This window comes from Chelonoidis abingdonii, chromosome 16, assembly GCF_003597395.2.
Source record: "Chelonoidis abingdonii isolate Lonesome George chromosome 16, CheloAbing_2.0, whole genome shotgun sequence".
NCBI classification, from domain to species: domain Eukaryota; kingdom Metazoa; phylum Chordata; order Testudines; family Testudinidae; genus Chelonoidis; species Chelonoidis abingdonii.
Window position 1 is genome coordinate 13977370 of NC_133784.1, and position 239462 is coordinate 14216831.

Genomic DNA, 239462 nt, shown 5'->3' on the forward strand with positions numbered 1-239462 from the left:
GTTTCACTGACTGACCAGTGGCTTTGCCTCTCAGATAGTTTCTTGCTGAGAAACACGACAGGATGGAAGTTGTGATCCGGTCCTTCCTGCATGAGAACTGCTCCTATACCACGCTCAGATGCATCGGTGGTTACTAGGAATGGTTTGTCGAAGTCTGGGGCCCTTAGCACAGGGTCAGACTTGAGCATCACCATGATCTGTGTTCCCGTGACCTTAGAATGTGCTTAGGGATCAGAAGCCTTGAAGACATGCATCAACTTGTTGCTTTAAGTCCTTTTTCTCTCATGTTGTGCTTTGTTCCTGCTGCTAAGATTAAACCATACAAAGGCTAAACAACACTTTGGTTTAAGAAGGCTGTCTGGTCACTGTGTTCACCACTGGACACAGCTCCCGAAGGAAAGAACCGCAGGTCTCCCCAGTCAGACCTGCTGGGTAAGCATGGTTAATCCACAGAGTACTGTAGCCCAGAGCCTGGTCTGAGGGTGGGGGAATCCCAGGATTCCATCCCAGAAGAGGTAAGGGCACGAGGCCTAGTGTCCGAGGGGGTGAACTCCAACCTCTATCTGAGGTGCAGTTGTGACACCACCTCTTCTTGTGACCAGGTTCCTGTGTTTCCTGCTGAGTGCTCTGAGGATAACAATGAAAGCACATCGCATCTGGAGCCATCGGTCCTACAAAACCAGCTTACCCCTCAGGATCTTTCTGGCCATAGCCAACTCCATGGCTTTTCAGGTAGGAATCCCTTTTGCCTCTTTCCACGTTCCTCAGCCTTGGAGGGAAGCAGCAAGACCCCAGCTGCAGCCACACATGCAACAGAGAAGCAGAGGAAAGCCACATTCCATTATTCTACCATGTCTCCTATAGAAACATTTCCCTCTGAGAGCTGCATCTCCTCAGCTGTGCTTGAGTCTACATCTTCCACAGGAGGGGGAGACTGAATGTTGCTGGGATGGGGGAGGGGTATTAGGAGTGCACCCATGCAATTCTGCATGCAGCCCCATGTGTGCTGACTTCAGGAGACGCTGAGGATACTTGGCACCTCCGGTGGTGGGCTGTAAAGAAGTTGGTATACCCCAGTGGTTGGAACTGAGGCCTGACACCCGTATCTGTCTTTACCGCTAACATGTTGTGTGTCCTGCAGGTAAATCACTTCTTCTCACTGCAAGAAGGATGGTCTTGTGGCTAAGGTGCTAGACAGGGATGCAGGAGACCTGACTTCAATTTTTCTCTCTGCCACAGATTCTCTGTGTGACCTTGGCAAGTCTCTATGGGGCTCACTCTTCCAATTTGTAAAACGGATGATGACGTTACTTGCCTGCCTGCCTGCAGAGTGATGGGCAGAAGAAATCCTCCATATTATTGAGATTAAGTTGGTGCTCAGACTCTGCAGTGACGGGTACCATAAATGTGCCTGGATAATACCTCAGTTTCCCTGCTGTAAGATGGGATGAGATTTAACGAGCTTTTCAAAAGTGCTTTGGGATTCCTGTGTGAGAGAAGCAATGTACATGGGAACCATTTTCACTAGTAGTGCTGGTCAGAATAAACATTTTTAATAAAATCATGAACATTTCACCATTTTCAAAGCTGGTTTTGAAATGGACTTCTCTTTTGGCTTAAACATAATCTCCTAGAGAAATGTTTATAAATAAAGGTTTTTTTTCTGTTTTTGAACATATTCAAAATTGAAATTTTTCCATTTCAAAAGAAAAAAGTGCTTTTTTTGTTTTTTGTTTTTTGAGACTGTTTGACTTTAAAAAACAAATCCCACCCTGGTGCTAAGCTCACCAATGGGAGTAATTTGCAGGGGTGGTGTAGCCATGGTAGTCCCAGGATATTAGAAAGAAAAGGTGATGAGGTAATATCTTTTACTGGACCAACTTCTGCTGGAGTGAGAGAAGCTTTCGAGCTACACAAAGCTGAAGGTCTGAAGAAGAGTTCTGGGTATCGTGAAAGCTTGTCTCTTTCACCCGCAGAAGTTGGTCCAATAAATATGACTTCACCCACCTTGTCTCTCCAATCAGTTAGCAGTCCAGCTGAGGAGGGGGCAAACCAAATCCTGGAAATGATCAATTTTTTTAAAAAAATTGAAAGGTGGAAGGCTCTAAGGAAAACTGAGATGTTTTGGTGAAAAAAAATGTTTTTCTAAACTTGGCCAAATACTGTTAAAACAAAAACAAATTTCAATGAGTAATGTGGCCTAACTCTAATCTTTGCTGATCCGGTGAGTCATCTAGTCATGTTCATTCCAGAATGACATCTGTGAGGTGGGCCCGAGATCACCACGTCCACCACAAGTTCTCCGAGATGGACGCGGACCCTCATAATGCCACGAGGGGCTTCTTCTTTTCCCACGTTGGCTGGCTGCTGGTGCGCAAACACTCTGACGTCATTGAGAAGGGCCGGAAGCTGGACATGGCTGACCTGAAGGCTGACAAAGTGGTGATGTTCCAGAGGAGGTGAGCTGTGTGCAGCCGGGGTAGGGGAAGAAAATAGGTGATTGTGGTGCAAGGTGAAGGGCAGGTGTTGTGACCAATGTATCCCTGGGGAACCAAAGGGGCTCTGAGGCACAGCATCTGGCTACAGGAATCTCTCACGGGTAATCAATAGGTGGACCACAGGCCAAATCTGGACCGCCAGACACATTTGAATTGACCACAAAATCTTTTATTCACTTATCATTATTTTTGTATCTTGTCTGGAATCTGGACCTTGACTAGATCTTGACTAAAACATTTGGACTTTGACAAAAAATAATTGACTACCCCTGCTCCAGAGCAAAACTAACCCTCTTGTGAGTCACCCCAGATCCTTTCTGCAGGTGACCAGCCCCAAATGAAGTCAGTGGAACGGTTCAGGTGTGTTTGGAGCATCGGGGCCATTGTTTGCAAACCTGGGCAGAAATCCATGAGGAACAAGTTCCGTCCCACACATCAGTGGGATATATTACATGTTTTCCTTTTTTTGAAAAAGGGAGAGGAGAAAGTGAGGTCAGAAAAGGCAAGGGCAGGGCTGCTGCCTCGCTGGGAATATCATTGGCATAGAGGGCCCAGTGCCAACCTCTTGTGTAAAACATATCCCGCTGCTGTGGCCTTAGCAGGGATACAGACACACACACCAGCTGGTGTCTCTCCCTGTGCAATCTCTCACTTGCTGGGATTGGGTTTCCCTCCGTCTAGCCCTTCCCCCGCTGCACACACACCACCCGGTTCCCCAGGGCAGCCGAGCACCAGACCTCCCCCAGTGTGAGTGACAGGCTCCCTGATAGATGGAGGAGAGGAGTCTGCTGCAGCCCACAGGTAAGGAGCCAGAGCTCAAGCTGCAGCAGCACATGCCCTGAGATCTGGAGGTCCCTGATTTAATCCCAGGTGCATCAGCAAAGATGGCAGCTGTCGCGCTTTCCCCACCTCCCCCCTGTACAAATGTGACCTGGCAGCAGTAATGATAAATGGAGCCCCAGGAAGCCTGGCAGCTCTGCTTCACGGCACCTGTACTCCGTTCCCAGCTCATCTACTGGGTCCTTCCTACCCCTGCCAGCGGGGGTGTGACTCTCATTGTGTGCCCAGCCTATCCTCTTTATTCTCCTGCACCCACTTTGTCGCTGCCCTTGTTTTCCTTTTTCTCCAGCGGTAAAACCAGTGCAGAGGTGGGCTGGTTCTGTGCTGTTTTCTTTTTGTAGTTAAAATTAGCACCTCTCCCCCACCTTAGAGACTCAGCCCTGGTAGATGACCTGAACTGCCCGTGCCCCTCAATGCTTCTCCATGGGATGCACCTGCCCACTAACTTTCTCCCTGTTATCTGTTTCCTGTCAGGTTTTACAAGCTTTCTGTGGTGGCCATGTGCTTCCTGTTCCCCACCCTAGTACCCTGGTGCTTCTGGGGGGAATCTCTCCGCAACAGCATCTTCCTCCCCACCATCCTGCGCTACGTGCTGATGCTCAATGCCACCTGGCTCGTGAACAGCGCTGCACATATGTTTGGCAACCAGCCCTATGATCTAAATATCAACCCCCGGGAGAACCGCTTGGTCCCATTTGGAGCCTTAGGTATGTTAGTGGCGCCTTTTAATTCTAAACCACTTCACAAACTGACTGTGAATGAGACAGGCAGAGATCACTGTGCCCGCCACTGAAATGCAGCTGTGTCTGGGGAGGAACACAGCAGCTGTTCAGTAGTGCATAGCAACAGTGCACAAGAGTCTGGGAGGGAAGGGAAGAGGAATAACATCCATTTATAAAACTGTGGGACGGGGGAGATTTTAGGTGCATAATTACATCAAATGGACCAGATCCTCAGCTGGTGTAAATCTGCATTGCTTTGAAGTCCTTACAGGTATCCTGATTTACATCAGGATCTGACTCTAGGAATCCCAATGTTCCTGCACTCGCGTACAGGAAAGCCAGACGCACGTAGACTCCATGAGTGATCTTGCTCACGTACCTGCAGACCTGCGCATTCTCATGCTCTAGTCAGTGGGTAGATAGGGCAGTGGGGTTATCTTCTCTATCTCACAATGAGATTTATTTGCCCTGCCTAAAGGTCTCACTGCCTGTTTTTTATGATGACAATTGCCCCCCGCTCTCTTTTTTTCACTTCTGGGAAATGATGCTTCTCAAATAGCTGGACACACACAGCCAGAAGTGCCCGGTGGTTTCTGGGTGCTAGAATAGAGACAGCCAAGTCTTGATTTTCAGAGGTGCTGAAGACCTGGGAAAAATGAGCCCAGAATCCCCATTAGCTTTGTACTGCTTTCCTGGGCCAGATTCTCAGCTCGTGCGTATCGTAGCTCTGTGGACTTCGGCAGCGCTGCACTGATTTACATGAGCTGGGGATGTGGCCCCAGACTTTCACCAGCGAGAGTCGGACCTGCACAGTTCCCATCTGGATCTGAGCTTCTCAGACTCTGGGGATGGAACATGGATGGGCAGAGCCTCCAAGAAGAGCCAGGACTCACTTCAGATCTCGCCAGAGCTCAGCCAAAGCTAGACGGCTTCTCTCTGGGAGATGGAGGAGGAATCCGAACCCCACACAAGTCTCACTAGGCTCTCTGAGGGGGGCCATTTTAAGTGCTTTAATAAGGGGAGGCCCAGGCACAAGCAGAAGTGCTGGAAATATCCTGAGTTTTTTTACCCAGTTTGACAGCTTGAAGAGGGTCAGGTAAAGAGCCAGCCAAACTCTGGCCGGGACCTGTGCTGAGATTAACTAGCCCTCACTGTTTCTCCCCTCCAGCCTGCTCTGGCCTCCTCACATGCCCTTAGCACCATCCTGGTCCTCTTCCGGTGTTGGACTCGGTGCAGAGGAGACAGGGCTGGTGGGCGATGTTACACATGGGCAGCTGAGGCTGAGGAGTCTGAGCTGGTGTAACTTGCACACCAAGCGTTGCAAGAGGGGAGAGCAGCAGGACAGCCAGCCACCAGGGGCTGCTCAGCCCCTATTCTCCACTGACTTTCCCCACCCACTTAGGGTGCTGCGTGCCAGGCTCTGAGCACTGTCCCTTTGTGACTGGCCATTTGCAGGCAGGTCCCATTGACAGGGCTGGTATTCTCTGACATTCTTCCCGCCTTGGCCTATCACCGGTGCATCATCACCAGCCTGTCAAAGGGGGAGTGCGCACGTGGCCAGCGCTTCCACCACCGCCTTGTTGTACCCTGCTCAGAGGAGGGTCAATGGCCCAGTGGTAGCAGTGCTCGGGCTCACCCCACGGTGGCACTTCCACTGTTGGAGCTGTGCCGGGGATAGACCAACCCTGGGAGACTTTCTAGAAACCCTCATGCAGGCACAGCCTCGGCACGCAGAGCCCAGGTCCTGGGCCAGCTCCCAGTGAAGTCTGTGGGCTGCAAGTGGGGAGGATCGGGGGATGTCCCCACCCCCAGGGGAGCTATCATAAGCCTTTCTCCCAAATCTGGACCTTAGCGTCCAAAATCTGGGTGCTTAGCATGAACCTCCAAGCTTAATTACCAGCTTGGATCTTATCTCGCTGCCACCAGACAGGAATTACAGCGCCTGCCTCGCTCTGGTCCCCCAAACTTTCCCTGGAGGGACCCCAAGACCCAGAAGCTCTGAGTCTTACCGGCAAGGGAAATACTCCACTTCCCTTCCCCCTCCCTCTCCCACCCAGACTTTCCTCTCTGGGCTAACCTGAGAGTATTGATGCAATCTCTTTACATCACAATACCAAGAAGCATATCTCCTCTATTCCACAAAGAGACAAACCCCAAATACAAGGAAACAGAAATGATTCTCTCTCTCTTTCCCCCTCCCACCAATTCCCTGGTGCTGCAGAGCTTATCCTCCGTAGATCTAACACAAAGAGAATTCCCTCCCCTTGTTCCTTAGCCTACCCAGAGAGAAAACTCAAACAAGTCTTAAAAAGAAAACTTTATATAAAAAAAAGAAAGAAAAAAGACATCAAAATTTCTCTGTATCAAGATGACAATAATACAGGATCAATTGCTTAAAAGAAAAAAATGAATAAACAACCTTATTCAAAAGAGATACAATTTAAACATTCCAGCAAGTTACACACATGTAAATACACCCAAAACAACATAAAAGCCTATATTGTTTTTCTACCTGTACTTACAAGTTGGAAACAGAAGATTAGAAGATAGAAAGAAGCTTCTCATAGCTGAGAGACAGACAAAAGACACAGACCCAAGACAAAGAAGACCCACAAATTCCCTCCCTTAAGCTTTTAAAAAATCCTGTTTCCTGATTGGTCCTCTTGTCAGGTGTTTGGTCCCCTTTGTTAACCTTTTACAGGTAAAAGAAACATTAACCCTTAGCTATCTATTTATGACAGGAGCACAGTCTGCATTCGGCACAGATGGCCCGTTCTGGGGACATGGTGCCCGAGCATGGGGAAAGGGCTTCTAGAGCGTGATGGTTTCAAACCCAGGTTCAGGTACATTTACAATGTCTTGTCCCTGCTTTTCCATTCCAGGCGAAGGCTTCCACAATTACCACCACACCTTCCCCTACGATTATTCCACCAGCGAGTTCGGCTGGCACTACAACTTCATCACGGCCTTCATCGATCTCATGTGCCTCCTGGGGCTGGCCAGCGACTGCAAGAAGGTCTCCAAGGAGACCATCCTGGCTCAGAAAATTTGCAGTGGTGATGGGAGCCACAAGAGTGGCTGAGGGCCTGTGTCATCCCCCCACAACCTTTTCACTCACCCCAAGCAAGCTGGGCACACAATTTTATGTTCTATTTACTAACCATTGAATAATGCTACCAGGTTGCTTCAGATGATGATGATAATTTTAACCCCCTCCTGCACAATGTATTTTAAATGATGATGTATTAAGACCTATAACTTTTCTCTCTCTAATGCTCGGCCCTCCCTCTCCTCTCTCTTTTTTTGTTCTTTTGTCTCTCTCTGGCAAGATCTTTCTCTTTCCCTCTAATCCCTCCATTCTTCATTCTCTCCTTGGCAGGGAACTGGTTGAAAGCCTGTCCAGGGCAGATCATGCCACTGGCTGAAGAGTTGAGCCAAAGTCAGGGACTCTTTCCCTAGAAATCCCCTTTTCCTGCCTCTGGCTCCCCTGCCCTTCCAGGGCTGCTGATTCAGGGCAGACAAAGTGGCAGCTGATGTGGCCACATCCAAGCGAATTGATCCTGTACGTGACCAGTTAGAAAGCGGGGATGCTGCTATGTCAGAGACCCAGGGGAGCCTCATGTCTGTGCAGATGGGCTTCCTGCAGCCAATTAACAAGTGCCTGATAGAAACTGACACCAAAGCAGGGGACGCTGAGAGGGTTAAAGCGTGAGAAAGTTACAGGGTTCCACCCCAGTGCTCTGAGTGACCCCTTCCCAGCACAGCCCCTCTGAAGCCAGGGGGTAGAGCCACAGCTACTGGGCAGATTCAGGCTGGAGATGGGACTGAATTGTCCACTGTGCTAGGGGCAGGAAAGCATGTTAGGGGGCCCATGATCAGCTCCCAGCCCCTTCCAAAGCAAATCAGAGATGCCCAGGGGACAGTAGCTTCCTGTTGCACATTGTGGCCATTCCCTCTGCTATCGGTGAGGAGGACACAACTCCAGTGGGAAGCGCTGGTGCAGCCATTGCCAGTCATTCAGGCTATTGGCTAAAACATCTTGCTTGTGTTGCTGATAGCATCCGTTCCCATAACTCCCCCAGACACACAGTGCTAGAGCAGGGTGCTGACTGCTGGGTCGTGTATAATTCGTCCCCTGCAGACAGGGCCTCCCCTCCAGCGAGGGGGGTCCGCTGCACAGCACCTGGGCACGGAAGATGCCTGTTTCACTCCTGGGCAGCACTGACAGTGAAGGCTAATGCCAGTTGGACTGCGCTGTCTGAGGCCTCAAGACATTGGGGGAAGGGTTAAAACCCTTGTGCGTTTCACCCCATGGCTCTTGCAGATGCCACGGACAGGTTTGGTGGGATGAGGCCCCATTCCCATCAGCCACTTACCAGACAGTCCTGGGTGAAAGCTAGCGAGGTGCCCAGGCTGCTGGATCCTGGGGCAGAGCTGGGAAAGACTGGGCTGGGGTGGAGGAATGATGCTGAGATGCTCCTTCCCCTGCCCGAGCTGTGCTGCGTATCCTCAAGGGCAGGCTCCAGCCTTCCCATGCAGGCCAAGGTGAGCACAGCACTGCTTATGTCTTCCTGCGGTCGCAGAGCTCTTGCTGTCAGCCAAGAAGTCGTCCCTGGCCTTGTTCCTGTGCATTGCCGTGGCCAGAATTGTCCAGCTTTACAGCCCAGCAGAGCAGCCTTCCCTCTGACCGAGCTAGCGAGATGAACAGGCTCAGGAGCGGGCCACCAGCAGATAAGCCAGTCAGGAAGCTTTTAATTCCTGGGCTCTAAACCCAGGAGGTGGATGGCTGGGTGGGATTCCCCACGGCTGAGATTTATACCTGCTCAGAGGGTGACTGTGGATAGTTTTATCCAACTGGATACAAAGAAACCTGCACGTCATAATCCTGGGCCAGAGCCATCCTTGGTCCAAACCCCACTGACTGGCGTCTCCACCCTGGGTGAATTTGACCTCCCCCAATAGTTCTTCCCTCATCTCAAGATCTGGGCATGTTGTGTCATGTATCTGAATGGTAGGTTGCATCACACAACATGCTACGGCATCCACCATCCTCTCAGGAGAAAAGCAAGGGGCTGATTCGGGCGTTGCCTCTAAATCCCAAGAATATTGATCACTTCCAAAAATCCTGACGCAATGGGGAAGCGAAGTGGAAGTAACCAAACAGCTCCGGTGTTTGCCCAATCACTTTGTTGGTAGATTGGCATACATCTCTGGGTGCCTTAAGTCTATAATACACATAGGAGTATTGACAGCTATTTGCAGGATGTTTTTCTTTCTATGATGAATTATGGAAATTTGATTTAATTAATTACCACCATCAAATTGTGGGTGCAGGTGATTTTGAATGTATTGAGTTAGAATTTGTTAGATTAAGGAACAGATGCATCATTTTAAATAGAACCTTGTTTGCTTTATATTTCCTTTTTTGGCACAGCAGACCTCAAGCAGAGCACACAATGACCACAAGATCCATTAAGGTACGAAGGCACCCAGCCAGGTTTATTGTCAACGAAGCACAGTACTAGCACCTGGCAGACTCTACGAGGTTACTAAAATGTATGCCCATGACAATGGATGCAGCTCAGTGAATGGCGGGACTTTCCATTTCCTCCCCATCCCCCTCAGCTGGACGAAGACAGTCTGAGATACATCTTTATACACTGATACAAACAAGTTACGTACTGCCTCTGACACAGTTAGCCACATCAGGGGCATTAATTAACTATCAGCCATCTTCTTGTACATGTTTGATTAAAACATTTCTATTCATAGAATCACAGAACTGGAAGGGACCTTGAAAGGTCATCTAGTCCAGTCCCCTGCACTCGTGCCAGGATTAAGTATTCTATTGTCATCCTGACCTTATCTTTTAGAAGGGGTCAGTGTGTTTCTGTTATCCTTGGGGAATGTTTTTGTACCATCCTTGATATGGGGATGTTCTGGTACCACTCTTCTGGAATGTGTTTCTGGGAGTACTCTGGGCCTAGTGCAGAAACACACATTCCTAAGAAGTGCTACCAGCCCTGTTCTTGCCAGATTCTGTGAACTTGCAAGCAGGCAGTGCCTGACATTTGCTAATTTTTGCTTTATATCAGCAAAACTTGCCTACTACTTTACCTCAGGCCTCTGATACAAGAGCTTATCTCTCTGGGTCTCTTCCTCCTACAGCGCTGTGCAGTCACACCCCTCAATGTGGGATGCTACCCATCCCTTCTACCAGGGGTTACTTCAGTTTAAATCCCCTCCATGGTCTCTCACCAAAACACTGCAGCATCCTGACTTTTTTGGCAAAACTGGACATTTGTTGGCAAGAGCAAATGGGACAAATGCCCAATTTTGCCAAAAAAGTGGGCTGCAACCCCTAGAAGGGTGTGGTGGTGGAGGGTCAACACCAGCCCTGCATGGGAGGGAGGGGTTGGGCGAGCAGCTCGGACTGGGCCAGTCCTGCACAGGCAGGCAGCAGGGGGACCTCAGGCGGGCTCATGCGGGTGGAAGGCAGGGAGGGGCTCAGAAAAATATGGTCACCTGATTCTATTCATTCCACTCCAGCAAGAGCGGGTGCTCTCTCTCTCTCTCTCTCTCTCTCTCACTCACTCAAACACACACATACCCCTCCCTCCTGTCTCCTGTGCTGTTCCCTTTTGCACCTGCTAGGTAGCAATGCAACCTAGAGAGGGAAGCAGAGCCAAGTCTAGGATTCATAAACAGATTACAGAAAATCCCCCCTTTGTCACAGCGACAACCCAGAAGAGTCAATGGAAAACCATAAAAAACAAACAGTAAACATCGAAACCACTTGAAAGTGAAAAGGAACAGACAGCGAGGGGATTGCCCTGTCTGTGAATAATGGCAAAAGACTGATACACTATATTACAGGGTACAAAGGCTCTCTGCATCCATTCACTCAGGCAGTGTATTAAAACAGTGGGGGGTGGGGGCGTGGAGGCTCCTGGAGGCGAGCAAGTTCTGCAAAAGACTGAATTTTGGGGTGAGGATGAACTTTATTAGCGAGGAAAGGTAACTATTGACAAGTGCAGGCCTTAGTTCACATTCTCTGGTTTTGGTCTGTGTGTCACCATTTGTTTCCATCATTCACACTTGTTTCTACTTGAAACACTTCTTTTGTAAAATACGTTTCCTTCTGTTTTGCTATAACTGAACTCACGGGCTGTGAGTGACACAGGAGCAGCAGGCTACTGTGAAACTCGTGAACTGGGGCACACTTCCTTTGGCACAGAAGATCTGAGATTTCTATGGGCATCCAGTGATCAGGGAGGACACTTTAAAGGGACTTGGGGTTCATCTGTCATCTGACAGAGGAGAGCACTTGAGTGGCTTACAGGCTGGCTGTGCTGGGGAGCTAACAACAAGCTAGCACAAGCAAGACTCCCTCATGGTGAAGGAAGGTGGCAACAAGGTGATTACAGCCCTGGGTATCCTGAGAAGCATCACACCCTTTATAATCTTCTAGAGTGTAGTCCCAAAACTGTTATCCAGCCCCTGTGCTTCAGGGCAAAAGCTGATCACTTCCTGGATCAGGAAGTAATTACTTTCCTCTCCATCCCAGCATTGCATAATTGAGCAGGAGCTTTCAGAGGCTGGTTTACAGTCCTGTGAAGCATCTGGTGTTGACCACTACAAGAGAAGGGCGGACCAGGTGCCAGCTCATGCCAAGCCCCCTAGGCCTCGAATGAACACTGACAAACACCTGTGTGTTAGTATTGTTAAAATAGGAGCAGGGTTATATAAATGTATTTAGACTTTATGGGATGCTTGTAAGTTGCTGCCTGTATTAGGCTATGTCTACACTGCCAAGTTTTTTTGCCAAAAGTTATGCCACTTTAATTAAACTGCTGTTGCATGTCCACATGAGCTCCTTGTGTCAGCAGACTGCATCCACACTAGCAGCTCTTGCATTGACACAGAGAGCAGTGCACTGTGCATAGCTATCCTATTATGTAACTGTGCTGCAGGGTGCTTTGGGAAGGGTTTGCAATGCCTCATGGAGTAGGTACAGCATCACATGCTATACAGGTTTCTCAATCACATCATTCCATGGGCACCCTACTAGATTGCCAGATGCTTTTCAACTAAAGTGTGGAGGGGAGGGTGTGTGACAGAGAGTGTGTATATGGAGAGGGAGAGACAGACAGTGTGTGTTGGGGGACAGTGAGTGTGTCCGCATGCTGTCTCCTAAGTTCAGACAGCCATGGAAAGCAACCTGTCCTGAGGCAGGGGCCACAGGGAGGGGGAAACACCAACATCAGCATGCACCTCCCTCCCTGGCTCTACATAGCACAGAGTCTCTCTCTCTCACACACACACACACACACACATCCACCCCTGCCTTTTGGCAAAAAAAAAAAAACACTTGGCAGTGTAGACCAGGCCTTATTCTCACTTTTAATATCTGTATCCCATGTTATAAGGTAACACATAAGTGTTTGCTTTGTACCTGTACATGCCCAGGCAGGGGAGAAGCATTACCAAGTGTGAAATACTAGTGACAAAGAATCCTGTGGCACCTTATAGACTAACAGACGTTTTGGAACATGAGTTTTCGTGGGTGAATACCCACTTCATCAGGTGCATGTAGTGAAAATATCCAGAGCCAGGTATAAATAAGCAGGCAAGAATCAGTCTAGAGATAACGAGGTTAGTTCAATCAGGGAGGATTGGGCCCTCTTCTAGCAGCTGAGGTGTGAACACCAAGGGAAGAGAAACTGCTTTTGTAGTTGGCTAGCCAGCCACAGTCTCTGTTTAATCCTGGGCTGATGGTGTCAAATTTGCAAATGAACTGAAACTCAGCAGTTTCTCTTTGAAGTCTGGTCCTCATGTTTTTTTGCTGCAAGATGGCTACCTTTAAATCTGCTGTTGTGTGGCCAAGGAGATTGCTGAGATCGCAGGTAGAGCAGGGGAAGATGAGATGAGGGATCCTTTGACTGAGGCAGCAAGCTCGTTTTCACCCAGTCCGGGTGGCTGATTTGTTTCAGGGAGAGGTGAGTGTGGGGAAAGGGAGAGGAGGGCCTCCCCTGTCTAGCTTGCAGCAGCTACAATGATGCAGGGCTCCTGAGCCCCCTTTCCCTAGGATACCTGCCTTTGGGCTGGTGAGGAAAGTCTCTGGTGTTGGCAGGGACGAGAGGCCCACACAGTTAGAAACCCTGGATTCGCTGTTGTGACTTTGATCACTGTTTGCTGATCAAACTCCTCACCACCAATGCGCTTGGTACCCAGATGGTGTTGACAACAGAGCAGAGACTCTGTCTGCCTGGGCGTGTGGGTGCCAAGGGCAGGAAGTTGCTGAACTGTAGCCTGCCTTGGAAACAGACGTTCAATTAACTTTATGGGCAATAGGATTTCTGCCAAGTGATGAGAGGACTGCCCAGCTGGAGCATCCCATGATCTCGTGGGCTGCAAGCACCGGCCTGCGGTGTGTACTCGGGTTCACAGGGTAGGATTTTGCTGTCCCAAGGGGTTTATTAAAGTTAATGGAATTATTTGCAAGGCACTGCAAGTGAATGGGTTCCCCCAAGCCTGAGATCATCACCAGGAATGTTTCTTTAATGGGCCTTGTTATAGGGTGAGCTGGACCTCTAAAGGAGGGTGCTTAGCCCCGCCTCACTGTGACTGATTAATTGCCCTCCAGGTAATAGGTGTGGGGGTAGGGATTAGGTGCTAGCCTGCAGATCAGCTGGTCCTCAGATGAAAGGCCAGCAGGCAGCCCTGTGGGGCGACCCCTCTGCTCAGGCAAAGGGACTGGGTTTATCTGTGAGGCTGGACTCAGGGCCGTCCTTACCCACACACACAGTACACAGCTGTATAGGGCACCAGGAAATTTGGGGCATCACATTTCCTGGTGCTCTGCGCAGCTCCGTGCTGCTCCAGCCCCTGCCTCTGCCCCTTCCCCGCCCCACCCGCACTCCCCTGAAGACTCCAGAAGTGGTCAGGCCTGCACTCACTGCATGGTAAGTGGAGCAACCCGGCCCCAGCCTGCTCCACTCCCCTGGCTTCCAGCCGAGCCACCCGCGAGTGCTGGGGGGAGGGTTAGCTCCCCCCTCCCCACAAGCCTGGGAGCCAGGGGAGCAGAGCAGGCTGGGGCCGAGTTACTTCACTTCCCGCAGGAAGTGGCCAGCCCCCGTCCCTCTCCTCGGAGGCCTGGGGCAGGGCCCCACACAGCCCCCCCATGGAGGCCTAGGGCCAGCCCCCCGACACACACACACACTCCCTCCCACAGAGGCCTAGGGCCAGCCCTGCTGTCTCCCACAGAGGCCAGCCCCTCCTCCTACCCCCGCTCTCTCCCGCAGAGGCCTGGGGGGCAGCGTAGGGCACCAAAATAGCTAGGGACGTTCCTAGCTGGACTGTTTGGATTTTTGAGGACTGAAATTCTGCTGCCGTAGGGAGCTTTGTTTGCTGCCCCAGCTAGTGAGCTGCTCCTTGCTTGGGCCTCGTATTCCCAGAAACGGGGGCTACAGCCATCCTCAGGCACCGGGAAGCAGCCAGCCTGCCAAGCGCGGAGTATCTAACGGCTCCCCTGGAGACCAATGGAAACTCCGACAATACAGCCTCTTGGGCCATGAGCCAGCAAAGCACATAAGCATGTGGCTATGGGTTTGCAGGATCCAGGCCTAAGCGTGGCTTTAGGACCCTAACTTTAGGCTCCTCATTATAGTATCACACAGCCAAATAACCACACAGAGCCAGCGTGGAATAAAAGCATAAACTCCCGCTCCAAAATAACCCCCCTCCCAACAATTACAAAGGCACTGGCTCCCCTCTAGCATCAGACCCTGATGCCTCTGTTTCCCTTCTTCCTCCACCAAGGACACTGCCACAAACTGCCTTTGAATTATTCTCCCCTTCTGCAGGCTAAATTATTAACCTTAACCAGCCATTCAGCTTTGAGCTAGAACCTCCCAGCTCAGCATTATGCCCCACCCCCTGCAGGCTGAGCAGCCCCTATATAGACCTTGCTCCTGCCCCTCCCTGCAGGTAGCTCTGGCCAGGACTTTCCCTCTGGCTGGCAGGGAGAGCTTCTTCCCCAGGCCAACAGGACCCTGGGGCCCCTCAGTATCCCCTGCAAGTGCCCTACTAGATATCTTTTCTCAGTGACCTCAAGCCCTCCACCAGACATGGGGCCCTTCCTGAGATTCCACCCATTGGCCTTTCCCAGCCCCTAGGCTCCTTCTTTCATAGCAGAAGCCCCGCTCCCAGGCTACCAGGATTCTGCGAGGTGCTGCTGAGGCAGTGTATGGGCTGCTCAGCAGGTCACGGGACCAGGCTTTAAATAGGAGCCACTCACAGTGGAAGATCACTGAGCAATTAATCCAATTCTCTTCCCTATTACTGCACAACAAATACACAAAGGTTAGAGGGACCTCTCTGGTTCCCTATACCAGAGTTATGCTGGCTCTAAGAACAGGTACAGGGACTGCCTTGGGTCTGGTTTTTACAGTACCTAACCCAATAATAATATCTGGCTCTCAGTAGATCTCAAAGTGCTTTACAAAGGAGGTCAGTATCAGCACCCTCATTTTACAGATGGGGAAACTGAGGCACAGAGTGGGAAAGTGATTTACCCGAGGTCACCCAGCAGACCGATGGCAAGCTGGGAATAGTCCTGAGGTCTCCTGAGTCCCAGTCCTGGGTCATACAAATAGTACATAATAAACACAATGAAGACAAAGCAAGGCAGCTATAATGCTACTGTCCTGGAGGCTAGAATATGAGAATGGGAGCAGAAGGGATAGTATTTAAAAGCAGAGATGTTCAGAAGGGACAGGGAAATGGACTAGCCAGAACAGATTGCAAAGAAAGTAAATGAAATCAGAAAAACCTCAAAAACAAATTCATTCTTTTTTCACACTTCTGAAAATAGCTTAATTACACCCCACCAGAAAAACCCAACACAAGCCAGGTTGTGGCTCTTTGTTCAAACACCAGGTTGGCTCTGAGGTGCAAATGAGTCCACTTCTACCCAGAATTGAGCCTTACTACTTTTTCTGAAATACGTGAAATTGTCAACACTTCTTAAGCCTGTGGAGAAAAAAAACTCAGCTTGCACCAAAAACACACGCATAGTTCAACATTCCAAACGTTTTCACTGTGAAAATTGTCACAAGTTTCACCACACATGACAATTTCTGGTCTGTAAAATGGCCTGGAATTAAATGAGGACGCTTTCCAGGTAACACTGCTTTCACACAGCTGTATGAAATGCTGTCGGAGCATCACTGTACAGGAATGGAATTTAGCAGCCTGGGTGAATTTCCCTCTGTGCAGAGAGCACGCAAAGCTTATGCAAAGCTCATGTTCTATTCTGAGGGCATCAGTGGCATTTAGAGCTTCTGCTGGCCTTCTGCACGGCAGCAGAGTCACCCTCACAAAAGTGATTGGGGCTAAAGCAATAAGTAAACTCAGTTGATCACACTGAGGTTTGGAGCAGACCCTCTCCCACCTGCCTGCATACCTCTCTGACTGACAGACAGGGCAGTTCTTACTGGGCTGGAAAACACCTTTCTGTCTGAGAGCGTTAGACCTCAGTAAGGCTGTTCCTGGCATGACCAAACCCGGAGCTGTGGTAAATCTGCATCAGGCTGGCATCAGGCAGCACTAGTCCAGTACCCACCAACAGGTCTTTGGCCAATCTTGCTTATTATTCATAGAACAACAGCGTCCCTGGGCTCTCTGCACAGCTCAACAGGAAGTCAGGGATTCGAAGACAGAATGTTTCATAGCAGATGTCATTTACGCTCTTACTCAAGATTTCGGAGGGGAACTGGCTCTGGCTTTGCCAGCAGTGCTGTTTGTAGAGTGTATTTCATAATCGATGTTAACTTTGGTGTCTTACTCTCACCCTGTGATCCAGACACCAGTCAAAGTCCTCACCAGCTGGGTTTGTTGGAGATTACTGGACTGAATATTTGGTAGAAAAGACCGACTGACTCATCAATCCTGGCTGCTGTGAATGACAGCGGTTAGCCCTTAAACTTTCATTCACAGTATCACGAGACTCCAATATTAACAAAAGCTCCATCACATGGAGTTAAAAGCACAATATTAACTCTGTATATATGCTAGTGTGTTCTGTGAACAGGCTATTGTGCATGTGTCACTGCTGCCTTTTGCTGGACAGAATACAGGCTGCTCAACCATGTGTCAGATGCCCTATACTGCTTCCAAGTACTGGAGAGTCTCCTTTAGCTCAAGTATTTGAGGCCAGTGCTCTTGGAACAGGAGGATCTGAGCTCTTTTCCCACGTTTGTCATGAAGTTCGAGAGGCCAAAGTGACGCTCAGTGGTTGTCTGGGTGGCTATGGATTTTATTAGGGTAGTTATATAGCACTCGCTGCATTCCAGTGAATCCCAAAGTCCTTCCCAGGCTACAATCTGCTGAACACCACTGAATGCAGCTACTCCCTCAATGAAAAGCAGCAGCCAAAGAGCACATTCAGGCAGAAGGGCAGATCTTAACCAATGACAGCAGGGCAAAGGCTTAGTCTTTCTGGAAGTGTCATGGGATCTTTCCAATCAATGCAGAGCAGCCAGGATCCCTGCACAGTGAGCTCCTTGGAGCTCAGTGGGCTCCAATTTTCTTCCCATTGTTGCCAACTCTTGCAATGTTATCGCAAGTCTCGTGACATTTGGTGTTTCTCTTAAAGTTCCAGCTTCTCAAATCCTGCAATTAGGTGGGAATCTCAGTTTTCATATAAAAAATAAGATTCTAGTCTCACTGGTTGCAGAGAAAAGGAACCGAACGCATCCAACAGGCTCAGAAACCAAAAAGTATAAAATGAACCCAATGTTTATTACTTTTATAATCTCATAATTTGCGGGGGCTTAAATCCTGATATTTGATGAAGGGGCTGGCCCTACTGCTCGGCCCTGGGAGCAGTGGTGCAGGAAGAACTGCACTGATGTTGCGCCAGTGCAAGAGGCAAATGAGATTTGAGTGTATCAACTGTGTGGGGATGAAGGACTGTGTCAAACCTGCTGGGATTTGACTGTGGGGCTGAACCTTGTGCTGCATGTCTGGGAAACTGGAATCCACGCCGGAAATGTGATCCTGAAAGGCCAGTGAGTGATTGTGTTCCTAGTCCTCTCACCCACTAAAGCCTGTGGGTTTAGGACCATCTCTTCTGCCCTCAGGAGTCTCCTACCTTGGACGGACATGTTTTCAAGAGTACCTGTGTTACAATGTGCCCTAGCGTTGGTCACCATCAGTAGAATCAAAGCTGGGACCTCTGGGTCTATCAGCATGGGCCTCTACTGCCTGAGCTAAAAGACCCACCTCTGTTAGCCAAGGCTGTCAGAGGCTCATCAGTCCCTCTGTGGCCTCACCACCCCAGCCTGTGTGAGTGTGGGTTACACCTGCTAATTCCGAGTGCTTGAGGTGAGTGCCCACCTGGATACAAGCCAGAATATCAGGAGCCCTGTGCAGCTGCAAAACCCAGGGCCTTCAGCTGGAGTGGGGGTGCAGCACCTCTGAAAGTCACGCCCAGGAGTCTTCAGCTAGAGCAACAGGCAAAAGTCAGCAGGTGCGTCAAAAAGTTTTGCCCAGAGAGGATGGTGGCAGCTTGGAGCAGCACAGGCCTGGCGCGCCCTCTGGTGGCTGCAATAGCAATCGGCGTGATGCTAAATGTTAACATGCCTGTAAAGGCCAGTTCCTATAGAACAGTGGTTCTCACCCAGGGGTGTGCGTATCCCCGGGGATCTGCAGAGGTCTCCCAGGGAGTAGATCAGCTCATCTAGGTATTTGCCTAGTTTTACAACAGGCGACAGGAAAAGCCAAGTCAGTACAAACTGAAATTCCCTACAGACAATGACTTGTTTATGCTGCTCTATATACACTGGCATGTAAGGACAATATTTATGTTCCAGTTGATTTATTTTATAATTATATGGTAAAAACAAGAAAGTCAGCAATGTGTCAGTACTAGTGTGCTGTGACACTTCTGTATTGTTGTGTCTGATTTTGTAAGCAAGTAGTTTTTAAGTGAGGTGAAACTTGGGGTACACAAGACAAATCAGCCTCCGAAAGGGGGACAGCAGTTTGGAAAAGTGGAGAGTCACAGCTGTAGAAATATGAACATTCACAACAGAAATCCCCAGACACAAGCAGGGCTCCCCCCTGCCACTCCTATTGGCAACAAACCCAGCCCCAGATGAAGTTCTGCCCTTCTGTGATACAAACCCAGCCCCAAGCCGAACAGCTCTCTTCTCTCTGCACTGCAGCTCCCGCTCCTCCAGCCCTGTGGCCCCAGCTGCCCCTTCCTGCCTGGGGCCTAAGCAGCTGGACCTGGCCGCCTGACACCTTCAGACCCTTCACCCTTCCCTCCCTGGGCCCCAGGTCCACCAGCAAGCACAGCAGGAAGGGTTTAGAGCTGGAATCTTCTCGGGTGCCAGGCTTTCTTTAGGGTTTGACCTGGGGCCCTCTCACCCCACAGGACAGCTGTGAATGCTCTTTCCTCAATTAGCAAAAGGACTTCTGCTCCAGGCAGGAGCTGTCCTTGTAGTTAGCAAGGCACACTCAGAGCACAGGTTTCCACTTGCACAGAAGAGGACCAGGGGCTCTGTCAAGGCTGAGTCCCCACTCTGGCACTTTGAGTGCAGAAGGTGGGGGCCCACAAGGATTTTAAAAATTAATACTGGCGACTCCAGGCTGGAGCTTCTCTCGGACCTTGGATGGGTAGATGATGCTACCACCCAAGTGAAAAAAACAACCAAACAAACCTTTTGAGGGACAACTCAGTGGTTTGAGCATTGGCCTGCTAAACCCAGGGTTGTGAGTCAAACCTTGAGGGGGCCATTTAGGGAACTGGGGTAAAAATTTGTCTGGGGATTGGTCCTGCTTTGAGCATGGGGTTGGACTAGATGACTTCCTGAAGTGCCTTCCAACCCTGATATTCTATGATTCTATTATTCTTAACCCAGGAAGGAGCACTTGGGAATTCCTTCCTATGGGGTCCCCTCAGGCTCTTTCACCCCTCCTCTGGGGAAGAGCTGAGAAAGAAAAGAAAGAAAATCAGCTGTTGCCTCCAGCTAATTAAACATGTGCACAAACTTCTTAGGACACAAAAACCCCAATCCTGATCTTAAAAAAGATAAATTTTAGTAAAAACAAAAAGAAAGAAATTACATCTGGAATTTAGGCTTTTTGCTAGATCTTAAAAAAAAATTAAGCATCAAGATAGCTCTCTTGAGGTTCAGCTTAAAGGTTCAAGGAAAACTAAAGTCCACAAGCCAATAAGAAATAAACAGAGATAAACCTAATTGCGTCTTTCTAGACATTTTCTGATCTACTTACATGTCTAGGGTTTCAAATGAGGAGTTTTAGATATGATCTGATGATTTCCATATCTGAGAAAAAGCTTTTTACAGCATAGTCTCAGCCTCGTCTCAGTTCTGTCCTCGCTGTCTGGAGAACAACAACAGACAGACAAAAGGAAAGTTTTTTCCCAATTTTAAACAGTTCTAGCCCTCCCATTGGCTCTTTTGGTCAGCTGCCCACTCCTTTCCTTTTACCTGTGGATCTGTTAACCCTTGACAGGTAAAGCAAGTAGAGAACAACTACCAAGAGGGATTCTATAGCTAACTGGCCGGCTGGGTGTCCACAAAAGGGAGCTATCCACACCCCCTTCATTTGTCACAGGCTCCTTTTCCCTGACTGTCCTGTTTGTCTTTCCTTCTTTGGGTCAAACGCAGTCTGTATTCTCAGTGATTCACAGTGGCAGCTCCAAACACTTAATGACTACCATAACAACAGGCTAAAGAGGAGGGCCCCAGGGGCTGGGTTGTGTGGGTGAGACAGAAATGCAATACCCGCCCCGGGTTCTGTCCATCTGTCTCCCTTGTGTTTGTTTTAGCCAGGTAAATCAGTCTGAGACCAGAGAAAGGTCAGGCCACTAGGTAAAACTTTAGACAGAGATCTGGGTTCAGTTCTTGCTTCACTTTAAACTTCTTGTCTGCCCCTGAGAAGTCACTGAGTCTCTCTGTGCTGCAGTGCCTCCTCTGTGCAATGGGGTAATAGCACTGGCATTGTGAGGATAATCCATTAATGTGTGAGGGATTCAGGTACTATCGTAAAGGGGGGACCCCTGGCTATAATTACCACAGATAGACGCTGCCAGCTCAGCATGTTCACTGACAAGTGACTAGTTTTAGGCCCTGATCCTGTGCTGGGGTCTGCTTGCCTGGTGCTCAGGGCAGGTTCCAGCCCTTTGCCATCTCTAATTTCGTGTCTGAGTTTAGTGCTGGTGAAACAGGCAGGATTTAATGCCCTGAAGAACAAGTTCCAGCACAGGCTGCGGTAGGGCAGCTTGTCAGCCCAGACGCACCATACAGCCAAGGCGCAGGGCCGAGGAAGGAACATGGTGGGGGAGGACTCCATGGCAGGATGGTAACCAACAGCCGGTACAAGGGCAGGGAGGCACTGCATAGGCCTCATTATGGAAGGAGAAAAGCCCCAGACCCTCTAAGGTATTCAGGCAGCTAACCATTGGTGCCAATGGTAGCTGAACCCCTCAGTACCTTGGAGGAGCTGGGCCAAAGTCCCCAAACTCAGTTGGGACCTAGGGAAATGAATGGAATTGGAGGGGGGGCATGAATCATAGGTGCGTCCTGTGTTCTTCAGAGTGAAGGCTCTCTGTCCCCCGATGCCAGCTGTAGTGAAAGGGATGGGATGGTGCAATCGACTTAACTTCCCCAGTCCCCAGCTGAGCACTGGAGAGTGGGGTGGGAGGAATAATGGAACTCAGAGGAGGGGACTCACTTCACTCCATCAAGTGTCTGCACCTGGGTTTGGCCCAATCCTGGTGGTTTTCAGAGCATAAAGGTGCGTTGCTTTAGGGGGTCACTTGCAGCTCATGGATGTAGCAGCGTGGGTGCCCCTTGGGAGCTGAGGCAGCAGATTTCTTAGACGCCCCTAGCCTGCTGGCCTGTGGCCAGAGATGCCTGTCATTCGCCCTGCCTCAGAGCCAGCTCAGGAGCTTCCATTGAGCTGACTGCATGGGGTAAGTGAGGGCAGAATGAGCGTGCATGTGCGTCTAGCAGTACGCTGCCAGAGGGATAAGCCAAAAGGGATTGCCCTACTCCTCCCTTCCAGCAACTTGCTTCCCCCTAAAGGGACCAGAGACCTAATGTGTGTGTGCTGATAGAGTTTCAATGAGTTCGTGGAGGGGATGTTGCTGCCCAGAGTGCCTTCCTTGCAGGCAGGTGGCACAATGTGGGATGAAGTGCTCCATTGCAGGGGTGTTGGGAATGGATGCCCTTTGGTGCTGCCTATTTCCTGCCTGTGGCACACAATAGCTCAGCACTCAAGAGACCGAAATGCTTCAGTCTAATCCAGGTTATTGCCCTCTGTCACAGATCCACAGATCAGTGCTACAGCCCCACCCTTGGAACAGTCTCTAGGAGGAACCTCTGCTGTGTGCCAGACCCCCAAGGGCTCTCACTATTCCTCAAAGGTAAGCCACACAGCTTCACCGCCTCCTGAGACTGAACCTCTTAGGGCATGGCTACACTCACAAATGTAGAGCGCTTTGAGTTAAACCAGCTTTCGTAGAGTGCAGCAGGGAAAGTGCTGCAGTCTGTCCACACTGACAGCTGCAAGCGCACTGGTATGTCCACATTTGTGGCACTTGCAGTGGCATTGGGAGTAGCGCATTGTGGGCAGCTATCCCACAGAGCACCTCTTCCCATTCTGGTGCTGTGGCTTGTGGGAAGGGGGTGGGGAGCAGGGCATTCTGGATCCTGTCCCAACGCGCCATGATGCATGGGTTCACATCCCAGCAATCCCTCTGCTTCCATCCACAATTGGTGCCATCTTTCAACATGTTTTGTACTGCGCGCTCTGTCTTCTCTTTCCGTCTGTGGGAATGAAGCCCAAACTGTTGAGGAATATGCTGATGAGTCTCGCTAGCACATCACGTTTGGCAGTCGAGTTATTCCTTAAGATCTGAAGTGACAGTGAGGACTAGTAACACATACGACATGAGATTGCTTGTGGCATTCACGGACATGCTCACCACCATGGAATGGCGCTTTTGGGCTCAGGAAACAAGCACTGAGTAGTGGGATCACAGCGTCATGCAAGTCTGGGATGACAAGCAGTGGCTGCAGAACTTTTGCATGAGAAAAGCCATTTTCATAGGACTGTGTGAGGGGTTCACCCCCACCCTGCGGTGCAAGGACATGAGATTGAAAGCTGCTTTGATGGTGGAGAAGTGGGTGGCTATTGCAATCTGGAATCTGGCAACTCCAGACAACTACCGATCAATCTCTAATCAATTTGGAGTGGGGAAGTCGACCATTGGAATCGTGTTGATTCAAGTTTGCAGGGCCATTAATCACATCCTGCTCAGAAGAACCATGACTCTGGGTAGCATGCCTGACATTGTGTCTGGTTTTGCACAAATGGGTTTCTCTAACTGCGGAGGGGCAATAGATCAGACGCATATTCCAATTCTGGCACCAGCCCACCTAGCCTCCAAGTACATTAATGAGAAGGGCTATTTCTCTATGGCTGTCCAGGAGCTTGTGGATCACCATGGGCATTTCATTGACATTAACACAGGCTGGCCCGGAAAGGTGCATGACGCACTCATCTTTCGGCACACTGGCCTGTTCAGGAAGCTGCAAGCTGGGAGTTTTTTCCCAGAACAGAAGATCACAGTAGGGGAAGTCGAAATGCCCATTGTGATCCTTGGAGACCCCATTTACCCTTTAATGCCATGACTCATGAAACCCTACACAGGGAGCCTTGACAGCAGAAGGAGCAGTTCAACAACAGACTGAGTCGGTGCGGAATGACTTTGAAGTGTGCTTTTGGCTGTTTAAAGGGCCGCTGGTGATCTCTGTATGGGAAGCTGGACCTGGCCGATGATAGCATCCCCGAGGTTATATCCGCGTGCTGTACCTTCCATAACATTTATGAAGGGAAGGGTGAAAGGTTCACTCAAGCATGTTCAACACCTGGAGGCTGAATTTGAACAGCCAGGGAGCAGGGCTATTAGAGGGGCCCAGCGTGGGGCTGCAAGGATTAGGGATGCCTTGAGGGAGCAATTTGAGGCTGAAAGCTGCCAGTAATGTCTGGTGCCCTGCACGGGAGTGAAGTACAGTGGTTCCAATGTTAGTAGGAATCTGTGTTTGCCACGCTGACTTGCAGTGCCTGTTGCTTTCCTGGGCTAAGATATCTTTTACTTTATGCAATAATAAAGAATGTTTTCAAAGCAAAAGAATCCATTTATTGAAAAGAAAATGCATTTATTGAAAAGAAACACTACTGCTTGGGAAACAGAAAGGTCAAGGGGATGGGGTGGGGAATGGTACAATCACAGATTTGCGTATGTCCTGTTATCATACTCAGCCTTCCTGTTTGGAGAGCTGTGCAATGAGTGCTGCACTTCAGAATGGCTATATTGCATGGTGATGGGGTTGAGTGCAGTGCGTAAGGGTCGTAGTTTTCAGGACTGGGTGGTGAAGCTACAGGTGGCAGCGGGTGGCGATAAGAACCTGGATGTTGGGGAAAGTGGGTTGGAGATGACATGGGAGCACAAGGGAAAGAGTTCTGAGACAAGGGCTGCATGGGAGCTGGGGGCGGAAGTGCTCTGCCTGCATGGCTCTGCCTGCGTGGCTACAAGCGCCTGGATCGAGTGCGCTTGGTTGCTCCATGATACCTATCAGCCATTCCGTGCTCTGTGCTTTGGCACCAGCAGTCCGCATTCTGCTGGCGGACCTTTCTTTCATTCTCCCGCCACACCTGCACTTTTTGATTTTCATTAAGGAACTGTTGCATGACTTCATGCAGCATGTCCTCTTTGCTTCTATGTGGCCTCTTTCTGATTCTTTGCAGCCTCTTGGCCGTTGATAACATGGATGGCTGAGATCTCAAGGTTGCATCTGTAAAGGCAAAATGCAACACTTAACAGAGGCAGCATTGTTCACACCACCTAAGGAGGGCAAGCACAATCTACACAATAGCATAATTTGCCCATCCCAAAGTGAGCGCACATAACCCCTAGGAGCCCCAAAATGATGAGTAAGCACAGGGTCAAGGGGGATTGATTCTTTCATGGCTGTACTGTCCTCTGGGTTTCTGTGCCTTGGGGAGAGCCAACAGCTGCAGGGGGCCCCTATACTGAACACTGTCCCCACATTTTCCACAGGAGTTCATCCTGGAAGATATCTCGCTTCTGAGGCTGACCTGGGAAGCAAGGGAGGGTCTTCTACTACAATGCGGCTTCCGCCCTGGCCCATATGCATATGTGCATCAATGGTCCCCCCACCTGTCATGGCACAGTGGCACGGACATGTTAGCCTGACTGAGACAAGGACCACAGTGGCTCTCCCATGAAACCTGCGCAAGCGCATTGCCCAAGTTCTGGATGATACCTTTGAAGAGATCACTGAGGCCGATTACCGCGATGTAAGAGAACACATCAATGCCCTATTCTGCATCTAGGCATGCATGCAGCCCTAACCCTCCTCACCCCAAGAGCCTGCACCGAATAACTTCCTTCCCAAAATAAAAGCTGCTTACTGGGAACCTCCTGTGGTGTTTGTTCTTCCCCAAGCACTAGTCGCTGCGACTGGCTACATTACTCCTGGCTTGAGAATAGCTCCTGGCTGCATGCATGTAGGGATTCCGGGGTGTCTTCCTCCTCCTCAGCACCCTCGCTCCCGCCTTGCTCCTCCTCCTGCCATATTGCACTGGGCTCTGAAGTGTCCATGGTAGTACTCGGCGTGGAGGTGGGGTGGCCCCAAGTATCGCCTCCAGCTCTTTGTAAAAACAGCAGGTCGCGGGGGCAGCACCAGAGCAGCTGTTTGCCTCGCAGGCTTCGTGGTAGGCATTCTGCAGCTCCTTCTTTTTAACCCTGCACTGTAGAGTGTCTTGGTCATGGCCCCTTTGCATCATGTCCCTTGATATCTGCCCGAAGGTATTGTAATTCCTATGGCTGGAGTGCAGCTGGGACTGGACAGCTTCCTTCCCCCAAACACTGATGAGGTCCAGCACCTCACCATTGATCCATACTGGAGATCACCTGGCGTGTGGAGGCATGGCCACCTGGAAAGATGTGCTGAGAGCACTCCAAGCCTGGCTGAGCAAACAAGAAGGGGATTTTCAAAATTCCCAGAGAATTTAAAGGGCAGGTCTGTCGGTTGGTCACCTGAGGGCAGGGCAGTAGAGTTCAAACTGATGACCAGAGTGGGTAGCACAGGCATTGTGGAACACTTCTGGAGGCTGATCAGAGCGCATTAACAGACTAGGGCGTCCACATTGGCGCCACGGCGCTCCATCAGGGGCGCATCAAACATTATTCCATTCGCCAAGGTGGAGTACCAGGAGCGCTATAGCCACAGAATCAGGGTGCTCTACATGCCTTGCCAGTGTGGACGAGTCATGAGTTAGAGCACACTGGGCTGCTTTAATGCGCTCTAACTTGCAAATGTACCCCTGCTTCATGCTCTGGACTCTGTTCAGCCAGTCCAACTGAGATATTTGTCCACCTTTCAGGGATTAGCACACCTCACCAGGCACATGCACGGACACTCAAACAGTGGTATCAAACCAATCAGGTTTGTTAATTCACTGGCACACAGCATGGGCAGCCCTTAGAGAACTGGACGGTAAAGCATAGACCGTGCCGGTTAGCCCAGCCAAGCTGTAGTGAACCCCATGGTTCTCGGGGGGGCTCCAAGCACCAAGCCAGAGGGGGCAGCAGTCAGGCAGCCTTCGGCGGCTTGCCTGCAGGAGGTCCTCCGGTCCTGCGGCTTCGGCGGCAATTCGGCGGTGGGCACGCCGAAGCGTGGGACCGGCACGGGACTGGTGGACCTTCCGCAGAAACGCCGCCGAATCCACGTGAGAAGTGGGCATGCCGCCGAAGGCCTCCTGACTGCTGTGCTTGGGGCAGCAAAAAACACAGAGCCACCCCTGGTGGTTCAAGCTCTGTCTGTCTGCCTATCCGACCTTCTTGGTCAGACTCCAGGTGACAGCCCTGATTCCTTAGCATCCAGCTCTTATGCCCCACCTCACACCTTTCCAGTCCTTGGTTCTCCAGCTCAGCCTCTCTGCTGAGAGGTGGGAGATCCAAATCCCCCTGCATTGTTAGTTGCTAGGAAACAATGTCTGCGCAATTGGGTTTGCCATGCTTTGTCTGCCAAGCCCCAGACAGTTGGGTGACACCTACATGTATAGCTCTTAACTTGCTCTGAGAGCACGCAATACTTTCCACCCCACTGGGTAACAATGCAGCACACGGGGGAAACAGACACATACAGGTCTCATAAAAATAGTACAAAAAATTTCCACTTTGTCACCCCCCTGTAGACGGGTAAAAGGGTGGGGTGTAGTGGCCTGTGACATGCAGGAGGTTGGATTATATCTGGGCGGGGGGGTCTTCTGACCTTAAACTCTGACTCTATCCTGGACCCAGCTTGCTGCTCAAAGGATTTGCTTTGAACAGGGAACTAACCACCTGGCTGCTCTCCTTGCTCCTCTCCCGGGCACCAAAAGGCTGTTGCACTCCTTGTGGAGCATCGGTCACATACCACCCAGGTGGCTTGGGAGTGCCTGCGGCCTCCTGTACTAGCTGCTGTGGCTTTGAATGGGTGAGCGAGGGTTGTGGGGGAGCCCAAAGCCCTTACCACACTCATGTAATGGTCTCACTGTTCACGGGTCTCTCAGACCCAGAACAGTTCTTACCTGCTGGGTGTTGGGATTGAAGGGACAGATGCTGCTGGGTGCAGGGCTCTCATCAGCTGGTGCTCAGTACCCAATCTCCCTGCCAGGTTAGCTGGCTGGGTATTGTTCCTGGGAAAGTAGCCCCTTTCCCATTGCTCTGTGATGAGGACACTTCACCCCTAGCTAGAATAAAGCAGGCCCCTGGGCAAGCATGCCTCTGGGGTACGGTTACCAGATAGCAACTGGGAAAAATCGGGACGGGAGTGGGGGGTAATAGGCGCTTATATAAGAAAAAGTCCCCAAAAATGGGACTGTCCCTTTAAAAACAGGACATCTGGTCACCCTACTCTGAGGCTAACTTCCCCTCTGGGGCTGCCGGCATGGAGGATGGGAGTGGCCCTTGTGTCACAGCAGTCCCCCTCACCCCTCCCTGCTGACAGCAAGCAGAGATCTGCAGAGACAGCCTTGTCCCTCCACAGCCTGTTAGCTCTCAGCCTTGTCTGAGTCAGGGAGAGTTAAGGTAACCAAACAGCATGTGTGAAAAATCGGGACAGGCGGTGGGGGGTAATAGGAGCCTATATAAGAAAAAGACCCCAAAATAGGGACATCTGGTCACCCTAGTGGGAGTGCTTAACAGCTTCACACCCTGCCCTGCCTAGCCGGGGGCTGATGAGGGTGTCTTGGCTGTTCTAGCTGGTTTAAGATCCTAAACTGAAGAATTGCCTGCCACAGGCACTGGGATACCTTCCCCTTCCACAGATGGGACCTAGAAGGCCACTGACCCAAGGGGGAGCCAGGCCAGTTCCTCTTCATCTCTGCTCTCATGCCAGCCTTAGATGCTCCAAAAGCCTCAGTATCTGTGTGGCCACCAGAGCCAGGACAGGCTGTCCTGTGTTTCCTGAGAGGAGTGGGAAGGGCCAAGCTGTTGCCACACCCCCAGTGACAGGGTGAATCCTGGTTACTATGGCAACACTGGTGAGTCTGAGCATGCTAAAGCCAGTGACTCTTATACCCACATCCCTTGCAGCCTCTGGCCAACTGGACTTCAGATAGGTCTTTGCCTATCATGGGAGCAGCAAGGGACCCCAAATTCAGTCCCCAGACAGCCCCGTCCAAGGGCATCATTGCCTGTGGACAGCATCGGTTTCTATCTAAAACCATGCATGTCTACTACTGGAACTAAAGAGCAAGATCTGTGAGCTCAGAGGCAGTGATGGACTTACAGACCTGCCTATAGGGTCATAGAAATTAGAGTTGGAAAAGGCATTATCTGTTATCTTGTTCAGTGAAGGATTTTCCTCAGTCTCTTCAGGGAGATTTTTCCAGTTCACTCTTAAATGATTCAGGAGTGGGGGTGTCATGGTATAATTCCCTACCCTGAACCTTAGCGTCCAAAAGATGGAGCACCAGCATGAATTCCTCTAAGCTTATTTACCAGCTTAGAACCTGTAGCGGTGCCACCAACCAGGATTCAGGTGCTGGATACACTCTGGTCTCCCCAAAACCTTGTCGGGGAACCCCAAGACCAGAGCCTCTGACTTACACAAGGAAAGTAAACCCTTTCCCCACCGTTGCCGTTCTCCAGGCTTCCGCCTCCCTGTGTTACCCTGGAAGATCACTCGTGATTCAAATCTGAATCTAAAAAACAGAGAGGAAAATTCACCTTCTCCCTCCTTCTCTTTCCCCCTCCAGACTTCCCTGAGAGAGAAAGTAATCCTAGCACAGAGGATAATTAACCTTTCTCTCCCCTTCCCTTCTTTCTCCCTACAAGTCCTGGTGGATCCGACCAGTCCTCCTGGGGTCTCACCAGAATAAAAAAACAATCGGTTCTTAAACAAGAAAACTTTTAATTGAAGAGAAAAAAACAGTAAAAATTATCTTGGTAAATTTAGGACGGATTAAGGTACAGGGTTTTTCAGCTATAGACACTGGGAAGACCCTCCCAGGCTACGTATTACCAATACAAATTAAAATCCTTCAGCAAATACAAATTTGAACTCCTTCCATGCCAAAATACACAATTAAACTCCATTCCAGCCAAATACACATTTGATCCTTTCAGCCCCAATGCACATTTGCAATAAAGAAAACAAACATAGCCTAACAGCGCCTTAATCTAGCTAGTACTCACTTTTCTGAACTGATAAGAGCCTTGTATTGGAGAGATTGGAGAGAAACCTGGTTGCGCGTCTTGGTCACTCGTCTCAGAACCCAGAGAGAACACAACCAAATTCTACAGCACACACAAAAATTCCTTCATTCAAGATTTGAAAGATCCTGTCCCCTGATTTGTCCTCTGTCAGGTGATAGCCAGGCTTACTGAACTTGTAACCCTTTACCAGTCAAAAGAGATATAATACTTCTGTTCTATTAACTGCTACTATCTTGTTTATGACAGGGGTTTCACCATTGATACTTTGAGATAAGTCCACATTCTATAAATGTCCTTGAAACTCAGGGTATGTCTTACACTACGAAATAGGTCAAATTTTATAAAGTTGGTTTTTTTAAGACATCATTTTTATTTACAGTTAATTGTATCGTTCCCCACACAAAAAATGCTCTAAGTGCATTAACTTGAGTTAGCTGCACCCACAGTACGAGGCATCGGGTTGACTTACGGAGCGTTGCACTGTGGGTAGCTAGTGGGTAGCTATCCCACATTTGCGCAGTCTCCGCCAGCCCATCGGAAAATCTGGGTTTTGAGATTCCTAATGCCTGATGAGCAAAAACAGTGTCTCAGGTGTTCTGGGTATGTCATCAGCCCCCCTCCCTCCTTTCCTCCATGAAAGCAACAGCAGATATCGTTTTGCACCTTTCCTGCGGTTACCTTGTGCAGATGCCATAACCCGGCAAGCATGGAGCCCACTCAGCTCACTGTCGCAGTATGACTTCTGGGTGCTGCAGATGTGGGACTGCATTGCTACACGCCAGCAGCTCATTGCCTTTATGGCACAGACGGTGCATTACGACTGGTAGCATCGGTCGTCGTACTCCTGGGTTATCTTTTAGCTGACCTCAGTGAGGTTGGTCGGGCACTTGGACAACATGGCAGTGACTCAGCCAGGTCCACTCCCAGTCGTACTTGCACTGTCTTCTGCTAAGCACCAGGAGATGGACTATGCGCTAGCAGTCATACTGCACAGTTTGCTGCCAGTCTAAGATGTATAAGATAGATGGAGTGGATCAAAACAAGAAAGAGACCAGATTTGATTTGTATTCATTTGCTCCCCTCTGCCTCCATGAAATCAACAGCCTGCTAAACCCAGGGTTTTGAGTTCAAACCTTGAGGGGGCCATTCTGTGAGACAGTTGTTTGTGTTTCTCCTTGATGCAAAGCCACCCCCTTTGTTGATTTTAATTCCCTGTAAGCCAGGTCGTCAGTCACCTCTCCCTCCGTCAGAGCAATGGCAGACAATTGTTTTGCTCCTTTTTTTCAGCGCAGACACCATAGCACTGGGAACATGAGGCCCGCTCAGATCAGGGGCGGCTCCAGGGACCAGCACTCCAAGCGCGTGCCTGGGGTGGCAAGCTGTGGGGGGCGCTCTGCCAGTCGCCGCTAGGGCAGCAGGCAGGGTCCCTTCAGCTGCTTGCCTGCGGAGGGTCCGCTGGTCCCGCGGCTTCGGCCCATCCGTGCTTGGGGCGGCAAAATGTCTAGAGCAACCCCTGGGTCAGATCACCACGGCAATTATGAGCACTGTAAACACCATACGCATTATCCTGCAGTATATGCAGAACCAGAACCTGCAAAAGTGAAACCAGGCGAGGAGGCGATGGCAGCACAGTGACGAGAGTGATGAGGACGTAAACATGGACACGGACTTCTCACAAAATACAGGCCCCTTAACTCCTGCCTTCTGTCAGCAAGCTGACGCCACCTATCATCTTCAGCCTGCCATCTCTCCTCACGTTCATATTGTGCTTTCCTGCACTCTGACATTGTCTGCCTCCACACATTCTGCTGTGCTCTGTCAGTGTGGGAGGACAGCAGGAGCTCAGAGAACATTTCATTCTGAGTGCATTTTTTTCTCCTTCTAATCTTCGCTAGCCTCTGGAAAGGAGAAACATATGCAGCTGGTGGAGGGGAAAAAAAGGGAGAGTGATAGTTAAAAAGATACATTTTATAGAACAATGGGTACACTCTTTCACAGTAAACCTTGCTGTTAACATTACATAGCACATGTGCTTTCGTTACAAAGTTGCATTTTGATGGCTTCACCCCTCCCCCCACCACCTGACTAACAGCAGGGAACATTTCTGTTCATCCACAGGCAAACAGCCCAGCAGGAACGGGCACCTCTGAATGTCCGCTTAGTAAAACCACCCTATTTCAACCAGGTGACCATGAATGATATTGCTGTCCTGAGAATAACACAGAGAGATAAAGAATGGATGTTGTTTGACTGCCAGCAAACACCATGACCATACGCTGCAATGCTTTGTTCTGCAATGATTCCTGACTATGTGCTGCTGGCCTGGCATGGTAAAGTGTCCTACCATGGAAGACGGAATAAGGCTGCCCTCCCCAGAAACCTTTTACAGCGGCTTTGGGAGTACATCCAGGAGAGCTTTATGGGGATGTCCCTGGAGGATTTCCACTCCATCTCCAGACATGTTAACAGACTTTTCCAGTAGCTGTACTGGCCACGAATTCCAGGGCAAATTAATAATTAAACACGCTTGCTTTTAAACCATGTCTAATATTTACAAAGGTACACTTACCAGAGGTCCATTCACCTTCAAGGTCTGGGAGCATGCCTTGGGTGGGTTCAGGGGTTACTGGCTCCAGGTCCAGGGTGAGAAACAGATCCTGCCTGTTGGGGAAACCGGTTTCTCCACTTTCTTGCTGTGAGCTATCTTCAACCTCCTCCTCATCATCTTCTTCGTCCCCAAAACCCGCTTCCGTGTTGCGTCCTACTCCATTGACGGAGTCAAAGCACAGGGTTGGGGTACTGGTGGCTGCACCCCCTAGGATGGCATGCAGCTCATCATAGAAGTGGCATATTCAGGGCTCTGATCCAGAGCGGCTATTTGCCTTTCTGTTTTTTTGGTAGGCTTGCCTGAGCTTCTTAATTTTCACGCAGCACTGCTGTGAGTTCCTGTTATAGCCTCTGTCCTTCATGCCCTTGGAGACTTTTTTCAAATGTTTTGGTGTTTCGTTTACTGGAATAGAGTTCAGCCAGCATGGATTTGTCTCCCCATACAGTGATCAGATCCCATAACTCCAATGTTGGAACTCTTTTGCGATTCTGGGATTCCATAGTCACCTTTGCTGATGAGCTCTGCATGATCACGTGTACTGATCAGCTCACAATGCTGGCCAAACAGGAAATGAAATTCAAAAGTTCGCGGGACTTTTCCTGACTACCTGGCCAGTGCATCCGAGTTGAGAGCACTGTCCAGAGCGGTGACAATGGAGCACTTTTGGATAGCTCCTGAAGGCCCACACCATCAAATTGCATCCATACTACCCCAAATTCAACCCAGCAAGGCCAATTTCAGCGCTAATCCCCTCATTGGAGGTGGAGTAAGCCCTTTAAGGCGAAAAAAAGGGCTTCATTGTGTGGACGGGTACAGGGTTAAATCGAGGTAACGCTGCTAAATTCCACCTAAAATCGTAGTGTAGACCAGGCCTCAGACTGTTTGCTTTGTGACTACCTTCAACTCATGGAAATTCAGGAGAATATGGAGAACCCAGCTTTTACTCTGTCCTTTCTTGTGCAGATCTCCATTGACCTGGGAGTCTTGCCTGTGTGGGGACCTGAAGATTAGTAACACTACTACTGTTTCATTGCTATGAAAAGTGCGTTAGCACACACAGTCTCAATCCCTTCCCCAAGGAGCTCAGCCTGCACAAGACAGGATCCAGGGACAGTTCCACAGAGGGGATGGTTCTAGGAGACTCTGTGAAGGAGGTGAGTTAGAGGGAGGGATCAGAAGAGGGAGGGTATTTGCCAGATTATCACAGGGAGAGTGTTGCAGGCATAGAGAACAGTGTGACAGGAGGCACAATGCCCAGAGTGGGAGGAGACATGAGCTGAGAGGAGTGTAGCTTATTTAATATACCTCTCAAACACCTTGGCTGAAAACAAAGCTGTCTCCAGGAGGTGAGGTGAAGGTAATTTAGATTGGTTGCTCCTTAAGAGGAAAGCACATTGTCTCCATTAGCTCTGTAATTAAGCCCTTTAGGATTAAAGACTGCAAATAACTGGATGTGGCCTTAATGCCGCTGCAGACTGGAGTGGAAGGTTTGCTTAATATCCTATTACATATAGCAGGGGTGTCCATTTAACATGCCAGCATATCATAGCCAGCATATCATGCCAGCATATCATGCTCTGAGCCTCCTCATTGATGGCCGGACACTAGAGTAAAAAGAGCCAGTTAAATCCCCAATTGGATGGCTGGTATCCTACAGACTGCCCTTGAGCCTCTCAGGACATCCAGGAACCAGGTGAGCTAGAAGGGGGCCTCTCCTGGGCTCAAGCTGATTTGCTATGCTAGAACGGTCTCAGCTGGAGGTCATTCCCCGGGTGTCTTCCAGACAGAGCAGTCACCATTCTGGCCTGTTATTAATTTGCCCATACTCTATAACTATGCCTGTATTCCAGTACAGTGTCAGGTCATTGTACCCATTACATTAACAAATGTATCAGTTTCCTGTGTTCTGTCCATCCCTTCAGGACAAAGTTCTCCCTACAGAGGTGTCCCAATGGTTTGTTATCTAAATCTGTACTTTCTAGGTTAAACAAAAGCTGATATTGCTTTAAAATGTTTCTGGGGGAAGACTGCTGAGCCAAATGGCTCAACCTTAACATTGTACGACAGTTAACTTTTGCTGTTAAAATTCATTGATAGTTTTCACCCACTTTCAGTTCTGTATTGTTTTTTCCATGTAATGATCACTTCTCTCCACTAGATGACTCTGTGCTAGGTATCTTAAGTAGCCTGGTTGGTGACACCAAACTTGTAGTATCTAATTTTAGCCACCACCACCACCAGTTTAGCCATTGCAACTCTGCTTTCTGATGACCTACGTTGTTAAGGACACAGAATATCAGCTGATTTGATTTGGGACCAGATCTCACACGGTGCTGAGCTGTTCTTGTGATGGGGAGGCAGGCCTTCTGGTTCCGCTGCAGGACTTGCGGGGATTTGGGGGCAGGAGGTGCTCGGTAGCTGTCAGGACCAGCCCTCAGTTTGTAAACCCTGACTTGCATTGGTACAACCGGCAGTTCTAACCTTCTCCTCTCATTGACCTCTCCTTAAAGCCTCAGGGCCCACACTTGCTCCTACTGTCATCTGTGGGAGCAGGATTGAACCCGTGTTCAGGGACTTTCTCTCCTTCCTCCATTCCCACTTCCCATTTGCCTTAACTGTAACCTTGGCATCTCCTCCAGTGTTTTCTATGCCTGCAAACTCCCTGTCAATGCTGCTGCAGCATTTCTCGTGCACACCCCTGGCATGCCTCCACCTCTGCTGCCGTCCTCCATGCTGGTGTTCTCTCCTCTCACTCGGACTACTGCAGGCTGCAGCCCTGTTCATCACTGCTCTCCAAATGGGGCAGGCACCTGGAGGGCCTCAGCCTATGCCGGGGATTAGGGGTCATAGAAGAATAATGGGGATGGAGATGGTTGCTTGACCCCTCCCTTCTCCCCCCCAGCTGTCCCTCCCCAGTGCAGCTCTGCAGCTGAGGCTGTGTCTAAAGCAGTCAGTAGTCCTCTATCCTCAATCTTCCAATAGTCCCTACTGTAGCTGACCACAGAAGCAGCCCACGTATACAGTGTTGCAGGGTAAGACTCCAGCTTCTCTCCTCAATTCCTATGCTACAGAGCTAAGCTGCAGGAGCAGGTGTGACCTGGCTCCACGGAACCATCAAAGGATGCAGCCACCCCCAGCAGCATGTACCTTTCTAGCCTGTGGGGAACAGAGAAGGGCAGCCACAAAACCTGACAGGGACAAAAAAAGAAAGGGAAAAAAGACAGAATGAGAGAAAGCAGATGTGGGGAGGTAGCATCTGTGGGACGGAACTTAATGGGGGGGTGGGGCAATCTGCTAATCTATTGCAAGAGAAAGAGGATGCACTAGAAAGAAGTTGAGTGCCAACACCTTCCTTCATGACCCATCCCAGCCCTCGGGGTTCCTGCAGATGCTGGATGCTGCTGATTGCCTTCTGACACAAATGCAGAAAAACTACCCTGGGAATGTTAACTGTGAATGTTCTGATTTTTGTACAGTTAAAGTCTCAGCACTGCATTAACGTAGCCTTGAGTGTGTAATTATACAAACGTAGTAAGATGCAGGGGTTTGAATAATCAACTCCTCGGCCTTTAGCTTTAAGCCACAGTGAAATCAGAAGCCATTTCGAGTCAGCAGAAAAATCCAGCTGCAGTTTATCTGCTACTGGATTCTGTGAAAGCTTTTAATTAACAAAATGTTTGCCATAGGGATGTGCATCAACAAACTCAAGCAAGTGCCAAACCCCCTGCTGACAAAACTTCCATTGACTTCTCTGGGAATTCTGCCTGCCTAGAGTTTGACCCAGCAGCAGCAGCTAGACCAGATGCAAACAAATATGGTTAAATTTTATGTACAGAATGTACACAGCACCTAAGAGGAGGCACAGAATACATGAGCCCCACGCCAGTGCCAGTGCAAAACACCCCTTTCTACCATGTAAAATGAGAATATAGAAAGATGCAAGTCTCATGGAGTTGTGTAGCTGACAGTAAAATTGGATGAATGCTTAGAGTGTACATGCTCCACAAATTGTGTTCAGTAGCCTGTCTGGTTTGGATCTTGACAAATAGATATTAAAAAGAAAAAGCTAAACAAGCCCTTTCAGCTGCTAAGAGGTGCATAACTCATTGGAACCAGGGAAAACACCTCCTGAATAACAGATTTAAGGGACAGCCTGAAGAAACTATCACCTCTATGGCTTGAGGAACTCCAGGAGCGTTTGACACAAATATGGGGATGGATCTATAGATACAATCTAAGCACTACTTGCCCATCTTGTGATGAGAGAAATGGAGCAGCCATCAGGAGCAGCATGCATGCCCGCAGTATATTCTGTCCAAGTTCCGACTCATGAGCTGTAATACCCTTTTCAGTGCCATATTTTATTAGTTAAGTAAAAATCAATATAAATGCATTTTTAAAAGCCCACCTAAACTAACATGTCAGCTAGAAAGAGGACTCCTGCTATGTGATCACTTGCTTGGCAAAGGACCAAGACGGGGTTTCTGTGCCCAGCATGAATGGACTTTGGGTGCAAGCCCCTGGAAGGAAAAGAATCAGAAGTTGAATGGAAGATGAATAAAAACCAGCTGAAGCTGACTGGCTTCAGGCACTGACTTTAAGTTCAATTTTCCTTAAGTTCTAGAACAGCCAGTGGCATGTCTCTCCCAGAAGAGGGAGCCTTTGCCTTCTCACACCACTAGAACCAACCAAAACGGACTAGTTGCTTTGGAGATTCAGCCACGTGCACACAGACACTCGGGGCTTTATCCTGGGAGGTGCTGAGTTGGGTAGTGTCAACTCCTGGTAGCTGAGGGCACTTAGCTCCTTGCAGGATTGAGCTTTTAATAACTGCCAAAAGCAAGTGAAATCTCTAAAGAAGATATTTGTGCTGCTGGTTTTATTACACCAGTCAGGTGCAGCTTGTGTGAGAAAGTGGCTCTTCTCATGGGAATGATTGCTAACAGAGTGCTGAAGTCACCAAAAACCTCAGCATGCAGGTTCCATTCCACCATGCTGCAGAGCCAAAACACGGACAAAAGCTGGCCCATGCCAATACAAAAGCTCTTCCTCTGGAGCCATAATCCTTGCACAAGTGTAAATTTCCTTCCTCTTGATGAACACAGTTCAGGGCTCCACTGCACCTGTGTATATAGATTGTCCTACTCCCAGCTATGCACACATCTCTGCACATATCAAGAGCTCCTTCACATCTGTGTGAGTGGAACTAGGGTCCCACTTTATCTATATGCACTTCTGTGATTTGCAAATTCTCCAGAAACAATTTCCCGGTCTGGTGAGACCTTATTCTGTGGCTATGAGACAGCATTTGTGAGAGCCTTTGTTCCATACCAAAGGGACACTTAATATTGAAATAATACCCTCTTCTCTGGCATAGAAGTTCCTTTAAATATTTTGAGGCATTTTGATTGAGCAAATATTTGTGTTCCAGCAGAGTCAGGTGCACGTTCTTTCTGCCCTTCACTGGGAGGAAGTCCTTATCACTGCAGAGGTCACAGTGGTGGCTTTTTAATGGGGATCCCAACTCAGACTGACAGATCCTGGATGTAATGTTTTTAACCTGTCAAGAACTATTTTTTTCCCCCTTTTGCAGTTTATTTTTGTTAACAAGATACAAAATATGCCCAGAAGGAGACTCAGGAAGAAATAAAATGTGCAGTCACTCCTCAAAAAAATGCGTCAGGAGCCTGGCTAGGAGCCCATGAGTTTTCAATTCTGGATGGCAGTTGGAGTTGATGGAAATCTGGTGAGAGTCGGAAGCCTTAGTGCCTTAGAGTTAGGACAACTAGGCTACCGTCTGTGGCTATTTGTGTCTGAGCAAGGACACTGAGGTCTAAGCCTTGCTCTGCCACTGCCTTGCTCTGTGGCCTTGGGCAGGTTCCTGCACTTCTCTCTGCCTCACTAACTACCCTTCTCCCATGGGTGTTGTGGGGATTAACAGTGAATGTTTGTGAAGCACTATATTATCATTACTTAGGTGCATTAAAGTCAACAAAATGTACCTGTCACATAGGTGAATAACTGAAACCCTGATAAACTGGAGAGTCTAGTTCACAGAGAACTGTAATCCCAGCTACCTCTTTGCTGTGTTTGTTGGCTTAGCCTCTGTTTGTAAACAGTCGCAGGGCCTGTCTCTCAGATTGTTCTCTGGAGCCAAATATTCGTTTGATGTTTAACAGGATGTGTGTGTTAATTAATTTATTTATTTTACTCAGGGTAGGAAATTGCTGCCAATGTTCTTTGAAGAGTTATGCACACTGTGTCTCTCCTCGCATAAACACTCAGGCAGCTCTGGTTAACATGTTTGTTTTTTTTAACAATGCATAAATGTTAATCTGGCTGTCTCACAGAGGAAGGGCTATGCCAGCTCCTTTAGACATGACCTTGACATTTTAAAACCAAGTCAGTGTTTATACAGACGAGATGTAGTTCTGGATCATGGGGATTCAAAGGAAACAAAAACCAAGATCTTCCATTAATGGATCTTTAGAGTTTAGGGCTGGTGAAAGGTGTTGGCTGGATAGCCTTGGAGAGTGATGGCTGATTAGCCTCTATATTTATTCATCTGCAGATAGTGCAGGGGCAGTGGTAATGCCAATTTTCCACATGTGCTCCACTGCCTGTCGTATGTTGGCCCTGATCTTGAGGGACCACTTTTGCCCAATCCTTTGCTCTCTATTGAAGTTGCCAGCAGAGGCCCACCAGCTGTGGCAGTGGTGTTTGATGTGGGAGTGGATGGATACTATGAAATGCATTTCACAGCACAATGAACAGCAGGTTGCCATGGCCTTTCAGCCACTGCTGAAGTGGGTCACGTTTGAATCACTGTCTCAGAGGAAAAAGACTCCATATTTATAGCTGTTGAAGGATTATTCCATTTAGTGCGTTATATTGCCCTCCTCTGAACACTCCAGTTAAGGTTTAAGAAGGGGGGGTCTGTTCAAAACCCACTTTTCAGTTAATAACTTTGGCAAAAATAATCTTTTTTTCTCTGAAACTTCTCAAGCTTGATGAAATTCCATTAAGCTAGTTTAGAGTTGGAAGACAGTAAAAACCTATGACTTTTTTCATGTGTTTTTTTTTTTTTAAATCTTTAAAATTCTTTTAAATCTTAAATAACTCAATTGTGGTTTAAAATCTCATAGTGGATATGAGGAATTGGAAATAAATGCAGTTAATATTTATTCATGTCTCTTTTATACCTGGAAAGCTGTTCATAGCATTTTGTAAAACAGATTAAGATAGAGTCTCTGCCCTGAGGAGATAGTAAGCTAAGGCCCTGATCCTGCAATGAGCTCTAGGTGGGCAGATCCTGAGCCCCCAGGGATCTCCACTGACTATGCTGGGGCTCTGCACAAACTCAGTAGTCTTCCTGCACAGAACTCACTGCAAGATTGGGGCTAGAGGGCCCTATCCTGCAAGGCACAGAGGCTCAGATCCTCAAATGATATGTAGGTGCCTAATTTCCACTGAAATAGGCATCCACATATCTTGAAGGATCTGAGCTAGAATGCCTTCAACAGCTGCCTAAGCCAGCAGGAGCTGAGATCACTGAGCACCTCCCAGAAAGCACTGATCTTGGCAACAGCTTGTACCATAAGTGAAGATGACAATATGAGGAAGGGGTCAGAGATGGGTTGAGTGAGAGATCTATGGAGCAATATATCTTTAAATACGGGGTTGAATCCAGCCTATAGTGACCCAAACCATATGTTGGTTGTTCAGTGGCCTAAGTGAAATTAGACTATTTCTCCATGGTTAGATGTCCACATTACAAAACTCACCATATTTGGCACTAAGTGGAACCCTTTTTATCAATATCTCTTCTTCAGATGATAGAGTGAGCACACACTGTTAATCATTGACATAACAGCCAATGCATCGGCTTAATCTTGGTACAACAAACAACATGAATCTCAAAATAGCCACTGAATGTTCCATCATGATGGCTGTTTTAAGATGAGTGTTCAGAATGTTTCATGCCAGTATTTCATCACCACTGTACCCTCATCTACCTGCCATCCAATGGCAAGAGACTTCAGGGTCAGGGCCAGGGCCAGATTTTAGGGCCTTCCACTCCAGAAACACGGACCTTTTCCACTTGACCTACATAGTAGGAGTATCTGCCTCACACTTGCCCAACCGTGGCATGAGACAGCACCAATCTGAGACTGTGTCCAGTTGAGGGTAATTTTAACCCCTACCCCCACTAACTGCCGTGTTAGCGGATGAATCATGATTGGTGTTTGCAGAATGTGATAGTGTTTTCATTTTAGATTCATGTGAATGGTGGGCAATGTTTCCTGCTGCTGACTTGATCAACAATTGATACTGACCGTGTTTGTGGATGAGAGGACAGAAGAAGGAGGACTGGAAGCTTGATATGTTTCTAAGTGCAATACTTGAATCCCCGCCCTATAGCAAGGAACTTCCACTTCGGATAAGCACTGCTGTAGTTCAGCTGTACTACATCTCCTCGGTGTTTTATATAGCTGCTGTTTAAAGTTACCATATAATAAAAGCATCAATGTACTATGGGATCAACCAGTTAGGGGAGTAGCCAGGGCCGGCTCCAGGCACCAGTTGACCAAGCACATGCTTGGGGCGGCACACTGGGGCAGGGTGGCACTTGGGTTGTGGGTTTGGGGTTTTTTTGGTTTGGCTGGGTGGCGCTCGGAGGTGGGGGTGCGGTGGAAGCAGCTTGGGCAGCGCGGCGCTCGGGGGGGTGGGAGCACAGGGGTTTAGCAGCGCGGGGCTCAAAGGGGCGGGAATTTGGGCGACGTGACGCTCAGGGGTGGGGACTTGGGTGGCATGGCGCTCAGGGGGATGGGGGGCTTGGGCGGTGCGGCAGGGGGCTCGGGAGGGGCAGGGGGCTTCGGCGGTGTGGTGCTCAGGAGGGGCAGGAGGCTTTGGCAGCATGGCACTTGGGCGGCACGGCACGGCACTCAGGGGGGCGGGGGACTTGGGTGGCTTGGTGCTCGGAGGGGCAGGGGGGTTGGGGTGCGCAGCGAGGTGCTTGGGACGGGCAGGGGGCTTTGGCAGCGCAGTGCTTGGGAGGGGCAGAGGGCTTCAGTGGTGTGGCGCTTGGGGGCTTGGGTGGCATGGCACTCAGGGGGCAGGGACTTGGGCGGCGCTTGGGGGGGTATTACGGAGGGGCGGCACTCTTTTTTTTTGCTTGGGGCAGCAAAAAAGTTAGAGCCAGCCCTGGGAGTAGCAGTGGTGTTTGCAGCTTAGAATGCAGGGAGAGAGTAGCAGTCCCTTCCTTAGCAAGGCTGAAAGCTTGAGAGAGGGTGCCACAAAGGCTACTCCTGCTGACAGTTAATGTAGCCTCTCCTATATCATAGAATATTAGGAATAGAAGAGACCTCAGGAGGTCATCTACTCCAACCTCCTGTTCAAAGCAGGACCAACCCCAACCAAATCATCCCAGCCAGGGCTTTGTCAATCCGGGCCTTAAAAACCTCTAAGGATGGAGATTCCACCACCTCCCTAGGTGACCCATTCCAGTGCTTCACCACCCTCCTAGTGAAATAATGTTTCCTAATATCCAGCCTAGACCTCCCCCACTGCAACTTGAGACCATTGCTCCTTGTTCAGTAGCTCTATCATGTACCACTGTGGGAGCCAGATATGGCTGGCTCATACCATGGAAGGGCTAGATTCCTCCCAAGACAAGAAACATGTAATGAGATTGTTGGGGAGACTCTCACAGCTTTGCTGGTGCCAGCCATGCTTGTGTCAGGAATCAAGAACAGACTTTCCATCTGCCCCAAATGCCCATAAATGACTGTGCCTCGGGCAGGGGCACCACTTCAGATTGCGAGGAGGGGCAACTTTAACCATGATTCCAAGGCTACTTAGGTGCTTGTAAAATCTAGTTTTCTGGCAGATAACTTAGCAATTAGCTGACAGGAGCCCTGTATCTAATTCCTATCTAAAAGAAAGAAAAATAAATAAATATTAGACCCACTCAGCTCTCATACTAACATGTTTTGACATCTTGTGGCAAGTCACTTAAGGGACACTGGTTGGATTTAAAATTCTAATATATATTCTTTCTTTTTTACTAACTCTGTTAGGACTCCTGGATTCAATCTCAGCTCCGGGAGGGGAGGGGGGCTCTAGTGGGTTACAGAGGGGTTCTATTAAAGAACATCAGAATGGCCATACTGTGTAAAACCAATGGTCCATCTACTCCAGTATCCTGTCTTTCAAAAATGGCCAATACCAGGTGCTTCAGAGGGAATGAACAGAACAGGTGATCATCAAGATATCCATCCCCTGTCGTTCACTCCCAGCTTCTGGCAAACAGACGCCAGGTACACCATCTCTGCCCATCCTGGCTAATAACCATTGATGGACCCATCCTCCATTAAGTTATCTAGTTCTTATTGGAACCCTGTTATAGTTTTGGCCTTCACAACTTCCCCTGGCAAAGAGTTCCACAGGTTGACTGTGAAGAAATACTTTCTTTTGTTTGTTTTAAATCTGATGCCTATTAATTTCATTCAGTGACCCCAATTCTTGTGTTATGTGATGGAGTAAATAACATTTCCTTTCAATTTTTCTGCAACAGTCATGATTTTATACACCTCTATCATATCCCCCCTTAGTCATCTCTTTTCCAAGCTGAAAAGTTCCAGTCTTTTTAATCTCTCCTCATATGGAAGCTCTTCCATACCCTCAAGCATTTCTGTTGCCCTTTTCTGAACCTTTTCCAAATCCAATATATCTTTTTCAAGATGGGATGACCACATCTGCATGCAGTATTCAATATGTGGGTGTATCAGGGATTTATATAGAAGCAATATGATATTTTCTGTCTTATTATCTATCCCTTTCCTAATGATTCCCAACATTTTGTTTGCTTTTTTGGTTCCCACTGCATATTGAGCAAATGTTTTCAGAGAACTAGTCACAATGACTCCAAGATCTTTCTTGATGGGTAATAGCTTATTTAGATCCCATCATTTTGTATGAATAGTTGAGATTATGTTTTCCAATGTGCCTTACTTGACATTTATCAACATTGAATTTCATCTGTCATTATAAAGAACAGGAGTACTTGTGGCACCTTAGAGACTAACAAATTTATTTGAGCATAAGCTTTCGTGGGCTACAGCCCACTTCTTCGGATGCATGAAATGGAACATATATTGAGGAGATATATATACACATACAGAGAGCACGAAAAGGTGGGAGTTGTCTTACCAACTCTGAGAGGCCAATTAAGTAAGGAAAAAAAACTTTTGAAGTGATAATCAAGATAGCCCAGTACAGTTTGATAAGAAGCATGTCGCCCAGTCACCCAGTTTTGTAACTCTTTACAGTCTGCTGTGGACTTAACTGTCATAAGTAATTTTGCCACCTCACTGTTTACCCCTTTTTCCAAATCATTTATCGATATGTTGAATAGAACTTGTCCCAGAACAGACCCCTGGGGGACACCACTATTTACCCCTCTCTATTCTCACCATTTATTCCTACCCTTTGTTTCCTATCTTTTAACTGGAGTTCCTGACAATGCTTTCAGGATCATCTAACAAACCTTTATTTACTTTAATGACAAGCCTTTAAACGAACTCCTTGCCCCAAAGGCTGTGCTGCTCCCAGCTTCCAAACTTATCACACTCAAGCTGTGTTGCAGTAAAAGCTCCATGTGCACTGTGATTAAACCTCAGGTATGATACTTGGGGATGCTGCCCCCTAAAATGGTGCACCTGGCCTCAGGTCCCCGGATATGTGCTGCCTGAAGTCCCACATTGGAGCACTGCGCAGAGAGTGAATTCAGCAGGCTTGTTGCAGCACAGGGAGACAAAACTCATTGTGAAGACAGCCATCTCCTATGCCAGGATCCAAGCTTCACTTAAGAAATCCAAACTCTCAAGCCCTTAGAGGTGAGAAGAAAACCAAACTTCTCTTCTACTAAGAGTCCTGTATTCCAGTCCTTGTAAAAAGAGTCCTGCAGCCAGCAGGGCAAGGGGGAGAGCCAGCACCCAGGAGCCAGTGGGCAACCCAGCAACTAAACAGAGACCCACAGCAGCCAGAGGTGGAAACACTCCTGAGAGGAGCTGTTAGTCCCTTCCCCATTTCTTTGAGCCCCTTCCAGTGCTTTGCAATATCATGGTATAGGCACATAAAACAGGGGATGATGATCAGGCATGCCTATTTTCCTTCTCCCATAATATGATCACTAACAAGCACTCAGTGACATTAAAACAGAACATATTTATAGTATTATCAGATTGTATTTTGTAGGAACCATCTAATTAACATGCGGCACTCTATGCTATAGGATATTATTGACTTAAATATCTTTAGTAAGAATCAAAAAAGCATTAGGTATTAATGTGAAACAGAATGGCATCTGTACTGATACAAGATAGGATTAAAATTACAAGTGATACCAATCCTCATGCTTCAGGGCATATTCTGATTAACAGCTGGGGAGGGGACAAGAGGAAATACCCCTCCATGATACAATATTGCACAAATGTGTAGGTGTGTTCTCTGGGTCTCTTGTTTGTTTGATTTTTAACTCCTTCACATTTATCATCTGGAATAAGTCTTTAATGGAGACAAGATACTGAATTAGATGGACTGTCGATTGGTATGTTCTAATATGGTTATTCCTATGATTGCCTCTGTCCAGTTCTCCAGAATCTAGTGAGTTTTTCATGTAAAATTTTTAAACTCATCTGTTTAAAGTTTCCTCGGTTTCCTTGCTCACTTCCTTTTGTGCTTAGGGATGTGTGTTACCCACATCTGTGAGTCACTTATATGTACCCAGGTCAAGATTGTCAGAAGTGAGTAAAAGCAGCAGAGAATCCTGTGGCATCTTATAGACTAACAGACGTTTTGGATCATGAGCTTTCGTGAGTGAATACCCTCTTCGTTTCATCTGATGAAGTGGGTATTCACTCACGAAACCTCATGATCCAAAACATCTGTTAGTCTATAAGGTGCCACAGGATTCTCTGCTGCTTTTACAGATTCAGACTAACACGGCTACCCCTCTGATACTTGACAGAAGTGAGTAGTGATTTTGGCTGCCTCACTTTTTGAGTATCCAGCCTGAGACACCTTAAAGGAACCTGATTTCACTGGTGGGTTCTCAGCATTTTCTGAAAGTCAAGTTTGGCATCTGAAATAACTAGTCAAGTTTCAAAATCTGCCCTCTATATATTTAGAATCAGTTTTGTTCTGTACATTCTACTTGTGCCTGAGCTGTCATTCCTAGGGAACTGTGCCTGATTAAGACAGCCCTCCACACTCTTCCTCTGCAAAGACAGAAGCAAACTCACTACTTTTCATGCCTCAATAGAAGCTCTTAGCACTCATTTGTAAGATGGCTCAGTATTTTCTATCTCCTCTGTCTGGATTTATTACAGTGGTGCCGAGAGACCCTACCAAAAGCAGGGCCCCACCGTGTTCAGTGTTGTACACCAGGCCCTGCCCCAAAGAATTTGCTTCCTAAATAGACAAACAAAAGGAAGGAGGAGAAACAGAGAAGTTTGACATGGTCAGACCAGGAGTCTGTAGCAGAGCATGAATAGAACCTTGAGTCCCTCTCCAGTAACCGATACACTAAAACACATGTATTTTAAAAACTTTCACTGGTTTTTAGATTTTTTTTTTAAATTTGTTGCTTATCTCTCTCTTTTTTTTTTTTTGGCTCCCCCTAATTTCCCCCTATTTGTTTCTCTCTCTCCATCTTCAGCCTTCCCAGTTTCTTTATCATTGTTAATGTCGGCTGTTCATCTCTTACGCAGCTTGGCACTACCCTGCTTGGCACGTTAGTACCTATTGCCTTTTTCGCTTGTTTAATATTACTGAAATGATTGCTGTGTGCAGCTTCCCTGACAGCTAAATATTGTACTTTCCCATTTTCCACTGTGAGTTGAATTCCAGCCAATTTCCTTTCACTTGCTTTGTAGCCCTGCATTCTGCTTTCCTAAGGTCCAGTGCTTTTATGTTCCTTCCCTTCCCACAGATACTCATCAACATTCCAAACCTAACATTAGGGTCTGGGGGTACCTGGGGCCTGAGCCAAAACCCATTAAAATCAATGGAAAGGCTCCCATTAGTTTCAGTGGGTTTTACATAAGGCCCTAGATGATTTACATATTTTTGTTTGATCATATCTAACTCAGTGCCAGTTATTAAACCCAGATTAATCCCTGACTTGGCTGGCGGTATAATATAAGGAAGCAAACCTGTACTACCCCCATGAACATGTCCTCCTTAGAGTTTCCACTGTTGTTTTTCTAGTTGGTAGGCCAAATTCTGCCCTCCCAGCCAGTGTAAATCTGGAGTACTCCACTACAGGCAACGGACTATCTCCAGAGTTTATATGGGGGAACTGAGAACAGGATATGGCCCAGTATCTGGTAGCTGAAATCCCCCATGACCACTGAACAGCCCTTTTCAAAAGCCTCCTTTATCTCTACAAATATTTTCTAGTCTCTACAACATAATTCTGTCCAGGCACCATCCAAGCTTCCCCTTTACTGCAGTGTTATCCTTTACCTCGATGCAAGTAGACTCTGCTGTGTCAGCCAGAACGCTCATATTTCTTTCTGTTGACACCATACACTCTTATGCATATTGCTTCCCCTCCTCCTGCTTCATTTTGCTTAGATTCCTTCTGAAAACTCTATACCCATAATTTAGTCTCCCACTCGGTACTTGGTTTAATTAAGTCTGTCACTCAATTTATACAGCACTTCTCTCTTAATGCAAGCTTTAAAAACAGGAATCTGTTATCTGCTCCCATAACACAAGCAGCGTAGAAAACATGTTCAGCTTTCCATTCCATGTTTGTTGTCTCCTTTTGTTGTCTTCACTCCCCACTTTTTCTTGTAGCATTTCTGAATAGCAAACATCCTCCTTTGTACCCCTCCCCTCGCTATTGTTCCTCACCTAGTTTTGTGGGATCAGCACAGCGCTCAGTCACTGAGTCCGTATTAACTGGATGAGCTTGATCCAAAGTCTGTTGTAATCTATGGAAAAGTTCCCATTGACTTCACTGTGGGCCTTGGATCATGCCCGGTGACTATCTTATAATTAAAAGAAAATCACATTTCCCCTCCCTTGTTTAAAGACAAGAACAGTTGCTTGTGATCCCTGGAGTCTGGATCTCTTCTGTCCCCTCCAAACTGCCCTTGCTCATTACAGAAGGTTTTCTGGTTTCAGTATATCCTTCGCTGTCAATGGTTGTCCCTTTCTTTATTGAACGGTTGCTATGTATCGGGTTTTTCATCTCTGGATATTGCCTGGGAAGTGAAGCTCAGCCTGGTTGCTGGTGCATGTGTCCCATTGTTGGTCTTAGTGAGCCTGGCAGGCACTTAGCTGACCAGGAGGTGAAAGATGCAGGTTAGCATTCTCTTCGCACTCTCATTGCTACTCTCATCCTTTCCTTCCAATCTCCTCCTTTCAATAGGTAGGGTCAGAGACAGGGTTTAAAATGGACTCTTAATATAGTGCTAGGTCATGAGCTGACAATGGATTTTCAACAAAATCTAGATTGTCAGTTCTCTGGGGCAAGGACTGTCTCTGGGTTTGTTGGTACAGTGCCTAATACAAAGGGATGATAATATTTCTCTGGGGTCCTCACATGCTACAGCAATAGAAATAATGACATTCTTTAGAACACCATCATTTCCTAACCTGAAGAGAGAGCTTTCTGGCTTTTTAAAAAACGGTTTCATTCTTTATATTTCTTTCCATCTCTCTGCCCCCTCCTTTTTTTTTGCTCTATACCTCTTGTTCTTTTTCCTCCTTTTGCTTTCCTTTCCTCTCTCCCTTTTCTGTCTGTATCCTCCTTCCCCTGGGTTCCCATTTCACTTTCTCTCTCTTCTCTGCTTGCTCTATCTCTGAACCCAGGCCAGATCCACCTCTGTTTATTTATTTTGGCTGCATCTGTGACCCAGCACAATCTGGCCCACTTTAAGTTCATAAGGTGCTAAGAATTAGGAGTCTTTCCCCATCTCTGTTTCTTTCCCATCTCTCTACTTTTCCTTCACAGTAAGGAAAAAAGTAGCAAGCAGCCTTACTATGATGTTGGACCCTTCCATCCCTGCATGCTGCTAACTGTGGTGCTGCCCCTCTCCCCCCAGATCCCACCTGCAGGGGCGGCTCTAGGCACCAGCAAAGCAAGCATGTGCTTGGGGCAGCCCATTTGCAGGGGCAGCAGGGATCCAGAGTGGGAGCTGAGAACCAACAGGTAGTAGTTCCTTGGTTAGCTCCCTGCCTATAGAACCAGCCCTGGAGCAGGGAAAGAACTACATTTCCCAGCATTCCTTTGGCCACTACCAACTGAAAAGGAAGGAGGGGGACCTCATGCGGCAGCGTGTTGTGAGTGGAAGGTTGCACTGTGGATGGTAGGGATACCGTATTTTAACATTCAAAAAACAGGACACTCCACGGGGAGGGAGGGTAGCCCCAGCCTGACACCATCCACTCCTTTTGACTGCCCTCCACAGAAACCCCAACCCATCCAACCCCCCCTGCTCCTTGTCCCCTGATTGCCCCCTCCCGGGACCCCTGCCCTTAACTGCCCTTTGGGACCTCGCCCCATATCTGATTGCCACTGCTCCTTGTCCCCAACTGCCCCCTCCTGAGACCCCACCCAACTTCCCCCTAGAACCTCACCCTCTACCTGTCCCCTGACAAAACCCCTGGGACTCCTATGCCTATCCAACTGCTGCCTGTCCTCTGACTGTCCCCCCGAACCTTGGCCCCATCCAACCCCCCCTGCTCCCTGCCCCTTGACTTGCCTCCCGGGAACCCCCTACCTTCTCAAACCCCCAGCCCTTACCGTGCCACTCAGACCAGCGTGTCTGGCTCCTGGATGGTGGCAGGCTGCCTACAGCGCCCGTACTCCCCGCGGAGCCCACGCCCCCCCCCGCACGACCCACACTGCCTTCAGATTTGAACACCTCAAAATTCAGGAGTGCTCAAGCTCAGTTTGGGCAGCTGTTACTTCATTTCTCCCAAATCAAATATACTGATCCACTGTAACTTGCTGTAGAAAAAGTAGGATAAAATTGAGCAAGAAATGCTTCTCAGTGGTTATTTGGGCTGGGATTGCTATTTTCAACAGCCATTGCCTTTTTGTTTGTTTGTTTGTTTGTTTGTTTAAAAGGAAGACAGTGATACTGCATTGGCAAATTCCCCATAGAAAGAAAGAGTGGAATAAAAGAATAATAAAGGCACCTCAACTTTTCCTCATTTATGTAGGACAGTCTTATAATATGCACGCAGATATCCTCCATCACACAAGCTGAAAATTGTTCCACTTTACTGCAGTTCTGTAACCATATGGGAATCAATCCTGTCTGTGTTCTGTGCACATCTAAAATTCCTGCTGAATGACCTGTCCTAGGAGCGAGTTACCAGTGACCCAGGGGTAAGGGAGTTGAGAGCCCAGGGATGGGGCAGCAGGAGGTGTGGGGGCAATGGTGGGGGGGAAAGGGGTGGCCCAGAGTTGGGGCGGCAGGGGGTGTGAATGTGGGGGCAGAGAGCCCAGGGCTGGGTCAGCAGGGGGTTGCGGCGAGGAACCCAGGGCTAGGACAGGGGGCAGCCAAATTTTTTTTTGCTTGGGGCAGCAAAAAACCTAGATCCGGCCCTGCCCACTTGCATTGTTTGGATCTCTTTTGTACATTGTTGGGCTCCCATGCTCAGATTTGCTAGCTTAATACATGGTTTGGGGTATGTTCTTCCCACTGCTGTATCCATTTGTGGTGGTTTGTGCTGCTTTTTCCTAAATCCTCTTTCTTCTTCCTGCAGGACCCCAGGACCAAAACACAAGCTCAAATTCTCTCCTCCTGACCATTCATGCAATACAAAGTGGTATGACCGGGCCCTAAGTGTCCACCCTAAAATTTGCTTGATGTACAGAAGCTACAAAGTGGCATAATTGTCTCCTCTGCTAACTGCCTCCAGATGCCCTGATGCGGGGAAAGGCTCAAGTGTGCCTGTACTACACCAATTTACAACTGGCATTACGTTCCATCTAAATTAATACAAGAGACCAGAGCTAGCTGACATAAGTTAAAGCAGCCCCTGAGCTGCTCCAATTTATGTCAAGTGCTGGGTTCAGCATAATTGCACTGTGGGAATCAAGTGCTTCTTGCTGGCCCACCTCTTCTGCATTGAGTGTATCTGATGGAATTTGGGCCACAGAAACCTGTTACTAGGTGTGCATCTGCTGGATCCATAGGTGCTGGGACTAGGGGTGCTGGGGTCCTGTTGCACTCCCTGGCTTGAAGTGGTTTCCATCACATACAGGGTCTACCAGAGATGGATGAATGGGGCCGTAACAGCAGCTTCCATTCAGCACTAAAGGGCCTGCTATATGCAGTCTCAATGAGGGGCAATGGCTGGTAAGATAATTTGAGAGTCTTTAAATGATTCTGTTTTGTCAGCAGTTTCCAGCACAGTCAGTGTGGGCACAATAGGAGGTGTGGCATGCTGTGGTTTCCTACTCACCTTTCTGTTGTGTTGTTTTTTTGTAACGTTATTGTTGTATTGCCCTATTTCGGCTGCCTGTTTTCCACATTTGCCCTTGCTCTATTTCTATCATTTATGTGGCCTACACTTTGAAGGCTCAGACAGGCTGTATAAGCCCTATACAGACAGACGGATAGACAATTGTTCACTGCTGCTATGTGTTCCTGTTACTTTGCTGAACAATAGAAGAGGGCTTCCTTGCTGGTCCTTTCACATACAATAATAATACCTAGCATTTCTATAGTGCTTTCAATCTTCAGATCAGTTTAATACTAATGCTCGATACTGCTAGAGTGAGTTGGTCTCCCTGTGTCTGTAACATGCTCCTTTTCCTGACTCTTTGGAGAGGTCAAAGAACATTTGCCCTCTTCAGCTAGGCCTGCCACTGTCCCAAAACACAATCTCCAAACTAGACTTGGTTTGTCATAAATCAAAGAATATTTTATTGGCAATCACTCAGAGGAAGAATCCTTAAACAGGAGAGGTGAAAATAAACTTGCCTATAAAGTTGCTATGGAAAGCATCTCCTGAATGGCACAAACTGCAGAGACAGAATGGAGTCTGGTTTACTTTCCTGGAGAGCACAAGGCTGGTCCTTTGGTGGGTACCTTAGTGGGACGAAGCCCCATCTACCAGTGAGTGTGTGTGAGTGCAGGGTAAGGCTCCATCAGTTTTAAGGCACTGCATGAGTTACTATTCTGCCATTTCACCAGCTGGTTATTTTCCTCAGTGATTTCTGTAGGTAACCAACGAGACAAAGCACCCTCTGGCGAATGTTTTTTCCTCACTCCAGTGTGTGTTGTCTATGAATCCTGGGCTAGCTGCTCAGGGTGTATCTATTTTCCAGTTCACATCAGCACTCCTAGTTTCTCTTATCAGAGTGTAGTTCCTTCTCCTTGGTGCCTGGAGCTAGCAATGTCAAGGTGCAGTTAGTTCCCCCTTTTAGGTGCACATTCTCCACCTCGCAGGGCCTGCAGAGATTATCCCCACTTCACAGGAGACCTGTCAGACTGCAGTTACCACCCTCTATGTGCATACTGGGGTTAGACAGCAGTAGTTTTCTCCCTCTTAACTCGCCCTTCCTCTCCCACCCCATTGGCCCATGGAGAGAAGAAAGGAGAGACTGCAGTTTTCCTCCTCCCCTCTGCGTATGGTGGGGTCGGGCTGCACTAGTTCCCCTTCTCTTGGTGCACACAAGGATTAATCTCCTGTAGCCTTATTTATCTGCGCGGGACTCTCAGCCCGCCCTATTGCACGTTCCTCGCGCAGGGATCTCAGGCAGCAGCCCTCCCCTTTTCGGTGCATGCAGGAAGTTTATCTGGCTGCACTTCTACCCCGCCCCCGTACCTAGGAGCAACAAGGGGTCAGACCCGGCCCCGGCCAGGCTGCGGGAAGCTCTCGGGCTGGTTTCCTCCTCACTATCGCTCCCTCCCTTATGTCCCCCCGCCCCATCCACGGTCATAGGGCTCTCGCCGAGCTGGGGGTGCTCTGGCTGTGACTCGGGGGCGCACGCGAGGGGCTCCCGCGCCCCGGTTACTCCGCTGCGTCTCCTCCTGCTCTGTGCTGGGGCGGGGGGGGGGGGGTCAGGCTGTAGCACCTTCCCCCGCGCAGACAGGCAAGGGTAGGGGCTCGCCTGCTGCAGCCTGCACGCGGCTCGCCCCTCGCCTGCGCCCCCAGGCCCAGCACCGCCCGCTTGCCCCGAGCGCCAGGGCACGGCCCCACCCCGGGGCCGGGCGGAGGCTGAGGGCGGGCGGGCTGGGGGTGTCTCCCAGTAAGATCTCGCGGTGCTGGCGGGGGCTCAGCCTCCTTCTCCTTGGTGAGCGGTGACTGTGCAGGGCGGCGCGGGGAGCCAAGCAGACGTCGGAGGAGGCTGCCTGGAGGACAGGGCGATCCGCCCGCGCCGGCCGGCAGCAGCCCGCGCCTCGCCCAGCCCCATGCCCGAGTGGCGCTGAGCCCAGCCCAGCATGGCCACCACCGCCCCGTGCACCCGCTTCACCGACGACTACCAGCTCTACGAGGAGCTCGGCAAGTACGGAGCCCGCCCGGCCCTGCGCCCCGTGGACCTCCGGCTGAGTCCCTTCCCGCCTGTCTCTCCCCCGGGAGCCCCCGCCCCTCAGCCCTGCCACGAAGCCTCTGCGGCACCTGGGCTGTCCCACTCCACCTTCCTGTGCCGGACAGGGTGCCCCTGAGCTCCTGGGCTCCTCCTGCTGCCCTGGTCCTGGGACGGCAGCTGGCGTCTGCTACACCCGGGTATCCTGCCACTGCCGCCCCTACAGTGGGACCGGGAGGCTCTGCTGCACCCTAGGGCCGCCCTCGTCCCCGTTCTGCACGGGGAGTGGGTGCTGCCGCCCCCCGGGGTTAGTCACATCCCAACCCCAGGTGGAGCTGCAGGTCAGGGTGCCCCCCGTCCTGCATCATGTGCGGCTGTGCACCCCGGGACTGCTTGGGGCTGCTGCACCCTGCTCCCTCAAACCATCCTGGTTATAGCCATAGCCCGGGACACTCACTCCAGCTGTCCCTGCTGTCGCTCTGGCTTCCTCCTGAGATACTCCCCCAGCCCTGCAGAAGGACCAGGTTCTGCGGCTGTATAGGGGATCTCCCCTCCCCAGTTTTGGGATCAGGCACCGCTGGACCCAACTCCCCTGCCCCTAAACGCACACCTAGACCTGCAGTGGGATCTTGTGGGGACATGGAGGTGATGCAGCAGTATACAGGATGGGATCATTGTGTGTTGATGCATCCCTGAGTACTGCTGCATCTTTCCCTCTCCTTCCCTGCACCAGTCTCTGGGCACTGCTGCATCTCTTTGCCCCTTCCCCACACGGATTCCTAGGTGGCTGCTGCAGCCTGTGTCTCAGCACCCAGCCGTGGCCCAAGGAATGATGCTTGTAGTATTTCTCTTTGGTTTATATGGAGTAGTTGGGGGTGGGAGCGGAAGCTGAGTAGGGTTCAGGACTCTGGAGTGTAGGGAGGGGCCTGGTTGTCTAGGGCCAGATCCTCTCTGATGGGTTAAGTTTTCTGTGGGGCTGCTGTGGTGTTCTGGTTTGTTTCTAGTTCCAGTGTACAGACTTCTCTCGGGACTGGTGGGACCTAGTTCCCCACTCAGAGGCTTGGATACTTCCCTGTCAACTTCCCCGTATTCACCCTTCTGACCTTCCTGAGTTTTTCTTCCATCAAGCCCGTTCTCTTGTCTCTCTACACACCATTTTTTGTTTTGGGACCACTTTCCAAGTTTTCCTTCTTCCCCACAACCTCTTAGGGCTTGGGCTGTCTTTCCTTACACCCTTTTTTCTTATGCCATCTCCCTTTTCTTCTAAGAATCCTTCCCCTTTCTGTTCTGCCACTCACTGCACTTCTCCTTACAGCCTGTTGAGCAATAATAATTCAGATTTATAAAATGTTAACTTACAAACAAGAATTAGCCTGCCAGCCCCCTTGGGAAGAGGTATTTCTTCCTAGTTCACAGATAAAGAAATTAGTGTAGCAGAGTTAATGTCTTGTTCAAAGTGCTGCAGTGATTCACTGGCCCAGCTGGGACAAGAACCTAGGAGAATTGATTCCTAGTTGTCTTCTCCAGCCACTAGACCATTACGGGATGGACTTCCTGGCGATGTTTCCAACCTTCTAGGCTACTCCTCTTTCATTCTTCAGCCTCTGTATGTTATGTCTGCACTCTTCTCCCCTCCCCTCCATGGTGCACTGTTTGTACTTTCCTGCTTAAGGCCCCTAGGAGGCCTCAGCCAAGCTCTGGTGTATACACTTTTCCTCTGGCGTTATTTGCTGACTTGACATGTCCAAGTTGAGGGTGGAAATTGTTCCTGTTGCATTATTATTTTCAGTTTCACAGCCCCCGCTCTCTTTCTTCTAGGGGAGCCTTTTCTGTGGTCCGCCGATGTGTGAAGAAAAATTCATCCCAGGAATATGCTGCAAAAATCATCAACACCAAAAAGCTGTCAGCCCGAGGTTAGTATCCAGATCTGTCCTTCATCCCATCGCCTTTCTCTACGAACAGGAGAAACATGATTGGAATTTTAGTTGCAACAAGTTTATGGGTTTTGTAGGTGGTTGTCTTGTAGTATGAAGTAATAAGTAGTGATGCAAATGGTAGCCTGAAGGATTGTTGCAGGGATCCCAACTTCTGGGAGTACTTCATGTCATCTTTTCTCTTTTTGAGGACCTACTATATACCCTCAATGAGCCAGCATTGCTAGAGGTCTTCTGTGCTTTTGGGTATAGTCTTGCTGGATAAAGGATCTTTCTAGTTTCAGGATGTTGTCATAGGTGGTGTATTCCTCTTGTAGCTAATCCTATGTCTGATGTGTTCATATTTGAACTTGATGGAAGAGGTCTCTATAGCTTCTGAAAGAAGCAAATTAAATTTCTGTTGTTCTCTGCTGCCACCTAACTCCCAAAGCCTCTCTTCAAAACCTGTATGTGTCAGCTGAACTCAGAATAGTGGGACAGGAAGGAACAGAGAATCTGTCATCTCGAATTTATTTGCTGAACTTTTCTTGTGATTTGCCCTGGTTTATTTCACAAGGCAGGCTCTATATGCATGGAGTGTGAGGTGGCTTCCACTGTGGAGGGACATGGGCAGGAGCTGAAATCGATGGGGAAAAAACCTGAATTGGATTGCAGCAGGAGGAACTATAAAGAGAGATGTAACTGCCTGAGATCTCAGAGGGAATGAATGTGGAAAAGGAGCTAAGAGAAGACTTACTGCACTTAGGCTATTCCGTTTTGACAGAAGTGACAAATGCTATGTTCCTGATGAGCTAGATGATCAGCCAGAGGCTGAGAACCAGGTAGTATATGACCAGCAACTGAAAGGGTGACACCAGAGCGGCAGAAGTTGGTGACAGATAATTTTGATGAGCACTTTGGTAGCAATGAGCATAGCTCAGGCTGTCTGACTCGTAAAAAAGAGAAAAGGATGGTATACTATCTTCCTAGTGCCAGGGCGTGAAATGTGATGACAAGAGCAAAGCATAGCCTGCAGAGTAGCAGTGAATGTTCACCTAGTGTAGTTCATGTGAAAGCTAATGACAGGTTCAAAGGGAGAATGAGTGGCTCAAGAATGACTTTAGAACCCTGGGAAGAGTGCTGCAGACCGAGGTCAACATAGGTGGTGATTTGTCTTTCTAGTAACTAGTGCGAGTAAAGTCAAGAGTGACACTGGAGACCAGTCAATGGATCTGTGGATGGTTTAGAAGGGAAAGGCTGTTGATGTACAAGACAGGTGCCAGTACTCCATAAAATCTCCACTGAAGCACAAGGGGTCCCAGTTCTGTGGGTTCAAAACTGGCAGGGCTAGTTACAGAGGCTTTACACTGACTAGGAAATGGGTAATTGGGAGCATTTGCTTAATGAAGGGAGAATATGATGTAGTGGACACAACTGAAACCTGATAATTCAGAGAACCATCCTGTCAGCATTAGGGGTACAATCCTCTTTGTATGAGGGATGGGGTAATACTCTAAAGTAACAAAACCAGCGAGAAACAATTTCCCCATTAATGGAGTGGTAGCAAAATAATCTGGTACGGTTGCAAGAAATGGCTATGTGGGGCTAGAGGAAAATAAAAACAACAATTCCTAAACCAGTTACCATGAAGTCCAAAATCTCCAGATAATGTGGTCGTGTAGGATTTCAAGCACTCAGAGAGTGGTTGGTTACAAATACAAAAAGTGTGGAACATCATCACTTCTCAGATTAATTAAAGGACACACATTTGAGCCAGGAAGTAGGGAATCCAGCCAGAGGAGAAATTCTTCTTGATCTACTTCATACCAGTAGGGAGTTCTTGATTGAAAACATAAGTGGAGTAGGACACTTCCGTGCTAATAACTGTGAGCTCTCTTAATTCAAGGTATTGATGAATAGATTCATAGAACACAGCTGTCCAAAGGTATCTGATTTGGAGAGATCAAGTGTGGGGGGAATTATGAAACTGACTGAAAGAGAGAACTATTGGGAGGAGGAGGTAGTGACTGATCAGGTTTCTTGAGGTCCCACTGAAATATCTGATGGCCACAAGGAACTTTGTGTTGGAAATTAAGTGAGGAAAGACAAGGCAACAAAGAGTTAATGATAGTCAAAACGGTTGGTGGGAATAGGGGCTCAGATACGGTGGGGCTGGGAGCCATGTAAGAACCTAGATGGATAAACACTGTAAAGACTCTTCAAAGTAGAAATATTAGAGAGATGTTAGGGCTGTTAGCCGATGATAGAGATGAAATCAACAACTGTAAAACGGTGGAGCTGATGAGCAGTTTTTTAAAAAGCTGTTTGTTATGGCAGCAGGACCGTGAGATGAATTCTGCAATAGCTTGGGTTTACCGTGCCTGCTGCTCCTCATTCCCATGTTAGCTCTCACCTCACTGGGAGCGCCCACCCATCTGGCTTCTGCACATATTATGGTATCCTCCCATTGCCCCACTTCCAACATCCTCCTCAGACTTCTGTAAGGTGTTTGACTTGGTCCCACACAACACTTTAATTAAAAAAACTCTAATGATATGAAATTAACATGGTACATGTTAAATAGATTAAAAACTGGATAACTGATAGGTTTCTAAATGTAACTGTAAATGGGGACGCCTCATTGAGTGGGTGTGTTTTTCGAGTGGGGTCTTGCAGGGATCTGTTCTTGGCCATATGCTATTTAATATTTTTTTTTATCAGTCATGTGGAAGAAAACCTAACATCACTGATGAAGTTTGTCGACAACACAAAGATTAGAAGAGTGGTAAATAATGAAAAGGACGAGTCACCGATACAGAGCGATCTGGATTGCTTGGAAAGCTGGGTGCAAGCAAACAGTGTTGGTTTTAATATGGTTAAAAGCAAATGTATAAGGGTAGGACCAAAGAATGCAGACCATGCTTATAGAATGGGGCACTCTATCCAGGGAAGCAGTCGCTCTGAAAAAGATTTGGGGGTCATGGTGAATAATCCCAGTGCGATGCTGTGCCCAAAAAAGAGGGTTGCAAGGTGTCAGCCCTGCCAGGAGTGGGGCCGACAGCCTGAGTCCCTGTTAAATTAAATTACCCCCTCTTGTTTTTAATTGATAAGGGGGGTTGCACACAGAGGCTTGCTGTATGAAAAGGGTCACCAATACAAAAAGTTTGAGAACCACTGAGTGCTAATGTGATCCTGCGATGCAGAAATGGGAATCTTGAGCAGGAGCAGAGAGATTATTGTATCTCTGTATTTGGCAGTGGTGAGGTCGCTGCTGGAATAGTGTTAAGTTCTGGTGCCCACAATTCCAGGGCATTGATAAATTGGAGAGTTTTCAGAAAAGAGCCACAAGCATGAATAAAGGATTAGAAAACTTTCCTTATAGTGATAGTGACAGACTCAAGGAGATCAAGCTATTTAGCTTAACAAAGAGAAAGCTAAAAGGTGATTTGACAACAATCTATAAGTAACTACATGGGGAACAAATATTTGATAGTGGGTGTTTCCATCTAGCAGAGGAGGTATAACATGATCCAGTGGCTGGAAATTGAAGCCATGCAAATTCAGTCTGAAAATAATGTACATGTTTTTTACAATGAGGGTAATTAACCATTGGCACAATTTCCCAAGGGGCGTGGTAGATTCTCCATCACTGACAATTTTTAAATCGAGTTTAGATGTTTCTCTAAAAGATCTGCTCTGGGAATGGTCCCTTCTGGCCTTGGAATCTTAGACATTTGCTTAGCTCCTGCCTTCCCCACAGGTCAGCCCACACCTTCTGACCTGCCTCTTGCACTGGAGGAGGGCCCCCTTTGGCTTGGCTTCTGCATTTCAGAGCTCTCATATGCATTGCTAAATTGAACATTTAAAACCTGCTTCTAGAGGATTTGAACCTGTGTTTTTTCCCAGAGTAGTTACTACTGCTTCAACCAGAGGTGCCACACCACTGGCTAGGAATATAACCTATGCCCCCTTCACAGCGGTTGACCTGCTAGCATGCTTCCCCTGAGTACAATCATAGAATATTAGGGTTGGAAGAGACCTTAGGAGGTCATCTAGTCCAACCCCCTGCTCAAAGCAGGACCAACACCAACTAAATCATCCCAGCCAGGGCTTTGTCAAGTTGGGCCTTAAAAATCTCTATGGATGGAGATTCCACCACTTCCCTAGGTAACCCATTCCAGTGCTTCACCACCCTCCTAGTGAAATAGTGTTTCCTTATATCCAACCTAGACCTCCCTCACTGCAACTTGAGACCATTGCTCCTTGTTCTCTCATCTGCCATCACTGAGAACAGCTGAGCTCCATCCCAGGGCTTACTAAGGTCAAGGAGATCTGACCTGCTTCCACTCTGGCTTTGTGGGAAGAGGTACTTCCAAAGAAGTCTTCCTCAAGAAAAGAAAAGCAGTGGGGTGTGACTGACTTGGAAGTGATGGAGATCATGATGTGTAGCTGAAAAGCAGGGAAGGGAATGCTTAGGGAAAATTAAATGTAATATGAGAGAAATCTGTGAATCCTAATGCCTCTGTTAATGAGCTTAATGAACTGCAAACTGTTGTTTCTTTCTCTTGAAAGTCCCGAACTGAAGGGGAACAGGATGGTTAGAAATAACCCTATGTGGCATTCATACAGTGTTTCCCAACCTAAAAGCGTAGAAAGCAAATACTGTCCTGATTTTTATTTTAAAAAGGGAAGTCCTGGTAATCGCGGTCAAATAAACTCATCCCTTTATAAATTAATGAGACAAATATAAAGGGCAGATCTGTAAGGACCTCACACAACTCTAAACCAACTTCCTGGCATTATAAAGAATGAACATTGTCAGATTAATCTGATCTAAATGCAGAATCAGTGGACGCTTTTGACATCATAGTTGGACTTCATTAAGCTACTTGGTATTTGTGTTACAGTGGAGTCGATGAGGCAGGGCCTACTGTGCTAAGCACCGTATAGACGCATAACAGAATGCCAGTCCCTCCCCCACACGGCTTGCAGTTAAAGTCAGGGGTTCTCAAACTGGGAGTCAGGGGGTTGTGAGGTTATTATGTGGGGGATTGCGAGCTGTCACTATCTCCAAATCATGCTTCGCCTCCAGCATTTATAATAGTGTTAAATATAAAAAAATGTCTTTTTCCTTTACAAGAGGGGGTTCACACTCATAGGCTTGCTGTGTGAAAGGGATCACCAGTACAAAAGTTTGAGAACCATTGGTCTAAGTACAAGACAGTAGCCAATGCTGGGAGGGGGATACAGTGCTTCAGCCACCTGAAATTCAGGTCCGCTTGGATACAGTCTCACATGTCCTGAGAACTGGCTGGAAGGACTAAAGGATAACGATAAACAGCCATGTCTTGACTCGTGGGGAGGTGTCTTGCTGAGGCTGCCGGGATAGTTGTTAGTCTTTATTTTGACTTTAGATGTGTAGAGTGGCTTGGAAGATACCTGTGAAGTAGGAGTGAGTGAATTGCTTAAGGTGAGCCAATGGGTCTGACTAGCAGTAATCGCTTCAGAGGAAAGAACCAAGGAAAATTTAATCTGACTATTGGAGGGAGGTGGAGATACAGATTATTCTGTAGGGAATCCATCTCCTGAAGGAAACGATGGAAACCCCATCAATAGCGTCTTTTCAGAGTATGCTGCACAGATTCCTCCAGAATAAATGGTATGAAACAGTCTTGCATTGGCCCCAACTGTTCTCTTGACTGGCAGGGAGGTATCTGGAGCAGTTCCCGCACAGTAATGGGAGGCAGGAGAGGATTTTCTGCTGTTGACCTTTGCCCCTGTTGCATTTGCTGCTGAATCTTTGGAAGGTAATGTCCCCAAGGACATAATGAAGGGGGCAGCAGGCTGCCCTTTGCATGAAAATGTTTCTTTTAGGCCTGATCTTTGTTTCTGAATCAGTACCTATAATAGGGTAAATGTCCTTTTTGAGATGTGAGGTGGCACCTCACTGGGTGCTGGAGCTGAAACTTAGCCTGTGGTTTGTTGCCAGGATGTGGCGCTTGTGGGGTTCAAAGCAGCAGCAGTTTTGCAACTCTTGATAAGGCTCCCCGGAGAGTCCTGGCAGTCACGCCTGCTCTCTCTCTCCTGCCCTCCTGCCATTAGAAACAGGAGATGATTCTCACCCTGACTGGGGGAGGAGATTCTCTGCTGCACCCAGGCTTGTAGTCTGCCTCATTTGTTGCTCCTGGGTGTGCTAAAGAGGCAGTCTGACAGTTGTCCCTCTTGGGGGTCTGAATGGTAGGAGGGCTGGGATGGCTCATCACCCATGGATTGAGTCCTGCTCCCTGTAGCTCAGTCGCAGAAGGGGCTCAGTTCCATGAGGGCTGTGGGTGGTGGTTCACAGTAGCAGCTTCCTGGCCTCCAAAGGCTCCAGTACCAAGTAAGTGCAGTATGTGTATGTGTGTGTGCTGACCTGCAGTCGAACGTGGACTACTTTAAATCTCAGTCTGGCAATCGTGAGAGCAGCCGAGGCTCCTCTGTAGCTACAGCACATCCAGCTGAATTGGGTGCAGGCAGCAGTGGTGCACTGCAGCCCAGTGCGTAGGCTTCTCATTAAGGCGAGGAGAGCCCACACCACCACTTGCAGGAGCCTGAAGCACAGATTCTGGGGTGTGTACAAGTGCCTGTGTGTGTTTCCTTGCAGAGACACTGCATCAGACCCTGCCTGTCAGGCTGCACTTGGGACGTCAGGGTGTGTTAGATGATGGAATCTGGTGGTCTGGGCAGGGAGTAAAACAGCTCTTCTGTCAGGGTGGGCCTTGCTGCTAGCTTCTCCCATCCCGGCCCCTTCCTCCTCCTCTGTTAGCTATCTGAACTGCGTGTGTAGGGAGTATGTGAGAAATCGACTGCAATGAAAACTTGGGATTGTTGCTGTCAGTGTGTATGTGAGGGACACTGTAGAGGTTTCTGGGTCACTCACTTATTATCTGGTGTGGATAATGTTCAAACATAAGGAGTAGGGTGGGGTGGGGTTAATAAGGTCGGGGGGGCTGAAAAATATTTCAAGGGCCCATCTTCTCCATTAAATGTATCAATTACCACTGGCTGGACTCCTCCAGTTTAATACACGTGTGGAGCAAGAAAATAAGAAGCTGGGGGGAACGGGGGAGTATTAATCCGCTGATGTCATAAACTGCAGACTTGCACCTCATGCTAGCTGTCTTTCTCTCTGCCTCTCCCTCCTCCCGCCGTTTGTGCTCACCTCTTCATCTTGCAGTGTCACTTATAGTACACTTTTTTAAATCATGATTATCACTGCAGGAAACTTACCTGGAGAAGTGAGTTGTGCATGTATATGTGAGTGAGAGAGAGAGAGACAGACCGACCCTGACCTTGGAGAAGAGATGGGGGAAGGGACTAATGGCTGCATTTCACTTTCACCAACAGCATTAATTGCTTTGAGTGTGGCAGGACAGCCAGCAGTGGGGAGTACGGCTTGTGCTGTGGTTTGCAATGGCCGGAAGCTGGCTGCCTGTTGCCTTACGTGGGTTTCAGTGCAATGGCCAGGGTTATCCCAGGTTGCCTCTCGGTTTACGCTGTATATTTTATAAAGGAGCTGGAGCAGGGCAGGCAGGATTTCAGCTCACTGTATGTCTGTCCTCTCTGGTCCCATGAGGTGTTAAATTACCAGCATTAACAATGGGGAGGGGGAAGGGAGAAGTGGCAGGCACACATATTGAACAGGAGTTCCTGGTGTGGGCGTGTGGCCTCTGCGAGGTCTGGGAAGAGGGGCTGGAGTTTTTTCCTTTCCTGTTTTTAACACTGGGTTTGTGCATGGCCCAGATGTGATGAGACTAATTCCTGCTGGTGTCCCAGAGGTCCTGGGCTCTGCAGCACTAATCCTGTTGAGGAGCCCGGTCTGACGCATGTCCTGGTGTTCCTCAGGCTCAGCAGGTGAGGGTGGGGGTTTTGGAGCATACTGTGGATTCTTGGAACAGGGAGCATTAGCTGTGCTTCTTGTGTGAAAGAGGCTGTGCAAAATCAAGTTGCACATAGTGGTTGTATTGAATTTGGGGGAGTGTGGAAATTTTCCTGCTGTGGATGGATTTAATCTCCCTCTCTGGATATAGCTAAAACCATCCCTGCCAGAGAGAACGCTTATCCCTGGATCATAGAGACACTTCTGAAGAGGGAATTTTTTTCCTCATCTACCAAATGGCAGGTTGTTATCGCAGACCTTCTCAAGGAAGGATTGTGCGAGCCTCCTCCCCTCCCCCACAGGATTTTATTTCCCCAACCCCTGCAAATTGCAAGATTAAAGCACTGGCTGTGGGTATTATTACGTATGCAATAACTTGTCAAAGACACTCTATAAAAAGGGGAACATACAAATATAAAACCTAGGTTAATTTTGTCCATTTCCCCCCGCCCCCTCCAGCCCCTTCACCTGCCCACTGTCTGCTTAGGTATCTTCCCCCTGTCTCAGCATCTCATGGTTGTTGCACATTGTGGGTTTTTCCTTGTGTAAACATTGTCAGTGTGCACACCTCACCTCTTGAAGTCTGAGGGAGAGTTAACTAACCAAACATTTTAATGACCATTTGTAAGCTGTAAAAGGAAGAGAGGACACAGGAGTGAGCTAAAACAGCTGGTTTTCAGAGCAGCCTGTGGCTGGGAACTGCTGGCCACAGAGGTGCTTGGGCGCAGGGAAGGTACTAGCATGGGAAGGTAATGTGGGATATTGTAGGAAGCAATTTGCTGCCCTTTCCTGGTTCTGCCTACTTGCAAAGCAGCTGGCTGTGGAAGGTAGGAGGGAAGAGAAGCAGCTAGAATGAACAGGTTTGTGATCTGCGAACACACTTGCTCCCTGGAGTTTCTGCCTATGGAAGGAGCGAGGAAGTGTAACTCTGCAAGTCGTACAACTCTTGTTCCTGCCAGCCATTGCCACAACACACTTAATGCTTCAGGCTATGGGGTTCTGTGAGACAGGTTGACCTCAGATTCTCTTCCATCCCTTCTTAAATTAAATCTCTGTTGAAATACCGCCTCATACTGCAGTAATGGCTCCCCCAACTCTCTAGTATCATTGCTTATATGCTCATTGAATATTGCAGTAGAGTATTTCCTAGGAAAAGAAGTTGGTAGAGTGGAAAATCTTCAGCAATAAGCATCTTGACTATTGAAAGACTAGTAGGGCATGAACTTCGAGTCCTTCCTGAGGGAATTGCTGGTCCCTAGTTGTGCGGTTTTGTGCTCTGGTGGCTTTTTGCACCTGTTACCTCAGGATTCAGTCCTAGCTCCTACTTGGACACCAAGATCCTCGTTGGGTGAGTGTTCAGCGTGTCCATCAGTGGCAGATAATTTAATAGTAAAGTAATAGAACAGATTGTTAAGATCAAACGTGTGCCTTTTTAAAATAGATGCTCCCCCCCACCCTATCTGATTATGTTGCAGAGCTGCTGTTATGTGTAATTCTGAAGTAGGGGGAAGCTGGTGGCTGGTGCACATGGCTGGCTCCAGAGAACTGCAAGCATAATTTAGTGCTGTTTGGAGAGCTGATTAATGTTGGATATAGTCTGCCAGATCTAGCCTGTTTTGTTACCAGGGGGGCAGGAAGTTAAGAAATGCCTGTGGCTCGCTGTGTATGCTTGAAACTCTCTGTTCTAGCTCACACTGGCAGGGTAGAGTCAGGAGGAGAATTCTCTCTCTCTGAGATGGAAGTTGAGTAAATACGCTGACCTTTTGAGGAACCTGTGTGTTCATGTGCCCAGGTGTGATACTGGAGCCTCAGCATTTGTGTGTTAAGCTCTTGAGAGCTGGAGCTACCAGTGTCCTATGTAATGAGCCTGTTGTTTTGATGTCTCAGTACCAGGTTCCTGCTCTGGGGGTAAGTCCTGTTCCCGGCACGCACTGTGGTTTAAGGCCTTGTCTGAATTGGGGCAGGAATCATACTATCAAGGACCATGCACCAATCCGATTGTTGTGCTCCATTTCACTGGTCAGCAAGGCTACTGGTCTCTTTCTGAGAATCCTGCTAAAATGTGCTGTAGGCCAGCCCCTCTTCACTGTTCCACGTCCTTTCAAGCAGAGTTGCAACACAGCTCTTCAGATACACAACCCTTTCTGCACTGATAAGCCCTGGGAGCAAAACCCACAGTTAAAATGCTGCTATTGCTAGCATGGTATCATGCTTGGGGCCAAAGGCCTTGTCTACAGTGCAGTTTTGTTGACAAAAGTCAGGGTTTGTTGACAAAACAGTGGAGGTGCACGTACTGAAATGGTCCTCCCACTGGTGCAACTCCCCTGCTATGCCGACAGTAAAACTGTCTCAGCGAGGCGCTGCAGTGTCTGTGCAGTAATTAACATGGTGGTTGCAAGTTGGCCTATGTTAGGTCGACTTATCTTTGCAGTGTACAAATGGAAGTTCTGGTCTGTTGGGGAAGGAGTGGGTGGGGGGTTGGAATGAGGACCTAGTTCCCTGAACAAAAGTGGGGAATGGTGGCTGGACAGACTGGCTCAGCGGTGGGCATTGATTGAGTTTGGGCATAGGGGTTCAGGCAATAAGTGCCAAAGAGGTTTAGGGATGGCATTGAACCTGCAGTCGTGGAACTGTTGGATTAGCATTTGGGGGTATTGCCGTGATGGGGGGTGAGGAGAGGGATTGACAGATTTACCAGATGCCTGCCAACCATAGGATTCAAGCTACTCCCTGGAGGGAAGGGGATCTGCCAGCAAAGCCAAGAAGGAGCGCTGCTTTGAGAAGCCCAGCTGCCCTACGCTTCAGCTGCTGGAATTCCTAGCCAGGTGCTGTCTCTGGACTCCATGTGTGAGCTCCATTTGCTAGATCTGGCCCTGGAGAGTTGGGGTCTCACAGACTTCAAGTTCTACTTGCTCCTTAGCTGCAGAAGAGTCTCCTTTCCCAGAACCTTTTGGGTGTGGCAAGTTTGCAGTGAGGAGGGGGGGAGAGAGAGGTCTCTGCTACTCTTCTCCTCTCAGCCTCTTTGCTTTGGGGTGTGTGTGTGGGGGGGTCCTTTCGCCTCCCCACTAGAATAGCTCCAGTTGCCTACCTTGTACTCCTGCTAGGAAATTGGTGTGATTCTTGAGTTTCGCTGGTGCCCACAGGCTTCAGAATAGCAGGCACAAAGCTGACTAGCTTGGCAAAGCTCTGAGCAGCAGCTGAGGTAGTAGCTTGAACTGTCTGCCTGCAGACTGGGAAGGTGATGCTGCATCAGCTTAAACCCAGTTTGTCCCCAAAAGGCTTTCTTCACAATACAAGCTAGAAACTTACTTCACTTTTTAAATGAGAGCATGAACGTTTTCTATAGAAACTGTGGCACAGGTCTCTCCGTCTCTTTAGGGTGTCCTGACTTGAGGATGAGAATCAAAAAGTTCAGAGACCTTCTGGTGAGAGCTAGGGACATGGGGGAAAGGGTCAGGGGAACATTGCCCCCCCCCCCCACACCTCCATTTCTCTTTCTGGAAGATGCAGGGGAGCTGATGCTTTCAGTCCTTAGTAATGTACTGTCCTGTGGAGGCTGCCCTGGACTGGTAGAGCAGGAGGTGTTGTTTGCCTCTCTTACTCCAACCCCCTTCTAGCTCTGGTTGGTAGTATGGGGGTTCTTGACAGGTATTCCTGGTGGAGGGGGAGGAATCATTGCGTGGAGATGGTGGCTGTTATGGAGGGCAGGGTTCTCCCAATCCCAGGGGATCGCTGAGAAAAAGGGAAGCAGCTGTTCAACACCCCTGGGTAGAGTCAGAGGTACTGGATGGGGTGGGGAGTGAAGAGAGATGTTCTTAAAGATAACCTGAGAAAGCACTTGTTCCCCCTCCCCTCCCAGGTGGGGCTGAGTACACTGTACTCCAAGGAGAGGAGTTTTCCCTGATGGGTCTCATGCAGAGGAGCCTGGATTATTTCCTGTCACTGCAGTTCTGTTTTTAATGCACCTTACATTCCAGAGGGGTTTGCAATGGGCGGCTGAGCTTCTAATTGAGGGATCTCCTTAACTGTGTGGCAGAATGTGGTGTGAGTGTAAAGTTCTCCCTCCTCACAGAGATGATGTGTGTGTTCAACCTTCTGGCTCGCTTGCTGCCTGAGACTTGATGTCATGCTCCTGATCTGCAGTCACACTTCATACTTCAGAAGGGGTGGTTGTTCTGAGCCATCTTTGCTGGGATGTGCCAGTTAGATGCAGGTCGCAAATAGCATGGATCCCTTGGAAGCTCTCCTGGGGAAAGCAGTTTGTTAAACCTTCTCTTGCATTGGTCTCCAGTGCTTGCCAAACATGTTTTAGCATTTCTGTACAACACTGAAAATTCTAGCACAATTTTCACTGCTGGAGAGCGCTGGCCTTCCTTGCCCCCAACATATGTTTGAACTAGGTTTTCAGCTACTGTGGGCAGTGTCAGCTGAGTCCAGTGCTAGTTCTAACACATGGGTCACCCTGTGTGTGGGGTCTGCTGTGCATTGTTAGTCTGGAATAACTGAGCCGACCCTCTCCTCCACCTGCTCAGAACAACAGCATTCATCATATCTGGGGGAGGAGCGTGGCAGCCACTTTTGACACCCATGGTCAAATACTGCTGATTAGGTGATTCTGATCACTGGTCACATCATGAGCGGCTGCAAAGCAGGTGACCTAGTTTTCTGGACCCATGTTGCCTCCTTAGCACTTTGTATTTGTCTGGTACGCTTAACTTGGGCTGGTGCCTTTACCATGCAATAGGCTGCTTATCTACAGCACCAGATAAATGTGGAGTGATTTCTAGGCTTGCAGATGACTTGTTTCATAACTTCCTCTGTCGCCTTTGAGCTTGTGGCTGAATACCTCCGCTTTGGAAGTTCACTTGTCTGTACAGAATTTTTCTCGCCCTGTGTTGGCACTAAATTCAAGCGTCATCCACACCTTTAACTTCTCTGGAGAGAGGGAGGGTCCTGACTTGGAGAGGGACTGAGTGGGGAGCAGAATTGAATGATTAGAACATGGGAGTTTGCCTTCCTTCTGCATCTCTGACTTCCTGGTTGCTGCTTTGCAGTGACTTGGAGCTCTCTGCTGACTTGTCTGTCTGCTGGCACCTAAATAAATGAATTTGCGTACTAGTGAAGAGTTCCTTGCGGCCTTTGATCTAGCCCAGATGGGTTTCTTCCAGTTCAGGGATGAAATGAAGCAGTGTGGCAGAAACTCAAGAGTCACTGGATGCTGTGCGTCTGGTTCCCCCTCTTGCTTAAGAAAAACGGGTGACTGTGCAGAGTTCAGTGGGATTAAACCAGTGCAAAGCCATGTGGGAGGAGGTTCAGGCCCTAAATGTCTGTATAGGAAAGTGCCACTCTCTCCAGAGTGGGGTGGGGGCTCCCTTGGTGGAGTGGCACATTCTGGACTGAACAAATGTGGAGCATGAGTTTTCTGAGTGAGAGTGTGGGTCCCTCTAGGTGGTCGTGCGTCCCTGGTAAGCCAGTAGCTTTTACCATCTCCTCTATCAAGCTAGTGGTTGATACGTAATTCCCTCAGCCAAGCCTGGCTTGAGTTCATTCGATGGGAGAGTGCTCCTTGGGCCTGAAATGAGCTCACTTGGTTGGAGGTGTGTGTATCTAGTTAAGTGCTTCAGGACCCTTTGCGTGAAGTGGCAGTGGGCTTGAGGCAGAGGTTGAAGTCCTGGAACAAACAAGTCACTGTGCTTATTCAAGAGATGCAGCCCACATATCTGCATCTGTTTCTGAATAGCTCTGTGCCCTGCAGTCTCAGTTGCAGTGTGTCCACTTTAAGAGGGTTCATCTGCAATGCAGCTGTTAGTATGGAAGCTCTGTAAATCAAGAGGGAGCGAGCACAAGCGAGTCCAGCGCTTGCAGTTGTGGTTGGGACCTTGTCGTGGCAGAAGGAAACTCCTTTGGAGAGGCTTTCTGTGTGAGTGAATAGGGAGGGAAGGAAGGAGGGGTACAAAGATGCAGATAATAGAAGCCTCCTTTAGTGCTTCTGTGTGCACCAGCTGCTCAGGGGCTGCATGAAAAGCACAATGGACAACAGCGATGGAACTAGAAAATCCTGTCACATTTCTCCCCCCACCCCACCCCCAGCCTAACCAGGTGTTTGCTTTGAATTGACATGTCCTGCTGTCTTTATTGCCTGCCTGCCCCCACCCCCTTCTCACACAGGATGTCCTGTTACAACAAAGGGCCTGGGAGCTTCCGTGTGGAACTGTGATCCCAAATTTGGCAATCAGGCTGGGCTGTGTTGCTCTAATCTCTCCATCTGCTCCACCACACGCTGCACAGTCTGGCCGGAGAGTGGGTTGCTGCTGAAGTGGGGACTGTGCTAGGGACCTGTCAGGCAGGATTGAGGTGCTGCTGCTGTGCAGGAGCTCTGGGGTGGGAATTGTGTGTCCAGCGAGCAGGGTGCTGCTGAGGGCTCCTGGGGAATGGGGTGGGTAGGGCACGGCTGTAGCATGGTAGCTGTGAGGGCTGCACATCCAGTGGGCAGGATGCAGTGGCTACAAGGAGCTCTTGGGACCTCAGCCCAACAGGCAGGGCACTCGTCTGGTGCACTCAGTATTCAGTTTCCTACTTAATTCCTTTCCCCATTTGGCGCACACAAGCAACTGAGTCATTGAAAGACTTTGCCCAGGGGATCAGTGTGGGCTGGTATCACATTCAGAGTGAACTTCCTGGTCTTCCAGCTGGAGGCTGGCTGCCTTGCATGTTCAAGGAGGAAAGTGCTCCATGGTTTCTGGAGTCAAGGGTGTGTCAGTTCAGAGCATCTGCACCTGTATTCCCCCTCCGTGTCCACCAAGGGGACCCACCCTCAGGCTTCTGGCTCTCCAGCTGTTCTCTCCAGGGTGGAGACAGGTGTGTCTCTCTCTCCCGATCAGGGTATTTCCAGGCTGCACAGCTCCCTGTCTACCTGATTATGTAGTAAGCCAGACTGCATAAACAGGCCAATGTCTGCACTTTGCTTTTTCTCCAAAGTTTGTGAACAGTGTGCTGCTACAGGTACCACCCAGCTCTTTCTAGGCAAGCACTTACTCTTAAGGTGAAAGCATCACAGAGAAACCATGTTAAAAGAACCTATGTTTGTGCTAACAAGCTTACCAGAGGTCACCCCAACTCCAGCCTCAGGCTCTCGTAGGTGTCAGTCCTTCAAAACCCACAGCTGGGTTTTTCCCCAGGTTGCATCCGACGAAGTGGGTATTCACCCACGAAAGCTCATGCTCCAATACGTCTGTTAGTCTATAAGGTGCCACAGGACTCTTTGCTGTTTTTACAGATGCAGACTAACACGGCTGCCCCTCTGATACTTGACCCCAGGTTACCAGTTCATCATTATCTAGTTTCAGAACCAGAACCACTGTGAATAGCTCAGTCATTCCTTTTTCAGCTTTGGCCTTAGATCTTGGCCTCAGGTAAAAGGTAACCAGCAGACAAAGACCTTTCCTCAGGGCGTAGCTTCAAAAGGCTGCGTTTTTGCATAACTGGAGGTGGGGAATTTACTTCCACCTCCCCTAGGTATTTGCCTGGAAATTCACTTCACCCATATGTCCCCAAAGTCCATTCTAGTCTGGCACATTGTTCAATATAGTCCTGTGATCATCCAGGCCTTACATCACCTCTCCTCCCAGATAGGTTACATGCAATCCCAGCCCACATCAATACATAAATTTTGCATTTAATATAATGTACCCCAAATAGACTTAATTCAGTAAGGTCTCCTAAGGATATTGCTGTATCTGTCACATAGGCGTTGGGGCTGTTGCTACCTTTAGACTGGACCCGCCTGGAACCGTGGCTTGGGGAGGGGAGAGTTGCGGAACAAGCATATGCATCCTTTGACACTGTCCACTTGATGTGCATCCAGGGTTGGTTGATTTAAATCACCAATTTAATTAGATTGAAATCAGCATGGAGGAAATCTGGATTTAAATTATAGATTTTAATCAAATTTTGCATTTATAATTTTCAATTATTTTCCTAAGGTTACGTGGTCAACATTAAAGCATGTTATTTACAACAAAATATAGCCTTTCTGCTAAACTTGATGCTGCTTTTTGCTGACCAAGAGGATGTACTATATCTATACATATTTATTTGAGCAGTTATATAGCTTAACTTGCATTTATTCAATTTCTTAATTTTTACATTAGTTTAGAAAATGATGTCTGCATTTCTTATTTACTAGTTTAATTTTTTACTTGTGGTTGTGTCACTCTTTGGATGGAAATTCAAATTAAATTAACAGTGAACAGTATTTTAATTTTTTTATTAAATAAAACTACCTGCAGTGTTGGATATATAAGAAAAGAAAATGTTTATCAAAACATGTTTTGCAGTGAAAAGTAACTGATTTATTAAACACAGGGAGCATTATCTGTAGATAATGAATTGAACTGATTTGTTCCTGGTCACAATGTCCTTCAGGAATTTATAACTAATAGATTTTATTCTCACACCTAGTTTGATTGGAAGAGGAAAAACAAGCTTTCCTGTTTTGCAGCTCCCAATTGGTTATTTAACTTTGAAGGAACTAGTCATTGAACTGAACTAGCTGAATAAACTGACAGGAAGAAAGTATTCTCTCTGCACCTACAGAAGAGGCTGCTGATGTCAAAAGGTGGTTCCGCACTTCAGTAAACTCTGACTCCAGGTGCTTGTCCGGTGACTTCCTCCAGTTCAGTATTTGACTTTCTTTGAAACTTGGCAGCAAACATGTACTACTTAATATTATTTTTTTAATTGAATTTAAATAACTTTAATACGTTTAGGCCTGAACGCAGGTTATAGATTTCAAACTGGATTTTAAACAGTTTTATTTTTAATAATAAATGTGGATTGAATTTAAATAAAAATAATCTGTTTTTTTCTTTAAAAAAGTCCTTGATTTTTCTCTGCCTGTGCAGCACTCCCTTGCCTGTGTCCTTCCCACCCCTTGCCCTATGGTTAGAAGTGCTACTGGGAAGGTTTGTTCTGGATTTTCTTCCTCTGCTTTCGCACATCCCTCCTGCACTCCTTCTCTATTGATTAAGCACTAGCATTGGCAATGTGTGTTTTGTAAAAAGCCACTCGATCTCTCTCCTTTTCCCTCATTAGGCAAACTCTTACTCCTCCCTTTGCCTTCATCATGAGCTTTTATCCTCTTTTGTTTTGTTTTGTTTTGTTTTGTTTTGTTCTTGTCCTGACTGAATTGCTCTGATCATGTATGAACTGTGCCCCTCCCCCTTTGCTGGCTGGCTAACTGGCTGCAAGAAGCTATTTTTAGGGTCTGCTTCCTGGGATATTCTACCCACGTCTGGTTATGGTGATAAAAATGTCACCGAGGCACAGGATGAAAGGACTTCAAGTCCACTGCAAACATCCCTGCTTCTCTGTTGTAATGGTGAATGGCGGGGATTACTCCACCCGCCGCATCCCCACTCCCATGAATAGGGAGACAGCCACTAGGACCCCATGATGTGTGCCCCTGTGCACAGACTTCCAGTAGCATCCTGCATTTCTAGGAAATGCATTACAGTGTGCTGTATTGCACCTGAACTTGTAGAGAGAAATGAAAGGCTTGCCATGGTTCTTTTGGCATTTTTTCCCATCATTCTTCAGGGTTGGTGGAGGGCATTTAGTTTCCATGCGTTGGAAAGTCAGTGCTTCAGAGTGGTGTATGTTGTATTCAGAGTTGTCCCAGATTGGTAATTGGCTTCCTCTGCCAGGTGAATTTGATAGCAATAAAGAGAAATTTAAGGTCGAGTCTAGACTACGAAAGAAGATGCTTTTGAAAAATATGTTGGCATGTGGCATAGGTTTAACATCTCTAAGAATCCCTTGGGAGGTTGTGGTCAACCTGGGCTTCTGTGCAAGGTTGACCATGACCAGATGACATTGTCTTAAAGGCATCAACACCTAGTATAGACACTCTATACCTAATTTAAGTGCTCCTTAATGAAAACTTGTTAGTTAACCTTTCTTCCTCTCTGTGTTTTCTCCATGTCTAGATGAGACATAAATATTTCCAGTTCATGTAAGTGCAGTTGGCAAGGACCGTGTTGCTTTCTGTGTCCACGGTTTGTCTGTAGGGATGAGGCTACTATTCTGTAATCCTTGGAAGTGAGAGGTGGCCATTTTTCTTTTCCTTCACTTGTTCTTGACCATTGGCTGGACTAGCCATCTTTCTAATCTCTGCCTTATGGTGTCCTTTGTCCTTTAATATAACATGCATTTTGAGGGGGTTGATATGAGTGACATCTAAATTACAGGTGATCTGAGCCTTCTCTCACTCACTCGAATTCCTAGGGAATTTGATCTGTACTTACAGGGGTGTCTGCTTAATTTAAAACCATCCCATTTTTGCTCAGGGAAATTAGGCCAGATCGTCAGCTTTTGAGACTTTTTTAATTGCTCTGATCTCCTGAGACTTCTCTCTTGTGAGTTTCTCCTCCTCCAGATCAGGGTTTTCCTTCCCTTTCAGAGAGTGGATGCTTAACAATTGGCTATAGAAGTGCTTCATCTGTGCATTGGTCCCAAGGAGGTTATATGTCTAACTTACCCTTCCGGTTTCTTTTTAGTTCCCACCCCTTGAAATATTGAAGATAGGGAGCTTTTCTGGTGGCTCTGTCTCCTTGTAGGAGTTTTTATAGGGGATGCGGTGAGCACTGGCTCTGTTATGTTGACCACTTCTCTGCTCACCCCACTCAGCAATGCATGTTCTGCTGCATCTTGGGTGTGTTTAGAATGTGCAAGGATTCTCTGCTTTTGTTTCCTTTGAATCCGAATCCCACTCCCACCCCTTGTTCAGAGCTGCATCTCCTCCAGATAAACAGTAACTCTGAGATTTAAAAATGGCAGTGTCTTTTGGAAAAGAACTCTCGTAGCCCCTCCCCTGTGAGACAGCCAGGTTAGCACTTATGCATTGTTAAAGGTACTTTGTTGGAGCCTGGAATATCTACCCAAGGTTTTGTCATGGATTCAGGCTGGCTCTGGAGAGATGCTATCACAGGGAGATGGGTCACCGTTCACCTGTGACAAGGTTCACTCACATCTCCAGGTGGGGGAAATAAAGGACATGTAACATAGGTACCAACTTTCTTCGGCACTGGTGGGTGCTCGCGCCCCCTGGCCCCGCTCCGATTCCACCCTTTCCCTGCCCCAGCCCCTCCCTCATTCCAACCCCTTCCCCAAATCCCCACCCCAGCCCTGCCTCTTCTCCCAGCGCACCACGTTCCCCCCCTCCCTCCCTGCCCCACAAAACAGCAAGGAGTGGGAGGGAGGGGGGAGAAGCAGGACGCGGCGGTGCCCTCGCAGTGGAGGCGGAGGTGAGCTGGAACGGGAAGTGGGGTGGAGCCCCAGAGAGCTGCCGGTGGGTGCTGAGCACCCACTAATTTTTCTCTGTGGGTGCTCCAGAGTCGCCGCCTATGCCACGGAGTGGGCGTCTAAGCCATGTGATGAAGGACAGGTGTCATTCAAGGGAAAGCACAGGAAAGTGCAGAGAGTGAGACAGGCTCCTGCAGGGAAAGAAAACACTGTCACCAGCTAGCCAGAGCCAAAAGGCTGAGCTCCAATCCAGTAAAGCCTTGGGGATAGTGGTTGAATCAGAGGAGGGAAGATAGATCTCTCAGGAAGGAAGGGTTGGACCTAGTTTAAAACCAGTGTAAAGTCTTTGATTGTTTTGTGCTCTCAGGGGAGAGACCATTGAGTTCTGTTCATCGCAGACTTTGTTGCAAGCCTGAGTGGAACTGGTGAAGGGTGAATCAAAGGGACTAGGGAAGAGATCAACCCAAGCCCAAGATCTGCGGCCTATAGAAGTGGTTTTCAATCTTTCCAGACCGCTGCCCCCCTCCCCCTTCAGGAGGCTAATTTGTCTTGTGTACCCTAAGTATACCTCACTTAAAAACTATTTGCTTACAAAATCGGACATAAAAATACAAACGTGACACAGCACACTAGCACTGACACACTGCTTACTTTCTCATTTTTACCATATAATTATAAAATAAATCCCTCCCCTTTAGAACACCGAGACATGAGTCCATATCACTTCTTAGCAGTGTCTGTTCTGTCAATAGTTCACTCTCAGTGACTACTTAATGCTTGTGCCGTTCATCCAAATTGCTCAGAACTGCTTAGAGAACATTTTATCCTCCCAGTACTGCTGTTGGGTAGGCTAGTGTTAGCAGCGTTATTTTATAGAGGTGGGGGAAAACTGAGACATGTATGGAGCAGTTCTCAGTGACATGCCTGAACTCTCACAGCAACTCATGGACATTAGAGAATCCAGGACCAGTTTCTCAATATGAAACTGATAAGAAAAATGAAGATTGTAAGGCAAATGGCATCTGATTAAGAACATACGTGAATGTGTAAGCGAGGGGGCAGTGTAATCTAGTGGCCGGAGCAGGGGAATATCACTCCATCCTCCTTCCTATTCCCTTGCTGGGTTCTTCCTCATCACATAAACATTTGGAATTCCTTTTGTTACCTATTACTGGGATGGCTTACACCTCACACACGTAGCTTTAGACGCTCTTCCACGCTCCTCTGTCCCAGATGACGCGAGACAACTCGAAGATATTGAGAGAAACAATCTGTTTTTGTATGTGAGAGGAGTAAAAAGCATGTGGATATGCTGGACCCTTGGGATATGAAGGGTTACTGAAGAGGGTAAAAGAGACTGCATAGATGCATCAGTCATCGCTATAGAGGCTGAGAAGGAAATACCTACCCAGGAGCTACTTTACAAAAGGGAAGGCCCTGTCTGATGCAAATCATTTTTAAAAAATGGTGGGACAGCTACCTGAAGGAACTGAAATGGGCTAAATCACCCAGATAGGGAAACATTCATCTGTGAGATCTGAAGGAACTCAACTGCTAGCTATAAGCTTATTTGTCACTAATACAAGCTATTGTACTTGAGTGTAACAGCCATCTTCCCCATCCGTATACTAAAAAAAAAACTCAGAGGCATTATAGGCATAGCTTTACCTCAGAACCAGGAAAAGTAGCTGAGTCAATCACAGAAACTTCGGACGGCATAGTTGGGGAAACCTGGGTTTTATTCCTTTCTTGCTATGTGTCTTTGGGCAGATCACTTAGGCTACGTCTACACTACAGGGACTACAGTGGTCTAGTTATGGAACTGTAGTTATGCCAGCATAACCCCGTAGTGTAGACGCAACCTACAGTGACTGCAAGGTTTTTCTGTTGCTGTAGGAATTTCACCTCGCTGAGCTTCTGTTGACCTAGCTGTACAGGCCAGCATAGCTGCAGCACTCACAGGGGTGAATTTTTCACACAACTGAGCACTGTAGTTGTGTCAACCTAAATGGAGGATAGATCATGCTTTGGTCTCTGTGCCTCTGTTGCCTGTCTGTAAAATGGAGAAAGGGAAGTATTATCTCCCAGGGGTGGTTGAAAAGATTTACCTTATGGAAAATGCATTTGAGATCCCAGCAAGTGGCTATATACTACTAGAAAGCACCTTGATTTTATGATACTAACAAACTAGCATGTCTTAAAGATAAGTCATTCCTTTCCAACTTCGTGATCGTTAACAGAATTGTGGCTGTACTTTATGTGGATTTCTAATAAAAATTCTTTCCAAGTAGCTGTTATGAGAATCTAGTAACCACATGTGAGATGTCCTGTTGTAAATTAAAAATTAGTTGGTGGGAAATGAAAAGTGGGAGGAAATGGCCAGTACTTGGCTGGAAAGAGATTAGTAGTCAAGGCCCCAGGGATCAGTATTTGGGAGCTTTGTTCAACATGTTAATGATCTGGAAGATAGGATGAGTAGCAAAGGTAGGTGAAATTTGTTGATTCCACGGTTATTTAGGATGGAAATTTTGAGGAACTGCAGAGGGACCTAGCAAAATGACAACAAGATATGAGGTAACAATCAACAATGTAACTACCAGTGGGTTATGAATTAGTTCTGATTTCTCAAGAAAAAGATCTAGGCCTTTTTGGAGCTCAGTGAATCTGCTCATTGTGCATGGGCTGTCAATACTGGGATGTGGATAGAAAACAATGAAGAAAATATTCTAAAGCCATTGTGCACTTTGTTAATGTGCCTTGGATGCTGCATTCAGTTGAGATTATCTGTTCTAAAATTTCCCATAGAGTGCAGTGGAAAGGCTATAGAAAAAGTAATGTAGAGGTGTTGAGGGCTCTTCCATAAGAGGGAGGGGGAATTGAATGGAAGGGAGAACAGCGAGAGAAGTAGTGACAGAAATTAAGCGTGCTGTGAAAGCCAGTGTTTCATTTTGGCCTGTCTCGAAAAGAGCAACACCTTTGAGGAGACCCATAAAAATTAACTCTTCTATACAACCAACTGATAGAACTTGATGTCAGTCTCTTGTTAAGGCAGATTCCTTGGATCAGGAAGAAGGATGAGATGCATCTGTATAACTAAAGTTAGCATGTGCAGTGATGGAAGTAGAAAGGGCTCTCAGTCCTCTCCCTTCGGGTCGTAGCTTTGGGGCCAGGAAGAAATCCCCTTTTTACCCTATGCCATGGTATGTTACATACTGTGGCTTGTCTGGTGTTGCCTTTGCTTGAAACATCAGGCTCTAGCCTCTGTCGGTGGTAAAATCGTAGACCGAGTGGGCCCTTGGGTCGAGCACTGAGCACATATTTACTTCCAAAGCTTCGCCAACTTTTTCACCTGTGGATGGGAAGTTGCATTTGTCATCACTTGGCTTTTAGCTTCATTTATTTCATCTCCAGCCGTCTGTAAAGTGCACATGACCCTACTGGACTAATGGACACGTGGGGATACAGTACACTTACTGGCCATTGCTTTTTGGACTCCAGGCTGAAAGGAATATCTTTCCATTTGGAGACCCTCTTTTTGTAATCCCAAGAGCACTCACTCATGCACCAGAAGCTTAAAACTTCAGATTGCCACTTTACCATAACAAAATTAATCCTTTTATAATTAAAGTAACTGCAAAGTAACGATCTCTTAATTACTCACCAGTCTGCTCTGTGTGTTTTCAGAGTTGTCTGACTTTAGTAACAAGGTTTTTGTTTTTTGTTTTAGCTTTGGTGGTGGTTTACTGTACAACAAGACTCATAGGACAGCGTGAGCAGGCTTCTGTAGCGGAATGCCAGTCATCAGTTATTAGCCAAGTTCCATACTCAGAATCTGTTTTTGATGGTCATGTGTGAGCCCGAAAGAACTCAGCTTGTTTGTCTGGTCGTTCCCAGGGGGATTTTGCAAGGCCGACAATTAGGAAAACTCTAGCTAGAAACTGAGCAGGTTTGACTTGGGACATATATAGGAACCCACTGTGCCATTTTTATAGTCGCTTCTGGGTATGACTACATATCAAGAAACTATGGTTCATATTGTCATATAAGTCTCTTCCCAGCATGGGAAGGTGCTCGCTCCTGGTGAAGGAAGAAGTGAAAAGCAGTATTCCCAGGATAAATGTTTGTACAATAACTGGACATAATGGATCAAAGTAATTATTACACTGTGAATATGAGCAATGTTCTAGTTAATGTGAGCTGCGCTGAAATTAACAGCCTCCCCTGTTTTCAGCCATAGGAGTAGGAATCCAGTAAGTTTTAATTAGTTTCAGTCTGAAGCATTAAAAGTGCACTACACAACTTTTTTACAAATAAAATAAGACCCTGAATCACTAGCCAGTTCGATGTGCAAGCTTAAATTACAAATACAACTATTTAAAAAAGTACAACACAGCCCCGGTTACCCTGCAGTCTCTGTAGGACACCTGAAACCTCTGGATAATTTGGGGAGCCGGCCCAGCTCCTGGATTCTTAAGTGCTGACTTTAAACGTCAGCTGGGGTGACTCCTGTGACTGTAGAGAGCCTGCCAGATTCCCAGGGCCCAGGCGCTCTGCAGGACTGAAGTGCTTTCACAGCTCACCACTGCAGCACTCCTCTCAGACCTTCAGCTGAGAGTTTGTTATCCAGGCTCTGTCTGTTTGAAAATGGGCTCCTCCTCGTATTTGCCTGCTGGCCCTTGAATTCAAAGGTCTGTATTCAGCTCTCAGAAGCGATTCCCTTGGAAGTTTTTGAACATGTCTTAGAAGGTAGATAAAGAAGAAAGTGGTGATTCTGAAATAGTTTTGATGTGTGTAATATTTAAGCCCACACAGGTATTATTTAATTGCTGATCGGAGATCTCAAACTGTCCTTTTTTAAAAGCCTTTCAGTTACACTGAATAACGGTGCTGTGGACATGCACAAAATGCAAATAACACTTGTTCTTCAATTATCAGCCTCTGTCCTCCCATAAAGTCAGTTCTCGCCTTTCTCCTGCTCTTGCTACGGTGAGAGCATTGCATTTGTGCAGTGTAAACTGCATTCAGTAATGGTCATGTGCTTAACCACCTCTTGTTAATTAACAGTAATGAAAAATGGGAGTCCTTAAACTGTAGATATAGTCAGAAAAGTGTCTCCCTAAGAATGACATTGTAGGGCTCCGTATTTATTGTCTGATCTCCCCCCCCCCCCCCCCCCCGATCTAACTTGTCAGGGAAAAAGCCGCCTTTTGACCTTTATACAAATTGCTCTGCTGCAAATGCTGTTTGTGATCTGCAAATCCAGGGCTGCCACTTCCCCAGCAGTGAAAAGTTTTGCCATGGAACACAGCTGATAGTCTTGCTGTGTGAAGCAAAATATGCTCGAGCTCCTTTTCCTGTGGCTGTGTTGGTTCTGCAGGACTCCTTGTAGTAAAAGCTAGCTTTCATCAGTAGAGTGAACAGATCTGACTCAGCAACACAGAGCAGTGGTAAGAAGGTGCTGTTTTTACATAATTACTCATCTGACTATACTCGTGCTTTAATGTGTTGCCACCCCCACATGGTGTGCCACGTTCACTGGGAGGGATATGTGTTACTCCTCAATGGATGAATAGTTCTGCCTGAGGAGAGGAGGATTGGCAACCTGTGCTGTACTATACTTCTTAAAAATAGAACATTCCTACTGAGGTATCGTGGAGACGGCTGCACAGATTAGTCTAGTCATGCAGATAATAGGTACCGTGTGAGGGCTATGATACACCACAGGGAGAGTCTGGAGAGGTAGGAGCACTCCTTTCCACTTTCTCACCCTTCTTCTCTTTGCACTGTGCCCAGATATCCTCTCCAAACTTTCGTAGCCCTTTCTAGACAGTGGAGCCTTTTATGTCACACTGTAGACCTGTAATAGCTTCTCCTTTTAATAACGAAGCTTTTGAGGAGGATGGATGAAGCTTGTTCGTTCTGTTGCTCCTCTGTCTGATGGTATGCTGTATGCCACCCACAGTACTTCTAGATCATAAGCTCCTTAGAATCTGGGGGTCAATCTCTGTTTGCCCCACCTAGCCAGGTGTAAGGACCTGTGTATGTTAGAGCTGTTCTCACAAGTGTGGTAAAGAGTGTGGCCAGGGGAACAATCCCTGCCTTCAAAAGGGAGCCTGGGGGATGCTGGGAGGCTCTAGGGTGGAGAGTGAGTGTTCAGAGGTAAAAGGTGCCTTGGTTCTCACAGCTTATGCCCTGAAATGGGAAAATTCGGAAGGAATGTCCCTTCCTCCTGCCCCAAACACAACCACATCTGCTGGACTAGTTGTATTATGTGCACTTCACTTTCCATTGAAGTACAAGCTATTAGCCACTGCCTTTGGCGAGATACTGCAGTAGGTAGAGCAGTGGGAATCTTTATGGCAGCTCCGTCCTCTCTCCTCATTTGATGTGAGGGGCAGGCAGCTGTTTGCTCCTAATGAAGACAGACAGTGTCAGACCCCTGCATGGGGATGGAAGAAACCTGGGACACAAGAATCCTGACAAACTGTACCTGTGGGCTAATGAGGGTTTGAAACCAGTTCCTGGGGTAATTCCAGAGCCTGCTGCAGTGTTATCCCAGCCCTGCTGGCTGCAGCCTTTATAGTGATGTGATGGGGGGGCTTTTCCCCCTGAGGTTTGCGTAATAAAATCCCGCCCTGAAGTGCACTCTCCCCTTCCCCTCCACACCACAGCCAAAGTCCTCTCATCCTGGCATACATCTCTCCAGAGCTCGGCAGGGTTGCTCTGGAAACAACTTGGTTGCTGCCTGGTGCTTCCAGCATTCCCTGGACCTCTCTGCTGTCTCCTGCAGTGCAGTGTTTCTGTTAGCCTGGAAATGAAAGGAAGTATTTTAAGTTTCCATGGCCCAACCTGTATGGTAGGCAGAGCAGACTTTCTATGTCTTGCTCCTTGGTCTAGGTCCAGGGGGATTGGAAAAGACTGATTGGCTCTGCCAAAGTGTTTCCAGCACTGTGACATTCCAAGGTATTGGAACATTAAAATGTCACTGTGATTGCCATTTTACTTTTTCTGCCCCTTCAGTTCCAACATGATTTGAGCAGTTAATGAATCACTAATTAAAGAGCAGTACTTCATAGCATGTGAAAAACAGTTCTGCAAGTTTCAGGCTGCATGGAGCATTGCCTTGTCCTGTTCCTGGGACAGCAATTGCTAAACTTAAGTGTAAAATTGTGGGAGAGGAAATACGACAGTTATCAGCCTGACACGGTTTTAAGGTCTGTTATCTTGGACTCGATATGCATAGGTGCTAATATGTTTGTCATTGCTCCAGGCTTTGCTGAGAAGATTAAAGGCTGGGTCTAGGAGTTCTGTTACATGCCTGACTCTGTGATTGAGTCCCTGGATGGCCTTGGGCAGGCCTACTGTCATGTTTGTAAAGCGCTCTGAGATCTTCAGGTGGAATGCACTGCAGAAATTTATATTTAACAAATGTTTCTTTCCAGTCCTTCTGTTTCTGAAGTTCTGACCTGCTTCTCAGATCTTGATCTGTCAGTTCTGGGACTGGTTCAGGGACTAAATAAAGCCAAGTCTTAGACTAGTGTAACTTTAGATTCCTCACAATGGATTGTGATTCCTCACTGCCTGGCTGGCTTTTTAAATATGAAAGCTGAAAATAAAAACCTCTCTACTGCCCCTTCTAACACTGAAACTCTTGGCCAAACTGTGAAATAAAGAACTGAAATGTTGTAAGTACATTGGTAAATCACCATTCGATGTTGGTCAACAATAAACAGCTGCGGTGTGTTCTAGACTGTGCTCGAGGAAAATTTCTGTATGTATGGATAGTGTTTGAAACAAGACTCTCCTCTTCTTGGACTCATTGCGTCTTCCATATGGGGCCCAGGGGCTTTGGAACATGTAACTTCTCAGTGTTGTGTGCGTGTACAATTGCCTTTTATGGAAGGAAGGGGAAGTATTTGCACACAGGACACCACAATCCTACTCTAGGGACTGTGGAGCCATCTGAGAGAGGCACAGCTGCCTGAGCAGAAAACACATCTGTGGTTTGAAGTCTCTCCTTTATGTGCGGAAATTAGAAACTGATGGACGCCTGAAGGGTGCAGCCAGATTGGCTGGTGGTTTCAGCTATACCGAAACCAGAACAAAGCTCTCTGGCGACTTACAGTATGTATCCCCCGTGGAGCTGAAGGGCAGCAAGAATGTAGAGCAGAAGTGGCCTGTTGTGTCGAGAAGGAAGTGGCTGTCAGTCAAAGAGGAAATGACCCCACCCCTCCGTAGTGATGTTGTCCAGGACACTAGTGAGCAGATAAGAAACTAGCCCTTGGAGCAAAATATTCCGCAGCCTTTAGTTGAGTGGCACAGTAAGTGTGGCTAATACTTCCTCCACTGCTTTTGTGTACATGGTTTGGCTGGGTCTTACTTACCAGTAAGTGGTGCCACTATCCTGAGTGCACAGGACCAGGTTTTTGTGAGTTGGGCCCATGAGAATCTTCCAAATCAAGAGGATGTTTTTATTCTGCTGCCTCAGTTTGTCTTGTCAGAAAATTTTGTTTATGCTGAAACTAGAAACATGCTGCAGAATCTTCCTGGGATTTGACTTAAGCATTTTAATATTTACATTAAACACAAAACAAAAACCCTTTGCAAAGTCAAACGTGTTTAAAATCAGGAAATGCCAGAAGTTAGGAAATCCCAAATTCTGTCACTAACATAGGCAATTCTGAACACCCAACGCTGTGCTCCTCTCTCTAGACTACACTGTCTTATGACCAGATGCACTGAGTATTCACAGCTTTAGTTGTAGTTATGAGTGCCCAGCACTTCTGACAGAAAGGCCCCAGGCATCCAGTGTGTGACCGTGGAATGAGACTGTCACAATGCATACACAAGGGCATAAGGCAGGGATAGGAACTTATGGCAGGGGTGCCGAAGGCGGCACACGAGCTGGTTTTTAGCGGCACTCACACTGCCCGGGTCCTGGCCACTGGACTGGGGGGCTCTGCATTTTAATTTAATTTTAAATGAAGCTTCTTAAACATTTTAAAAACCTTATTTACTTTACATACAACAATAGTTTAGTTATATATTATAGACTTATAGAGAGAGACCTTCTAAAAAGGTTAAAATGTATTAGTGGCACACGAAACCTTAAAGTAGAGTGAATAAATGAAGACTTGGCACACCACTTCTGAAAGGTTGCCGACCCCTGGCATAAGGGATAGAATTAAGAGTGCACAGGCAGCATTAAATTTAGCATATCCTAGATTTCAAGTGTTTAACCAACCTAAACATACTTAACATTGTTTTTGGTAACAATTTAAAATTGCAGGAAAAAAGGTAAAAAAACAAACTCAGTGTGCAAATACATAGTCCCTGGGAAGCCCTTTTTTCCCCTCCAAGTGTTCATTAAGGGTCAGTAGAGTTTAAACCCTGCCTCTTCAGCCAGACATCACCATTCGAGCTATAGGAATAACTAGCTTGGCTGGCAGCTGCAGGCCTTCACCTCGTTTAGCAAACCAGCCACTAAAGGAGGATGCGTAACACACTGAGAGAATGGGTTACCCTGTGCACAAGTAGCTCTATGTAACAGATAGCGTAGGAAAGGACAAAGCTATGGTAGGCTCTTTGAGAGGTAGTGAGGCTAAATTGATGAGATTTGGGTCTGCTGTAGAGAGCTGGATTCTAATCCTAGTTTATGTAACCTCTCACCAGGACGTCTGAGGCCTGACTTAAAAGCTATAAAGAGTAAAAAATCAACACCAATCATTAGAAGTGAATCTAGAATTCATGCTTTCTTGGTTCCCACTTGCCATTATTTTCTCTCTCCTCTGGCGTGTCTCATCGCACACCCCTGGGGCATATGGGCAGAGAATCTTCTTGCTCTGTGCTGTAGTCTGGTGGCCCATCTTCCCCTTTACCGAGAGGCGGCTCCATGCACCAGCGCAGCAAGTGCGTGCCTGGGACGACAAGCCGCAGTGGGCGGGATGCTGGTCGCTGTGAGGGCAGCAGTCAAACAGCCTTCGGCAGCATTTCTGCGGGAGGTCCACTGGTCCCACGGTTTCAGCGGCAATTCGGCGGCAGGTATGATGAACCCACGGGGCCGGCAGATCACCCACAGATAGGGGGACCAGACAGCAAATATGAAAAATCGGGATGGGGGTGGGGGGTAATAGGAGCCTATATAAGAAAAAGGCCCCAAAATCGGGACTGTCCCTATAAAATCCAGACAGCTGGTCACCCTACCCAGAGAACCGCCACTGAATCCGCGGGACCGGCGGACCTCCCGCAGAAACGCTGCTGAAGGCTGCCTGACTGCCATGCTTGGGGCAGCAAAAAGTGTAGAGCTGCCCCTGCCCTTACCCCAAAAAGTGATATTTGCTGTGTCCTGGATGAGTTTGGCCCGATTCGTCCTCTGCATGCCTGACCTGGTACACTTGTTCCAGCAGCAGGGGCCCAACGCTAGCAAGGCAAAAACTCATAACAGTCTTTCAAGGTGGAGCAGTAACACCACAACCTACAGGAAAAAAATAGTAATGTTTCAGGAGTTTCTAATTCAGTCAAATCTGAATGGCACCAGCAAAAGGCACTTTCCTGACCCCAGAGCTCTTCCCCTGGTGAAGTTCAAAGTCTTGCTTCATGCAAAGGAGGTTTCTGAGTCACAGCATGTAGTTTCACAAGTCCTTTATACTGGAAAGAGTCGGAGGACTTAAATATAGGGGTCGAGGTCGGTGCAGGCTCCCATGTTAATATTCAAATTAAAAGGGTAAATGTGTTGAAACAGCAAAGAAGTCCCTGTTTTGAGTCTAGTCTTTTATTGGGATGTAGTGGGGAGCCATTGTGCTTAGCTGCCATCATAGTGTCTGCAGTAGACAGATGCCCCAAGCTCTGAGGCTTAAAACAGGGAACTAGATTGTTGGAAATTGTGGGGAAGAGGTGGACCTGTTTCTGGCTCTGCCACAGGTTTTCTCTGTGGCCTTGGGCATCTCACTGTTTCATTAATTTTGGGTGCTCTACTTGCACTTGATTCTTTTTCTAGAAGTGTTGAGCCCCTTTACCTCCAGTTAGTCTATTGGAGGTGTTTGGGTGCTCAGCACTTAAAGAAATCTGGGCCCAGGAGCATCAGATTGGGCTTACCAAGTAAATGGATGCTTCTGGGCCTCACTTTCCGCTGCTGTAAACTGGCCTCTTTGTCACTGGGGTATTGAGATTAAATTAAGTAATTCATAGAGCACTGGTGCGATCCTCAGCTGGAAGGTGTCATAGGACGGGCTGGATGTTTACATATGGAGTAAGCAGCACTTACACACTCTTCCGCCTCCAGGTGGCAGAAAGTCCAGGGATTTTTCAGAATACTAGGTGTCAAAACAAACCTGACTGTATTACCTTTCTTCTTCTCCCTCTTCCTCCCCCCCCCCCGTCCCTTTTGTAAATACTTCTCAAAGCTCAGCGGTTAAGGGAAATGAAATGAATTTGTCCAGATTACAGAAAAGACGCTACTATGCTCCATGTGACTTCTTAGGGTATGACTGCATTGCACTCACAGAGCAGCTCGTCCAGAGATACCTGAGTTACCTTTATTCCAGCTAGCTTGGATACCGAACAGCGAAGCTCTGGTAGCACAGGTCTTTGTATAACGCACACTGCCATGGTCTCACTGCTCCAGTCTTTGAGCTAGTTAAAGTTAGCTTGGGTCTGTCTGCCCTCATGCCCCAGGACTGCACTGTAGCCATATCCCTAGTGTGTTACTAATAGTGTTACTCGCTACTGCAGAGCAGCTCCAGTCTCAGTTGTGATAGCTATGCAGGGGCGACACAGTGTACCTACAGAGCTGTAGTCTAGCAGAATGACAGTCATTGGGTGGTGAGAGCAAATTGCTAGAGTTGGGAATTTCTCTAACATCTTACTTTTACTAGCACCTTTCTTCCTGTAGGATCCCAAAGCACTTCACAAACTAAATAGACCATGCATGTAGCACCAGTGATAGGAGCTGCCTTTGGGAAGGAGCACGGAGCAATGCTGACAGTTACGGGCTGGAAGTGACGAGGTTTGGAGAAAAGGCAGTCGGCATGTTGGAATCAGAAAGGGAACGAGAAGTACTTGTGGCACCTTAAATTTGTTAGTCTCTAAGGTGCCACAAGTATCTTTGTTCTTTTTGCTGATGCAGACTAACACGGCTACCACTCTGAGCAATGGGATGCTGTAGCATAAAACCAAAGGACTTAATAAGGCCCTGTTACTTCCTCTTTTTCAGAAATTGGAGGAGTGAAGGCAAATAGGTGGGTTAAACTGCTACAATAAATTTAAGTTACAAAATTAAAGTTGCTTGTCTAGGCTGGGCTGTTTGTTCATGCCCAGGTCTGGGTCAAACTGTACCCACCATCTTAGCCTGCCTTAATCATCCTGGGAGCATGTTGCATCAGTAGAGCAGAGTGGTGTCCAAGCAAGTCTTATCCAGTTCAAAGGGACATAGTGCATTTGCATTATGAGGACAGCCAGCAGGCGTAAAATAAATACAGCCTCCTGGGTCAGGAGCTGGCTCAGACATGGCAAATAGACATCATGGCGATTGGAAGTAGAGAACACTAGAAAAACTCATAGGAGCTCCAGCCTTGCTTATTTGCAAAGGGCATCTGTCCCCATTCCCTGACTTCTAAGGTGGTGTGCAGCCTCAGGGTTCTTTGTAGCTACTTCTGGACATCCAAACTGGTCCAAAATAGTACCTTGCGTCTGTGACGGGCTAGGAGTCGGCATTCTCCCCTCAAATGCAGCCCTAGCAATAGTGATCCATGCACTTATCCACTCCAGCTAAACTCCTGTAGTATTCCCTACCTGGTACTGGCCAGGAAGGCCACACAAGCTATAGCTAGCCTGTCGTGCTGCAGCTTGCTTGCTACTTAAGACTGCATGTCACTGCAAGGCTCTGTTCTCTGTGCTGGCTCCTGGTCCTTACCCGTGGAACCGTCAGTGACCATTTCTTGCTCTAAGACCCACTGCGAAATATCTCTTTTTAACAGACCAGCTGGAGGGAGAGATTTCTGTAGAACCTGTTTCCACTTTCATTGCTCCTTCAGTAAATCCTGCATGACTAATGCCAGCTTTCCTGCATTTGCATTTCCCCTCGTATGCATGAGAGCTGTACGCTGGGTTGATTAATTCATCTCTACCACCAGTACTCAATATTGTATTTTCTAAATCAGTCACTCCTTCAATTATTGTTCCCCTCAAAGCTTCCATCTTTGTTAGTCATGGAGTCTGGTCGAGTATCATTCTGATTGGTACGGGACTCCACCTGCCCTTGTAGGGTGAAGGACTGGGAGCTCTAACAGGTCCTTTTCTTTTCCAAATTCTGATTTGATAAATTCCTTAAGATCCTGGCCTGTTAATTCTCCTAACCAGCTAGAAGTAGTTAGAAAATCAAGGTGAGTTATACGTAAGATGAGAGACCAGCAATGTAGGACATGTAAAAGGGTGATCGTTGTGTAGGCTCAGGAGTGGGGATACTGTATTCTTGGCTGTACCTGTCATGGCAGCGACAACCTGATAAGGGGTGTGTGAACCCTGTCTGACTGTTCATATGTACGTTTCTGATATACTCGGACTATCAGCAGCTATACATATACCTGGGTAACTTCTGTACTGGAATCACTTATCTTGTGGCTGGCTAAGTAGCCCATGTCTAAAGCAATGAATCCATGCCACATCTCCCTCACATTACTCCAGCTCTCATGCCACATCCCTGGTGTAGAGGGCTGAATTTGGGCATAGGAACTAGGGGTTCTTGAGTTTTAATCTTAGCTTTGCCATTTGCTTATTGCGGTTTTAGAGCATACAGTACAGAGAGCCAAATGGTCAGAATTTCCCCAAAAACATCTGAAGAATAATTATCCAAAACATTCCCAGACCCAGTCCGGTGTGATTTGGAGGCCCCTTCCTGAGACATATTCTGTGCAATTAGGAAATCAACTGTGTTTTATTGTGCATACAAACGCCATGGCTCTGCTGCTTCCATTTCAATTGATGGAGCCCTGTAGCCTCAACTCTGGTTGATAGGTAGCTGGTGCTCAGCTGTTACATTAAGGGCCACACTTTCCCTCTGTACATGGGATTTGAGGTTTGGGGAACAGTAGCATGAACTGTGAGGAACCGTTCCCCCTCCCCCAAATACCTCTCAAGTTCCTGCTGTTTGGGAAATCACTATAGTGAGTAATAGTAAAGTGTCTTGTAATTACTAGGGATCCTCCTGTGACCGCCATGGGTCAGGCCTTCTGGGCTGGATTCACCATGGTACAGTATGTCAAAAGGAGAATGTCTCTTGCACAGACACACCGCCTCTAGAAAGTGGAGACTGAGCTGAGCATGGCTGGGGCCTTGTTCTTCTTTAGCTTAATAGATGAAGATCAAATGTGGAATCAGCATCCATATCTCTACTGGGGAATTTGTACCCTGCATGGGCAGGGTGTGGACTTGATCTAGTAGATCCTGTTTATGTGAGCTTCACTTCCCCTGTTGGGCCCCTGCTGCAGATACCATCTGCAAAATTAGGATCTGGTGCGAAGGGTCTGTTTTCCTAAGGGAGTGGCAGTGGTGGAGCAGGAAACTGCACAGAATCTGGGCAGTTGGAGCGGTGAGAGCTGTCTGGTATGTTTTCCTCCTCTTGCCGCCTCAGAGAGAGGTTTTCCTACGGGCCTACAGCGGAGCCTCAGGAGCTGGGAGCAGGTTTCTTTGTGACCCCCTCACAGTGTCATTGCCTGCACAGGAAGTTACTGGTAATGTCTGAGCTCTTATTTTTAGTCCTGATGCTGCCATCGGTCTGTGGCCGTTAGCCAGTAAGAGACTTAACCGAAGAGATAAACATGTTAATCTCTCTAGGCCTTTCCCCTCATCTGCTGCCACTGCTTCTCTGTGCATCTTGACATGCATCTCTCCCAGGCTCTGGGGCTGGCCTGGGCCCCCTGGCATAATGTCATTCAAGTCTCTTCTCAGCAAAGTCGCTGAAGCCCTCAAGTGTGTGATTTGTAGTGTTCAAGGGGAAGATTTGTCCCCTTATTCTGACTTCCACGCTAGCAGCAGGAAGATCAGCCATTCTTCCCCAGCCTGTCTCCCCGCCCCCCATTTGACAGGGAGCAGCCTGAGCTCTCCCCTTGCTTTATCTCCCTTTTCCCTCCTCCCTTGGAGAAACCCTGTATAACTTAACAGGGCTGGAACAGAAACCTATGGAATGTAATGAAGGACGCTTACCCCTTTCTATTGGGTTTAAAGCATCCTGTAGAAGTCTACAGCAGGGAAATTAGTCTCTGTGAAATTCTGTAGGACTTTCTGGTAAAAGACATTTGTTTCATTCCCCTCCCACTTCACCAGCTGCTTTCCTAGGAGGATGGAGGGCAAGACTGATCAGAGCATCCGTCCCCTAAATGGCCATTGAGCACGAGCAGAGGATCATTTTCCAGGCCCTAGGATTCTGGCTATCTCTTTCCTCCCTCACACCTTTCTGATTGCCTGCCCAGGTATGATTTCATGGAGCCTTTGCGCATGGATTTTGGAGAGGAAGTGCATTCCACTTGGCTTTCCTCTGGTCGTGGGGTCAGATGAGTTTTAAAGGCTGTGTGTGTTTGGAGTTGTTTTGTTTTATTGGGGGGGGGATGAGGGAAGGTCTGAAAGACAGGATATAGTGCTAAACAGCAGTGGTGCCCTTAGACCTGTGTGGCAGCGTAGAACCCTGTTCTCCAGGGAGCCCCTGGCCACAGTGCTCACCTCCTGATGTGATCCACAGGCTGAGAAGATACTGGGCAGTGTTGTGAGCATGTTGAGAAGGGAACCAGTCATGCAGGAAGGAAGCTGGATAGAGTTCTGCTGCATTTTTCTGGATTCTAGTGGCACCTCCCTGTAGAATCAGCCCTATTCAACAGTGCAGTGTTTCTGCAGCTGTGTCCCATTTGTGTGCCCATTCATGGTGCTTTGAGATCGCAGAGGTAGAGTGGGAAAGGGAGTAAGGCTTGTGTGTAGGATGCAATTAGTTTTCGTAGTGATACCATAGTGATGGGTACTCGATAAATGTGCTGCTATAAGCACCGTACTGCACTGCAGTGCGCTTGCTCGTGGCACTGACACTTGAGTTGGCTGCAGGTGAGTGCGCTGTGCTCTCTTGCCCACAGAGGATTTAGCATGAGCTGGTTTCACAAGGGGACATTGGGTGTTGAAGGGGTAGATTTCTAGGGTGACTTCCCCTCCGCAGCTGCTCAGGATTGAGGGTTCTTGGTGGGAGCAGGGTTTGACTTTGGAGTTGAGCCTTGTGTTGTATCGAATCCTTGTGTCAGATCAAGAGCTGGACTCCGTGGAGGTGCTGCAGGGGATGGAACTGAGAGCTGGGTCCCTGGGAGGCTTAAAGTGAGGTTGCAAGCCTCCCGTTCAGGACTGATCGTGTCCAGCGGGAATGATGTCAGACATCAGATGTCTGTGTTTCCTGCCCGAGAGAGAGCAGCTTGTTCGGCCCTCTCCTCTTTTTCCTAGTGTTCAGTTTACTTCTGCAGTTTAAAGTGACGGTCTTGGCTTCGTGAAGAATAGCTGTCTTTGGTGTTCCCTTGCAGAAAGTCTCGTTCACTGAAGCCTGGCCCCTGGGAATTTGTCCACCCACCAAATCTACCAGGAAAACCCCAGCTGACTGCTTGAGCCATCGTGGGCAAAGTATCCTTGCTAATGCTGGAAACTTTGCTGGTCAAGCACAACAGAGGGCATTCCTTGACTTCTCTGTGTTGATGCAGGTGGGAAAGCAGGTGTCCAAAGGTGCTACAAGGGCAGCACTGCTGTCAGCTCAGAAGGAAAGAGTGAAGGGGGCAGTGGTGTGATAATGTTTAGCACTTGAGTAATTCTTCCTGTCTTTAGACTCTCATATTGCTAGCACCTGTTTGTTGAGAGGTGGTATTCTCCCCATTGTGTGGGTGGGGACACTGAGACATAGAGCTGTGTGCCTTGCCCAGAGTCACAGACCGCATGGATGGTGGGGATGGGATTAGAACATGGGGGTCTGCCTCATTCTGGTTTAAGTTTTGCATCTTTCCCATTGAAAGAAATTGTCATATTTCACTCTCTGCTTCCTTACAGAACTACTGCGTTCAATTAGCAAATCCTTCAATCTTTTTGTAGCCTTGCTAGGAAATAAGTCAGACTTGACTGAGCTGACCCACGGGTTTGGCATGGGCCACCACACAGTTGGTCAGGTGACCTAGAACCAGCCTTGCCCCTCTTTCTGCTCTGCCATGGAGCCCAATTTCTGAAATTGGGCCTTCTGCTGCTTACTTGACATCCACACAGTCCTCCTCACTGATCAATGGCTTAGTGGGGGGAGAGAGAGACAATAGCCTTAGTGCAACTGTGGGGAGTGTCCTTTGGTGCCAAGCAAGACGCAACCCGAACAGGAGAGAATGATCCCTGGTCTTTTGGCTAAGCAGTGTCTGGAGTTGCATTGAAATTGATGTGACGGGGAAGGGTGGGGGTTCCGAGATACTGAAGACCCTGAATGCATGGCAGTGTGCCATGACTTCCCCTCCTTGCCTAAATCAAAGGAATTTGAGCGCAGCGGTGGCAGGTGTGTGTCAAGCCACCTTTCTACGGAATAGAAACGGATCAGAGCCATTAGACATGGTGGCCCTCCTAAATCTCAGCAGCTGCATTGTTTTTTGGCTTGAAGTGGGTATGGGTAGGCTCCACTTTCCTGAAGGCCTAGAGAGACACTCTCCATAGTTTGTAAGTGTGCGCTCACATGCCACACAGCTCCTTAGGTCAGGGGCTTAGGGGCTGTGTACCTAGCTTTCTCACACCAGGAGCACTGCTTGGGGTATGCACTGGGGTGAGGCGGGAGAGGAATTCCATGCGCGGGTGGGGATTTCTTCTGCTGTTTCTTGGGGTCAGTGTAACAAACTGAGGCTGTAGTGAAAAGTGGTGGACATGCCAATTCCTAGCACACACTGGTGATGGGAAGAGGAAGGTGGAACCAACCCCTCAGGAGCCGTGATTGACAGCTAACCATCTCCCCATCACCGGCACCTGTGGCTTAAACACTGAACTGGAAAACGCCATCAGATGTAGGGTGTCCTTGGCAGATGGCTCCCTGCCCCTGGCTCCCCCACCCACTGCATCCCAGTACAATACCTTCCCTGCTTCAAGCTTCTCTGGACCCTCTTGGACTCCCTGAAGCAGGCCATGAGGCAGGATGTGACCTCCCCTAAGTCTGCAGTGTGGTTAAGAGATTGGTGCAAGAACCTGACTGGTGTATTTTGCTGGACTTGTGTAGCCTCTCCCTGGTTTAGAGAGAGACTTGCATGCAGGAGCAGAGAACAGCTTCTATGCAAATTGTTTGGGCAGCCCCCTTCCATGGCTCTCTTGCCCCAGTCTAGCTTCCCCTTTTGCAGGGTCCTGTGGTGCTCGGTTTGTGACATCTCCTTTGCTTCCAGAGCCACAGACTGCAGCATCCCCCGCCCAGGATTGTGACCTCACTGCAGCCACCGGCTGAGCCCTTCATTTTCCATAACATTCCTGCTGTCTTTGTCTGCCACAGTTCCCAGGTCCCCTGTGTCTGTCCTCCTGCTTCCATCCAACAAAGATGAAGGCTTAAAGCCATAGAGCTCACTCCTGCACTGTGTTCTGGTCCTGGGCTCCGTATTGTTCAGGCAGGGGCGGAAGCTCAGAGCTGTCTCTGCCCACTTAACAGGTGCAAGAGGTGCAGAAGGAACTGCTACCTCTGCCTTGAGTGAGGGAGACTGGCTTCTGCCATAGAGGCGACATGATTGTGGGGCATTGTGTCGCTGGTGACAAATGGAAGCAGGAACAAGGGTTAAGAAGTTCAGGGCAGCATCTGCATAATCCCTTTGCTGTTTTGCCTGAAGCCAGTTGCTCTGCCAGGAGTCGAGACAGAGAAATAAATGCTGTTATCAGGTTTGGTTTGCATGAGGGAGGAATAGCTTTTAATTCATTATTGGAAATGAATGTTAAGTGGGGTTTTTTCCCCCAGGAGATTTCAAGAGCCCTCTGGAATTCTAGAGAGAAGTTGGATTTAAATGTAAGAAACCTTTGCAGTCCCAAAGCTCTTGAACGGTGCATAATGAGGCTCACGATTCCAAGGGGCCAAATATGTATCACGTCACAACTCTCGCTTCCCTCTGGTGGCTTGAAACCTCCCCCTGCCACACACACCCCCAGCTGGCATGTGCGTGTACCGTTCTGCGAGTGCAGATGGAAACAAAGCCCCTCTGTCACCTCTGCACCTTCTATGTATTGCACAGTGTGGTCTGCTTGCCCATCCTGTGCGGATGGCTTCAGCCAGTTCTCATGTGTGACACAAGGAGATTTGCAGCAAAAGGAAAGCACATTATGTGCAGCAGAGAGCTAGAATTCCTGCCTCCTGCCAGAGAGTCGTCTTTTGAAGGGTGGGGGAATCTGTAGGAGCATCCATTTTAGAAAGTATGGGACAGTACAAGCCTCGTCCCAAGCATTCCGGGTTACAATAGGGTCACTGCAGTGGTTGGGTCTATTGCTTCAGCCTGCTGTAGTTTATTAGGAACAGTCTTAGGAGCAGCCTGGCTTGGAGTGCTTCAGAGCTGGCTGCCCCCCATCCTTGCCTTCCTCTGGGGATGGAGTTTCATGTGAGCTTCAGCAGCTGCTAGAGAGGCTGCGGACGCAGTAGTTTCCCTGCTTTCCTGAGTAAGGAAATTGCTGTACGTTTTGATGTTTAATAGTCTGAGCTGCCAGAGCCAGTGTTGGCCGATGGTGATGTAGGGGAATCGTTTTCCACCTGCAGCTTCTGAGTCGGTGTCTGTCTGAGAGCAGGAAGCAGTCCCTGGCAAAAGAATTATGGATGTTGCTCTGATACTAAGCACGTTCGGGAATGAGCCGTAGCATGGGTAGAGATTGTACTTTTGAGTACAGAGGCCTCCTATCCCATGGAAGCCAGGAAAACAGAGGCCTCTGGTCCCTCTGGAATGAAATTAGCTGTGTGCTGACTACTGTACTACTTGCATTTATAACTTACCCTATCGGTGACTAATGTGTTTGTTTTTTGTTACTCGATAAAATAAAAAATGTTAATGTGAGCGTGTGTATTGATGGGAAGTCTTCCCCTCTTCCTCCCTTACCAGCAGTGTGGTCAGGAGCTTCTCGAGGGGCTGCTTGGGTGGACTTTATACTGAGTTTGAATTGTAAACTGTGCCCGCATAAGCGGGCTTTGATTTAATGCCTGCTTGCCGACGTGATCTCCTGTCTCACGTTCTGATCTCTGCTTCTTCCTGTATCGATTTCTGTATCCTTTTCACAGATCTATGTACTCTCAGGAGGATAAAATCTTATTTCAACTTTCCAGCTAAGTGCAGTGACCATTAAGTAGAAACCTAACAACGTGGCCATAGTATGAAGTATTTGGACCATGATCAAATCACTCCTTCCTGGTGACTTTGTCTGCATGGTGGTGGTGTCAATGGGGAAACCAGGTGTAGTCAGTCCCTGCGCGCTCTTGCTCCCTCCTGGCTCTCCCACCTGTGAGTTGATAGTATTAGGGAAGGGAAATAAGTTGCAGACTGGTTCCTGGGACTCTTCCTATTCTTTGTGGGTGATTTGCAAGTGAATCCATGATGGGCTGATTGGGGAGAAAGGGGGGGAGAATGGTTTGCTGATTTTAAAGTGCCCTGCTGTCATCTTCTGACGAGCTTGCCGCCGGTGCTGGCAAGCTACCCCGAAGGAACACAGCCTAGCTGCTTGGGGGGATTGTCACCCCCTGTTGCTTTTAAGCATATTGTCACCTCCTGGAAGGACCAGGGAGCCCCTGGCTGCAAGTTAATCCCATCCCTCCACCCCAACATGCTTTTAGAGCAGTAGTGATCCACCTGGAAGGAGCAAGCATCAGTTTGATCAGGTGTTACTGAATGTATTCATGTGCCATATTCAAAGCCTGTCCGACGGCTCCACCTCCCACCCCATTCCAATTGTACTTCCCCTCAGTTTCCTTGCTTCCCTGTGCGTGCTACAGCAGTAGCTTGCATACAGTGATAATGATGGGGAAGAAGTGTTTGTTTTTAACTTTATTTTATTTGTTGCCAGAAATAGTGTTTTCCCTTCTGGAAAAAAAAAATGAATCTCACCATCTGCTTCAGCTCTCAGCTTCTTGCTGCTCCCTTGCAGATCAGTCCCTGCTTCCCTGAATGTGTTACCCTGTTGCTTTTTTCCCAGGACACTTCCCTTCTACTGGTTGCCAATGTCTCCTGTCCACGCAGTGACTCCTGTTCCTAATGGTTGTGGCTTTGCTTTCCTCCTCCTGTGCAGCACTGGCTCATAGCTGAGACAGCTGTAGTAGGATGGCTGCCCCTCCTTGTATACAGCTGCTTTATAGGCCTCTAAGATTATTTCTGCAGTAAAGAGCTGGGACCCCGTACAAACAGCTGGGAACAAGAACCAGCCAACTTTCACACATTGTCAGCTGTCCTCCTTGAGCCACAGCTCAGGAACCTCTTCATTACAGGGCTGGATTACAGCCTGTAACATTTCAGCTAAATTATGTCTCCACCTTGTGGTCAAAAGCCAAAGTACCACTTGTAGTGCCTGGAGTGCTCCTCATAACACCTCTGCTATGAGTGGCTGAGTACTCTGATGCATCGGTCAACTGAGGGGAAAAGCTTTGATTTTGTTTTTTATGTTTAGTAGCAGAGTTAGGTGAGATTTGATTCTCCTGCAAGCGTGTAGGTGTGTGGGGAGAAGCAGAGAACAGCTCAGTCTTGCGTTTTGCGAGCAGACGTTTAAACCAGACTACTAGAACAAAAGCAATGTACCACTAAACCCAGCATCGGTTCCCTTTGAGCTGCCCCTTGTGCTCAGAGGCGGAGCCCATTGCATGCGGGCACGGCAGTCTATTTCAGATGGCTTTTCTCCTTCTAGAGCCTTGGTATTTTTGAATACTAGTGCTCAGAGATGGTTTACTGAGGATTCCTGCGCCCTAGCTCATGGGTAGCTTGGCTATAAAGACACCATTTGCAGGTGTGACAAATGGTGATTGATTAGAGAGACAGGATCTCAATTAGTTAATATGAATCTGCCTCTAGCCACAGATGTATAACTGCTGGGGCATGAGATGTTGGTTCTGTGCTCCTGAGCCACATGTTGCAGGCAAGTTAAGGAGAGATTAAACTGGGCTAGAATTGGAGGAGCCAAGTCATCTGACAGACCTGTGAAACTTCCTTTATTTCCATATCCCTTCAGACATGCTCAGCAGGTCTGTCTCTCCCTGTTCTAGAGCACCTGGACCTTTGCTTTTTAAACTTGGTGGCAGTGGAGACCAGGGTGCGAAAGGGGAAGGTCCCTTGATTCTGGCTCTTCCTTGTATGGAACTGGTGTTCTGAGATGTCAGCCATGGCTTTGAGGTGTGAACTGCCCCATTTATCTCAATTAGGGAAGTACTCTGAAGCATGAAGCTGACAATCTAAACAGCGGCCTGGCTAACTTCTGCTGCTGATTTTAGCAGCTAATATGCTTATTCCAGGATCCTAGGTTCCTTTCTTACCTCCCTAGGGACCAAACCGCCAACCTATCGCCAGACCTTTCAGCTTCCCCTACCTGCTTCTATAATGCACTTGTGTGGTTGATTTTTTTTTTAAGAATCTATAGCACATTGAAAGCTGAAGTGTGAAGACTGTAAAATTGAATTTAATACCACAACACATAGCACAAAGGCTCCTGAATGGAGTGTGGTATTTAGGGGCTTAAATCATTAAAACCCTCCAGTCTTAATTTAAATGAAGCTACTGCAGGATTGGCAGTTTGTGGCACCAAGGTGCTGCAGGATCCAGGGATTTTTTCCTCACTTTCTGCAGGATAAGCAGGGCCTTGGCTATAAACTGGGTCCATGATACGGCTGTGTTTGCAGGGCAGACTGCATATATGTGTGTGTGTGTGGTTTAGAGTTGGAGGTTAAATTTTATGCTGCTTCTGCTTTGATTTGATGGCCTCACTGTCACCTCCTTCCTGAACTTCTGCCCTGATATAAGGGATATGAAAGATCACACCACTACCTTGACGACATGGTGGAAGTGGAGAGTAGGAGCTGTTAATAAGCTAGTGTCATTCTGAAGGCGAAGGAATGCCCTTCTAATCAGTGTTGAGGGCAAATCTTTCAGGATTTCCCCATCTGCCTTTTTCACCTGTCCAGTCTCCTCTTTAACTGCTTCCCTGCATCACCTCTGCCCCGGCATGTCCTGCTCTGAAATCCCAGCCCTTGAGAAGAACTTCCAGAAGCTGCACCAGGGACTTGGGTAAAAGTCCATGGTTGCCTCTAGAAAGCCTCGTGGCCTGTTGGCTGTTATGACTCACTTGTTGGTATGGAGGCTGCCATGCGTGATGTGAGCATCGAGCTGGCTGGGAGAAGAGCAGCAGGAATGCTGTAGGCTTGAGAGTTGGTTGGAGGCACCCACCACTGAATGGCAACAGTACTTATCTGGGCCAGCAGGGATTCAGAGAATGAGTGGGTCACCCTAGGATGCTGCGACTCTGTCACAGCTGTGGCTCGGCCATCAGCCATTTGGGAACTGGCAGCTTTGTTTGGTTGCTGCTAGCAATGGAGAGTTCCTATTAATTGAACAATGGATGTGACAGGTTACCTCAGCCTGCCCACAAGCTGGAACTTCTTTACCTTCACCAGGGGCGGCTGGTCACAGCTGTATTCTGTCCTTGCCCCTGGTTCCCGTCTTCCTCAAACCAAGGATTTTCTTTATTCCCTTCTTCACAACCCAGTGTCTCTTTGCATTGCTCTTCCTTCCATATTCCTTCTCTTACCTGTCTCTTTTCCTCTTCTTTCTTGTCTGCTCTGGCTCCCCTTCTGGGTCACTCTCCAGTCTCCTTCCTCTCTTGCCTTCAAGTGCCTGCAGGTGTGTTTATCTTAGAAACACACACATTATGTTAATATTTCCAGGGTCTCTGGGGGACAAATTCTAGGCCACCTTCTTGCTGAGTCTTGAGATTCTGAATGTGTTTGGAGGTATATTCGCTGCCACAGGATTGCTGTCCTTGGAACATGAAAGCACAGGCTCCTCCGCCTTTGCCCTTTTGTCTCCTGATTCCTAGTCCCTGTTGGTCTGCTTGTTCTGCAGGGCAACACATCCTTGCATGGGGTGCAGAGCAGGGACCTATCTACACTCCCCACTCCGCACTTCCTGGACTTCTGTGTCCCACAGCAAAATGGGACCAACAGGTCTTTAATGGGGAGAAGGGGAAGCAGGTTGGAGTGGCTATCGGTTTGCCAGTATTTGTCTTGGAGGGAGACAGCCTTCTTATCTAGCCACCGAGAATGCTAGCGGGAAGCCAGCTGGCTACCAGGCCAGGTATCCAGAGTTTGAAACTGCAAAAACAAAGAAGACACTTATCTGGTGCTTTCTATTTCTTTGGGTGTTAGGTATTCTGGAAACGGCTCTGGTGGTGTGGCCTGGATGAGATCAGTATGTGTTGGGGTATGGAAGGGACGGGATGGCTTGGCGTTGGTCATGGGATATGATCTTCCCCCCTGTGTTGCTAATTGGAATGCAGCCCAGGTGGACAGGAATTGAAGGTTGTGACCAATTATTCTGGAAGTACTTGTTCTAGGGCCAAATTGAGGCGTGCTAGTGGGGCATAGTGGGGAAAGTGTGCACTGTTGCTGTCCATGTTCTGCTTTTCCTGTAAATAAATAAGACTTTAATCTCTGGGCCTGTCGCTTGAACACTTCTCTGTAACTAAAGCTCACAAACAACCTAGATGAAAGAAGGTTGTTCAGTGCTAGTGAATAAGTGTTAGTGTTTTGCTAGGTAGCTGTTCTGGCTCACTTCCTTTCTTCTCCAGAGACGCCACCTCTTTTCCCTTCCCCTGTCTGTACGGTATGAGGGATAGCCCAGTGGTTTGAGCATTGGCCTGCTAAACCCAGGGTTATGAGTTCAGTCCTTGAGGGGGCCACTTAAGGATCTGGGACAAAATCAGTATTTGGTCCTGCTAGTGATGGCAGGGGGTTGGACTTGATGACCTTTGGGGTCCCTTCCAGTTCTATGAGAGAGGTATTTCTCCATTTATTAATTATTATTTGGAGTCCAGCCTAGTGCTGTGTATCTTGCTCACTTGCTCTCTTCCGTCTTTCTGTCCATCCATCCGTGCATGTATGGAAGTATTGATTCCTCACTAAAATCACCCTTCAGCACTGTGCGTACATTGTTCTTTTATGCACAGAATTCCAACTATTGGTCTCAATATCTGGCAAATGATTATCTCCTTCCCGATCTAGTCCTGTGGAATTTAATGCTTAAATGCACTATTTATTGGAGCCAAACAATAAAAAACACCCATGCCAAAAGCTCTAGGCATCCTAACAGGTCATTAGACTTACAGTAACACAGTAATTACAACCCAGCAGCCTTAAATACTCCTAGACAGGTGAGATGCTTAGCCAGCCAGCCAGCAGCGTCAACTAATCGTAAACGGGTCACAAGTGAACTTAGCTAGCCAGTAAATCAAAGCAACAGAAGAACCCCTTTCGCTCCTCCCTGTGGGGAAACCCTCAACTTCCCCCAAAACACCTGTTAAGAGTTTTGCTGCAAAGGCAAGTTACAAGTTTTGACCAAGGGAGGGCAAGTCTTGAGTGCCTTGTGATGAATGACCTGCCAGCAGCTTCCCCTTTGCTATAAGGACACAGACTTTCCCGGGGAGATCACCCTACCCAGCCACCGTTTAGTACAGGTTTTTTACACACTTCCTGAATGATGAGCACTAGGATACAGACCTGTTAGGTCCCAGAGTAGGATTGTTCCCTATAGCACATTCCCCAGTGTCCTGTCTGACCTGGTCCTTGTGTTCCAGGCTTTGGGGCTGCTGCTGTCCCCTTTTGTTTTGGGAAACTGTTCCACAAACTAGTGGATCTCATGGTTGGGAGGAGTGGCTTTCCTGAGAACCTGCCTAAACACCTCATTTTCTTAGTTCTTCCTCCCTTAGAGGATAATCACCTTACTGGAGATAGTCAGAGTGAATTAATGTTGGTAACTTGCTTTGGAAGTTGGAAGGTGCTTTACAAGTGCAATTTATTATTACTCCTATTTATGCTTCCTTGTGCACCCCAAAACCATTCTTCTCCATCCATGGGGTTTGCACTCTTCAGCTATTTGTAAAAAATTGCAAGAATTTCCCTAACTCACCACTTTGTCAGGCTGTAGGTAGCTCTTCCTTGGCCGATGGAGAACCCCTCTGCACAGCCCTGGAAGTTGGCATGCATGGCTTGTTTTGCATAATTTACTTCCCAAATCATCATTTCTCCTCCCACTCTATCTTCAGGGACAGGCTGGGATTGCTATTTGTTGAAATGCATACATGGCTGTTCCACAACTGTTCTGTCCCCTGCTTCAGGAACACTTTAGACCTTTGGCCAAGACACCCAGTTGGACTCAGTGGTGGTGGTGGGGTGTGTGTGTGTGTGTGTGTGTGTGTGTGTGTATGTGGTGTGGGAGATTGGAATCTTTAGTACAAACCTCATGCCCCACATTTCCATAACCTACCCCCCGTTTTCTTCTTCGTCTGGAGAGGGGGGAGGCCAGATCAAACCTTCTGCAATATCCTTTCCAAACCAGCTTCCATTTTGCTGGGCGGAGGAAGAGGTGGGATCCCATTGCAGACTCTCACTAAACCTAGAGAGTCCGCTGTCCTGGGATAGGGACCCATCTACCCTGCAGCATTAACGGGGGCTGTGTGTACTGCTGTCTCAGGTGCTCTCTCTTATTGCCAGCCTCTTGTGAGCAGAGTCTCCTGCTCAGCAGAGGGAGGGACTGTTTTCAAACACAATGGGAGACTAGCATCACTCCCTCCCCTCTGCCCTGCCTCTGTGTCATGGTGTTTCTCTTTAGTCCTGTCTCCCCAGGGCCAGATATCTCTAGTATCTTCTTCTCTGTTTTGTTGAATAACTCTGCTCCCTGCCCGGGAGCTTTGGAAGGGGCAGTACGGAGGAGGAAAGGGGATGAAGATTTTGTCCTGTCTGGCCTGGGTCAGAGGAGGGCTGTATGAAGGCTGTCAGGAGGAGCCTGGGAAAAGAGATTAGCTGAGACAGGAGGGGAAGTCCCACTCTTGTTCTTGAAGTGGCTGGTAAGCTGGTCACACAAAACAAACAATAAAAGAACCTCAGCTCCCCTCCCCTACTCACTGGAACGTTTCTTGGCTCTGTACCCAAACTAGCAGCTGAACACAGTAGTCTTGCTTATAAAATGCAGTGTAAAAAGGGGTGGCATTACAGAGTGGGCCAGGGAGGAGGTTTCAGCACTGACACTGCTGAATGCACAAGGGGGGCTCTGGGCTGGGGAGGGGGCCTGTACTGCTGGATTGCAGCATGCAGGAGCAGCCTAGCACTGCAGGGGAGGGCAGTGTGCTGCAGGAGTGCAGAACATGTATGGGGGGAGCATCACATGGTAGGGCTGATGGGGGAGGGTTTTGTGCTGCAGGATGTGGTGGGGAGGGGTGATGCTGCAGAGTGCAGTAGCAGGATGGGAGCTCGACCAGTGCATGGCACTGCAGGATGTGAGGTCTGGCTGAAGGGAGTACTGGCTCTGCTTTGCAGTGCACTGAGAGGCCTGCTTGACCCATCCAGTGTTTGGAGGGGTGTAGGGGGGTGTTTTTAACAGTAGAGGTTGAGATCTTCTACTCGGAAAAGCATACACCTTTTGTCTGTCATCCCTCGATCACATAACCCTCTGGACTGCAAAGCCCCTTCAGCTCCTGACTGTTATTAACCAGATGTGCCCAGCAGGTGCTAAGTAACCCTTCCCTCCAACCCTAGAGACATGGCAGAAGCCCCTGAGCCTGCCAGTCAAAGAGGGCAGTTGCACTGTCTCTGAGCAGCACCAGCACGGTGACACGGACTTCCCTGCTGAGCCCGCCCTGGAGCTGGCCCCAGCGCACACACCCTGGATTCAGGGCCCCTGTCCTTCGTGTGCCTTTCTGCTAATTGGCCCTTTGTCTGGCCGTGTTTGAGGAGGGGTGAATGCGTGTTGTCTGTGTCTGTATGCTTGTGGACGATGGATGGCCCTTGCCTGGCCCCAAAGGAGGCATGGTATGTGCTGCGGCAGTGCTAGCTCCCCGCGCTGCCTAGCCTGGCCCCTGCACCCAAGAGGCTTCCTCTGGAGGGCAGAAGTTCGTTAATTCCCTGCCCGGACTGTCAAGGAGGCAGCCAGCCATTGTCAGCCATGGTGGCGGCTTTGGTGGTTAGTTGTTTGGGCTCTTTCTTTAGGCCACCAAACAGCAGAAATGGACACAGATCTTGGGTGCTGCCAGCCTGGGCCGTAAATAGCCTGCCAGCCTGAAGAGGAAGTGTTCAGAGTCCCATGACTGCCCCACCCAAATGGGGAGATTGCTTGCCTGGCATTTCTTGGGCGTTTCTGGAAGCAGCGCATTCGCAGCCTACCTGAGCAGCTCCAAGCTGTGCGAGCAGCAGTTGCTTCAGCTATTGAACTAGGAATCCAAGTCAGACAGAGGGACTTGTGATGTTGGTACGGCAACTACAGTAATTAGTTCGCGGGGAAGAGCAAGGCACGGAATAGGGGCGTGAGCGTGCATGAAGGCCACGCACTTGGAAGAGACGGGCAGGGTGCAAGGCTGGTGTTGCTGGGTGGGGAAAATGCGGAGGAATATCCCCTGTCCCACAAGGGGCGCTGGCTTTCTCCTGTGTGGCTTTTACAGATGATCCACCCCCAGTTTGGTTAGCGCCCTCTGGTCCCTGTGCCCCCCATGCTGGGCATGTGGTGTGGATCCCAAGATAATAGTGACATATTCCCAAGTGCCCTTTGTCCTATGGGGGCCAGCCCCCTGAGGTCATTCAACTCCCTCCCGTGCGTGTTTTTACCTCCAGAGGCATTTTCCTTTCCCTGAATACTAGGCATGCTCGGACTCTGACGTGAGATCTTTACCCCAGACTTAGGATAAGAAGTAACCTCCTCACGTGGGCTCTGGGATTCATCCTCTGTGCTCCTCATCCATCCAGGGTCACAGCCACTGGTGACCCTCCTCTTCCCTTTGAGGACTGGGCATGTGTTCACCTTCCGACACACAGTCAGGTGCTCACTAGCTTGTGCCATGATCTCCCTCCGCTAAATGTGGAAAAGCATTGAGCAATGAAGACACATGAGCCAGTCCTGGGGTAGGCAATCTGTGGCATGCCTGCCGAAGGTGGCACGCGAGCTGATTTTCAGTGGCACTCACACTGCCCGAGTCCCGGTCACCGGTCCGGGGGGCTGTGCATTTTAATTTAATTTTAAGTGAAGCTTCTTAAACATTTTAAAAACCTTATTTACTTATAAACAACGATAGTTTAGTTACATATTATAGACTTATAGAAAGAGACCTTCTAAAAATGTTAAAATGTATTACTAGCACACAAAACCTTAAATTAGAGTGAATAAGTGAAGACTTGGCACACCCCTTCTGAAAGGTTGCCGATCTCTGATCCAGTCTCTGGGGATCTCTCTCCTTCCCTGTCCTGTTCCCCACAGCATCGGGAGAGCGGCTTTAGTGCTTCTAGAAGTGCCTTGCGGGAGCTGTGAGCAAACAGTATGCCAGACATTTACCTTTTGAAACATGTGGGTTGCATCTCCTTTTGGCTGCCCTGCCCTGTTGGTGGTGGTTGCTCTGGTGCCTCAGTGCCACTCGAATGGGCTGTGTCTGTGTGCTGCTGCATTTCTTCCACCTGTCTGCCTGAGAAGATGTTTCATGCAGCTATTGATCTGTGGAGACCCTATGCCGGGGTGTCCACTGGGGGTTCTTTCTCCTCACTGTCGCCCCAGCATGTCATCATCCAGCCTGCATGTGTTGCTATAGACCAGCTCTTCCCTTCTACCTTCAAGAGGGGAGCATGTCCTATACCACAGCAATGGGGTCAGAGGATCTTGCAAATGGGACCCAGGGGTCTTGCACATAGAGAATCTGACAGCCTCCTGGGAGGTGATGGGCACAGCACCAATCTGCCCCCAGGAGATGTTGAGGAGTGGGATTTTTACTGAGTTGGAGCTGTTATACTGTAGAGCAGGAGTCTTAAACTTGCAGCCCACGAACCTCCCCAGTGTCGCCCGCGGGGCTCCAGCAGTTTTGGGGCTGGGTCTCTCCATTGGGCCCTGTGCGCTCCCCTTTCAGGAGCCCCGGTGCCTTCCTACAGTCCAGGGGTGGGGTGGGGCTGTGCCTCCATGCGCTGCCCCTGCCCTGAGTGCCCCTGCGGCAAATGGGATGCTGTGGGGGTGGTGCCTGGGGGCAGAAGCACGTGGAGGCCCCCTGGGCTACCCCACCTTAGAGCCCCAGGTAAGCGCTGCCCCACGCCCCCCTCCCAGAGCCTACACCTCCTTCCCCTCTCCACATTCCCCCTCCCACCCCCAAACTCGCTTCTAGAGCCTGCACTCCCTTCCCCTTCCCACGCACCCCCTCCCACCCCCAAACTCCCTCCCAGAGTCAAACCTCTCACCCCTTCTGCACCTCAACTCCCTCCCAGAGCCTGCACCCCAAACCCCTACCCCAGACCTCATCCCCCACTCAAACTCCGTCCCAGAGCCTTAGGCAGGTGGAGGGGGGAGTTTTTTCTGAGTTTTGGGAGGGGCAGGTTCTGGGTGACATGAGTGACATTGGCCTACAGGGAGGATTTGAGGACTGGCACTGGCCATAAGGTAAATTGAATTTGAGACTCCTGCTGTAAAGTTTCTCCCAGGCAGCAGACCATCAGTGTTTTAAAAGCTCTTCCCTGTAGCACACCTGAACAGGATCTGAACAAATGATGTGACTGATGGGGGAACAAAGTGGGACCAGGTTGTGCAGAACAGGATAAGAAATGCCTGTGACTTCCCTGCTGTGACCCAGCGACCTCTTTGTGCCAACTGGCAGAGGGCATGGGGGTACCTAAGACTTGCAGGGATCCCCTGGCTCTGGTGTCTGTGTACTAGCCTGCAGAAGTGACATGTGAAATCTCTAATGAAAACCTATGTTAAGAGGCATGTGGGGATGCCATGTAAGAAGGTGTGTGTATCTACTGGCCTTAAGAACATAATTTCCTTGTCGTGAAAGCTGTGAGGAAGCCGCTAAGCTGATTACCCTTCTGGCAACCAGGAGGATTCTATACCTGGAACCAGCTAGAGCGAATGGCCCAGGATAGAGGACTCTAGAGATCTGTGGCCTGGTCTACACTACGTGTTTAAATCGATTTAAAGAGCGTTAAATCGATTTAACACTGTACCCGTCCACACTACAACGCCCTTTATATCGATATAAAGGGCTCTTTAAATCGATTTCTGTACTCCACCCCGACGAGAGGAGTCCAGGATACACAGCGCTGCGTGACAAGCGTAACGGGAAGCCAGAGACTCAAATGGACGCTCATGGATGGAGGGGGTACTGAGGACTCCAGCTATCCCACAGTCCACAGCAGTCTCTGAAAAGTATTTGCATTCTTGGCTGAGCTCCCAATGTCTGTAGGTTCAAACACAGTGTCTGGCGTGGTTCAGGGAATAGCTCCTCAGTTTCCCCCCCCACCCCACCACGTGAAAGAAAAGGGAAAGAAATCATTTCTTGACTTCTTTCAATGTCACCCTATGTGTACTGAATGCTGCTGGTAGACGCGATGCTGCAGCAGTGAAGAGCAGTATCCGCTCCTCTCCCCTCCCCGGTGGTAGACGGTGCAATAGGACTAGTAACGTTCGCCTCATGAATATCGTGACATGCTCCTTGACATCGAGGGAACATTGCTGGTTACTCCCAGTAGATAGGACAGAACGGCTAATAACCAGCTTCATCATAGCAACTGGGGGCTTCAGCCCCCTCCCTTTCCTGTGTAAAGAAAAGATTCTGTACTGCCTGGACTGTCATAGCAGCAGCATGCTGGGCTCCTCTCCCCCACCGCTTTCCTGTTTTAAAAAGATTGTCCTGCCTGGACTATCATCGCGCCGGGAGGCTGCCTCCCCTCATTTATGTCACTAAACACTCAGTGTTTCTTATTCCTGCATTCTTTATTACTTCATGACACAAATGGGGGGGGCAGGACACTGCCACGGTAGCCCAGGAAGGTTGGGGGAGGAGGGAAGCAACGGGTGGGGTTGTTGCAGGGGCACCCCCTGTGAATACTGACACGGAGCAGCTGTGCTCTGATACACTGGTCCTCTAATACACTTGCCCCTTATTCTAGGCAGGACTGACTCTATTTTTAGAAACCATAAGGGAGGGATTGACTCAGTCCCAAGTGAGTCAATCCCAATTTTGCTTTTGCGTTGCGCCCCCGGCCGATTTCAGCCAGGGGCACTCATGATAGCAGCGGACAGTACAGAGGGGAGAGATAACCGTCATCTCATTGCCAGTTTTCTCCGGCAGTAGACGGTACAGAACGACCGGTAACCATCTCTGCTATCATTGCAAAAGCAAGTGAATGCTGCTGTGTAGCGCTGGAGTATCGCCTCTCTGTCCGCGGCATCCAGTACACATACGGTGCCGGAAAAAAAAAAAAGCTGAACGGGCTCCATGGTTGCCGTGCTATGGCGTCTGCCAGGGCAATCCAGGGAAAAACGGCGCGAAAGGATTGTCAGCTGATGTTTTCCCGGAGGAAGGAATGACTGACGACATTTACCCAGAACCACCCGCGACAATAATGATTCAACCCAGAATTCCAAGGGGCGGGGGAGACTGCGGGAACTATGGGATAGCTACGGAAGAGCTACCCACAATGCAACGCTTCAGAAATCGACGTTAGCCTCGGACCATGGACGCACAACGCCGATTACTGTGCCTAGTGTGGCCACATGAAATCGAATTTATAATATCAGTTTTATAAAACCGATTTTAGCTAATTCGATATTATCCCGTAGTGTAGACGTGACCTGTGGTTGGCGGCCCATACCCTGATTGGGGTGACGGGCATGAGTGAGTGAGTGAAAGGCAGCATGCCTTGAGGCATACTTCTCCAACACACTTATCTCCCTGGGGGACCACTGTGTATTGTATGTCTCACAATAGAAGTCTATTAGCATACTGAGTCCAATGCTAATGAAGAGCTTGTGGAGACTTCAGAAGAAAATTGACAGGAAGAGGTAACAGTGTGGGGAGATGCTCCCTGTTTTCAGGTGATGATCAGACATCTGGTCTGTCCTGTCAGGGGGTGAAGAAGACTCCATGGGATCCTTCACCAGGACATAAGCAGTGGGTTTGCTTCTTGAGAAAGGGCTCTCAGCCAGGCTTGGCTAAAAATGCTGGGAAGAGCTTTGGGCAAGAGACTTCTTGAGATAGGGGATAACTTGTGCTGAGCTTAGGCCACAGAAAGCCTGTTATGATTTTGTTTTCTATGTGAACCTTTGTTTCATTCTGTTTGCTATCATGATTCTGGTCTTTGTTAAATAAATTTGTTCTTGCTTTCTCTATAAACAAGTCTGAGTGCTGTGTTCGAAGGGGAGCTAATAGGCAGCGATGTACTGTTCATTGGGGAACAGCGGGCCTGGTAATTCTGTTGGCGTCCAGTGGAGCAAGGGCTGGACAGTGCAGGGGACACCTGGTGAGATGGGGGTGTGCCTAACGCTAGCCTGGAGAGAGAGTGAGGTCTGGAGGGGAGTGCTTATGTGAACGGTAGCTGCTAGTGATGTCAGTGAGCTGACCCCGGGCAGGCACAGACAAGGCTCCCTCATGCTAGGGAGGTGGTGGCAAGGTGCCTCCCCACCTTGGGTACCTGTGAGAAGTGTCACACCTACTATTGCCTGAGCTCCCGTCTATGCCTCTCTGGCCTACGGTCCCTGTAGGGAAAGATCAGCGATGACTGGGGTGACATGTAGCAAATCTGTCTCCTCCCTGGAGCCTCCTTCCAGTGTTGTTTTTTAATATTAATTTATACATACAATTAACCCTGACTTTGCTGTCAGTCTTGGTGCTGCAATTCTGCACTGATTGAGGAATTTGACGTCCTTCGTCCCCGGAGGCTCCTGGCAAGTTGCTAGTGTAGCATTCAGCGTCTGTCTGAGAGCTCGAGACATCAGTCTCCTCCTCCTCCTCCAGCACAATCACATTCCTTTCCCCCTACTCCTGGCTGCAGAGGATGCTCAGTGTTAAGGTTCCTTCTGAAAATGGAGAGAAGGTTGCCATGTGCAGAAATCTCCTTCCTGTTTCCAGTCCACCTCCCTACCCCACCTGAGGGGAAGAAACCTCCAGTGCATCACCTAGCAAGTTTGCTGAGAGAGGAAACAAAAATATACACAGGGGTAAGGATGCAGCTTGCGGCATTGAGGTAGATGTGTCAATAGCAAGGCTCAGGGAACACCTTTTTGGACCAATTGCTTGATCAGTCTATCTTTAGTGCTTTATATCCTCCTCCCCTTCATTCCTAAAATGCCACACAATTTTGAATTCGTCTGTCCTTGATACCCCTCTGTGGGTTTGGGAAGTGCTATGATTGCCACCTTCCATGTGGGAGCCGTGGCACAAAAAGAATAAATGACTTGTCCCAGGCTAGTGCCTGAACCAGTGGACTATCTTTGCTCCCTGCAGCAATCTTGTAAATGGGGCCAAGTAGCTATTGCTCCTCTGTCTGCATGGTGCGATGTGGTATTCCTCTTTGTACAGCTCTCACACCCAACTGTGGAAACTGCCTGCTAGCTCTTCTGTGCTAGCAGCAAAGAATCCTGTGGCACCTTATAGACTAACAGACGTTTTGGAGCATGAGCTTTTGTGGGTGAATACCCACTTCATCAGATGCATGTAGTGGAAATTTCCGGGGGCAGGTATATATATGCAAGCAAGCTAGAGGTAATGAGGTTAGTTCAATCAGGGAGGATGAGGCCCTGTTCTAGCAGTTGAGGTATGAAAACCAAGGCAGGAGAAACTGGTTCTATAGTTGGCCATTTATCCATTGATTTATATCCATTTATTTGTGGATAAATGGACACAAATCAGATATTAGGAGTGGCAATATACAAAAACCTGTAGGAGAACACTTCAACTTCCCTGGCCACACTATAGCAGATCTTAAGGTGGCCATCCTACAGCAAAAAAATTTCAGGACCAGACTTCAAAGAGAAACTGCTGAGCTTCAGTTCATCTGCAAATTTGACACCATCAGCTCTGGACTAAACAAAGACTGTGAATGGCTTGCCAATTACAGAACCAGTTTCTCCTCCCTTGGTTTTCACACCTCAACTGCTAGAAGAGGGCCTCATCCTCCCTGATTGAACTAACCTCGTTATCTCTAGCCTGCTTCTTGCTTGCATATATATACCTGCCCCTGGAAATTTCCACTACATGCATCTGACGAAGTAGGTATTCACCCACGAATGCTCATGCTCCAAAATGTCTCTTAGTCTATAAGGTGCCACAGGATTCTTCACTGCTTTTACAGATCTAGACTAACATGGCTACCCCTCTGATACTCTTCTGTGCTGTAGCTTTCTTTCCTCAGGCTTTATACTGCTGCCTGGCCCTGTAGTATCTGAGCACTTTCCATGCATAATTGATAAGCAAAAGTGCAGTCCCTAGTGGACTTCAGGGAGTCTTTTTGGCTCTTTTTCCTTTCTTAAGGTATAAAACAATGCATGGGAGGGGTATGCTTTGTCTGGTTTTGGGAGAGGAGGGGGTAAATAGAAGACAGTTTTTGCCATACATGTTATGGCAGAAAGGCTTTGTCAGAGAGGAAGATTTTGCAGCATTTCCTCGTGAAATTGCTGTTTACGAGTGGCAAAAGCAACTTTAGTGCCATACTGGTTTTGCTGGTGCATGTTGTAGCCAGTAGAAGAGGGTACAGTGAAATTAACTCTCTCCTTCCTGCCTTTCAAATCCCTCTTTGGGTGGCGTGGAGTATGACCACTCCTTGCTCTTGACCAGGCCAGCAGCCCCTTCCCTTCAAAAAACCACACAGTGTGCAGTATTGATACACCACTGGGAGTGATCTGATAAGAGGTGGATGGAAATCCTGTGGTGTCCAGAGTCCATTTAAACTTGCTGCTCAGTGCCATCAGAGTTCTACACGAGAGAACAGGAAGCTGAGTTTGGTCAGTAGAAGTGGCTGCTGCAGCTAGTATTATTTGTTACTGCTGACTTATTAATAATAACTAAGAGCATACTTTTTATCCCCAACATTATGTAAGAAATCGGAGAACTTGAGGAAGTCTCTGGTTTCAAGTCCAGAGTGATAGAACTAGGTCTCAGCAAGTTTAAGGGTTCCTGAGAGTGGGAGTTTAAACTTAAATGGATGAAGAAAAGCATAGAAGACTTGAAGGTGCAAATTAGTCCCTTGCTGCAAAATCTGTTTGATGCTAATTTGATTCTCGTCTTAAAGCAACTCAGAAGTTATCTTAGCAGCTGGCACAAATTGACTGTCTCCTGTGTTGGCACAATGACAGCAATTGAAATGAAATTATTGCCCGGAATTTGCATCCTCTTCTGGACTACTCCCATTCTTTTTCTCAGAAAGGTAATCTAAAATGAAGATACCGTTCAACAACAACAACCACAATTACATGTATATGTCTCGTGTGGGACGACTGGCAATACGCAGGCGGCATTATTATGTACTCTAGTTGGTATCAGGAAGAGAGAGACACTGGTACAGAACAGAGTTGGAAGATTTCCTTGATTGTTTAATCTTTTGGATGACTTTGGCTGCCTTCACAGATAGATACACAGCATGTGTTTTTTAATTATAACACTTAGGCCATGTCTACACTGCATTTATGTTGGCAAATTTTATGTTGCTCGGGGTTTGTTTGTTTTTTTCATACCCCTGAGCAACATATGTTTTGCCGACATTAGTGCTCGTGTGTGCAGCATTATGATGGTGGAAGATGCTCTCCAGCCAACAAAGCTACCGCCACTCATTGAGCTGGTTTTGTTATGTCGACAGGAGAGCTCTCATCAGCCTAACGCAGCTTCGCAAGCGATCTTATGGCTGCACGGCTGTATCGGTACAACTGTGCTGCTGTACGCTTGTAAGTGTAGACATGGCCTTAGTGTGTGACAGAGTAAGTGACTGTCTGATCCTTCCCCTTTCTAGCTTCCCTTGGGAGTATTTGGACTTTGAGAGAAGGATGGAGTTAGAGCAGTGGATGTCGCTTCACGTGCGGAAGCTTCACAAAATACATGTAAACTAACTTGGACCATTTTTCATTTGATTTTTGGCTAAGATGCTGTTCTGGTGTGCCTGCCTGTCTACTGCCGCCCCTGAGGGTCTGAGCACCTGCACCTCTGTTAAAGCTGATAACATTTCCAGCACCTATAGCTCTTCTTGTAATTATGGGTATCATCGTAGTGCCTGAAAAGGAGACTGTGGTAGGTGCCTACATATACTCTTGCATGCTTAACTTTTAGTCATCCCATTTTTTTGAGTATTAACCTGCCTGGGACTTCCACAACCTTCCATGGCCATCTTTGTAAGTGCAGGTTCCTGACACAATGGGAACTATCTACTGGAAAACAAACTTGTCTTGAGCCTGAGCTTCCTAATTTGAAGAGAAAAGAGCAGAGGTGCCATTTGTTTACTGGATTTACTTGCATCTAGAGGCAGTCGCTACAAGGTGGTGTTTTTTCAGTGGTCACTCACTCTCTCTCTGCAATTAAGTTGTTTTAGAATGGTGTTTGCTACTTTCTGGAGAAGGTGTGGGAACAGACACATCTTCCCCCATACACTTCTGATGGGTATAAATCCTGATTCCATTTATTGAGGTTACTGGATCCCAGATTCACTCTGGACTCTTTGGAACTTTTAACTCTCATCTCCTCCCCGTCTCCCTAACATGAAAGGAACCCACTTACTGACAAACTTGCAACTAGCAAGAGGTGGGAAATAAGTTTTAAGATGGTCCTGAGCTGAACACTAGAAAAAGACCTTGGCTCTTAGATGTTGTTGCTTTGATTTTGAAAGGTTTGGGTTACCTGCCTGGTAGAAAGTTCACACGTCATGAGAGAATGGATCTTTATGGTTTGGCTCCTAATCTGAGAAACACACAATTCCTCCATCGGTGAACAGTGTTTTTTCTTTATTGTAATACTGCATGTGTGTTCTGACAGCAGTAAGCTTCCTGTTTGTCCCTAGAATCTCCTGTCTTTGTTCCTGTTTGCCATCTTCTTGCAGGTGTATGTTGTATTTTTTTTTTATGATTGCTCTGCAAAATCTCTCTTACTCTTTCTGTCTTAATTTTTATTCTCATGGCCTGAAAGTCATCTAATTGCTTAGCTTTAAATGTTGCCCTCTGCTTGTGTTTGTCAAGGGTGGGAATTCTCATAAGCTGGTGTGGTTTTTGTTTGTGCTTTTCCTAGGACTTTCAATCGAGAGAGCTCTTGGACAGGTGTGTGGGGATGGGATGAGAAATGTGCACATACTCTTGAAATCTCCTGGGTCAGAGTGTATATATATCCTCTTGAGGGCTGTTGGAAAGACTTTGGCTGGAAAGTAGTGTTTGTGGTTACAGCTGCCTAAAGCTGTAATGAAGACCCTCTTTGCATCTCCTGGGAGTGAGAAGCGGTCAGAGCATCCACAGCTACAGATGAGGCTGTTGGGAGCGGGAGTTGATTATTGTGCAGCATATGCATAGCAGGAATGTCATACTGGCGTAATGCACCTGACAACTAATAATCTCTTCCAATATTCTCTACGCCCTCCTCTCAAGTTCTCAAACCTCTGCCTCATCTCCTTTTTAGGTTTATTGCAGGCTTCCAAATCATTCAGGTCTGTCTTTTGGAGTCAGAAGGAAACACGACAGGGATGGTTTTCCCTTTTCTTCTCCGTCTCTCCCCCCTCCCCACTAGCTGATTAGGCACAATGACCTTTTTCATCATATCTTTTTGTCTGTGTTACGTAAACGTTCCCGGTTTACAGCTCTAGACTGCTGTGGCTTGCAGATGTCCTGTGTACTGTGCGTCTGTCTGAAAGCATTCTCCTCCAGGCTCTGATGGCCCTGCAAGAAAAAGCTTCTTAATTATAATTCTCATGGGAGGCATTTTGAGCTAGTGGCTGGAGCAGGGAGGTGGGACTTCTGGTCTCTGTTGCTAGCTATGTCGTTGGACAAACTGTTGTGCCTCAGTTTCCTCATCTGTAATATTTACATATTACTTGTATGTAATGCAAGGGGACTGTGAAGCTAGATAGAAGTTCTTAGTCTTCTGAACATTTCAAACGACTGGGACTGGGGAAATGCACATGACAGTGGTACAGAAGCATCACTGTAGTTAAAGTTACATCATGACACCTGTTTAAAGGTTGACCTTTCTAATTTTTCGAATATTGACATGCTTCGTTTGCTTAGTTGGATTTCTTTTAAATTTGGTGTGCTTCAAGAGGGTGAAGGGTAGGCAGTGACCCAAATTTGGAGTCATTTGAACCAGGGGTTCTAGAGAATAAGCCCCCAAAAGAATAACCATTTTAAAATAAATCCCTAGGTGAGACTTTTTACGAAGTCGGAGATCAAATTGTTGAAGAGCTAGGAGTGAAAATGGTCTCAATCTGTTGAGTTTTACGCCCGGAATTGCAAGGCACTCACTAAATCTTTGGGGGATCCGAGTTCAGAACAGTATTTAGGAAAATGTACACTTTTACACTGCACATGCACCAGTACAGAAAAGCAGCTAGAGAGTTTCCATTCCTACCATTTTATATGCTTTAAAGCTTGACTCTTGCAAGCGCTCTAAAATCTGAGTGGTTAGTCTAGCTACTTTGAAATTCAGTGTGCCTCATGGGATTGCTGGGGTAGCATTAGTGATCCAAATTTGGGGTCATATAACCAAATGGTGCCTGAGCAACAGGCTCACCCTAACTCCCCCTTTCCCCCCAAAAAAGCCCTGTTTTTTTCACAGCTGTGAACTCACTCTTCAAGTAACATAACTATGGATAAGTCTGTCACAAGCCCCTACCTAGGCCAAAAGGAGTTTTGGATGGCGTGGCTGGAAGATACTATGATTTGTGAGTTGTGGGTGGCAATTGTATTTTGAGAGAATGTAATCAAAGTCTTTGCCGGGGCAGGGGGGTGGAATTAGACATAGTGCTTCCTGAGAGATGACATGTATTAGGGGGTAGAGGAATGGGGCACTGGGAGAATAGGGTGAGAGGACTGTGGGGCTGCAGTGAGATGAGGAGGGTTTGAGGAAGGGGGAAATCGGGGTGAATGGTATGGGAGGGGAGAGGTTGGGAGATCAGATGAGGGAGGCATGACCCCTCCCCCCAGTTCTGCCCGTAAACGCCGGTCTCTGCGTGCTGCGCAACTCTGCCAGTGGCTGCCAACCCCCTGCGCCCCAAGGCTATGCCACTGCATTATGTAGCTGTCCTTCACTCCAGGCACTGGAGGTTAGTTGCGTTGTAGGAAGGGGTGTCATAGTATCCTTTCCCAAATCTGAACCTTAGCATCCAGAAAATGAGATACTAGCATGAATCCTCTAAGCTTAATTACCAGCTTAGATCCTGTAGTGCTGCCACCAACCAGAAATTCCAGTGTCTGGTACACTCTGTCCCCCAAAAACCTTCTCTGGGGATCCCAAGACTCAGATTCCTTGAGTCTCACAACAAAAGGGAATAAACCATTTCCCTCCCTAGGTTACCCTGGAAGACCCTTCTCCCCCACCAATTCCCTGGTGAGTACAGACTCAATCTTGAGCCTTAACTAGAAAAAAAAATCAAACAGGTCTTAAAAAGCAAACTTTTAATTAAAAAAAAGAAAAAACATAAAAATTGTCTCTGTAATCAAGATGAAATATTACAGGGTCTTTTAGCTTATAGACCTCCAGCAGAAATACAATTTAAGATACTTCCAGCAAATACACATCTGCAAATAAAGAAAAACAATTTAAAAGACTATAACCGCCTTTTTACTTACTCACTATTCTGAATAGATAAGAGACTGTAGCAGGGAGATTGGCAGAAACCTGGTTGCACCTCTAGTCCTGTCCAGGACCCAGAGAGAACAAAGCCAAACCCAAAAACCACAAACAAAGGCTTCCCTCCCTTGAGATTTGAAAGTATCTTGTTTCCTGATTGGTCCTCTGGTCAGGTGTTGTTTGTTAACCCTTTCCAGGTGAAAGAGACATTAACCCTTAGCTATCTGTTTATGACAAGAGGGAACTAATGGTAATAGAAACCTTTGTGTATCTGGGAGTAAAGACTTCATGGAGACCTTCCCTGCTTGGGACGTGGGGGCTGGGTACTGGAGAGCAGGCTGGTTGGAGTGGGGAGTGTAATGAATGTGTTAGGGATGTGGCTGGGGCCATGTTCTCAAGTGGGGCTGGTGGGACTCTGCTGATGTTAGGGTGCAGGGGAGCGAGCTGTCTGTTAATGGGGCATTGCTGAAAGCGGGGGAGTCAGGTTACATGCGCAACCTCAACCCTGCTTTTCGTGCTTTATAGAAGTTTGAGTTTTGCTCAGCTCCCATGTTCTGCAAGTGTGTGACATGCCACCAAGCAACCTTAACTGCACATTATTTCTTTTTGCCACTGAATGATTATTCCTATCAAAACATGGCTATTCCAGAATATTAGGCTCCTATACGCAGCTGATGTCCATGTGCTTCTACACAGAGAGAAACAACAAGTCTTTAAAAATCCAGTTTTTCTAGGCTTGATATCACAAAGCCAGATGCCTCTTTTCTCTGAGTTATTTCCTTCAAGTGGGCAAAGGTCTAAGTCTTACCTCAAATGAAAAGATTTATATAGCTTAATTTTACTCCACTCCTGGAAATTTCAAATACTTTACTTGAAATTACTGGATGTTTCTCCTGGATGGTCTGCATCAGGAACTCACTAATGAGACTTCCCCATTGTGGTCCTTAATTTCCCCACAAAGTTTGTAGAGATGCTCTTCAAAATTTATTGGAAATTACAAATTAGGAATTTGATACACCATCAAATATGAGAAGATTAGTATTTCCTTGTATTTTATTTATTTAGCAGCTTAGTTCAAAGCTGTTCGTGTTCCCAACACCACTGGTTGGAGATTGTTCTACCAATTTTTCATAATGTACAGCTGATATTATTTTTTTTTGCTATCAGTTGCCAAATCTAATATAACTTTGTTTAACCCATTCCCTTTGGTTTTTAACTGAATGTAATATGTAATATATTTGGAACATATTGCCAATATTGCTAAGATCTTGATTTCTCTCGGCCTACTCTCTCCTTTTGTCTTCCATACACAGTGCTTCCTGTGTGTACGTGGACGCGTGTTTGTGTTTGTTTTTCCCCAGCCTGGTTAGCAGTTTCTAGCAGATGGTCCATATGTTGTAGTGTACAATCACTTTCCTTACACCCTGGTCTTGCAACAAGTGTCTGTTTTAACTTGACACTTGCGAGTAGTCCCATTCAGTTGAGTGAGACTACATGTACGTGTAAAGTCTATGAAGCAGAGGGTCTTACTTTCCACAATCACTCATGGAAAAGCCCATTCTAGACAGCACCTGAAAACTGAAGGGCAAATACAGATTTTGTATTTGTATTAATAATTTTAAAATTTAAATATGTTGTCTTTTTAAAACATTTTTTTAAAACAACCACTTATTTAACTATCTCGTTATTAAGCAATGTTTTGCAGAGTAAGAGTAGTGAGGCTTTTTGTTAGCTTGGAGTTGCTCTTTCAGAATAGTAATGCCAAGAGAGGTAGTGTTATCTAAAATGTACAGCTTCCTGAATGCTGAACAAAAATCCAATAACTGTACTTGCTTAAAGGCAACCTGGCAAAGGGATCTCAGTATTCACTGTCCTAATGTGCACATTAAGTATAAATAAGTTTTGCCCTTCAGTTTTCAGGTACGTTTGTGTTAATCATGATATTACTCAACACCGAGTTTTGTATCATTTCTACTTCACCACAAGCAGTCTATCTAGAATGGGCTTTTTCGTCAGTGATTGTATAAAGTTGTGCTCTCTGCTTCGTAAATTGTGAAGAAGTCCAAAAATCAAAAGATTTTGGTTTATGGCTGGAAAACATTGCAGCTGACTTAGAAAGATATTGTAGAGGATACTGTACCTTAGCTTTGTGAGGTATTAGATATTAAGGGCAAATTTTTATCAGTGAGGATAATTAATATTTGGAACAACCTAGCTAGGGCTATGGTGGATTCTCCATCATTTGAAGTCCTTTACATTGTGACTGGATCTCTTCTAAAAGATGTGTGGTAGCTCAGCTCAGAACTTATGGAGGACAGATCAGATGATTGCAATGGTACCTACTGGCTGTAGAATATGAATTCCTCAAACCCAGGTCAGGATGTGGTGTTTAATTTATTAGCTGCAGAGTTACAATTGCTGGAGATTTGGGGGGAATGAAGGAAGGAATATTTCCTTGCTTGACAGATGGTGTGTGAAAATCTGTGAAGTTTGATCCATGGGAAAAATGACTGGGCTTCTGAACTGTTGGTAAGACAGATATTTGAACACATGGCTGCCTTTCGTCACTCCTGCTGAAGCTGCGAGCTAGTTTAGCAAACAGCAAATCTTACAAACGTCTCTGCTTGGCTTCTGAGGATTCCATGAATGCACTATTTGTTCAGTACCTTGTGCCTGACCCTGATCCCTGTGACTACCTTTTTTCTTACTTTCTTGGTTTTATGTAATCTTCCTTTATTTGTGACCACAATAAACAGGCCAATAAGATTAGAAAGAGCATCAGGAAAAGATTCAATAGGAAGTCGCAATGTATTACAGGGTATGGTGTTAGACTGTATGGGACCAAACAGGCCTCTTCACTTCTGATCTCTGGTCAGAGATTGAGTGTACTGTGTGTGGCAAGGAAGAGGGGTTTAAAAGGACCGTCTTGTCTGGTGGGGCCCTTCTCGAGTCTGGGGTTGAAGGGCTCTCTGTGGCCACCTGGAATCAGATCCATGATCCCCCAGAGCCCATATGAGTCAACCTTTCTGTGTTTGCTTGCTGCCCCGCAGGCTGAACAAGGCTGTTGCTGTTGGGGGCTGGAGCAGCTGCACACGGCCAGGAGGTGCCTTCCTTCTCAGAGCTGTCCTGGAGTTGGCCTGTTTGGTTACCCTGGAGACAGAGCATTGTGGAACGCTTTCCTCGGACCAGAAATAGTTTGCTGTACCTTGTGACTGAAGCGCTCTCCTCCTCCTTCCCTGGTCTGGGGCCAGCCCTTGTGTGTGCTGGGAGATAGGAGTGTCAGGCCATGGCCCCGTGTCACAAGCTCTGGTGCGGGTGGGGTCACAGTCACCAGCCTGGTCCCCTGCTCCTGCCCCCTGCAGTGACAGTGTAAGGTTTCAGGGGAGTAATTGTGCTTGAGTTATGTCCCCTCTGGTGTTTCAGTGGTTATGTCATATCTGTTGAGGCTGTGACGCTGTAAGCTGGCTGTCAGGGCCCAGCAGCTGAGTAGCACGTGGTACGCTCCTACCTCTCTCTCTCTCTTCTCCTTTTCTCAGCTGTTTGGCCTTTGGCTTCCCTGTGCCCTTATGCTTTGCAGCAGGTTCTCTACAGGCGTCACTTGTTCACGAGGGCAGCATGATCGGTGTGGGCAGCAGGGCCCCCAGATCTGTAGGTGCTGCCAAGTGGAGTTGAGAGGTCCTGGGTGGGAGGGGGAAGAGTTTATCTTACTCTCTGACCACTGAGAGGAGACTGATAGGAAAGGGTGCCTGGTGCTCTACTCACTTATGGTTTGAGTGGCATCAGGCACCAACCAGGCGCAATGGGAGTGTGGCCTTTTCTGGAGAGAGCCTGCAGCTCGGGAATGTTCTGCCTTTGGTGTGTCACAGCCTCCATCTCATCCCCAGGGGAGGCAGCAGTCTGTCTCAGATCCCTTTGCTGCTTGTGGCCATAGCTTTAGGCTAGTACAGTCTCTGGCCATTTGGGCCCTGTTGCCCTCTGGAAATAGTCTGCGTTCAGTTCCTTCTTTTTCAGCTGCAGTCAGGCAGTGATACTGTGCACTGGTGCAAGACATTCTGGGTAGAGTTACACAGAACTTGGGAGTCTCTTTTCGGAGTGCCTTGCATCAATATTTTTATCTTCTGTCTTCTCCTGACGTCCCACCCATTGAAGTAGGGGTACAAATGTGTCTACACTCCACCCACCCATCACGGTTTCACATAGCTAACCTCAGCCTTCCAAGGGAAGAGCTTTCAGTGCAGTCTGGAAGCAGCAGGTTACCTTGCAGCTGCTTTGCACAACTTTTGCTGGGAGGGATACTGATACAGGCAGAAACCAAGCCACTCCTTTATCATTACAGGGCCCCTCCAGGCATTCCTGCTTTCTGCTCCTTATTTTGGGGGTGATTCTGGAACGGAACAGTGAAAACATCATAACTGCTAGGACTAGGAAGGAGGGAAGGGTAAGAAAAAGATCCCCCCCTCAGTCCCCAATAGCAGCAGCAGCTGAGGATGTGAGCATCTCTCAACCCATAAAATCGGGCTATTTGCTACGCTGGAGCAATGGGAAAGCTAAGACAAAAATCCTGCAGGTCCTGGGCTGCCCAAGAGGGAGCTAATGTGTGTGGAGCCTTGCCTTGGTCTTCTCCCTGTGTTGCCGCTGTGTTGTTACCTGAGGCTTTCAGGGGCAAGAAGCAGGGTGGCGAAGCCTGGTGAGGAGCCTGTCAATTTAAAGCATGTTTCATTCCTGCCACTGACCACACTGTGTAATCTAGCCAGCCAGGCACCTGCCGCTCATGCTGCAGTGTTATTCCCAGGGGGAAGGTTTGCTTGCCAGAGAGAGGGCCAGGGAGGACACACGTTTTCAACTCAGCCTGATGGAGATGCAGAAAGGAAGAAGTGTAGGAGGGGGAGACGGGGTCAGTTCCAGTTTCCTCTGCCTTCTCTTTGTGTTGGTGGGCAGAGATGAGGGACAACGCTGACTTCTCTGTTTCTGGGGGTCTCCATCCCTGGGAGAGCTGGAGTTTAGCAGCTGTTAAAGTTCCTTTCCAAATCTGGCTCATTTGTGCCCTCTCTGTGAAGCCTTTGCACTCCCCTCAGATGAGTGTTGCTCCCTCCGGGCGGGGCTGGGCAAGGAGAAGATGAGGCTGGGGAGGGCCAAGGCTCAGTCAATTTAATGACACATCTCCTTCCTCTTGGCTCCTCAGTTACTGGAAAAACCCTCTGTTCCCTGGGTAACATAGGCAGAGCCCCTGCAGCTCCCTTCCCTGCTTCCACATGTGCTAAATTTTAGAAGTGGAGAAGCCTTTTCCCCTCGCTTTGATATTTTCTCTTTTAATCCAGATGACAGCCCTGCTTGGACTGACATTGCCTGTCTGTTGCAATAAATGTGCTTAGCACTTAGCAAGCACGTCTTGAGTGCTTGATCAGCATTCCACCACAGAGCCCATGCACGGGCACTGAATGCAACTGGCAAGTGCTCCCCCCTCTGCTCCTCCAGCCCACGTGATGGCTGTGCATTGCTGTGACTCAGTTTATCTTATTGTCTCTTTTGGAAGGTGGCTGAGGTGATTGTTCCTTTTGCACTGAGACCTGGCAGAACTCATTTCACATGAGAGTTCCCAGTTATCTACTCTCACGCTCCTTCTTGAAAAGAGGGCCAGTCTCAGAAGCCATTGAACTCAAATTGGTATTTTACATCTGTGGCGGAGACTAGAGCCCAAAGCGTTCCATCCCTGCACTACTTGCTTTAAAGGCAAGTTGGGAAACCCAACCCAGCAATGACTGTGGCAGGGGTGGAGGGGATGTCATCCACAGCCTTCGCTACGTGCAGATGCTTTGCCCTGTGCAGCCTCGCCCCATGACAGTGGTGAGTTCCTGGGAGATTGCTGCATTCCAGCATTTCTAGTCTCACTTAGCCTTCTGCTGACCTGTCGATTCACTGTCTCTCTATCCCATCGGATCTAAGCAAGAGTCTTGTCATGGTATAATTCCCAAATCTGAACCTTAGCATCCAAAATATGGGTACCAGCATAAATCCTCTAAGCTTAATTACCAACTTAGATCCTGTAGTGCTGCCACCAATCAGGACTTAGGGTAGAGCCCCTGATAAGCTCTGGTCTCCCCAAAACCTTCCCTGGAGACCCCCAAGACCCAGATTCCCTGAGTCTCACAACAAAGGGGAATAAACCATTCCCTTCCCCCTCCTTTCCTTTCTCCCACCAGTTCCCTGGTGAGTGCAGACTCCCTTCCCTGGAGTCTTATACAAGATAACCAAAAGATCAATTAGATTCTAAAAAAGAGGAAAACTTTTAATAAAAGAAGGAAAACATAAAAATTGTCTCTGTAATCAAGATGAAATATTACAGGGTCTTTTAGCTTATAAAAAAATGGATAAACAGCCTTATCCAGAAAAAATACAATTTAAAATATTTCCAGCAAACTACACATTTGTACATAAAGAAAACCAAATAAAAAGACTATACTGTCTTTCTACCTTTGTACTTACAAATTGGAAACAGAAGATTAGAGAGCCTGTAGAGATGTGTGGTCATCCTCAGAGCCTAGGGAGCGCAAAGTAAAAACCCAAAACTACAAACAAAGGCATCCCTCCACTGAGATTTGAAAGTATCTTGTCTCCTGATTGGTCCCCTCAGGTGTTTGGTTCCCTGTTTGTTAATCCTTTACAGGTAAAAGAGACATTAACCCTTAACTATCTGTTTATGACAAGTCTAGTTTGCAGTTTTCCAGCTTACACCCTCTTTCTCGCTCTCTCTTTCCAGATCACCAGAAACTGGAACGTGAGGCCCGAATCTGCCGACTTTTAAAACATCCAAATATTGGTAAGTACCCCCGTGAGGGTGTGGCTAGTGCTTGCTAGACTGTTCCTGGGAATTGGATGGTGAATGCTCACTGCCCAATTCTGGCCTTATTTGCCATGAAGCCTCATCGGTTATTCCTTCCTTCTGCAGTCCCTGCATATGGAGCCATCCCAGTCCCTCCTGTGACGCTGGAGATAGAACCCTGAACCTCCTGGCTTAGGTATGCACACATGGTTCTCCATGCTGTGCACAGAACTGTCCCAGATCTGGCTCTGTAGCCTTTTTGTTTGGCATTCTGCACCTGGAGCGGGCAGCTGTATTCACCCCACTTCTGCCTCTTGGTGCTTCCTCTGTACACCCCTGAAAAGGCTGCATTCAGTGAGATCCTCAAGTCTGAAGTACAATGGGCTAAGCTGTCAGCTCTCTCACCACAGCGGTCACTAGCTCTAGAAACAAAAGAGCTGATGCTTTGTTTCCTTTCTTGAAAGTGTTTTGTCTTCTGCTGAGTGTGGCTCACACGGTTGGTTTCCATGGTTATCCTGCAAGCAGGTTTATTTTCTTTCTCCCAGCGAAATGGGGAGATAGAGAGAGAATTGCCTGCTTTGAAGGCTTTAGTGCCTGACTAAAAATAAGTGATGGAGTCACTGGGATAGCTTTGACTTGTAATTCAAGGAGAAAAAAATAACTCAACTTCTAATAAAAAAAAACTTATTTACTAAACTTCAGAAACAGGAGCGGGATTGTTTTGCCTTCTAAAACTCCATGGAAGTTTGCCCATCAGTACTGCTCCAGTGAAATTTGCCATTGTTTGCTAGAAACTGCCTTGAGCAAAAACTTTGAACCCTATTCATTACTTTTATTAATGTATTTTATTGTGATCTAAAGAGGTGTTGGAGCCTACCTCGGAACAAATCTGAGATGGTTGCGCATCTCTGGGGCAGAATGCGGAGTAACACCTTTGAGGAGGTTTCAGGCTCTGATATCGCTCCCATAGAGCCATAGTGCCGTGAGCCGTAGGGAAGGCTTACCTTTGTCACAGCTGCCCTTGGGGACGACATGGGTTTTCCTTCACACAAGTATCCATGGTGGTGGTGTGCCCCCCATCCCCCCAAATATTTATAAAAAGTGAATTGGAGCCATGGTGCCAGGTTTGACAGCGCCAACGACTAACCCCAATAGCCTCAGAACAGGGTCTGCCTGGGAATCAGCTGCACAAGTCTCCCCCAGCCTGCTGCACCAGGGTGCTTGCTTGCATCCTGAGCTGGATGAAGCAGCTCCGGTCGTAGTTCAGTCTGCATGGCCTCTGCACTGAGACTTCTAACAGAGACGACAGGATGGCCCTTGCTAGGACATGGAGATTTATGTCTTAATTTAGATTTATATGATCACTTTAAAAAGTGCTTGTCCAAAGCTCTGGGTGCCCATAGCATTATCTGCGAATACAGAAATAAAAGGCAGCAGGTTTCCCAAAAGGCAGGAGGAGGAGGAAGACCCCCATCACTAAGTGCAGCTTCTTTCCTTCATGGCACATGTCCCCATGCCCTCCCTAAAGGCCAGGGAAAGGAAGTGGCCCTTGCAGTGTGTTCTGAAGGCCAACAGGTATAGGCTGTTTCAGACCAAGGGAGGTGGTGAGTGAATTCCATTATTCAGGGTCCCTCATCCAAAATGCGCTGCCAGCAGGTTTCAGACGGAGGCTGCTCCAGCTCTGCTGACTGTGGCTCTGGCCATGGGCAATAGGTGAGAGAGAGAGGGTGCCTCAAATAGACAGAAAACGGAGGCGTCCAAAATGTGATACATGTCACTAGTGACAAGTTTGAACAAGCTCTGTTTAGATCTGCATCACAGGTAAACCCTGAGCTTCCATACTGTCAGGGCAAACCCATCAGGAAACAAATGGAGCAGAAGCTCATCAACAGCGCCAGGTTAGTGGTACCAAACTCAGCAGGGCCCTCTTAGTACAAAAGCAACCGAGTCAGGGCACCCACTCACAGTTAATACTTGCAGCATACATGGGACCGTATGTGTCTGAGCCCAGCGGTGCATGTTTCTAGAATGCCATCAGCCTGAGGAAATATCTTGGAGTACAGGAGGACTTTCACCGGGAGGCTTTAAAACATGATCCTGTCTTCCCATCCCACTTTTTTTTAAGTGATTAGCTTCTGTGAATAAGCTGGTCTATGGCTTTCTTGCATAGTAATGTAAAAAGCTGCAGTGACTCATTTTGGTAGCTAATGTCCAAACTTTTGGTGACCCACAGTATTTTTGCACTGAGAATCATGTAGGAGAAATGGCCATCAAGGTTGTCTCAATATTTTTCTCCTGGTGTGAATTTTTCTTCCTTTTCCTCTCTCCTTCTTTAAATTAATCTATACATCTCTTCTAGGGTGACCAGACAGCAAATGTGAAAAATCAGGACAAGGGTTGGGGGGTAATAGGAGCCCATATAAGAAAAAGACCCAAAAATCTAGATTGTACCTATAAAATCAGGACATCTGGTCACCCTAATCTCTTGTCAGGCTTTCAGCAGATTGTAAGGCTGCATTCAAGGACAGAAATACTCTACAAGCAGAGCTCACTGCATATGGAAACTGACCAGGATCACAAAAACCTAGTTAGTTTCTCTCTGCAGTTGGATCAATATGTGAGGAACTTCAGCTGGTATTGGGTGTGTCCCAGTCTTGTAATCAATTACCTGGTATCAGGGCCGGCTTTAAGCCAATTCACCCGATTCCCCGGATCAGGCCCCTCTCCGAAGAGGGCCCCGTGCCTAAGGGTGCCCCCCTGCAGGGGTCCTTGGTGACATTTCGGCAGCGAGGGGTCTGCTCCGGGGATCTTCGGTGGCGGGGGGTCCTTCGGTGCTGTGGAAAACCTGGAGTGGACGCCCCGCCGCCAAGTATTCTAATCGGGCCCTGCGGGTCATAAAACCGACCCTGCCTGGTATAATGAGCTTCACCACGCATGTGGGAAGACGCTTATGGCCAGTGGCCAACAGTCTTTTGGGAGAGGATTTTTTGTCCTAAAAAGAACTTTTTTTTTTTTTTTTTTTTTTAATTTTTTAAAGGCATCTAGCAGTTATAGAATTAATTTGAAGACCTCAAGTAACTAGGGACAGGGTACGTTCAGTACACCACCAGCTTTAAATCCGTGACATTCAGACCTGCCTGGGCCTAAAGGTTTCTGCTTGTTGCACTGCCCCAGTATGCACTATGCTGGTGACATTGCACCACCACCAAACAGTTCCGCAGATTGGAGGCTGCTTATAAGGAAGTGGGTTAAGTCATAGTCCTTTTGTTTGGAAACACCATTCTGAGAAGTACTGTGATACAGCAGTGAGCTGAAGCAGGCTATTACAGAGTGAACATTTTAAAGTTGGATGTATGTTTTCTGTCCCTCTTCTGCTGGTTATTTGGGGCATGCAACACATGGCTTTGCAAGTGATCTGTTGGGTCTGAAAAGGCCAGCTCTGGTATGGTAACTCCAGAGTGCAAAGCTATGACCACAGCATATGTCAATCGTGTACCAAAAATGGCTAAAATAAAGGTTATTTGGGGTGTAAAACAATTGTGGGGCGTGCAGATGGTGTGTCTATTTCTATTATATTTCCCTTGCTCTAACTCAGTGGTCCCCAACTTTTTCATCTGGCGGGCCACCGACTAGCAACGTCATCAAGAGGTGTCGCTGCCGAAACGCCGCAGAAATTCGGCAGCATTTCAGCGAATGCTCGACCACTGGCCAGGACATGGGTGCATTTAGGGCACCGCGTCGGGGACCCCTGCTCTAACTCTTCGTGCTGTGACCACCCATCATTTCTCTGAAAATGCCACCACCAAATCTCAGCACTCATTGTGGATTACTGCTGTGTAATTGGCAGTTTTCTTGCTGTGTCTGGGGCTACACATTGGGGCCGAGGTAACCTCAGCAGTATGCTACTTTGAGGGGCTGAGTTTTCGGTCCAGTTATTCTGCAGTCCAGAGACATTGTCAGCCTCTAGAGGGAAGAGACTGATGTTGAGGGAACTTCTAGAAAGTCTTGCTTTCCAAAGGCAAATTGCTCTAATGCAGTGTATCGAGCGCTGTCAACTGGCTGCCATCCAAATGTGTCTGGCTTTTTGTTACCATCCATTTCATTCCTAGCTGTTTTCAGTGGGGAAGGAGTGATGTCCTCTGGGATTTCCTTCCCCAGCCCTTCAGTTTCTGATGGGTATGGCCTTATTGGGGCAGGGAGACTCTCTGAAGTCTATCCACACTGCTTTATGCATCAGAGGGGCTAAATGCTTTGTCTGTAGTATTCTGGAGTTCCTTTGCAAACTCAAATTCCCACTTATCCGCATAACCCATTCCTCTGTGCTGGCCAGGAGCGGCAGTTAAGTGCAGTCAAATGGGACCGGGATTAATTGGTGACCAATCCACCTTCATCCTTTGTTTCAAAGGGAAAGCAAATCTGATTGACTCATAATGAGGGCAAGGAAATACACAGGAGAAGGCCTGGTCCAGTGAAAACTCTCACAGAGATCAGTGAGAGCCTTGCCTCCGTAGGGGATGTCAGATTTCTTCTTTCTCTGTCTGATATGACATTCAGACAGCTCTGGAAAGCTTTGCAGAGCTATGTCTGCATCAAAGGCTTGCAAAGCCCTTTCACTTCTTTGAAAACCAGAGACAAGTTTTTTAACGTAATGGGAGGGACAACCAGGTACTTTCTCCTGCGGTGAGTTGCAGAACCAAGCCTCCCTCGCTGGAGTTCTAGCCAGTCTCTTCAGGAGGGATATTTAGGCTCTGCTCCCTTCTCATCACTGAATATTGTGAGACTGCCTAGATAAAATGTACCTTTTTAAAAACAAACAAACAAAAACCCTGCTTATTTAACATGTAGCTCAGCTGTCAAACCAGATGTAGCCTTAGGATATGGCTACACTCGAAACTTCAAAGCGTTACCGCGGCAGCGCTTTGAAGTGTGAGTGTAGTCGCAGCGCCAGAGCTGGAAGAGAGCTCTCCCAGCACTGCACATACTCCACATCCTCATGGGGTTTAGCTTGCAGCGCTGGGAGCCACACTTCCAGCGCTGCGGCACTGTTTACACTGACGCTTTACAGCGCTGTATCTTGTAGCACTTGGGGGGGTGTTTTTTTCACACCCTTGAGCGAGAAAGTTGCAGCACTGTGTGCCAGTGTAGCCATGGCCTTAGAATGAACACCTGGACTAACTTCACAACTACACTAGCACTTTTATCAGCAAAACTTTTGTCGGTCAGAAGTGTGGAAAAACATCTCCTCCCTGCCCCCCCCCCCCCCCCCCCCCCGGACCAACTTAAGTTTCACCGACCAAAAGTACCAGTGTGAACAGCACTGTGTTGGCAGGAGACTCTCTCCTGCCAACGTAGCTGCCGCCGCTCATTGACGTGCTTTAGTTTTGCTGACGGGAGAGCCCTCTCCCATCGGCATAGAGTGGCTACCCAGGAGCCCTTACAGTGGCGCAGCTGCAGTAAAGTCGTAGTGTAGACATAACCTAACAGAGCCTGCTAATTGAGATACTGTCTATACTCTATTCTGGGGAGAAGAGATTTCAGCCATTTTCTACCCTTGCTAACAGCAGTGCAGCTCTCTGAGGTCAGGATGCTCTAGTGCAGGGGTCGGCAGCCTTTCAGAAGTGGTGTGCCAAGTCTTCATTTATTCACTCTGATTAAAGGTTTTGTGTGCTAGTAATAGATTTTAATGTTTTTAGAAGGTGTTTTTCTATAAGTCTATAATATATAACTAAACTATTGTATGTAAAGTAAATAAGATTTTTAAAATGTTTAAGAAGCTTCACTTAAATTAAAATGCAGAGCTGCCAGGGCCCGGGCAGTGTGAGTGCCACTGCAAATCAGTTCACCTGCCACTTTTGGGACGTGCCATAGGTTGCCTACCCCTGGCCTAGTGTATGAGGTGTAGTGTTGGGGTCCTGAGTGCAGACAAGGCTACAGGTGATTACCAGAATCTTTGTGTTGCTCAAGGCAGGTTTCAACTGTCTGATGCTAAATGTGGCCTTGCCTGCATTAGGACTCCTTAAAGTTACAACGGTGGGAAATTTTTTGAAAGCGCTATCCCAGAAATCAAGGGCTCCTAGAATCTGATGTATCCACCTCTTGACTATTTATAGACTTCTATCATGTCCTCCCCTCCTTTGACAGTGCTTAGTCAAACTATACAAATGTAGCTTTTAAAATCTTTGCTACTAAGTGAGCCCTGATCACTCTTGTTGTTTTCTGCCTTCTTCTGTTCTGTTGTGCTCTCTTTGCTGATTGTGGCCTCCAGAACTGATTGCCTAAGGAGCTGGTGGTAATACAAATAATTCTGATATGGCCCCACCAAATGGGCTCCCTGTTGCATGACATGGGCTCTTTGCCTCTGTACTCTTCAGTACTGTCCCAGGCTTACTTTGCTCTTCCAAACTCCTTCCAACTGCTGTCCTAGGCCCCTTTCAGAACTAGTGCTGTCTCGGTTTCTCCTTCCCTTCAAATATCTGTGCTCCTGATTATTTTTCCAAGTGTAACTTTTGCATCTTGTTGCTGTCTCCCTATATTCTTCTCCTTCTTGGGCACTTCTGTTTTTCAGATTTGAGGAAAGATCTAGAGAAATCAGTTATGGATAAACTTAATTTTTCTCTGATCCTGCTCAGTTTGATATTCCTTTATCACGTGACGTACCACTTTAGAAGTCCATTCCCCAGGAAAAATCATATGTTGGTGTCTGTGTAAATAATACTTGTAGTTTCTGCGTGCTGAGATTATGGTGATCAAATGTGAGGATTGCTGAAGGGACCAGGAAGTAAATTTTTCTTGTGTATACAGCACTGCACAGTTAGCTGGGGTTGTTGTAGGGTAGTTTCACCTGCTTATGAAAGGTTAGGCACTGATTACCTGTGGAGGCAGGAGACTAGACTTGAAGGGCTAATGGTTTGATTCAGAACTTCAGGCCTTCTTATCTTGAGAAACACATTCCTTGTTAACCAGATCTTCATTATGTATGTGCTCTGGAATGTTTTCCCACTACCTTTTTTTAACAAAATAACTCCAACTGTCCCCGTTCTAGCAAGAAGAAACTGGACATTGTTTGCAGTAAGCAGCGAGTTCAGTTGTTGTGGACTGCAGAAGTCTAGGCTGCCTCAGAAATTGGATTACAGAAGATATGTGTGCAGAGAATAGTTAAAATGCTGGCTATGGGTACTTTCCAGCAGCTCAGCCAAATTCACCTCTAGCAGGGCTCAGCTGACTTCTTTGGTGCGACACCATGGAAGAATTTGGCCCTCTGTGTTTAAATGCAGCTCTGCCATGTGACTGCTTCTGCCTGGGGGAGGTGGGGGTGCTGGACATGTTCCTTGTTCCCGTGTGAACCTGTTGGTGTGGAGGAGGAGGGAGGGCCTGTGTTAAGTCCTTGTAGCAGGAGACGCAGTTCACTGCTTTCCCAGCTCTCAGTTTGAATGGCTCTGCCTTGGAACAGGCTCAGGCTGTTGAGTGGGTTGCTATGGTTCCTGGGAGTGCTTGTAGGATGACAGCAGCTACCTCTCCTCATCTTCATTTTCCCCTCCTCCTCCCACCCCTCCCCCCGAAAATGCCAAACACTACTTCAGCAGCAGATCTTTTCCCTCCCTTAAGTTTGTGCCAGCTGAGCTGTAGGTTTCCCTTTCTCCAGTTGCACAGGGTGCTGATGCTTATCTGTGTGCACTGCAGTGGGGTTGGGGGGTGTGCTGAGAATTGGCCAATCCATTCCTTCATGTTCCTGACTTGGATTCTTTTGTTCTTTCGTTCGTTAATTTGTTCTTCATCCCTTTCCCCGCCAGTCTTGTTCTTTTGGGAACTATATTTCTCCATTACCGCCTCATCTTGAGGGCTGCACAGTGACTCTCTTAGTCCCTGTCGGTTGATGTGTCTGCTGCACAACTCCAGCTTTGTGCTAGTTCATAGAATATCAGGGTTGGAAGAGACCTCAGGAGGTCACCTAGTCCAACCCCCTGCTCAAAGCAGGACCAACGTCAACTAAATCATCCGAGCCAGGGCTTTGTCAAGCTGGGCCTTAAAAACGTCTAAGGATGGAGATTACACCACCTCTTTAGGTAACCCATTCCAGTGCTTCACCACCCTCCTAGTTAAATAGTTTTTCCTAATATCCAACCTAGACGTCCCCCACTGCAACTTGAGACCATTGCTCCTTGTTCTGTCATCTGCCACCACTGAGAACAGCCGAGCTCTATCCTCTTTGGAACCCCCCTTCAGGTAGTTGAAGGCTGCTATCAAATCCCCCCTCACTCTTCTCTTCTGCAGATTAAATAAGCCCAGTTCCCTCAGCCTCTCCTCATAAGTCATGTACCCCCTAATCATTTTTGTTGCCCTCCGCTGGACTCTCTCCAATTTGTCCACATCCTTTCTGTAGTGGGGGGCCCAAAACTGGATGCAATATTCCATATGTGGCCTCACCAATGCCGAATATAGGGGAACAATCACGTCCCTTGATCTGCTGGCAGTGCTCCTACTAATGCAGCCCAGTATGCCGTTAGCCTTCTTGGCAACAAGGGCATGCTGTTGACTCACATCCAGCTTCTCGTCCACTGTAATCCCCAGGTCGTTTTCTGCAACTGCCGCTTAGCCATTCGGTCCCTAAACTGTAGCAGTTAATGGGATTCTTCCGTCCTAAGTGCAGGACTCTGATGAGGTTCAACAAGGACAAATGCCGTTTGTTTTATTTATTTGGCCCAATCCTCCAATTTGTCTATCCCTACCCTGCAGCATATCTTCCTCTCCCCCCATAGAATCATAGATTATTAGGGTTGAAAGGGAGATCATCTAGTCCAATCCCCTGCTCAAAGGAGGACCAATCACCAACTAAATCCCCAAATGGCCCCCTCAAGGATTGAACTCTCAACCCTGGGTTTAGCAGGCCAATGCTGAAACCACTGAGCTATCCCTCCCCCTGCTGTGTGCTATCTTCAGAGAATTATAGTTAAGTAACAACTATGGACATATCTTAGTGTCATCCATGAACTTGCAGAGGGTGCAAATCCATCCCATCATCTAGATAATTAATGAAGATGTTGAACAAAACCAGCCCCAGGACATACTTCTGGGGCACTCTGCTTGATACCGGCTGCCAATTAGACATCGAGCCGTTGATCACGAGCTGTTCAGCCTGATGATCTAGCCAGCTTTCTGTCCACCTTATAGTCCATTCATCCAACCCATACTACTTTAACTTGCTGGCAAGAATGCTGTGGGAGACCATATTAAAAGCTTTGCTAAAGTCAAGGTATATCACATCCACCACTTTCCCCATATCCGCAGAGCCTGTTATCTCATCATAGAAGGCAATCAGGTTGGTCATGCATGGCTTGCTCTTTGTGAATCCATGTTGACTGTTCCTGATCACCTTCCTCTCCTTCAAGAGCTTCAAAATGGATTCCTTTGAGGACCTGCTCCATGATTTTTCTGGGGACTGAGGTAAGCCTGTAGTTCCCCGGATTCTTCTTCTTCGCTTTTTTAAAGATGGGCTCTACATTAGCCTTTTTCCAATCATCCGATACCTCACCCGATCATCACGAGTGACTCTGCAATCACATCAGCCAACTCCCTCAGCACCCTCAGATGCATTGCATCCGGCCCCATGGACTTGTGTGCATCCAGCTTTTTTAAATACATACACTCGCATGCTCTCTGAAAATTGCAAGGTACAGTGTTTAGCTGGTACATGGATAATTGGGAACTGTTGCTAATTCTCATGAAAAGGAATGAATGCAGTTTAACCAGAACTTTTGCTACTGTCCCAGCTAATGTAGACTCATTTGGCTGGTTCCCTGGGGTTGAGCAGGGGGTAGGTGGGAGATGTTGGGCTCTAGTCTGTCAAGACAGAAGTTGCGAAATAAAGACTAAAAGAGGAAATAAAAGCTAACTAAAACTGAAATGTCACAAATATAACTTCTATTCAGTGAAGTACATTTCCCTTTCACAGACACATTTAAAAGTAACAAGAGAACAGATACTTAACAGGGAGGAAATTGTGGTTCAGCGAAGTGTCCTAGAAAACAGGATTCTATTCTCTGTAGAATATTCTCTTGCCAGAATCCCTTCATGGCAGGGATAGTATTAACTTGCCCTCACTTTCCAGGGCTGGAGTTGTTACGCATTTCTCTGGCCATAAGAATTACAAGAAGTACATGGTGAAATCTTCCTTGTAGTTTTTCATACTAGCCTAGCCCATCTCCTTTTGCTCTTTCAGTGGAGATCCTTGGACTGCATCTGCAGAGGCTTGGTTCTGTCTGAGGGGAACTGGGTTGAGATGAGAATGCATTGCTGTTCTCTGGGGCTTTAAAAATTCAGTCAATGTGAAATGTTTGGGGCTTGGGAGTGTGCAACCAGCTGTCACGTATACAGCATGCATCCTGTAACCTCTCTGTCAGAGCCAGGAGGGGCGGAGGGGAGATGCCATCATCCTAGGGGACTGCTTAGCAGCAGCAGGAGCTAACCGTCCTGCTCCTGTTAGTTACCGCTCTAATGAAGCCTGTCATTAGCTGCTGGAACAGATAACTTCCAGAGGATTATTTGTATTACACACTTTAATGCTTTTTAATAGCAAATTTTTAATTAAAAGGAAAGTCTTTTGGGAAGCAGCCTGAGCAGCTGCAGCTGAATTCTGCGTGTTTAATATAATTAGAGAAACAGCTGGAGTGGGAGCTAAGCTGTCTCAGCACCCCCAGGTTCACCATGGACAGGTGTGTTGCATGTTGGGAGCTGTGCTGGGAGTGTCAATACACGAACAGTTGTTGAGGTGGTGGGATAGTTTTTCCCTCAGGCTGTTAGGATGGTGAGCAGGTGGGGAGATGAGGCGTGGGTGGTAGCCATCTGTGTCAGTTCACTTGTTAGTTGAGTAGTTGCAGATGATAGTGCTCAGTTTGCCTTCTGTCAAGCCATGTGTATTTGTATTTGTAGCTTCAGCATCCTCTGGCTAATGTGAGAGCGTTACTTTGGGTGAGGGAGTGGGGCAGGTTTTCACAACTCATTTTATTTCACCTCTTCTCCCGGTTTGCTGGCTGCTTGCCTGCAGTGTCTTTCTTTTGCCACCAAGCTCAGTAAAGTTAACCACTCCAGGACATCTCCCCCGCTAGTCACGGGGGAGGGAGAAATCCAAAACATTGCTTACTCCTTGAGGGAGGCAAACGCTGCCTAATGCTTGGCTGGAATCTGCCCAGAGGTGAGGCTGCTGCCAATTCGAATGAGCAGCTGATATTTATACAGCACTTTTCATTCCAAAAGATTCCAGAGCACTTTTGAGATCGTACTGCTACGAGTGCTTGAACGAGTTGCTGTGCTGCAATTACCATGACATGGGACAGGTATCTCCATTGCAGTATCTTGGCTCTGCTGTGGGTACTGCGGCAAAGGCATCTATAGTTCAGCAGCCTGAATGGTTGTAATCACTACCCAGTCTTGGTTAACGCAGTTAGGGATGACTCACGGTGCCTTGAAACCATTGAATGCACTTAAAAGCCAGGAAATAGAGAGCTACAGTGTAGCCCTGCCTTGTCCTACAACCTTAACCCTACCCCCTGGAGCTTGCAACAGTCCCTGGGGGATAGCCTGTGAAGTCCTATAATAAGCAGACATGAGGAACTGCTAGGGATGTGTTTCATTTCAGGTAGTGTGTGGTGTCCTACGGAATTGTGTTCTCTCTCATCTGCATGTGTTCCGGTCGCCCTTCACTGTGTTAGGGTTGGCTATGGCCCGGATTGGTTGCAGCAAGCTGGCAGAGCTCATGCTGTGCTCTGAGAAGTGCATCAGGACCCTTCATTGCAGCGCTGAGTCATGTGGGTTGTGTTAACAGGAGCTCACTGGCATATTGCTCTGGGGCTTTGTAGCTGTTGGGTCATGTGCATGACGGTGAACTATAAGGCAGGGGAAGGTGCAGGTTCCAGAGGGAATTCTTAGGTACAAGGTCACATCTGGCAGTGTCTTGTGCAGGGTGAGTGAAGTGATTGAGTGTGGGCCAGGCAGAGCCAGCTGGTGCCTGCTCAGCCCACCCTAAACCCAGCTGGTGCCTTAGTGAGGATACAGTCTGGCAGATACACCTACTGTACCTGCGCACTGCATCCCAGCAGTGAGATGGTTTGTGTTTTAAAGGGCTGCATAGCTAGAACTGTCACCTCCAGTTTCACACAAACTACAGGCTGGGGAGGTGTGAAATGATTAGGCGTGAGAATCCTTGATTTGTGCTGATCGGATGAATTATTGTAGAAAGGAGAAATTTGGTTTTGTTTTTTGTGTGATTGATGTAAATTGTGGTCTTGATTGAGCAGTGTCCTGACCCTGTCAGAGGGTATCTCTACATTACCCACTGGATCGGCAGGCAGCCATTGATCCAGCAGGGGTCGATTTATCGTGATAAATCGAATCCCAAGCGCTCTCCCATCAACTCCTGTACTCCACCGTCGCAAGAGGCGGAGTCGACGGGGGAGTGGCAGCAGTCAACTCACCACGGTGAAGTTGATCTAAGTATGTCGATTTCAGCACAGCTGAAGTTGCATTATTTAGATTGACACCGCCTCTGCCCCCCAGTGTAGACTGTGCCTTAGTCAGTGTCGACCTTACACCAGTCCTTAAATTAGGGCTTCCAACAGTAGGTGTGTGTCCGTATGCTCGGCCACCCCTCTGATCGTGCAGACGTTTGAGATGGAAGCTACTTGCTTTTTTTTTTTTTTTTTTTTTTTTTTTTTTTTTTAACTGTGCTTGCTCCCAGTGTTCAGAAAGGGTGAAAGAGCTTGTGGCATGATCACATTACCCTAATAAGTTGCATACTGGTCATTCATCTACTCTCTCCCAGATCAATCTTTCCCTGAATAACTTTTTATAAAATATGCTCCCTGAACCAGATGCTATCTGAGCTCATTTCTGAGCAGTGATATTAGTTTGGGGGAACAAAGCTATCAGTTTGAGCTCCAGGAATGTGTTAAAAATGGGAGAAACATCAGTTGCCTGGCCCTTTTTTAGGGAGGTTGTATTGCAGAAACCGTTTGCTGAACTAACCAAATTGCCATGAGGCAGAGCAACTGAAGACAGAGTAAGCAATGTAGATTTTAGAGCACGTTGAAAAAACAGTAAGCTAGTCCCAGGCCTTAACTATAGCAGTGCCTGGCAGAGTTTTAACAGAATAGCACAAGGTTATAACTATAGACAGGACCAGAAGTTGAAGACAGGTGTAATAAGTCTCTGTCCCCAAATCTGGACCTTAAGCGTCCAAAATCTGGGGGCTTAAGCATGAAACTCCCCAATGCTTATACCAGCTTGGATCTGATCTCACTGCACCAATCAGGATTCAGGGCCTCCTGATCGCCCCAGGGTCGCCCAATACCTATTGGGGGACCCCCCCAAGCCAGCACCCTGGGCCCCTACCACAGGGAAACAAGTCTCCCCTTGTCTCCTCTATTTATCACCCAGCTTTTCCTCTCCCTGGGGTAGCCTGGCGATACTGTACTAAGTCCTTGAATACAAACCAGAGAGGGAGTTACCTCCCCCTGAGGCATGCATTCAAACCTAGTCAAGCTAAACAAGAGATTTTCCCCTCCCTTCGGACGTAGCTTTAACTAGAGAAACCAAAAACCTCAACCAGGTTTAAAAGAAACTTTATATAAATAAAGGAAAAGTACATAGTAAATCAGCTCTGCATTAAGAGATCATACAGGGTAATTGCTTATAAGAAAATAGAAAATAAACAGTCTGATTCAAAAGGTAGCAACATTTAAACCCACCACGATGTACCCACATGTAAATAGAATCTACAATATCAACCCTATTGCTTTTCCTTTGTAGCTTACAACTTGGTACACAGGTAGAAAGAAACTTGGAGGTGAAAGAAAAACTGTTTCTTCTCATAGCCGAGAGAAACCAAAGAGAAAACAAAACCAAACCCACTCTCACATTTTAAAATCCGGTTTCCTGATTGGTCCTTTGGTCAAGTGTCTGGTTCCCTTTGTTAACCCCTTTACAGGTAAAAGAAACATTAACCCTTAGCTACCTGTTTATGACAACAGGGTATACAGTTGAAACTACAGAGGTAGTTTCAGGTGGCAGGATGTAATTATCTGAGTATCTAGATGTCCCTTGGAGGCTCTCCTCCACGTAGTGACCTGTCCAGGCCCTGCTTAGGTTGCTGGATCTGACTGATCACAGGTGATATGGCTGCAGACAGCAGCGTAGCCAGGCATTGAAGTTACCCTGCCCATTTGGTTGTGGGTTGTATGTGCATCACTAACCTGTGGTATTTTTAGATTGCTGAGGGTACTGTTGGACTTGTGCAGTCTACAAACTCAGTCCAGTCCAGGGACCTAGTTACAATGCCGGTACAATTGATATTGTAGATAAGACTTCTAACGGTATTCAGTAACCAGTGAGTGAGGTACTTTACCATGTTATGTAGCCAGGTTTAATGCCTCAGTGGCTCATTACTGTTTTCCACCCCACCCCCGTTGTTTCAGTGGTAGGCTTATTCACTTGCTTCACCATCTCTTGTCACTGCTGCTCAGGTGTCTTTGCAGCTGTACCTCTGAACTCCTCGCTGGAGGTGTGTCTAGTCTGGAGCTGGAGGTGTGATTTCCAGCTCGAGTAGACAGGCACGCGCTAGCTCTGAGTGAGCATGTGGGAAATCGAAGTGTAGCCGTGATGGCGCAAGCAGCAGGATGGACCAGCCACCTCGAGTACTATCCCATCTGAAACCCTAGGTATGTACTTGGATGGGTGGCTGCCCTGCCTCACCGCCGACACTGCCATGTCTGCGTTTGTTTTTAGCATGCTGGCTTGATCCAAACTGCACAGGTATGTCTGCCTGAGCTCCAGTGTAAACATACCCTAAGGCCTGGTCTACACTACGCATTTAAACCGATTTTAGCAGTGTTAAACCGATTTAACGCTGTACCCGTCCACACTACAACGCTCTTTATATCGATATAAAAGGCTCTTTAAATTGGTTTCTGTACTCCTCCCGAACGAGAGGAGTAGTGCTAAAATCAGTATTACCATATCGGATTAGGGTTAGTGTGGCCGGAAATCGACGGTATTGGCCTCCGGGCGGTATCCCACAGTGCATCACTGTGACTGCTCTGGACAGCAAATCTGACTCGGGATGCTGCGCAGGTAAACAGGAAAAGCCCAGCGAAATTTAGATTTTCATTTCCTGTTTGCCCAGCGTGGAGCTGATCAGCACTGGGTGCCAATGCAAGTCCCAAATCAAAAAGAGCTCCAGCATGCCGTACGGGAGACACTGTTCTGATCGCTGTATGGGGAAACAAATCTGTTCTATCAGAGCTCCTTAAAGAAGACGAAATACCAAATGCATTTAAAAAAATCTCCAGGCTACACAGTGCTGCGTGACAAGCGTAACGGAAAGCCAAAGAATCAAAATGGACGCTCATGGAGGAGGGAGGGAGGGGTATGAGGACTCCAGCTATCCCACCGTCCACAGCAGTCTCTGAAAAGTCTTCTTGACTGAGCTCCCAGTAGCCTAGCTTCAAACACATGTCCGGTTGTTCAGGGAATTAGCTCCTCAATTTACTCTCCCCCGCCCCCCACTAACTGGTGAATAGGAAAAAGAAGAAATCTGTTCTTGACCTTCTTAGTGTCACCCTATGCCTACTGAATGCTGCTAGGTAGAGACAGCGATGCTCGCAGCAGGTGCATGCGCAGTAATTCGCTCCTACATCCCCTCCCTGGTGGACACGATGGTGCAGTAGGACTGGTAACCGGTCCTTACACCCGTGAAGTGTCCTGCATAAACAGATAGCTAAGCCGTTATGTTTCTTTTTACCTGTAAAGGGTTACAAAGGGAACGCATAACACCTGACCCAGAGCCATCCATGAAACGGAGTTTCAATGCTCAGGGAGCGTAATTTCTTGGGCTGTGTCGTCTTTTGTCTGTCTCTGTCGCTCTGTGTCTCTCTCGCCCGGCTCTGAGAGGATCTCTGTACCTTCAGGCTTCTATCTTCTGTTTCCCATGGTAGTAAGTATAAAGACAATATAGGTTTTTAAATATGTTTTTGTATTACATGTGTGTAATTGCTGGAATGTTTAAATTGTAATTCCTTTATCGATACAGGCCTGTTTATTCATCTTTTTCTTTTAAGCATGACCTGTATATTGTCATTCTTGATACAGAGACCATTACGGCCAATCGAGTTATAGGTTTGTCTAATCTCTGCATCTAAAGTTTTTTTTATATAAAGTTCTTTTTAAAACTTGTTGGATTTTTTTAGTTGAGGCTCAAGGGGAAGAGAACTCGTGTGTAGCGGTATTATACTGTCTCTCTCACGGGAAGACTTAGGAGGGGGAAAAAGAAAGGAGGGGGGAGGTGTGAAATGTGTCCCTGCTCTGTTTGTAATTCAATGCAGGTTTAAGGTACAGTAATCTTTCCAGGGTAACACGAGGAGGGGACGGCAGGAGAAAGCAGGAGAAGGACGTTGCGGCTTATTTCTTGTTGAGACTAGGGCATCTGAGTCTTGGGTCCCCCAGGGAAGGTTTTGGGTGAGGACAGATGGGCAGCACTGAAATTTTGTCTGGTGGCAGGATATCCGAATCTAAGCTGCGTAAATAAGCTTGGAGGTTTCATGGCTAGCACCATCTTATTTCTGAACTAAGGTTCAGATCTGAGTAGGAAAGCTATGACAGCTCCTATCGCTTGAGTGATGTGATCATCGCTGGTCCTCGAGGTCGAGTGCAGCTGCGGGCGGGGTACACTAGGGATAAAATAGGAATGATTCTTCGGTCATTCGAGTAGATGGTACCAGAAGGCTGGTAACCGTCTTCATCATAGCAAATGGGGGCTGAGCATCATCAGCCCCCTCCCTTTCATGTGTAAAGAAAAAGATTCCGTACTGCCTGGACTATCATAAGCAGTAGGATGCTGGGCTCTCTCCCCACACCGCTTTAATGTGCCTGCCTGTGACTATCATAGCACCGGATTGAGGCTGCTCCTCCTCATTTTATGTCACTAAAAACTCAGTGTTTCTTATCCTTGATCTTTATACTTCATGACACAACGGGGGGGACACTGACGGTAGCCCAGGAAGGTTGGAGAGAGGAAGCAACGGGTGGGTTGTTGGAGCGGGCAATGTGAAATGATGTGCTCATCATTTCTGCGGAGACCTGACACAGAGCAGCTGTGCTCTCCGATACACTGGTTCTTGGCTACACTTGCCACCATGTTCTAGCAGACTGACTCTATTTTTACGAATACATAATAGCAGGATGACTCGGGGAGTTCTAGTTTTGCTTTTGCGCCCGGCCGATCCTCAGCAAGGGCACCGCATGAAGCAGAAGAGTACAGAGGACACGATAACATCATCTCATTGCCATTTTGCTGGCAGCAGATGTACAGAACGACTGATACTGTCTCTGCTATCACGCAAAACGCAAATGAATGCTGCTGTGTAGCGCTGAAGTATTGCCTCTGTCCGCGGCATCCAGTACGCATACGGTGACTGTGTTTAAAAAAAAAAAAAACAAAAAAAAAAAAAAAGCTGAACAGGCTCCATGGTTGCTGTGCTATGGCATCTGCCAGGGCAATCCCAGGGAAAAAGGTGCGAAATGATTGTCTGCCGTTGCTTCCGGAGGAAGGAATGGACTGACGACATTTACCAGAACATGGACACTGATTTTTGCCCCATCAGCCACTGGGCTCTCAACCCAGAATTCTAAGGGGCAGGGAGACTGCAGGAATATGATAGCTACGAATAGCTACCCACAGTGCACGCTCTGGAAATCGATCACTGCGATCGGAACGCACACCGCCGAATTAATGTGCTTAGTGTGGCCGCGTGCACTCGACTTTATACAATCTGTTTTATAAAACCAGTTTATGTAAAATCAGAATAATCCCGTAGTGTAGATGTACCCTAAGATTCAATCATGGGATGGCCTGTGAGCACGCAGCCTTGGCAGGGTGGTGTTTCTCTGCAGCTGCAAGATGCAGGCAATCATATGCTTCCCCTGTCTGCCTCCCCTCCCTTGTTTTGAAAAGAGCCTTTGGCTAAAACAGCCCTGTTGGGAAGGGAACTTGGTTTGAATTATCTCTTTGTGGCTACTGTATCTGCCAATAAAAGTAATTGTCCCTCTCTGTTAGCGTGATATGAGGAGCAAGAGTGGACTCCTCAGGGAAGTGCTAGGCATTCACATGACTAGTCTACAGGACTCCAGTATTTCCTGGGTACCCTGGTTCCTTGTTGATGCAACTCAAAGCTCCGTTTGCAGAGCATGCACTTCTTGCTACGTTCAATATAGGAGGCTAGGAGCTGCAGGTTTGCGGTAGTCTCAAAGGGAACGATGGAAGCTTCATTGCTTGAATAATTAAAGCACCATTGAATGCTGTGTAGGGAACAATCCTGCATTGCAGGGGGATGGCCTGGATGCACTAAACCATCTTTTCCATCTCTCTTGTCTATGATATCATGTTTGGAATATTTTCTTGGCTCCACCTGCCCCCAGCAGCTATGCATGCATTTCTCCCTCCATCTGCTCTGCAGTGCTGTCACACCTCATGTCAGGAGTTAGGGAAAGGTCCTAGGGTTTCTGCACAGTTATCCCAAGATGGTATGTCAGGCCTCCCCAGTGTATGGGGGAGGAGAGCACTAGGCAAGGGTGGTGGGGCTAGCAGCCTTCACAGGACACGTGGACCTTGTTAGGAACAAGAAAAACCTCCACTCCCCCTGCAACTTCTGTGCATCTACCCCTTGCCCAGGGAAGTCTGAAGCTGAGAAACTACTCTGCTTTGATCCCTCTTGGACATGTTTGGAGCTCTTTAGAGCCAGGACCCCATCTGCTGATATGCAACATCTGCTCTCTAGCAGGCCATCGATGTGGAGGAGAGGGCTATAGCTGGCTGGAAAGAGGGGGAGTTGGTCATCTGGAGATTGCAAGATGCATGAAAAGTCATGATGAACTAAGCAGAGGGGATTCAGAGACCCTTTTTTAACCAACTAAGTAACCAGCACCCCCCATGCTCTACTTGGAGGGCCAGGGAGACTTTTGCCTATTACGTACTGAGTGGTGGTGGGAAGGGGTGATAATGTCATTAAGTTGATAGGCTCTGGTAATTGGAGTTGCTTTGAGAATAAATCATTTAATCTCTACGTCAAAGCAGTAATCAGGAAGGATGGAGGTTAATGGTAATATCAAAACAGGAGCCTGGCTCTGATGGCAAGACTGCAAAGTACGAGTCAGTTTGGTGGGCAGTGCCCAGAACAGAGTGAGACAGGCTGTGTCTGGCTGGCTGGTTCTCTTCATTTGGATTAGCTCACTGCATTAGCTAACTCCAGCTAAAGCAGCAGCAAAGGCTCTGCTTTTAACTCTGGTTAGCAGCTCTTGTTCACTGACTGGTCTTCTGCAGGTGTTCACTTGAACTGCAAATCTTAGCTAAAAGCAGATATTTTTTTTTTGTCTTCACTGCTGTCCTAACTGGAGTTAGCTAACCTGAGTTAAGAACACACCTTCCCCCGCCCCCCCCCCCCCGACAATGGACCTTGAAGGAGTGCTTCTGCTGTTGCGTTGTTGGGGAGAAGTAGCCTCAATACCCACCAGTGGCACTTGTGGACCGGGGGGGCGGTACTGGGCTGGGATTGAAGGAGTGGAGAGTTTCAGTATATTCCCCACTCCTCCTCATGGTCTTCCTCCTGCCCCCAGCTTTTCCTTTCCTCCTCTTTCCGGATCCTTCCCTCTTCTGTCTCCCGACCCTTGCTGCTTATGTTACTGCCATTGTCAGTCATCCCTGGTCAGCCTGCCTGCGTCCAGTCTCTTCTTTCCAGCCCTTCATTGGCCCTGAGGCTCCAGCTGCCACCCTCTCTGAGCGCACCTCCTCAGCAAGCTGCTTAGGAAAGAGGTTCTCCTCTCCTAAGTCATCTTCTAATGACCAGGCTAATTTCCACCTGAGATCCCTAGGGGCTGTAGCAGGGGAATGGCTCTTCTTTGTGTAGCTAACGACCTGAATTGGTGGGAAGGCTCATTCTTCTTTTCCTCTGTTCAGCCTTTAATGCTGGGGACCACTCCATCTTCCTAGCTGTGCAGGCTCTCTGGTTCCCTCCTGTCATGACTCTACTCTTACTTATCACGCTGCTCTTCGGCCGTCTTCGAAGGTGGCTCTTCCACAGCCCATGCTGCCTGGTGCTTGCAAAGCTCCATTCTCGGCCCTCCCTTCTATCCTTCTGTCTGCCTTTGTCACCTGTCATCTTTGCCTTCCCTTTAACCATAGGCATGGACACTGCACTGCGCATGTCTTTAAGTTGTCCTGTCCGTGTTCTTTCTGTCTTGACCAAGTGATGCTCCGCTTCCTTCATCCAAATCTATCAAAGGCAGAAGTGCTGCCCTTGGCCAGGAAGAGCATTGTGAACCACCAACCTAGCTCCTTTATGTGTGTCTGTGACTCACTTCCCAGATCTCTTCACTACATCCTTAGCATCATCCTTGATCCTGAATTTCCTTCTCCTTCCCGCTCTCCTGGGCCTGAATCCGTTTGTTGCCACTTCTGCAGCACTGCACTTGTGTGCCACTGGCTCCACTCCAGCTCTGCTGGAATTTTCACCCCTCCACCTCTCTCTTTGCTTGGACTACTGCAGTACCCTGTAGGTGACTGCTCCTACCCCAGTGCATGGCGACTGCTGGTGCCTGCCCTCCCCATACATGCAGCATCTCTGAGGCCTCACCTTCGTCTCACAGCGTTATGAACGGAGCTTTCCTTCTCATGCCATAATCCTGGCCGAGCTTTGCTGTTTGTAAGGTCCCACCCTTGACTTGCTCCCATTGATCTCACTGCTTGTGGATTGAGAGCCTTCTCCTCTGCAGCTCTTGCTGTCTGGAGCCAGCTGTCCTGTTCTTGTCGGCTTGCCTTCTCATGTCCAATTGCAGGTGGAAATCTCCCCCCGGAAATTGATCTCACCGGCAGTTATTTTTTTGTTAACTCTTTTTGACTCTGTGAAGCACTCTTGAGGCTAGTTGGTAGGACAGATACTTTTAAAAGCAGATTTGTATTGTGATTAATGCATAGTCCAGGTTTAGCAGACAGTCTGAACAGATTTTTCAGGAAGAGCAACCAGCTGAACTGGATTCCTGAAACATAAGGTTTGAAAACAGAGGCCCCTTATCGTGAGGACCATGGTGTGTCCCCTGAACCTTGTGCTTTATGCTCTCCTCAATAGCACCAGTATCTTGGATCCGGTGCTAAAGGGGGCGCTGGTGAAGGATGCTCATAAATTATTTGGGATAAGGTATGGTGGGAGGGAGAGTTCTAGATTCCAGAATGAAGGTGAAGGGGCTGAAGGGAGCAATGGGTTGCCGGAGGGGTCTGGGGAAATGTGGTTGTGGATTTCTAAATGGGATGGATCAGATATGGAAAATGTTAAGTGTCCCTTGTTTCTTGCTTGTGTTTTTGCAGTGCGGCTCCATGACAGTATTTCAGAAGAAGGTTTCCACTACCTCGTCTTTGATCTGTAAGTGCCTCCCTTTGGCTCTAGTGCTTCGTAGCTGAGACAAAGCTGTGGGCTGCTGATTTAAGAGCAGAATAAAAGATCCTTGAACCTCCATTTTCCCCCCTCCTTTCCCCCACCAGGACCTGTACTCCAGCTCCTGACAACAAGGCTATAATCCACTGACAAAGAACCTCTTCCTAAAATAGGGTTTTGGTCTCCTCTCCAGGGATAATAGTCACTGTGCAACAAAATCACAGGTGGTTTCTTGCTGGGTTAAGGAGCTGAAGATCAATGTGTCCTAGAGCCAAAGACTCATTGGACCTTAAACCGTTGGAAATATTGGCTGGTGTACAGTGCTAGCTTGCATGACTCTGTGTGTAGTGTTGAGCCTTCCCAGCTTCTTCTGTAGCATGAACTCTGCATGTGAGGGAGGTGGACAGGGGTACAAGATGGGGGTGTGGAGAGGGGAATAGATGATGGGGTGCTAGTATGAGAGAGGTCAGAAAGTAGGACAGAGGGGTCCTGTGTAGGAGGATGGATGTAGGAACTGCCTGCCAGCAAATTTAGGGGTGAGAGATGTGTAGTATGGCGGTTTCTGACCTGTGCCTATCTAATTTTAGGGAATGATGAGATTGTTCCAAGGGGGACAGGTTTCCTTTCCATGCCACAGATACAATAGGTGGGGGGGTGGGAGAAGGGGGAGGGAGGGCGGGCATCCGGTGTGTTTATGGCATCTGTACTGGCTACAGTTATGTGGCTCAAGATGCTGGTGCCCACCATGCTTATTTGCTAGGGAAGTGGAACCCAGAGCACTGTGGATGTGAGTGCAAGGATACCCTGCTGTTTGGGTAATGATCCCTTGCTGCTTTCTATGCCCTCTCTGACCTGAGTGGAGACCTGGTGCTCTTGAGATTTCTGGCCCTGGCTCGCCCTCCCTTGGAATAGTCCCAGGCAAAGATTCAGGCAGGCTGGCAGAGGGCAGCCTGGTACCCCAGGAGCGAGTGTGTACCCCTTGTGCCTCCTCGCTGCACATGAGTCTTCTAACCTCCCTTGGCCTGTTTCCTCCAGGGTCACTGGTGGAGAGCTCTTTGAAGATATTGTCGCCAGAGAGTACTACAGTGAAGCTGATGCTAGGTAAGAATCTGTGCTCAGACTCTCCCTGTTATGTGCCGATCACATCAGAGAGTACGGTGTGTCTGCACATGGCCGTGTTGTAAAATAAATGCTCCCCATGTGGGAAATCCCTCCTCCGCATCCCATCACTAATGCAGCCTTTCAGCTGTAGTGGTGACAGACTCAGTGTAGCTGACTCAGTGTGGTGTTTGGCCCTCCCCCCTTGCAGACATTGTTTGTCTCTGGAGAGCCTGCGGCGTCTGTCTGACCTGGCTGCTGAAGGGGGAGCAGCGATGTGTGTTTGGAAGGGTAAAGCACAGGAGAGAGAATTGTTTTCAGTCACATTAGAGAACTGGAAACCTGGACTACTGGCTTCTTATCCCAGCTCTACCAGGAACTTGTGCTCGCCTTAGGCAGTTCTATGCAACTGACGTGTGCCTCAATTTCTCCATGTGTAAAATGGGGGTGCTTCTTGTCTCAATGTGTGTAAAGCATTCACAGCCTCTGCTGACAAGTGCTTAGAAGGACAAGGCACAGTATGGGAAGGGAAGCTTTTGATTTTCAACTTTAAACAGACTTAAGTCCTGTCCCCACTCTGTGTGTTCCCCACCTTCACCCCTGAAGAGTTGGGCTTCCCTAAATGAGTCTGGACTGGGCTTGCTCCTGATGTCTCTGGCCATCCCTTAATTGTTGGTTGACAGTATCCCATTTCTCATCAGTCCAGGTGTGGGCTCTGGATACCTAGTCTGCCTCCAGAGATGGGGGCATTTGAAATGGGATCTCCAGCTCTGGTCTGGGGGAAGTTGGAAGGGGTTGAGCAGAGGCCCATGGTGAAGTTTCATGGAATCCCACCCTGCCCCTGCAAGCTATTCCTGCCTGCCTTTGGCTGGAGGGGGAGCTGAGGAGAGCCTGGGAGGAGAGAGATGGGAATAGCAGGTGTGCAGCTGCGAAGGAGCGAGCTTGTTGGGGTGCCTAGGTTGGAGTGATGGGGTCCGGCACTTCGGGTGTGAAATGCACTCCTGGAGCAGCTCTGTGGCATACGTAAAAGAACAGAGCGTGGCCCTTGCAGCCATTTCCAGGGCAATGTTTGGGTGCTCATTTGCCCCTACTGTGACTCAGTTAGAGCCTCCCCCTGCTGCCTAGTTCTGGAAGTGCAGCATTACACATCACTCTCCCTTGCAGGATGTGCTGTGACAGGCCACTGTGTGCTGAAGGTGAAGGAAGTCCGGGGGGCAGGTGCTCTCTGAGGGAGCGGGTGATGTTAGGAGCCAAGAGCCCTTGGGATGTGTTTAACAGGTCTGGGGGCTGTTGCAGGCGTGTTTGTCTCAGACTAAGTGGTGTTCCCTGGCTCGTTCCATTCAGTCCAGCTGGGGCGGGAGGTGATTGGGTTGTTCCTGCCTGCACACAACCACCCTGTGCCCTGGAGGGGGCTTGGAATGAGGAGCAGTAGTGAGGAACACCACTAGTGGCAGAGGAGGGGGACCCTGGTTAGGTTAAGGGAAGAGGAGAGACTGGGGGGCTGCTTCTTGACTGTGCCTATACAGTGCCCTCTTGTCCTCTCTGAGGGTGCTCGATTCCTTCAACTCAAGCTGGGCTGATCGAACTGTGCCCACGGAGCCCAGCATTTGCTGAGCAAGTACAAAGCTCTCCCTTTCTATTTGCACACCAAGCTGATCTGAATTCCAGAGCAGGCTGGGAGAGCGAGGTCCGTGCCAATCCGCCTCGCTTGGCTCGCCTGGAACACCTCGCACTTTTGCCATTTTTGGCCAGAAAGTCTCTCGCTCAGGCTTGGCTCTGTTCTAATTATACATTTTTTTTTGTTTGTTTTGGGAGCGGGGAGATATTCGCAGAATCTGACCCGGTGGCTTGTGCTGCCAATTTCAGTGGGAGGGGCTAGTGGGGTAACGATATACAGTGCAGCAACTTCACCCGTTTCCAATCTGTAAGATCCATAAAGAAACCCCGGGCCCCTGAGACTTGGAAAAACATCTGCTTATTCCCAATAAGGCGGCCACTCTGGCTTCTCCAGAGTAAACTGTCAAGGAAGGCTGACCACCCCCACTTCCCACAGACAGGTTCTGACTGCCTGGCCTCAGGATTTGTTTAAATCTGTGCTCCTTTCCACATCAAAGAGGCTTCCTCTCTCAGTCTGACACCTACATAAATGCTGCTGCATCTGCTCCAGCCCAAGAGCTCGGGAACCGCTATCCAGCAATCTCAGCTCTGTGTGTGTGTGTGTGTGTGTGTGTGTGTCTGGTGCACGCACTGTGGGTGTAACATTGTCCCTGACAAGCCAAGTGTATATACCATCTTGCTCCTCTCCCTGTGGCATCAGTGCCGAGAATGGCACTGGTTTTCTACAGGCTGGGGGAGTGCGGCACAGTGCACTCAGCAGAGAGCAAGTCTGTTTTTCAGCTTCTAACTCCCTAAGTGGGATCTGTACTTAAAAGGCGCCCGGCTAGTGGGTGCGTGTGTGGGGGAGGGGGGGGAGAGCACACATTGTGTATATAAAGTGTTTGAAATGCTGTTCTGAAAGCTGTATTAATTGGCAGGTGCCCAGATTCTTCGTCCTGAGCTTGATGAAGTAGGCTGCTGTTTCGTGAAAGCTTGGGCCGGGCCTAGCTGCGTGTTTCTGTGGCTTGGCCTTGTTAGCCCAACCCTGAGCTACTGCTTACACACCCACGGACACATGTCCTCAGCTGATAAAACAAACACAGTGCCTAACGGGGGGAGAGGGGAAGGAGGTGGGAAGGGAAAGGGTTCAGTGGGGTAGTAGGAGAGGGCAGTGAGGTCCTGCTATCTAAGCCCACTGTTGAGCTGTCTTTGAAACCCTGTTGCTAAGCAACAAAATTCTAGCTGTGGTAGTTTGGCAGCAGCAGCAGCTGGTGGGCATGATGGGGTTGGAGGAGCTGTTTGGGGGCAGATAACTGCTGGGCCTGGCCCAGAGTCCCCGAACTCCCCCTGCAATGGCTGGGAAAGGTGAGGAAGTGGAGGTTAGAGGCTGAGAGTGTGTGTAATCCTGTGTCTCTCCTTTTCTCCCTCTGCTCGTCTTGAAGCCACTGTATTCACCAGATACTGGAGAGCGTGAATCACATTCACCAGCATGATATCGTGCACAGGGATTTGAAGGTAATGCTGCCTCTACTACTCAGAAGGGGGACAGCAGTCGGTGTCATTGGCAGGAGCCTCGGTGGCTGATCTCTGCCTCTTTTGTTGCAGACTAATCGGAATTCATGCTTGTGCTCGATATGGAGGTTCCTGAAGCCACCAGTGTTCTCCTTGGGGTTTCCCCAGAGGGTGGGTGAGCTCCCATAGAGCCATAGCTCAGCAGCAGCCTCTCTGCAAGGCAGCTCCAGGGGTGGGGAGGAGCCAAGATCAGTCTTTGGGGAGGGCGCAGCATTCAGAGGCTTTCATAATGGAATTCATTAGAGTGAAGGACGCTTTCTGGTCTGCCACTAGAGAGCCTGATGAGGGCCTGGGGTTTAGTCTGCCAGGATGAGTCTGTTTGCATAGCGCATGGGTATATTGATTCCACACTTGGATTGCCAAAGACATGCGATTGAGCTGGGCCGGGCTCATGCAACATGATCCTATGTGCCAGTCTTTCTTGTAGCTGATCAGTAGAGCCTTATGAGTAAGGCTGCGTGTTGGTCACAGATTCCGTGACTTTCCATGACCTCTATGACTTCTGCAGCGGCTGGTGCTGGCTCAGGGGTTGCCTCGAGGGTGGAAAAGGTGACCACTGAGCATGCTAATGCTTAAGGCCAGGGACTCTATGGAAGCCCGGGTGGTTCTTTGTGCTACAGGATAGCAGAGTCATTTTCCATTGTAGGCCTGCACTCCAGTCGGTATGTTGCAGTATGAACACTGTACTTTCCTGCTCGCTTCTCCAAAGGCCTCTGACGGGATGGATGGGAAAGGTCTGACAGGCTCGCCAAAGCCAGGGAGTTCTGGTAGAATTGGCCAGCACCTGGGCTTCTGAGATGGCTAGTGTGTTCCTCTTCACACCCAGCCCAGTTCCTTGCAGCTGCTCCTCAATCTTTGTCATTCTCCTTATTAAAAATAAATTAGTCCATGCTCTTTGCTTAACACATGGCCCCTAGGGGCTCAGCCCTCATCAGCTGCCCACCATAACAGACCACAGGTAGTCTAGAGCTGCAGAGCTCAGGCGTGTTTCTATTTGATATTCTGCTTTTTGCCCTCCTCTGTTGCAAACCAGTCCTAAGGATCAACCCTGCAATAGCAAATCAGCACATCCGGCCCATGGCTTGTGAACATCCCTGCAACTACAGAGTGTTCCAGATAGGGTGACCAGACGTCCCATTTTTAAAAGGACAGTCCCGTTTTTTGGGACTTTTTCTTATATAGGCGCCTATTACTCCCCACTCCCTGTCTCGTTTTTTCACAGTTGCTCTCTGATCACGTTAGTTACAGAAGACTACACTTGTGCATGTGGAGGGGGGGAAATTTGGGAATAGGTTTCAGATTCTACAGGGCTGTAGTGAAGATCTGGGAGAAGATAAGTGAAGTTGATCATGGCCCCTTTTAAAGTAGAACCCTGGGTGTTGCATTGGCATGAATTAACTAATGAGAGGAGAAGCAGGATGGTTTCAGGAGGTGCTATCACAGCAGGTATGTCTTTCCTAGGGAAAATGGTCATGCTTAGGTCTGGCTCAGCTCACTCACATGAGCTAAGCCCCACCTAAACTCAACCTGTTTCTAGGGTTAGGGAATGGTAACAGCTTGAGCTTGACTTCAGCCAGCAGGATTCTAGCCTACAGAACATGCAGGTGGATAGGCATGCACACACAGCTGGAGTCCCACTGAAGGGGTTTCTCTCTATGTGGATTACTGCAGGGAATTGGTGGAATTGCTGAGCCCAGCCTAAGCGCCACCACCGTCCCTAGTTGAGACATAAGCAGTGTGAGTTGTGGGTGGGAGGGAGAGCCTCGATTTCCCACTAGGCTTGTCTCTGTGATAGCTGCAGTGGCACTGTCCTCGCCAGCCCAGGGAAATGTGCTAGCACCAGTGTGAAGTGGGGTCTGACTCTCAGGCAGGGGTGAGGGGACATGTATTTCTAACTCCCCACCAGCTCCTTGCAGCACAGGCAGAGTGGAGGGCTAAGCATATCCGACCTCCCTCTCTGCTGCCTCATCCCACCCTCAGATCCCCCCCATGCACCTGAACCACCACCTGCACAGTGCAGGCAGGGATAGGCTTTGTGTGCATGCCTCACCTGCCCCATCCCTGCTGTGCAGGTGACTGAGCCACGCCCACTCCCTGTGGCAGGACTGCAGTTATAAGTCACCATGGGAGACAGATGCCCTGCTGTGGAAATGACCTCCAAGGAATGTGATAATCCAGTTCCTGGATTTCCAGCCTTCTGTCCTGATGGCGGTCACCTTCCCCCCCTTCCTCCATTGGTGCCTGCTGAAGACTCCAGTCTGTGTAGTTTTATATCCTGACCAACATGGGCAAGGTTCTGGGTTCCTCCCACTCCTTCCCTTTCCAGCACATCCCTGTTCCTATCTGTAAGTGCAGTGCAAACTCCATTTCCTGCTGAGCTGCTGCAGCCAGTGTCTTCAGGGCATGTGTGTTAGAAGCAGGGTCCCCTTTGCAAGCTGCCCTGGCAGGCAAGGCCTCAGCCTGGAGGAATGTTTTGCGGCCACTTTAACCCCTTCGCTGCTTTCTCCTGCTGAGGCCTCCAGAGCACAACTGAGTTCCTCGAATGCCTGAGGTTCTATTTGGGTGACATTCTTTTTCCTAATACTTCAGAGGTGGGGATGTGGGGTCCCATCTCTGGTATATGGTGTTTTCAGGAGGTGTAGGGAGAGCAGCAGCATCCCATCTCTGGCACAGGGAAGGTCCTGTCGCTCATCTGTGGAGAGGGTGATGTGGGAGCATTAATAAACTCCTGTAGACAGGGGTTCACCACTCGAACAAACGGAGCTTTCATTAGCAGCATTGCATGAGCTATGCTGAGAGCACTCTCCATAAAGCTACTGCCTGACTAGACTGTGCCTTCCCACATTAGATCTCTTTGGCAGCCCTTATTATCATATTTGCTTGTCCACTGCCTTGGGGACTGTGTGATGTTCTTGAGGAGTCACATCACTGCAGATTGTATCTGCTGCATCATTTTCTCTCTGTATGGATGTGTTGGAATCATGTTCTGGAGGGAGTGAGCTGTCAGCGCCACCTGGTGTCAGCGCTGGGTATGTGGGTTGGGCTGGAAGAGGTGCTTGAATTGCACATGAGAGCAAAGAGAGATGAGATGAGTGTCAGACCAAGGAGGCTCTCCCCTTCCATCGTCAAGGCCATAGGCAATAGCTGGGCCTTAGGCTGAATGGCTGCTTTCACACAGGCCCATGTCTGAATTTAAACGGATCGAAACACTGAGGAAAGGAGATTAATGTGGATTTCTCTTTCTCCCACCCCTCCCTGCTTTCTCTTCTCTCTTTTCCCCAGCCTGAAAATTTGCTACTGGCGAGTAAGTGTAAGAGTGCCGCTGTCAAACTGGCTGACTTTGGACTGGCTATAGAAGTGCAGGGAGAGCAGCAGGCCTGGTTTGGTAAGAAGATCTGAACCTTTCCTTTTCTAGCTACGCCTTCCAGCCTCCTTTGTACGTGCCAGGGCTTAGGAAGTGTCTAGTTTATTTGAGCTTGACCTCTTCCAACTAACTATTAGACAGGCTCAGTGCCACACCTTCCTTGCCCAGCACCCCAGCTTCTGAGGCCTTTGGACTGGGTAAAATGAGAGTAAGAGAGAAAATGTGACCATATATGAGCCTTAAGGATGAACATCCTCTCTTGTTTTCCTTCCCAAATGTACAATAGAGTTAGTCACAGAGGCTGCCCCAGCTGCGAAGTCCAGACCCTGATACAAACTTTTCCCGCTGCTCAGGAGCGTTGGGATCTGCGGATTTTGTTTTCCCTTTTTGCATAAATGGGGACAGCTGCAAAGTCCAGGCCTTGATCTGGACTCCTCAGGTGTGTTTGGGTCTGGGCTTATCTCTCTCTAGGTATAACAGAGTTAGGAACCAGATCTTTTCTGTCTGAACACTGGCATTGAGATTCACAGTGATCAGTGCCTTGGAAATTCCTGAGAGATGGCAACTGCTGTGTGTCTGTTCGCATCCTTTGGTAAGCCATGTGTCAGGGTTTGTTTTCTAACTCCAAACCACACAGATAACCATGGGCACAAGGGCTTGGGCTCTAGAGGGTGACATGATCCTATTCACTGCTCACTCTTTGCTTGTTTATAGCATTTTGAGCCAGTGGACTGTCAACCCATCCCTTTGCCTTCCCTTTCCTGTGTCCTCCACAGAGGTAACTCAGGGAAGTCTAGGCAAGAGGGGAAGCATGGGCTTGTGAAAGTTAAATTTTACAGTTTTCAGATCTTGTGGTAGGAGTCATAGAATATCAAGATTGGAAGGGACCTCAGGAGGTCATCTGGTCCAACCTGCTGCTCAAAGCAGGACCAATCCCCAGACAGATTTTACCCCAGTCCCCTAAATGGCCCCCTCAAGGGCTGAACTCACAACCCTGGGTTTAGCAGGCCAATACTCAAACCACTGAGCTATCCCTCCCCAGCAGATCTTTCTAGCTGGGTACTGTGTATGCCCCATGTTGTTCCTCTCCTGACAGGGTTTGCTGGTACTCCAGGCTACCTCTCCCCTGAGGTGTTAAGAAAAGATCCTTATGGAAAACCAGTGGACATATGGGCATGCGGTAAGATATCATAACAGTGATAACACTTTGCCCTGACATTGCATTGTTTACAAACAGCAGCCGTTCTTTGCAGTCCCGTTAGAAAGGTTCTCATCCCCCTTTCACAGACAGGGAAAAGAAGGCACGGGTTAAGTGACATGCCCAAGGTTGCAGATGGAGCTGATGTCGGAGCATGGATTGCAATTCAATTACTCCTTACTCCTAGTCCTGTGCTCAGACAAGCCATCGGAGCCTTCTGCTGGGGCTAAGTAGTCAGAATCCATCCTTGCCTCACTGAGCCACTGCTCCATTATTTAGCTCTATAATGCTTGCTCCATGGGTGTGCCTTTCTGAAAAGGAAGCATAAGTGTACATATAACTGAAGAGTGAGCAGTTTAAAGCCCTAGGACATGGGGGATGTCGAACTGATGTGTGGCACAGACCTATTCCTGCAGGCCTGGGTGTTAGGCTTTCCTGCCCTGCAAGCGCATGAGGCCAGCATGGAAGAGTCTTGAAAGCGCCTGTAGAACCTTGCTTTCCAGTGTCCTCACTGGGCTTGGTTTCTGGAAGCAGCTGGGAGCTATGGCTCACTAGCCGTGATATATGGGAAGGTAGAAGGGCAGCATGCACCTGTTCTGTCTTAGGAGCTGGGGATCAGAGCTGATCTTGGTGTACCAGGACCAAGTCCAGCAGCTGAGGGGAGATGGAGGCTCCTGGGGCTGCTCCTGCTCCTTTTTCACCATCACGTTCAGACCTCCAAGGTACTAAAGACCCAGTACAGACACTGCTGGAAAAGGAATGTTGAGAGGGCAGGAAGGGGGCTCTCCTCAGCTCTGAAGTGGGTGTACAGATGGAGGATGGGAGTAATCGGAGCCAATTAACCTAACCCTAGCATATATGTGTGTGTCTCTCTCTCTCTTTTCCCCCACCCCCCCTCAACAGGAGTGATTCTGTACATACTGCTAGTGGGTTACCCTCCCTTTTGGGATGAAGATCAGCACAAGCTCTATCAGCAGATCAAAGCTGGAGCCTATGATGTAAGGACACTTCCTCGCTGAGTACCTGCATGGTGTAGAAAGCCTGTGCCATCTAGTCAGTCAAAATCTGGCATCGTTTCACTTGGTGACCGGTGGCAGCCACACAGCTGCTGTGCCAGGTGGTGCTTGGAGTGTCTGCCTAGTGTTCATTGGGCTTTCTTTTTGCTGCATGCTTTAGCATGATACTGTGTGGGGCTACATTGGGGTCCCAGGGGGCAGGGGCATTGTTGTGGGTGCAGGGAGATAATTGGGTCAGGAAAGAAGTACCAAAATCAGCTGCTCTACACTCATGGGCTTAATGCAGTGAAGTGCTGGAGGAGATACAGATACTGACTCTCCAAGGGAAACGCAAGGCTCATGAACTGGAAGGATCTCATCCCACCAATGCCTTATAGAACAATGTGGGGAAACGCTCTCTAGAGACAGCTTGAAATGTGGTCCATGGCCTCCTGCACGTCACAGTGGAATTTGCCTGCAGTTGTGGAAAAACTGTCCTGATCTGCCCAGCAGTGAGTATTCTGCTGGAGGGGGTGGCTCTGAGGTGTGTGACTGGGGAAACTGGGATGGGCATGAGGGATCAGGAGCTGTTGTGAGGGTGAAGGCATCAGCATGGCACTGCTCTTGGGACTGTGGCCAGACAGGTGGTCATAGGGTGCAGCGTGATGTCTGAGTAGTGGCTTGGTGAGGAGGTTAGAGCCAGAGAGGTTAAGCATTAATGACTGTTCTCTGACTGCAGCAGTTTGGACACTTGGAATAAATCTTCCTGAGTGAGGGGAGCCTGTTGGAGTGGGAAATAAACCTGGAGCTATTGATCCAAGAGTGGTTGGCATATGCATTGCAGGGAAGCTGCGGGGTTCACTCTGTGGGCACTCACAGTGCCTATACTTAGCTCAGAGCAGCCAGAGATGGAACGGTGGGGGTAGGCTGTTTCTGCTGGAATCAAGGAACCTCCCCTGCCACCAGGCCTGAGGACGCTGCTGTGTCTTACTGCCAGTTTTGTTTGTAGTCTTCTCTTCTGTGTTCCTGGTTCTTGCACTAAATACTATGTTTAAAATGTGTTGCAGCAGGAATGCAGAGTGGGATTTTCAAAGTGCCGAAGAGGTTAGACACCCAGCTCCTCTGGCAGGTGACTGGGAGTTAGGAGCCCAACCTCCCTAACTCCCATTGACTTTCAACCCCCTTCAGATTTTCAAAAGTGTCTATCTGTCATGAACTAGTTCCTGCAGCCCCCTTCTGTATCGTGTATGGCAGGGAGCAACTTTCACTTTAATAGGAATAAAGACTATATCTCCTGTAGCCCACCCCGCCCAGGGCAGAGTGTGTGTGTGTGTTGGACTACTTCATTTTACCTCTTGACTGAATGGGGAGTGGCCATTATGAATTTCAATCTCCAGAAAACCGGTCGTTTGTGCTTCAGAGGAAGCCCATGGGGTACAATGAGACTCAGTACCTGGGTTTTGTGAAATGTGACCAGGAATCCTTTTTGTTTGGAAATAACCTCCCGATGAAAGCTCAAGGTTTTCTGAAGGTTTTTAAGCACTCCCCTGCCATGTTTGCAGCGCAGGCATTGCAGCACTGTGCCTGAGACCTGGAATGTGAAACTGACACACAGCAAGTGTGACCCTGACTAGTGCATTTTTGTGGTCTGTGTTGAGTGGAGCACAAAGCATAAGCTAACTGTGAATGGGAAAAGTCAAGGAGCTGTTTAAGCTTTTTTCAGCTCTGACACTTGGACGAAATGTTCACAGCACAGGGAAGGACATCTTGTTTTTAAACACAGGTCACTTAAAGCGACCATGACCCTTTAACTGCTCTCTGGGTCGTCTCTGTGTTCAGAGGCTGTATGTTCCGCTCAAGTGGCCGAGCCATGGTCCACTTACGGTATGTCTGGGATTCCAGCTCAGGTGGACATGCACACGCTGGCTCCGCTCAAGCTAACCCTTTTAAATTAGCACTGTAACTGTGGCTACCCAGGTGGCAGCTCGGGCTAAGCACCTGAATGCAGTCCCACCTGACCTTTGAATACATACACAGCCAACTGTCCTGAGCTGCTGCTCACACCGCCATGGCCACGCTGCTATTTTTAGGTGCTAGTGTGAGCAGAGTACCTGATCTGAGGGTTGCACCTTAGGGTGACCGGATGTCCCGATTTTATAGGGACAGTCCCAGTATTTGGGGCTTTGTCTTATGTAGGCTCCTATTACTCCCCACTCCCTCTCCCAGTTTTTCACACTTGCTGTCGGTCACCCTATTACACTTCCCAGCTGCTGTGCAGATGTGCCCATAGTTTCACAGTGCTTTCATCTGTAACACCCTAGAAGACCTGGGGGCACTGTCCTCATCCTTACTGATGTGCTGAACTGCACATGGAGTGTTAGTAGTTCAGGGACTTCAGATCTCTGCCCTTCATCTCCATACTCACATGTTGCCAGCCTCTGACGTGTCTCCCATTCCCCAGGCAACAATTTCTGATATTACAAGCATGATTACAGCTTTTTAGTATGTGGGCACAGGGAGTGGGAGGAGGGGGAGGGGGGGTTAAAGGAGACTGTGCATCTGTTTTCACATGTCTGCACCAAATGCTCAAGAAGGGAAGGAAGCTACAGATCTCTGAATTGACTAACAGATATTAGTAAAAGCCCAAGGCCTGACTGAATCCTGAAAGGTTCCTTGAATTGTTTAGTTGCCCCGTGGACATCCATTGTACAGCCATCAAAATGGTGCATGTATTTGTCAAGTCCCATAGTATTTTCACACTGTGGGTGTCACCCAAAAGGTGACAACTAGTTGTGGTGGTGCCGAAGGGGTTAAAGCCTGCGCAGGGCTTGGTGTGGTGGAATGGATTTCCTCCAGCGGGAAAGGAGGGTTGTGTTCAGCATCTCATCTCTTCTCCTCTCTCCCTCCTAGTTCCCGTCACCTGAGTGGGACACAGTGACTCCAGAAGCAAAGAACTTGATCAATCAGATGCTGACGATAAACCCGGCTAAACGCATCACGGCCGATCAAGCACTCAAACACCCGTGGGTCTGTGTAAGTGTCTCCTTCCTCACCTGTTAGGAGGTCATGCCATTGCGCATGTGCTAGGAGGACAGGCTACAAGAGCCGGAGGGCAGAGCTAGGGGCAGAAATCAGGGGCTGTCTAATCAAGCATGTTTGTATGCTTTGAACTGTGAGCTTGTAGGTGCTGGCATGGGAAAAGCCCACCTATTATATCATTACATAACCACTGCTATAGTGAAGAGATGCAGAACAAATGGCTTTTAATTTCAAGGCTGTTTTATCCAATAACCATTGATTGCCAATGCAGATCATTGTCATGTGCCGTATCTAGGGAGACATCAGTTTGAATAGCCTGGCATCCCAGCCCCAGTTTGTCATAGTGCCTCTTTGTTTTTCACAGGAACATGTGAAGTGCTTTCATAATACCTACAAACATTCCATATTGCCTCTAGCCATAAGTGTAATGCTAGTGGCCATGAAGCAGCTTCGACTAGCTCTCTCCCTTGAGAGCTTTCTCCTTTCCAGACCAGGAGCATGGTTGTTCTCACGTTTTCTGCAGAGCTAGTAAGAGGATCCTGAAGTATAATCCTTATGTGACTAAGAGAGTACACTTGAGACAGGCACGCCTCCGCTTTCCAGTGTGTTCGTTGTGCACACCCACCTTCACAATTGGTTCTCGACAGGTGGCGGTGGTAATTCCCCCATTCCCTAAGAGAGCTCTTGTTAGCGATTCAAATTGATATGTGTTGTTCACACTGTATACATTATAAATTGGCGTCGCTCCAGAGAAGTCACTAGAGCTATGCCCATTCATACCAGCTCAGGCTCTGGCCCTCCCCGATTTTGTGTGTCTGTAATCTAATAACTGTGTGTTTCATTTTGTGAGCCTTGCAGCCCCAGTGCCTGTGACTGGCACTAACTGAGAAGCAATAATTCTGCCCACATGACAGGATTAATGTGAAATATCCCGAGATGGTTTCCCTCTTTGCCCATGTTGGCTTGGCTGGCCATTCTGCAAAGTGTAATGGTTTCATTCCATAAATGACTGCAGTCCCCACCCACTTCCCCCTCTATTAAAGTCGTCACCGAGTGCCCAACATGCTCCGTCTTTGTACCCTACACGGATTCCCTTTCTAGAGACTTGTTGTGCTCACCAGTAGGCAGCGACTGATCTTAGCTGTGCATTTCCAATGGCAATACAGGGCACTCCTGTTCTAGTGCCAGTAACAATTGTGCTTTGTGGTCAATGAAGATGTCTACATGGTCGATAGTATATTTCCTGACCCATTCAAGGCCAAACTAGCAAGACACCTGGAATGACTTCAGGCATCTCTTTGGCTTCAGAGGAGGCGGTGTGAACTTTGACAGCAAGAAGTTCTTTCAAAGGGGATGCCCCAGCCTTCCCACCCACGCAACAGCCAGTGCAGATTGTAGCTAGCTTTGAAAGCAGGGGTGGCTAGGTTTGAGGTCACAGTAGAGGTTCCCTACGTAACTTTGCAGAATCTGAGCACAGTGGATGCTGTTCTCCCGGGTCTTAATGAATTTGTTTGAACCAAGAGAGAGCTGCTCACGGCAGGGCTGTAATGCCTATGGGTCAGCATGATAGTCCTTCGCCCACTGTCCTTGTAAAGCAAATGCAGACTGGTAGTTCTGTGTTAGAGCAAGAGCCAGTCTGGCATCAGCCTCTGGTTTCCGAATGTTCCCTGACTCTCTGGCAGCACTTCTGCGAAGTGCTTCTCTTGCAGCTGATGTGACCCCAGCCAAGTGCTGGTGACAAGTGCGCCCCACTGGCTGGATGCTGCACTCAGGCTGTCAGCTGATGTGGTAGAACTATCTGACTGAGCCATATGACTCCCCAGCTGTATGCTGAACATCATACAGCTGGGGAACATCTGATGCGGGGTGCTGAGGGCTGGCTTTGTGCTCGCAGGTTCGAAGAGCAGCCTTGTCCAAGAGACATCAGGATAGCCAGACAATGGTCTTCACTCGCCGGCTTGAATTTTCCTTTTGAGATTTAGTAACAAGATCTGCCTCTTCCCCTCCCCTCCTCCCACCCAGCGTAATTGCTGGTTATACACTTTTGCCTCAGATCTGTTTTTGTTCTTTAGTGTCTGAATGATGGAGAACATTGCTCTTTAATGACTCACTTTCTCAGACATGGGTCTGTGATAACAACCCACCTTGTTTAGAACCTCTCACCACAAGGGGGTGGTTAATGTCAGCTTGGAGTTGGTTTCTGTCGCCAGGTCTCTGCAGTTTGGAGCCAGGGTCCATTAGGAACAGGGCACCCAGAGCTGAGCTGCTCAGTCATGTTGGTGTGCATATTGGCTGTAGTGTGTGAGCGGAGAGCTGGAGGGAGAACTCGACTTGCTGATTTGTTTACAATTATTTAACAATCGTTCCTTGTTCCTGTCTTCCAGCAACGATCCACTGTGGCCTCCATGATGCACAGACAAGAGACTGTGGAGTGCTTGAGGAAGTTCAATGCCAGACGAAAACTGAAGGTGAGTAGGTGTTCGCCTTTTTTGGGAGGGGAAATGGGGGAGGATGGTGGTTTTGTGGCTGAAGCACAAGGCTGGGAGAGCTGGGATCTCTTCCAAGATTTGCCTCTGACTTGAAGTGTGCCCCACATCACTTCCCCTCTCTGTGCCTCAGTTTCTCCCTCTGTGCCGCAGAGCAAATACCTTCCTCGTCAAAGGTGTGCTTGAAGTTTAGCTCATTAAAGTTTGTCAAGTGCTTTTTGAGATCCTCTAATATAAGGTAGTGTAGAAGTTTATTTGTGGGTTGGGAGATTTCTGTAGGTACAGAAATTCGTTTCCCTTAGGGTCTGTTCTCTCCATGCCCTATACCCACCTGGTCCCCATTTAAAGAGAGCTGAAATAACCAAAGAAGCACTCCATGCTTAAGACCTGTTGCCTACCATGCTGATCGGTCTCCTGGCTTCCAGCCCCAAAGTAATGTAACCGTTCAATAGCAGCTGCTGGGAGACGGAGAGGACCTTGGTAGCCTGTCTAATCCTGAACCACTGGGGTTTCTGCATCCCCTGTCTGAGATTTATCGCTATTTATCCCTGCTCTCTCCTTCTCCCCCGCAGGGTGCAATCCTCACAACAATGCTGGTCTCACGGAACTTTTCTGGTAAGTTCTCCCTACCCTCATCCCATCTCCCTTATTTCTACGTAGATCTGGATGCATTTTAACCCTTAGGGGTGAGTCAGAGAAGAGAGAGGCCTTGTTCTGTTTAGCATTCCAAAATCTATTAGCTTTGCCTTGGCCAGTGGGCAACAGGGAGAAACATTAGACTAGCTGGGGGAGGAGTCTGCATCTGGAACAACAGGGAAATCTAGTCTGCTACCAAAATCCCCTCACGTTTTGTTGCAGGTTCATGTTTGGGATGTTCTAGTTGGCATTTATCAGTTTTCCCTTTGGAAACCCTAATTATCAGGGACTGTAACTGCAACAATGGTTCCCTCAGACCTGAGCCAGGGACCTGGTTCCACCACTGGACAAGAACGATATTTTCAAGGGAGAATAGTCATTAGGGTGCTGAGTATCCCTGGCTCAACCAGAAAGTCTCAAACATGCAATCTATTAGGTGTTTCCATCTCTGTGTCTGAAGTGGCTGTGGTCCTGTGAGGTTCATTGAGCATTAGCTTGGCTGCCTGCTGAGCATTCTGTGCACTTACTGAAAACACAGATCCAAACATTTCAGTCAAACGAGTGTTTTGAAAGGTACATTTAGTTTGTTAAAACTGCTAAGCTGCTGGGTTGTGCTATCATTAGTGTTTATCCCCAACTGATACACCTCTTCGAGCCCATGTGTGTGTCACAGCTTAGACCACTCTGAGCCATGTTTTCCTCTTTAAAAGGTAGTGTCTGGGCTGTAATTCAGTTCAAATTTTACTGAGCCTGGCTGTATTACAGTCCATACACCAATTCTCCATTTGGAGTGTAATTTAGGGATGGTTAATGAAAAGCAGCCATAATGGAATTCCTCCATCCCTCTTCCCTTTGCTAAATGCTTCAATGGTGGGCACCAGGTACATACTATCTATGATATAATGCAGGAAACTCCTAATTATGGCAACAACAAAAAACACACACACACAGTCACTTGTGAAATCCAGGTAGCATCTCCCTTCCAGCTGGGATTCATGACATTCTAGTGGTGTTATTCAAATAGAAGAGCTGTGCACCAAACCCCAGAACTGTAGCAGGGCAGCCCACAGGAGCTTGAGAATTGATCATTGGCCTCTCTATAAATTCAGCCTGTGCAGGCATTTCAGGACATGGAGAAAGATCAGGCTGGCTGTAGCAGCAGTTTTACACATACTCCTTGGTAATCGTGCAAAGGATCCATCTACACTGCGACTGAGAGGTGTGATTCGCAGCACCAGGAGACAGACACGCACTAAAAATCACAGTGTGGATGTTGCAGCATGAACAGTGGCTCAGACTAGCTGTCTAAAATCCAAGGCCTCTTGATCCCCTGGGTCAGTGCTCAGGTCAGCCTGTGTCCCCACCCATGCGGTAATATCCACACTGCTATTTTTAGTGTGCTAGCATGAATCTGTCTACTTGTGCTGGGAACCGCACCTTGCAGCTGCAGTGTACATGTAGCCCCGGGAAATGTCTCTGCAGGAGCTGAAAGCTGTACCTTGTGTGCCTAGAGTGATTCTAAAGCAGTTTAATTGTTAGGAGGGCCTGTGTGCTCTCATGCAGCCATCGCATCAGGTAAGATTGTGAAAACCCTTTCCCCTATAACGATCCTCAGTTTCCCCTCTTCCCACTGGTACAAACAGTTGTGGGTCTGTTTTCCTTCGTTCAATGACACAGCTTTGTTTAGTTTAAATGATAACGTAGTTATTCTTAGATTAGTGTTTATAATAAATAATAGTACTGAATTAATTTTTAGTAAGACTAATTCTGCAGCCTACTTATATTGTGACAGGGGAAGGGTTTGGGTTTGGAGCATTTCTCTTTGGGTCAGAAAATGTCCCTTGTAGACCAACGTGTTGGTTACTTCAAATGCCTGGGAGAAGTCAGTGGTGCTTGGCTGCGTATCCTTTATTCCCAAACTTAGAAGCATGCTGGAGGAGGCTTTGTCTGCTCACTCGTCTGTATCTCAGGAGCCAGTTCTTGGAGCCAGAGGTTTCAGTTTCATCACTGAATGAAAAGAGGAGGAAATATTTGGGTCTGGTGGCCTATTCTGAGCCCCTGTAGTAGTCATTCAGAGACTTGGAGATACTCTGAGAAAGAGGCCTTAAAGAAGTGCTACAGAGCTGGTCTTCTACTTCCAATCCTCCCATACTCATTGTTGGGGGAGACTCCGCAAGAACAAAAATTCAGGGGCTGCTATAATATGAGATTCCTCTAAAGAGCTTTCAGAGCCAGCCTGGGCCTTCTGATACAGAGGTCTCCCCTTCACGTAGAGCCTTACAAATCTACAACCCAGTCCGGTATCTGGTTAGCTTTTGCTCTTACTTCCCCTGCTGATGGCTTCCCTACTGTATTTGCTTGGTCAGAGGTCAGACTTCCAACATTTCAGTGAAAGTGGGGATCCCAGGTCTTGGTTTGTGTGACTAATTGGGCCTTATGGCTCTTGGGGCATGAGACTGTCTCTTGGCTGTGGCAGGCTCATTTGAGAGGTGACCTCTCTGCATTGAAGGAGGAGGAAGAGTAGATGAAATTTAGTTTAAGTTGGTCTCGCTGTGATGACAACAATAAGGCATTACAGGAGATGATGCTGAGCCTAGCCCTTGGACTTTCCAATTGCTGCAGTACTGGAGAAGGTGCACAAACTCACTGGCCTGCTGGAGTTGAAGGAGAAGGCACCCTTCTTATAAACAAAGGATTGATAGATCCAGCCAGGGAGATCTGGCTGGCAATGCTCAGCTTTCTCCTTGCCAGCCAGGAGACCTGACTGTATGTTTCACACAACAAAGTCTTGTTTTTATTCCGAACCTCCGGTCTTTGGTCTAGAGAAGGCAGGGTCACCTGATGGTACACTTCTCAAAACCATGCTTCAGGTGCCTCACACACGTGAGACTAGGCAGGGGTCCTGGATTTGCTAGGAGAAGGGTTCCAACTGGAGTCACCCTGTTCCCCTTTCCCATTGGAGGGATTGAAATGGGACAGGGCTAGATGTCATGCTCTGACCTGCCTGTGATGTCTTGAGCCTTGGTTAGTCCTACTGCTCTCAAAGGTCAAACTCTCCTCCAGTTCAGTGACGATGCTTGGAGGCCTGGGTCTTGAGTCCTTAAGGTCTGGTAGGGTGGTGTATTCAGAAGGAGTGAAGCAGCAGGCTTGTCGCAGTCCCATGTTCCTGCCGCCAGAAAAGCATGTGTTTGTAAATGGATCCATTTCTTTTCTTAGATGTGTAGTAGTAGTAAGAACATGTTACCGCTCACACTGCTTGGCTCCTCCTCAGTCAGTTACTAGCTGTATCTTGGTTGGATCCCTTTCCACAGTTAGTGTAGTTAACTTGATCTCAGCATTTCACTATTCTGTTTAAAGGACCTTGTCCTCATTCAGCCATACACTGTTATCAGTCAGTTCAAGGTACTCGGCCTATGACTCTGTCCCTTGAACCACTTGGGAGCTACTGTTAGTTCCCTGGTAGCTATCTGCTCTGCCAAAGTGAAAATCCAAACACTGACACTGGACCTTCTTTACAAAGCAGTGCTGGGTTGCTCACCTGAAACTTCTGCCCAAATTGGCTCCAGATGTTCATCTGAAGCAAACCATCTCTCTCTTCCGGTCTCATCCCCTACAGACTCATAACACACTCATGGGGGCTTGGGGTAGTGACTAGACTGCATATATTATGTGTCAAAAGCTGAGTTACTACTTTTGAGAGTCGTCCTGTTTGTTTATAGCCTTTGAGGGAAGTGAGATATGTCCAGAAATCATCCAGATGGATGAAACACAGTAGCCAAGCTGACTACAACCAAATGAGCTCTAGACTGGAGGAACTTGGAACTCATTTTGTCAGATGAGTGGCCACCTACACAGCTTGTCTCCATAATGTATCTATCACCAAGGTTTGTACGGCTACCACTTGTAGTTCAGTTCACCATCACTTGCCAGCTCTGGATCTAAACTGGATGCTCATTTGTAGAGCAGTAGTCATTCAGAGTGAAATTCACTGCCATGCAGTGGGCCATCGCCAGTCTTGTGCACCACTTAAACTCTCAAAATAGACCATAAGTGGGATTTAAGTGGTGCTTCGACCTTGTGCTTGATCCTCCATCTTTAACCACTCACTTCTCAGCTCTGTTGTTGGGAATTGCTATTGCTTGCTCATCTGTGTGGAGGAGCAGCAGAGGCAGCTTTGTGAGGGACAAAGGAAGCTAACCTGGCAATAACTAGAGTTCTCCACGTGTTGCCTCTACAGTCATGTTGCCCTGCCTTCATCCTCTCATCTGAAATTTTTATAGCTAGTTTAGGTGAGGGTGAGGTGAGCAGAGGACAGCTCTAGGGATAGAGTCCTTTATAACTGTGACAGGGAGACTGGTTCTGCAGACAGTATGTGCGCTTATAAATGTTAAGCTGTAGACCTGAGCAAATAGTAATAAATTAATATTCAAATTCCAAAACCAAGTATGATTAAATGCTCCCCAAGCATATTGTGTTTGCCTTCCATGAAAGTTTGAGTGGCTGAGCTTTTCTAACAGGAATTCTTGGAGGCTGAATTTTAAACTCTGTTATTTAGCAAAAGCAAAGTTTGAATTATGTATGTGATTACTATTTGACATTCATACTGCGCTGTGTTATGTAAGTGTCCATTTATGGAACTGAAATGAGACCACATGTCTGAAGTAACTCACCAGCTCAAGTGAATTTTGAAGGTGGATTATGAAGCGGGAAATTGGCCAAGAAATTTTGAACAACAAACAGATTTTGAGACCTATGCAATCTATTTGCGGATACTTCCCAAACAGGAAATGCAGTGAAATTTAATGAAAAATTAGACAGTGCTATGAATTTTGTCCATCACTATTAAAATGCTTTAGAAAGGTTCAGGAATGGCGCAGGACTCCTAGAATGTGGATCTGCTATGGTAACGTACTCTGAAAACGCCACTTGCTGGTGAGTAAACTTCCTTTTTACTCCCATCTCTGGATCCTGTTTATTTTAATTATTTTCTCAACTGTGCATTTTTTTCTGGTGTAAGAGTGAAATTATGCTTCGGCAGGGCAAATGAAATTATGTGACAATGAGGACCACCACCAGCCTTTGTCGTCCTGTTACACCAACCCCCAAACTTCTCTGAGGTTCACAAAAAGTCCGTTAACACTTCTTTTGTTTGGCATCTTTGCATTCCTGCCTCTTCCCAGCCTGCTTACGGCAGGAAGTTGGGGGTGCTGAAATGCTACAAAAGGGTATTCTTGCTGTATCCTCAACCTACTGAATGGAGAACGTGCTGGAACACTCAGTGGGTCTGGCAAGAACTCCAGCCCAAGGGGCAGATCGACCATCTGAACCTTACAAGTCTCCACTCTCACGTTGCATGCCACATAAATGCACAGGGGTAGATGTTTTAGGAGGTGGATTTCTGCAGCAGTAGTGAGATGTTTGAAAACATCTTCTGAAACAGACTTAGGTCCAGATTTTTAAAGGTGTTTTGGTGTTGCTGTGCTCAGCATTTCAATGCCTAACTGATTTAGGAGCCCAAATATTATTTTCGAAGGGGATTTAGGCACTTAGTCAATGGAATTTAGCCTCCTACATGCCTGGATCGCTTTTGAAAGTGACACTTAGGCTCCTAAATCAGTTAGGCATTGCAATACTGAACATACCAGCACCTAAATGCCTTTACAAACCTGGCCCTTAAAAACTAACTTTTTGTCTTCTGTGTCTGATTTCCTGTGTTAACCTGGCTTAAGGATGTTTGATTCTGTGTGGGGTCGGCAGAGGCTAATGGAAAAACCGCAGGGTTATCTTCTCCAGTAACAGCCACACGAAAGATAACCGGGATTTCCCTGGTTGGTGGTGATAGAAGCCAAAGAGGATGCCCGTGAGTTGAGTACTCGAAGCTTGAGCTTCAGTGAATTCTGCCTCCCCTCCTTTGCCCCAAAGTGTGCGGAAGCAAGGTACATCTGGGAGATGGAAAAGCAATCTCAGATCCTGCCCACGAGACTTTCCTGTGGAGCTGAAGCAGATTAATTCCTCTGAAAGTGCCATTTGATCTCATTGAATTGAAGACCTGTGCGTGCCTGGGACTAGTTGTGTGGAAATTTGACGATATGAAGTGTATGGGCAAAATGCAGGTGCACATTTTCCCCCCTGCTAACTGTAGTAGCCTGTGCAAGTGGGAGAGAAATCCAAATAAAGGAGTTAACTTATATGTTAACAGAGAGGTTTACTCCTTTTTTTTTTTTTTAAGCTGCTTTTCCTCCTTTCCCCCTCCCCTTTTCTGTCCCTCACTCTATGCATGTTTATCCTGTCCATTTGAAGTGACTGGCTGCTTTTCATGTTCTCTCTCACCCTTATTAGTTCCTTCTACAGAATGAATGTAGTAGTGCTAAGGAATAAATGCCCCCCTCCATCCCTGCCCTCATGGGGAGGAGGGAGTTGTTGAGTGCAACTCTTTCCGTTTAGCTGACTTTTCCTGATGTGCTTGCTGCTTTCCTAAGCACTCCGATGTTCTGGTCTAATGCCTGAATATATGAGTGTTACAGCAAGGCTGGAGTTAGAAAATACCTCTTCATAAGGGGGAAGAGTGCCACACAGATAACTCACCCCCATCCGGCGACGTGTCGGCACCTTGGGAACATGAAATGCTAAGCTATCAGTCATGTAAATTGCTGGGAGCTGTTTCTCCTGAGCCATGTTTCAATAGCAAGTCAGTGGACATTTCCAGAGGAAAGGTCAGAAACTTTCATACAGGATGATTGAAGTGCCATGGAGAATACTTATTCTTTGAAATAACTGCAACCTTACATGACAATTACTAGAGTAATTGTGCCTCAGTCACCATCATAGCAGATGGTTACACAAGTTATTTCAGTTCAGTCAGGGGATGCACCAGTCTTTGTGTTCCTGTGTCCGACGCATGGAGGCTTTGGGTTACTGATCCACCGGCAGAAGGGATATTCTCCCTGTGAATCCAGGAGCAGTGTTGAGAGGCTCTGTGATAGACTTGGGTGGCACACCTCCTGATTTATGCTAAGCAATGGCGGTTAAGGTGAGGTTGGTGTTAGTGGGCATCTCTTGAAGGTTGCTGTCATCCTATGAGATCACAGAAGGTGGTCACACTTCCTCAAATGCATTCCACCAGCTGTAGTCATGGAGGCCCCTATTCCTTCAGGAGTTAAATAGGTGTACAATAGACAACACTTCCCACCATTTCTCTCTCACTAATTTTCCTCTTAAGGAGGATGCTGTCAAGTAGTTTAGGCCTCAGATATTTGTGTATATTAAGATCTAGTGAGAAATGACCTCTGGATTCAAATCTCTCTATTGTAAAGACCCCTTGGGCCCACTCCATCACAAAGGAGTTTATTTTAAAATCAAACTTTTATACGATGGACAAAAACAGATATCTCCTCCCTGTCAGTATTGCAGCAGCAGTTAAGTAACACATGTGGTTTCCACATCTGTGTTCCCTGCAGCTGCTAACATTGATGATCCTAGCGCACAGATAAAGAACTGAACCAGAAACTCTCTAGAGCTCTTCTACTCTGTTTGAAATACAGGAAGAAAAAATACCAGTGTTCACTAGAGGGAGAAATTATTATTTATTTGTATTATTGGAAGCATGTAGGGAGCCCCAGGCATTAACCAGGACCAATTGTCTTCTCCATCACAAATGGATCTTAGTATATAAATATTCTTGGAGGGTGCACAACCTCTTGGACCTTTGTAGTGGAGTCAGTGGTATTTATATGCCTTGACATGTGTTATATAAGTGCACTACAGGGTGAGGTCAGAAGGGATCGATAAAGAGGCGCTCAAATCCCCCTAGTGCTTTTGGTTCCTGTTTTAGTGCTAATCTATCAAATTTGGAATTGCTTCATCTCTGACAGTCTTTGCGTGAGTTTTTGTGGGGGTTTTGGTGGTTTTGATTTATAAAAAGCTGCTAAATTAACTGTCCATTTGACATCTTGTTTTCGAAAGAGAAGAGATTCCCTGTTGTAGAATTTCTGGGTCTAGAAGTTTCTTACTAAGGTTCCTTCCTGGCTCCTTTAGAAAATCCGTGCTAAAACTGAGAGGTGAAAAAAGTGTTTCTACAGCCAGCATTCACTGCGTCTCCTCTCTTTGCGATGGGCCTGTTCCCTCTGAGCTTATGGACAAATTTCTGAATATTCCTGGTGGCAGGACAGAGGGAGACAAATGTCTCACTCCTCCATGAAAGTGTATTTGTTTCCAGCCTGTCTTTCCTTTGTCACTTTCCCTTGACATCAGAGGAATTTGTCCCAGCTCCAAGTGGTAGGCAATTTGAGATATGAGGCAATCTCTATATTGAAAAAAAATCTTTGAAGCTCCTTCATTTAGACAAGTTGTGGTGCTGGTGCTGCTCAGAACCATGTTTAAATACCAGCGTATGGCCCTATCTTTAGCATCACCTCCTTATACAGTTCCAGATCTCTGTCTCTGGATACGCTGTGTCCGAAGAATCTGACTTCACTTTTAAGCACCTCTGACTCTGGGTGAGGCCAGAGCTTTTCACTCCCAAACAATACACGTTTGGGGATGAGAACTCCAGGCTGCCAGAGGGTTGGTTGTGTTAGCTGTTCTTTTGGAATTTAGTTTTTCTGCCACAGAAAGATTTTCTACCACAGAAAGAAGCCCTCCAGTTCGAGAGGTTCCTTTTCCCCTCTATTTGATATGTTTATCTATTCTTACTCATTTTGGGTTTTGTTGTATGTTAATACATGACTTCGTGACAAGATTTAGATGGGGTCTGCAGCCTCCTCCAGAGCCTCTCCCAAAACACTACAGACCCACTGACTTTAAAATAGACAAATCAGACCAGAACCCCACTGTTTGTTCCTTCTGGCTTCCCTGACATCGAAATCCATAGCTTGCAAATTGGTTCTCAAAACTTATGATTAAATCCATGGCTTTCCAAACGTCATTCCCAGGTCCTTGGAATACCCCCCAGACTGGTCTCTGTAGTCCAGTTTGGTTTTGTCTTTTGTGTTTGAAGGACATAAATAAATTTTAATTCAGAACTTTACATTCTTTTCTCCCCACCTTTCTTTAACTCTAATTTACTTGCACCTTGCTCTCTCTTGTTGCTGATTGGCCTTTATTACTTTATTACGGCTCCTCCCACTGAATGATTCTGACCAATCAGTTGGCAGGCAGAGCTCCGCCCCTGCTTCGGCTGCCATGAGTGCTGCCGGCCTGGCTGAGCAAGGTACGTGGCATGAGTCCTGTTATCTCCTGAGTGCCTGAACCTAGCCCACACCCACTCACTGCCAATAAAAAACAGCATGCCAGTGCCTGTGCTCCCAGTGAGACATCATCCATGCTTGCTGGCTGAGAAATTGGCATGCAGAACAGATTTCATCTAATCTGGAACCATCACCACATTGATCTTCCTGAATTACTAACCAGATCTGCAGGCCAGTCATGTATAGGGCCTTGCAGCAAGACCAGGACATGAGAGTTGGGAGGGGAAATTGTGTGTGTGGCTAGTGCCTGCTATTTCAGAAGATGGAGCTGAGCAAATTAGCTCAAGAATCTAAATTTAAAACCTTGAGAAGCCCAAACTAAAGGGCTTTGTCTTCCTGTGCTCTTCAGAACCCTGTTGTACTGAGATGGATCGGGTTGAATGTTACCCTACAATGGCGGGTTGCTCTGAAATAACCAGCTACTGTGTCCTAGGATGACATGGGACTGGGTTCCCCTCTCCTTCCATTTCTTCTATAAGATGGATTGAATTAGGACAGTAGAGAGCCCTAGGGTCTCTGTTCCCAGTACAGTATTGGCTTAAAGCAAGCAAGAAAGTCTCTCTATCAGGCTGCTGGGGGGCAGTCACATTTCACAAAGCTGAATTCAGTGCTCTTCCTTCCTGCCACCCCCAAAAAAATGCAATGCAGGGCTGAGGGAGCTAGTGCTGGCTAGTGAGCTAAGTGTAGGGGTGGAAGGCATGAAATTCTGGGCGGCCAAATTGATACTGGCAATCACTGACATGTGGCGTGACCTGAGGAGAGGCGACTGCGGAGCACACAGACCAAAGGATTGTTGTTGAGAGAGAAGAATGAGAGGAATGGGGCTTGGAGAAGCATTCTATGGCATTGTTTGGAGTTGGTATTTTGGTCCCATATGAAACGCTGCCCCTCAGCACATCCAGAGTGTCCGGTGTTCATTGCTGATGAGTTCAGCATGAGGGGTTTGTGACTCTTAATGCCAAGATGGTGAGCCTAAGGGGCTGACTTTCATTTTCCTCAGAGGCTAAAACAAGACATGCCTGACCGGCAGAGGGGTGGAGGACAGAGGTTGTGCTCTGTGCTTCTCATCAGAGATTAATGGAGAGATGTTAAATATGGAATAGAAGTACAGTTAAATTATAGGACTTGCAGTAGGGACTCTTAACAGTGCTGTGGAGGGAAGGGGGTTTTGAATCTCCTTACATAGAGGATGTGGGGAGAGCGGAGGGGAGGAATGCGGTCAGTGTCCCATGCTCGGAAACCAGCAAAGTGTGGGTGCACAAGACCTTTGCCAAACTGCTTGTCTGCGCCTCTCATTAAAGTAAGTCCTGTCTCTGTCACTAGCTGTAGAAATCGCACCCACATCCTCTGTGATTTCTGTCGGTTAATGTGTACAGATTAACCAATGGGTAAATTACATAGTCTCTCCTTTGCTTGGTATGTCTGCCGCCTCTTTGTCACTGTGAGAGAGTGCATCTCCTGTATCCTTGGAGTATCCTTACAAATCATGATGATGCATGAGCTAAATTAGCAACCAACTGAATTTCTTTCTGCACTGCTGGACCAGTAACTGGATTGTGAGAGAACTATATGTAACTGAAATGCTGACAGTGGGTACCAGCAGAAGGGTGGGAGGGGAAGCTGTATCTGCCAGGGCCATGGCTGGTATTGCAGGGTGCTGGGCTGGGTGGGAGGTGTTCTCTGCTAGAGACTAGGCTGGCATCCAGAATGCCTGGGGCAAGTGGGAAGACTGTCTCCGCTAGAGGCCCAACTAGTGTAGGCAGGTGTGGAAACTGTCTGCGGAAACCGTGGTCCCTGGTGTGACTTCATAATGTTTTACCTGTCTACAGAGGTAAATGGGAGTGTCTGGAAGGGTGGAGAGTGAAGAATCAGCAGACTCCTAGCTTGTTTCTGGGCCCCCAGGACATGGGGCAGTAGTGCAGGCCTGCTCTGTGCTGTTTTGGGGAGCTGGAGCTTTAAGGCAGATTCCAGACATGAGATGCTTGCATTATGGGGTAGAGTTAGGACTAGCTCAACCATGGCAGCTGCCAAGTTGTGGTGTTTTTTTCTTGGTATTGGAGAGAAGTAGCTGTTGTCTGCACCATTTCAGCCTGAGCTGAGCTAAAAGTTTTGTCCCAAGTGTTGTCTAAACAGTATAACTGATGTCTGTCAGCCATGCGGGATAGCTGAGGTGTATGGGTGTGGAGTTGAGTTACACAGGTATTTCAGTCTCAAGGCCTTGCAGCTGCTGGTTTGTTGCGATGCCTTTTTATCTAATTGTGGACAAATCCTGAGAAAAGCACAACACACTGAGTTCCAGTTTACCAACATGTCTTCTGGGAGTGGTAGGACAATGGAGTGTTTCATCAGAGATTCTAAACAAGGCAGGCTTGGTGTTGCACATTCTGTCATTTACTCTTCCTCTCTCTTTGTGTTTCTTTGTCAGTGTCCTCACTGGGGTTAGCATCCCAATCTGGTGCCTGCTCGTGCTGATGAGGCCAGACATTTTAAAATAGCTGCTTAGGAAAGGCATGTCAACTCCTTGTAACAGCAGGTGCCTCGTGCTTCTTGTCAAGGGAGTGGAAACAGCTGGGCACCGTCCACATTAGTTAACCAAACTGTTCTATATCCACTGAGATTGGAGGCAGGGAGGCCAATTGCTGAAAACCATTGTTAATGTGTCATTTTTCTGTTGCATATGCAAGCCCCGCCTACCCTGATCACGCATATATGCACATGGCCAGATGCGCACACTGTGGGGGGGGGGGGGTTGGACTCTCTGTCTCTCTCATGCACTGCCAAACACTCCTCCCTGTGTATGTGTCTCTGTCTGTCTGTGTTGGTTTCTCAGTTCTAGTTCTAGTTGTTCAGACCAAGCATGGCAGAGCTTCTATCACAGTCAATGAAGAAATTCAGCCTTCTCTTCTCTTCTTTTTTCGCGCTCTCTCTTTACCAGCTGGCAGTGCTGCCTTCTCCTCTCCTCCCCCACCAAAATGCTTGCTCCTGTTTTATTCCTTGCCGTTATCCCAGACATTTCTCTGGATAATTTTGCATCTTGGCAGTGATTAGGATTTCTCTGCATTATCAACACCTCCCCCACCTTCATAAATAAAGTCTCTCTTATGTAAATAGCTGTACTTGAGGGCAAATCTCTGTCCGGACACTAGAATCTGGCAGATGTCTTCAGCTTTTTCTGTAATGGCTGTCATTTTGGGAGGAAGGGGAGGCTGTGCAAGAGTAGAGGGCTTGAAGTACAATCACCTCGAGAGCTGTGCACTGTTGTTGGACACTGGTTATGGAAAGTGGGAGCATTGCTGGCCTAACACTGAGTGTTGAATAGAAAGGGCAGGCTACCTTCCCCTCTGTCAATGTGATTGTGATGGATAGTGACACAACAGTTTGACCTCTGCTGCTTTCATCATTACCAAGAGAAATTAGCAAGGGGTTGTCCCCTTAATTCTCCTGCAATCTGGAAGGGAAGGGCAGAGAGATTTAAAACCAAACCCTCACCAGCTTGTCCTGTTTTTCTCTGCAGCTACCAAAAGCCTATTGAACAAGAAGTCGGATGGAGTGAAGGTAGGTCCAAGCTTTTCTACCTCGCCGCACCTTTTTCAGTCCATTTATGAGCAGGCAGCTGTCGTCCTGGGGCTGCCCCAGGGCTGGAGCTGTCCTGTGAAGAATGGGTTCTTAGGGAGCTGCTGGGTCAGATCCCCACACCTCTTACCTGCACAGCATGCAGCTAGCAAGGTGTGTTATAGGATTTCCTTCCTCCAAAGCTTTGAGTACTAGCTGTTGCCTGAGGCAGGATGCCAGGATGCCAGGCTGGAGGTACCAAAGATCTGATCCCGTCTGGCACAAGCCCTGGCCTGTGCAGTTCAGCTCCTGAGTGTGGGAAGATTTTGCTTTTTTGCAGAGCTATTGTCAGAGGATGATGAAGGCCAGCAGCACCCATGGAAATCTCCCTATCGCACCCCTTCGTTCCATTGACAGTGCTAGGAGTTGTGGGGAGGGGGAGTTCCACCCATCTGGGATCTGTTGTGTCAGAGTGTAACCATTTTACTATGTCGGTTACATCTGAGTGGCGAATAGGCAAGCAGTACTGCTTTCTCCACCCTCATCGGCCAGGGACTCTGCGCTTCTTGTTGAAGGAAATCACTGTTTCCTTAGTTCACTCTCCTTATGTGTCTTTTAGCCTGATCTATTAATCGGATATTCATTATGTTGGTTACTTAAGAATTTCCAGTGATCACTCTGAGGTTTGACGGGTTCTTGTCCTGAGATCAGGCCTAGTATTGTTAGAATTACTGTTCAGTTGGGAACCCCGAAGTGCACAGCTGCAACATTCCCACTTTAGGAACCTGTCTGTATTTGAAATAGTTTATTAACATATTTAGCAAAGTCACAAACACTTTAACTCAGCAAGGTAGCTAGAGATAACAGAACATGCATCAGAACATCCATTTACTCATACCATCCCTTGTAGAGCAACCTGAAATGTTATCCATCATCTTCCTCCTCATTATCACCAGTAGCCATCATCCTGGCACCTCCCAAGAGATACGTCTCGCTCTCCTCCTGCCCCCAGGCTGGGATACAGCTTTTATAACATGTTACACTGATACCACTTTGTCTAATGCATATTCGGTCGGGGTTTTCCCCCTCTTCCCTATTTGTGTTCCTCACATTGCTAATGTTGGGGGGTCTTCTCCTATAGGTTAGGATGTTAATGATCTCAAGTTGTTATCATATATGTCAGTTTGTTGCCATGGCACTCTTGTGGTCACACATCTGCAGATGTTCCTGTCCTAACATATCCAAAAGCCAGAGTTAGCTCATGTTCCTGTGGCTGGCTGGTGGTGTTATGGACAATCCCCCCTCTTATACAGTCTGTTCCCAGTTCCCCCAAACTCAGGGGTGACCTACAAGCCATTCATGTGTGCCAAAGTGTATATGTCTCAAGCCTATATTTATGTGTGTCTGTTTTGGCACACAAGAGACAGGCGTGTAGGTTCCTTGCATTACTGCTGAATAAAATAAATGCTAGCTCTATGGGCTACAGTGTGCAGCCTCTGGTTCTGGAGTTCAGAAAGGGTCCATTCCCCAGAGCGTAAGCCATGACTCTGTAGATTGCCATGTATTCGCAGGGGCGAAAGGAAATGCAGGTCTGTTATTTACCAGGCTGCACGTGGCAATAGACTATATAGGTAAGGGATGCAAGGAGAACATGGGCCACGATGCAAACTGCAGACACACACACAACTAAAATTAATCAAGTTAAAGTTTTATTGGGGATAGTTACAAGGGGTAAGGGAGCAGCGTATGATTAGCTAATAGAGTTAATAAAACTTAAAACACACAATGACTAAAATATCTACTAACAATATTTATAAACAAGATGCAGCATTTAGTAATAACCATACTTACAAACATGAACCAACGCATAACGACTGCAAAACGTAGAAACTCTGTTGAAACACGTGAGCTGAGAGAGAGCTGAGTGATCAGGCTCGGTTACGGGTAACGGATACCAGGATTGTTTTTTCTTACTTCTTTCCTGCTGCACATGGCAGGGCGACCTAAAGTACCCACTGTGACATCACAGAAGTGTCATAGGGGACGGAGCCCAAAACCTGTGTGTGTTCGTTTCTGATTGACACAAGCAAAGTTTACACCAAGTAGGGGAGCAGGTGCCTAAAAGTCTGGCTTTGCCCCCAAAAGGTGAGGTAATGCATATTGTTGTAGAATGCGTTCAACACTGAATGACAAAAGAAGAGGCCAGGGCAATACCGGTATGGCAAGTTCTACAGGATGCAGACAGGAACTCATCTTAACAGACTCCAGATGCCGACTTACACCTGGTAACCAGCTGTTTAGAGCAAGGATGAGTAGAAAAGTCCAGAGAATGAGGACTTCCATACCTGTCACTAAGTGCAACTCTTCTCCTCTCCCAGGAAGGGAGCACTTCATTCATCCAGGTTTGTGCTTTCAGTTGAAGCCCCAGACTTGCCCTGCTGGTTAAATGACAGGAAACAAAGGGTGGGAATAAATGGTCAGTTTTCAGAATGGAGAGAGATAAATAGCAGTGTCCCCCAGGAATCTGTGTTGGGACCTGTCCTATTCAACATATTCATAAATGATCTGGAAAAGGGGGTAAAGATTGTGGTGACAAAGTTTCCAGGCTATACAAAACTACTCAAAATAGTTAAGTCCAATGCAGACTGCGAAGAGTTACAAAGGGATCTCACAAAGCGGGATGACCGGGCAACTAAATGGCAGATGAAATTCAATGTTGATAAATGCAAAGTAATGCACACTGGAAAACATAATCTCAACCATACATATAAAATGTTGGGGTCTAAATTAGCTGTTGCCATGCAAAAATAGTTGTGGATAAGTTCTCGGAAAACATCCACTCAATGTGCAGTGGCAGTCAAAAAAGGGAACACAATGTTGGGAATCATTAGAAAAGGGATAAATAATAACATAGAAAATAATCACTTTCTTCTTCAAGATGTGTTGCTCATGTCGATTCCATTCTAGGTGTGCGCGCAGCCACGTGTGCAGCCGTTGAAGATTTTTGCGTTAGCGGTATCCGTAGTGTCAGCTGTGGCTCCCTCTTGAGTGCTGTGCTCACATGTTGATACATTAGGCGCCGCTGGCCCTACACCCTCCCAGTTCCTTCTTACCACCCGTGGTGGTTAGTCGGAGCGCCTCTCCCTTGCCTCACAAGGGCTTGAGCCTTTGGCCTTGTAAGTAGTTTGTTTACAGTAGGTAGTTAGTAAGTAAGTAACTGAAGTCGGCATGCTCCGGGTTTTAAGCCCTGCTCTGACTGCAGCAGGCCTATACCTATTAATGACCTCCATAGCAGCTGCCTCAAATGCTTGGGAGAATCCCATGTGAAGGAGAAGTGTCGCATCTGTAAGAACTTTTGTCCCAGAACTCAGAAAGTGAGACATCTTTCTCATGGAGGCTGCTGTCCGCCCAGTGTCTGAGCCTTCCTGGCTAGACTGCCCTGAGCACCTCGGTACACAGCGCACCCCTAGCCCCAGTGCCTAAGGGGGAGGTCAAAGAAGGGCAACACACCAGCACTGAGCAAGAAGGGCAAAGGACCCAGTTTGGGCTGGCAGCCCACACCAGAGCCACATGAGGACACCCCACACTGATGGGGCCCCCTAGTCCCCCAAGGGATCTGCCATTGACTCCAGGGAGCGGTAGGGGACCCAGACCGGTGGCAGGGCCGATGCCTTCAGGCTCTCCCAGTGCCCAGAGAGCTGAGGCCTCTACCAGCACCGCATGTGTCACAGGTCACAAGCAAAGGCTCCCAGTGAGGGCAAGCCAGCCGTAAAGACCACCCAGAGTACGGGCGAAAGATGCTGGTCTCCAGAGATGAGACAGCGCTCTCCGTCTGCATGCTCCAGGTCTCTGTCTTCTGCAGGACGTCCTAGATCACCTGCACCGCACTCACCATCTCTGATTTCTCAATGCGGATTGTCTAGAGGAAGACACTGATCTCTGTATCGCTGGCACCAATCCTCCTCCCGCCGGCTGTCTCCTCAGTGCAGATCCCAGTCTCCTAGAGCATGGAAGCAGTTTGCATTGCAGTAACAATCTCCCTGTCCTCGATCCACCTACTTGAGCCACTGGTCTCCTGCGGCCACAGTTAGCCGTGAGACACAAGCTTCAATGTCCCCTCCTGGTCACCGGAAGCTGATTCCTCTGGTTCAGAAAGAGAATTCAGCCCTTCACCATGACAGCATCAGTGCGAATGGGCACCTGAGGCTGCGTCGATCTCCATGATGCCATCAGGGCAGCGAGGCCAGTGGCTGGCATAATGGCCGTACTGGGGCGCGTGGGGCATGCCTGTGATGCTGATGCCTCAGTCAGTCCATTCCTTGGCCGCTGCCTCAGAGCAGCAATCTGCGGCACTGAACTCGGTGCTCAAGACACATTCGGAGGCTGGGAGAGAGGAGCAAGCGCCCACCGCAAAACTCTCTTCCCCTCCCCCAGTGACCCAGTTGTTGTCGTTGTCCCTGGATGAGGCTGTGGCAGGCCCCTCCTGTGCCAGCCCGTTGGACGATTTTAAAGAACATCAGGCTCTGCTTTGTAGGGTGGCTACAAACTTGGGCTTGGAAGTGGAAGAGATAGCCGAAGAGGCAAACACCCTGTTCAATGTGCTTTTGACCTCTACTCCCACCCATGTTGTGTTACCAGTACAGGATGGGGTCCTAAAAATATCAAAAGCCCTTTGGCAACTCCTTCTTCCATCCCTCCCACTTCCAAGAGGGCAGAAAAAAGGTATTTTGTCCCGGCCGGGGGATTCAAATATTTGTATACCCACCCTCCTCTGGCCTTGCTGCTCATCTTGGCAGCCAAGGAGAAGAACAGATGGGGGCAAACCAGTTCAGCCCCCAAGAATAAAGAGGCCAAGAAACTGGACCCTTTTTGGGAGAAAGATTTATTCAACGGCCAGCCTTCAGTTCTGCGTGGCTAACCACCAGGCTCTCTTGGGGAGGTGCAACTTGAACTTATGGGACTCCTCTGTAAGTTCAAGGACTCGCTGCCCCAGGACTTGGCCCAGGAATTCAGGGCCCTGGTGGCGGAGGGTACGACAGCTGCAAGGTGCTCCCTCCAGATGACATGGGATGCAGCCGATTCGACAACTAGGGTGATCGCTTCGGCCATGGTCATGTTGTGCAGCTCCTGGCTTCAGACCACTGGTTTGTCCCAAGAAATGCAGACCTCGATCCAGGAACTGGACTCTTTGCAGAGCAGACTGACATGAGGCTGCATGGACTGAAGGACACTCAGGCCACCGTTCACTCGCTGGGTCTGCATACGCTGCAGTCAGCGAGGAAGCAGTTCTGGCCACCCCTGCCACCAAGGCCTTAACAGCCTCGACAGAGACCTGCAAGGAGAAAGGATAGAGACATGAGTTTGTCGTCGCCGCCCTCCTTCCTCCTGCTCACTTGCGCAACCCAGCCCGTCGAGGGCCAGAAGCATTTGTTTTGAGGGTGCACTCAGGGGCGATACCCCAGTCATCTCCCCAGATCTACCTCATCCTTTCCTCAGCTGTCTTCGTCCCTACCATTCGGCCTGGTTATTGGGTGCTAGAGGTTGTATCTCAGGGCTACACCCTGCAATTCTCGGCTGCCTCCCTAGCCCTGTCGAGAACCTCATGTAGCTGGGGGCAGTGGAGGAGATCCCCTGTGACAGAAGGAGAAAGGATTCTACTCCCATTATTTCCTAATCCTGAAAGTGAATAGGGGTCTAAGACCCATTCTGGACCTGAAGCGCCTCAACAAGTTTCTCAAAAAGTTGAAGTTCCGCATGATCTCCCTGGCCTCCATCATCCCCTCTCTGGATCTGGGAGACTGGTACGCACCTTCGATCTGAAGGACACTTTATTTCCATATCTCCATCTTCCAAGGTCGCAGATGATTCCTCCGTTTTCTGGTGGATGGGTGCCATTTCCAGTTCACAGTGCTGCCCTTTGGTCTCTGGTCTGCCCCAAGGGTGTTTACAAAAGATATGGCATCAGTGGCTGCTTACCTCAGCCATCAAGGAGTTCAGGTTTATCCATATGTCGACGATTGGCTCATCAAGGGCAGATCTCAGGGACAGGTGCAAAGGAGCCTTGACCTGGTTAGTTCCACCTGCCGCGATCTGGGCCTGTTGATGATAAACTAAAAGAAATTGACCTTAAGGCCGGAGCAACGAATAGAGTTCATTGGGGCGGTTCTCGACTCCACATGAGCCAGAGCCTTCCTTCCAGAGGCACCTTTCCAGGCCATGTCAGACCTGATATCCCATGTGGAAAAACTACCCACTCACCACTGCTCACACCTGCCTGCGGTTGTTAGGCCGCATGTACGTACATGGTCCAGCATGGCCAGCTCCATCTCAGGCCACTGTAAGCTTGGTTGGTGGTGGTCTATATCCCCAACAGACACGATCTAAATCAGGTGATCAGGGTGCCAGTTCACATCCAATAGTCTCCAGATTGGTGGTTGAGCCCCAGATCAGTGTTGGAGGTAGTTCCCTTTGCAGCCCCGTCCCCATTGCTGAACCTGGTTTCCAGTGCCTTGGGCACTGGGAGTTGAGTACACAAGGCTGCTGGTCACAGGATGATCATGGAGCTCAGAGCGGTTCACCTGTCCTGCCAGGCTTTCCTGCCCTACGTGAAGGCAAGGTAGAGCAGGTTTTGACAGACAGTACTGCAGCGATGTATTACATCAACAGGCAGGGTAGAGCCAGGTTGTTGATCCTTTGCCAAGAAGCTCTCTACCTTTGGGGCTTCTGTGTGCAGCATGCCATCCATCTGGTAGCCGCGCATCTGCCTGGGGCCAAGAATGTGGTAGCAGATCGCCTCAGCAGGATCTTCTCGTCTCGTCACGAGTGCTTGCTCCACCCAGAGGCGGTCAGTATTCTCTTCCAGAGATGGTGGACTCCCCAGGTGGACGCCTGTTCGTGTCCCATCAGAACAGGAAATGCCACATGTTCTGCTCATTCCAGGGATTGCACAAGGGCTCCCGGTCAGATGCCTTTCTGCTCCCGTGGTTGGGGATTCTAATGTCCACCTTCCCGCCGGTGCCCTAATCCAGAGTCCTCATGAAGAATAAACAGGACAAGCAAAGGTTATCCTGATAGCTCCTGTATAGCCTTTGCAGCACTGGTTCAGCACGCTGATGGACCTTTCAGTGCTCGCCCCGCTGCAGCTGCCTCTCTGCCCGGACCTGCTGTCCCAGATCCACAGCAGTCTTCTGCATCTGAGCCTGGCAGCACTGCACTTGACAGCGTGGCTTCTGTGTGGCTAAATGCAGAAGAACGGAATGCTCGGCCCGGGTCCAGCAGGTCTTGTTGGGTAGCAGAAAGGCCTCCACCAGAGCAACCTACTTGGCCAAGTGGAAGAGGTTCACATGCTGGGCTTCAGACTGGGGTATCTGGGCTGAGTCAGCCTCACTGCAGGCGACCCTGGACTATCTTCTGCACCTCAAGCTCCAAGAGTTGTCCCTGTCTTCAATCAAAGTCCACTTGTCTGCTATTTCGGCCTTCCACCCTCTGCTCCAGGGCAGGCTGGTCTTCGCTCACAACTTGATGGTCCAGCTGTAGCTGCATCCAGTGTTTCTGGCCAAGCTGGTTTCACAGTTTCATACCGGCCAAGACACATACTTAGCTGTCTTCTTTCCGAAGCCTCATAAATCAGCAGAGAATCGCGCTTGTCTTCTACATAGACAGCGCCAAGCCATTTCGTAAGTCAACGCAATTGTTCGTTGAAGTGGTAGACAGGATGAGAGGTCACCCAAGGTCTGTGCAGAGGATTTTGTCCTGGATCATTGCCTACATCTGTTACTGCTATGACCTAGCAAAGATGCCTCCACCGGCAACCATGACTGCCCACTTGAGTAGGGCTCAGGCTTCGTTGGCAGCCTTCCTGGCCCAGGTGCCAATTCAGGATATCCGCAGGGCCGCTACCTGGTTGTCTAGCCACACGTTTACGTTTCATTGTGCACTCACCCAGCGAGCCCAAGACGATGCTGGTTTTGACGGAGCAGTGTTGTAAGCTGCATGACGATGAACTCTGAGCCTACCACAGGGATACTGCTTGTGTGTCACCTAGAAAGGAATCGAATGAACAAGTACTCGAATAAGGACAAACGGTTACCTACCTTGCCTAACTGTTGTTCTTCAAGATGTGTTGCTCATGTGCTTTCCATTACCCGTCCTCCTGCCCCTCAGTTGGAGTTGCTGGCAAGAAGGAAATCGGGGGGCATAGGGCCGGTGGCGCCTGATATAGCAATGCATGAGTGCAGCACTCAAAAGGGCGCCATTGCTGACCCTGCGAATACCACGGAGGCAAGAATCTCCAGCCACACGTGTGGGCGCGCACACACCTATAATGGAATCGACACAAGCAACACATCTCGAAGAACAGTAGTTATGGAAGGTAGGTAATGGTTTTATATAAATCCATGGTAAGCTCACACCTTGAATAGTGCATGCAGTTCTGGTCACCCCATCTCAAAAAAGATATATTAGAATTGGAAAAGGTGCAGAGAAGGACATCAAAAATTATTAAGGATATGGAACAGCTTCCAAGTGATTAAGTCTGGAGCTTTTCAGCTTGGAGAAGAGACAACTAAGGGGGGTATGACAAAGGTCTATAAAATCTTGACTGATATGGAGAGCGTAAATAAGGAAGTGTTATTTACTCCTTCATATAACACAAGAACCTAATGAAATTAATAAACAGCAGGTTTAAAGCAAAGAAATGGAAGTACTACGTCGCACAACACACAACTTGTGGAACTCATTATCAGAGGATGTTGTGAAGGCCAAAACTAAAATGCAGTTCAAAAAAGAACTAGATAAAGTTCCTGGAGGATAGGTCCATCTCTGGGTGTCCTCAGCCTCTGATTACCAGAAGCTGGGATTTGGATAACAGGATGGATCACTCAATAATTGCCTGTTCTGTTCATTCCCTCTGGGGCACCAGGCACCAACTGCTGTCGGCAGACAGGACACTGGGCTAGATGTCCCACTGGTCTGACCCAGTATGGCTGCTTTTTTGTTCTGATGCTGCTCTGTAACTGGAACAGTTTCCTTCCTTGTTTTACCCTGTGACTGTTTTTTATTCTCCTCCTGCTGGGGGTTTTATGCCATGCATGCTGAGGCAATAATTATCTTGTTCTCTTCTACTGACTGAGCCTTACTGAGGTAGTGGTGAAGCTTGGCCTCTGGACGGCTCCACGGCCAAGGCGCAGTTACCCAGAGCAGGCTGGTGAGGAGTGGAGATATGTTTATTTTTGGTGTTGCTGTAGTAGGTTCTCTGGTGTAATGCAACATTGCAGTGGCTGGGGGTATCCTCCCTGATGAGATTTGAGTGAAAGACTAGGCTTCTTTCTCTCTCCTCCTTCCCCACCCCCCAGCCAAAAAGACCATGAAATGTGTAAGTCTTTTCTCTAGAGCGCATGCTTATGAAACATCTCCATGGGGGAGTCTCCCTGTCTTAACACATGCTCTTGCTTCTGTTACCAGACACGTCTCTGCACCAGCTCTTCTTGTTCAGTGATGCAAGGAGTCTGGTTACTAGCCTGAGGAGTCTCTCACTGGTTGCTGTGTAAAACATCATGGCAAAACAGGGAGGAGGCAGGGCTGGTCCTGTAAGGCTGTGGACTTAGGAACAGCAGGTTTCTGCTTCAGCGTCTCCCAGCAGCTCAAAGGAAAAGCTGAAAAAGAAGCAGATCATGCAACTTGGGGGGGAGGGATAGCTCAGTGGTTTGAGCATTGGCCTGCTAAACCTAGGGTTGTGAGTTCAATCCCTGAGGGGGCCATTTAGGGAAGTGGGGATTGGTCCTGCTTTGAGCAGGGGGTTGGACTAGATGATCTCCTGAGGTCCCTTCCAACTCTAATAATCTGTGATTCTGTGATCTGTGAACTGAGTGTCTTACTGGAATCTTTCAGGTTCGTGAAATCGTGCTGTCCTCAGAGACCTTTTACTATCACCCAGGCTCCCTGGGGAGGGTGGGTGAATATTATTACTCTAGGGCAAACCCTTGCAGAAGTGGGACCTGTGCAGTCTTTGATATGCAGCCTTTTGCTTGGCGGCATTGTGGTAGGGAGGAGATCTGTATTTGGAAGAGATTTTACTCCTCCATGGAGTGTACGTGCTGAGCAGTTCCCCTGAGGTGTTGGGTACCTTTCTCCCTGAAAAGAGTAAAGCTGGATTCACCTTTGACAAGTATGGAGGGTTCATCAGCCCTGCAGAATAACTGTAACCCCTAAAGTTCTAATGAGCATGTTGGGAAGGCAGAGAATGAAGCGCCTGGAATGTGCAGGAGGGGCATTTCTGTTCTCTTTAACAGACTGCTCTGTATGCACAGAAAACGGGTAGCCTCCTTTCTGCCACTGTGTCATATCTGGGGACTGTAATCAAATGGCAACATGTGAACTCCCTCCTCGTTCCAAACACCAGCATGCTCCTTTCTCTGCAACAGAAACAAAGCTAAGGTGCATTCTCCTGACTGTGAAGGAAGCTTAGCAGTCCAGTAGGGGGGAGGGGGTCAGAACTAAGGGGAACAACAGAGCAGTGCACAGGAGGGGAGGACTGAGATGACAGTAGGTGCTCTAAAGCAAGATTGAGGGGCATCCAGAGAGCTGCTGGAGCCTTCACAGCCTTTTCACAGCTGTCTGGCTCTAGCTGGTGCTTTCAGTTCCTTACTTCCATGAGTTCTAAAAACTTGCTAAAGAGAGAGAGAAACAAATGTTTTTGCTTTGTAATGTATTTTACCCGTGTGAGTCTAATGCTAAATATCATGGAAGCCTTTCCGTTGACCAACCCAGTTCACTTCTTTCTTGATGTTGTGGTTGGAGGCACTCTGGTTAGGGGCAGACCTCTCCCTCTCGCATATTATCTGGGTGTGAACATTCTTCTCCATCCTAGGGGTTTTGTGGCTTCTCTCTCTGTCTTCCAGCGATGTCCATGACTGCAGTGGTTCTTCCCTTCAGCTAACAGACTGGCTGAGTGAGGCTACATTGCCATCCATCTGTGTCCTGCCCTCAGAGCTGGGTTGGCACATCTGATTGCCATGCATTTGTACTGTTTCAGAAGCTTCTTACATGAAAGATTTAACCTATCTTCCCTTTGCGTGCCATCCTCATCTTGGTCTTAGTGGAGGCTTCGTATTGGGTCACCTTAGTGCTGCTATATTCATTGACCAGCAGCTGTTGCCTTCTCGTCCCATACTCCTCTGTCTCCTAGATCAGTGGTTTTCAAACTTTTTTCTGGGGACCCAGTTGAAGAAAATTGTTGATGCCCGCAACCCAATGAACCTAGGGATGAGGGGTTTGGAGTCTTGGAGGGGCTCAGGGCTGGGGCCGGGGTTTTGGATGTGGGAGACTGTCAGGGCTCTGGGGTGGGGGGGGATGAGGGGTTTGGGCTGCAGGAAAGGGTTTCAGGTTTGGGGGGGCTCGGCTGGGGCAGAGGATTGGGGCATGGGATTAGGGTGTGGACTTACCTCCGGCTGCTCCCAGTCAGCAACACAGCTGGGGTGCAGAGACAGGCGTCCCGCCTGTCCTGGCACCGTTGCCTGTGCTGCGCCCCGGAAGCGGCCAGCACCAGGTCCAGCTGCTAGGCGGAGGCACACACCTCACCCACAGACTCCCCTCCTTGGGGGTGTGCAGCATGTGGAGCCCTGTGGCCTCCCCACCTAGAAGCCGGAGCTGCTTCTGGCCGCTTCCGGGGCATAGCGTGGTGTTGGAGAAGGCAGGCGCTAGCCTGCCTTAGCTGGGCAGCATCGCCGACGGGACTTTTACCATCCCGGTCAGTGGTGCTGTGCCTGACGTGCTGCTACCCACTACTGGGTTGTGACCCGAACTTTGGCTTTATCACATCCACCAGCATAAAGATTGGTTCCATTATTGCTCTGCCTGCCTGTCCATACCAGGGAGCGGGTGGCAGTGACCTGACAGGTGTGGTCCTCTAAACTGTCTCCTGCTGCAGCTTCCCTAGTGTGCTTTATACTTTTAGCTACTAGGTTGGCCATCCTTGCCCATTTCTGATCTGAGCTGGAGACAGAAATGCGTAGAGAATCTGTTCCTGGATCCTGGTAACTGACTTTATCGTTCAGTCCCCTGTTGTGATAACTTAACTTCAGCTCTGTCCTCTTTACTACCTAAATATCCTGTCAGCTTTGGGGCGTCCCTCCCATGTCCCCTTCCCCTAAAAGAGACAAGTTTCAGATAAGCATTGCTGAGTCTGGCACATCAGATGCAGGTTTAGAACAGGTGTGAACAGGCAGAGTACTTTGTTTCATGTGGTTCCTTGGCAAAGTTGGCATTCCTAGTCCGGTGCCTGAATGTCCCACTTTTAGGTTGCTTCTGACACTTCCTCAGAATGTTGTTGCCCTCACGTTTCCCCACATTGGGAACCCTTTGCCACTGGATTCCTTGGGGATGTATAATTTTCTCTCTGTTTTATTAAGTGAGAGAGAATCTCTGTTTCTCCCCTGGCTTTCAGTTTGCAGTGACCAGACTCCTCCAGATTAGCAACAAACCTCCACATGCATCTTCGGGAAAGTCCAACCTCCATTATTAAACAACTTGAACAGGATTTGAACTCCTGTCAAGGCAGGCACTTTATCCCTGGGGCATTGGTCAGCCAGCAGAATTTAGAGCTGTGATATTGGCCATCACCAGGCTCCTTGGGGATTTCACAAGGGCAATAGAAACATATGGCAAATGGTGCTGACCGCACTGAAATAAAGGTTGTAAAGTTTCAGGTGGGTTACATAGCTCCTTCCCACAGCTTCAAGTATAGGAGTGCCAGTGGCCATAAGATGCAACGTGTCCCATGTTTTGCTGCTTTAGCAAAACTGAGGACAAAGGATGTCAAGGTTCCTGTACCCTAAAGTACAGAGTGGGGAAGATGTGGGGACCTGCATGAACACCTCTAAGCTTAACTACCAGCTTAGATCTGCTTTTGCTGCCACCACCCAAATAGTTTGAGTCATTTGCGGAAACTGTCTTCCCTCTCAAAACCTTTCCCTCCCTGGGTAGCCTTGAGAGACTCCTCCACCAGTTCCCTGGTGAACACCGATCCAAACCCCTTGGATCTTAAAACAAGGAGGAATTAATCATTCCCCCCACCAATTCCTGGTGAGTCCAGATCCAGTCCCCTTAGATCTTAAAACAAGGAAAAATCAATCAGATTCTTAAAAAGAAAAAAAGGCTTTTAATTAAAGAAAGAAAGGTAAAAATCATCTCTGTAAAATCAGGATGGAAAATAACTTTACAGGGTAATCAGATTCATAGAGCCCAGAGGAACCCCCTCTAGCCTTAGGTTCAAAGTTACAGCAAACAGAGGTAAACCCTTTAGCAAAAAGGAACATTTACAAGTTGAGAAAACAAAGATAAAACTAACACGCCTTGCCTGGCTGTTACTTACAAGTTTGAAATATGAGAGAGTGGTTCAGAAAGATTTGGAGAGCATAGATTGATGTTTGGTCCCTCTTAATCCCAAGAGCGAACAACCCCAAAACAAAGAGCACACAAACGAAAGCATTCCCCCCACCAAGATTTGAAATTATCTTGTCCCCTTATTGGTCCCTTGGGTCAGGTGTCAGCCAGGTTACATGAGCTTTTTAACCCTTTACAGGTAAAAGAATTTTGGTGTCTCTGGCCAGGAGGGGTTTTATAGTATTGTACACAGGAAGGCTGTTCCCTTCCCTTTATAGTTATGACAAAGGGAAAGAACTTTTTACATTTCAGCTATATCGGTACACTCCTTGCCTCTTTTTATGTGCTATGATTGTGATTGGGGGCTGAATTCAGGGCTTGAAAGGCAATAGAGGTTGCACAGCAAGTGGAACTTGCACTGATCGAACATTATGTGAAATGACGAGGCTGTGGGAGAACTCTGAGGGAAGCAGAGAACCATTAATGTGGAATCCTTCTCTCCTGGGCACACAGCAGCAGGTAGGCAGAATGGGCTTCTGGTGCTGGTGGAGAGTGAGGGCGAGGGGAGGAAGACTGCTGTGCAGAGCCAGGGGGCTGATGTGGGTGTCTCCCTCTCCTCCATCTCAGGATTGGTTGCTCAGGCAGCTGTCTGAACTTTAATAGACAGCATGTCGACACACTCTCCCCAACACACACACTCTCTGTCACCTATACACACTCTCTCCCCCTGTCACACACACTCCCCACTTCCTCCCCCACACTGCTGTTGAAAAGTAGCTGGCAATCTAGTAGGATGAGATTGAGAAACCTGCATCAAGTGATACTGTGTCTGCCCCATGAGGCATTGCAAACCCTTCCCAAAGCACCCTGCAGCCAGTTGGCCAATGGAATAACTACCCACAGCGCACTGTTCTGTGTCGATGCAAGAGCTGCTAGTATGGATGCACTCTGCCAATACGAGGAGCTAGTGTGGACATGCAACAGCAGTTTAATTAAAGCGCTTTAAAGCTGCATAACTTTTATTGACAAAACTGTGTAATGTAGACAAGGCCTTAGATTGTAAAGCTCTCTGGTAGCTAAAGTCCTCCTCCAGCCGAAGGGGATTTGCAGAAGGCCACAGAGAGTGTACTTTCAGGCCTCTGCTTTGCCAGGCTCCCTAATGCAGCTGGGCCCCCATTTATATTCTCCAGCTGGGACTTGGACGCAGTCACTGGCTGCTGCCTAGCTGGGTTAGCTGATTCCTAGCGCCTCCTTGCTGGCCATCCCTCCAGAACAGGGGTGGCTGTTCCCAGGCCGTTGAAGGGAGTAATCACCTGGTTACAGGGTAATATCAGTGTGAAATTGCTGCACCATGTAATATAAATGGATCATGTCCCTTCAACTCTCACCTGCTCTCTGCCAATCATTGCATTGCATTTCCCCAGGGCTTGTTAGAACATCCCAAACAGCTGCTGCTTTTAAATCTACCTGCCACACTAATGCATCTTTCTACTCTCCTTCTCTCCCTCCTTGTACAGAATCCCCACCCCACCCCCAAAAAAACACTGGGCTCAGACCAAGGATAGTCCTGATTCTCTCCTGCATCAGCGATTATCTTTGTCTACATAAATACATCACTGTTTTAAAGTTGATCATGTCACTGCCCATGATTACAAACAGTGGCATTTCCCATTTAGCAAGGGCAGTCCCGTTGAAATGTCGTGGTCCAGCACTCAATTCCTAGCCCTAAAGGGCCCTGGGAGAACTGATTACATGCTCATGACATTTTTATACATAGAAGTGCTATTTGAGGTATTTTAGCCGTTTAAAATGTATTATTTATATGTTTTTGCCTCTGAGCTCTTTGCATTTGGTTTCATGGTAACAAGCACCTTGCTTTCTGGGTGGGAGATGCCAAAAAATGGTCCCAGTAACATTTAATGAACACTCACAACCAGTCTGAAAACAGTTTCTCTGTCACATACAGCATATATGGGATGGTGGGAGACTGGAGGTTTCAATGGTGCTCAGAATGAGCTACATAATTTTATTCACAGCTCTGCCACTCATGCATACTGCACCCATCCCAAACTCGCCACACCATCATTCATATCTTTCACACGCGCATCTTCCACTGTCATCAATGGCAGCTGTGTGTACATAGCTTAAGGGAGAACTGGGCTAAAAAGTATTAAAAATTTTAGCATTTGGTTTGGTGAGGTTTATGCTGCAGATCCAACCTCTCCTTCTCCCCCTCTCCCTCCACACGCCCCGGTTCAGTCTTGTATAATGAGGAAAAGGCACTAATGTCTTTTCTTTAATTTTTTGCTAATGTTTAAGGATCAATACAGTAATTGACATGAGAGGCACACCGTGTGTATTTAAAAAAAAAAAAAAAAAAGTACACCTAAGGAATTCTTAGGATATACTCTGCCTTGAAATCTGCAAGGGTCAAGCAATTTACATTATCAGAAAATTACCTAAAGATCCTGTGGAAAGCCTAGGAATAAAAGCCTGAGGTTGAAGCCATGCTATTTAGAGTTTGTTGAGGGAAACAAAATAAAAAGAATCAAAGTCCAGCTTAACCTCTCACCCTGGGAAAACCAAATACTTTATACAAGAATCTTGGAGAACACCTTAGATCTGTCACAGTAAATAGTTTATCAACGTCCAGGAATACATGCTTCTAGCCATCAGTGGGGGAAACTGTTACTCCATTTTCTTATTTATTTGTATTTCAGTAGTCCTAGAGGCCTTAGCTGAAATCGAGGCTCCATTTTGCCCGGCACATTACATACGCATAGCAAGAGAATCTCGACTACATAGTTTTCAATCTAAAGAGACAGGCAGACGGAGGGTGAGGGAGGAAACAGGCATAGAGAGCTGAAGTGATTTGCTCAGTGAGCTGCTCTGTGCCCAATATCTGTCATGATATCACCCCCCTTTAAACCCCAGAATAATGGCACTTCGTGCAGTGATGCGTTTTGTAATAAGCATGTTGTTCATACCCAAGAATGCTCTTTCCAGTCTCACATGGAGAGAAAATTCCCTGCAGATGATTGCAGTGCAAGAAGCTGTATAAAATAATTGTGCTAAGCCCTCAGAACCCAGTTTGCTTCTCCAGAGCAGGAACTACTCTTGCTAACTTGATTGGAGTCACTGTTTACTTCCTGCAGCATCGTCTAGTTTGCTTTGTGTTTTCTGTTAGGCTTGGAATGATTTCTGCCTGCCATTTCTAAGATTACTGCTGTTGTGCCGGAGAGGTGTGTTGGGGGGGGGGGGGTGATTCATTAGGTACTGTTGTTTTCTGCTGATTTGTTTGTGATTACCTAGGGCAAAATTCCACTCAGATCCCAATGTAGATATTCTGCTCTCCTTTTATGGGTGGCTGCTTGTTTTTCTTCTCTAACCTCTCCTTCCCATCACAATACAAGTGTCTCTGTTCAGCTTTCTCTCCTGTCCCCAAAGGCCACCCCTTGGCCTCACCACCGACTTATCCCCAACTCATCAAACACACGAGGTAAACCATTGCCATAAGTCCCTCTCCTTGGACTCTGCTTGGAATAGAACCCAGGTCTCCTAAGTCCTGTGTCCTTCCACAAGACCAATTTTCTACTCCAGTCATAACCTGTATTGTGCTCCTGCTGCAAGTGTTGATACAAGGGATAAGGCAGTGACAGACTAGGCCCCTTTACCTTTCGTTCTCCTATTGAAAACTCAGCCCACCTAAAGCTAGGCCAACATGTCAGACTTCTGATGGATAGTGATGTCTGTTAGGTGTGATTATTTTTAAAATGACATTTTTATACTACCCAAAGCCCTAGTGTAAAAAGTGCTTTTGCTGGTATAGCTTATTTTGTTTAGGGAACCTGTGTGAAAGCTGTCCTGGCAAAAGCAATCTTTTGCTGGTATAAACTCTCTCTGCTAAGAGAGTTTCCCACTATAGCTATGTACTAGCAAATACCATGCCTAATACATCAGGTCAAAAGACAGCTGCTAAGATCCTCCTCTCTCCCAGTCTGACCACATCACCTCTCCTTCTGAATCCCTCCATGATTTCTAGTTTTCACCATGTAAAGGTTGAGCTTCTTGTTCGGCTCTTCAAGGCCCTTCACGTTTCTTCCCCTCCCTACTTATTCAGTCTTGTCCCTTATCCCATTGCCCGCCCCTGGCATCCTCTAGTCCACCAGTGATTCTAGACTTGGCTGGCCACTGTCTGCTTCTTCGCATATTCCCTTGTTCGTGAAACAGCCCAGCTTTCAACAGAGCAGTAAGCCCAGAGCTCCCTCCGTCAGATCGTTCTCAATACTCACGTCTCCTGGGAGATGGATAAGGAATTGACAAGCCCAGGACTTGGTAAAGGCACTGCTGGGTGTGGCCGATAAATCCCTCTGTTTTGTAGAAAGGAGTTGCCTAACAAGCTTAGCATCTACCATCCCCATGGCCAGTTTGCTGTAGGTTGTATCCTACTCCTCCTGCTGCTGGCTTTTTGTCGTCTTAGATGTTAAGGTCTTTGGGACAAGGACTATCTGGTTCACAGCACCTAGCACAAAGGGGTCCTGATCCTGACAGTGGCCTCTAGGGTCAGGAAAAAAGATTTGGGGATACTTCCTAAGAGACTGCCATAAAGTAGTGTTGTCTCATAAGAAAGTCACATGGTCGGGGAAAACAATAAATACAATGATCACTGGCTCAGAGGCATATTTCCAGCATCTGGAAACACACTTTTTTTTGCTGTCGTTAAACAGAAGAAAGCACCCTTAGCTGTCGAACAAGGAATCTCTCCCTGCTTTTTATCATCTGTTAATATATAGGTGCTCCTCCTCCTCTAGTAACTTGGTGAATTACCATTGGAAGGTTGTTCTAATAGATACCTTTTCGATTAGAGGGTCAGGATATTTAAACTTAGAATTTGATGTGGGCTACAAGCTTTCCTGTATTGGAGACTGCAAGTATTTTGTCATTTCTGGAGGAGTTATTTGGCTGTTTTAAGAGCAGTTTGATTGATGAGTTAACTTCTGTGGAGAGCACTAGCTACCATTATTGTTTGTATACATTAATACTACTGCAAGGGGCCCTCTGGAAGTGCATGTAAATAGAGAATGAGTGGCTTTGGGTTTGGATATCATGCTGGCCCTGCTTGAAGCACTTTATGGCTCTAGGACAGTTTGGTGTAGCTGTGATGGGCTGCATTTCTCTCCATGGGTGCCAGACAGTATTAAAAAGTGCCGTCACGATCCCAAGTATATTTTGACATGGGTACTTTTTTTTTATGTTTTTGAGCACTGATCAATCATGTAGTATCTAGTCATAAGATATACCTAGGTCTGTCTTGTGGAACAACCTTAGATTCCAGTTAGTTTTCCTTTTTTTGTGTGTGTTAAAAATCTGCTCATCCACTTCTTATTGTTTATCTGGTATTTTTTTCCTGTTTATATGGGGTGGGGATTATGTGGTGTCCAAAACTTCCAGAGTCCTTCTTGTTTGGTTAATGGTGTTTGAATTTAAGCTGTACTTTGATTAGTAGGTTAACATTCAAATCTGCAGAGAGCTTGAGATTTCCTCTTCCCTGTGTAATTCCTGGGGAGAGAGGTAGAAGGTGGTTGTTTTTGTATTTTTTTGTGTTACTTTGGTTGTACCCTGTGTTGATACTGTGATCTGACAGACAACTGTTTCTTTGCTAACCTTTTTCATGAGCTGCTTATTTAAGTCTGTTGTGCCAGTGCTCTTGATGATGCTGTATAGGTAGGAATCAAATATAAACTGTCCTCAGAGATCTGTATGTCTCGTCTCTTCTGTCTCTGCTCCCCACTCCCCTTTTTTTCTTCTTATTGGAAATGTATCAACGCTCTGAATGAGATTGATCCCCCCCCCCCCCCCCCCCCCGTGGAGAAGCTTCCCTGTAGCATATGGGTGCAGGTTAGACTGAGTTCTGTCTGCCATATGGTTCCATAGATTTGTAGAAGAGGGTGAAGCCTAAAGTTTGAGGGTTCATTCCTTGGCTGGTGTAAATGGTCATGGCTCCTTTGGCTCCAGTGGAGCTGTGACAGAATACACACACATCTGTCCCTGGGGAAAGGAGAAGAGATGCTGGTTGCAGGTGTTCTTGGTTCTGGTCGCCCCAGGATTTACTGCCATGTTCTACGATGATGCTTAGGTCATTGCTGCTGGCTTTCCAACCCAGTCCATTGCTTTCCTCTGACTTGGCCTAAAATGAGACTGGATTTTTGCTGGTGACTTACAAGGCCAGGGACCAGTACAAGGTGTTTTGCGGCCCTAGCGAAACTTCCCTTTGCCCCCCCCCGCCCGTCCCCTGACACCCCCCTAGCCTCACTCCGTACCCACGAGCATGAGCCAACTGCCTGCTCACTTTCCGCCTCCCAGGCTGCCAGCACTTGTCATGGATATCCCAACATCCTTTCCTCCATATGGTACCACAGATCCTCTAAGCTATTACCAGCTTAGATCCTGTAGTGCTGCACCAATCGGACTTGGTGAGCCCGTAGTCTGTCTCCCTCCTTCCCTGGGCCCCAAGACTCCGATCTTGAGTCTCACAACAAGGGATAAACCATTCCTTCTCTCCCTCTCCTCCAGCTATCTCCTGCTGGTCATGGGGAGGCAACAGTTCAAGCTCGTTGGATCTAACAAGAGTAGCGCAGAGCAGCAGGTTTCCCTCACCATTCCTGTAGTGCAGACTCCTCCTGAGTCTTACCAAATACCAAAAGATCATTAAACTTCTAAAATTAAAGAGGAAAACTTTTATAAAAGAGGAAAAAATAAATTGTCTCGCTAATCAAGCAATGATCATACAGTTTAGCTTTGAATAAAGACGAAGAAAGCTTTCTCCAGCAGAATACAATTTAAGCATACTCACAGCAATTACACATTGCAAATAAAAGAAAGAATCAAAAGCTTCAAGGACATCACTTCTTTTACTTACTCACATATTCTGAATGTAGAAGATTGTAGCGGGAGTATGCAGAAACCTGGCTGCACTCTAGCCTGTCAGACCCAGAAGATAAGCAAACCAAAACCCAAACAGGCTTCCCTCCCTTGAGATTTGAAAGTATCTTGTTTCCGGATTGGTCCTCTGGTCAGGTGTTGTTTGTTAACCCTTTCCAGGTGAAAGAGACATTAACCCTTAGCTATCTGTTTATGACACACCTAAACTGATTGGCGCTGCAAGCCTGGGAGGTGGGAGAAGTGAAGCAGCCACGGCGTGCTCAGGGAGGAGGCGGGGCAAGGGTGAGCTGGGGCGGGGGGTTCCCCTGCATGCCGCCCCCCCCCTTGCTGCAGGCAGCCCTCCCCGCGCTCCCCTGCCCCAGCTCCCTCCGCCTAAATGCCGGCAGCGACTGGGGCGGCCGAAGATCCGGCTGCCGCGGTCGCTGCTGAAGAAAATGGCGCCCCCCAAATCCAAGCGCCCTAGGCGACTGCCTAGGTCGCCTAAATGGTTGCACCGGCCCTGCAAAGGACTATCCCTGTTCCGAAGCCCATAATGTGGTGTGTGGGTATTCAAAAATGGTCTTTTGAATGTTCTTCCCTGGGGGTTATATCTTCATCAAGATCATTAATTGCAGCCCTTTGGGTGGCCCTGCAAGTTTGAGAAAAGCTTGTGGAGATGCTAACATGCCCTGGAACATAGGCTGGATGAGGGCCAGTCCCTGCTGCCTCTGTGAAGATGGGTGCATGGTGGGCCACATGTGAGCAGGTCTACAACTACTCAACAGCCCCAAACTCTCAAATGCAGGGTCAGAATGAGGCAGGAAATAGCTTTCTGGTTTGCAGTTGTTCATATCTTGCCTACCTGGTCCCAAATCATGCTGACTGTCTGAAGAGGCATCTAGCGCTGTGTATGTGTTGGGGGGAGCATCTTATTTCTCTGAATGACTGTGTCCGTGTGACTTCCTCCATACATTTGTGAGAGCACTGGCAGAGCAATGGATTACGGTTGGCTTCATGCCCAGGCCGGATGGGGACCCATAAGCTAACAAAGCATCGTTCTAGTGATCCATGGAAGGGCCCACAAGCTAGAATGTGGAGACAGCAGGGGAGGTGGGAGGTGTTGTGGTGCAGGGCTCCTAGTCTGCACAACTGAACCCTGCCACCGTTTCCTCTCCTTTGAATTGGGTGCACTGTGGTACTGTGCATTACGGGACATGCTCAGAGGTGGCCCGTAACATGGAGAGGAGCAGCACCATTAGTGAAAGAGCAGAAGCGAGGAGAGACGGGACTGGATGGTATCAGAGGAGACAGGTGAGAACCATGTATGAGGTAGCTCGGCTTACCCAGTGAGGAGGGTTGGTAGAAGCAGTGCAATACCATAAAAGCCATGCTGGTCTGAAGTCGGAGAAGTGGAGAAGGGAGTGGCCTGGGGTGGGTAGCATCTGCCATGTGTTGAGAGTGGGGACTTGACTGTTGGAGAGACGGTGTTACAAGAGGTGAGGGTGGTCCCCCTTGTTCAGACAGGAGGCAGTGTGCCGGAAGGAGGGATGGGAGAGACGTCTTCGAGGACCTTTGTGGCCCTTATTCCACTTCTGTGTGTGAGAGGTTCTCTGAATACCAGCCGGGAGGCGGGGGTCGCCCTGCAGAAAGAGTGGATATTGAATGGGTTAGCTGACCCCTGGAGGCTAGCTCCAGGGACAATACAGAAAGGGTTCGTCCCCAGGCTCCCCCATAGCCTGAGTTCAAGCTGCTTGCCCAAGGTAAAAGCAGAGTTGGCATGGCTTCAGTGCTATTTTAACACGGGTTAGCTGACCCAAGTTAAGGACACACCTTGTTTGTAGTGCAGACAGACCCTGAGTGTGGGAGCCCCTCCCCCATCTCTCCCTGGTGGTGTGTATCAGTTGCCCTGCCCCTCTCCCTTTCTGTGTGCCTAGGGAACCCTTCCCTATTCTCTGCACCCGGAGGTGCCCAAGCCCTCCCACGTGCATTCCTTTTCCTGCCTCTGAGTGCATGCATGGGGGGGGGGGGGTGGCGAGGTCTCTGCCTGCCCCTTCTCTGTGGGAAGCAGTGCTTCTCGTTCATCCCCAGTCTGGGTGCATCTGCAGGCACCCCTCTGCATGTGAACATTTCCCTCCTCCAGCTCTGTGCATGTGGGTGCCTCCTTCCTCGCCCCCATCTCTGCACATGTTGGGTGTCTTCTCCCTGCTCCCTTCCTTCCTGTGTATGGCGGGGTGTTCTTAACACTGCCTATACTTTGCACCCTTTCGGTGAGTCTGCATTTCTTCTGCTTCTCCTTCCTGCCCCAGGGGAGTGTTGGTGGCACTAACGTGTGAATAGTTTCTGTGCTTTTCTTCTTATCGCCTCTCTTCCTTCTTTTTCCCCTCTCTCAATGGTGTGTCCAGAAAAGGAAGTCGAGCTCCAGTGTGCATTTGATGGTGAGCACCTCCCGTAAGCTGCCTGTGATCTGTGCGTCCACCATTCTCATGCCATGCACGCTCAGCTTGTGCTCATCACCCTACATAGCATGTCTGTGCGGGGGTTGTGGGGGGAAGTCATCTTGCACTTTAAAGGTCCACTTCCTCACAGAAAGGGCCACGTGATTGGTCAGGAGCTGGCCAGTCACCAGCTTCTATTCTGTACAGAAAACCGGCTACTTAAAATGCAGTTTAATATATCCGGCCATTGGCGGCTGATCCAGGGAGAAACAAATGAAGTCATCAGCTCCCCGGTGGGTCTCGGCAAAGCGTGTTGTCTGAACGTGGGCTTGTCGTTCTACTACAGAAGTGCCAAAAGAGGAGCAAGTGGTGGTAGCCCTGCAGTATGGAACGAAAGGAGTCACCCCTGATATGGCAGAGGCCTCTCATGGAGCTCCAGGGCACACACAATAAAAGGTGCAGGCACAGCACCACCTGGTGGCTCAAAGCTGCCCTTAATTTATTTTCTTTAAAATTCTATACTGAAAAGGTTTGTCAGCCCTGTAATCCAGAACTCCCTGTTATCCAGATCTGTTACGTCTCCCAGCATGAATCAAGTACCCAGTGACACTTTCCCCACTGTATCCATTCCCCCTTCATGCATCCGAATGTGTTTGCTGTCTCTAGAACATGTTGGATAAATGGTGATGCGCTGATATCTCAAGCGAGCAAAAAGAAAACCAGCCAGTGCCATATTTCAGGGAATGATCTGCAGCCCAGTAGCTACTGCCCATGTCTCTGTCTCAGAGATGTGGGTGGTAACTAACATGCAGGAATCTACTGTATCATTGTCTGCTGCGTTGCAGCTCTTGCCTCCTTTCAGACGGAACAGGAACTCCCTAAGACAGGAAGGGGAGCAATGTTGAGTGATGCCAGAGCAGAGGAGTTGGCTTCTCTATTACTCCCTAGGAATTCTGCCCTCCCTCTGTCGCACTGGGATTTATTACCTGTAAAGTTTTAAAGTACCACTTGGAATACCCCAGGGCAAAATTTGACTCCGACGGCTGCAGCCCCTCCTTCTCTCAATCCCCGAAGTATTAAATAGGGGTAAGAGTTCTTGGTGTCCATCTGTCCTCCTCTCTGCTGCTCAACGTCAATGTCTACCCTTACCCTCTGCTCATTGCATCAAGGCAGCTGGGAAATGAGAACCAAACAATGTCTCAGGGATCACTGGGGCAGTGAAGCTTGGAAAAACAACCAGTGAATACAGGGCGAGCCTAGGTGACCGGTGTTTGCTTTCCTTTCTTCTAGCTGGCTGGCACATGTGTCTCCTTAGTGCTATGGTCACTGGTCTGTTTTCTCTCTTGCACCCTCTGTGTTTGTCTGTCTGTCTGTCTCTAGTTGTCTAGCTCAGAGAGCTCTTTCAGTGGTTATGCCAGAACTGGTCATATCAGGTAGCTCTTCTCAATGGCCTGATGCTTTCCTAGGTGGACTGCCTTCTTTTAAAAGTCAAGATCTTCCTCTGTACTGCGTGAATCTGTAAAGATACTTGGTGCCCAGTGGTTTCAATGAGGGCAGGGGTGTGCATCCACGTGGCTCACTTGTATGCTTACAGAGTCCACATATGGGGTGCCTGCCTGTGTAAGTGAACAGCAATTGGCTAAATGGCCCCAGAGGCCCAATGAGCAGAAGTCACTAGATCAGGCAACTCCCTACAAGGTACAGAGATGTGAAGCACACCAGTCACATTTTCTGTGTCCTTGATTTCGTAATGGCTCCGTTCGGGAATTAAGTACGATGCTGTGGATCTGGTCAGCTGGTGAACGTCAGGGACCTTGATAGCCGTGCAGAACTACCTCTTCCTTCAGTTCTGTTGGGACATCAATGGGGTCGGGGTGGGCAGCTGGGTGGAGAATGGGTCTGCTGCGTGCATTTTGAAAGCTCTTGTGGGGCTGAGTTGAGTGAGGCAGCTGGCCCTGAGACCAGGGTGATTATCAGCTGTTCTGCAACGAGGTTCGGGGTTGTAGTGACTCCCTCGGAAGTTCTTTTCATTGAACCCCGTGGGTGAAGCCATTCCAGAGCTCAGTCAGGTATTCAGCCACATGGCCGCTCCTCCCCATGTCTGGCACCACCAGGCTAGAAACACCCCTGCCCAAGCCATGTACATGGAAGGCCAGAGAGCAGGGTAATGTGCGGCCAGACCGAGATGCAGGGAGCGTCTGGTGTGTACATGAAAATGCTGCTCCTTTCCTAGTTTTGGGGGCTGGGCAGGCCAACCATGCTCTGTCCCCATAGGACCTGAATGGAGCTCCAGCAGGGCGTGCGGCTGTGAAAGGAAAGCCAGAGAAGAGGAGAGTGATGGGGTGCTGCACAGGAACCCCTGCCCCATGTTATCTGCTTGCAGTGGGTGTGATTAAACTCTCGCCAGGCCTTTTGTGATTCAGTATTTGAATTCTTCATTGTCCAGCCTTGGTTTTGGTTCCTGGGTGGTGAGGGGGTGGATGTACTGGAGTCCCCTGAGTCACCCTCTCTCTGTGCTGCTTTTGAAAGTGGGGTAAGGGAGGAGGTGCAAAGAGACCAGCCAGCTCTGAAGTCTGAATCCCTATGAGTTTGATTTGATGTCAAGGGATTGCAGTGAGCCTTGGTGCTGCTGATTTTACCTTGTTGCTGGCATCAGGTAGAAGGGAAGACTTAGGGGAAAACGGGTGAAACTGTCTCAGTCACAAGAGCCCCGTCTCCTGTGTAGGGGACAGGCCTGTTTCCCCAGCAGTGCAGCACAGGCCCTTGGGAGACTCATGCAGGGTCATGGTTGGATTCCCAGGCGAGGCAATACACCATGGGAAGCAGCCTCAGTGCATGCTGGCCTGGCCTCCAATGAGACATGGGCTCTGCGTGTTCCTGATTCAGCAGGGGCACTCTCACTGAACAGAAGGTCTTTGTGCTGCAAGCAGGAGGGGAGTTGGCAGCTCTGCCTCGCCATTGGGCTGTGTGAATGATGAGGACAGAGGTGTTACTCACCTGCCCTGTCTGTGAGAGACTCGCTGGGGAAAGACACAAGCCAGCTAGGCAGCCTGCAGGACTCGCTCACCCCTGGAAGCTTCCTTCACGCTCTCACCCTACAGTCACTCCGCACATCCCCATCGCCCCGTGTCCCACCTGACCACCTTCTCTGGGGCCCTGCCAGCATCGTCCCATGCCTGACTTCCCAAAAGCACAAGCCCAGACCAGCCATATCTGAGATTGCCCCACTTGTTTCATGTACCTATCACACTTGTAGTCTGTCTGTATGCAGCCCTGGGTCCTCATCTCCTGGAGCCACTGCCAGATCCCAGCCCTCCTGCCCCAGAGGTTCTTGTTTGCACCTCTCTCTACCTCCCTTTCCCCTTTGGGCTGCTGCCTCTTTTGCTCTCCTTTCCCATCGCTCTAACCATCCATGCATATTTGGGTATGGGTACATCTGCTTGCACCTGGTCACCTCTGGGGGAAGGATGGTCTCTAGCAACCCAGCATGGGTTCCCTTGTCCTCATCTCTTGCTGCAAGATGAGTCTGTGGGGAGGGGAGCTGAAGAGATGGTGGGGAGTTGCTAGGACAATACTGTAAAGATTTGCTGACTCTGCTACCCAGCAGAGGAACTAAAACAATTTGTTTTTCTGTCTCAGCCACAGAGCAACAACAAAACCAGTCTAGTAAGCCCAGCAAAAGAAACTCCCCCAGTGCAGACGTCCATGGTATCTTCCCTGACTACTACTACCTTGTCTTTCCTGTTTGGGTTACCTTTGACTCTTGCCTCCCTGAGTGCTGCTTGTTCTGCTCTGTCTGAGCTTGTGTTTTGGCTTAGTTCTATCTGTTCCTCTGCTGCTGTGGGGTCTAGTCACAGCCGTAGGGGGCTGCGGAAGCCGAGTCGAGTGGTGGTTGGATGTGGGGACTGCGGCTGGCCTGGACTACCCCTTGCACCATCCCTGTGTAATTCTCATCTCTCACTTGGGGGAAGCTGGTTTTGAAGAAAACGATGGCGTGATGGAGCCACTCTCCAACACCCAGGAAAAGGAAGCATGGACTTCAGGCCACCGTGAGCGGGTGGGGTGGGCAGATATGTCTCGACGGAACCCCTTTGTGGCCCACTCGCCCTATTGGCTGCGAGGTTAATCACCTTCTGTGCTGTCATCACCGGTTCATGTTCTGCAGCATGCAGTGGGGTTGTAGAGCACGCTGTGCTTGGTATGTTTAGCAGCCCAGCCCAAGTGTGTTCTAGCTGGATACCTTTGCAAGATCAGGCAGCAGTCAAGTAGGTAGTGGAGATGGATGGATGAGAGTGCATTGTTGTACCATCGCAGTCCCTGGTGCCCTTGCTGATTCACCCGGAGGAGTGATGTCAGTGGGTGAAATGGGGCAGTATCCCACATTTTGTCTCCAGAGCAAAGGGATGAGTGCAGAAACCAGCTTGTGCTCCTGGAGGCCTGGCAGCTGCTTTCTGTAACATTCCAGTTTTTTTCCCTGGGACACTTCATAATTTTAAGCTTCCCCCACATTGGCTTTACCTGCTACTCTTTTGGTGCTGAAGGCACCTTTCTGATGCCTTTTTGTGTTGCAAATGTCTCATTTGGGAGATGTTTGTTTTAGCAAATTATGCATTTTCCTTTGCATCCCAGTTCCCTGAGCAATTCCACTCTGGGACACACTGGCTTATTTTATCCCCTTTTTTCTTATGGAAATTATCAATGTCCCTTTTCAGAATAAAAAAATCTGGCAAACTTGATGGAAAACTGGGAGACAAAGGCCCTTGCCCCACCCACCACCACCATCCCCCTCCACCTCCTCCCCCAAAAATCTGTTCTCTGAGAGCTGAGGGCTCATTGCTTAGTCAATTGCCTTCTAGAGGGTTGGAGATTTATATTCACAGCTGCTAGCTGGTCACAGGTTTAAGGTGTTTGTGCCAACACCATTCTCAAAAGGCAAATTGGGTCCTGGTGGGTGTTTGGGGGCTTTGTCTCCTTGTGAATGTAGCTGTTAGTTGAGCATCTCTTTTCAAGAAGCCCTTGGAGGAGGGAGTTTGTGTTTGGACGCACGTTGGCAGCTTGGAGTTTGTTTCTGTGGTTTGTTTCCATGTTGGTCACTTGTTCTGTGCTTGTTCGAGAGTGAAAACAAGGGGAAAAGGTTTGAGAATCTGAGTTTAATATCTCCCCCCACCCCTTTTCCTAGGAGCCTCAAACGACTGTTGTCCACAATGCCACAGATGGCATAAAGGTAAGGGGCACATCACTGTTATTTTTCCTTAGAGAAACATCCGTGACCCTAATTTCTGCCCCTTTGCTGCTGCATCACAGGATGACTGTGAACAGTTGCTCTGGCACTAGGAGGCTTGTGTTAGGTGACTGGGGGTGTCTAGAATAGTTGGGCAGGGAGGAATAATAGATCCCAAGTCAGATTTCACTGTCCCTTTCCTGACCCAGTGAGCAAGATCCTCACCAGATGCATACTCACGGTAGGCAAGGTAGGAGAGTCCTGTGTGCCTCTGGTGGGCTCTGGAGTTGGAGACCAGTTCCTTTCAGTGCGCCCTAAGGTAAAGTTGTAGGTGATCCATATTCCCTCTTCTCTCACCTTATAGGAGAACTCTCCCCGGGGTGAGTGGGGAGTTGTCCCCTATGATATATACTCCCAGGGCTTGGTGCTCCCTTCTTGAATAGCCCCAGCTTTGAGGGCTTGTGCCACTTCTTATGAGAGGATACTCCAAAGCCTAATTGGTCTTGCTGCTAGGTATTGACTAATACTTGGCCGTTTCATCCCAGTCCTCTTAGTAGTACTCCTTCTATCATCCCGTTCCTGTCCCTTCCTTTGTTTTGCACTTCCCCCATCCTCTTCCACAGGCAAACGGAAGTGTCTTCAATCTACTGACTCTGCCATCTAGTAACATTCTCTTGTGCCATGCAGGGTTCCACAGAGAGCTGTAACACCACCACTGAAGATGAGGATCTGAAAGGTAGGTGGTACTGTGAGGCTGTGGGAAGGAGACTCTGGAGGTCCGAACTGCCACTGGTGTTGCAGAATTCAGTCATCGTGGTCTAACATCCCCAGAGCTGTACATCTGATTCAATTCTTGAGTTTGCCATAGCTTTGTCTGCCATGCCTATTGCAGTGGGGTCATGGGTATGCATCCTTTGATGGACACCCAGCCAGCCAAGCCAGTTAACTGTAAAATCCCTCTTGGTAGCTGTTCTCTGCTTGCTTTACCTGTGGAGGGTTAACAAGCCCACCGGTAAGAGAAAAGGAGTGGGCACCTGACCAAAAGAGTCAATAGGTGCCCACTCTTTTTATTTTACCAGTGAGCTTGTTTACCCTCCACAGGTAAAGCAAACAGAGAACAGCTACCAAGAGGGATTTTATAGCTAACAGGCTTGGCTGGCTGGGTGTCCATCAAAGGGAGCTTTACCCGAGAGAGAGAGAGAGAGAGAGAGAGGGAGACACTCACACTCACACACATACACTCTTCAGTCTGCTTTGAGGAAGTGGCCAGCCTGGCTTTTAGGGTGTGTGAGCCCTCCATGCCCCGAGTTGTGTGTCTTGTTAGTCTCATGGTGGGAATTCTCTCTTCCCGGGCATTGGAATCTCTCCATTCCCAATCATTTACAGGACTGGAATCTCTCTTTCTCCCCCTCTCCAGATCTGGAATCTAGCTGTTCCTTTCTGTGTTTTGACACAGCTTGCAGGGGATTGAGATCTCCCTGTTTCACCCCTCACCAAGGAGCTCTCTGTTTCAACACCCATGTCTTTTGGATGGATGTACTGTCTCTGGTCCAGGGCAAAGGGACTCTGCTCTCTCTGTTCTGTTTTCCCTTTGCAGATGGAAATGGAATTCCCTGGCTGCCACAGCACTGGGGCATTTTAGAGGAGAGAGATGGAATTGTATTAAAGAGGGGGATGAAATTGTATCCACGTTGTACAATCCTTTCTCCTTCTTGTGATGGGCTTACATGAATCAGACCTGCCTGGCCTGGAGCGCAGTGTTTCAGCAGCTCCTCAGTACACTGGGAGGTGTAAGCAGGTCAGGTAAATTCCAGCCCCACTGAAGAGGAATGTGGTGGAGGAGGCAGTGCTTTCCCTGGGAGCAAATTCTGAAGTCTCTCTCTTGGGTGGAGAAGAGGCAGTAAGAAGCAGTGGGGCACAGGTACTCTCCCGCCCCTTACAACCAAAGTCTGTTCTGTCAAACACCCAGGACAGCACTAGTTCTAGCCCTGCCAGGCTCAGGAGGCGGTTCTCACTGATACCACATCAGTTAGCTGGGATGATTCCTGACTTGCTGCATAGTGATCTTCTGGCAGCAGTTCTGAGGAGTCATGGGGACCAGAGAGACACACTGCTGGCTGGACAAACTCTCTAATACAGGTCCAATTTCAAGGCGAGACCGAACCTCATCACATGCTAATGCTGTAGCCCTCACTTCTTTCCAAAGTGAGGATAGAATGAAGCCAACTTGAGGTTTGGGGACTGGATGACTCAGGAGATTAGTAATGGCTAGTGGAATATGTAGCCTCTGATCCCTGGAGACATGGGTCAGAAACCAATTTGTACTCTTTAATCTCGAATAGATGACTGTCCATGTTGTGAAATCGCTCTTCATTGAAGCCCAATACCATTGGCAGTTTGTGCTTGGCAGAGGCCCAGAACTGGAGCAGTGGGTGCTGCAGGTCCGGAGTGAAGGGCATTAGTAGAGCTGTGAAGAAAGGAACTGGCATAGTAAGGGGCCATGGGTCGGGATAAGATGCATTGGGGGCTATGTAGGGAACCTTAGGCTGGAATGGCAGGGATGCTGCGGCTCAGAATTGGCGTTTACTGACTGAGCTGTGAGGGTATCTTCTTAGGACTTGGAAGAGCAGAAGACGCTGCGGTGAAGGGGTGGTGGCAGGGAATAAGTTTGCACAGTTACTGTCTGCACTGTGCCTAGCTCTGGCTAGTACAGTTATCCCTTTCCTTCTAAGAGTGCCAGCACTCACCAAATGCTTCCTTGTTTAACTCCTCCCCCGAAGCAGTTAGCTCACCAGAAGTTGAAATCCAGTGAGAGGCTCAGAAGCAGGACCCCCTTTTCTCTATCACACACTGCGGGTGTCTTTCCCTGTTTACAATGTATTTGTATCTGTCACTCGAGCCAAGAAATTCATCCTCCTTCCATTGCTATGCGAAGCCTGGAGTCCTCAGCTCCCTACACAGCCAGGCCCCTGGGGAACGAGGAACTATTTTGCTGCTGCTGAGTTTGAATGAGATAGACTAGGCAGGTGTATGAGGACAGGCTGATGCCAGCGGAGCAGTAGACAGCTTCTAAGCACGTGGTCAGTGATGCCTCAGTGAGCAATTGGTTGCAGTGTAGCAGGGCTGAAAGGAGCATGCAGTTCTACTGAGAGACCATGCCGTAGAGCAGGCTGCTTGCCTTTGTGCTGGAGGGTGCCCTTTAGAGGTTTCTGTGCCCAGCAATGTGGTTTCTTTAATGTTCTCCTTCCTTTCTCTTTTTTTATTTACTGAACTGCGTGTTTTGTTTGTTTTTGTGTTTTTTAATTCCCTGCCATGCTAGCTCCCCCTCTCTCCACCGGGGATGGCAGCTCAGTGCTTGAAGGACGGAGGCACAGTGAGAGCAAAACACAGACTGAGTCCATGCAGTCCCAGCTTTCTCTCTGTTTCTCAGCCAGTAAGTCCAGGGGTGCAGCGTCCTTCCCACCCTCCCTCCACATGACCTTCCTTTCCCCAGTTCCCTTCCAGAGGGTGGATTTTCATTTCCAATACTTCAGCACATAAATAAATCCATCTCCCCTCCCCCACATGCTGAAATTCTCCAGAGCCCCCTGTAAAATGGACCCTCATCCTGGCTAATTCCATTCCCTTGCTTCCCTGTGGATAAGGCATGGCATTCTCTGCAGTGACACTCACTGGGTGACATTGCACAAGTCACGTTGCCTCACGTGCCTCAGTTTGCCCAGCTGTAAAATGGGAATGAGACTGGCCTGACACTTGGGGTGGTGTGAGGCTGAATTGTTTCCTGTTTGTAATGAGCTTTGAGCTTCTCAGATGGAAGGTGCCATGGAAGTGCCGAGTACCAGTAGTAGGGTGAGTCGCCTCACAGGATTCTCCGAGAGTAGGGCTGTGGCAGCTGGAAGACCCCTTCCCTGTGCCTTCTGCCATGTCTGGAGCTCTTTGTGTAGCCTTGACTCTGGAGGGGCTTTCCCTCTGCGTATGCGTCTCCGTTGTGTGTCTCGCTTAGTGCCTCAGTGGGTTTGGAGCTGAAAAATCCCATCAGTTATCACGTGTTCTCCTGGGTCTTCCCTGAATCTGTCAGCTCTGTAGCATCCTGGCAGCAGAGACACTGTAAGAGCAGGTGGTCCGGCTATCCATGCCCCTCCCTGTAGGCATGTCCCGGAACAATCTATCTGGGTCTGTTCTCCTAGTGGTCTCATGGCCTACCCAGAGGGGACCGTAGTGGAAAAGGCCACAAGTGTAGTGATGCCTGGGGGTATTGGGAGCCCTCCTATGAAGCTGTCTGTAATGGGTGGGAGGGAACAGCTGCCCTCTCCTCTTGTCCCTCCTTTGCTGCCCCCACTCAGACCTCTCTGTTAGCTTGTTTGATGAAATGGTTGCACCTCCCATTTGGAAGCATGTTCAAGAATTTGTGGCTTTGATAGGTGCAGTGACTGGGGGAGAGGGTCCTCCGTGTCCAGCTGGGAAGGGAAATGATCTGTTAACTCCAAACTGCTGTGCCCTCTCCAGGATGGCTTCTTCCCGTGTCCAGCCACCCTGGCTGTGATGCAGTGCAAAGTGCCTAGCCCCTTCTCTGCTGAGCGAGGAAGCATTCTCCCCTCTCACTCCTCCTGCCTTAGATTTGTGGTGATTTGGATCTCCTGCTCATTTCCCCCCCATTCTCCCCTGTGCCACTCAGTCACTGACCTGAGAGGGTGGGCTGCTTCAGGGCATGCCAAGCCCTTTGGCATCAGTGAGATTTCTGCTGTGCTCCAAAGGGTTTTCCCTGCCAATGTCCTTCTGAGTATTGTGCAGGCCACATGACATGACAGGAGCCAGCCTGGAAGATGGGGGGGGTCTATGTGGAGATAGGGGCTGGGGCTGTGTGGTGTTCTGCTTTGTTGGTTTTATTTTGCATTCTGTTGTTGTTTGGGTTTTTAGTATTATTTTAATGCTTACATTTGTTTTGCAGCCACGCGGTCTTGTGAGGAGAAGCTTCTTGCCTGGGACAGCCCAGGGCAGACACTGGAGTTAGAGCGTGCTCAGTCGGAGCCTTTGCTAACTCCCGTAGTTCCGTTTGTACTTAACAGTGCAGCGTGTAAGTTAGTGGTTGGCTAGCAGTAGTGGAGTAGTGCAACTAATTCTAGACATCTAGTTACCCTCCTCTTCTTCACCCTTATGTGCCCTGTACTCTTGGTCCCTGCTCGCGGGGCCAGTTGCCCTTCCATGCTACAGCTACAGGGGTGACCTTTGTAGCCAGCTAGAGGCACAGTCACATTGAGTAACATGGCTCAGTTCACATCCACATACAATAGTTTCTCCCATTGCAGCTGCCAGCTGCACTTGTGTGAGTGCATTCTGGGAAACTCCATGCAGATGTCCCATACTTCCTCAGCAAGAGATGCAATGCCTGAAGGACATGACTGGGGCACAAGCAGCACGTGGGCCACATGCTCTGGAAAGAGAGTCAGCCCAAACCACTGACATAGGCATGATTATTGGGTTCCAGGTACACTTCAGACCAGTGTGGGGAGCCAGTTGTGGGAGGACAGCTGTTGTGGAACACATGGTCACTATCTGCGTGTGAACCACGGTGTGTGTGTGTGTGTGTGTGTGTGTTGTGTTCCTCACTTGTGGAGATACTACCTGGCAATGCTAGGGGAGATACAGCCATGTGAGCCTCCCACTGGCAGCACCCAGACAGTATCATCCAAGGTGTGTGAGACAGTACATGGCGGGAAGGGTTTCAGTAGACGGCTCTTGTTTGGTCCTCAACTACCCTTCCTAGAAGAGAAAGCAGGGGAGGCCGTGCTGACTTCCATCTTGACTGGGAGGCAGGAGTGCCTTGCTGTGTGAAAGCCAAGGGGTGCCCACCCTCGGAGGTAAGGGTACACACCACCTTTGTCGCCGTGGTAGCTCAGGGCACAGTAAACACCAGGGGCACGGCACTCAATACAGTAAACACCAGGGCACGGCACACTGTTGTGTACTGGCTTTGTGTGGAGTGAATGTTGCTGTGCGTGCTGAGCTGGAGACCCTCTGAGATGAGCTAGCCCAAGGCTCTTATGGCTTTAGGCTTCTTCACTTATCCCAAAGGAGATCTTTCTCTGCTCTTCCCCCAGCCCCTGGGGTTCCTTCTCAAGGTGCTGTACTCTCTGCACTGGGTGGGAGACCCCATTTGTCCTCATAGGGAAGAGACACCAAATGACTTGCTCATGAAGCATCATTTCATAGCCAGTGTAACCCAGTGCACCCCCTTGATTTATTTCCCATGCTTATTGGTGCACAAATAACACACTACGCTACAGTACACCAGCCCCACTGCCAGGACCTGTTCAGTTACATTTCAACCAGTAGCGTGAGGTCATCACAGTATCTGTGAGGAACTGCATAGCAGAACTTTCTTGGTGGATCTCAGAAGTGGGTGTGGTCACCTCTCACACCAGCTGAGATTACCCTTTTGCACCCTAAATTGGCCAGTTGGTGTTAGAAGTCTGTGGGGGGATGGGTGGCTTCAGATAGCTGGTGACAATAGCAATACTTAGGTTATTTATTTTGTAGCTTTACAGATATCACCTCGTTGGCACATCCGAGAGAGTGCCAGCAGTTTATACAATACCTTCACTTACAAAGCCTGCGTGGAGGAGGCAGGTGGAGGAGGCCTTGGGTATATGCGTAGATGCAGGCGTGTGTATGGTATATACGGATGTAGCGCTGGGATCAGTGTGTGCTCAGATATGCAAACTCCAAAGGAAAGATTAGTTCTGGCGAGCCCCTAGAGACTGCTACTGAGTTGTAATAAAGTCCATTCATTGCGCAGGCTTTGCTTCAGTGCTAGGTGCTTTGATATCAGTGGTAAGGATGGCAAGATGAGGGGGGCTGGGCTGCGTATAGCTGACCGGAGAAAACAGGTGTGCTGGCCAGAGAGGACTGGGACAGCAACAGGCAGTAAATCCAGCCACGTGAATGTCAGCTGAGCAAAACTAGGTGAAGCGGCAGTGCTAGTTGAGTGTTGAGAGCCCTGAAGCCAGTTACAGGGAGCTGTGTGCAAAGCATGGGCTACTGCGGGGGGGATGAGGCCTAGCCCCATAGAGCCAGCAATCTGTTCTGCTTTAGCTGTCTCACTAGCTTGTGGACTCTGTCCCTGCGTGTGTCCCGATGGCATGTTTGCAGCACTCGCCATCTGGGGAGTGTTGGTGATGGTCATAGGTAAATTGCTGAGGGATTTTTTTGGCCGGCTTGATCTTGTTGTGGCCTCTCCTATACGAGGATGTCATGAGTGGGGGGCTTCCCTTCCAATAGCTGGTACCAGGTTTTACATTTTCCTTTGTGTTGGCCTGTTCAGTGACCGAGGCCTTTCCTTGCAGTCCTTGGAAGCAGCCTGGGCTGTCGGGGGATGATGAGGCTCCTGGGACAGGCCTGCTTTTGGAGAAGAAAATTAGTACGAGACCATGTCTTTATTCCCCTTCTCCCTGCATCCTGGGGTCACCATTTCCCTTTCATGCCACTGACCATGTAGATGGCTGCCATTACCACGCATCTCAAGTGCAGGAGCACCTCCTGTGAGATCAGGGCCAGTAGGAGGTGCTTGATTGTCTCATTTCCTTCCAGTCAAGGCAGATACATAGCTATCTTTACTTCTCGCCCACAGTGCGCAAACAAGAGATCATTAAGATAACAGAGCAGCTGATTGAAGCCATCAACAATGGAGACTTTGATGCATACACGTAAGTACGGTGTCACTGGGCATTCAGTTTCTACATGCCAGCCTGTGGGCGAGAGGCAGACTGGCCCCTGCCCTCGAGCGAGGCACACAGGCTATCCAGTGCAGTGGGGAGCCATCCAGGCAATAGGGCGGAGAGGGTTATGCTTCCCACTCTGACAACTGCAGGTGGGGGGTTAGAGCCAAGGGGGCTCTTTAAATGAACCCTTGATACCAGGACTAAGGCAGATACCAGGCAGCAGAAAGGGTTACCGTCAAAGGAGCACATCTGGAAGTCCTGTGATGCAGGAGCCGAGGGAGATGGGGATGATCGGTGAGGGTTGGAAGGAGATAGGATTAAGAGAGAAGCTGTGTGTGATACATGCTTGGATGCTTGACTGGACCACAGAACAGAAGGAAACACACCAGCTCTGGGAAGGAAACATGGATCTCAGTCCCAGGCAAGTGGCATGTCTGAATAAGCACAGGGAGCTAGCAATATGGCACAAAATAGCCCCAGGACTTTGGGGCTAGTCCGAGAAAGGGCTGTCACGGAGTGTGGGAGAGACAAGGCCCTGCACCTCCGGCTTCCTGCGATTCACCAGGACTTTCAGCCAGCCTGTAAAACAGAAGGTTTATTTAGATGACAGGAACACAGTCCAAAACAGGTCTTGCCAGTACAGACAACAGGGTCTCCTTTAGTTAGGTCCATCTGGGGGCCCCAGGGAGGCCACAGCCCTGTTGGGAAGCCCAAGTCCCGTCGGGACGCCCCTCTCCATTTCCCAGCCAGCTCCAAACTGAAACCCCCTCCAGCCCCTCTTTTCTGGCCTTTGTCTCTTTCCCAGGCCAGGAGGTCACCTGATCTCTTTGTTCACTTTTATCTATTCCCTTGCAAGGGGAGAAGGGCCTTGGCCATTTGTTGCTAGGAGACAGATTGTCAGCCATTTATGCACACTGGAGACTTTTAATGCATAGGGGAAACAGAGGCACCCACACAGTATTCAAAGGAAACATTAAGAATAGTCCCACTTTGTCACAAGGGCGACAACTCTGAGATGTTGATAAAGGGGTAAAATCCCTAGGGCAAGAATATTCCTTTTTCTTTGCAGGAAGATCTGTGACCCGGGCCTGACCTCGTTTGAACCCGAAGCACTGGGGAACCTAGTTGAGGGGATGGACTTCCACAAATTTTATTTTGAGAACTGTGAGTGGGCAGATTCCAGCAATGCCAGCAGCCCCCTCCTCCACACCTCTCTGCCCTATCTTGGGAAATGGCTGCAGTTTTCTTAGACTGTCCATGGACACCAGGGTTTAATGTGGGTGAACTGTGAAGGGTTTTTAAGATCCAGCACTTTCTCTCCTCCCTCACTGAGATGTCTGTTTCCCTCATTTCTCTTTGCCCTGGGAGTGAGGCTAGTCTGGCACAAAGTACATTGTCGGAGTGGGAACCAGTTGTTCAAAGGGACCAAGACACACTGGGTTTCCAGTTAGTGTAAAAGGGGAAAGAGACGCTAACCCAGCTCAGCTGGAGAACCCTGCCCAGTCATACAGGTGGGAGGGGTACTCCCTGTCACACATGCCAGGGCGCAGCTCTTTGCACTGTACTGCTCTCAGAATTTCTCCAAGTTGAGGTCCCACATGCCTGGTTCAGATCCCAAACCCTGGTGAACCCTTTGCTAACTGGGTCAGAGGGGGGACACATTGTCTGTGTGGCTGGAAAGGCAAACCCAACAAATGCCCTTGTGTGGTTTTGTCCTTCCCTTAAATAACACCGCTGTGGTTTCCTGTCCCACCTACATCCCCAGGAGTCACCGCAGTGTGGGGCAAGGGAAGTGAGCTGCTATCCTGAGCTGCTGCATGTGGCCGATCTTGGGGAAAGGGCCCCTTAGCACACACTGATCCTTGGCTTGTGAGGTGAAGGGGGCCTGCTCACTTCTTTCTCACTGTCTGCATGGCAGCCCTGGAGTGCCTGTCACTCACTGACGCCTGCTGGTGCCCAGGGAGGTCCTGGCTAGCCTTGAAGGGCCCTTGCTCACAGTTGTGCTGCAGGAAACGTCTGAGAATGAGAATGACCCTTTAACTGAGGTGCTGGCAACACTGATGCCTGGACTGTGGAATGTGCTCTGTGCAGAGCAAATGGGAGCTGAAGGGTCAGGAAACTTTAGAGGTGAGGGTGTTGAATTTGGGGAGGAAGAGAAGTAGCTGCATTGTGCCTTGGGAATGTTGGGAGCAGGAGATGCTGCAGCCTAGGATGCAGGTGGGAGGAGAAGGAAACGGAGACAGTAGAAGTAGTAGTGTGCGAGGCCTTGAAGCTGATGGTTTTGTATGTCATCCCAGTACTGTCCAAGAACAACAAGCCAATCCACACCACCATCCTGAACCCCCATGTCCATGTCATCGGCGAAGACGCAGCCTGCATTGCCTACATCCGCCTGACTCAGTACATCGATGGCCAGGGCCGGCCCCGCACCACACAGTCTGAAGAGACCCGCGTCTGGCACCGTCGTGATGGCAAGTGGCTGAACGTCCACTATCACTGCTCTGGGGCTCCTGCCGCTCCGCTCCAGTGAGGATCAAACACAGGTACGCTCCAGTGGGGAGGGCAGATGACTTACCACGGGGTCATGGCGGCTGTACGTGGCAGTGAAGTATCAGAAGCCCAGAATGTTGAGAGGCCATTAACCAGGCTCTGAGGGATGCTCGTTTACTAACTGGCTGCAGGCAGAGTGGAGCTAAGATAGTGAAACGTTTCCCTCAGCCCTCTCTCCACCCCAGGTATCCCTTTCCCTGAGCGTGTGCCATAAGGAGGTGATGAGCTCGGTCTGTTGGCAGATGGGAGTCACGCTCTGCAGGTATAGCCCCTTACCAAGGGTCTCAGAGTGCTACAACCGCCTCCAAGGGATACAGTAGTGCTGTGCCAGTCTTCCCGGGGCTGCCAGGCACTAACCTGGGGCACTTGGGTCAGGTTATGCACTCTGGCCTTGGACTGCAGAGGGAAGGCATATGCCTGGCTCTGGGGCGGGGGCGGGGTTGGGTTCTTGGCTGTAGTGTGCTGGGCTCCACCTCTCTGGCCCTGGGGTGCAGGCAGGTCCCATTGCTAGGCAGAAAATGTAATGAGGTCTTGGGAGATTATTTAAAGTAGGAACATGGGGAGAGTTGCCCAAAGAGCAAGTAAGTCAGACACGGATCTTTTCTAACAATGTCAGTCACACAAAGGCAAGGAACCAGGGAAAGAGCAGACAGAAATTACAGCTGAACAGAGGTGGGCAGGTTGAGATACCAGAGGTAAAATTGCAGAAAAGTAAAAGGGTGTTAGATTGAGGTGTTGAGTACAAATAGTATTCAGCCTCACATGCAGACTATAAACGTCTGCATAGCCATGAGGAACATAAAAGCAAACATATGTGAATGAGGCTGCCTGGCAGTGCAAGAGAACATGACGTGACAGGTGCTCCAGAAGCATGAGGCAATGCTAAGTCAGTGGGGTACTCTAAAACCTGGCTATAAACAATACAGAGAAGGACAGATGAGATTGGAGAGAGAGGTGGGGAAGTTGCTCCAGAGCTTAACAATTCCCTAGAGTTTTAATGAGGCGGTGTCAAAGTAGAGAGGACCGTAGACTACAGTCTATAGGGATACAAATCCCAATCCATAAGAATACAAATATATTAGAGTGCTAATACTGGCTTTCTAATCAGCAAAAGGATTTTGAATGTACCAAGAGAGAGATCAAAGGCAAATAAAGCTAATGAAACGGTAATATTGGGCAACTTGAACTGGCCACATACAAAATGGTCAAACATCACAATGGAGCAAAGTTTGACTAATCAGTTTGTTGACGCTGTCAAACAATTGCATCTTGGAACAGCTGGTTCTGAAGAATACCGGTTTGGCTCAGATAACCTCTTGAAGCTTATTATTTAGCCATGTTGGTTTACTTACCTTCTTGCGTTCTCTTGGGTTGAGATGTGTGCATGCCTTATGCATCCTTTCTTGTGTGTGCCTATGTAGCTGTCATGCTGAGTCCAAGAATTGAAGTTTCCTAACAGTAGAATCTTTTTGCCTAGATTCCTCCCTTTTTTAAAAATGCCTTTTTCTAAATTGAGTGTCAGCAGCTGAGGTTGTCTATGATTTCTTCCCAGAGCATGTTGAACTTCATTATGCCATCGTCACTGTTACTAAGTGGCTCAATGACAGTGATGTCTTGAATGTAGTCCGGTGTATTGCTTAGCACTAAGGACTTGTCTACACTTAAAATGCTACAGTGGTGCAGCTGCATTGCTTCAGCTACCTATGCCAATGAGAAGGGCTCTTCTCTTGGTATAGGTACCCCACCTCCCTGAGAGGCAGTAGCTAGGTTGATGAGAGAATTCTCCTGTCGACTAAGCACTGTCTACACTGGGGGTTAGGTTGGTTTAACTGCATCACTCAGAGGTGTGGATTTTCCACACCCCTTAGCAACACAATTACACCAAACTAATTTCCTGTTGTAGACAAGGGCTAAATCAAGAATAGCTTCACCTCCAGTGTGTTCTAGAACAGTTCAGCAGTAATGAAGACAATGTAAGGGACCATAAATTATGCCAAGCAGTATGTCTGATGGGAACTGGGAGGGCTAAGATGAAATTTGAAGAGCAAGTAGCCAAAGATACAAAAGCAATAACAATTTCAGTATATCAGAGGGGGGAACCATTGGTGGATCTACTGGATTACCAGGGAGTAAAGGGAGAAAATGAGGAGGATAAGGATATTGCAGAGAAGCAGAATGATTTCTTTGCATCAGTTTTCACCACAGGGCATGAGCCCTGTCCTGCACCTACTTTTTTCTGGTAATGCAGATGAGGAGCTGTCAGACTGAGGTGTCAAAAGAGAAGGTGCTGGAACAAACTGGATAAATTAAGGAGCAACAGGTCACCAGACCCACAGGGTTGCATCCAAGAATTCTGGCGGAGCTTAAGAATGAGTACTCCTGGGGGAATTATGCGCCACTACGTGCATACAGAATTCCTGTCCCGTGCAGATTTCTTTGCTTCCCTGCAGAAAAATGACTTTCTGACAGGGAAGCAAAGGGAAGCTGCAAGAGTGATCACACGCCCCCTCCCCAGCAGTGCAGGCATATCATTTCGGGTGCCTGGAGCAGTTGGTGGAGAGGTAAATCATTGCAAGGGGAGGGGAACTGGGGCTGGGGACACCCCCTGTCCTCCCAACCCCCATGAATCTAGACCCCTTCCCCTTTCCCTGTCCCCTCCAATCCTCTCCCCCTGCTTCCAGTGTCCCCCCCCCCCGAGACTTTGGAACCCAAGCCCCCACCATGACGAGTCCCACCCTCTATGCACCTGGACTGCCCCATTGACCCTCCTCACCTGGATTCCCACCCAGCTGCACCCAGACCCCCACCCCACCAAGCACCCGGACTCCCACTGAGCCATCCAGACCCCCCACCCCCCCCGCGGAGCTCCATCCTCCCTGCTGAGCCCCAACCACCTTTACCTGGACCCCCCTGGCAGAGTTCCATTGCCCTTGCACCAGAAGCACCCCCACCCTATGAGCCCCTGTGCATCTAGATGCTTCCCCACATCGCCACACACACTGAGCTACTTGCACCCAGATTGTCTTACACAGAGACCCCTCACCCCACACTTGGATCCTTCTGGATTGAGCCTGCCTGCCCACACCTGGTGTTCCTGGCGCAATGCTGCTAACCCTGGTAAAATGCTTCACCTGCTACTCCTGAGGGAATTCTGCACCAAAATATTAAAAATTCTGTACCAAATATTTTAAAGTTCTGCTGATTTTATTTGTCAATAAATGTGGAGGCTCCAGCATGGCAGTGGGAGCTCAGGCCACTGGCTACACAGAGGTGGGAGATCACCCTGCTGTCCTCCCGTCGTTCCCTGAACACAAACTTGGTTGCGAGGCTGCACCCAACCCTGACACAGCACAAGGGCTGGGCCTGCCCCAGAGGTCTGTGTCCCGGAGGAGAAGTGTGGGGGAGGACTGCAGGGTGGCCTCCCTCCTCCATGCAGCCAATGGCCGGTGCTCCCTACTGCCATGCTGGAGCCTCCATATTTGGAGAATTCCCTCAGCAGTAAATGAGGAGGCTGGGTTATTTCTCACTAAAATCCAGCTGCTGGACTGGAGGGCTAGCAAATGGTATAGCTATATTTGGAAAAGGCGCTCCTGGAAAGGATAGCCCTGCAACCCTCCCTTTGGTAACAAGTCACGCTGGCTGAAACAATATTGAAACAAATTATGAACCAATGTAAACTGCTTGCCCCCATTGGTGGGCTTTACATTAACTGTCACTGCCCAGGATAAAGGCTGCGGAATTGTAGACTGCTGTCCACAAACATGCTCAGTATAGAGCAATGGTCAAAATACACTGAGGTATTAAGATGGAGAAGGAGTGGGATGGAGGATAATACTAAAAATACTATAATACCATAATATACATCAGTGGTTCACTCTCTCCTGGAATACTGAGTTCAGTTCTGGTCACTCCACTTTAGACAGGATATAGCAGAATTAAAGGGAGTCCAGTGATGAGCATAATTTAGACATATGAGAACCTCCATGTGAAGAGAGAGGCAGAGAAGAATTGGACTGTTACCATAGAGCGGAGGGGAGTCTGAGAGGACGTGATAAAGGTATCCAAGGTGGGGAGTAGTAGAGATGAGGTAAATCAGATAGTCCTAGTTACCTTTTCATGATACAAGAATAAAAAGCAGCAAATTTAGAACTGCTGAATGGAAATCCTTTTTTTAGCACAATACACAGTTAGACTTTGGAATTCATTGTACAAGACATCACTGAGGCCAGCAGCTTAGCAGGACCCAGAAAGAGACTGGTGGTTTATACAGATAGGGGGGACATCCAGAATTACATGAGACAAGATTTAAAAAGAAAACCAAACAGTATGCAGTATACAGGAGCTGACCTGTATACTGCCGGGTGAGGAAGAAACTGCCCCTACGAGCAGGTCATTCCATAACCACGCGCTTTGGGGTGTCTCACACCCTCCTCTGAGGCGTCTGGGGCTGGGCTTTGGACTCCAGGTTTGGTATGGTCCAGTCAGACAATTCCTTCCACACTGTCCCCTGTCACTGGAGTGCTGGGATTTATCTTCTGCTCCTCTAAAGCACCGTGTGAGGAGAGTTTCCCTCTGCTTTAACTGGGCCCCATAGCAAAGCAGCAACTGCAATAGCACTGTCCCTTCTCACTGTACCAGTGGAGATTGGTCCTCCCAGCCTGGAGTACAGGGGGTGGGTGGGAAGGAAGGGTCCTGTCCTAGTGTGTTGCAGGGGTGCACCTTCCCAGCCCAGCTCAGGTGCGGACTGTGTGATATGAGGTGTTCCTTTCTCTTGGATCACTTGTAGCATTTTCTCCCTGCCTGGTACGCTGTGGGAGAGTTTCTATGTAAATTGTGCAGCTAACTTTTGGCTTTATTTCTCTTCCTTCTCCCACCCCGTTCTTTTCTCTTCTTTCTGGGTGGACATGGCCGCCTCCTGGTTGCAGCAGCTTTTGGAGATACGCAGCTGGAGGGCAATATCTTCTTAGCAAGCAGCTCTGGAGTGCCTGAGTGACAGCGACGGTCATGTCCGTTTTGACGTTTAAAAAAATTAGAAATTACAAAGCGGCAGCAGCCAAATGCACGAAACCCTGCATGCATCTGATGCTCCGGGCGCTGTCGCCTTTCTGTTGTTTTCCATGGATCCATCATGTCTGTTTCTGCTGTACGAAGGTGTTTTTTAAATCTGAGAGACATGTTGTTTGTATTAAAAAAATAAAATAAACCGGAATAATGATAAATAAATGACAGACTGTCCAACACCCCCTCCCCAGGGCTGACAAAATGGCATCAACTGGAGCATCTTTCAGAAACCGAGCAAGAGGGAAAGCAAAGGGGAAGGCGAGACAGCGCGAGGAGGAGCCGGCAGCTTGAGCAGCGGATTGCTGAACTCTGCTCCACAAAGGCAAGGTGGAAGCTAACATTGCATTCAGGTTGTGCTGTGACTTTAATCCGTGAGAGGTGGCGAGGAGACACTGGAGGGGCCTGAATGAAGAATGGGAGGGAAAGGTGGAGGAATGACACTTCTCCACTCCTCACTGCCCAGCAGACTGACTTCAGCCCGAGTTTCTTCTTAAGACTTCAGCGTGGTGTGGATGCTGTGGAAAGCTGGCTGCTCAGTCGCTGGAGCCCACAGATTTCCTGAAAACGAAATGGGATGTCGAGTAGAACCAAGGCTGGAAAAGAGGACTATAAAAAATGGTTTAAATAAAAATATAAATAGGAGCTTGCTCTTGAGAGATCCTGGTTTTAGAAGTGGCCACTCTCTGGCCAAACACGAAGGTTTGCAGCCAGCTGACAAAAGTTAAGAGCAAAGGTTTTTAGAGGAAGAGGGTACGTGTATGGGATTTCTTTTATTGCTTTTCTTTTTCTTGTAGTGTAGCTGGGATCCGCAGTGCTGCAGAACACGTTCCTTAGGAAGCAGATGAGAAAACTAGTGTTATGTTCTTTTATGAAGACTTACGCATCCACCTCTATACGATACATCATTAGCTTGTGTTTGATACTGAAATATATGCACCCATAGAATTAAGAGGCTCACCGGCTTCCAGTTTGATTTTTTTTGTTTTGTTTTGTTTTGTTCTCTGGTAAAATAGCAGAGGGAGCCAGCAACTCAGGGCAGGTGCTTCTCCCCCCATCTGTTCTGTAAGTGTCATGTGTCCTGGTGTTCTTTTGGCTAGCTTTTCTGTTTTTTCATGGTGATGATGTAATTCATAGAACAATCCGCTCAGAATTTCAGCAGACTGTAGACAGAGGGCTTCAGGCCTCATGATACAGAGAGGAAAGGTAGTTACTACAGACCTTCTGATGCTTGTCCTTTGGGCAAATCATCTTCCTTCCTTTGTTGGGGGATGCTGTCCATTTCCTTTATTTGCTAGAAGGGGAATGTTGAATTATTTTGTTGACTTGTCATGAATTAATCCTGGCCAAGAGAAGCAAAAGGCCTTTTTAGTAGGCTCTCTTAGCACTAAGAGGCCCCCTGATTTCTGTGTCCTGATCAAGAGGAGGGCAGGGACTTGGTCATTATTGTGGGATATTGGGATCAGCTTTTAGCTGAAGTCTCTCCAACTAAAAATCACTAAATTTGGTCCTGGGGCTTTACGGTTTGTTATCCCTACCCTCCTGAGGGACAGAGTAGACAGTATATTAAAAGAAGGCAACGTTGTAATGGGTTCTAAGGGAAAAGGAGGGCTACATTATACCTTGATCCTTTTTCAGTGGAATGATGAAGGACCTGTAAGCTATAGCACTGAGCAGAGTTACTGCCTTGCTCTGGACATCCCTCCACTCCCCTTTAAAAGAAGACCCTTAAGTCAATCCATCCCCCTGACTAGAGCAGCTAATCCATGGTGCAGGAAAAGGCCATTCATACTTCCCTGGGTTTGTCTGGACAAATAGTTTTCTTCCTTCCTCCACCATCCCAACCGCATGTGTGGGTGAGGTGTGGGGACTGAGACAGGAGGGGGTGAACACTGTCTCTTATCGTTTCGGAACATTTTTAGGAGGGCACTAAGCTAGAGAGTCAGGTGGAGGGGAAAAGCTTTGATATTTTATTCAGATTTAAAAAAAAAAAAGGCCACGCTGAGAGCAAACAGGACATTACAATTACGCAGTTTTCAAAAGAGAAATACAAAAAGTTATGCATGCCTTCTTCAGGTCTGATCTTTCCTTGTCTCATTACCTATTGATTATTGATGATTAAAAAAGACCCTCTGTATTTAGTAACTGCATCTTTCAGAGAAAACTTAACAAATGGTTGGGTTGTTTTGGTTTTGCACAGTCTTGGAGACAAGCTCTCTGTTTATTCTTTTAAGTTAATGAGAAGTTTAGCTTGGTATGGCCATTATCAGACATAGCTGTACACCTTTAGCATTCTTAATGTTCTCTTACGGGGCTAATATAAGCGTCTATATAATATATATTATAAATATCATATTTTAAACAGGAAATGGAAGGCGTTTGATGCAGAATTTTTGCATGATATAGAAATAATTAAAACAAAGTTTAGCTAGTGTTTGTTTGGTCTGAATGTTGGTAGAATCTTCATAGCTTTGTTACAATGAAACCTTGAACTGAAAATATTTAATAAAATAACATTTAAACAGGGCGTAAAGTTGAATGGCATTTCTTTCTTCTCTGTACCATGGGTCAATGTGGCTTTGAGGCTTTTGGGACAGTCTTTTCTCAGAGCTGTGTTTTTGGAGCAGCAGATCTATAGGTGGCATTTGTGATCACATGTGATGCTTCACCTAATGTACGTGTGGGTCTACATGCATAACGAAGAGATAGTTGCTGACCTTCAGGAAAGACGTGAGCCGTGGAACCTTCGGGAGTAAGTCTCAGTAGTGTGGTCCAGTGATCCTGGACTGGGCATCCATCAGCAGACCTGAGTTCTCTATCTGACCCTTCCACTGACTTGCTGTTTGGGGACATCTGAGCCTTTGTTTCCTTTCCCACCAGTTGTCTGTCTTCTCTACTTTAGATTACAAGCTCTTCGGGGAAGAATATTTGTCTTGCTATGAGTTTCAGGCCTTGACATTTTTAACTCAAGTTACGTGATAGCTAAGTCATGTTTATTTGCTAACATGTTTGCACATGCTGGTCTGGAAACTCCAGCCATGTTCGTTCCAGGACACACATCTGTTTTGTGTCCTGGAGCAAAAGTCAGGGGAAGGCTCACACTATAAACATGTTGGCCAATGAGTTAAAACTGTAGTCTAGGTATACCCCATCTGTCAGTACAGTACCTGTTGTGACGGGGCCCCAATTGTGATCAGTCCCATAATACAAATAATATTTCAGTAGACTTTTTTCACATCACCTAGGCCTTGTCCCCACCAACATTTTTCTCAATCCCATCCTCACCGCCGCTGCCCTTGTTACATAACCTGTGCTGCACCACTAGTGGTAGCAATAGTGGCCATATTAGCATACACAGGGTGCCAACTTTTTGACACTTTTTTGTCAAGACCTGCTCAGAGCCAGGCTAGTAAACACAAGGGTAAAAACACCAAGACTTGGCTACATTAGTGTGCTTCCTGCTACCACCCGTGGTGGAGCTGTGCTGGCAATAGTGTAACAATGAGAGCGTGTGTGGAACATGCTCATGTAGACAATTTTTCCCTCCCACTGTGAGCATTTCATTGTGCGAATCCCCTTGGAAGGTAACTATTATCACTACTATCAGATAGGTGTCAAAGGCCACTTCTCAATGGGACATCGCGTCTCCTCCTGAGAGTGAGGAGAATTGCCCCTGCGCCATGTGCTGTCTGCTGGGAATTAAAATATGGCCTTCCAAGGACTCCTCCATTGATGCCAGTGCCCCCTTGAATTGCAGGGATGAAGAGAGGCCCTGCTATCATTTCTGGTGTTGAGAGACAGGATCGCTTGCCAGGTAAGCCCTAAACCACAACAGAGATTTTTGGAAGAAAAATATACTTCAGTGTGGCCCAGTATACGCTTAAAATGACACCTTGTCCACAGTGGTAGTAATGGTTCCTGCATGACTGGGCTTGAAATCTGTTTTAGCTGCTAGTGTAACCAGGAGAAACCATTTCCACACTATTACAGAAAGCCTGATAGACACAGTATTTCCCTAGCATAGATGCGGTCTTTGACAGGGTCTGTGCACGTGTGTGTCAATATATATTTATACTGTATGCATGTGAATTAATTGCATTTAATTTGCATCTTTTGGCCTCTTCACCACTTGCAATCTTTCCACTAATCCATCTCTGTCAAGACATCAGTAAAATCCCAGACTTCTGATTAGTTACCTCAGAACAGCTATTAAAACCTTTCACAAAAGTGTTTTCTTCCACTGGCTCAGCCCATGGCAGGATCTGAGAATGGCCCCACCTGTAGGCCAAGGTTGGCAATAAGTAAGGGTAGGGATAGGATTCAGAGTGCCTAGACTGAGGACTTGTGTACACTACCCGCCAGATCGGCTGGCAGCAATCAGTCCAGCGGGGGTCAATTTATCACGTTTAGTATAGACGAAAAACGGAGTCGACGGGAGAGGTCATCTGTCGACTTAACTGAGTGAAGACACTGTGGTAAGCAGATCTAAGCACATAGATTTCAGCTACGCTATTCACGTAGCTGAAGTTGTGTACCTTAGGTTGACTTTGCGTGGCCGTGTAGACAAGCCCAAATTGGAGGATTGGGCCAAAAGAAATCTGATGAGGTTCAACAAGGACAAGTGCAGAGTCCTGCACTTAGAACAGAAGAATCTCATGCACTGCTACAGGCTGGGGACTCACTGGCCAAGCAGCAGTTCTGGAGAAAAGGACCTGGGGATTACAGTGGATGAGAAGCTGAATATGAGTCAGCAGTGTCCTTGTTGCCAAGAAGGCTAACGGCGTATTGGGCTGTATTAGGAGCATTTCCAGCAGATCGAGGGAAGTGATTATTCCTCTATTTTCGGCACTGATGAGGCCACATCTGGAGTAGTGTGTCCAGTTTTGGGCCCCCCACTACAGGAAGGATGTGGACAAATTGGAGAGAGTCCAGCGGAGGGCAACGAAAATGATTAGGGGACTGGAGCACATGACTAATGAGGAGAGGCTGAAGGAACTGGGATTGGTTTAGTCTGCAGAAAAAAAGTTGGGGGATTTGATAGTTGCTTTCAACTACCTGAAGGGGGGTTCCAAAGAGGATGAGGCTCAGCTGTTCTCAGTGGTGGCAGATGACAGAACAAGAAGTAATGGTCTCAGGTTGCAGTGGGGGAGGCGGGGCGGCCAGGCACCAGCACCCCAAGCACGTGCCTGGGGTGGCAAGTCGGGGAGGGCGGTCTGCTGGTCGCTGCGAGGGCGGCAGGCAGGTTGCCTTCTGCAGAATGCTTGCGGAGGGTCTGCTGCTCCCGCAGCTTCGGCGGACTTCCCGCAGGCTGCTGCCGAATTCACGGGACTGGGGACCTCCCGCAGGCAAGCCACCGAAGGCAGCCTGCCTGCCATGCTTGGGGCAGCAAAATACCTAGAGCCGCCCGTGGGGGGAGGTCTAGGTTGGATATTAGGAAAAACTATTTCACTAGGAGGGTGCTGAAGCACTGGAATGAGTTACCTAGGCCGATGAAAGAATCTCCATCCTTAGAGGTTTTTAAGGCCCAGCTTGACAAAGCCCTGGCTGGGATGATTTAGTTGGGGTTGGTCCTGCTTTGAGCAGAGGGTTGGATTAGAAGACCTCCTGAGGTCTCGTCCAACTCTAATCTTCTATGAATACCTAGTCCTGAAATGGTTATATTTTGAAAGGTTTGGGGTTTTTTTCATGTATTAGGGTGAGTAACTGCTGTATCACATAGAAAGCTGAGTTCCAGGCTTTGCAGTGACATACAGCATTTATTTCTAGGCTTGGCAGGCAGCCACACAATATTGCCTCTTAAAATGAGAAGATACTGACTTCTCCAGAGATACATCTCCCTGTGGATTCCCACTCTTGGATCCCTGACTGACCAGATGGGAGACCCCGTGAAAGCTCTGAGCTGTCAAGGCACTTATATAGACATGCTTTATGCACAGGTCAATCAGTGTCATGGGCTGTTCCATACATCCTAAATTAAACTTTATCATAACAAAAATTACAAACATCTAGCAAACCTGTATCCCTCCCCTCCCCAAGCTCACTCCTTCATATGCCACTTGAAGGAATTGACAACCTCAGGACGTCTCCATGTGTTTTTACAGTGCCTATTACAGAGGGTTCTGATCCTGACTCTTGCCTCTGGGCAGTGTTGTAGTACAGATATTTCATGGTAACTTCCTTTCTAACTGCAGCTGGTGAAGGAGCTCTTGAGAACTCAAGTGCTTCAGCAGTGATCAACTCAGCTTAGTGGTGTTATCAGATTCCACGGCACCCTTCCCCTCTTTTCTGAGTCAGGTTCCAAGTGAAAAAGAAACTTGGCAATCAGCAGTGGCTGACTGCATCATTGATGCCTTCAGGCTTCAGCCCATGTTTCTGCTCTGCCCAACTGCTGGTACTTTTCATGCAGTTGATGCACTGACACATTTTCTCTTGTCCACCTGCACTGCAGCATTGAGGCTCTTCTCTGTGCTGCCTCTGGTACAGACGAAAGCCGTCTACCTGTTGTGTAATCATTGTGTAATCCTTCTGCCCCTCTGAGTTGGCAGCAACAAGGGCCAGGTTCAGTATCCAGGGGTTCCGTTTCAATAACACAAGGCATAACCGGCTCGAGCCCCCACCCAGTGACCTGGGACACTTACATACCACACCCTCCTGGGCGCCTCTAGGAGGCAATACTTCCCCTCTCGCAAGCACGGAGTCTGAGTGTAGCGAAATCTTTTTAATAAAGGAAGGAAACAATGCGGCATCCCATTGGAGAAACACCACAAACAGAGTTATAACACAAACCATAACCACCCCCCCAAGTACATTTGGCAATGTCCTTTTCCCCTTATGGTCTTAAGTCCAATCACTCCAAAGTCCAACAACCCAAAAGTCTCTGGTCAATGCCACCCCAGAATTCAAGAGTCTATCTGTAGAGGTCCCTCCCCCCAGCCTGGGTGAAAGGGGCACCTTACGTGGTCCAGGGCCAACTGCCCTGCCTCTCCGTGGGTTCTGCTTCCGCCTTCTCCACGAACTGCTCCGCCTTACCAGCCGCTCCACTCTGCTCCTCCGGCCGTCCTCACAAACTGCTCCGCTCCACCAGCTGCCTCGTGAGCTGCTCCAGTTGTCCCAGCAAACTGCTCGGCTCCGCTCGCTCTGTGGGCTGCTCCACACGCCCCACAGCTACTCCGCTCTGCCAGCTGCTCCACTCCACCAGCTGTCCTGTGGTCCGCTCCAGCCATCCCCATAAACTGCTCCACTCCGCCAGCTGCTCTGTTCCACAGTATAGCTTCAGGCTCCCCCACTAGTTAGCACAGTACTCAGTGCTCCCAGCTCAGTAATTTCAGCTCTTTTGTGATTTCAGCTCTTAGTGATCTCAGCACATAGTAGGGGAGCCCAGTGCTAGTGCACCATTAGCCCAAAGTGAGTTCAGCTCAGCAACCTGTATCTAGAGTCTTAAGGGAATAAAAAATCAACTCTGACATTCCACAGTGGAGAGAGGAGGGGGTGCAACTGGTGCTTCTAGCTCCACAAGGAGCCTGCACCACCAGGCACAAATACCTGTCCCCAACCTCTCTCTATTCACAGGGTTTTGGAACCCATGTCCCTTGTCTAGCAAGTACCACCCAACTGAGGTTGAGTCATTTCTGTCACAAAGCAGTCCCACAGCTTGGCAGTCTGGGATGGGGTAGGCGTGCCTATGCAAATATTTGAGATTTCGCATTCCAGACAGACATTCTTTCCACACTTCCCATACTTCACCACCAGATGTCAGGGTACAGCTCATCCTGACTCTGCTTACATCTGTATGTAACCTACTTTCAGCCTTTTACCTACCTAGTTCTCTTGCTGTGCTCTCGGGCTGATCTGTTCCCCCCCACCCCGGAACTCAGCGCTTTTCCCCACCTCAAACTTTGACAGTTCACTGGATGCTGCTGGGGGCTTGCATTATTTTGCCATCTTTCAGAACAGAAGATTCTTCTGGATTTAAAAAGCTCCTGCAGTTGAGCTGATGACTGTGGGGAAGGCCTGTGACAGGTAGAAGTTTTATTCTCTGATGTCACCTTATAACATCCCCAAGCGTGCATCTAAATCCTTCCTAGCTGTCTCTAGTGCAGGGGTTGGCAACCTTTCAGAAGTGGTGTGCCCAGTCTTCATTTATTCACTGTGCATGCCAGTAATACATTTTAACGTTTTTAAAAGGTCTCTTTCTATAAGTCTATAATATATAACTAAACTATTGTTGTACGTAAAGTAAATAAGGTTTTTAAAAAGTTTAAGAAGCTTTGTTTAAAATTAAATTAAAATGCAGAGCCCCTTGGATGGGTGGCCAGGACCCAGGCAGTGTGAGTGCCACTGAAAATCAGCTCACATGCTGCCTTTGACACATGTGCCATAGGTTGCCTACCCCTGTCCTAGTGCACAAAGCTCTCAAAGACCAGAGCCCTGAAACAAAAGACCAGAATCTAGCTCCCACGCATTGTATGTTGCCAACTTCAGTGCAAGTCCGATTAAAGGAGAGGACTTTGTAGCATCACTTCCACCCCGGAACAGTGGCTGATTCAAGAAAGTAGGCCCACCACGTTTTACAGGGATAAGTAGAGAACATGAACAAATCTTCTGAGTCAGGAACTCCAGCAGAGGTGGGATTTGGGCAGGGTCCAGCAGGACTTTGCTGGGGAACACATTTCCTGCCAAGGGCTACACAGGAGTGAGTGTTTCCTAAGGTCTTGTCTACTGTTGGGACTATGGGGGTGTGGATAGCAGTGTGTCCCAACGTGCTGCGCTGTAACTCCCCCACATGGAGGCTGTGGTGCAAACTAAAGAATTCGTAGTTCACGTCCTCTTCAGACAGGCAGTGTAGATTTACCTAAGTCTCCTGAATAAAACTCCCCCTACTGGTTCTGCTCAAGATACGGAGGAAACAAGATACTGGTGTCTCTTGAGGGACACCAGTGAGGAGGGAACTCATACACATCTTCCAACTAATCCTTCTGGCAGAAAAGGTTCTTGCTCGAGTGCTGGTCCCTATGTGAATTCCATCCATGTGGTGGAGAGGGGTAGGAGACCAAGTCCAGAAATTCTTCAAAGCAGTGTCCCTTCCAGGGCCGGCTCCAGGCACCAGATGAGAAAGCACATGCCTGGGGCCAATCTTGGGGTGGCACGTTCCGGCCGCCCTGCTGTTTTGTTTTTTTTTTGCTTTGGCAGCCCGGTCTGCAGCTCTGGAGCCCCCGGCTGGCTCCCTGTGCTTCACTAGTCCTGTCCCAGCCCTGCAGGGGCATGGACCCTGGCTTGAGGGGGCAGGAACTAGCAATCCCTGCCACTCACTGTGCCACCGGACTCCCTGGGACACGCCACTCCCTGCTGCCTGCACTGGCCTCAATCTCCCGCGCCAGTCTGAGCCCGGCCCGGCTGAGCTACCTTTAAAGCAGCAGCTGAGAGCCCCCCGCCCCCAGGCTGGAGGGGGGAACCCCTCTCGCCTGGCTGCAAGCGGGCTGCAGCACCTGGCTGCCCACAGGTGGAGGGAGTGGGTGTGTGCCGCCCTTCACCCCCCTGTGAGCCACCTTGACCGCCCTCCATGTGCTCCCTGCAGCTGCTGTGTTGGTTGTTTTGTTTTTTGCTTCAGCAGGCCAGCCACCCTTTTTACTTGGGGCGGCAAAAAAGCTAGAGTCGGTCCTGGACCCTTGACCTGCACATGCACAGTAGAATCCCTCAGTTGTGCTCCCGACCGAGGGAATAAGGGGCACTATGGGTTGGTGCTTCCCCTGTTCCTTCTTACCGCTGCATGGCATGAGTCGGAATCGTAAGTGATGCAATAAAATCTTTGTAAATAATTTTAGCTTAGTAGTTATAGTTCTTTGAGTGCTTGTTCGCGTCAATTCCAATTAGGTGTGTGAACACTGCGTGCACAGCAGCTGGAAAGTTTTTCCCCTAGCAGTATTTGTCAGGTCGGCTCAGGTTCCCCCCTGGGCTATGCCTTTATGGCACTAGATATAGAGCCCTGCCAACCCACCACCCTCTCAGTTCCTTCTTACCGCCTGTGACGGTTTGCCAAAACGCTCACTCTTGCTTTGGGAAGAGTCTCTCTAGCAGTTGAAGTGTGGTTCTTGTATATAGTTAGTTAGTTAATATAGTAGTTAGTAGTTTTAAATATACATTTTACTTGGGGAGTCCCCCTCTCACACACTTTCTTCTTGGCACTGGGGCCTACCTCGGTCTCCGGGTTTCAAACCCTGCAAAGCTTGTGGCAAGCTTATGCCCAAGAGCGACCCTCATTCTTCTTGTTTAAAGTGTTCGGGGGAAGCTCATCAGAAAGATCGCTGCAAAATTTGCAGAAGTTTCCGTCCGAGGATACAGAAGGAGAAAGTTCAGTGCCTCAAGTTATTCCCCACGGAGGCAGCTCTCCATCTGCAATTGGACCCTGGCTCGGCAGAGCCGACCCCAAGCACCTCATCATCAGTGCGGAGCACAAGACTCGAGTAGAGGCCCTCGGCACCAAAAGGATAAGGGTTGGCACCACTCGCATTCGCAGGTGCCTCATAAGAAGATGAAACCCTGAAGGGACCGCTCCCGTATGCCCAGACCAGCGCAAAAGGAGCCAGCTGCCGAGAGACCTGTGTTGGGTCACGTGACTTCGGCCTTGGCTTCAAGGGTTGCATCGACTCCTGCCCCTACATGGGCTCAGTCAAGTCCGGGCACTCATCTGTCACCAGTCAGTGAGGACCATGATCTACAGATGCCATTCACACCGGAAGCATTTGAGGCGGCGAGAGACCTTATTGCCCTCATAGCGCTACTCTTCCCTCCAAGATGGGACAGGACACCTCCATGAGTCGCAGTAATTCCCATGAGACTCCCAGTGCCGTCCGGGGCAAACTGATACTGATGTCTCGTGAGTTACCACCCCTTTGACCCCGGTCTCTAGTGCCGTCGATGAGTGCACACATGGGGGAGCCACACCTATCCCCTAGCCTTAAATGCTGCTCTCCGGCACTGAGTGCCACCTCTCCTTCCTGGTCCTACACAGAGTACTCAGAGTCTGAAGCGGTCTTCCTGTTCCAGATCCAGGAGGAGCAGGCGCTCCAGACTGGACAGGCAGAGACAATACCTTCAGCCAGCACCATGACTGAGTCAGTGGCAGTCCACAGCTTAGTGGCCTTTTTGGACCCCCTGGGCTTTCTGCCAGAGCCAATGGTCCTACTTGAGATTGGCTTCCATGGCGTTGGCTACTGTTGCTCCTCCACCATCCCAGTGCAATCAGGGTCTGACTGCACCAGCACCGATCCATCCAGAACTGGCACCGACATCGCCGACGTTAATACCAGCATCCACATCGACTGCACCAGCATCGTCGGCATCAATTGCGGTGGCTCCAGCACCGCGGCTGCACCAGAACACCAAGTGCCCCAAGATTTCCTCGGTGCCAAGGGCAGGGAACAGGTGTCATAAGCATAAGTCCCAATTCTGAACCTTAGCGTCCAAAAATGTGGGTGCCTGCATGAACCCTCCAAGCTTAATTACCAGCTTGGATCTGATAGCGCTGCCACCAGCCAGAAATTCCAGTGTCTGGCTCACTCTGGTCTCCCCAAAACCTTCCCTGGGGGACCCCATGACTCAGATGCCCTGAGTCTCATAACAAAGGGAAATAACCCACTTCCTCCCCTCTTTACCTCCTCCCAGATCTTCCCGCCCTGGGATTATCTAGGAGATTACCCTGCTTCAATTCCTTGAAACACAACACGAGGAGATCGTGACTCTCGCCCTCCACCCAGAGGCTATACAAATTTAAGCTTAGTAACTCTAACACAAGAGATTTTCCCTTCCCCCTGTCTTCTTCCTCCCACCAATTCCCTGGTGAAGCTGCAGGCTCAATCCCCTTGAGCCCCCCACCTCCAGAAAAATCCAGCGGTCTTGAAAAGAAAGCTTTATATAAAAAGAAAAAAGATATAAAAATGGTCTCTGTATCAAGGTGACAATATAACGGGTTAATGGCTTAAAAGAAAAATGAAATAAACAGCCTTATCCAAAAAGAAATATAATTTAAAACATTCCAGCACATTACACACATGTAAATACAAAAACAATATAAAACTTATATTGTCTTATACCTGTACCTACAACTGGGAAACAGAAGATTAGAAGCCTGGACATAGAAAGATCACTTTCGAGCCGAGAGAGTACAGAGACACAGACAAAGGACACACCCCAAAATTCCCTCCCTGAGCTTTGAAAAATCCGGTTTCCTGATTGGTCCTTTGGTCACGTGTTTGGTTCCCTCTGTTAACCCTTTACAGGTAAAAGAAACATTAACCCTTAGCTATCTGTTTATGACAACAGGACCCACTGGTAGCTAGGGCCTCATCCTCATCTTCACCTGAAGAGGAGGTGGTGGGAACATTGATGGCCCCTTCCCTGGTGGACAGCAGAATGCTCCAAAAACTTCATAGGAAAGTAGCACAGAATCTGGTAATCCAGGCTGAGGTGGTGGAAGCATGAGACCCTATGGTCAACATCCTTGCCCCTTCAGGCCCCTCCCACATTGCTCTGCCAGTTACTAAAACAATTAGTGACATCACTAAAACTTTCTGGCAGACCCCAGAAGTGAGAGGAAGTACTTTGTTCCCTCTAGAGCAGGGAAGGCTACAGCAACTACAGCTTGTGAGCCGGATCCAGCCCATTAGGGCTTTCAATGTAGCCCACAGGATTGCTGGCCCCATGGCACCGCAGGGCTAAGGCAGGTTCCCTGCCTGCCCTGGCCCCATGCCACTCCTGGAAGTAGCTGGCACCATGTTCCTGCAGCCCTGGGGAAGGCAGAGGGCTTGGTGCATTGCTCTCACCTGCAGGCACTGCCCTCTGAAGCTCCCATTGTTCAGGAATGGGGAACCATGACCAATGGGAGCTTTGGGGGTGGTACCTGCAGGGGAGGGCAGCGTGTGGCAGAGCCGCCTGTTCGACCCCATCCCCAGGAGCTCCTGCCAGACATGCTGGCCACTTACAGAAACAGTATAGGCCCAGGGCAGGCAGCGAGCCTGCCTTGGACCTGCTGTACACTGCTGCCACTCTGGAGCCACTCAAGGAAAGCGACACTGGGCCGGAGCCTGCACCCCAAACCCCTCCTGCACCCCAATCCCCTGGTTTGATCCCCACCGCATCCCGTGCCCCTCCTGCACCCCAACCCCCTGCCCCAGCCCTACATTCATGGCCCTGCATACAATTTTCCCACCTAGATGTGGCCTTCGGGCCAAAAAGTTTGCCCACCCCTGCTCTAGAGGCTATGAGCCACCTCTATATCCAACCCTGCAAGACTCCCTGGTGGTGGCTGCAGTGAATAAGGGGGAGCGCCAAGGCTTCCAGGGCCCATACCCAAAAAAAATCAGGAGGCAAAAAAATTGGACCTCTCTGGGAGGACAATGTATGCGACTGGGGTGCTCCAGCTATATATATAGCTAACGACCAAGCCATCCTCAGCAAGTAGAACTACAACACCTGTGAAGCGATGGCCGAGTTCACGGAGCTGTTACCAGAGGACTCTAGGGCAGAGTTTTCCTCCCTCATGGAGGAAGGGAAACTAGGTCCCCATGCTTCACTGCAGGCAGTCCTTGATGTGGCTGACTTTGTGTCCCACACTACGGCCTCGGGTATAGCCACGAGGAGCTCCTGGCTGCATGTCTCTGGGCTCCCTTACGAGGTCCACCAGACAATACAAGACCTCCCCTTTGAAGGTTTGGCCCTGTTTTCCTAGAAAACAGATTCCCGGCTCCACAGCCTGAAGGACTCAAGGGCCACCCTCAAGTCCCTTGACCTGCATAACCCGACTAATCAAAGGAAACACTTTAAGTTGCACCCTCTGCCTTGTTTTTACTAGGTAAGACTTCTCCCACAGGCGGAATAGAAACAATAGAAGGAGGCCTCAGCCTTTGTCAAGCCAGGGCTTTGGTCAGACGAAGCAGTCTTCTGGACAGAAACAAAACTTTTGAAGATGCGCCCAGGAGCAACACACCAGTCTGGACACCGGATCCATCCTACCTTACCTTCTCGTGCCGACTGCCCCCTTTCTACCCTGTGTGGGCCCGTATTACATTGGATCACTGGGTACTCCACACAGTAGAAAGGGGATACTCCCTCCAGTTCTCTGCCCTCCTACTCTTCTACTTCGCTTCCCCATCCCTTCTCAGGGACCCTTCTCACAAGCAACTCCTCATACAGGAGGTGCACTCGCTCCTATCACTGGGGGCAGTGGAAGAGGTTACTCAGGAGCTGAGAGGCAAAGGCTTCTATTCCCAGTATTTGCTAATGCCAAAAGCCAAAGGAGGCCTCAGGCCCATCCTAGACCTCAGGAAAGTGCCAGCATTACTCGAATGAAACCTATCACTGTATGTCCTTGTCATAGGCAGGGTGACCTCACTCAGCAGCCCCATTGCCTGGAACAGCTGGCTGAAATGCAGCACAGGCAAGACAGAGATGGTGCTGGTGGGAAGAAGGGGAAAGCTTTGGAAGAGTTGACTGAATCCATGAACACTGAAGATATTTACGCTTCTGCTATTGAGGTTATGTATAGTCTTGAGGTCCTATTGCACTCCTCCATGCTTCTAAGCAGCTAAATAGCAATAGAAGTAAATGTCTTTTTCATTCATTCAAGAGCTGTGCCTTTTCCTGTTGAGTACAGTCACGATGTTCTTCACCTTTAGGTTTACCTAATGTAATGGCCTGTGCCTCAGGAAGGAAGCAAAGACCAGAAAGGAAACCCAACTAGCTGAGGTTGAGGCCTGCTTTCTGATGAGAACAGAGTGCTGTGCTAAGAGCACACACACCACTCTGGTGCTCCACACATTTACACTCACTACCTGTGAAGAACTTCAGAATCCTGAACCTCATCTGTAAAGTCTTCAGTGGACTAGGGCACTGAGCGCTTTGGAGATCAGCCCTTTCCACAACCCACAAATCAAGCTGCTGCATCTCCAAGAATACTACAGCTAACAAAGACCACAGACTGAGAAAAGACAAAGCTATTTCTGCAGAAGGACCCCAGCTATGGAGTATGATCCCTCTGGAAATTAGTAAGCCCACATCTCACAACTAGTGAAGATGTATCTCTTTGCACTTGCTTTCCCATAATAACATCAGAATGACTTGGCAGCACACGCTGGAGTTAATAATGATAAATAAATTCCTTTCTTTGTACATCCTGATTAATTAAAGGGAAAGTGGAGCCTGACTGAATCAGACAGATTCTTCTGACTGAATTTGTATACATAATTCTGTTGATGCCCAAACGTCACGACAGGCACAATATACGCACCTAGGTAATTCTGTATGCTTGTAAACTCACTTTTTGGTGAAGATGTTCAAGAATATGTGCTAAGTGTGGCAAATTGCCGGTATTGTTCTCTGGGTCTCGCGCTTTCTCTTCTCTGGGGTAGGTTCAGGGCGATATTGCTTGCCTCTGAACCAGTTCTTAATCACTCCCCTAGTGTCCTTGGAGGAGGGGAGTGGAGAGGGAGGGACCTGGGCCCCGCCCTCTACTCCAGGTCCCAACCCAGGGGCCACTGGGGTTGTGGTGAACCCACTTGACTAGCGGTTTCTTACCCCTGGGTTAACTTCCCTCTCATACCCGTCAGCTTGTGAAGGGCTTCTCGCCTCTCTTCATATACAAGCCTGGGTGCCCCCTTACCTAGGGTTTTCTGTTGGGCTTCCCAATCCACCGCAGCACTCCTCCAAACCTTCTATTCTTCTCTGGACAAACTCTTCTCTTCTGCAATCTGCACTCTGCTCAATCCAACCTTTCTCCTTCAACTACCACACCCTGTCTGACTGAAGCAGGGGTTTATATCCCCATGGACTGGAGAGTCAGGTGCTCCTAACTGGAAGTCAGGTCTCTAATTGGCCACAGCTGTTCTAGTTAATCTAAAAGCAAACTTACCTCCCTTTGGCAGGGAATAAGGCCCCCTGGTAACACTCTATGGTATAATTCCCCACTCTGAACCTTAGCGTCCAAAGATGGGGTACCAGCATGAATTCCTCTAAGCTTGATTACCAGCTTAGAACTGTAGCGCTGCCACCAACCAGGAATTCCAGTGCCTGGTACACTCTGGTCCCCCCAAACCTTGCCCGGGGAACCCCAAGACCCAGACCCTCTGGATCTTAACACAAGGAAAGTAAACCCTTTCCCCCACCGTTGCCTCTCCCAGGCTTCCCCTCCCTGGGTTACCCTGGAAGATCACTGTGATTCAAACTCCTTGAATCTTAAACAGAGAGGAAAATTCACCTTCCTCCCTCCTTCTCTTCCCCCCTCCCAGACTCTCCCTGAGAGAGAAAGTAATCCTAACACAGAGAGAAATTTAACCTCTCTCCCCCTTCCCTCCTTTCTCCCCACCAAGTCCCTGGTGAATCCAGACCCAGTCCTCTGGGGTCTCACCAGAATGAAAAAACAATCAGGTTCTTAAACAAGAAAAGCTTTTAATTAAAGAGAGAAAAACAGTAAAAATTATCTTTGTAAATTTAAGATGAAGTATGTTACAGGGTCTTTCAGCTATAGACTCTGAGAATACCCTCCCAGTATTAAGTACTAAGTATACAAGTACAAATTAAAATCCTTTTAGCAAAATACAAATTTGAATTCCTCCCAGCCAAATACACAATTAAACTCCTTCCAGTCAAATGCACATTTGCAAATAAAGAAAACAAACATAAGCCTAACTCGCCTCATCTACTTATTACTTACTATTCTGAGCACATAAGAACCTGTATCAGGGAGATTGGAGAGAAACCTGATTGCACGCCTGGTCCCTTTCAGAAGCCAGAGAGAACCACCACCAAAAACTAACAGCACATACAGAAACTTCCCTCCCTCAAGATTTGAAAGTATCCTGTCCCCTGATTGGTCCTCTGGTCAGGTGACAGCCAAACTTACTGAACTTGTTAACCCTTTACAGTCAAAAGAGATATAAAGTACTTCTGTTCTATTAACTCCTACTATCTGTTTATGACAGAGGTAATAGAATATCTAACTCTTATATAGCGCTTTTCATTAGTAGACCAGTAGGGGGAACCCTCTTTACTGTCCAAGATACATTTTTGCTCTTTTTCATCTGTGTAACACTGGTTGCTGGGTTACCCTCATATAGGCATCTCTCAAGTATTTTAGCTCCAAAGCTGGAGTCTACTGTGATAAGTATTTTTTCTCCTAATAAGGTATGTCCATAGTTGTTACTTAACTATAATTCTCTGAAGATAAGACACAGCAAGGTGAGGAATAGCTGAGTGGTTTGAGCATTGGCCTGCTGAACCCAGGGTTCTGAGTTCAATCCTTGAGGGGGCCATTTAGGGAACTGGGGTAAAAATCTGTCTGGGGATTGGCCCTGCTTTGAGCAGGGTGTTGGACTAGATGACCTAAGGTCCCTTCCAGAGCTGATATTCTGTAATAGAGTGCTGACCTGGAATTCAGGAACCTGGGTTCTATTCTGGTTTATGCCACTGGGTGACTTGAGCAGGTCATGTCCCTAGTCTGTGCCTCAGTTTCCCCATCTCTACAATGAGGATAATGATACTGACCTACTTTGAGATTTACTGTTGAAAAGTACTAGAGGCGAGTGAGGAATCATTACTTACCCCAGTAGATTCCAGTTCTTTCATATCAACCCTTCTTCCCTGAGAATTTGGAAGGTTCTGTACCTGTGGTGTGTACTCATAAGAATGACCATACTGGGTCAGACCAAAGGTCCATCTAGCTCAGTATCTTCTCTTCTGACTGTGGCCAATGCCAGGTGCCCCAGAGGGAATGAACAGAACAGGTAATCTTCAAGTGATCCATCCCCTGTCACCCATTCCCAGCTTCTGGCAAACAGAGGCTATGGACACCATCCCTGCCAATAGCCATCAATGGACCTATCCTCCATGAATTTATCTCGTTCTTTTTTTAACCCTGTCATAGTCTTGGCCTTCACAACATCCTCTGGCAAGGAGTTCCTCAGATTGACTGTGCATTGTGTGAAAAAATACTTCCTTTTGTTTGTTTTAAACCTGCTGCCTATTAATTTCATCTGGTGACCGCTAGTTCTCTCAGTACTTCTTTTGTCATACTTGTTTTTGGAAGGAACATACCGTAGAATTTGCAGGGGGACAGCCCAAATCACTTGACTGAAGGGTGAGAGACACCTGATGATTGTAGCCTCAGTAGCTTTTCAATTTTAGGTGTTCCTGCCTGATCACACACTGGAAGCACAGACCCAAGAGCTGGAATCTGCCATGATGTATATCATCAGGGAGAATAGGTAACGAATTTCCTTATACACACAGTTTTCTAAAAACATATATTAACACACACTTGAAAGCCTGTATGTCCATGGTAATTAAGACAACCTGACTTATTGCTGGAGAGGTGCAAAGAACTGAAATAATAAAGTTTTAACTCTGAAAGTTCTTTGTTATGTGGCATAAACTGAATGCAATGGTGTACAGGGGTAGAGAAGTTTTGATGCTCATTTAGAAGGACCTGCATCATCACTCGTGACTGAAATGGCAGTCCTAAATTCATCTTCAGGAAACCTTTTCTCCAAATTATCCCACATTATACATGTATAGAGCTCAGGTTCAGCCAGTACTGTGATATGCCATGTTTTCAGTTGGGTCCATGAGTTTCTGTAATTCTGTAAGAATCACTTTTAGCCTTCCAGGTAGCAAAGGAAATCTTGCCAGTGTGAAATTAAGACAGTGTTGTGTGAGGTCCTGTCTACATGGGGAAGTTTTACTGATTATATTACTATAGTTAAACTGGTGTTACACCTCATCTGTGCACTCTTATTAAAATGAGTTACTTTTTCTGGCTTAGCTTAAAACCCATCCTGAGTGACCTAAGCAAAACAGAACAAGCCATTTTCCCACCAGAATAAGAGCATTCACAAGGAGGAGTCTACTGGACTTCAGTATAAATGCACGTTAGGTTACACCAAAAACTCTCATGTGTAGACAAGGCCTGAATCTGGAGATAGGTAGACTGAAATAATAGTTCTGAGAGGAGGTGTGAACTGCCCCCCTCCCATTTATCCCAATGGAGTGTTAAATCTAAAACCTAAAGATCTTAAACACATCAATGTGTCGTTTGACTAGCGTACCACAAATTTTCTCTAATTTGCCATGTATTTATATGTAATGGATATCAGCAAAAAGCTTCTATACCACTTAGAAAAGGGTTTTCTTAGCTCTTGAGAGAAAGTGTTCAAAGATTTTTCATTTTTATTGTTTAAACATTTATATGGCACCATAAATTTACTCATCCCTTTAAGAAAGAGACAGACTCCCTGACCCACAGAGCTCACAATCTAAATAAATAAAGATAAACACAAAACACAAGTCAACTGTCCAGGATAAGGAGTGTGTGTGGGATAATTCATGATGAGAAGAGGAGAGAGATTGCTTTGAAAAGGTGGGTTGTAAAGAGGGGTTTGGATAAGGAGGGAGGATGCTTGGCCTATGAACACAGGGAGGGTACTGCAGGCGCACACAGCTGTGTGATAGAAGGCACATAGGCAAGAGTAGGAAAAGAGGAAGAGAGCACTTGGAAGATCTTGTGTAGCAAGAGAAGCAGTAGAGGAAAATGATAGCTGAGGGCAGGACAAAACCTTGTAGGTGCTAATAAGGAGAACCCTATGATGTGATAAGCCCCAGGAAGATAACATTCAGAGGCGGGATGTGATGGGGTGAGAGCAGGAGGGAGGAAGATGACTTCAGCTGTGGCCATTCTGACAGTGTAGACTGGCAGTGGGGCTAATCAGGAGAAAGTTCTGATGACATAACTATGGAAACCTTCTTGTCCAGAGGGAATCAGGCTCATAGCTTCTCTCTCCAGTTATGCCACTGACTAGAGTATTATCTTACACAAGTCACTCAGGGCATGGCTACTTTTGCAGATGTAGAGCGCTGTGAGTTAAACCAGCCCTTGGAGACCGCGGCAGGGAAAGTGCTACAGTGTGTTCACACTGTCAGCTGCAAGAGCACTGGCGTGGCCACATGTGCGGCACTTGCAGCATTGGGAGCAGTGCATTATGGGCAGCTATCCCACAGAGCACCTCTTCCCATTCTGGCACTGTGGCTTGTGGGAAGGGGGTGCGGAGGTGCAGGGTCCTGTCCCAATGCCCCGTAATGCATCGCTTTGCATCCCAGCAATCCCTGTGCTTTCGTCCACATTTGGCATCATCTTTCAACATTTTTTGTACTGCGCGCTGTGTCTTCCCTTTCGATCTGCTGGAATGGATCCCGAACTGCTGAGGAATAAGCTGATGGGTCTCATCAGCATGTCATGAATTGCAGTCGAGTTACTCCTTAAGCTACAAACTGACAGTGAGGAGTCTGATGATGATGTCGACTCGCATAACACATACAACCCGAGATTGCTTGTGGCATTCACGGAGATGCTCACAACAGTGGAACACCGCTTTTGGGCTCGGGAAACCAGCACTGAGTGGTGGGATCACATTGTCATGCAAGTCTGAGATGACAAGCAGCAGCTGCAGAACCTTCGGATGAGAAAAGCCACTTTCATGAGGTCACCCCCACCCTGCGGCGCAAGGACATTAGACTGAGAGTTGTCCTGCCAGTGGAGAAGCAGGTGGCTATGGCAATCTGGAAGTTGGCAACTCCAGACAGTTACCGATCGGTTGCTAACCAGTTCGGAGTGGGAAAGTTGACCATTGGAATCATGTTGATACAAGTTTGTAGGGCCATTAATCGGATCCTGCTCAGAAGAACTGTGACTCAGGGTAACGTGCATGACATTGTGGCTGGCTTTGCACAAATGGATTTCCCTAACTGTGGAGGGGCGATAGATGGGACGCATATTCCAATTCTGGCACCAGTCCACCTAGCCTCCAAGTACATAAATTGGAAGTCAAGTATCAGAAGGGTAGCGGTATTAGTCTGGATCTGTAAAAAGCGACAGAGTCCTGTGGCACCTTATAGACTAACAGAAGTATTGGAGCATAAGGTTTCGTGGGTGAATACCCACTTCGTCAGACGCATGTGGTGGAAATTTCCAGAGACAGGTATAAATATGCAGGCAAGAATCAGTCTAGAGATAATGAGGTCAGTTCAATCAGTTGAGGTGTGAACACCTAGGAGGAGAAACTGCTTTTGTAGTTGGCCAGCCATTCACAGTCTTTGTTTTAATCCTGAGCTGATGGTGTCAAATTTGCAAATGAACTGAAGTTCAGCAGTTTCTCTTTGGAGTCTGCTCCTGAAGTTTTTTTGCTGCAGGATGGCTACGTTCAACCTCCCGGGACACACAATAGAAGATTTAAAGTGTTCTCCTACAGGTTTTTGTATATTGCTATTCCTAATATCTGACTTGTGTCCATTTATCCTTTAATGTAGGGATTGTCCAGTTTGGCTGATGTACAGAGCAGAGGAGCATTGCTTGCACATGATGGTGTATATTACATTGGTGGACATGCAAGTGAATGAAATGGTGATGATGTGGCTGATCTGGTTAGCTCCTGTAATGGTGTTGCTGGTGTAAATATGTGGGCAGAGTTGGCATCGAGGTTTGTTGCATGGATTGGTTCCTGAGTTAGTCATCTTGAACAAAACATCTTTGGTATACTCCCTTGGTTACACATAAACAAATCTATTGTTCTCCCTTGAACCATTATTGTTTCTCTACAAAAATCCCCACCTATGTTCAAGTAAGCGTTCTGATGCCTGGATCCAAAATCTGCATCAGTTCCATTGGGACTTTGTCTTCTTGTGACTGATCATGCTGAGGGCTCTGCCTGTCTCCAGCACTCCGGACCCTCAGCTACTACCACCACCTGGGACCCCTGATTAATTCAAGCCTCATGGAGTAGTGAGAACCCATCTCCCTTTCGGTATAGCCTTCTGACTGGTGTGATCAGTTATAGTTTTGTAAACCTGACTTTTATAATCAAATTGAAGTTATAATATTAAATCTAACTGTTTTGTTTGTTTGGCTCCCCTGTGGTTATTACCTGGTGTCACGGAGTCTGGGGGAGTCCGGCCCTGCACCCCTCTTCCTGGACCCCACAGTGACTTTTATCCAGCCAGTAAAACAGAAGGTTTATTGGACAACAGGAACGCAGGTTACAGCAGAGCTTGCAGGCACAGTCAGGACTCCTCCATCCAGTCCTTCTGGGCTTTAAGGGTGCTTGGATCCTAGCTAGGATACCCTGAATTCTGCCCACACAGCCCCAAACCCAAACTGACCTGCCCCTCCTCCCGCCAGCCAATTCCTTTGTCCCGTTTCCTCAGCAAAGGTGCTCACCCCCTCCCCCCTGCCTGGCTCAGGTTACAGGCTTAAAGATCCTGTCCCTCACCTAAAGACATCCCCTGCTCTCCCATTCCCCACACCGACAGCCCCTACTCCATCACACCTGGCAATAAATAACTTTCATGATTAAGCTGGTTGCTTCTCTCTCTTCCTCTCCCTCATGGGTTTTTTTTGGTTTCCTCATTTGCCCTGCAGCAATGCTCCTCATACCTAAGCTAAAAGATGTGAATTCAAAAGAAGCTAAAAGAAGCGGAATTCACACCTTACCTTACAGTGGTATAACTTCCCCTGTAGACAAATCCTCAGTTCCTGTGACTTGAAGCCAGAACTATGTTGATGGGAGAGTGATGATTGTATGGTAAACACTAATTCACAGCTGTGGTGTTGTCACTCTCCCCATGTGTAATCCTGACCTCAGCTGCCATTACATGTGATTTAGAAAACTTACTTTTGTGGTCAGTCTCAGATGCCAAAGGGTAACTTAGAAAACCACAGCAAGCAGTTTCTATTCAGAATCGGGCTGTAACTCCAGTGCACTGTGTCTTTTAGAGGTTTGCAGAAATGTAACTTCATCAATGGTGCCCATTTTCCCTAATACAAATGAGTCCTGAGCTGGGGTCTTAATGAAGCCATCACAAGCCTCATGTAGCCCCAATAACAGCTTGCCATTTATTTTAAAGGAAAAGTGCTACACCTATTTATCTTTTGCAAGGAAGGGTGTTGTGTGTGAGTTTAAATTTGATTAACATGACATTTATTTCTATTGGGATTAATGAAAACTAGGAACTGAATGTGTGAAGAGGGGAAAAGTTGGAGCAGATAGAAAGGGGGTTAACATCTAGGCAGAGCCCATGCAGCAGTGGACATTAAATAGATCATAGCTATGTTAAGTTAGAAACACCAATGCAAAGGTACTAGGATGAATAAACTACATTATATCTAACTAATCACAGTGTGCCAATTAATCATAATCATGGGTTTGTATGTTGTATCCCTATCCTCTGTGTAGATTATAAATCCTTGCCTAACTGCTACCATTGTACTGTTTTAAACATCTGAGTATAGTTCCACAGTCCACACCCACACCCTGCTTGGATGGAATTATACAAAGGTGCTTATATGCTTATTCCTAGCTGGGAAAGGGAATAAACTCTGCCCCTATACACATTTTTATAGTAATATGGCCGTGACCATACAAAAGGTTGAACTGGTATAACTGTTTCTGTAAAATAAAATCACATCCTCAACAAAAACAAAACCTCTCTGTGACCAGGCCTAAGGGCTTGTCTTCAGTGGAAAATTGATCAGAACAGCTCCCCTGCAGGCACTCATTATAGAAAAAAGGGGCCTTTTCCTGATTTAAGGTAATCCATTGTGGAAGAGAATTAAACTCAGTTGCAAACCGCATCTATTCCAGAATAATTTCAGGGTGGGGAATTATTAAACGACTCTAGCTCTATTGGAGTAACTTGGGGGTGGCAGACAAGCCCAGAGCCCTGGGGGGCAGAGCTTGTCTCTTCTGTGTTTGTACAGCACCCCAACTCCCCTGGAGCAGTTACCCTAATATGTCTAGGGGGCATCGCTTGCGTGGAAGGGGGGATGATCCAGCCTGTCCCCCCATACTCAGGCCTGGTTTCCCCCCCCCGGTGCACCTCAGGGTGTCGATCCGCTCAGGGGCTGTCGCGATAGGAAGGTGCCGCGCTGCGCTGGCCTGTCCCCCGCACCCCGCCGCAGGGCCTGGCGGGCTCGGAGGCGGCGGCCCAGCTGGCGGGGGCGGGACCGCGGCAGCCACCTCCCCTCCGCTCCCTCCCTCCCGCGGAAGATGGCGACGGAGCGGCGCGGTGGCAGCGGCTCCCCCAGCGGCCGGAGCGGCCCCCAGCGGC

The 239462-nt window shown here is 48.2% G+C and overlaps 2 protein-coding genes across 23 annotated transcripts in view; both read left to right on the top strand.

Annotated features, from left to right (window-relative positions):
- Positions 1 to 7208, top strand: part of LOC116823581 (acyl-CoA desaturase-like) — a 12540-nt gene extending 5332 nt beyond the window's left edge. The window contains 5 exon segments of the mRNA XM_075072801.1: positions 603 to 732; positions 2253 to 2267; positions 2269 to 2459; positions 3813 to 4045; positions 6943 to 7208. Coding sequence (XP_074928902.1) covers positions 603 to 732; positions 2253 to 2267; positions 2269 to 2459; positions 3813 to 4045; positions 6943 to 7142 — 769 coding nt within the window. The 3' untranslated portion in view covers positions 7143 to 7208.
- Positions 7209 to 52729: 45521 nt separating this feature from the next.
- CAMK2G (calcium/calmodulin dependent protein kinase II gamma) lies at positions 52730 to 217848 on the top strand. Of its 22 annotated transcripts, none has more exons than XM_032778266.2 (23): positions 52783 to 53038; positions 54878 to 54972; positions 121728 to 121787; positions 143191 to 143245; positions 144293 to 144358; positions 147394 to 147466; positions 150806 to 150908; positions 151984 to 152067; positions 152989 to 153083; positions 155991 to 156113; positions 158504 to 158587; positions 159178 to 159220; positions 172001 to 172041; positions 194742 to 194774; positions 198414 to 198482; positions 199954 to 199998; positions 200683 to 200731; positions 203315 to 203428; positions 204944 to 205069; positions 207623 to 207698; positions 208783 to 208877; positions 210011 to 210256; positions 215189 to 217848. In XM_032778266.2, exons 1-22 carry the CDS (start codon positions 52974 to 52976, stop codon positions 210241 to 210243), a joined length of 1827 nt encoding a protein of 608 aa, XP_032634157.1. In that variant the 5' UTR covers positions 52783 to 52973; the 3' UTR covers positions 210244 to 210256; positions 215189 to 217848. The 22 variants fall into 22 exon arrangements, with proteins under 22 accessions (XP_074929000.1, XP_032634157.1, XP_074928992.1 ...); XM_075072891.1 differs by having other exon boundaries at positions 215192 to 217848; XM_075072892.1 differs by having other exon boundaries at positions 215516 to 217848.
- Positions 217849 to 239462: the final 21614 nt, after the last annotated feature.

What these genes read in the sequence shown, in the direction of transcription:
- CAMK2G (XM_032778266.2), top strand. Translation starts at nt 52,974, where the DNA reads ATGGCCACCACCGCCCCGTGCACCCGCTTCACCGACGACTACCAGCTC. An exon ending in CAAAAAGCTGTCAGCCCGAG is followed by an intron (nt 54,973 to 121,727) that starts GTTAGTATCCAG and finishes CTCTCTTTCCAG; the next exon opens with ATCACCAGAAACTGGAACGT. An exon ending in CACTACCTCGTCTTTGATCT is followed by an intron (nt 143,246 to 144,292) that starts GTAAGTGCCTCC and finishes TGTTTCCTCCAG; the next exon opens with GGTCACTGGTGGAGAGCTCT.